The sequence below is a fragment of the Poecilia mexicana genome, unplaced genomic scaffold (genome assembly GCF_051168715.1).
Source record: "Poecilia mexicana isolate PSO_F unplaced genomic scaffold, ASM5116871v1 scaffold_17, whole genome shotgun sequence".
NCBI classification, from domain to species: domain Eukaryota; kingdom Metazoa; phylum Chordata; class Actinopteri; order Cyprinodontiformes; family Poeciliidae; genus Poecilia; species Poecilia mexicana.
The window spans coordinates 7,870,474-8,143,668 of NW_028263386.1; the positions used below are offsets into that span (position 1 = coordinate 7,870,474).

Consider the following 273,195-nt stretch of genomic DNA (forward strand, 5'->3'; position numbering starts at 1 on the left):
AATAAGCTACAAAGGCTTTGAAATATTCTCTGAAAAAATAAAAAAAAGACAGGTAATTTCTCCAGGATGTGGAACACCGAGTTCTGCTCACCTGCTAAGCAAACAGCGCTCCGGTACTCATCGGCAGGTTTATAGCGATCTTCTCTTTGCTTCACGACCAACAAGCACTCAAATGCCTCCCGGGCGAGAGCAAGTGAGGCTGCACTAACACCGACAGGGGCGTGGGCGGACCCCAGTCTCCGCTTGGAGAGAGAAGGGCATCGGAACAACGTGGACCAGAGGTGGGTGTGAACAAGTCGGATTATGTCTCTGTCTGCGGTGCTGAACAGGAAGCTGCTGATGGCTCCTCCGTTTGGTTTGGCTGCCACGGCAAACAGCTCGTCTGGCAGGACGGAGAAGGCAGATAAAAACGCTCAGTCTGTCCAATCTGCGGGGGCGCATATAAGCCCACCCACCCCCACTCTTTCTTACATTTTTTGCGCAATGTTGCATGAGTAACCGTCTGTTGACATTACGACGCATCTGTTTCCCTTCTGTTGGGAGAAAATCCTGCGAAGAAAACATGAGCCGCGGTGGAAGCTGGAGGTGGCCCCTGAAAATGTCCAGAGCCGACACCGGGTTGGCTGGGGGAGGGGGACGGCGGTAGGAGGGGGGCTCGCAAGGTGAAGATAAACGACAAACATCCGTACACCTCTGTCACGGCCTGACGAAGCCCATGCGCTCACAAACCTCAGCGCTGTGTGGTCACAATACGGCTCCTCATGATGAATTTCCCCCCTGCTTTTGTTCTCCAACTTGTTAAAAATAAATTTTATATGTGCGCCTCACATCTGACGCACGGAGAAACAGAAATACACCCATCAACTATGCAAAAAAAAAAAAAAAAAAAAAGCTCCAATTTTAGTTCCTGGAATAAAAGTAAAGGGAAATCAAGCCCATTGGTAATTAAAAGTCTGATTTATCCAGAATATTCTCCAACTAAACCAAGCTCTCATATCAAGCCAATCAAAAGACTCCTGACTCTGGTGTTAAACAGGCGCACTGGGGGATCATCTGGATGCAAACCCGCGTAAGGAAGAAATGGTGGTTTTCAAAAGAAAAACGAGTTAAAATCGGTGAAATAACATTTCTTACCAGAAATAGTGTGGATAATCTCGGGTCTTCATGGCGCGCTCCTGGTTCGGCTGTGTTCGGTCGTAGTGCGCCGCGCTCCGGTGCCAAGGCTGGAGGAAGAGTGGGGCTTTTTACAGCTCAACGCGGATTCACAATAGAGCCGACAGGGGCGGGCCAGGCGCGTTTCTATTGGTGGTGATTATTAGAGGAGGTGAAAAATGAGAAGTGTTATCATACTGTATGCTACCTGCTTCAGGAATAATGAAAGACCTAATTCACCATGTGACCACTAGAGACGGATAGAAGAGTATATAATTTCTGCTCCACAATTCCATCTACTTCAATTAAAATCTTATAAAAACGGAAAGAATTAGTAAAATATTTAAATTTTTCTCTCATTAAATTTTGATGACCAAAGCTTACAGTTGATAACAAACCTATTTAGTCTTTTAGAAAATTAGAATATAACATAAGACCTGTCAAAATATTAAATATTGTGGTATTGATCCAGTAAAGGGCTTGTATCGCTGATACCAATACTGATTTTTGCTGCTGTATCATAAAAATTCTGATCTTTAGATGTTTTTGTGGTTTTTCCTTTCAATTATTTTGCTCAAACTACAGAATTTGGACAAAGGTTTTAAGTGTCTAAGTACTTAAAGAGGGAATCTGAAACTAAAGTATTGATTTCACCATGCCAGTATTAATCCAACACTATCTTGTATCAATATTATTGGTATTTTGGATTTAATGTTATTGCCTACACAGTCAGAAAGACTGCTGACTAGACAGGAATCTTGCAGACATTCATAGATACCTTCCACAAAGACAGTGAGTCAGGAGCAGTCATAACTGAGGAACCTGACTCATTAATCTTATAAGTCACCTAACAAGGTGACCAAACCACTTTTCAGTATAAATCACTTCACAGAAAACTGGTTGTTCACACAATGCTCTGTCTGAGCAATATAATAGAAAGTTTAGTAGAAGAAAAAAGTGTGGTAGGACAAGGATGCACAGTTTATATGTACTGTACAGTATATGCACTGAGTATTGACATGATGAGGCTTGACAGTGATCAACCTGGCTCTGGTGAGGAAGCCACAGTTGCTTCAAAAGTGTCGTTTATCTCATCATGTTGGCTTTGGTGTCTCTGATCTCCATCTTTACCTGATGGTAAATAAAATCAGCATTTCCATGAAGACTGTCAGCCGGAAGTCCTCCAACATATCCTGGCAGATGGTTGCACTCACTTTGGACCTGTTGGGAAAAAATAGACCAACAGAGACTTCTCTAGTTATTAGTGACTTTGGAAATTTCACTCTTGATCATGAGCTGACCACCCTTCATCCAGAATCTCAGGACTTGATTTTTAAAACTGCTTACATTCTGAGGCAATTAAAGAAACATTTCTTCATTTCATTTAGTAAATAAATAGTAGTTTATTGTCTTTAAATATATGTCTTAGTGGGTTGTTTTGCCATGACCAATCTGCTGGGTCATGATAAATTGGGGGCTCGTCCGGGATCTAAATCTGGGTTGTGACGGCATTTAAGTCAAATTCTATTGATCAAGAATTAAAAAATGACAAGTTTCCACATCTTTAGTTCAATCACAGAAAACAGGCTGGCATCTTTTTGAATGAGGTAGATTTATTTGATATCAGTAAATATATTCAGTGTTACAATTTATACATCCAAAGCCTTTTAAATGACTAAAGCTCAGACTAAAATAAATTGCTAAAATGACTTAAGACAAAAAATATATTTTTTCTTTCATGAGAATGCAAAATCTACAACCATTTCTCAAACTTTAACAACAATTAAACATTCAGTTTCAAATTTAGACTATCATCAGCTATAATAAAACTTTGGTTCAGAGGATTGAAAAGGTTTCCAGTATCCAATAGTAAAAGAAAACTGAAGTCTTTGGCAAGAGAAAAGTACTACTTCTACAACAAATAAGGAATAAAGAAAATAGACACATTTTCAAGACAAGCTAAAATAAAGTAACAAGCATTAAACCTCCTATAATGCAAAGATTGCTTAGGAATGGAGAACACAATCTATAAATACATAAAGTGCATCTAAAAATCCTTCAGAGTGCAGATGGTGCAGTCTACTGCTTCTGCAGAACATCTTGGGAATTATTTTGATAAATTGCAAAGCAAGGGCAATATTTGCATATACGTTTCTCCGAAGGATGTATAAAACAGACAATGCAGGTATTAAATTGCCATGCTCTGGGCTCCAAATTGGACCCAGTGAAACCGAGCAAATCTAAACACACCACATCCATCAACTCCTTCTTCTTCTTCTTCTTTGTCTTCTTCTTCTTCTTCTTCCTTTACCTTTCCCACATGGGTTACATGGACGTAATTGTTTGAATGCTCTGTCCTGCCTCACCGAATGAAATATGACAGAGTCCAGATGGGTTTCACTTAGTGAAACTGAAGAAAAAGCAGCCATGCACTGGGCCGGGGAAGCGTGCAAAACAAAGCTCAGAGCTGATGCTCCAGAGACTTCACAGAGAATTTTATGACCCAGAAATGTGTTTTGTTTACGCCATAAATTAGTGGAAGGAGAAGAGAAAAACTCCAGTCTGCACGGCCCATGGTCAGGGATTCAAAGCATACAGCGAGACGGGAAATAATCCAGAGGGGTTTTAAAGAGCCGTCTTTAATCCCTGATGTTAACCAGTACAATAAAGGTCAGCTTTCAGTAAGCTTGTGCAGTTTAGGAAGACACAGAGACACACGCACAAATCTGGGCTTCTGAGGAAGACTTAAAACCCCTGTTTACTTCAAACAAATGCACCGAAACGTGTGTTTCTAGGATATACAAAGCAAGAAAGGCAGTGGATTTTGTTTACATAAAGTATGTGAGAAGATATATAATGAGTCTGAGAAAATACTCAGATACTGGTGGATCATCTAATCTGTTGTTTTTAATGCAGAAATATACATGCAAATTTTGTACATCATTTAAAAATGATCCTACTCTGTTACACATTCCTTTGGATCGGCGAACTCAGATTTTTATTAACTGCACACGGTATTTCTGTTGTAATTACGTACCAAACTCAATAGTTATGCTACTATTCTTCTATGCTAAAAAAATAAAGTTTGGTTATTTATTTGGATTTTGACATAAACTGAAACAGATTTTGAGTTCTGAGACAAAAAGATTTATGCAAAGCTGCATTATTGTTGTTGTGGATAGAAAAAACAGGAGTAAATATCTGCCAAAAACTCTGAGATTTCAGAGGTCCAAAAGTTGAAAATTTACTAGAAAAAACTGAAATGTTGAGATTGGTCTCAGAAATTTTCTTGAAAAAAGTGTAATGTTTTACTTTTGAAACTCAGAAATTTCCACATTTTCCCACAAAGTATAAAATTTCTGACATTCTCTCTGAAATGTTCCACTTTTTGAACTTGAGTTTCTTTTTTTCTAGAAAATTTCTGACAATCTAAAACTTTCTGAGCTTTTGGCTGAAGTTTACTCGTCTTTTTTCTATCTACAATGGCCCTAATATACCATTGTAGAAATCTGAGATTAAAATCACAATACAAGTGACAAAAAGAGAGAGTTGGGAGGAAGTTCTCCATGTTCTGAAATACCAGCTCCCTTATAGGAGATTTATTGATGGTGCTTTGAGCCAAAAACTGGGTAATACTTTGTAATATTAATGCCAAGGCAGGGCATATTAAGGTTATTGGTATTGAACAGGAAGGAATATAATTTGGATGCCCTACATTCCACACTCTTGGAGAAACTAAAAAGGTTTCTTCTAACTTGCCTTACGACTTTACCCTCATGTACTTAATCACATCTTATCAAGACGTCCCCAGATAATTAAACTCATTTTGAGCGCAGAGATAAATTAGAGGAGGTTCACTGCAATGGAAGAATTAAAAAATGTAATATGAGAAAGAGGGGGAAGAGAGAGAAGGAAAAACTGTGCTTTGATTATGCCACAGCCTTCTGGAAGTGTTCATCTTTGCTTTCAGGAGGGACACTCCCATTCGGGCGGCAGCAGCGACTCAATAATTCAATTTAGTCCTCGGTGATCACATCATGTCTGTCACGGTTATTTAAGACGCCGCTCTGCCGTCCGGCCTGCTGTGGATAATGCGCTCGCTCCAGTAACGGCTTTCTCATCGAAATAAAACAGATCATCGCTCCCACATCCGGGAGCTCTCAGCAGAGTCAGGTTCATACTTGCAGCGTCAAAAATAGTCCCTGTGATTCTCCAGCTGGATAGGCAGCCTTTGTTACTGAGGAAGACATTCAATTTGTTCTCTAATTCGGTTTTGTGGGCAAAAAGACGCTTAGAAACAATGTTAGTTCAGCCAAAGCTTTTTCAGAAGCTGCAGGGGCTTCGTGTGAGCTAATTGGGAACTTGAGACAGGGCCTCAGCGAGAGATCAACTTCCTGCAGGAGAAGTTGTCATCATTACTGCTTAAGTTGGTGCAGGAGTCAGAGGGCTCTGCAGATGAAAAGCTCTGGCTCCCTTCCGATTACGTCACAGATGAAGATTCAGTCACTGGCAGAGATGATGGCTCATCAATTAGGCTGAAAGTGGAGTGAGGATCTGTCTTTTGTCTGCTTAGATGCACAATCACTGCCTGATGGATCCAGCTGCCATCATACAGTGTTTCTAAGTACAAAAGAAATCAGGATTTTCTCCAGGGAAGGTGAACACCTGGACACAGAGTTACATGGTAGAGGTAGAAGCCGAGCACTGATGCTTTCCACATTCCCAGCTGTGTAGTAGCCAGTTACAGTAATTTTTGGGGAAAAATACTTCAATCTGGAAAGACTCAGACGAAGAAAAAGGAACAATTAAAAGATTTAATGACAGCAATGAATAACAGTTCTTTGGCGCTCGGGCCCCGGCAGCTGATCTGAGCCGAGATTTGATGTGAACTCGATGAACATCCCGATAACCGATTAGGGATGCTCTCCCCCGGGGCCCGACACTGGTAGTGGAGGTCTGGAAAGAGTGCCATCCTGGAGAGCCAAAGGATGAGGGTGGAGAAGGGGCGGTGGTGGGTTGAACGCAGCTGGGAAGCGGCCGATGACTTGGGTGTGGATCCTTTTATGCTGAACTTGATTGATGATTGGACACGCCAGGTGAGGTCCAGCGCTGAGGTCGGAGATGAGCATGACGCCGATGGACGAACGGAGGGGATGGAGTCTTCCAGGTTGAATTTTCGCTATTAGCTCCATTTTTTGGAGTATTTCTACTTCTTAATTTTTGCTTGAGTAATTTTATTATCAAGTATTATTACTTTAGTAACATTTCTGGATTTTCTACACACTGCAGCATTTAATTCATGAATGAAAAACTTCACAAGACACAGACACACACCTGACATTTTTGTTAACATTGCTTTAGTTTTTTTTATTGAAAGAAAGTGATTTGGAAAAAAAAATTCTTTTGAGTTTTTCTTTTTTGCAATCATGTTATTTATATCAATTATTTGCATTTTGGTCTTTAAAATACCATATTCCCACATAACTTTATATTTTGGTCCATTTGTGTAATTTTAAAAAATTAAATCACTGATGTTTTGATCAGTTACTCAGTACTTGAGAAGGCTTTTTACCAAATACTTTTTTACTCTTGAGTATAATTTTTGGGTACTCTATCCTCCTCATTACTTTTTTCCAGATAATTTTTGGGATAAGTTAATCTAGATAAAATAAGTTTTATTTGGAATAAAATTGTTGGAAATTCTATTCAATTTATCTATTATTATTGATCATTTGTCTATAGCGACTTAAATTGTCCAGCTCTATAAGAGAACTAGCATTTTGTGGATGTTGTGGGACAAAATCAGTGTTTTATTTTAAAAGGTTAAAGTTCGTTTTTACTGAACTTCAAAAAACAAACAAAAAAAAACACAATCAAAAAGTACATCTGTTGAACTTCATCTGAAAACTGTTTCGGTATCACTATTGCATCTCAAAGGCGCAACCAACATAAATCACAGTAAAAACTTTCCAGAGCAACAGTTACTGTCTGGTCGGGTTCTGCTGGGAGACGGCACTCTTGATGAACGAGCCTTTGGGTCCGTCTGCTGGTTCTGGTGGAGGCTAATGAGAAGCGTGACGAAGCTGCGACTGATACAGGCCATGCAGACATATGGGCATTTTTCTGGTCCATCCGCTGCTAAGTTCAGCAGCCATGCGTCTCTGACAACTTGTGGAGCGTCGCAAAGGCTTGCAGCAGACAGAGGAGCGTCTGGAGTTGAGTTATGGAGGAGAAAAGATCAGGGAGGTGGGGGAGGAGAGTGGTGGGTAAATACCTGGTCCCAGCAGGGAGCCAGCCCCCCGTAGTGACCTTGTTCCAGTCCCTCCAGTATAAATGGCTGATAAATGGAGGAGCGAGGAAACAAACACGAATAGAGGCCAGCTTGAGCTCACATATCATGGGCTTGTAGCACAAATGGGGAATCATGAGTAAAGTAGGTGAAAATCCAAAACTTTTCTTTTAGGTAGGTAAAAACTTTGGAGACAGAAAGATTCATAGGGATTCTTAGAGTTTTTATTTATCGGTGTGTGGAGTAGATGCATGGAATGGATTGAATGAGGAGTTAAAAAAAAGTACAAATATGAACCAACTTAAAAAACTGTTTAAAAAGGAGCTTGTTGGGAAATATGTTCTAATAAGATGAGTGTTTCAAAGTCCATAAATGCTATTGATGATATAAAAAGTGTTTGAGAATGTGAGATTTAAATGTCATGTAAGGTGGAAATAATTTATGTCTTTCTGGCGTTTTGACATTTAATTGATTATAAGTTAAGTATGAAAGGGGAAAGACATTATAAGATCTTGTATCTTCTACCTGCTCCTTTTCGACCAGATAATATAAAATTACATGTCACTTGGCCATGATCATTTGTTTTAACTTTTATTTTCTTTTTCTTCTTTCTTGCTTTTACTTTTGTCTGTTATAAATAAATAAATAAATTAATTAATTAATTAATAAATTAATAAATAAAATTACATGTTTATCTGGTGGAAAATGAACTGAGAGGAGGTTAAACTTTCAATAAAAGTCCTGGACAGGTTATCACACTGTAAAACATCTGAAGGTGGTTTAACTTGAAAATGAAAGTCCACCTGCTGCCTTAAAAATGCAATTTAAGTCAACAAGTATTAGTCTTAACTCAGAAATTAAAGCTCATAAAGTTGATTTAATAAGAGACAAGTTGTCTAAACATTGCTTTTTTTAAATTCAATAATCTTGAATCGTGAGTTATTTCACAATATGCAACATTGTAATGTTTTTTCCAGACAAAAGTCTAAAACTGAAATGTTACATAATAAATGTTGCAAATTTAACAGCAGGCAGGAGTTTAATCTTTTAGGGATGTTAAGCCTAACTTAAATTATTAATGTTCAGTTTCGTAATCTATCATAACCAGCATGTCTTTTCCTCTTTCCACTGGGCATTCACCATCACTGACAAAGAAGGTTTATTTACATCTCTGCATATTCCCTACCATTAAGTGTTTATTTAAAATAAAGAGAGATTAACATTTCAGGTGAAAATGCAATGAGCTGGGAATCTGATTTAGTATATTTGCTCACTAATGATTATATAAAAGATGTGAAACAAAAATAATCAGCAAATTCAATAAAGGCAACAAGTTACTTAGCATTTGTGGAAAAAACAACAGCAAACTTCCTTATTGCACTATTGTCTTAACTTCTACTTCAGTAATGCTATTTTGAAGTACATGCAAGTAATTTTTTAATTCAACTTAACCCAGTTGTAATAACTTTGCTGGTTGAAGAGCAAGAAAATGATGACAGACGCAATTTAAAACAATTCTTCTTGTTTGCAAACTATGTTTTTGCGCTGAGGTTGTTTTCTATCTGCTTTTGTTCATCTGGAAGGCAAGTAAATTTACAGAAAAACAGCAAATCTCATCCCTGGAAGTAGTTTGCACTGTACAAGAATAGACTCAGTAAAATAGAGTATAAATAAAATGATCTATGATGATAAAAAAATATTTTATGGGTTCTGTTTGTAGTACATCATTGTAGTACAAAAATGTACTACAATGATTTGGATTATTTAACCTGTCATAGAAGAATAAAACTATTTTTATTTTTACTTAGCTTACAAACTTGGTATTTGAGGCCAAACTAAATATTTAATTAGCAAACTTAATAATTAGCTCCAAACCAAATATTTAGCTGGAAAGTTATTTAGCTTGCTAATTAAATATTCAGTTTGTCAACTAAAAATACTTGCATTTCAAGACATTTACCTGTTTTAACAAATTTAATTCACCTGTTAATCAGCCATCAATTCAAACCAGGTGTTCTGAGGTTTCACCATGTTAGTTTGCTGCCATTTCATCATCATCTGATGCATTCACTTCCATAATAACTTCAGAGTCAGATTTGACACATTTGATTAGTATTTAAATTTATGGTTGTTTATTAATTATTTAACAACTTTTAGCCATTAGTTGCGACAGAGCCACCAATGGCATTTGCTTTAACTAAATCTGTGGTCCTAAAGAAGGTGAAAGTTCATATCAAAGGCTTGTTTGCTTCGCTACAGAGACCAGGTTGGGACAAAACCTTAAGGAAAGATTAACAACAACACTAGACATCAAAAGCCTCAGCACTCCTGAACTGCTGGATCATGAATCTTGTAAGACGAGCAGCTGCAGCGGAAACTGTTTTCGCCCTGTTTCAGCCTCATGGCCACATTTTGCAGAGGAGCGGTTGTGCAATCAGGACTAATTCAGGAGGGGGAGCTTGTAAGATGCAAGCTTCATGGGATCAGTGAGCAAGCCTTCTTTGATCTCCCATCCCAGATAATATAGGTCATCTCTTCTGGGGGGAAACAACAAAAACCAAATGAGGTGGAAAACATCCTTCAGCCCACCTCTTTGGAGCAAGAAAGCAAATATGCCTCCCAACCCAGAATCCCAGCTGCCTAAATGAAACCACAGAAGAAACGCAGCTGACCTGTTTCCATGGTCTCCATCTGCACACAGCAGCCTGTGTGCAGATGAGAGGAAGAGGAATTTCTGAAATGTGAAATATTGCATCTGTCATTTCCCATCCTCCTGCTTGTATGTGGAGCCTGTTCACACTGGGTATCCATGGCAACTGTTTTATAATGCCTCACCAAACACCTTAGAAGAGGTTTCTTTTTATCTGGGCCAGAGGTCTGGGACAGAGGCGGCGGAGAATCAAACGAGAGGGCAAATGTGACAGGTGAAGGGTTGCCAAACGTGGCTTTCTGCAGCGAAAAAGGGGAAACAATAAAAGAAACAATGAGGTTCATCATTTTTTTTGAGGTTCTGCTGCTGGCTGCGGCGGCGGCAGTCACAGAAAGGCAGCCATCGGTTCCTGTGCTGCAGTGAGACGCGCTGGCACCGACAGTCGCTACACAGGAGCGTGTAAGCTGGGCGCTCGAGGACAAGGCCAGCCATGCGGAATACAGCAGGCGCGAGCTTGACTGCAGGGCAGCGCGCGGCCAGCTGGGGCTTCTGCAGCCACGAGCCCCTGGCACGGCCAATCAGGGGCGAGCCCCGGACTTTGTTTATGCATGCTAATGCGCTCGTCCGAAGAGGGATCAGCCGGGTTGGGGTTGAGGGTTGCTACGGATACGGCAGCAGCCACACTTTACCTGAGCAGGTAAGTCAAGTGGAAGAAATGTGACCTTCAGTTATGAAATCATGGCTCAGATCAGCTGAAAGGGTTAATGAAATGAAAATCTGGAGCCATAATTTTAAAGGTTATGCTTCCTTGAAGTTAGGACAGAGCTATGGGCTACACAAAAGACGTTCATTATATTTTTTGGACAAAAAAAATTATTAGATAATGAGATTTTATTCTGCTCCGTTCAGAACGAGCTGTTTCAGGACCTCTTGTCGCTTTAAATGCAAATAAGCTGCTGCTGGCCACGCCCCCTGACTCAATGTTTACACGAAAATAGCTGCAAACAGATGCGCAATTATACAACTGTACATGGTTGAAAAGCAGAAGTAGAGCCTCCTGCACAATCAGTAAGAATCCAGCAAGTGATTTCTGGATGATAAGTCAACAACACTTGTTTCCCTCCCCCCACCTCCCTCCTCAATAGCTATTGTACTGCAAATACACAGGTAAAACCAGCTGACCAAAAGTGCTGGAACTCAGCTTGGTAACAGGCTGAGGTTGCTAGGTTATGGGCTAAGCTTCCAAACATGCATTTGATCATTTAAAAACAGTTCTTTTTAGCTGAAGTTTTAAATTGCAGAAAGTTTTGTAGTTGACTTTTGTGAGCAGTTTGTTGATTTAAGAGCTAATGAGAGTAACGCAGATTAAATCCTAAAAACAAACAGTGATGTTTGTTTTATTAAATGAACAGTTTAAACTTGAGGTTTAGGGCTAGCTTATCCTCCATCCTCCATCTCGTGTTGCGCAGCACATATGGCTTACCCACAGTTATGCCAGTGGTGGTTTTGGAGACTAAATCGTGCGACGGGAGACCAAAAAACTCCCCGAACTGTTTTGTTTGTCCCAGAATAAGCTGTTTAATCATTTTGAAAGGCTTCAGTGAGTCACCAGAGGAACTGACAGCTACAGAAGCACAAGATGGATGCGAGTGCACAGATAAAGGGAATCTGTTCCTTTATTTTGACTTTGCAAAGTCAAATATGCTGTAATTTTTTACATGACAGATAATTCAACAGTTCATCCCACCAAATGGAAATGCCTGGATCAGACACAGAGGAATATTTGGCCAACTTAATCACTTATCTCAGTTATTAACTCGGGTTAAAAAATGTGTTTCCAATCAGTATTTCATCTCTCGGTCGATACCACAGCCACTTTTGACAGCTTTTATCCCGCAGGGTTCTTTGAGGTCATTCGTCTCTTCATATGCTAATGTCTTAATCACCATTTCCCAAATGAACTGAGCTTATGCAGGGCTTGGAGTTATTAGGTGTATTTGGGGAAATTAACCTTTTCTCCTGGAAGGGTATCTGATAATCCCGACTGTCCGCTCAGGTTAGTAAATTTCCCTCTCCTCTGCAGAGCAAAATGAGCAACAATATATTAATGCAGGAGCATTGGATGACATTCAAGTGATCTGCTTCGGCCATAAATTGAGAGACTAATAAAGGAAATGGATCATGAGCAGAAATAACGCCAGAGAGCACGACTGAGGTCTAATCAGTGTTATTTTGATATTGGGAAAACCACTACTAGGGACTTCTTCAGTAATTATCTAGGGTAACTAAAACAAAACGGTGGAAGGAAAAGTAATTTCCAGAGTTATTGAAGAAAAGAAATAAAGTATAAGGTACCGTCAAAGTTTGATTTAAAACAGCACCATCTTGATGTAGAATGTAAACCATAAAGGCTTCACTTTTCAGCCCAAAAACATCCTTAAAAAAAGTGGAGATTTAATAAAAATGCATTCATGGATTGGCCTTGCAGAAATCTTTGCCTCGACAGTGTAGGATGATCATGAGAAAGAAGAGAACAAAAGGCAGCCAGGATCCAAAGAACAGCCTGAAATGCCCTCAAAAATCTCTACATAAACGCTGCTTCAGCAAGAAAGTTATACAAAATATAGATTTGTTCAAGCTTGAGCTGTTGAAAGAGTTTTTTCCCCCTCTTATAGCAAATATGTTCAACCTATAAATAAACGATGAGTCACTCAAAACCGTTGTAAAGTTCTGTCAAACCTTCTGCTTTTGTTTCCTTAAAGGCAGATAAATGTCGTCGCTGGACGGAGCGTTGGACGAGTCGTCCACCCAGAACGGCTCTTGATGTTATGAGAGCCGGCAGCAGATCACGCTGTGACTCACAAGGTTATGTGCAGCTTAGGAACAGGAGAAATAAAAGAGAAAACAGCAACAAGGCAGGAATATTGGCCCAAACACAGTCAATCTGGACCTTTTCCATGTTTTGTCACATTAAAGCCACAAACTTTGATGTATTTAGTGGGATTTTTGTGGGCCAGAGCGACACGGGATAGTGGATAGTTGTCAAATTTTAGAAACATTTGTCATGCTTTTTACATAAAGACTCAAAATAAAACAACCCAAAGTAAAATCTACCTGTGTGTAATTAAATCTTAGCATAAATCCAGCTGGAGAATAAAAGATCAAAGAGCAGGGAAAGGATTTTTGTTGAGCAACACCTGTAGAGAAGTCTGTTTGAATGCGTAGTCAGAACCATGAGTGCATGGACTGTGATGTGTTTTACTTCCAGACTTCCTTCACAAGTTCATAATTACCTTTAATGTCTTGATTTACCATGTGAAATACCAGGCTAGATGTGCAATGCCAGCCCAAAAGACTTGAAGCTGTAATTACAGGAGAGCATTGTTCTACAGACTACTGGCTTGGGGCAAGCTAAAAATAAATGCACGCCACACTTTTCAGTTGTGCATTTGTAAAAAGATCCAATCATTTCTTCGCTTACCTGCTTTGCTAATTTCCTATTAATTTCCTCTGTAAATTTATGCAGAATCTGTCCCCAATTACACCCGAGGTGTGAATGGAAACTGGTCCTGGTCAGTCAATGAAGCGGGACGGTCAATCAGAAAGCGGCTTTATTCAAGCTGGACAGCCAATAGTAACGCATGTCTGACTGTCCTGGCAGCTCATATGAATAACATCAAATTATAAACTCGGCGTTGACATTTTGGGACCTGAACTTCAGACCCTGTTCTTGTGGGATCAGTCTGCAGATGAGACTCAGATTTAGCTGTGAAACTTTCTGGAGCAGAGGCGAATTTCATGAGATGAGCCTCACACATCCGTCTTAAAGGAAATGTTTGCCAACCTTCCAGTAAACCTGAAACACCAAGAATAGATTGCAGAAACAAACCGTCCAATCGATCCTGGGATGTGTCGGTTTTTCAGCTCTGCAGGTCTCAACGCAGACGGAGGCTATGGAAGGACATTTGGAGTCAAACCCTCAGGATAAAATAAATGACCCTTTTATGACACTTTCTTTCCTGAGCTCGATGTTATCAAGTTCTGTCAGCTGTGGGTGGGCATTTGATGATTTAGGTGGCAGCAAGATAATTTCCTTTGGAAAAGATCAACTGCACACGAAACAAAATGAAAGTTCCTCCTAATTTTTGTCATTTCAGTTAGACAGATTCTTAAAATCTGTTACATTTCTATTAATTGTCCTTGCTTGAGGCTTACCACTCTCCAAAAAACATAAAATCTCATCAAGTATTTTTGGTCTAGTTTCAAGTAGAAATATTTTAGCACACTTGAAATAAGGGGGAAAAAAAACTTACAAGTAACTTTTCAGCAAGAAACAGGAGCAGCACTAATTGTAAGTGAAATAATTTGCAAAACATATTTTAAGTTAAAATGTCTTTTTCCACTGGGAGAGTTAGAATAAACGTATATCGTGCCGATATTGAAGCTTTTATCCTACAAGATTTGTTTTCCTAGATAAGGACTCAACTTCAAATCAAGACTAAATCTATTAGCTTAATTAGATTTTCTCCATGTCGTCACACAAGGAAGTCGTGTGTTTGAGTTTCGAAAACAGGTTGGACTCGGCTCAACTCAAACGTTTTAATCACCAGGCCTTTTAGAAATTTCAACCTTAGGTAAACTTTTAAATTTGAAGAAAGCGATGAAAACTTGTCCTCCAGTAAAATGCTCTCGTCTTTATCCTTCCAGTGTTTAATAAACTGAAAGAAGTTTGATACTAAATGACCTCAAACAGGAAACATTTAGTGTGATTTAATGGTGGAACATAATAAATGAACACAGGTCTTTTTACAGTTTATGCCTGAACTCTTGAGGGCGCAAATGAAGCAGGATCAGTCGAACGTTTGTACCAAAATATGACAAAAAGTCCACAGAAAAGCTGCTAAATCTTCAACAGAAATGAGAATTTTTGCATGTACTAGTTGTTTTATCTGTCCAAAATACAAGGATAAATGTCTCACTTATTTGTTTAGACAAACTAAAAGAAATATTTTAAAGGTCAAATCAAATGATGGACGACTGGTGTGTTTTAATCAGTGGTTAGAAAAACGTTTAGGATATTTGATTTAGAGGAGGTTTCACAGGTAGGTGCGTCTGATTTTAAAGGGCAGACATTAAATTAAAGCTCTACCTGTTATTTTTAGGAATATTTAATGAGTCCTTTTGTTCCTAGAGGGTTTCAGCTCACCATGATATCCACTTTATTAAATTCAAATCACCTGTCACTTTGACAGATTTCATCACATCGTCAAGCCGTCATTGTGAAGATTATTAATATATTGGAAGAGACTTAATCATAACATGATTATCTTTTAGCTAAAGGGCAGCGAGAGCCTCAGGCCGTAAAGTCCGGATCTAAAACGGGCCACTGAGGGAGCTGCAAGTTCAGGACAGGAGAAGAAGAAAGTCGGACGGTGATCAAAGCAGTGAGGCTCTGCAGGATGTGCACTTTCAGCGGGACGAGGAGATGAAAACGGAGCGTTTTGAAACACAACACCTCCCCTTCCCAAGGTTAGCCGTTATGTAACGCACCTTGAAGCTGTTCCCTGCCTACAAGAATAAGCCTCAAAGTGCTGTATATACCGCAGAAGATTAAAAAAAAAAAAAGCTTTTTCCTCATTTAAATTATATCTTTGATACAAACCATCAATTAAGTGGACTTATGTAATGTTTTCTCCTGTAAAAGACTTTAATGGACGTCTATTATTGCTTCTCTAATGAGAATAAACAAAGATGTTCACTGCAAAAGCATTCACAACTCTTAATCTGTGACATTTTATCACGTTGGTTAAATTATAACATGAAAGGACAAGGAATAATGATTTTTATTTTTTTAGAATAAAAATCTGATAAGTGTGCTATAAAAACTATTTGCTCTTTTTCTTGCTTTAAGAAAATGAATCATGGTTAATAAATGACATTGAAAATGAAAGTTTTTTGTATTTGTTATTGTCAAAGTGAAAACTTCTATGAAATGACAATTTTTGCTTAAAACATGAAATAAGTGCATAAATATTCACCCCATTTAAAGTGACTGATCTAACTATTTTGGCGTCGGTTTGATTTTTGGATTTTAGCAGTAAAGAGAAAGTTTGAACATTGCACTAGATATTTTTTTTTACAATATTATTTCACCTGGTCAAAAGAGTACAAACATTTCTGGAAAAAAAATAAAGCCTCCCGTTTATTCCACCAAATACTGATGTCTGAACTCTTCCTGAGTTAAAACGTGAGTATTGTTGTTTCTAAATTGTTTTCTTTGCATTATTTGAGGTCTGAAAGCATCGTCTTCGTTATTTTGATAATTTTTTATTTTCTGCAAATAAAAACTAAATTTTTGCTTTGAATACCAGAGACATGTTGTCAGCAGTTCAAAGAATAAAATCATTTTACTCAAACATAAACCTATAAAGGTAAAATCAGAGAAACTGATGATGCTTGGCAGCATTTGAACTGGCCCACCCTGACCGTGACCGTGCGGTCCCACACATGGACTCATTTGAATCCTGAAATGAGTCAGCTGGACAGTCCTCTCCTGAACCTCCCTGACATCCAGCATGTCGCTGCAGCAGCTAATAGCCTCCAGATGAGCCCGTCTCAGATACACAGCCCTGACACGCACCTTCCTCGGCTCTCCGTGCTGCGGCGAGCATCGCGGCTCGGCTCGGCTAGGCTCGATGTGACGTGTTGGAAGATAAAGGAACTGACTCCCTGCCATGCCGGATCTATCTGGACCGCCATCACGCTGCCATGGGAACAGATGAAGACGTGCAGGCCCTCGCAGAGGGGGGGCCAGGCTGCTGCAGGTTCACTCATCTCTTGCTGGACTGACTGGCAGGGAAAAGCGCCAGTGGGTTGCTATGGCAACAGAATTGTATGCAATGCAATGGGGCGTCTATTTCATCATGCAAAGGTCGTCAGTTTCCCCACTTCTGCGAGTTGAAAGAAATGTGACTGACTTTGATGGAGACTTGACTTCTGGGCAGATTTACATCTCAAAGTGATTTTTTTTGTTTGCTTTTTTTTTTTTTTGACTTGAGGAAGACAGATCAGATCCTCAGTTTGTGTAAGTACTTTCTGAGGTGAATGCAGACAAATTAGGACAAACAGATGTTAAAGCTGCAGTATGTAACGTTTATAATTTTTTTTAAAAACATATTTGTTGTCATTGTGTTCTGACAGTATGAGAGATAATATATGTAAAAAAAAAAAAAAAAAAAAGCCTCTGCCTTCTTCCAGTGCTAATTATAGACAACCAATCAGAGCCAGGAGGCGGGTCTTAGCGCTGTCAATCATGCTCACTTTCCCCCCTTTGCTTTCTGCTGTGAGTAAAATCAGAGTAAATGCTAACTAGCTAAGGCTAGTTAGCATTTATGCCACTCATGATGGAAGATAAACAGTTTTCCTTCAAAAGCAGGTCATTTCTCCACCATTTGCACATTTAGCAGCACATTCATGATATTAACATTATGACATTAAGGTCCACCTCCTGGCTCTGATTGGTTTTTTGTGGCCAGGAATGCCTTTCCTCGTAGCAATAGCATGAGGCGAAGGAGCTCGATCTTCACGCAGGTTGTCTCATATTATACTGTTACAACATGGTGATTGTTGGAACATATGTAAAAAAAAAATTATATAAAAAGGTAACTTTAAATACAGAAAATGCAGACTATAAATATTTTTACCAGCATTGCTTTGGCGCCCCCTCTACTGCGGCGCCAGTGTTCTTCCACGTTTGACTATTTAATTTTACCATATGGAGCAAAAAAATAAAGATGCAAAACACCTTCAAACCACAAAACCAGGCTAAATATATACACCAGTGGCACAGCACTAAACTTGCAACTTTTAAAATATGCTGTCTCGTTTTACTAAAATATGCATGTGCTGTTTCTCATTCATTTGCAAATCCCAACTTCCTACCATGAATAGTGCAGCACCAACAGAAACAGAGTGCTAAGTCGGCAGTACATCAAGCTGTCAGGATCGTAAGGAGAAATGTCAGAGGAGCAGAGAGGATTCAGCTCCCCCGCTGTGCATGAGGATTCATGAATCAAAGGCAGTTTTATATTTTCAGCTGATTGGTCCGTTGCTTCCTCTAGGCTCAGATTTAGTGGCAAGAAAATATTCAAGAACAAGAAATGAACAAAAATATATTCTTTTGATCTTTACAACGACAAGCTTTTATGCATTGCAACCATTTAAAAAGGTGAGCTATTATGCTTCCTTGACCAGGTTAGGATAAGTAGGCTACACAAAACATATCACATTTTTTATCCACAAAATTATTTTTAGATGAGATTTTAGTCTGTTCACTTCTTCCTATTTCAATCTCCTTTCAGAATGATCTGCTTAAGGGCGCCGTATCACTTTAAATCCAAATAAGCTGCTTCTGGCCACGCCCCCCCCATCTCAATGTTTTCTCTCACACATGCAAACAGATGCGCAATTATACAACTGTACAGCTTTGAAAAGCAAAAGAAGAGCCTCATGCACAAACAGCAAGAGGTTTCTGAATAGTAAGTCAACAATGAAATATTTGTCTTTTCTAGCAGCCATTGTACAGCTGACCAAATGTGCTGAAACTCCACTTGGGTTGCTAGGTGACAGGTTGGGCTCAGCTGGGGTTGTTACGTAACGGCATTCAGATATGCCAAAATAAAGTTTATACTGCTCTCAGATGTAAGAGTCCAACTCGGTGTAAATTCATCTGTTTTTGAAGGCCTCAGGGTTTGTCAGACAACTTTAGTGAACAAACAGATCGTAAAGGTCAAGAATAAATTCTGTTTTTGGAGCAAAAGTACTTGAATAAAAACTCCTGCCACACTTAAGACATCGAGCTCTCCATACCTCCATGCACTCGTGTGAGTTTGCCTCCTAAAGTTATTATAAAAACTTTAGCAAGGAACTGTAAAAACTAGAACATTGTTTTCAAAGTGTCCAGGATTTGGCTCAAGTCAGATTCTGTCAGAGATAGTTTACATTTCCAGCTGCAGACGGTTCAGTTGCAGCCGCTTAAATCTTGCAGAATGGAAAGTTTAAAAGGAACAAGTGAAATCTTTTAATGTCCAAGCAGCAGCTGCAAAGCGTGGCAGGCAGAGTGAATGGTGAAAATATGAGTGAGGAGAAGGGAATAATCCGGTCCCTGCAGATGGAAACAGGCTGTTGTGGCCCAGTTTCTTCAGTTGACCTTTGACCTGTTTGTAAATCTGCACTCATGTGTTTGTCATAAAGAGACTATAGCACCAAACTCTGCATTATTGGCTTGTTTGCAAGCATTTCAGCAGGTGAAATTAACAAATATGAGTCTTAATTTTTCATTGGTCGTCACAGTGTGATGCATTTTTCATAGAGCCAGTCTTTATGATGCTAAATCCGTCAACAGGCACTGAAAATGATCGACTCCATGACTTCTGTATGCATGCAGGATGATGAATAAGATGAATGCAGGTTTTATACAAAACTATTGTGCTTGTGTAATTTTAGTTCTCATGCAAATGTATTTTTGCTTAATGGAATCTCTTAGGAAAACAAAAAACAAAAAATGGACTTACTCCAGTCTGCCATCTTGTGGAAAAATAATGTAATAAAATAATTTCTTTTGCAAGGAAGCAGTTTGTTCATTCCTTACTCTAACTAGACATAAAAAAGTGAGTTTGGACAACATGTGACACATTAATATTGCCTGATAAACTGTAAATGGCAGACGAATTAACAATAAATGGCGGTAAGCAAGAATTTAATTAGAAACTTTTCTGACCTTCTCATTTTCAGATAAAGTCAGACATTTCCAGTCCTATAATAAAAATTTATCTACCACTTTGAGAATCTCTGAGAAAGATTTTTAATGCATTTACTACCAATACCTTTTAAAACTGCAAAAAGTATCAGCTATCAATATAAATAAAGATAACAGAGTGGACATGTTATGCTTCACCACATCAATGAATCGTTCTACAGCACAGAAAAAAAAGATTAAAATAAAAAAGATTAAAATATAAGGTGATACTTATTGTACTTCTTACTTCTTGTGCAAGTTTTCTCTCCAAAAATGTTTCCTACTTTGGGAGTCATGTGATTAAAAAAGTGGTCGGGACTCTATTTTTATCATTTAAATATTAAAAATACTACATCATAAAAAGTTATTGGATGGCAACTACTTTAAGTAGCACAATAAAAAAAAAATATGTGACCTTGGGTACAGCTTTAGATCTTCTTTTTACCAGATCACTCAGGTAAGTTTGTAAAAATGGACAGAGGCACTGCTGCAGATTACAAACAGTTTATTGAATTCACAAATGTTTCATGTGCAATAATAGTCAACTTATTTTATTATACCAAATGACCACACTAAAGGTGGAAGTCTATGCTGGCCCTGGGATCCTTAAAGCTGAATAATTAAAAACTAGATAAAAATTTGACTGTTTGGGGGAGGAATAATAAGAAAACAAAAGTATAACCAAATACACCTAAGTGTTCCAACAAAAGCACACTCACACAAAAATCCCTAGTGAATACAAAGGAAAAGAAACAAAGAAACTCCCCTTCCACTAGTCTCCTCAATCTAAATAAAACAGCCTAGGACCCAGGGACAGCATAGGTCCCAGTTTAAAACAAGTCAGCGGGCTAAAATAGAAAGTCCCTTTCCCTAAACAAACCCCCAAAAAAAAGAAAAGTTATTTTTAATCAACAACCTCTAAAAATAAGTAAATTGAAATCAAAACAAATCAAAAACTGAAACAGTAGCAGGCCAACCTACACACAAAAGAAATCAAGTTAGACAAGAACATTAACCAGCCAGATAAATCATAAGAAACGGCCCTTACCTTTTCTACAGTGAAACCAGTAAATGTTGCTCTTGACGTCACTCTCTAAAGTGCGTTTCCTACAACAATCAGTGGCAGAATCAGACAAATTCTAAACTCACTCCATGATTGATGTTAAACATACCTGTGCACAAGTTCTCAGCCTGCATCTGATCATCTCAGCGATCTACCTGCTTTTAAATGCAAATGCTGATCACCTGTCTCCCTAACAAGCCAGCTGCGCTCTGTCACAGCATCTTCCATATATGGGCAAGAGGAAGAGGGCGCAGCAGCACACATTCAGTGTGAAACAATATGCCCCGGCTACAATCTACCCCAGCTTTTTATGTTGACGGCCCGTCAATATACAGATTTTCTAACACCATGGTCGAAAAATGTCAGCCACACTGCTACCAGCACTAGTGATCTGAGAGACTGTAGCCCCTTCTGCCCTACCTCTTGGCCTCTCTGGAAGGTGATGGGGGTTTGAATGATAACCAGCCGTTTTCCTTGTTGTCCTTCGGAGGGGACCCAAACTTTCTCTGGTCTCTTCAAGAGCAACTGTAGGGGCAGATGGAGGGAGGACAGGAGGAGTACATTGATTTTCAGCCATCTGAACCGTAGAGGCCGATGCCTCCACACCCGTTGATCGAGTTACAACATAGACAAAATCCAGCTCCTCGTCCACATCTTCTTCCCTAGTGTTGGAAACGTCCTTGCCTCTCTTAGGCTCTTGGGGCCAGAGTCCCGCAGGGACTGGTTTCAACATCAAACGGTGCACTGTCCTCAGCCTCTGACGGTTATCCAAGGGTGCAACAGTGTACACAGAACCTCCAGGAGTTGGAGCTTTAATCACAGTATGGATGATGGGATTCCATACATCCTGGATCTTACTCCTCCCTTTACTACTGTGGTCTTGAACATAGACCAATTCATTTTCAGACAATTCACTAGTCAGACCTCCAGCATCATGACGCTCCTTGCGACGGTCAGCAGCCAGTTTCAGGCGATCTCGAGCACCATCAAAAGCAACCTGGAGTCGGTGCCTATGTTCTCGCACCCAGTCCTCCACTCTCCCCTCCCGGATCTCTGGAACCCTTCCAAGGAGAAAATCGACAGGTAAACATGGCTCTTGGCCAAACATCAAAAGGTAGGGAGACTCACCCGTGGACTGATGGACTGTGGTGTTGTAGGAATACAGAACTTGAGGCAAATAATGAGGCCACTGTCCCTTTTTCTCAATAGGTAGAGTTCGCAGCAAATCATGCAATGTTCGATTAAATCTTTCACATTGGCCGTTACCTTCAGGATGGTACGGGGTGGTACGAGTCTTCTGCACTCCATACAGCTCACACAACTGGTGGATCAATGCGCTTTCAAAATTCCGGCCCTGATCGGAGTGTAGTCTTGCTGGGACACCAAACTTGTAGAACCAGTCCTGTACGAGAACTTTAGCAACAGTAGAGGCTCTCTGGTCTTTGGTTGCTACAGCCTGGGTAAATTTGGAAAACACATCAGTCATGATGAGAACATTTTCCTTACCATCTTGGGATTGTTCCAGCAAGGTGAAATCTATTGCCAAGACTTGGTTTGGTCTTGAGGCCAACAAATGGCCCATGGCCGTCCGTGCCTGGGGGCGTGTCGCTTTGGCCAAGGTGCAACGTTCACATTGTTGGCACCAGTCTCTAATCTCCTTGTGCATCATAGGCCAGTAGCACCGTTCCCTAATGAGCTCAGTGGTGCGCTCCACTCCCTGATGTCCATGACTTTGGTGAAGCTGTCTCATCACCTCCTCCTTCAAGGAATCGGGCAGCAGCAACTGATGAATATCCTCACCCCCATCAGGACGTTGTGTACGGCGATACAACAGGCCATTCAGCTGGACCACCTTGCTCCACTGTCGAAACAGCTCAAGGACCTTTGGGGAGAGACTGGCCCTCTCTGCTTTATCTGGACGTCTCTGTGCCCTCCATGACTTTAGAAAAGCACTTATAGTAGGATCAGCTTCTTGGAGTGCAATGATGTCCTCAGGGGCATGAGCAGGGAACACAGACACTGCAGCTTGGAGCACATGTTGGGTTACATCTAGACAGCTCGGCTGCTTCATCAAAGGAACCAAGGTCCCAGGCAGAGGAATGTCAGCCTCTGTTACAGTTGGTGGCTTCCTTGAAAGGGCATCCGCATTCACATTTGACCGGCCGGATCTATAACGGATAGAAAAGTTAAAATCTGCCAACTGTGCTGCCCAACGCTGGTCAGTTGCCCCCAATTTAGCTGTATTTAAATGGCTGAGGGGATTATTATCAGTCCATACAATACATTGCTGACCCAGCAAATAGTCTCTAAATTTCTCTGTCATAGCCCACTTTAGTGCAAGGAACTCTAACTTCATGGAGCTATAGTTGGACATGTTCCTTTCGGTTGGTCTGAGTCCTCGGCTAGCGAAGGCAATGGGGCGGATCTTTCCTTCTTGCTCCTGAGAGAGCACTGCCCCTAGGCCGCTGCAACTGGCATCTATTTCAAGGATAAATGGCAAAGAAAAATTTGCATATGCCAAAACAGGCGCATCAATCAACCTGATTTTCAACTGACTGAAGCCCTGTTCACAGTCTTCTGACCAGTGGGCGCCCAGCTGCTGTTGTCGCTGATGACCTTTTATCTTCTGCATCTCGGCAACCAGTCGATGAAGTGGTGCTGCCAATTTGGCAAATCCTTCAACAAATCGTCTGTAATAGCTGGCGAACCCCAAGAAGGATCTCAGCTGTGAAACTGTGGTGGGACGAGGCCAGTCCTTTACAGCAGAGATTTTATCTGGGTCTGTGGACACCCCATGGCTGGAAATAACATGACCAAGGTATTTGACCTCCTTTTTAAAGAAAGCACATTTATCGAGCTTCACTTTTAATCCCTCCCGTTTCAAACGGTCTAGCACAGCTTCCAAACGTTGCAGATGTTCATCGACTGAAGAAGAGAAAACCACAACATCATCCAAATATAACAACAAAGACTGACAATGTTGGGACCCAAACATTCGCTCCATTAATCGCTGAAATGTACTAGGGGCATTGCACAGACCAAATGGCATTCTATTAAATTCAAACAAACCAAACGGTGTACAGAAAGCAGTCTTCATCCTATCAGGTTCAGCCACTGGCACTTGATTATATCCACTTGCTAGGTCAAGCGTGGAAAACCATACAGCCCCAGACAGAGCATCCAAGGACTCCTCTATTCTAGGTAGAGGGAAGGCATCACGGCGAGTCTTACTGTTGAGTTGTCTATAATCAATACACAGGCGTATACTCCCATCCTTCTTCTTGACAATTACAACTGGGGAGGCGTAGGGGCTACTGCTCTCACGAATCACCTGGCTATCCAACAGCTGCCGAATGTGGGTCTTTACAGCCTCATATTCTGAGGGAGGAATCCTCCTGAACCTCTGACGTACTGGAGCATCATCTAGCAAAGGTATTTCATGGGTTATCAGATCTGTACAACCCAAATCACCCTCATGAGCAGAGAACACATCCACATATTTCCTTAACAAAGACCTAACTTTCCCTTGTTCTGTGCAAGTCAAAGCTGACAAATCCAATGCTGATAATGGGTCTGACAAAGGTACAACAGAACTGAGCTGGGAAGAAATGGTGGCTTGCACTGGGCCAACCACTTCTGTAACACCTCCTGGGAGACTGACAATGTTAGTAGGGCCTAAAGTCCCTATTGGAGTACGTGGATAAAGAACCACATCCACCTGACCTACATTAACAATAGGGATGTGAGTAACCCCCCTAACCACCGTCACCAGTGCTGGGGACACCAACACCCCTGCTGGGAGGCAACTTTTATTGATAAGTGGTTCAAAAAGCCCAGATTCCATAGAGTCAAACGCCGCTTGAGAACAGGTAGCATCAACAACCCTTATAGTACCAGCGGGCACAGTAACTGGCCTGCGACCCCTTAACCGGACCATACCCATTTTAGGGCAAACAGTTTGTACTGGAACACTTTGACAATGTTGAAAGGCCATGTGCCATGAAGATCCAGCCTGACTGATCGTGGGTAACTCAAACAAAGCAGCACCATGTTGTTTAAAAAGCTCATTATAACATTCTCTAATAACATTCATACCCAATACACCTGGTACTGTAGACTGAGGGGAATGTTCCACAGGGTCCTTCACAACCAGAACACCACGTCTGGGTACCACCCTGCCCAACACCTCTACATCAGTTTCAAAATAGCCAACATAAGGGATGCTAAGCCCATTGGCTGCATGAAGCTCAAGCCAAGAGCAGGCTTGCAAAGGGCCCTGACAATGTTGGTTAAAGAAACTCTGTGTAACTGTTGTTACCATGGAACCAGTATCCAAAAGACACTTAAGTGGAACATCCCCCATTTTCACCAGTACAGTGGGACACTGGCCAACCAAAGGTGACCCTGAGCATTTGTTTTCAAGACCATTTGAGCCATGACTGCTCCCTTCTGAATTGTGGCTCGGCAAAACAGAAGGAGCTAGTTTCCCGCCTGCTGATAAGCAGTTGCAGCCTCTCCTTGCAGTGGAGTTGGATGCTGCGGGGCAGGATTCACCCTCGGTTGGTTACAGTTTCTGGCTATATGACCAGGTTTCTGGCAGCGCCTGCAAATAACAGGGGTGGTTCTGTTCAGAGGTGGAAACCTTGAGGTAGATTGCAGCAACAATACATTTTGAGAGAGCAGATTAATCTGTTCCTGTTGCTTTAACAGCATTTCCTTTATTTCTGACAAATCAGAAGTCCTTGAAACAACCTCTAAATGTGGGCTACTACTTTGGGATCTGTGTAATGCACAATATGATGGTACAGAGTAGCTTCTTTTTCTTACTTCAGCTGGTTGTCCCTCCTGTTCCCACCTAATTGCTTCCTTCCTAATGTCCAAAAGTGTAAACTCTGGGTTTTCTCTAATGAGCTTTTTCAGTTCCCTACGTAAAGTAGGATCAAGAACATGTTCAGCAAACTGGTCTCTCAAAAGCACGGCATCATTAGCAACAGCATTTGGTGCATTGGCAGTAATCTTTTCCATTAAACAAAACAGTGCATGAGAAAACTCCTTTAATGATTCACCCTCCTCCTGTCTTCTAGAAAAAAAATCTTCCTGCAAAGTTACATAAGACTTAGCACAACCATACAATTCTTGCAAAATGGCAAAAATGCGTTCAGGGTCCTCTCTTTCAGCCCGGGGTCTATATCGAATCTCCTCCTTGGCTTCACCTTCCAGGTGATCAAATACAAAATAGGCTTGGTCTAGAGGAGATAGATGTCTGGCCCGTACACTGGATCGAACCTCCTCTATCCAATCCATAACCCCAATCCCAACATTACCTCTGAAAACAGGACATTTACGTTCCCTTGGGATGTAAAAGAGCCGCTCCATTACAGGTACTTCCGCTGCAGAGACAGGTTGGGGACAGTTCCCTCTCACACCACTAGAGGTAGATGGTAAAGAGTCTTGATCAGTCATAAACTTTTCCTTAAGTTCTTGGTTCTCCGCTCGAAGGTGGTGAATCATGTCCTTCAGCTCCTGAAGTTGCTCTTCCATGGCTCCACAACGCAGAGTTCCTCTCGCGTTCCACCACGGATCAACTGGACTCTGTCCCCCGCTGAACCTGCTACTGTTTCAGTTAAAAAAAAAATGGGAAAGTCAACTACTCCTACCTAGCCCTATCCAACTCAATGAAACAAACCCTGCAAGCATGTGCCAGTGCCTTACAAAATCCTGCCAACAACGCCAGATTGTGACCTTGGGTACAGCTTTAGATCTTCTTTTTACCAGATCACTCAGGTAAGTTTGTAAAAATGGACAGAGGCACTGCTGCAGATTACAAACAGTTTATTGAATTCACAAATGTTTCATGTGCAATAATAGTCAACTTATTTTATTATACCAAATGACCACACTAAAGGTGGAAGTCTATGCTGGCCCTGGGATCCTTAAAGCTGAATAATTAAAAACTAGATAAAAATTTGACTGTTTGGGGGAGGAATAATAAGAAAACAAAAGTATAACCAAATACACCTAAGTGTTCCAACAAAAGCACACTCACACAAAAATCCCTAGTGAATACAAAGGAAAAGAAACAAAGAAACTCCCCTTCCACTAGTCTCCTCAATCTAAATAAAACAGCCTAGGACCCAGGGACAGCATAGGTCCCAGTTTAAAACAAGTCAGCGGGCTAAAATAGAAAGTCCCTTTCCCTAAACAAACCCCCAAAAAAAAGAAAAGTTATTTTTAATCAACAACCTCTAAAAATAAGTAAATTGAAATCAAAACAAATCAAAAACTGAAACAGTAGCAGGCCAACCTACACACAAAAGAAATCAAGTTAGACAAGAACATTAACCAGCCAGATAAATCATAAGAAACGGCCCTTACCTTTTCTACAGTGAAACCAGTAAATGTTGCTCTTGACGTCACTCTCTAAAGTGCGTTTCCTACAACAATCAGTGGCAGAATCAGACAAATTCTAAACTCACTCCATGATTGATGTTAAACATACCTGTGCACAAGTTCTCAGCCTGCATCTGATCATCTCAGCGATCTACCTGCTTTTAAATGCAAATGCTGATCACCTGTCTCCCTAACAAGCCAGCTGCGCTCTGTCACAGCATCTTCCATATATGGGCAAGAGGAAGAGGGCGCAGCAGCACACATTCAGTGTGAAACAATATGCCCCGGCTACAAATACATTAATCAAACACTGTTGTAATTGTAACTTAATTTCAGGAAACATAAACGAGGACATGGCAGTAAACCTAAGCTAATTTTAAATCAGATTTAATTATTTTTTGTCTCTTTTATATCGTTATGGAGGAAGTTAAACGTATAAGATGAGATGAATTAAATAAATACATATAATTCAATTCTTACCTTTTAACTTTGCCTCAGCACGGCATAATGAGTGTGACAAACTACACAAGTTGTAGCTTGTAAGTTCAATAAAAAGATTTTAAAAATAAGAGAAAGTAGAAAGAAAGGCATGAAAAACAGAGTGACAGCTTAAAATTAACTGGATGGAAAACAGGTGAGTTGATGAACTGATGAGAAGCAACTGAGAGGGAGCAGGAAGTTGGGAAACAGTAGCAAAACACAGAAACATGTTTTATTGTTCTGATCCAAATATTCCGTAGAGAGAAGGTAACTGGTGCGTAGAAGTTTGATATAAAAGACCTTTGAACTTTCTAATTCTTAATCCTTTTCTTTTTGGTTGTAGTATCTTCAGAAGACAAAATTATTGGAGAATATACATCCTTTGTTTGCTTAGTTTCTAAATCTGTGTAATATATTTCATATTTAGCGCCCCGATTCATACTCCATTCCAGTAGGTGGCGGTAATGCACACCAAAACGTTGCTTGCCAACCGCCATTATAAATGAGAGGAAGACAGAAACGAGGTAAAAATAGAGTAATGAAGATAGCAACATAACGAACGAATAAAAGCTTAAATAAAAAATGTCAAATCTAAGAAAAAGTAATTTAAATTATGATAATTCACGCAATGGTTTGTAAAACTATTGCATCCCATTAACATTTTACTTTTTCAATATCTTACAACCACAAACTGTAGTTGTAATTTAAACGACAGGCCAACAAAAATCTGAAAATCATGATGAATATTCACATTTACTTGGCTGCCTTTTTAAAAAGATGTTGGGCTTTTTGGGTGTAAAGAACCAAACAACGTGTGAGCGACTACAAAAGTCCAGTCATCGTATTTCTCAGGGAATCGACAGTTTAATGTCGCTGCGTGCAATTCTGTATAAAATCTCTGTATAACATCCGCTATGGAGAACCAAACCACACCAGAGACACAGAAATAAATCTCCAGAAATGAAACATGATGAAACCGTCTCTGCTGCCCGTGGCTCTGCCCAGCTGGAACTTTCTGTAAAGGGAAAAGATGAGACCCTGCGCTTCCATGAAGATGAGCCAAAGAAGTATTTCTTCCTTTCCAACGCTCTTCAAGGCGGCACAGCCACGGCATGTGAAGGCACAGCCAACAAAAACCTTTAGAAAGTTGCTTCCTGTCTTTTTAAAATCTGCAGGATGAGACGGAGGGAGAACATAGAAATGATGTTTGTTTTTTAACAACGCTGAGCTGCTCATTAAGCATCCAAGGCTGCTTAAATGAAACTTATAACAGAGGAATTACCAAGAGATGAATGATGTTTGCATAATTTATGCCCAATTAGAGCAACCCAAATCCAGAGAAGCAGAACACGGCTGCAGGAACAAAGCTTGAATATGATCGTTCACTGACCTCTGGTGGAGCTGCAGCTTCTCCTCTGGAGCTTCACTGCGGGAGGGAAGAAGAAGCCTTCAAACATAACCTAGGAATTCATAATGGATGCATTTATGTGTGTGCTGCAAATTATCTGAAAACTCTCCTGACTATTTTTGTCTACGCAGTGAAGTGAGTCAGCGCAGATGACTAAAAGCCTGGCAGTGCTTTTCTGATTGATGGTAATTATTCAGAGGTCTCTATCAAATAAGTGACTTAACAGAAGCTTTAAGTCATACAGCTGATACAGTCCAATGGTTTATAATGATCTTTTATCAATCCTGTTTTGCTTTATTTGAAATAATTCTTCACAAATTCCTATAATAGCAACATAAACTATGTTTGGTGCTAAAGAGTAAAATCCACACCAGACATAAATCCTTTAGTTTTAATGTCAGTTTCTTGCAATGGGATCGTTGTGATGCCATAATAATCTGTTAATATACTGAGTATGGTAGTAACTACTTAACACTGACTCAGTTACATTGGGGGGGGGGGGGGGAATACTTTTAGGAGTATTTTTACTATGCTGTACTTGCTTGAGTAAATTTATTATGAAGTATCTCTACTCTTGAGAAAAAATTTTGGATACCTACTTTCTGTACAATGGCTGCTGGAAAAGGGAAGAAATTATTTATAAATTAGCCTGCCTGTTGTATTAATAAAAAATGACAACTGTCTGTTTTTCAATACTTAATTTAACATTTGCAGCTCTAAGTAAGTTTTATTTAGCTGAACTGAGAGCAAAAATGGCTCTTTGTGTTGAGTTATCACCTAAATTCCAAATAAAATAACTGAGACCTATTATGAAAAATTCACATTTTGCATGTTTTTGTACTTCTATTTGGGCCTCCACTGCATTGACAAACTGCCCAAACACTAAAAAACAGTATCTTGGAAGGATTAGCCTTCCAAATGTAATGCCACAAATCAGCAAGCACTGCCTCTCACTTAGGAAGCTCAGCCCGTTACCAAGCAACCCAAGCAGAGTTCCAGCACTTTTGGTCAGCTGGTTTTAGAGCAAAAAAATCCATCTTGAAATGTGACAATATTTATTACTGGTTATATTTTTTACCTGAAGGAGGAGGCCTGTAAAGGCGACCTATGATGTCTATATAGGTCCCCTATAATACTAACATTTTGGTCTCAACTGCTTCTAAAAACATGGTTGTTGGTGATGAGTTAATGTTTTTTTGGTGTCTGGAAAACTAGCTGTTTTAAAAACCTCCCAATTGTTGAGTCACAATCAATAGAGACTGCCCCGTTACCTAGCAACCCCACGCACTGTACAATGGCTGCTGGAAAAGACAAGTATTTTGTTGTTGACTCGTCATCCAGAAACCACTTTCTGCATCCTTGTTTGTTGTGCAGGAGGCTCTACTTCTGCTTTTCAAAGATGTACGGTTGTATATTTCCACATTCATTTGCAGTCATTTCCACATGCGTGTAAACATTGAGTTGGGGGCGTGGCCAGCAGAAACTTATTTAGATTTAAAGTGACAGGAACCCTTAAAACAGCTCATTCTGAAAGGGGCTCAAAATCGGCAGACTCAAATTTCATTATCTAAGAATGATTTTGTGCAAACAATGTAATGAACATGCTTTGTGTAGCCCATAGATCTATCCTAACCTGTCCAAGGAAACATCATAGGTCACCTTTCAGACATCCTTTTTCTTTTTGCAGCTTTACTTAAACAGTTCTGAGCCTCGGAGCCTTTCCAGTTCCACACAGTCGAGATTTCAGGCCCTCCTGATCCGAGCTGAGGCAGGTCTGTGGGGTGCAAATCACCACCTTTTGCTGCTAATCGCATTAATAAATCCAGGACTGAAAAATGGCAGATGTTTTGCACATATTTTTATAGTTTGATCATCTTGAAAATAGTGAAAAATAATCATCTGCGACCATTTTGTATTTTTTTTGTTACCAGCTAGTGGATTTTTTTCATGTCAACTTGCTGTTTGCTGAGACTGAAATTAGGTCATTTTAAGGTCCCCCCCCCCCCCCAACATGAATTAATGCAAAATTAATTTCTCCTATAGGCACCTAGATACTGTAGGGAACCTGAAGAGAAGAGAGCAGCAGAGCAGACCCAGGAATCTAGATGATAGAGAGATCGAATAAAGAGGAACAGACAAATGCAATTTCCATCTGGTGCAGCAGCTGCCCTGCTCCAGACTGGAAAAACCAACAGAGGGCAGAGAAGTGAGCAGGAAAAACAATCCACCCTTTCCACCATAAAGGACACAAATGTTGCAATTCTTGATCGTCCTCATAAGGGATAGTTTTCCCTGCTGGTGTCTGGGGGGCGAGAGGACAGCTTCCTCCTCACGAGCAAAAAGCTTTTAAATAGTAACAGAAATGGTTCACTGATGTGTTTTCAGTATTTATTAATTTAAATTCTACTTTTATTACTCTTAAATGTTTTAACTCTTTTTTTTTTTTTTTTTTTTAGAAATTTCTCATTTACTATTTGTTGCTTAAATAAACTTGAACGACAACGAGCTGTTCATTCACAGAAAGGTTGATTAATAAATAAACTCAACTTAAAGGTTGGATTTTCCTTAAACTTTCAGGATTATTTTGTGCTACTGCAATAAAAAATGGACAGATTGTGGATTTTTGCAAGTTATTTGCTGTGGGAGCCAGTATTTTGTTGTTTATTTTTCAGCTTTAAATAATCTAAATCAACGCTGCATGGCTTTTGCTTCATCACCAAACTAAACAGATCATGTGAGATTGAAACTCATTTCAAATACTTTTTGTTTTTTACTTTCTTTGCTTTAAAATCCTGCTTAAAACACTTTTGTTTGATGCAAATATGTATTTCAGCTTTCAATTAATGTAATAATTATGATTATTTTCTTTTCAAAAATTCTTATAACAGCCTTGTTGGCTTCACATTGTAATATTTTACCGTCAACTATTTAAAAAAAACATCTGCATGTAAATGCCACGATTTTAAAATAAAAAAATATGTCATAAATCTGAATGAAACAGTTTATGAATTTTTAAAATCAAATTAATAATGCAGAAACTTCTGTTGTGCCCTGGTGCTCCAGCAGATGGCGCCACATCTTAATCTTTCCAAAGACAGTAGATCCAGGTAGATAATCCAATGTTTATATTGTAGGTACATTTATAGATCTTTTCTTTACAGTTTTCTTTCCTCTGTCATACAAGGTGACCAAAAAAAGAAAAAAAAAGAAGAGAAACAAGAGAAAAAGCATACAGTACAATCAAGAAACCAAACCTATAGAACATATGATTGTCACTTACTGCGAGTCACAAAAAAAGTACATACTGTGAATAAATAATCTACAGAAATATTTACAATATGCACACAGCGAGAACTCAATGGAAGTGCAAATAAAACTTTGGATCCCCGAAACAGGAAAACAAGTTAGCAGATGTAGCCATAGTCGTCATAGTTTTACAGGACAATTAGGAACATTTAAGCTTTGACCTCCTGCATTCAATGACTCTCAAAAGTGAGCTGAGCAGAAACGGAAACGATGGACACGTTACAGTATGTACAGCGCAGCGCATTCCTGTGGAAAACCGGACAGTGTCTAATGCTCGCCGTCCAGTGAGGATCAAGGCAACAACCACGCGACTACAGGCAGCTGAGAGAGAGAGAGAGAGGGAAAGAGAGAAAGAGAGAGAGAGAGAGAGGGATCCAGAGAGGAAATGAAACCGCTCATTGTGCTCCCGTTGGCTCTTCCGCTGCGTTACTTCACCCTGTACAACTCTTTCCCGTCTGGACGGTGAAAAGGAGAGCTGGTCAAAGAGGAGCCGCTGCAGGTAAGGTCAGGTGTGTACCTGTTGGCTCCGGTTGGCTCGGTTACACACACTCTTCACATAATGCACACACGTGAGCTGCAGTCCATCTGCACTGTCCCACAGTTTCATGGAGACGGCAGGAGCTCCGCCTTAACCAGAGTTCAAGTACTCCAGCGCCACTTCGTAGCAGAACTTGTACTGATCCTGCAACACATAAAAATAAGAGACCAATGAGATATCTGTGGTCAAATCAGATAAAACTCCATACACATGTAGGATGTCTTTCAGCTGTTCAAGGCGACATATTATTCTTCCTTGAACAGGTTAGGATAGGTCTAGGAGCTTCACAAAACATCCCCATTACATGTTTTGCACAAAATCATTCTTAGGAATTGAGATTTTAATCTCAGTTCTTCCTATTTTGAGCTGTTTGAGGGACTCTTTAAATCCAAATAAGGTGCTGCTCAGCAGCAAATAGGAGCTGGTTTTAAGCCAATAATTACTTAATATTTATTTTAAAGGAGTACTAGTGCCACTGGCTGATTTGTTCACTTATAATGAAACATTTTCCCCACGTTTAAGTGAAATAATCTACTGGAACTGGTACTTTTTCAGATATTAAGGAATTATTGACTTAAAACAAGTTTCTGTATCTTGCTAAAGAGTTATTGCAAGTTAATTTAGTTTATTTCAGGTGTGCTAACATATGTAGGTTAGAATCTATAGACAAAAATACTTGGTAATTTTGTGTTTTTGCGGTGATCCACATGATGCGCCTGAGCTACAAACTGAGCTACCAAGCGCCTCCGTTTTGTGTTTCTTTACACATTTATAAGTTGTATGTCTATAATTGACTCAACATTGGAAAACAAAAGCAAATATAGATGAAACTGCATGTATATAACTTGCACAACGGGGAGTTTAGGGCTCTTGCTATTGGTATTTTGAGATGAAAAGTAATAAAATGTTACACGAATCAGTCAGTTGGAAACTGAGTGGCTTGTTCATTTCTGACTCCTCAGTGCATCCTTGACCAGAAGTCAACTTCATTGTTATCCCTGTGAGAACACTTCAAAACTCAAATAGTTTTATTTTTATTTTTTTATACACATTGCTGAATTATTGAGTCCTGAATTATTGTACAAGAGCGACGTTCTTCTTTCTCAAGGTGAAGATACAAAAACACAAAGCAGACAAAATACCTTCAGCCTGACCTACGGCACAAGATTTCATGCAGGCCTCTTTAAAAAGATTTGAAAAAGCAAACATTGTTTGAGAATAACAGTTTAGACCTTCAGTTTATTCCAGAAGGAAGACATCTAATTCTGAGCTGTTCTAGCTTTAAGTTTTGAATGATACTCCAATGCCGATATGCAAGAAAAGAAGAAGGGATGGAGATCAATACATTGTATTGAACCCGATTATTCATGGTTCAGTATTTGCAGATATTTATGTGGAATGCGACTCTAAATTATGAACAGAAAATGTGCTTAACCCTGGATTTTATGTCTGAAATACTCAAAAGATAGAACAGATAATGGGAAGCGGAAATGTCTGGGATCAATGGTATTGGCTGACATTTGCAAAGCAGCCAACACATGACGCTGGTGCTGATTGTAGGTGTTAGCTTCTGCGCTAATGCTTAGACTCCTTCTAACATCTGAAGGAAGTTGGGAAGAGAAATTTCATTGTAATACATGGACTTAATGTTGTGATTAAAAAGCATTTATGGCTCAACTGAACATCCATTGTTCCATATAAACCAGACTGAGTCACAGCAGGACCTAAATATCTACAAACGTCAGAGTCTAAGGGTGAATTTTCTGAGTGCGCCTCACCAGCAGGTCCACCATGTTGGGTTTGTTGTTCCTCAGTGTTTTGACGGCGTGAAAAACATCCACAGAGTGTTGATGCTGAAGCATCTCACACACGATGCTGATGGCACAGAAGGTCCCACTGCGGCCGCCTCCGTTCCTGCAAAAGTCACCATGAGTCAAGAAAAGTTTTGTTTTATGAAAAAAAAAAAAAGAAAAAGAAAAATCCAGAGCAGAGGATGCAGCTTTTGTTGCAGTGATGGTTTCCAGACAGTAGGTGGAGATGTTTTCTCTCTAATGCCAGCCTCCCTCCTAGTCAGCATCAGGTTGGGGGAACTTACAGGCAGTGGACGACGGTGCGTCCCTCTCCGCCGTCGTACTCCTCCTGCCACTTGTCCACCTGCCGGATGAGCTTGAGGAAGGAGCGCTTGGACATGGGCGTGTCTCTGTACATGGGCCAGCCCAGGAACTGGAACTGCTGCACCATCCTGTAGCCGTCCTGAGGCTGGAGGGCCAAGACAAACCAGTTATCCATCCCTGCTTATATCGCATATGTGGGTTAAGGGTTTGATGCAGTTCTGGTGTAAAAACTCTAGGTGGAGCTAGAGCTGACAGAGACAGGTAAAGAAGAAATGATCCTGCAGACGGGAAGACGGAGGGTGATGGATGAGCTGCTGCTGGAGACAGATGTCTGACCGTATCGATCAATAACTCCTGTCAGTGATTATATGTGATTAGTCTGTCTGGTACTTTACATGTCGCTGCCTCAGCCAGTCGCAGCGCATTAATTAAATGAAGAACCATCGACTGGATCAAGAGCTTACCCAGGTGAGCCCAGGTGAAACCAGCATGGGACTGGGAGGGTTAAACTGTTAGATTAAATAAATCTGATGGAGTCTGGTAACTCCTGATATGTCTAGGTTTTGATATTTTCCTCATTTGTTTCATGAATTTAACCTCCATAAGACAAACAAAAGATGTTCTGAATGACTGAAATGGAACAAAAAACCCACAAAGGAGCAGAATGTGAACGAAAGTCACATGTGAAGAACAAACAATGTCCAGGTTAAAAACGCAAAGAGAGATGGAAGAGGATGGATGGATGGATGGAAGAGGATGTGTGTGTGTGCGTTTGTTTGTAATACCTTGTGGGGATGATTTTCCTGACATATACTACGTTGTGGGGACCAATCGCTCCTCATGGGGACCGGAGCCTGGTCCCCACAAGGGGAAACCCTGTTTTTGGGTCAGGGGTCAGATTTAGGGCTAAGGTATGAATTGAGTTTTGGTTAGGGTTAGGTGTGTGATGGTTAGGGTTAGGAAAAGGGTAAAGGTAAGGTTTAGGCTGTAGAAATGAATAGAAGTCAATGGAAAGTTCCCACAAAGATAGCAACACAAACATGTGTGTTCGTGTGTGTGTGTGTGTGTGTAAGACAGTGTCTTACTTTCTTTTTATCCCCAAAAGCCCCACTATGTCTTACTTTCGAGGTATGTCTTATATGGGAAAAAAAATTGTCGAATTTTGTGTTTTAACCATAAAACGCGGAAGTGGGCAGGAGGCGGCGCTCATTAAGATCAGAGGGAGGTGGCAGACGCGGCGACGCATGGAGAGGGGGACGGTGCGGACGTGGGCAGGAGGCGGCGCGCAGCTAGATGAGAGGTGTTTCCCCGAAAAGTAAGACATATGTCTTACTTTCGGGGTACGGCTTATATTAGCCGACCCCCCTGAAACCCCCGATACGTCTTACAATCGGGGGTGTCTTACTATCGGGGAAACACGGTATGTATGTATGTATATATGTATGTATGTAGGGATGGATGGATGGATGAAGAAATAGAACAACAAATGGATGGTTGATGGATGAATAGAAAAATAGATGGAAAAATGGTTGGATGTTTGGTTGGGTGGATGGATGACCCAATGGATGGATGAACAGATATAGACAGACAGAGGGATACAAAGATTAATGGATAGATGGATGTAGGGATGAATAGAACAGGTGGGTGGATGGACAAACAGAGAAATGTCCAAATAAATAATTTTTAAAGGATAAATAATGCATAAAACTGACATCAAGCTTCACATGAATCTTTTGGGTGAAAACAAATCAGCTGAAGAAGACAACCTACAGGACAGAAGTGAACAGAAATTTGTATCTAAAAATAGTTAAACCACCTTAGTTGTTGCTTTTTTTAAACTTAAAAACATTACTAATTATCAAACATTTCATCTAAAAAATTTATTAGTTTTTAGATCTGATGCAGGAAACCTTTATGTGTCTCTGAGACCTGGTGTGAACCTCTGATTTGGCCTTTACTTAAGAGCAGGTGGAAAGTTATCAAGCTGTCCTAAAGATTTCTGGCAATCACTCCTCGGTCCAATCAGTGGTTAAAAAAAAAACCGAGTCTGCCTCTGCACAGCTTGAACGGACAGGTCCACATGCGTGTGTGTGTGTGAGGTGAGTGGTGACAGGAGAAAATGGCCGTCACATTCTCTGCTGGGAAGACAAACAAACGCCCGCGTACCCGAGCCGCGTTGTAAATCCGAAATATTCTGCTGATGATGTCTTCCTCCAAGTCAGCGGAGACAAACTCCACCTGGATGGGTCCGTGGCGGTGGACTCCGTTTTCAGGCCAGTACTGTGGACACAGCTAAACAGAACGGACACATTCAGACGGGAAGAGATGCAGACAAATCAGCACACAGGCAGAGAAAACAAAGCAAAAAAACCTCACAAAAACATGGATGACTTATTAGTTTCAGGTTCAAAGTCAGTGGAAGGGATTTTTATCTCCCAGCATGTTGCAAAAGAAAACATAAAACATAAGGAGAGGCCATGAATTCAATAAAAGTAAAGTGTTTTTACTGAAGAACAAAGAAAGGACTTTAATACTCGTATACCTCAAGTAGGGCAGCTTTTAACTAATCAACACACTCTCAGTTTGTCATTTCTGAGTAAAACATGAAAAAAAAACCTTGAGTCATTCATTTCTTACTTTAGAAAAAAATATTTATTTTTGAAGCTGGTAAAATTGATAATAAAAGCTACATTTCCGTTTAAACAATCAACTTCAAAGCAGCATCAGTTCAATGTTTAACAAACATTTTACCATAACCGAAATGTTTGTGAGGAAAAAATGCTTTGAAAAATGTTTTCATCCATCCATCCATATATACGTCGCAGATGCAGATTTCCAGCTCTGGAAACAGAGTTTAAGATACTTAAACTCTTGAATTATCGCTTCAGGCAGATGCTGACCACCATTTCCAGTTGAAAACCAGGAACTAAAAATTGGAACAGTGGACACCAAACGTTAAGGACTACAAACGTCAACAGAACCAAATCATCTTTGAAGATTTTCAAAATCAGCAAGCCTCCTCTTTCCAACTATGCCTCCAGATCCGTAAACAGTCTTGGTGACCAACGGCAACCATGCTGGAGTCTCATCTGTAGGATCAAGTTCAACTTTGGGTTGACGATATAAACCAATCCAAATGAGCTGCTGCTGGCCACGCCCCCAACTCAACAATTAAGCCATTGTACAGCGCATGGAGTTGCTAGGTAACGGGGCAGTGCCTATAGATTGTGACTCAACAATTGGGAGGTTTTTGAAACGGCCAGTTTCCCACACACCAAAAAAGCATTAACTCATCGCCAGAAAAGGTGTTTTTAGAAGCAGTTGAGACCCAAATGGAGGTAATAAAACATGCAAAATGTGAATTTTGCATTATAGGTCCCCTTTACGGGCCTCCTCCTCCAGATAGAAAATATAACCAGTAATAAATATTGCCTCATTTCAAGATGGATTTTTTTTTCCAATCAACTCCAATTGCTTTGAATGTGCTGAATAAACATATGTAGATGTATTTGGAGGCTTTTTACTACAGTCTACTACAAATTAGGAGTGTAACAGAAACCATATGAAGTGCATAACTAAGCAATCAGTTCGTATCACTGTCTCTTTTATAGTCCTTTATCTGGTTACATATTTGTGTGTAACACACATACTCATGTTCCTACACAGAGCAGGGCTTCTCACATGAAATCTGTTAACACAGCACCTTCCCACATCAAAGTGTGAACTCGTTTATTTGTCTCTAAAATATAAATGTCGTGAAATTATGGGTCATTTTTATCTAATTTACTGCTTTTTCTTAATTATTGCTGCATTAACAGAGGTTTTCCAAATTTTAGACGATTGGACGTTCCCTGTAGTTCTCGCAAGAGTTGGAAACAGAGTTATGCAAAAACAAACTTGTGAAGTTTGCTAAAAGCTTTAATTGGAAATGTATGTTCTGGTCAGAAAAGAAAATGTTTGGGTATTTTGTTGGGTTTGGTGTGAGACAGAGGATGAATAACAGAAAATATAACTTAGTGGTGACTGTTAAGTAGAGGACATGTGTTTCTCTTTCAAAGGCTATAAAGAAAGAAAGAAAAGAAGAAATGAATACACCAGAGGGGCAAGAAAAGGATTCAATGAAGGTAAAGAACAAGGAGGAATTCAAGGAAGGAAGGCCACAAAGGAATATAGGTACAAAAATGGAAGGACACAAGGAAAGGAATGTTACGCATATTTGTTCTGAATTCACTATACATCTTGCAGAAAAGTTATTTGTACGTTAGTTTTGTCTTATTTCAAACTCGGCTCAAATACTTGGTAGGATTTTGTGTTTTTGCAGTGCAACTCCTCCATGGTCACTCACATCTCTGAAGAATTACACAAGGAATGAAGGGCAGCATGAAGTATTTGGACAATGGAATAAGATATAAAGTTTTAAAATACAAAAATGACTATTATTTTCTCTTTCCATAGTTGTTGAAAATGCTGATATCAAATTCTAGACAAATTCCACTCATTGGAGAATTGTCGAATGGTCAGCCATCAACCTGCAGCCGTTTTATTAATGCAATCAACTTTTTTTTGCTAAGTCAAAAAAAGCATCAATACTTTTATCTAAAATGGCAATAAATGATAAAAGAACAGGCTCACAAAACAAGGTTATTCCAAAGTGCTCCTGACTGACAACGGAGCTGGCAGCCGAACAGAGACGTCGACCCCTGGGGGACGGCTTCAAAAGAACAGCAAAGTCTCGCCAATTTCTGCCCAGCAGGTGAGGACGCGCAGTTGAGAACGTGCACCTGTGGAGCTGCACTGCTAGCCTCACAGCGCTAAACCAGAGCACACACAGATGGACACTCCTTCCTGCAGAGTCACACAGTCACGAGCAAACAGCTACACTGCCTCGAAGAATGCAAATTAACAGGACAGACAACGTGCACGGAGTCAAGCATACAATTAGCCATCAACTCCTCTATTGCAGCAAACATACGCAGTTTGTGCAGCAGCTTAAGCTCCGCTTTCAAGCTTCCTCTGAGAGCCAGTCAAAAATTGACAAATCTAACAGATGCAAAAACAAAGATGTTGATGCGAGGGAAAGGAAAGCTCCAGCTCTCTCCCGTTCATCTGCACATCCTCCTCCCATTCCCACCTGTGCTCCTTTCTTGGCTGCCTGACGGGCCGGCTACAGTGAGAATATTGAATGAAAGGCCTTTTCTACCCAGTCAGTCAGTCACCCAGGGAAAGGGGATTTGGGTGGAGGGGAAGCAGCCCGGCTTCAGGCTTTGATCCCCGGGTGTTATGACAGAGCCTCGGGCTGAGAAATCTGGAGATCCTCTTCCACAGGCCTGTTTCCGCTTTCATGGCATCCTCTCGGCTGCATCTCCCATATTTCAAACACACGCTGCATCCATACTGTGTCTAAAAAAGTACGAGTGTTGTTTTCCCAGGGCTTATACACACTGGTAATAAAAAAAAACCACTTTGTGTGTGAGACTTGCAATGTTTCTGAAAGACGGTTATTTGGATTTGAGCACATGGTCTGGGTTACCTGTGCTGGGTCCACGTCGTTCAGCATCACTATGGATGTGCAGTGGTAGTCCAGCACCAACCTCCAAAAGTCCTTCACTGTGTTTGGCAGCGGGTGCTGGGTCACTATGAACGCAGACGGCTGCTTGTAACTCTGGAGGAGCAGAAACACAGAAGGAAAAGCAAGATTTTAAAGAACCATAGAGCAGTCTGTCTCAAACTGCGGGCGCCCCCTAGTGGTCTGCAAGGTACTGCACGGAGGCGGCCATTTATTTTACCGTGACGTTAGCTCAAAGCACGACGCTACAGCTAGCTTACCAAAGGATTGTTTAAAATAATAACGGATAAGTGGCTTAAAACCAGATCATTCAAAAGAAAAACTGAAGATCAGGTGGAAAGAAAACAACTGATATGTTCGGAGGAAGCTAAGTCATACATACTGAGAGTATTGATGTGTCTTTAGCTAGCCATTCGATTCTTTTGAACGGCTCAGAGTCGTTAGTGAATCGTTAGTGAGAACTGTTTCCCCGACTTTGCTTGCTATTGCTCTGCTCACATGTCGTTAGTTTTATTTAATTGAAAATGATTTAATCACAAGCAATTGTTAGAAATGGGTGGATAGCATATATTCAATAGGTTTTTGTTTCTGCCAAAGCAACTCAAGTTTATTTTTCATTTATTGTTTCTAAATTACAAATAGCCCTGACATGTCAATGCGCACAACACAATTTATTTTTTATTTCATTGTTTTGCATAATTGGAAAGCTTGGAATCCAAATTTTCAGAATCTGCAAATAACTCAAAACAAACCCAATAAGTTAAGTGATCCTCATCCTAAAACACTGTTATAGAGGTTTCTAATGGAAATTTCTTCTCTGTTGACAATATATTTGTAAAAATGTTCTTCTAACATGAGAGCATGTAACTCAGTAATGCCTTGTGCAAAAATAAGGAGATGGAAGGAGAAGGCAAAAATATAGATTTTTAGAAAAAGTACTAGTTCCACTGGTAGATTTTTTTCAGGTATGAGAAAAATGTTTCATGACTTAAAAAAACCTGCCAGTGGAACTGGCACTTTTTCATTAATATTAAGGGACTTATTTACTTTAAACAAGCTCCTATATCTGGCTGAAAAGTTACTAGTAAAGTAGTGAAGTCTAATTTCAAATATCCTAAGATGTTTGCATTATAAACTAAACCAAAAACATTTGTTATTAATTTTGCATTGCAGGCTTTTATGCAATAGGCCCTTTAACAAGAACAAGTGGTACTGGTAAGAACATTGCCTTTGTTCTAATTTGTTCCACTTAACCTCACACTTTGTTCCTTTTGAGTTTTCCCAGTGAATTTCTACATCTCTGAAGTGGGTAACCCGACGGAGCCAAGCCCGTGTTTGACTCTTACGTCCATCAGCGCGGCGTTGATGTAGTTGGAGCTCTCGCCGTCGATGGTGATCAGAAAGGGCAGGCAGCGGTCTGGCGGCAGGACGTCCATGCAGCGGTTCTTCTCGTGGTTCCGGGGCAGCAGGGCGATGCTGCAGTCCTCCACCCGCAGCGTGGGAGTCACCATGTTCAGAGTCTGTCGCATGGAGGCAGATTACATGCTGTCATATCGACGCAGGAAGGTAGGCGCTTGGGTCGTGAGTGTGCTAATTATCTCCCACTATGGTAATTAACAGTGCAATTCTTTAATCAGTTCCATTAGCGACTGCTCTGACTCCCCTGATGTTACTGTGATGAAACTTAGGGGGGATGATGCGTCTCATATATCGCTCATTGGCCCAAGAGGGGGTGATACTATTACAGATTAATGCATTTCTGCTCCTGATTGGCCCAGAGGGGGGTTGTGCCTTTCATCAAGAGAGAACATGTTTACTATTGTTTGTCCTGCATTTGAGATGAAGCTTCATGAGGAATCTGCACACACTCTCCATGCGTTTTGTAAAGCTCTCACCCTGAACTCCTCTTTAATGGGGCTGGAGTTGGTCTGCGGGTCCAGGCGGATCATGTCGTAGTAGACGGACCGGAGCTGGCTGGCGGGGATGGTGGTGTCCCCACAGAGACATGCCTCCAAAATGGCGTCATGGATAAAGACATACTGCTCCTGAAAAAAACAGCACCCTCATTGCGGATCCGTCAGACATCTTAGTCAAGTCAAATTTATTTGCATTTCAGCAGCAAAAACATCTTATAATCACCAAACATGAGGCAAGCAATATACACCACATTTTGTCAAATGCCAGATCATCAAGCAGAGACGCATCTAACATGTTGATGATCAATGTTCAACTTACTAATCAAAGGCAGCAGTAAACAAATGATTTAAAAGAAATCAGTGTTTCAGCTGTTTCGCAGTTTTATGGAAGTTTGTTCCAGATTTGTGGTGCGTAGAAGCTGACTAGCAGTATTTAAAGTCTATTCTCAGAGCTACAGGGAGCGTTGTAATAACTTTAAAACTGGGGCGATGTAAATACAGAGAACAGAGGACGAAATGGGCACTGTTCAAAACAAAAGACAGCGAGAAAAAAAAAATAAAAAAAATAGACAAACTGGATTGGACAAAAGGTCGAGTAGAAAAATAACTCCCTAACAAAAGTTTATTTTATTTTATGTTGAATGTGAATTACTCATATAGGCTTTATATGTAAAGACATGTGGAGAATGGCCAAAAAAAAAAAAAAAAAAAAAAAAATATATATATATATATATATATATATATATATATATATATAGGCAGACCTGTGAAGACACTGTTGCAGTAATTAATGAGATTAAAGACATTCGTCTTCTAATCCTGGAAATGTTTCCGGTGATAGAAGGCCGACTTTGTAACTGTGTTTATGCGTCTTTGAAGGTTCAGGTCAGAGTCCATCACTGCACACAGATTTTAGCCTGATCACAACTGAAGCTGTGGGTCTAAAGATATCAACGTTAGTTATGTTTGTGTTTCTTAGACCTCAATGACACAAAAATATGAGAATTTTGTTTTCACCAGCAGCAAAACCAGCCGCGATGAGGGTCTGCTGCACTTTAGTGAGAGGATTTCAGTGACCTTTAACATGTTTTTGTTTCAGCCCTTTGGCATTTTTTCCCCTGCTAATATTTGACATTGTTTATGCTGAAAGGTTACGTTACATATTTTAACATATATTTTTGCTAGAAAGCTGATTTAAATCCTCTCTGGGACTAAAAAACAGTAAATGTTCTCTGAAATTGACCTTTTCCTAAAATTTAACCCAACTTTTGCACGGGTGGTTATGATTTGGTAATATGCAAACGTTGCAAAATCACACGCATTTGAATTTTATTTTATGTGACGGATAAAGTGGTGCATGATTGTGAAGGAGGAGGAAATTATTGCAAATGTTTTTCCACAAATAAACAATTGAAACCCACCTCTCATCCCTTTTATTCTGAAGCTCAGAAATAAAACTAATGACTCAAAGATGATACATTTAAATGCATGTTTTGCTTTTTTAAATTTGGAAACCACATGCTAGTTTGATTGCACTCCAAATTTATGTGCTACTTTGTCGTAAAGTACGCTAAGGTTTGTGGTTCTGATGTGATGAAATGTGAAATGGCTCCAGAGGTATGGATATTTTTGCATGCCTCTGTGAATAAGCATGAAGTCTGGACAATGAAAGCAGCTCTCATGCAGACCGAAGAAGGAAATTACAGCAGATTTCCTCCTCCTGGAGTCAGTCACTCAAGCGTTGGAGACGGTGACACAGCTTGAAGCTTGATGCAAATCTATTCTGAAGTGACATTTTCAGCTGACACTTCCTTGTCACTTTGTACCAAAATCCGCACTCGAACACAGGGGTCACTGATTTACACGTGCAAACAGAAAAAGCCGTTTGCCATCTGTCCCAACGTGAACCGTCGACTGAGAGCCTGCGCGCCCTGGGCCGGGTCAGCAGGTCAGATGTTTATCAATTTACAGGTTGATGGAACCTATCTGAGCTCATAAAGTATTAAAGAAGTCGCATTACATTTTCATGGGCGAATTAAACCGCGGTGGAGTGTTGTTGTCTGGCTGCAGGCGCAGGAGCCGAGCCAATGAGCCTGAACACCTGCGAGGGAAAACACCCGCGTACGCACGCGCGTTGAAGGTCACTGAACTTCAGGAGAGTGACTCAACGTTTGGTCTCCGGTTGCTCAAATCCCCATTCGGATGTCAACGATGAAACATTTGCCCATTAAGTCCAATGACGCCTGTGATTTAAAGAGAATTACAGGGAAATGATGCATTCAACGACACGATGGACATCTCCAGATGGCCGGCGTTCAGGGAAGTCCGCACCGGAGAAAAGCTGGAAAACGGGCCAGGAATGTTTTCAGTCACTGATATGAACTAAATGCTTTCTGTTCAAAGCCTCTAAATCCTGTTATTACAGAATGTAGTGCCAACCACTCACGCCGAGCACCCTGGGAAATCGTTCTGTGCGCAATTTAATAAATGTCTAAGAGATGATCCATTTTAAAAAAACAAAAACAAAAAAAGGTGTTGGCGACAAATTGATGGTTTGAAAGACAAACACAGCAGAACTCCCGTTAAATCAGATGGTTTTGTAATGTGTTAATGAAACGTTCACATTTGAAATTTGAGCAGGTACTTTGCACTAAATGACAAAAATTATTACGCTGGATTTTCAAAGATAATTGACATAATAACTGAATGGCAAAATTACGAGAGATCTCCACTCAGCTGCAAAATGAATCACAAATAAATCACTCAAAAGAATATATGACGGAGTTTTTTTTCTTTAAATTTGAAGCTTTTGTCTTGACGTAGAGCGGGCTAAGGAGGAGAATTAAATGTTGATAATACTTGATCCACTTTAGGCGGCTACAAGCTGTTGCGTTTCATCCCTAGACTTCCCGGTTTGTTTTGTGGACAAGTCCATTACATTTACTTGAATAACTTTCTGGAAAAAATGAACTTTTAGGAGTAGTTTTACAACACTGTACGATTTACTTTTACTCCAGTAATATCATGTAATATTTCTGGACACTCGAATCATAGTGCGTAACCTCACAGAATGAAAACAAACAGTTTAGTAAAAACGAATGAAACACCTACAGTTTATGTTAAATTGAGACTTGTTTGCATGCAGACTTTGTTGTTCTGATGTTTTGTATCTGCTGAGTTTGTTGTGCCATTTGGAGTAGGTGGATATACGAAAAACACTTTATTATCACTGGGAGGGATTTATGTAACATTACCTACAGTAAGTATCAGGTTCATAAGCTTTAGACAGTTTCTTTGATCTGTTATTTTGTAACATGTTATTTTTTTTATTTTTGTCCCACTGCAAAAACACAAAATGATCCTCAATATTAATTTCTGGTGAAGATACCACAGTTCATTTGAAATAAGACAAAAATAACATACGAGTAACTTTTCAGCAAGAACTGGGAGTTTAAGTAAATGATCACTTAATATTGATTAAAAAAAGTATTAGTTATAAGTGAAACAAATCTGCCAGAGGAAGTAGAACATTTTTGTAAATATTAAGGAATTATTGACTTAAAACCAGCTGCTACTTGTTGCTGAAAAGTTGCTTGTAAATTAGTTTTTTTCTTATCTGAAATGTACTAAGATCTTTGCACAAAAATACTTGGTAAGATTTTCTGTTTTTGCAGTGCTGTTTAATTGAATAGCTGGTAACACTTTATTTGAAGGGGTGCACATAAGACTGACATTATACTGTCATAAACATGATATAACACCTAATATGAACATGAAGGAGTTTTCATCAATGGAGTGTCATTCGGTAAATAATGGCACTTAAAGCAAAGTTGGCAATTTTAATGCAACTTTTAGTGCAACTAAAACAGTCGTAAACATTTATGAGGACTGCTTCATGTTCATAACGGATGTTTGTCATGTTTATGACTGTCAGTCTTATGCACACCCTTTCAAAACCTTTTTCTCTCTCCCTCTGATTTTTACTTTTGATTGATTGAAAATATGTTGAAGTTGTGCTACTCCTCCTTGCGAACAGTTTTTCGGTTCTCTACTCACTTGTGCTGCTGAGGATACTGGGAGAGCAGGCTGACCATACCTCAGTCTGAACCATGTTGACTCTCCGTGAGCGCAGCTCCCTCACACAGTTGTAAATATCCACCACGCCTTCCCTCTCCGCCATGTCCAGCATGATGTCGATGACGATGAAGCAGCCGGTCCGACCGGCACCAGCACTGCACGCAGACAAAGGAATTTTCTATTACTGCTTTAATTTCAGACATGTAAACACAGCCTGTTTTTTTCTCTTAAATGTTCTTCCTTGAACAGGTTAGGATAGATCAGCTCATTCCTTTCAGAATGAGTTGTTTTAGGGTCTCTGCTCACTTTTAATCCAAATAAACCGGTGTTGGACACGCTCCCCGACTCAACATTTACACTCGCAAGTGAAAAAAAAATAAAATAAAAAAAATCAATCACTGACCACAGTTTGTTGCTGCGTCCATAAATGTAGGATAAAAGTTCACCAGGCAGCAGAACGACACACATTTATGCATAAAACTCAATCACCTCTAACCCTACAGGTCAAAATTTAAAACATAATTTTAAATTTTAAATCTGATGTTCCTCTGTTAAAAAAAAGAGACGAAATCTTCTGCTTGATAAAACAGAGAATTTCTAGCATCTGTGCCTTAGTGCATGTAATGAGGGGATGGTGCACATCTGTGAATGCAGCATTGCTGCTGCTGAGTGATATATGTGCAGGAGAAACACTGAGCTGTAAATGCAAAGCGTTTCAACTGGCTCTCTGCACTCCATTTCTGCTGCACACTGGAAACATCTGGCCAATGAAAAACATGAAAAATGCAACAGTGAAAAAATAAATGAACATACAGGTAAAAGTTTTTGCATTGCAGTACATGACCTGTGGGTCAACATGCATTAAATGGGTGTTTATTTTGTAATGTTTTGATTACAAACAGTTTAAAATTAAACATATTAAAGAAACAAGTTACATATCTATGCTTCTCTGTGTTATATTTCCTATTTGGAAAGACGTTTAGGAATGTTTTTAGAGATCTGCTGCACATTAAATGGGATCCTACCAAATATCTTTCGGTTCTTTTTGTCAAACATATGACTGTGTAAAGTTAATTCATAAATTTCATAGCATTAATTACTGACCGAACAAATCCTACAGAGTCCCTACACATTTCTCATGTAAAAATCACAGACTTTTCTCCAGTCATTTGCTACGTTTATTGTAAAATATAAAACATAAAATACATCATGACTTTATAGCAGATAGTTGCACAGTAAAAAGACTTTAAATATGGACTCTGTAAAAACTGGAAGACAGAAAGGACAGAACCTGAAGAGAAAAGGCAAGGCGCAAGGAACGAGGTCAAGCACGAAAAAGAAAAACACAACAAAGAAAGAAAAGGAATAGAGAGGAAAGAAAAGTTTGAGATGTAGACGGAAGGAATGAAAGCAACACTGAAACAAAAGATTTGCAAAGTTTGCCTAAATCTGAGTTTTCCCTTTCCTTCTAAAAAGGGAGTTTGGTACCACAGCAGTTTCCTCACACACCTGCAGTGAACCACCATGGGTCCGGCGTTGGTCAGCGTCTTGGACTTGACCCTGCGGATGAACCCCAGCAGGCCCGTGGAGTGGTAGGGCACGCCGTGGTCCGGCCAGCCGGTGAAGTGAAACTGCCGGATCTCCCGGATCTCGTGAGCGCCTCTCTGAGGAACAGAGTCATCGTGTTAAACACACAGAGCGCCGGGCAGAAAAACACAGCACACATGCTGCGAGAGGTCCTTACAGAGCAAATACAGCAGTGAATTAAATGCAAACACAGACGACATGGAGGCAAGAGTAGGAAGGATGAAAAAAACTTCCCAATATCTATCAGCAAACAGTATCATCCAAAGGGGAATGCAGCCTTGAACCTGAAGCATTTCTGTGCCACGCCTTTCAGATTCCAGGGAGCAACACTGACTACCTGGATGCTGTGGATGTTTGTAAAACGCTCAGTGCAGAAAACCTGACTCTCAGCAGGCTGCAGCTCCTCACAGTGGGACTGTAACCCAAACTGCTGTTTGTGCCTCAGCAGTAACTAACCAACGTCTGAAGGGAGAGCTAATTATTCCGGAGGATTCCCACCGGAAAACCTTTTATTTAATACAGAGAGCGCCAAAGAACCGGCTGCTTCTTTCAATTACATCAGTTTACTTTGATTGTTCCGTTTTAGTTTGGATCTACACACACGTAAAGAGGAACAATATGGATAATGGATAAAACTGTTCAAATGATCCTTTAAACATATGATTATTGTTTATTACTAATTTATTATTTATAGACGCTGTTTTTGTCGTTTGTTGAACTTTAAAGGAATAATGATTGTTCAGCCGTTGTAAATAAAATTAGATGGATACCATTTTGATGGGGTTTAGTTATATTAACGGCTGAAGCTCAGTCAGATTGGATGGTGGAAGTTTTTCCACAGATTTTCAACTGCATTTCTACTTTGACTAGGCCATCTTAACACATGAATAATCTTATCTTTTTACAGAACTTCGGGAAAGCTTGGTGTTTTTAAACGTGCTTTACAAGTAAACTGGATTTGGATACTTTTCAATACCAACTATTCCACTCCAACTCATGTTTGTTTAAAGTGTCCACTGTCCATATCTTAGGCAATAAAATGTTTAGTTTCTAATTTGAAAAAGGAATTGAATTACTTGGTTATTTGGATCTTTTAATGTAGTTCTAATAGTGAGTAAAAAAACCACAAAAATCTGCAGAACGTCCACATTTTTTTAATTAATAGTCAGAAGAATAATTAAAATAATCCTTAGTTGTGGCCTTAGCAGGATAAAATGTTTAAGGTGTATTAATCGTTTCAAGAAGCTGCATGCAGCATTTCACAAAAGTATTATCAGATTAAGTGGCACCGCGTTTCTGAGGCCTTGATAAGCTGCTGATAAAAGTCAAAGCTTAATCACTTTTCTGCGTCCTTCAGAGCACAGAAGAAGTTTTGAAAAATCCCTCTTGACAATTTATTCTGCAGTATCACTTAGAGGCACAAAAACCTAAGTGTGTGTAATTTCCCGCTGTACGAAAGGTTAAACGCCCTCGAGATGAGGTGAAAGCGAAACATAAGCCCACCTTCTCCACAGCGAAGGTTCTGATGACGTACTCCGACAGCAGCTCGGTCTCTATCAGCGTCACCTTGATGTCTCTGTAGATCTCCGTGTCGTCGGGCCAGTACTTGCAGCACTTCACCTGAGGGCCAGAAAACAAACTTTTTTTTTTTTCAATAACAAAAATCATCTCATTTATGCTAACATCGCTTTAAACCAGTGCATTTCCCCCCCTCATCCCGCAATAAAGACTGTCACATAACATTACCTCCAATTTGCCACCTGATATTTCAGTTTCTGAGCCATTTCTTTCAAATCAAAATGAGATTTGCTTCATATTAGTTTCGTCCCCCGGTCAAGGATCCGCTGTTAATGGGTATCTTATGTATCGGCGGAGGGTTCATTCGCACCTTATTGCTTTTTCATTCTCACGTCGATAACGTGAAAATGACTCTAACGGTGGATTGCACGCAAAGCTGCAGGAGAACAAAGAAGACCTCAAGGGAGTCTAACATGTCTCCCTCTTGATTTCCAGTGTGTAAAAAAATAGGACAAAAACGGAGAAAAAAAAAAGTACAGCGAGGAGATATAATGACAATCCAGTAATAACATGAAATAATAAACCCTCAGCTGTTTAAAACAGATTTCCCAACAGAAATCTAAAACACCCCATCGGAAATATTACTTGCATCAGGTATCATAAGAGCGCAAAATTACCCCCCTACCACCGCCGCTCCCCCCCGTTCAATTAAACTGTTGGTACTGGTGGAGTACGGCTGGTAATAGAGATTGAGATCACGGAGGTATATCAGAGACTGATAATTTTTGATGAGGGATAAACGCAACGTCGGCCACAAGCAGATTTAATTTTCGTCTCTGGCATCTCTGCGCTGATTACGAATGAAATGAGATTTTGGTTTGTGGAGTGACACAGTAAGAGAGGTTTGGGGGGAGGAGGAGGATTTCAGGACCCCCTCTCTCTCTCTGTGACACCCCTGATGACTAATCCCCGATGACAATCACAAATCCACCGTCCGCTTCCAGCTAGATTGAATTAGCCAAAAGCCATTACCTTATTAGATCACTCTGAATCAGTCGCCTGGTTTGGAGGGAACCGGCCTTTGGGCTAAAATATGCCAGATGTTCATTCGTGGGCAAACTCACAGGCGTGTGTGACTGCGAGGACACCTCTTCTCAACTCATCTCTCTAATCTCAATAAGGAACAGCGCCTTGACAAAATACGCCTCAAATATATCTTTTTACATTACAACTGTGAGCTTTAATTTATTTTATTGCAATTTTTGGTAACACTTTATTTGAAGGGGTGTGCATAAGACTGACATTACAAAAAGAGTAAAAGAAGTGTCTTTTGGTAAATAATGTCACTTTTAATGCAAAGTGTCAACTTAGCAATATTTGGTAAATAACTGCATTTTTATGCAAGGTTGCATTAAAACTTCTACTGGTGTCCAAACTTTTTGTTGAGCAAGTTGAAAGTACTTAAAAGCTACAATAAAGACATTAAAAGTGTTTCTGATTTTTTTTTTACCTGCTTGGCAATAAACTAAAAATGAAATATTTTGGTGAAATAACAAAGTAGTTTGATTTTATTAGAAGATGCATCTGTAAAAGCGTTGCTGACAGGGGACATAAAAAGGGTCTTGCACGTTTCTCTCAATAAAAAGAGGCAATTAGTTTCCTAATTGTTTTTTTTATTTTTGGTGAGTGTTTTTCTGTTTTGTTGGTTTTTGTGTATTTTCTGCAGTTTCTGTTAAAACTTTGTTTTGTTTTTTACTGAAACAAACTGATTTGGAAACATTTTCTTTCTTTTGCATGATTTTATTTTTTGTCGCTTACACGAATTATTGCCATTTTCGTCCTTAAAGTATTAACATTTTCACTTAACTTTATGTTTTGGTCCGTCTGATTATGTAATTTTTAAATATTAAATGATTGATAATTTGATCAGTTACTCAGTGCTTCAGTAGAGTTTTTACTTTTACTTGAGTAAAATATGTTAAAGTAGTGCTACTCTTGTATAATGTTTGGGTACTCTGTCCATCTTTGTTAGTCGATCAATAAGATAAATCAACTTAATAGATTAATTCAATCACTAGCTATACTTTAACAAATAAAATTCTAAAAAAAAACAAAAAACAATTGAAGTTTGTAGTTTTAATGTGACAAAGCGTGTTAAAATTCAAGAGGTACGAATATTTTCACAAGGCATAAACAGCATCATCTCATCCCAAACGGTAACCTCCAAAATCATACCTCTCATACATCAAAGTGCGCCGTGTGCCGCCCCTGTGCGTTTGGAAGTGCCAGGACAGAAGCTACGTGCGCTCCTCTGAGCGTGTGCCAGGGCTTCCCAGAGTGCATCAGCAACTGTGCCGAGCAGATGGCCCGCTGTGATATGGCAGAGTGATTTTATAGGGCCCCACAGCGGAGCCACCATCTCTGGCTGCTGCCCGCCATTGGACAAGGATCATATAACAGACGGTTCGGGGGGCCAGAGCCCCGCAGAGGGCCCTGCTGCAGCTAAGCAGGTGTGGAGAAGGTGTGGGGCGGGTGGGGCTGGGCTAAGCTACTGTAGAGGAGAAGCTTAATGAGGTACCTAGAGATGGGGGCATGAATCATTATCAGCTCCGATACATTTAAGCCCCCACCAAAAAATGCACATCAGCAAAATGAAGGTGTGCATAACTTTAGGGTGTTTTTAGCTCAGAAGCGTTTAAAATTCTTTGAAGAAAATCCCTGGGCAGTCTAATCGTTAAGACCTTCATTTTCTCTTGATTATAATCAACTTTACAAGAAACAAAGTGTGAGGTTAAGTGGAACAAATTAGAACAAAGGCGTTGTTCTGACTAATACCACTTGTTCTCGTTAAAGGGCCTATGTCGCATTTTATACACTGCAAAAACACAAAAGGTATTTTTGGTTAAGTTTCTAATGCAAATATCTCAAGTACTTAAAATAAGGCACGTCTAACTTGCAAGTAACTTTTGGAGCTTGTTTTAAGTCAATAAACCTTTAATACTGATGAAAATACCTGTAAAAAGTGAAATAATCTACCAGTGAAGCATGACATTTTTCCCTATTTTATAAGTTATTACATGGCATTTTTAATATGACATTTTTACTCATGGGAAAAATGTTATATTAAAAATGTAATATTGTAACAAACATTATGGGGAAATTACACTTATAACATATTCTTCCCATGTTATAAACAAAATATTCATTTTTTTCATAAATATTAAGGGATTATTCACTTAAAACAAACTCTTACATCTTGCTGAAAAGTTACTAATTAGTTAATTATGTCTTATTTCAAGAATACTAGAAACTAGACCAAAAATAGTTTGTAAGAGTTTGTGTCTTTGCAGTATAAAGATGTTCAAACCTAAATTAAACATAAATCAGTCTTTGGTTTTCTTTCAGTGTGGATGAAATATTTCCAAACAGTTTTCTGACATAAAAACAGGATCACGACATCCGAACAAGAAACCACTGCAATATAGGAATCACGTTTCCAAAGTGGCTTTTTCCACTTTGCCTGCTGCTTATGGCTGGAAAATGAGAATGAATTGCTCTCTTGACAAACAGATTTCTCTTATAAGAATATGCTGAATGAATGCACTGAAAAAAATAAAACAAGTGATCCATCTTCAGTATATTGCATTATCTGGTCACAAGTACTCAAATTAAGTTTATTGAACTCATGTAAACAAACTTAATTAGATTATATGAGACATATTAACACATTTTTCTATTGTGGTAATTTGTGTACAGCAGGGTGATTGACAGCGCCAAGACCCTCCTCCTGGCTCTGATTGGTTGTTTCTGTGACCTCAGGAGAAGGCAGAGGAGCTCAATTTTTTCACAGATTCAATGTCTAATATACTGTCACGACAAAGCAACGGTTTTATATTTCTAAATTTTTGGGGAAAAAATCTTATTTAACTATGATGAGATACAAGTCTGAAAAGAAAAAATATGTAAAAATGATTATATACGCCTTAAAAAAAGTCCGTTAAAGTCCTACGGTTAGCTTAGAAGCATAAAACATCTTTTTGAGTTAATAAGAGTCCCCTTCTTCTGCCCAATGAGGACGACATTAGGAGACGTTTCTTTTCCGAAGGGCTCTGTAAGAGCTGGCGGCTTCAGCAGAGTCTAATCTTCTGTTATAGAGCCACTCAGATGAAACAGTAGTCAGTCGCCTGGATGCCTCTCTGGTAATGAAGGCCATCAATCAGTTTCTTTTCACATCTCACTGATCAGATAGATGGAGAAAGAGCTGGCGGCTCACGAGTCCCACGCCTCACTAAGTCAGGATACACACACACACACGTACACACACACAAACATCTGGGCACTGATGTTCAAAGACATTAAAAAACATAAAAGATGGCTCGGCTAGCCTCGGGATACAATCGGGCTGTCAGTCGACCTGAGAGTGAGATAATCTTGTTTGAGATCTGCGGTTTGAGTGATTGTAATTAATACCCACCCTGCCCACTTCCACCAGGTTGGTCACCATAACTATAGCTGCCGTGTTTTCCTGCCACACCATCCGCCAGAAGTCGAAGACGGTCTCTTGCATGGGCCCTTAGAAAGAGAAACACAGGAAAAGAGAAGGAATTCAGTTTTCTTTTCTAAATGTTATCAAACAACATGAGTCCTTTTTCAATCTGACAAATAAAACAGCAGCTATGAAGAGATAAGAGTTATTAAAAATATATCCAACACATGGTAAATTTAAAATATGTTCCTGATTTTTTTGAATGAAATCCTGAAGTTTTTAGAACAAAGCCTTAAATGTCATAAATTCTAAGGCAAAATAAAGGTGAAGTTGCTGTCCGGTTTGGCTATGTGGTCTGGTAGACTCCGTTCGATTGGGGACCAAAGTTGCAACATCTGTTACATTTTCAGCTGCTGCGGTTCGCTTTCACAATGCACTGTGTCAAACGATCAGATCTAATTGAAAAACCTGTTCCCCTCCTCGCCTGTGGTGGCGCTGCACTATGAGCCACTGAAGGAAATGACATGAAAACCTATAAAGAAGACACTAATGTAACTTCCTTGTTTAGAAAAAGTAAACAAAAATAGAATTGCATCAGATTTTAGCGGTTGTAAGATTTCTCTCGAAGCCATTTCTTCGACCAGCGCTAGACTCTTGCGTTTGTTTTGGTTGTATTTACCCAGAATGCCCTGGGTTATAGTTCACTTCCTGCTTTGGGAGCTTCAACCGAACCAACCTGTAGGGTTGCAGACGAACCAGAATTCGCTTTTTTGGTCCACATCAGAGTCTGATTACAGATTCACACATCCTCAAATGAACTAGAGAAAAGAACTAGAGTTCAATTACAGAGCACTTACTAGGGCTGGTGTGAATGCACCCCTTAAATATATTACATTATGATCGTAAAACAGGAGAAATATTAGGGCCAATCAGTGTCAAAAAATGACTATTATTTGTTTTCTATCCTTTAGACCAGAAAAATTAGTAAGTCAAAATAAGTAAGAGAGCAATGATTCAATATTCTTGCGTAGAACTGTATGTATATGTAAAAGGTTTAAACCAATAAGTTTAAATATAAGACTAAAACCTAAGTCTCACTGTGTGTGTATGTGTGTGTGTGGTAAAGCTCAGTGCAATTACCGCCATGTCTCATCTGTTCAGCACCGACCTTTCTCCCCTGAACCAGACCCAAAAGTGTCTGCTGAACATCAAAATAAATGAGCAGACAGCCATTCGATGCCTCTAATATTTAAAACTTCACGGAGCAATAATTGTGGGTTGGATTTAATTATTAATCTGGTTGGTTTTAATCAAGCGCCACGTGAAAAAGAATTACTTCTGACAAATTAATTAGCGAATGCAAATCTCCACAACTGTGCGTTCTCCTGCGCTGGGCCAAATTACCTGGAGACACAGAGAATTATGCAGCCACATGCTGAGCGAAGATGCAGCACAACACACGAACAAAGTGTTTGTGTTGTTCTTATCAGTTAGGAAGTAAGAACATTTAATAACAGGGAGGCACTTGCACCCAGTTAAAAATCAGGTCACCAAACTCCAAAGTAATCCTTTGCTTTTGCTTTGTGTTTATGTGTGGTAAAAATGTTAAGCTACCCCAGAGATAGCTTGGCAAAAAGAATACTAGCAATTAAGCATCCCAAGGTCTATAGGAGAGGCTAAAAGAAGTGACCACAAAAAAGGTGCCCCGTTTAAATTAAAAAGACAGAATATGGTGTTCAGTGAGAAAATAAGAATAAATCCACCAATCTTACTGTGGTTCAAATCATTTTTAGGATGAAAGGTTTTAGCTATTAGATAAAAAGTTAAACTTTTTCATTGAATAATTAGCTGCTGGAGAATTTCTACACTTTTCACTTGATGGAAAAAAAAAATCAAACCCGTAATTTGGCTGTTTGAAGATATTACATCATCAAATATGAATCGTCATAGTGGAGAACATGAAGAAGCCCCACCCACCTTACAGGCAGATTCCCATGATGTCATACAACGTACACTGCAAAAATGCTAAAACTCACCAAGAACTTTGGTCTAGATTATAGTACACTTGAAATAAGACAAAACTAATTTAAAAGTAACTTTTTAGCAAGAAAAAGGAGCTTGTTTTCAGAAATAATCCCGTAATATTGATAAAAAAATACTAGTTTCACTGGCAGATTATTTCACTGAAAAATGTCTTGTATTAAGTTTTATAATCTGCCAGTGGAACGAATATTTTAAGAAAACTAAGTGCAAATTCTGGTATTTTAAAGACTGAAATTTGTATAAAATAAAAATAAATAACTACAGTTACACCTAAAACTTGTCTGTTTTCTTCCAAGAGACAGTGATGCAATAAAGGTTTTAGTGTTTTGTGGGCTTTTTGTTGCCTCTCCTTCCATTTCTCACTACTTGACAGAGGAGATCCACCAGAACCGTTTTTCCCTCCATGTAAAAGTTTCCAGATACACCACTGTGTGTCGTTAGCGTTTCCAAATGCTCAACCAGCTTTGATTTATAAAATTTAGATGAATTTAAAATTCCTTAAACATAGTTTTGTCTGGAGCCAAAGCATGTATAGATTTTAGCAAGAACATTTAAGTGTTGCGGAATTGAAAAAGTCAGATTCTGCCATCCAGACATTCAGCGCCAGTCGACTCACCAGCTTCCATGTGTATTCTCTCAGTCCATCTGTTTTGCATGCGGTGGCATGCCTTAAATTAAACCGTAAGACCTCAGCCTCCTCTCCAGTCACTTCCATTCTATCCGATAGCTACCCAACCCGATTGAACCACCCACTCTGCTGCCTCCCACACTTGTCCCTGAGGGAGGATACACACTGTTGAGAAGTTTGAGAGAGGGAGACTGAGAAGCAGGACAGCTGGTGTGTAGGACTTCAGTAACACAATAACACTTGGCATTATATGGTAAATAGACCGACGGGAGGACCATGCCAAGCTTCCACCCGGCCAATTTATGTTTCTATAAGGATGCAAAGATGGAGAGTTGATATGGGGATGTTGCTGGGTAGAAGTGCACTTGATGGCACTCATGAGGAAATGAGGAGGGCTCTAGATGCTAGGGTAGATCAACATAAACAAAGGGAACGCCGATCCAGTGCTTTGTTCGCTTTCAAGAAGGGGCTGTCAAATTAACTTCAGAAAAAAAAAAAGAATACAAGTACTTTTTTTTGGCAAAATAATGTCTGAAAGACAAATTAATTGTGATAAATCAATAGGAAGAAGCAGTTCTATGAGCCAATCCAAGGAGGAATAAAAGTAAAGATCTCAAATTTTATCCAGCTGTCAGCAGCTTATTAAATGAAAAACACCAACAGTTTAGCCTTGAATCACTGAAATTATTTCAGATATTCAGACAGTAAAATATATGTTGAAATTTGAAATTGATTGAGATCCACAACTCTAGCCAAAAATCATCCAGTTTTACTTGGACGATTGGATGAATAAAGTGATAGAAAAGATGGCTGGACAAATGAATGGACAGAGGGAAGGATGGTTAGATGGATGAACAAATACATGGATGGGTGGATGGAAGGACAACCGGATAGTTGGATGAATGGATGGAGGAACAATGGATGGATGGACGGATGAAAAGACAAGCATTTTCTCATGAACATTGTAATTACATTTAATTATATTTGGAAGCATAAAGTTTGATTTCGTGTTTTCTTATAACCAGAATCAAACACATAGACGCAGCATTCAGCTTCTATGCACCACCAATCTGGAACAAACTTCCAGAAAACTGCAAAACAGCTGAAACACTGAGTTCCTTTAAATCTAAACCAAAACTCCACCTGTTCACAGTTGCTTTTGAAACATTATAAATGAAACATTAATGAACATTTTCATGTGTAACTATGGCACTTGACAAAACTTAATGCTTCAGTTGTTGACTCCGTCTTCCATGATTTTGTATTTTTGTGCTTTTATGATGTAAAGCATTTTAAACTGCCTTGTTGCTAAAACGTGCTACTCAAATGAACTTGACTGATTGATAAGAACTTTAAAAACTGCGTCAACACAACCAGCTCATGTTGCTAGCAACCAGCACGCAGTAAAAACCCACTCTGAGTCTAATCCACAGGTTACTTGAGAGAAGCTGATTTGAGAGCTCACTCCAGGAGGATGAGAGCAGTGTTTGTAGTACAATACGTGCAGATTCTAGCAGGAGAAGTTTGGAGGAGACACTTCACAGGAGAAGAAAAGCAGCAGGAGCTTCTCTTCCAGCTGTCAGAGAGCTAACGCTGCTGCAGCTGAAGCGTTGCTTTGGGACCGCAGGCCCTGCTCCTCCTCAGAAGCTCCGAGTGTGACAGCTGCAGAAATCCCCCAGCCAGGTATGTCGCAAAACTCCTGATCAACACATGCATGTACACGCACACAGACAAACACTCGGGCGATGTTCCTCCTCTCCCCTATTAATATTACATGCAGCAGACTTTAGCATAATGCACTCTCACTTATCATTGATTTACTCTCCCCCTCTTTCCATCGCCGCCCCACACATCCCCGCTGGGCTCTGAGATGTTAACCTGTAAATATTAAAACTTCAGCACTCCCGGTGACATTTGCCGCGGAAACGACCGAAGGGGAAAAACTCGATGAAGTTGAACCCTTTCTGCGGTTATGCATATTTCTCCTCTTCACCAGGAGGATGCTGGAACTTATCAGAACTGTTTGTATCTCTGTGTCGGTGTAATTTACCGTCTCCGCCGGGGAGAAACTTATGTCTGATCGGTACTTAGGCATAAAAATGGACAGAGGCAAAGTGGCGAACCGGGAGCGCTGTTGTGCACGCTTAAGCTGGTAAGTAGGTGAGCTGCAGTCAGAGAGTTACAGGAATTTGTGTTGCTGCAGCAAAAAAAACGAGAGGATGACCTACATAATGAGGAGCAGAGCTTGGGTGATGAGGCTTTTATGGACTGACAGCTGTTCTACCTGCTGTCGTCACCTTGACAGAGCAAAGGGACTCGTCAATAAACCCCAAACTAATGAGTGTCATTGTAGTTTATAGCGTGAGAGAACTGAGACGACGTTATCCCACCTGTCTGCCGTTTTAAGCATATCCGAACCACCTCCACCAGCAATTTATGACAGATTTTTTAGCTTATCCAGCACTACTTGAAGCCTGGTGATTTTCTGAGCCACTGCTGGTCCCAGTGGACTGCAAGTGTCAGTCACTGGAGAAACTTTGCAAAGAGGGGAGAGAGGAAGAGACTGCTTCCTCATTTTCCACGACTCCACCAGTGCCCAGGTGCTTCTTTTCAGGTGCTACAGTATGCAGTTTGTCTGAGTGAGAGAGACAGGTCTGTGTCTGGCTCCGCTATCATCTCTGGCTGCTCTTTGCCTCAGTGTCAGCAGACTGAGCCTTCCTTCCTGTCAGTCTGCCGGAGCTGATGATGAATTATAAAAAAGAGCCTGCTCTCCTGGAGAATACAGATGTTTCCACACGAACAGTTCTTGTGTACTAACAAGCATTCATCTGCCTTTAACTTGGGACTTTTTGCAGCTCATTATTGTGAAGTGGAACAAAAATGATGCATGGTTTTAAAAATAGCTTCAAATAAAAATGTAAAACGTGACATCGCTGTGTTCTTGAAGACATAAAAAGAGTCGGGACTGAGGAGGAGGTTCCCGTTTGAGCAGGATGAAGGCTCTCCCAGACTTCCGATCGTAGGCAGGCCGCCGCCTCTGCTTCTCCACCATCCACGACCAGGATGAACCATTTCCTACAGAGCTCTGTGTGAAGTGTTGTGTGATTGGTCAGAAGTTTGTGGCCATGTTTTATGTAGAAATGTGCTCGGACAGCAATGCTGATATTTCTCTTCAACCAGTCTGCTTCCAGTATCTGGTTTTTGTACCTGCAGCTGACATGAATACGTTTGACGTCACTTATTGGAGAAATTCGTACCATTCTTCAAGACATAACTTCAAAGACTGTCAAGTGGCTAAAAACTCCTGGATGAAAATGGCAAAGTCATGAAGCCGTCTGCAGAAAGATGGGTCCATTTCCCTCTGTGAGCGTTTTGTTGATCCTCCCGTGGCTTCTGCTTTCGTCTGAGTTCAGTATCCAATATCGCTGCAGAGGCAGACTGTGTAGGAAGCCACTGATGTAAAATGCAAACTAAGCTTATTAGGTACGTAAAGTTTGTTTCTTTTTGAACCAGTGAAACACAATGCTGTAAAATATCCCAACAAATATCTCAATAACTATCTTATTGTTTGCCTCTACAGCGCTGTATGTCCGGAGGGAAGTCATTTTCAGATCGGAGCGCCAACTTCTGGGACAACAGCAGGCAGACAGCCACAGCTACAACTGAGAAGTTAAGATCTAAACTATAATGAAATGGAACAGTCCAAGTACAAACCTAACTCGAACTAAGAATCTGCAGTAACATTTGGGAATTGCTTTCCACTGACACTGGCAGACCAATCTAACTAAGCTGGGGTTGTTTTGCAAAGCTTTAAAAACCATGCATCATTTCTCTTCCATTTTACATTGCACTGCCCTATGTTAGTCTATATAGCATAAAATCCCAGTAAATTACGCTAAACCTTATGGTAATCACGTGACAAAATTCAAAAGGGGACGCCATCTACATTGGCGTCCAAAAGTGTACGAATACTTTTGGACGCCACTGTAGATGGCTGAAATTAGTGCAACGCCTTATCACGGTTGTGATGGAAGTTGAGAACTCATTATGCAAGCTCAATGAGAAAAAAAACGGGCTAATTAACTTTAAGGGAAACACGTTAGTCTTCTCGAGCTTTTCTCCCTTCTGTTTGGAAAATATCTTTGACTGTTGATCCCCTGGCGCATATTTAAAAAATGAAGCATGGAGGGCTCCTAATGGATACAGGACACTTATGGAAGTCAATAATCCGACAGAAAATTCTTACAGAGCCGAGCGCGCTTGTTAAACGGGAGGCCTGCAGCGGAGAGCCGGCACTTGACAGAGGGCTTTGTTTTGAGTGTTTGACTCGGCGGTCAATGCGAGGCGTAGCAGGTGCAGCGCACTCAGACACACATGCAGACAGAGTGGCCGAGCAGCCTGATTGGTATGCCGTGTCTTTTTGAAGTAAGAGCAAACCGAGAGTTGTTTTAATTGAGATGCTGAGGAAGGGAGGCAATGCACTAATAAGCAGGTAATTATGCAACTCCCAGCTCTGCTAAAGCAGACTGTGAATCCATTAAGGCCTCTTTGCAAAAAAAAACAAAAAAAAAAAACTGTTATTCCTCTTCATTGATTTTTTTGTTTTGTTTTATATTTTTCCTGAAAATCCCTGTACATGAAGCAGCACTGCTGAGTGGGAGTGAGGCTCTCAATGCAAAATTCATAACAATTAACCATCAATCAGATTTAACCTCTCAGGTCACTGGAAGAGCTCCGTTCTCCGTAAAATCTGCCGGCCAGATTAGCACAGTGACAAAATGTGCCTGTACATGTCAGCTAATCCATTTATTTATTCATCCAGCGTGCTCCCAGACTGGCCGATTAATCGCTCCCTCAGCGCCGATGGAAGCAGAGAGGAAAAGAGACGGAGGGAGGAGGAAGCGTGCCGCTCCGCTCGCTAGCAGGCGTGTCTGCATGTCTGTGTACGGCAAGGAGCAGCGGCAGATTTGCACAAACACACACCTGACTGAGCATCAAAGAGCAGTTTGCAGCAGCGCATGTAAACAACAATTGGGATGTTCAGAGAGATGTTTGTGAACACCTGCACAAACCCGAAGCAACAGACAGCCGGAAATTTCCACCACCCACACATTCCAGTTCAAAGCAAATCATCTTTCTTTTTTTTTTTGAAAGTTTTGCTCTTACCCTGAGTGGCGATGTAGTGATTCGGCCTGTGGTAGCCCTAGAAAAGGAGAGAGGAAGAAGAAAAGTATGCGATGAGAATATGAGTCACTTAACGCCGCTCCTGGTTGTAAAAACACCAGCTGCTGTAAGGATATTTGCACTAGAAAACATTGTCTTTGATATACATCGAGTGGAGCTTTAGTGGAGGGTGAACCTTTTTGGCTCTTTTCACAAAAGCAGCATTAAAAAGCAGAGCAAGAAATCCTCATAGCAGCTGTTTTTATTTTTACTGTGTTCAATTTATGCGAGAATAAGAACTGCGCTCATTCTTTAGATTTGGCCTTCAAGCAGCCGAGCTTTCTCTTAATCTTTTATAACGGTCCTGAGCCAAAGTTCCTCAGGTTCTGGAATATTTTTCTTTGGACTTTGGCTGCTTTTCTTTTCACTTTTGCCATTTTCAGATAACAGATTTGATATTGAAGCCAGTTGAAAAAGGCAAATGTTGTTTAGGAAATTTTCTAACAACAATTTACAGACATTTAAGGAAAGTAAAACTTTAATTCACTTTGGAGTTGTTTTAATATTTAGACAATCCACATTACGAGATGCACTTGAATGCAACGCAACAGTGCAGCTTTTGGGAAATGTCGTCTGGTTAGAGTGAGTATCAGCAGTGCTGGTGTGTTGTCATTTCAAATGCTGTGCAGCATTTTGGATTGGTTGAATGCTCCTGGCAGCTGGATTTGGATGTTAGCTCATTTTCAGCGCCAGTGATATTTACATTCAGGTAAATATTGTTCCAGGTGAACAATTCAGTTACTTGCTGGAAACTGGATGCAACTGGTAGTTGAAAAATGCACATACTGACGTTTTGTGACAGATTAGACACAAAATGGGGGCATTTTAAGATAGTCTAAAAGGAAAGTAGGAAGTATATTTTAGCTTGAGTTTGACGACCTGAACATGTAGATGTGATGTGGAATTTGGCGTCTTGGTTCAGTTAAAAAAAGCCTCCGCCGCTGTGACCATGTGCAACATTTCCTGATGTAAACAGTAACATGCAACGTGTCTGTACAGGTGTGCAGTTCTTTATTTTGGAATTAGACCGTGCAGAACCAAAATGCTTCTTGAAAGACGATCCAAAAAAGGATTCTCTGTCACACTCTACATGCAGCGCACCTCTGGACTAAGCATCAGAAGCGTTGATAATCCCCAAGATACAAACTAACAGCGCTGATCTTCACAATAAGGCCCCCAGTCTAAGGGATTACTTTAATCCCTTCAAGTTTTATTTGTCCAATTCATTGTCTTCTCCTCAGAGATATGAGCCAGGAAACAAAACATTAGGACTTAAAGGCTCTTCCTCCACCCAGCCTCCTTTCGATTGTGCTCCCCAGCACCTCCACCCCCCACCTCTCTCCCAGCCACCCCTGCTGCTTTGCTTATCTCTCTCATATTCAATTTAACGTGGACTGTGATTAACGCTCCTCCAACGACGGGAGAAAGACACAAAGGATATTTTCCTCATTCTGCCTCTCATCCACAGGGCTCCTTCAGCTATTCAGCTCTCCTCCATTTTTAATGACTTCCTTATCTCTGGACTACGGAGGAGATTTGTTTGGGCTTTCATGTGTGTTCGCTTGAGTAAAGCGGAGGCCCAGTACACTGTTGGATTAGACGGGGGAAGACAGAGAGAGAAAGGAGCGGCCCTGACATTCGTTCAGGTGAGAGAAGCTTTCGATGGACACGCCCGAACCTTTCCATAAGCCTATTAGCAAAGCAAAAGTACGTCTTCAGGACATGCAGGTAAACATGCAAAATGTCTCTTTTGTAAATGGCAATAGGATAAGATTTCTTTTCAGGTTTGTGTAAATCATGATGCGAGTGATCTTGGTCTTTCACTGCAAACTTAGGATAATTTAAAGAATCAGGAGTTAAGAGTTCAAAACATGCAACATGAAGTCTTTTTGCCTGACCATAATTTCAATTTTAACATTACTACACATTCCTAACATTTTTACTTCTGAGTGCCAATCCTATCACAAGAAGAGACAGAAAATATGCTTGTATGTTCAGTTATGCTTGTATTTCCGTCTTCTCTGCTGCTGCCAGAGTCCTGACCAACACCACAATCACTTCCTACTTCCCAGTTTGTAAAATACTTAATCTTAAAATCAAAATTTAAATGGTCTTGAGCCTAAGTACATTTCAGGAATGAACTATCAGGTCAGAGACTAGTTCACATTGTGTTCCTACATCTGTTCCTTGGTTTAGGAAGAATCAGGACTGAAAACATTTTTGTGAATCATGCTTATTTCAAACAAATACATTTGGACAATAATTTTTTCCTGTAATTTTTATTTTTTTACTGTTGTTTCCACTAACAATGCTTCTTTTAAACTATTGAATTACCTTGGGTTAAATATATAAGCTTGATTTGCATTTAACTAGTCAAAAAAAGTAACACGCTAAAACAGACATGCTAGTCATTTCCAAACCTCAAAACAAATAGAGGATTTTTTCAGCATTTAAATCAGGAGGAGAGTAATTGTAGATCTGAAAATAATAAGAAGCCAAATCAAATTTTAGTGCTCAAATTTGAGAAAAGACAATTAGTTTTGAAATGACATGGATTTTGTGAACAGACTGCATCTGTGTTCTTGCCTAACAGTCTGGTGAATATGATTTACTCCTGCTCTGCATCGCTTCTACAAACGATACAATCTGTTCACAGGCCTCGATTGTGTGTACAGAACATAACTCTACAGGCAACAGATCATTGCACTGTTTCATTGCCTCCTAAATGTTTATGAAAATACTGCATCAACTGCACAGAAACGAAACTCACCCACTCAGCTTACTCGTACATGACTCCAAATAATCAGAAGAATACCAGAGTACAACAACAAACAGTGAGGCAAATGTTCTGCACATAAGAGTTTATTGGCAGAAGAAGCTTTTAGATGGGTTAAAAAGCTTTCTGAAGAGCAAAAACATCATTACCCATCTGTCCATATTTCTACTAAGTACTTTCGCAATGAAGCTGGCATAGCGGTAGAAATCCCTTTCAATCAGGACCCGCTTTAAAATGCGTATATTCTTATTTTGTAATGGGGCGCTCCACTGCGTAAGTCTTCTCTGCAGCATAATGGGCCATAAAGCGAATAGCAGGAAAGGTAAATAATTTAGGCCTCCTGCATTTTGCCGTGGCACACCTTGCATTATGAATTTATGTTTGAGGGAGTAACAAGAGATTACAAATTACCACATTATAGAGTGAGACGATTCTCTCTCTCTCTCCTGAGCAGATAACCACTTAGAGACTCGGCCCATTACACATGGAGCGGGAAGCTTCAGTGAGCTGCTGTGATTGGTCACACCCTGCAACTAACACTGCTATTAACGGCAAATCAGGTCGGATCAGGAGAGTCCATATTGTGGGAGTTAAGTGAGTTAGACCTGTTTTTAGTGGAAGCTGTGGCTTGCATCACTTCTTAATGACTTTTACTTACTGCCAAGGCATCATGAGTCAGGTTTTTTTTTTACAACTATTGTACACAACATTACTTACATTTAGTTTATTTGGAAGTGCAATTGAGTTGCTAAATGTCTAAGAATAGATAAAGATGAAAAAGTTTGTTTTTTAGTTATAAGTGAAATAATCAATGGAACAAGACATTTTAACTTGCAATATGGAAAAATGTCAACATTGATTCAAATATTATATATCTGTGTTTTTTTCCAGACAACATTTCTGTTTAACAAGTCTATTTTATGCTAATTTCCACAAACTTTATTCAATTTGCCAAAACAAACAAAATGTCGTGTTTTTCCAACCTATATGCAAAAATAAAATCAGTGTAAAACATTAATTATTAAAGACATTTAAACATTTAAACACTAGGGACTGAAAATAAAATTAAAAGTAGAAATCAATGTGTAAAAACATAAAAAAAAATGCTTTTCAACCGGAGAACAAAAATGTATCTATTTAATAAACATTGAGAGCCGAAGAAAAAGAAAAAAATCATGAAAAATTCAGATTCACCCAAAAATACACAACTTGGCCAAATTGTTTCTGCATTTGCATGACCACAGGCCAAGTTTCCATAAAATAAAATAAAATTAAAGTAAAACACGACACAAACGTAGATAAATAACGTATTTATCTATTTTGCTCTTTGAGTCACCAGAAGTGACGGGATTTGACGACGTATCAAGCAAGGTCACAGTTTCGATAAGAACCTCCTAGTCAGTTATGTCTTTCTGATATTCAGTGCAGTGGAACTCAGTTCATTTGTATTCCTGGTAAACATGTAAAGTAATTATCCATGAGGCCTTTTTGGGCTCTACATGTCAGCTTACAGTTCAAAGCAAAGTCGAAAACCAGAACCTCGGTTTCCCCTCTGGGCTGGTTTGCCTTTTCTCTCTCCCAGCACTGCAAGCCTCTGATCTCCACTCCTCTCAATGTATCCGATGTACAGAATGATACAGCTGGGCCTCTAAAGTTAAGGCAACGTGCCCGAGTGTGTTTGGGTGTTCATGTGTGTGATGGACAAGCAGTCAGTGCTGCCCCCATCCCTCAGGCCCCCTTGAGACGGCGGCACCAGCGCCCTCTCTCCCCCCAAGAGGAAGCGCAGTGACCTTTGAGTTGGTGGCGCTGGCTGGTGTGTGTACTTACATCAACGTAATTTGCATTAATGTAATCGGAGCTCTGTTCCCCCTCCGGGGCCTGCAGCCTGACACGGGAGTGATCATCTGGAAGAGAGGCAGAGAGGAAGAAACCAGAGTTGAATTAATCATATTAACGAGGCCAGCGAGAGACGAGTCGGGAGGGGACAGCTGGAAATAAAGAATGCAGAGAAAAATTAAAAGGTGGGTTTTGGAGGTATGAAACCAGGGACAGAGGCGGACGCCAGCTAATGGACGACACCCAACAAACTTAAGGCTGCGTTCACACTGCAGCCTGAAGTGACCCAAATCTGACTTTTATGCCTTTATGCAACTTTTCATACAATCTGAACAACAGAGATCAGACTTTTACAAATGGGACTGGTTGGATATGTGGTCAAAAATCCGACATGTGTCTGATGTTTTCAAATGCGACCTGAGGTTGAAATCATCCAACCGCTACATCACTGATACTCAACAAACGTCACTATTCTGCATCCTGAAATACGGAAACAGGAAGGAAAACAACAACCACGGCGAACGATCAGGTAGATTAAGTTGTTAATGTGCTGAAAGACAACTTTAAAATCGGAAGATGTGTTCCACCGTTACCGTTCATGTTTACTTCCTCAAACACTGAGCAAGCTCACTACCTGCCACGTTACCGCGTCCTCTACTGCGCATGCAGGACACTTTTAGGCTGATTGCAGTTCACACAGCAGATCACATAAAACCCAATATATATATATATATATATATATACCACAAAAAAATAATTAGATTTCACAAAAAATCCGTATTGAACATTAAGGCCTGCTGTGTGAACGTAGCCTTATTATGCGCCATTAGCATCTTTTCGGCTACAGACCAGGTCATCCCTTACTACTTCTATTTCCTAAAAGTAATCATTTTATCATATCATTTAAACAACTGCATAAAAGTTTACTTTCGATTGTAGTCAAGTATTCTAGTGAATTGTAGAGATAAATTTTTATAGACAAGTTGAAATCCCATGAGATCACCGTTTGGCTCAGCTAACTCTTAAACGTTAATGCCTGCTCCACCTATAGGACGCATCGTCACGATACAAGGTGTATTTCTTTCTTTTTTTTTTTTTTTAACATGCTTCTACATCAATAACATCGTGCTAGTAAATATTATTTACTGGAGTTAGATGACCACATTTTGGACAAGAAAGAGCTTTTCAAAGTGAAGAATTTCAGAAGCTTTTCAGCTGTATCTGTAGAAATCCAAGAACAATCAGAGAGTTCAGGAAAACAAATTCTCTTCCAGCAACTGGTGCTTTGTGGGTGGCATAATTGTTGCAGTTTTTTCTAAGCAAAATCTTCGTTTTGACCCAATAAACTTCAGTTGTTTCTTGAAAAGTTTATTTATTTAAATTGTGAACAAGTGTGAAAGTTGTTCTAGGAGAATGCTTATTTGATTACTTCCAAGTCTACTGAAACAGGAGGTCATGTTTAATGGAATCAAACATACCCGTTGAGTAAAAATACATTTAATTTGGAGCCTTTATTAGTTATGTCTGTGTGTTTGGGGATGATAATTTATGTGGGATTTTTACTCTCAGTTATACAAGTTTACTTAAAAACTGCATTTAAGCAAAAATAAATAAATAAATAAATAAAATAGTATGACATCAGTTCTTTTCAATAAAAGATGAATTTATTTTAAAGTTATTTGCACATCATTTTCCCTGGAGAAACAGAAATGATTGAAGCAGATAAAGCAATAAAAATAAGCTCACGGACATCCAGTTGTTTCATTTATCCACGCGTACAGCTTGTGTTAGCATAATGTCAGCCAAATGGGTAAATACTTGTGTATTCAAGCCAATCTGACGGCACATAAATAGTTTTAGTTTTCGTTCTTTGTTTGATTCCAACCTTTTTACAAGAAACAAAATCAGATTTCTCTAAATTAAATGCTAATTCTGCAAACTGCTAGCTTGAACAACCGGGCCCTTGAGAACATTCAGATATTTGATATGACCCAAAATGAAAATGAGTTTGACGCCCCTGATCTAAAGCTTTAAATATAAGTAAATTATCTTCCAAACTGTGTTTGGAAGATAATCAGTCTGGATTCACATATTTCCGCCACAGCGAATAGATATTAGGAAAAATTTGGGAACAGTTCTCCATTCCCTTCACAAAACAAGCCAAAGCTACTTATTATGTGACATCCCATCCTGCTCAGCCTGTTCGTCATAACTCAACACAACGGATGAATATAAAAGCAGAATGAAAAGGTCAGAGCTGCTCTCGTTGGATAGTAATAAAAACTCTGTTTGAGCAGCTTAGACCCATCCAGTCACCAGCTTAGCCAATAAATTAGACAGATGAATGTGGGGGGGGGGGGTTCATGAGGAGTGTAGAGGTGCTTTGTACACACATGCAATGATATTCCCATATCGGTTCTTCATGCGGTTCTCATCCTTCTTGGCGGAGTCCCATGGTGCCGACTGTCCTTCAAAAAAGCTCTGAAAAGAAAAAAAACAGAAGAAAGGGAGATGAAACGTGATGTCATGTGAAAAAGCAAAACAATACATTTTACCAAGTATTTTTGTCTGAATTATAACGCAAAAAGCTTAGCACACTTGAAATAAGACAAAATTAACTTGCAAGTGACTTTTCAGCCCAATATAGGAGCTTGTTTAAAGCCAATAGATCGCTAATATTGATGAACTAATAGTTATAAATGAATGATTTGTTTGTTTATTTAAGGATCCCCATTAGTCTCTAATATAGTAGAGATTATTCTTCCTGAGGTCCAAATCAGACATTACTGCAGGAATCCTTTACAAACATTCCTAAAAAGATAATTGTATTTCTTACGACACAAGCAAGATTAAATTAAACAAAAAAATTAAATCAATGCCTTCAATTTACAAAATTATGAAAAGAAAAAAAAAACCTTACCACACAAACTATTTCAACCATAACAGAACTTAAAATAAGTTATAATATGGCAGTTTTAATATAACTTATAATATGGGGGAAATGTTATATTAAAAATTGTGTATTATTGCATATTATAAGAGAAACTGCCAACGTTCCACTGGCAGTTTCTTTTGTATTTATTTATAATTAAATGTTATGTATCTACTTGTAATATGATAAAAATGTCTTGTTTAAGTGGCAGATTATTTCACTTATAATTAATACTTTTTCATCAAAATTAAGGACTTAACTTGAAAAAGCTCATATATCTTGCTGAAAAGCTACTTAGAAGTTAGTTTTGTTTCATTTCAAATGTATTTGCAGTAGAAACCAGACAAAAAGAAAAAAACAAACAAACTTGTTTTTACAGTGCATGATAACCAGACTACAAAAATGCAGTATTCAACAAATAAAAACAGTATATGGCAACACAGAGAGACATTCACATTAGTATCAGACATTAAACACAGCGAGGGTGGAGGTTCCCAGGGCGGAGTGTCAAAAAGCGATCCCCATTAGAGTCAGAGGCAGCGGGTGTCGCCCTCAAACCCCTCCCAGACGAGGCGACCGCAGAGGCTGCCTGTCTGCCTCCTCCGAGGAACTCAATCAGCTCATGGCGGGGGAAAATAAAGCCCGCTCATCGTCCCCAGATCAAAAAAAACGCTTCGCTCAGATTACCCTCATGAAATATTTACCGTCTCTCGCTGGGGAGATTTCCATTCTGATGGCACACCAGGCGCAATTAAGCCAAATTATGAAAATACATCTCCCAATGCCAGGTCACTGATGCTCAGGATGGAAAACGGGGGCAGGGGGAGGCTGAGGTTGGCTCCAAGCAGACTGAGCTGGACCAAAACCTGTGACTCCTCTGTCCTTTTAGCTAGTAGGCTAATGCACATTTGAAAAGGCAGACAATTCATTACAGGTGCATCTGGAAAATAAAGATTCAAGAACGAATACAGGGAGGTTAAAGAGGCGATTTGAGAGCTCCTTTTAGTGTGGAAGAGGGAAGCGACGCTCTCAATCATCAGTCATCCAGGACATGATGGTTCCATTCATCTAAGTGCTGTGGCAGGCCGCAGGCTGTTTGTCTAGCATAAAAAGGCCCCGCAGACACCACACAAGGACATATTCCTGCACGGAGTCCTAGAGATTAGCGATTTCACCGAGAAGCAGCTTTAATATGCTAAAAATATGCCCCATCCTTCAGGTGCGGATGGACGCACGTCTCAGAGATGGATTGGCCCGCGGCGCTCAGGTCCTGATCAGATTCAGCGTCCCTCTGAAGGATGCGGGTTTCGCTCTTCAAATTTAAAAACAAATCATCCTCAAAGCAAATGGCTGTAAAAAAAAAAAAAAAAAAAGCACATCGCACAAGGATCTGCACCCTGAAAACCTTTTCACATTTCGTCACATTACTGGGAATAAAATTTTCTTACATGGATAGTAAGTAGAAGTTGACTGTAAAGTGCAAAAAAACTTGTAAAATCTGAAAAGTGCGGCATGCATTTTGTACCCACTACCTCAATACTTTGCGGAAAAACATTTAGCTGCAAAATAGAATCAACATCAATCAAATTTCTAACCTAGCCACAGACTATTAATGAGATTTATGCCTGAACTTTGACTAGGCCAGTGTGAGTGATCTATAATGTAAGTTTAGGATTGATATTGTAATGAGAAGGTTAACTTCCAACGTAGGCTCAAGGGTTTTGCAGCTTCTAACAGGTTTTCTGGTATTTATCTTAAGTCAACTGAAAGTGGTTTCCCCGGCAGCATGATGCTGCCACCACCACCAGCATGTTTCACAATGAAGACTGGGTGTGTTCACCTCACATTTCGTTTTGCATGTTGTTCAAAACGGTTCATTTTAGTTTCATCTCACCAGAGAGCCTTTTTCCTCTAGTTAATGGATGCTAGTTGTTCATTAGGCGTCTTCTGAAGTTGAAATACATTCAATACAAATTCACTTTTGTTATTTAATACAATTTTTTCAACCATTAATGTTTTTGCTTCCATAATCATGAGCTACTTTGTTTTATCCCGTCATACACTGTATTTTGTCCTCATATAAGAAAGTATAAAAAATTAAACTTTTTAAGGCCTTGTATGCGATCTGGATTCTTAATTTAATACTCAAAGCGATGAAAGCTTAAACGTGGGACTAACGCTCCTGAAATTCATCCTAGAAGTAAAAAAAGATGCTGTTTTTGCTGTAGTTTGCTTCACTGCACCTGCAGGTAGCTTTTTCCTCCATTATGCTGAATTTATTCCCACTGGCAGAGATCCAACTTAGCATGTTTTTAATTACAGGCTAACTTCTGATCTGCAGTCCCAGAACAGTTTGCCTCCTTTGCTGTTACTTTTTCTGAACCACTTAACCGTAAGTTAAAGGCAGACCACATTCCCTGCAGTCCCTGTAAAGCAGAGTGCTTGACATGCAGCATGGTAAGGGTAAAACTGAAGAAGAGGTGTAGAAATTGCTGAAGCAGGCTAGTTTGGCGACTTGTCTTTGCAATAATAAATCACTCACTGGTTTAGAAAAGGGAACACATTCAGACAGAATTGTTGGGATTCTCTGGGTTAAATGTAAAACTATGAATTTTGTACTTTTACATTTGTTATGTGAAAAGGAAGATTAGTTTATTGTAAAGAAATGTGGTTCAGTGGACCTCCGTCTGTTTGTGCTCCAGGATTTGCAGAGTCAACATTTTTCCGTACAACATGAATCCGCATGCGTTTGGATTTTTTCTTACCACGCATCTAAGATATAGGAGACAAAATGCAGCTTGTGAAGGTAAAAATATCTTGGTTCAATCCCACTTGACACACTACTGGCTGGTGTTTGTAAAGCAGCCAATCCAGAAGTGGCATTTATGTTCCTTGGTGCTGATTGGCTGCAACCTAGAATTGGAGATAAGGAAGACTAGTATAGATGTTAGGTTGTGTACTAGTGCTAAAAGGGTTTCCGCTGTAGTGAGTTTTAATGTATATTTGGTGTTTGAACAATTAAAATAAGCAGTTTTAAGTGTTTTTAGAAGGGGTCTCAAGTATTCGTGGATTTTAGCTGCTGCAGGGTCAGTTATGATCGGTGAATATCAAGAGTCCACTCTATTTTTAATTAAAAGGAACGCGTTCAATTTATAGATATAAAAAATAACTTTTTTTGGTGGAAAATAAAGTGAATTGTGTAAATGCTTAAAAATATGCCCTACTTTTGTGGCATGTCGCCCTACAATAAGGCTTTATGTAGAAATATGGTGCAATACAGAAACAAAATGTTTGGCAAAAACGGCTTCTTTCAGTTTGAGAACATATTTTTCTCCATATTTCATCAATATCATTAATTAAGAAGAGAAATAAGCAGGTGAGCAATAGTTAAGCTCATATTTATACCAAATGGAGGTAGATGAAGGGAAGAAATAGAGGGATGAATTGGCAAGGGGACCAAATTGACCAGAACCCACCATCAGGACTTTCACAGCCATGTAGATGACGCACAAATGTTTGCTCTGATGAAACAAGCTGATAACAAGTGCAAGACAATGACAGCATGGTGGTGTTGATGAATCAGAAGCTTGTTTTCTTCTCTCAAACTGTGCAGCAACGTGCAGGACAATTCACACATGCACATACTTTGTTATAGCTGACTTCCGATCTGCCTTGGGAAAGCTTTTACAAAGTATGAAAGTGTTTTACAGCGTCGCTTTTCTTTGCTTTATAGTCCAGAATAGAAATAGCAGTTTGCAGCTTGCTGACTGCCTTTCGTTCATTTGATTCTGTAATTTAATAAATCATTTCACAGTGATGGCAGCTGCTTCTGGACACTGTTAAACACTTTGTAACTTCACAAAACATCTGTTGGTAAATGCCCTTTTCAGATTAAATCAGCAACGCGTGCCATTTACTCTCACAGGCCCACAACTTTTAAGGTTGTGGGCCTTAAAAGTGGCCCATAACCACTACTGATCTGTAAGCTTTCTTTTTTATCATTTTCTGAAAAAAAAAACAAAAAACTGAAAAAATACAAAACTCACAAGTAACCAAAAGTATTGGCTTACCTCGTTTATCTGATCCAAAGTTAACGAACAGAATAACAAGAAGCATGGGTCAGAGAGAGATATAGTACAATGTAAGTCAACAGGTTTAGAGGTGCACTGTAGGCTCCTATCTCATCATCAGAAAGGAATGATTAAAAAGGGCATTAACCTTAAGAGAGACGGAGATAGAGGAGACAGCAGAGGGACACAACATTCACAATGGATTCGCCTGGCAGAGTGAGAATGAGCTCCATCGCACATTTAAAGCACCCCAACAGGCTTTTTTTTTTGTGTGAAAAAACATCTCAAAATAAACATAATTGTGAAGTGGAAGATAAATTAATCATGGTTTTCATAAAAAAATAAAGTCTGGTATTGGCAGTCACCTTCAGATGTCACCAAATTAGAAAGTAGAGTCCACTTCTGTGTAATTTAGTCTCAGCTTAAATTCAGCTGCACTCTGAAGGCCTCAGAGGTTTGTTGGAGAAAAGCAACGAACAAACAGCATCACGAAGATCAACGAGTGTACCAAGCTCAGGGAGAGAGTTACTGCAAACGTATAGCTGCTGCCTAAAAGCAGACAGAATGAGCCGTTTTAGGGCGTCCTGTCACTTTAAATCCAAGTAGGCTGCTGCTGGCCACGCCCCCCAACTCAACGTCAACACTCGCACATGAAAATGGCTTTGAAAAGCAGTAGTAGAGCCTCCTGCACAACTAGCAAGAACGCAGGAAGTGATCTCTGGATGGTAAGTCAACAACAAAACACTTGTCTTTTCAGCAGCCTTTGTTCAGTGAATACAGTGGTAAAACCTGCTGACCAAATATGCTGGAGATCATCTTGGGTTGCTAGGTAAAGCTGATTGTGACTCAACAATAGGGAGGTTTTTGAAACGGCTCAATTTCCAGACATCAAAAAAATCTACGTGGTTTTGGAAGCATTTGGGTTGTATTTAGAAGCAGTTGTGACCCAAATGGACGTACAAAAATGTGCAAAAAATTTTAATTAATGGTTTATTTTATTTTGTTGTACTATGTGTGCCTGGAAACTAACACTCCTAGTTGCTCATCTAGTTAATGAAACATGGTGGTGGAAGCATCATCCTGAGGTGATGCTTTTCTCCAGGAGGAAAAGAGATGCTGGCTGATTTAGTCGTAAGTTCGATTGAGCAAAGTGCAGCGTGATGATGAAGAAAGGCTGTCAGAGGCTGCAGTTCTGAAAAACTTCATTCCACTTCACAGCTTTGCATTACTTTGAGTTGTTCTGTCACATCAAATCACAATCAAACGAAATGAACTTTACGATTGTAATGTGGCAAAAAGTGAAAGAATTCTAAACAAATTAATACGCTGTTATTTTATTTTAACAGCCACTTCTTTGATGTGGCGTCCTTTCAATATCCGTGCGATGGAGGTGTACCAGGCAAAGCTCTATTATTTTCTTCCCCAGTCATGAGGAGGAAGAGCGAAGTGAATTACTGATGAATCTGGACCACATATAGCTCGCAAGGTGGGAAATGAAAAGAGAGTAAGGAACAGAGGAGGTGTGAATAAGAAAACCGCAGAAAATAATGAACAAGCGAAATGATCTGAAAATGTGAGCAAAGATGTGGGGTGAGTCATTAAAAACGGGAGGATCTGGAAGGAGAAAGGTGACGATGATGATTTCAGTTTGAAGGAAGAGGCCACAGCAGCAGATAAAAACGCCACTGTGATGCGGAGAAGATAGCGAAGACAGATGATTTAAAAAGTTTAGCCTGAAGCCGCTTTGAAAAGGCTGGCTGGTGGGGGTGCGGAGGGACGGCGAGGAGGCTGGAGTGCCGCCAAAGCCCCGCCACCCTCCCACGCTAATGAGAGAAAACACGAATGATGCTCTGCTGGGGCAAAATCCTTTGTTTTGGTGTCAGATTACAGGTGGTGTTGCGAGAGAGTGCGCTTGGCTGCCTTCAGTGGGCCCCAATCAGACCCGCTTCAGGTGGAGGAGGGGTCCTTACAGAGTGTGTGGAGAGGGAGGGAGGCTACAGGTGAGTCTACAGTGTCAAACTCATTTTCATAAAGATCCTGAATGTTCTGGAGGGCTGGTTGAGTCAGAATGCATCGATAAAAAACCCTTTGACAAACCAATTAATAAGTAGCTGTCTCTGCATTCAATTAATATTTCTTCAAATTAAACAATATTGAACATCTTTTGATATTGATCAGACACTCCAGGATTTCACTATTGTCTGTGATTTTTTGCTTTCAAAATCTGATTTTGTGTTGGTGATTTATAAAATATTTGTGAGGAATTCTGCAATATTTGCACTTATGTATGACGGAAATTTAACTATTTCTTTCTCGCCATCAGAGTTGTATAGTTACTCAATTACATTTACTGAAGGGACTGTGATATATTTTTTTCTGCACACAGGTAAAAACTGCTTTGATTTGATTGATTAAATAATATTTAAACAAATAATAAATTGATTACATTTAAATAAGCACTTTAACTGCTTAAATGTTAAGCACTTAAATATTATTAGCTATTTATGTGTCTCTCTGGAGTCTGAAAGGCCACATAAAAATCTGTGGGGGCCAGATTTGGCCCCTGGGCCTTGAGTTTGACACATGTGGCCTACAGCATCAGAACAAACAAACAAACAAACAAACAAACAAACAAACAAACAAACAAACAAACAAGCACTCAGTCAGTCACTCACTACATTGCTCTGAACAGTAAGGAACAGATGAACATCAAAACAAAACAACACAAAAACTGCGACGGGGCACATTAACAATTCATCAAAAAAGTGAATCTGGAGGGGGAAACAAACCAGTTCAGCTGCATGCTACAAACCAGACACAAACAAAGAAGAAGAAAAAACTGCACGCAGTGACACAGATGAAGCCTCGTTTTTGGCTGTTAAACACCAAAGAACCTCTGAGGAGATGTTAGCAGCGTCTTATGGGGGAGGGCGGCGGCGGCGGCGGCGGCAGCAGCCGGGCTGCATCCTACCTCGTACTCCTCCTTGAAGCCGTAGCCCTCGGCGCACTTCATCTGGGTGATGTGCTGCAGGAGGTCGGCGACGCGGATCGCCGGGTGCAGCTGACCCGTCTGGTAAGGCACGTCCACCGGCTCCCGCTTCCTCAGGGAGTGAGTGTGCGACTGGACCAGGCTGCTGGTGTCGCTGCCCATGTTCTGGCTCTCGTCTGCAGGGGAGCGAGGGGCAAGAAAACAGAGACAGGACAAGGAACTTGAGGACAGAGGAAGAGGAGCTGAACACGCATCGGTGGATTACATCTGGGTGACATGAGGCTTGAAGCAGTAAACGACAAAAGATTTTCTCATAATTTAGACATGAAGTTCCTTGCAAACGTACGACAGAGTATTAAGGCCACACTAAGGAAATAAAAAATATAAACTTATGAAAATAAAGTTGAACGAGAGTGAAGTCGAAATAATACAAGAATAAATTCGTAGTATAATATTATGACTTTATTCTAGTGATGTTGACTTTGTAGTACTATTTTGACTTTGTTACTGTGACAGGATGACTTTAATCTTGTAATTTCATCACTTTATTATTGTAATACGACTTTACCTGGAAATATTATGACTTTATTCTCATATTATTACGACTTTATTCTATAATACGATGGGTATATTCTCGTAAAGTTTATGTTTTTTACATATTTAAGTTTTTCTTAGTGTAGTACTAATACTCTGTTGTACAAAAGTCCTCATACAACTTAAAATGTTTTTTTTGAGTCGTCACGTTTTAACGTCACGTTTCAACCACAAACTTTATCAGGATCTTGGAGTGCATAATAGTAAAATGGAAACAAAAAGAGACATGATTTAAAACATTGTTTCTGAAAATTGTGACATGCATCTGAGTTTTACCTTTCATTGCAGTTTAAACCCTCAAGTTTTGCAGTTTTCACACATTATTTTTTGCAAAATAGCTCAAGCTCTGTCAGATTGGACGGAGAGCAACTGTGAATATTCAAATTCAAGCTTTTGCCATAAATTCTCAATTACGCTTTGTCCAAACCGTTCCACGGTATTTCTAGCGACGTTTTTAGTTCCTTCCATCCTGCTTCCCATTCTGTCGGGCCATCATCCCTGTTGCAGATGAAGAATATTTCCTCCACACAGTTTTTGGATTTCACCCACAAAGTGCAATACTGGTCTTGTCTGACCACCACATTCCCACAGCATGATGCTGCCACCACCACCGTGTTTCTTAACTCAAATGCAAAGTGGGACTGAATAATTCAAATGCATGGCACACTTTCAAACTTTTCTTTGTAAACAACCATGTCTCGTTTTCCTTCCATTTCACAATTAAACACTACTTGGTGTTGGTCTTCAAAAAAACAAAAACAATAAAATAAAAATCCTAACAAAATATTGAAGTTTGTGGCTGCAATGTGACAGGCTGTGAAAGTTCAAAGGCTTGGAATATTTTTGCAAGGCGCTGTATAAACCTGAGATACGCAGATTTAGGTTTCGTCACTTTTCAGATTGCTTTGTGTTCCATACACAGATGGTACATTATCTCATTTACTGTTAAGCATTATGTCACCACCCTCCAGATTGACAACTCTCGGCTAGTAATCTGTTTGTTATGGATGGTCACAACAACACAACATCATTGAGTAATAGGATGAGTCATGTGGTGGGAAGGTTCAGGTCCATCTGTCTTATTGTAGCTGGAAAACACTGTCCTCTATAAGGCCCTTTCGGTAAGACGCTAGCACCGCTGCGCTTTTAAACATGGCGTCTGTAAGAATAAGACATGTTTGGGCCACAACTGTGAGAAACAGCAGAGATTTGTGTAAAAAATTGTCATGAAGATGCTGCAAAAACAACAGGTTTACTTCAGTTTACTGACAGAACAGTACGCTGGTTTGGGCTGCGGCTCATACTGAGAACCAGAGTCCGCTCCAGCTCTTTCATACTGTCCTCCAGTCGGTGGCAGAAATGAGGCACAAATGCTTTTGGGGGGAGCCAGCGGATGATGGAGGGTGTCCAAAAACATGGAGGAAGATGTGAGGAGGAGAGGGTGCAGTGGGGGCCACAGTGAGCATGTTGCAGCAGGCACCATCAGAAGCATCACAAAGACACAGTGTGGATTCAACCCCTGCCACCCAAACTCCCCTTGAACCATGGAAAATATTAAAAAGAAATCTAAATATTACATTTAATTAAAAACTAAATCATAGAAAGAACCCAGGAAGGGACACGGAGATGGGAGGAGAATGCATGGGGTGATGCTGCCATGGGGCAAATGTATGTATTTCGTCCATGCTAAGCTAATGGTGGCTTGGTGGTGAGATGCTAACATGTCCACTTGTCATGCAATCAACGTCAGAATGTCAGAAGCAGCCGGTTGTCGGCTTACTGTCTGAGTAAAAGAAGAAACACCGCCTCCTTCCCCCAACCCAGGGGCCACTTGGGAAAACTTACCATTAATGGGCACTTTTTAGATAGCAGATACATTAGAGGTTACGTATGTAAAGAGAAAGAGAGGAGAAGAGACAGGAGAGAGGGGATAAGCAACAATACAGCATGAGAACCTGTTACAGTAGAGTGTTTTAGAGCTACGCTAAAGGGCAAGATCACATGCCAGCTTTGTCCAAACCGCCTGTGTACAGTGCCTTGCAAAAGTATTCAAACACCTTAGACTTTTTCTTTTTAATGTTGTCTCACATTAAAACCACAAACCTCAACATGTATTATTGGGGATTTTGTATGATAGACCAAGGCAAAGTAGTGTATATTTATGAAATGGAAGGAAAATGACATGGTTTTCAACTCTGTCTGACTAAAATCTGAAAAGTGTGTCATGCTTTTCTTCTTTTCAGCTCCTTCCCCCTCCTCTTCTCTGATAACCCTATTAACCGGACTCTTAATAAATAGAGTCCACCTCTGCAAGTGTTTGGGGCAGATGAGACCAAAACTGAACGTTTTTGGCATACATGCAAAAGGTTTGTGCAGGGGAAAGCCGACACATCCTGCTGGTGAAGGATGGTGGTGGCAGCATCATGCTGTGGGGAAGTTTTTGTTCCCCAGAAAGGAAAGGGAATCTGTCCAGAGGTGGGAGGATACAGACTTGAAGCTGGGGCTGAGATTTACCTTCTAGCACAGGGGTCTGCAACCTTTACAGCCCAAAGACCAATTTTTACTTTCAGTCCAGCTAAAAAACCAAACTGGCTTAGAGAAGGAAATCTGTACTGTAACTGTAAAGTGCAACTATTTTATTCCTATTTTTAGGTTTTAATAAAGAAAAACATACAAGATGATAACTATGTGTTTTTTCTACGGGATGTTGATATAGTCACATAATTTCCAGCTGATTTAAACTGATTTAAAAAATGACTGGTACTTTTAATGTCATTCTGTTGTGGAAATTAAATGAAATTATTCCATGAAACAACAACAAAAAACCTGAAACATTCTTTTAAAATGCATTTCTTTTTATGTTTTTTATTTTTGAAAACTTCAGCTGCTTCTTAATTTTTTTGTCAGGTTGTAAGAGCCTTGGTGGAAGGTGCAAAGAGCCACTTGCGGCCCCAGAGCCGCAGGTTGCAAACCCCTGTTCTAGCAGGACAACGGCCCTGGAGGTGGATGGTTTCGGTCAACATATATTCATGCGTTTGAATGGCCTAGTCAAAGACCAGATCCACATCCACCAAAAATTCTGTGGCAAATCTTAAAAATGTGTATTAAGATGCGATCTTCATTTAATCCTGACAAAGCTTGAGGTGTTTTGTAAATCAAGTTGGGCAATAATTTCAGTTTTTACTTAAGTCGCATGCCATAAAAAGGTGGCTCCACAAAGTATTTACTCTGGGTTCTGGATTAAAAAAATTTCTTTGTTTTGAAATTGTCAATAGTAAAAAAAATAAATAATAAATAAACCCAAGTGTCATATTTTATCCAGTTATGAACAATGACTAAGCTTTGTTAGTTTATCAAATAAAAATCCAGTCAAATTCACTGGTGTTTGTGGTTGCAACGTGACGAAGTGGGAAACATTTAAAGGGGTGTGAATACTATTTCAAGCCACAGCAGAAAGCCAAATAAAGACGGGGGATGATGCCGAGTGGATTGATGGCGCCACTTCAAGAGTGCAAGACATAAATAAATAAATAAAAAAGAATAAAATCAACAAAAGAAAATAAGGAAGTCGTAAATTTCAGGGAGAGAATAACCATGACTGAATTTGGAATTTGTTTCAGATGTTATTTTAATGAAGCCAACAGAGCATTCTGACATTTTGCTTTATTTTTCTCCACTAATTGCTATAATTATATTTGCGTGTGCTCTGTGGAAACACCTGCATTTGCAGTTTTTTTCTTTAAAATTAATGTCTAAAATAATGCCTAAGGAAGAAGAAGAAAAAGTCTCGTGATCTAATCAGTTCTGATGGTTCACCTCGTCTGACGAGACGACGCTGCAACCTTTTCGAGGGGCCGCAGCGATGTGATGTTAATCGCTTTGCGCTTCATTAAATGTGGAACTAACATAAAGCAGCTGTCACGCGGCGAAGTGATGAAACTTACTGCTTTAATTTGCACTGAGGTGGAAGTAATGATAAAAATATATATTATAAAAAAAAAAAACACAACTCAACAGTTGGTTTGGTGCTTAAAAATGCACAAATGATTGCGTGTTACTTATTGCGTCTTTGTTCTGTGGCCTTGAGTGTTTAATTATTACGGTTCCAGTGGCCCATTTAGCTCAGAAGCAACGCTCGTAGAAAAGCATCTGCCTGTGCGAGGAGCTGAACGAGGGCAGTAATAATTAACAGAGGAACAAAATGCTTTTTATGATTCCACTTTATCGCTGAACAAGATGTATAAACATGGCAAAAATATAAGAAATAAAAGCCCAAAACAAAAACAAGTAGGTCAACAGCACTTCGCCAAAGGCAGGGGGAGCGACTTAAAAAAGAATAATAGAAAAGGTTGTTGTTGTTTTGGAAGGACGGGAAGGTGGAGGGAGGAAGAGGAGGGCAGCATGGCTGATGTTTAACTTTACAACCACATCTCAATAAATTACAATTTCATAAATTTTATTTTAGTAATTAAGCTGAAATGGGGGAATCTGCTATATTATATAGATCCATCACACATAAAGTCAGTTTTTACAGCTAATAAAAACAGAATTGTACTGCACAGCGTACACACTCCATGAATTGAATGAATTACTGGAGTCTGTGGTTCTGCTGAGGTATTAAGGAAACTCGGGTTGCTCATTTGTATTTTTTGGGTCTGGAGTTTGTAATTTTCTTCTTGACGATTCTCCATAGACTCTCTATGTGGCTGATGGTCAATCAGGCAGTGACATTTGGTGATTAAGCCAGATATTAAATCCTTTTTGTAGTGCTGGGAGGTGAAGGGTCCTGCTGGAAAATGAAATCAGAGTATCTGAATTTGGATTTGATAAAACAAAGTGGACCAGCACCAGTAGAGGATATGGCTCCTTAAATCAACACTAACTTTACATCGGACCTCCAGCAATTTAGATTCTGTTCCTTTACACTCTCAATCCAGAGTCTGGGACCTTCATCTCCAAATGATAAAATAAAACTGTCTTTGACATGAAAAGAGGACTTGAGGCCCCTGAGCATCAGTTCTTTCTTTTTCCTCCTTAGCTCAGGAAAGACGACTGCACGTACACCTTTTTAGCAGTTTTTCCTTCCACTCAACTTTCAAAAATATGCCTGGATACAGCACACTCTGATGCACTACCCTCTTCAGCAATGACCTTTTGTGGCCTAAAATGAGGCTGTCAGAAGTCTTCTCTGTGATTCATAATATCACGTAACTTCTATTGTTTATATTTTAAAATTGTACGTTTTTTTTAGTCTATAACATCTCACTCCAACTCTTTTTTATTGTCTCATGCAATTTTGATTTAATTTGTTTGGTAGGGACAATGCACATTGTAAATGTGCCAGAATTAAACTAAAGGCTATAAAAACAAGGTTACAATGAATTACATACACTATTGAAAAAAAACACTACAAAAAATACAATCAATACAAACAATAAATACAAAACAAGGAAGCTACAACACAATTATCATAAGTTGTGGTTCATGTCAGAAACTCAGAGTAAGCACTAAAACGTTAATGCTCAGAGTGCGGTATTCAAGCATTTTAATGGAAAGTTAAGTGGAAGGATGAAATGCTTTGTAGTACTGCAACATTATAGCAAAAATAAACAAAAAAAAAACACCTTTTTGTTGGTTTCATGTAATATTTACATTTTTTCAGAAACTGTTTTGGTATTCATAATGAAAATTAACAACTAAACTCTTGAAATACATCACTTTGTGTAAAAAAAAAATCCCCAATTTACTTAATTACATTACTAAAATAAATGTTTTGTTCAATGATATTCAGATGTATTTAGGTGCACCTGGAAAGTGTTTGGGCTAAATGTTTGGATTTTGCTTTTCTAGAACAACGGGGGCAATGAGGAAGTGTTTTAGTGCCTCTGTGCAGCCGCTGTGGCAAAATTTGCCGCCCCCACCACCCTCCTGTTGCCCCCTAAAGACACTCCCCCCACATCCAGTCCACATGTCTTGTCCATGCATATGAGAGGTCAAACACGTAAGTGACATCACACGCACGACACGCAATGCGGATGGGATGGAGTGAAGCCAGCCCCAGCGCGAGAGAGGAGCTCCCCCTGTTGGTCAAGGAGGAGCGAGGAAGGTGGGGTGTGGAAAGGGTTAAAAGAGGAGAGGAAGAAGCAGCAGGCAGATATGGAGGTGAGGAAGCCGTCTTTAGCTATCCAAGTTTGAAAATAATTTGAAAATATGTGTTTTTTGTTGGGTTTAGTTGTATGAATGTAACAGACTTTGACTGCAAGAATGATCGGGAAGAAAAAAAAAATTGTCTCACCTAAGATAGCTGTTGGCACAAAGGGATCTGCTCAGACGGGTGCAGAGGTTGGAAAGAAACAGCAGTGAATAAAAAACATCAAATCAATCCAAAATCAAAACTAAACACTGCAAAAACAAAATTATACCAAGAATTTTTTTCATCTAGTTTCAAGTTCAAATATCTGAAATAAGACAAAAGTAACCTACAAGTAACTTTTCAGAAAGATATAGGAGTTTTACTCAAGTAAATCAATAAAAATGTTTTAGGTAAATAATTCCTTAATATTGATTTTAAAAACAGCAATACTAGTTCAATTTTCTTCAATCTGCCAGTGGAACTAGTATTGTTGTTTTTAAAATCAATATTAAAGACAATTATTAAATGTAAGCTTCTATATCTTGCTGAAAAGTAAGTTACTTGTAAGTTATTTAGTTTTTTTGAAGTGTTATAATAAAGTAGGCCAAAAATACTTATATATTTTGTGTTTTTGCAGTGAACAAATATGTATTTTTTCCTGGTTTCTCGCCAAACAACACAATGAGAAATAGATTATCATTTTTGGAAAAGCTAATTATACAGCAAGTTTAGCTGATTATGAATCTAACTGACCTTTCCTCCATCTAATCAATGGGCTATGAAGTAATTACAAAAGACACACAATTATGGGTATTCTTTGTAGAAACTCAATCGAACATTTAATAATCCGTCTCGGGGAGCTGCTATAAAACATGAGCAGGGATGTAGCAGGGTGAAAACCCATCCAAACTTAATCTGTCTGCTTTCTCATGTAAGACTATTTTTTAAAAAAAAGCCTGTAAATGTGTTGGATAGGTTTATGTCACATGTTGCAGCATCAGCTTGTAAATTATATTAAAAATGAGGATTCACAGAGAACGTGAAACTCATTAAAACTTGTGTAAAAATGTTGTCTCTTATTAATCTGTTGTGACACTTAATTTTCCTGATTCTATGAACTTAATTTGTCAGCATTGCTGTGCAGGCTGCAACAGAAGCACCTTTTTTGGTTTAGGATTTAACAGAGGAAAAGGTAACATGGTTACCTGGGTAGTACGAGTTTGTGGGGATGGACGACGTCAGAGTGTTGGCTTTTGGCAGCGTGAAGGAGGAGGGGGATGACCCAGCTGCAGATGAAGCAAAACAGGACAAATTCATAACCGGTGTAAGAAAAAAACCCCAAAACCTACGAGTTTTAATATGTAATTAATTAATTTTTTATGTATTTCTGTGAACGATTATGTGCAAAGATCATAGAAAACAGCAGGCAAATATAAATTGGAAGAAAAAAATCACTTTGTTTTCAAAATTTCTGACAAAAAAATCTGAAAAGTGTGGCAAAATCCTGTCCTCGCTGTATTTATGCTGAGATTAATTTACACACAAGTGGATTCTGTTCAATAATTTTCTGACTTCTGAAGGCAGTGTGTTGCAATGCATTTTATTTAGGGTATTCATGGTAAAGGGGTCTAAATACCATTACATGCCACACAGAAAAGACTTGGAAAAAAATCTATAATTTTCCTTCTTGCTCACAATTTTCCAATACATTCCCAATAAAATAGATCAGAAGAAATGTTCAAATGATGTAAATACGCACTGAACATACTGTTAAAAAAAATCTAATGTCTTACCCTCAGTTAAAAATTAATTTAAGGACATTTTATTTCCTTTCTGCTACATTGTTGTGGTTTCAGATATTTCTGAAATGCAGAAAAAACTGAATTTCAATGCAGTTCGCTCAAGGGGACCAGAAACCAAGAGAGTGAGATGAATAAAATTTAAATATCTGTGCGATTCAAAATATTTTTCATGCCCTTGAATTTGAGTTAATCAGTTTTATTTCTACATACTGCAGAATTACTATTCAATTTCGATTTGAAAGTCCTAACTGCCTCCTCAGGCTGGATTTTGTCCATTTTCCTGTTCAAATTCTCTAATTTTTCCAGTTTACAAAACCGAAAAGCAGACACAAAGCCGCTGTAAGCGCTGGAACAAACCCTCCACCAGGACACCTTGTCCTTGTCTCTCTGGGTTTTGTTTTGCAGGCACTGCAAGGAGGGTGATTAGTGTCAGGAACTGCACCTATAGCCCTGGTGTCCTCTGCCCTGTGGGACCTACAGACTCCGTCTCTCCACCTGGGACACGAGCAGCAAGTCCATTTTGTTATGTTCTCCACATACAATGTCAAACTTCCATGTAAAATGATTTTCAAACTTCAAAAAGTTGGATTTTTCCCACTTTGTGAACAGAGTTAATTAAAATGACGAACAATAAAACACTAACAGATGGAGTTATACTTGCTAATATTGACTGTCACCATGTTTATAGTGGTAAATAAACAGTGACAACAGTAAAAAATAATAAGTGCTAATAATACTAATAATTTTGAACTTTCAGATATGCATTTGAACTGCTTTTTTTATATAGAGGACAGGGTGAAAATACAACTTACAGTTTCAAAAACTTTCAAAACAAGTCTGAATTTATTGTGGACCTTTTCCAAACCCAACAACCAAACCATATAAATATATAATACACTCAGATTTATGTACACACCTCACTTTTGGAGCCATAAACAGGCTTCTGGTGCAATTCTGGCTGGATTTTGTCTCTTTGTCTACTCCTATTAGACACGGTAGTGTTCATTTAAATTGGTCGGCTCCCTGGCACTGAGCCTGGATTTTAGCATATTCAGTCATTTTGGTTCGATTCCAGAAGCTTGATCTTAGCCTGCTTTAGCTTGATTTTGTTTCCAAAAGCAGTTTTGATGGGTGTTTAGGATGTTTGTCCTGTAGCATCTGTCTAGCTGGACAGAGAACATCTGTTTTTCCAAAACATATTTGTGTTAAAGAAGGTTATTATGTAAAATAAACATTTTTTAAGCTTCATATGATGTTATAATGTCATTTCCGCATTAAAACATTCCTGGAATGTTGCCTTGATTCTTTCATGCATGTTTGAAACTTTTTTGAAATCTCTCATGGCAACCATTACAGAGTGCCTAAACATTTACTCATTCATTGCGCCGCTTATTACTTACTCAAAGCTCTTCCTTGCACATGCAGTCCCCAACTGAGCTCCTCCAGACTAGCGACAGCAGCAATTAGTAAACACCTGGTGGAACTGTGAGTCTGCTGAGCTCTCAGTGCAACACTCCTAAAAACTGTTAAAGGCTTAACATAGTTGTGATGACAAACTGAAGGCAGATGTTGGATAGAATAGGAGCTTCTTAAAGAGACAGAGGCCAATTTCAAGGGATCAAATTGCAGTCAAATTTCTTTTAACTTAAAAAATTTAAAAACACCTATTAAAGAGACTAAAAGCCTGTGAAAAAAGTGTAATTGCTGGAATGCCAATAATGTTTTACCTCACTATTGAAAATCATTCCTCACATGTGTTTTTCAGATGATGCTTTCAGTTGCATTGGTTCAATGAAAACAATCAATTAAGCCAATAATTTTCACTCTGAGTGAATAACAGAAGATAATAATTCAAACCTGTGCATCAAATTATTGATTTTAAAAACCATTGAATCTTAATGTTGACTTATATTTTCCCTGAAAAAAAAAAGATGAGTTCAGTGCCTCATTAACAGTCCTAATTTCATGCAACCTGAAATTCAAAATCTATTTCCTCAGATGATAGTTAGAAAATGTCCTTCACAGCAAATTTAAAATAAAGCTCTTAAGTATCTAAGACGACTAATACATGACTTGTGCATGCTGTCTTCATACAGAAAATAACCACAGTGCTTATGTGGGCTTACATGTAATATTTATTTAAGCAATTAGGCTGCTGTCAGTTTCTCTCTGGATAGCCATCGTCGTCTCATCCAACATCAACAACCGCTGAGCGTAGCACGGTTTGGATTTTGAGGACAGTATGTTCAGGAATATAATCTGTCATGTGTAATGTTTTGAGCCTAAATGACACTCCTGACAGTAATGTAAGGTCACAGAGAGTGAGAAGACTTCACAATGACAGGCAGAGTGCAAAATGAAGCAGTTAAATCATTTACGCTGGCAGACAGAAGGGCCAGATTTGAACAAGTACCCTAACAGACAGTTAATCAAGGTCAGAGCATCTTTGGGGCTCATCCCCCAGAGATGAGCAGAAACAGAGGCTGTGGTTGTGGTTTTTAATCTGATGGTTTTGGGGCTGGGATTATAGCAGGTCAAGCTCCGGGTGAACGATTTAGCTCAGCTGTCTATCAACAACATAACCTGAGGAAAACTGATAGGTTTGCAGCAAGAAAGCAAACGTAGTGCGTTTACTTTGGTTGGCAGGTGGATTGGACACAGCGCGGCGCTGAGTTTATGACCTAAAGACAGACTTCTGGCTTGTCTAATGTTTACTGATAAGCTCTGAGGTCTGGTTTGGGATTTGATAATGGCTTAATTATTGATTTAACTACCAGACTCCAAGCAGACTGTGAACAAGGATTTTCTCAAGAGTTTTCACCATTAAACAAGCAATGGTAATTCTAGAAGAAAATTTAAAGCATTGCAGAATTAATTCAACAAATCTGATCTGAGAAAAGAAGGAATTTAAAAAACAATGCGAGAAATGAAGCTGTGATTAAAGTAATAACACAAATCAAACTATTGTTTTAAAATGAAAGTTGTTTTGTCAAATTTAATTTAGATTCTTCTAAATGACTCAGAAATTCATCCATTTCACTTCCACAAGTGGTTTTTGAAAAGTCAGATTATTTGAACAGAATTAGAGAAATTTGTGTTGGATTAAGCAAAATCAGAAATAGCAGCTCTTTGTTTAAAACAAAATTGAGGGATGTACTTTTTACAGCTGCATTGAAGAATGAAAACAAAACTTAAGAAAAAAAGTTAGAATTTTGATATTTATTTTTATTTTCTTGTTGTTGGGGAATTCACAACTGTTCTTTAGTCTTATCTTCACTTTTATACCAGTTGCTGATGATTCAGTTCAGATTTGATATCAAGAACCTACCTTAGTGACTTTAAAAACAGATAATAAACCAGAGCTCCTACACGGAGCCGCCTTACCTCGGCCGTTCAGGGTGAGGGTGCACTCACTCCGGCCGTTGAGCGTGAGCGCGCATTCACTGCGGGTGTTCAGGGTGTGGTTGTGCGTGTCCATGAAGGACAGCGCCTCGTCGCAGTTGGTGCCCTGCTCTGTGTAGTTCTTGTCCATGGAGTTGACCATAACTGTCATCTCTTGGCGGGTGCTGTTCAGTGTCTCCTTTCGCTTCTTCGCCAATTTCCTTTGTGGAAGGGGAAACAAACAAAAAGCACACAATCAGACCTAAGTGGACATAATGACCCCCCCGCCCCCGAAACCCTCAAATTGATCTGATATGAGGCCGGTAGCAACGACTAATCAATGTAATGAGATGGCTGGGATAATCTGCCCTGGGCTGAGCCACATTAGTTTTTATTTGGCTTATCCAAGCTGAGGAAAGTATAAATCCTGAGGAAGGTTTGACACTATAACCCAAATATATCAGTGGCCCTGATGATTTAAAATTAGCTTATATTATTTTGGGGCAGACGTATTAGAGCTGTGAACACTGAACTGAAACAGTCAACCTGCTTATACTGACCCACTTCAAGTTGATGTGTTTTAGCAAGCAAGCAGGTCCCAGTTCAACCAACATTAAAGCTTTGTGTTCAGACTAATCCATACGAAGGTGCACACAAATACGATTAATTCATAATATGTAAAAGCTATTGAAAAATGGGTTTTATTTGCATCACGAAACAAAGCAGAGTCGTGTCCTTTGCGTGATCTATCCTGCACAAGAAATGTTCATTGGTCTTTAAAGACCAATGTTTTTGTTCAGATTACTGAACAGGGGTCACAACCTCCTATGATTTTTTTACTTCAGGCTGTTAGACAATAACTTCTATTAATTTCCTTTGGGCATCATAATATTCTTGTACAGAGATGCCTTTTATTGATTTCTCAGGCTGCAAACCACGAGGCACAAAAATGTTTGCTTTTTTTGTACATAATCTGACCTCACTGTGAGTTCATTCTCTCCTTAAAAACTGAAAAACTGACTCTGGTCCAATTTAAACCATGTGCTTAAGATTATGGGGCCTATACGTCCTAACAGGTATGTGATGTTTTAATGTTTTTGGAGCCCAACTGGTCAATTAAGATGCTACACACCAGCATGCTAGCTAACACGCTCGACTTAAAAGTTGGGGCAATGACAATAACATTATGTAATTACTCAATATTGTGCCAGGATTTGCATATTTTCTGTCTACACTGATGAAGATTCACTCAGCATGCTGATGTCCTGGGATGGCTCCAACAGCAGGGCAGACTGACCAACTTTCTGATTAATTCAACTAATCATTTTTTTCATTGGTTTTAATGGCAAAGGTACATTTCTCTCTCCTAACACAGAAGAAGCAGGCTGTACATTTACACCCTTCGTCCCGATATACATACTTTACAAAATAGAAGCAGACTGATTGGGCTTGATGTTTGACTAAATGTGTTTAATGTTTGACTAGATATGCCAGCAGAAGTGCTTAAAAACATTTTTACGATCAGATTTCATTTAAGATGGCTTTTGGTCAATAAAGATGTTCACTAAACCAGCCAATTCTTCAACTTACACTTCAAATCTTATCAAGTATTTTTTGTTTAGTTTCTAGGGCAAACATTTTTATACACTTGAAGTAAGACAAAACTAACTTAAAAGTAACCTTCCAGCAAGTTATAGGGGCTTTACGTAAGTAAATCCTTAAGATCCTTAAGTTACTTGTAAGTTAGTTTTGCAGACAAAAACTACTTGGTAAGATTTTGCGTTTTTGCAGTGTGAAGACTAAATTTGCTATCCGTTAGCCCTGTTTAAAAGCCTCCGGAAGCTGACCCCAGCCTTTGACATTATTGTTACGGTATTTTGGCAATAAACGCTGCCTTACCGTGCCACCCGATGAGACAATCTTCATGTAGTTTTATGCACGATGCAGTAAAGAAGTGGAGCAAACAGCATGAGAACTGAAGTAATAGCCATATCTGATGTCTGCCGCTACTCTGTAGCTGGAAGGGAGCGAGCAGTGTAAAAATTAACTATGGCAACCCTCACACTGATTCTCGCACTCTGTTACTCTCTGCGTGACCCCCTTTCCCTATCTGAATTGAAGCCTCTCTGGCGGACAACTGCTGTCTAATGATGCTCTCCTGCTGCTTTGTTTTCGCAAATCTCCTCTGTTTATTCAATTTTGTCAGTGTCTCATGCCATATGGCAAAGGACTCCCGCTGCCTTCAAACAGCCATTTGCTCTGAAGGCCACGACGTGAAGCTAATAGCGGATCCATTCTTCAGAAAGCCGGGTGACAAAGTAGTTACATTTTCCCAAGCTGGACTCACTTTTTGTCTTTAATCTGCAATTAGAGCCGGGAACAAAATGGCAATCTTGTTGCTCTTTTTTCCATTATATCTCCATAACGTAGTAAGGAGTGAGGAGGGGAGAGGGTAGCTCCATGTACCCCGGGCGATAGAGACTGATTCAGCACTGTGCGCACTCATGGAGGAGACGATTAAGAACTATTGTGAGGCTGGTTTTAAAACTGTATCACTGTTCTTATTCCCACAAAGACTTGGATTTCCTCTTTTCCTGGCCTGTGTGACAGTTGAAGCGAGAACACTGAAGATAAATGAGGCTGCACAGGCACCAGTGCCAAAAATGAGGAAAGCGCCAGTAATACTAGGATGTTTGCAAGGCACTGTGGGTGTTAGATGAAGATTAATTGGCATGCTATTCTTTCCTCATTTGTGGAAGGGAAGAAAAATTAACGACAGAAGACCATAATACTGAGTCTGATATGAAAAGAGAGAGAGAATGAGAGGAGGTTTACAGTGGATTGTTTGTTTAAGTTGATAAATGTGCCCATTTATAATATCTGCGGTTGGTTATTGCAAAGAGATCTTAACAAGAAATTTAAAGTAGCAACTGCTGAACAATAAAACAAGATATTTTCCAATTGAATGACATGCATTTTCATTTGGAAAATGAGACAGCAGAAATGTTTGCAGAAGCAAAGAGTGAGCCAACAGTTCAGGTAACTATTATTAGGCAATCCTCGTTAGAAGATGTGTGCAGTTCAGCACTTGACATAGATGGCAAATCTAGAATCCAAATGAACTGGACTAGGACCTCGATGAGTTCACCAAAAAAACAAAAAAAAAAAACAAAACGCAAGCAGATTTCCTGTCAGAATGCCAGGATGTCTGTTCATTTGGAGTTTAACGCGGCTGCAACTTCTAACAGAGGAGCTTCAAAACCGTAAGCTCAGCATGGTGGGGCTCATTTCAGCGTCAGAATGGCCTAAACCTTGTGACATTGTAACAAAGAAGGCTTCATTAAACGATCTGGTTAAACATCAGAGGTGCAGGTTGGTTTTATTTGACTGACGTCCAGCAGGGAGGAGCAACAGAAGCATCTTTGATTAACTCAGTGGGGGGATTTCAGTGGCTGTGTGTACTGAGCTTTATTTCAAACCTCCCTCCAACCATGTTTAAGCTATGCCATGTAATCATCCCACCTGTTTGCCTGGATACTCTGAAGCCGTTTTAACAGAGAAATGGTCTTCAAAACAACAACCTGGCTCTGTACCTGAAGAAGACATCCTCACTTCAAGTCATAAATTAATGTTCAATAATCACCTTTTATTGTAAAGCTGAGTTCCCTGAATCAATCCAATATAACCAATCTGACAGCGTGAAGTAGGTTAGCAGATCCCAAAAAAACAACAACCCTGAAGAACAAAATGAGAGAGGTTTTGACATTTATCTACCTGGAAAGTCATTTCAAGGACTTTGGGACTCCAGAGATTTACACTGAGAGTAATTATCCATAAATCAAGAAAAGGTGAAACGGTGGTGAACCTTTCCAGGGTAGGTTGGCTACCAAAATTACTCAGAGTGCATCAACAACTCATTTAGGAGGTAATAAAACCAGTAAAATAAAATCAGAAGATTATTTAAAGCAGGGATTTTAAAGGTATGGATTCCGTCTTCCCTCCTCGGTGCAACATGAGGGAAAAAATAAGCCAGAAAAAATGAACTGCGCATATTTAGCCAACTTGAACAAGCCCATGCCAGAGACCATATATGTATTCATATATATTTTTTATTTTTGTGTACCTAAAGCTACGGTGAGTGATGATTCTGGGACAATCAAATTTAAATAAAAATAACCATGACTATTTAAAGTTTGTCTTCTACTGGGCTGGATCTGAAGATGCTTCTCTTCCACAGTGAGTTCTGCCAAGAGGTGCTAGCTTAAGCCAGTGTTTACTTTTCACTGATGAAAAACTGGGAAAAATAGCATTCATGGTAGAGTTTCAAGATAAAACATGATGCTGGCCTCACATGGAGTAGCTTGTAGAAAACATCAGGGTCCCAAAAAATATTTTGTGGACCGCTGAAGTAAAAGTGGAACTTTTCTAGAAGGTGTCTACCTTTGTGTAAAACCAGCAGAGAATTGGTGTTGATGGTTTGATGGTTCTGGCCTGCTTCTCTGCTTCCGGACCTGGACATCCAGCCATAATTGATGGACCCATGAATTTTGGTTTCTAACAGAAAATCCATAAGGAGAATGTCGGAGCTTCCCTTTGCGATTCAAAGCTCAAGTGCAACTGAGTTATGTAGCAGAAGGATTTGGAGTGGTCCAGTCAAAGTCTGAAATTAAATCTGATTAAGGTGCTTTAGCATGACCCTAAATGGGTTGTTTAAGGCTGAAAATCCCATTATGCGCTGAATAAAAGACAATTCCCCAAAGACTAAAATAATCAAATCCAACAAAAAAAGCAGCTACTGATAAGAAAGACATCAGTAAAAGGGCAAATACATTTTCACTGCACTGTAAAAGCAGCATTCCCTGTAGGTCAGCCTCCCTCAACGATATAGTACTGCTTATGTTTGGTAATGCTGTTTTTTTTTTTTTAACCAGATCAATTCCTGCTCAGCACCCTCTTGGCCTGCTCGAGGTGTTTTCTCTTTTCTTCTTCCTCATCAAGATGCAGAGCTTGTAGTTACAAAACTCTTGGAGGCTTGTACCAATTAATACAATTCTCGCCACATGTTCAACTAGTAAAGTTTAATGAAGGTGTTTGCCTCGAGCACTTTGTCTTAAACATTGTTACATTTAGTGCAACCCTCTTCCTGTCACCCAGTGCAATGGGAGTGATTATTAAAACTGACATATGGAAAGATGGTGATAATGTCGGAATATGTAGGTGAAATTGCAGACTCTTCAATTTCGACAAAGTCTTATTTTAGGTAGAGGAAGGCATCTTTTTTTTTAGCCTTTACACACATGATTTCATTTTCAAAACTTTGTCAGCACCTGGTATCTATAAACTGACAATTTATTTTAAATAACATGTTTTAAGTAAGTTGATACAGTGCACCCTTGATATTCACAGGGCTTATGGTCCAAAACTGCCCCAAAAATAGCTAAAAGCAGTGAAAACTGCCTATTTTAATAGTTATAACACCAAATATATCTTGATATGCATTAATGTAGACAGTATAAATTGTGTTACCACTTCTGCAGAAGTTAGTGTTTGCAGTCTTCCTTATCTCTGCTTTTACAGCCAATCAACAGCAAGGAAAATGAATGGCTCTCTTGGATTGGCTGCTTTGCAAATGTCAGCCAATAGCAGGTGGAGTAGCATTGTGTCTGTACTTCAGCATTGTCTTGAAAATATTTTAGACGTGCAGAATTTGGAGTTACATTCCGCAGTCAGTATGTGAATCTGTAAATACTAAACCGCAAATAGGCAGGAGTCAACTTTATAGCAGATACATGGTCTCTGTTTCCAGTAGAAATGACTTAACTTTCAGTGCAAGAGTCAGAGTTTGTAATACTTTGTGGCTCCATTTAACCAGAGTAACAGTCATTATCCAGAAACATGGAACAGTGGGGAACTTTCCTTGGAGTGGCCAGTCAAGTCAAATTATTTCATGAGAAATTTAAAAATGTTGGTTGTTCATTTACCCTTTTAGTAACACTTTTCTTCAGTTGTAGTTATTACATCTCTACGTAATATTTACATATTCTGTATCTCAAAGGGCAAACAAACATGCATTCGACGCTACATTTAAGGACTCTATAACCACATCACATACACTAAAGTTTAGGAACAACCAGAAAATACAGACAGCCGATTGAGAGAGTGGCACACTAAGTGTGTTTTAACTGAACTTCACTGCTACTTGATGGATGAATCCAGTTCTCATGGGAATAAAGACCCAATCACAACTCCTGCCCTGTGCCAATTGATCTTTCTTGTCCCCCAGCAGCAGCATGCAAAGCAGCCGGTGCAGCCACCTGATTAAAAGGCAGTCATATATTTGATCGAACATGCAACTGCATTCCTAATGAGCACTCTGACTGATGTTGTGATGGGCGCGGGCCCTCACAGTCACCTCTGGCGGTAAACCCAAAGTGCATATTTTTTGGCCGTCCGTAGGATGTTCTCGTGGCTTTAAACGACTTTGATGAATGCGTCGGAACATTAATAGGTTTCATCAATCATACACGTGTTGTCAGTTTATGACTGGCAACACAGTTCCCATCAGAGCTGTGGGTGAGACTCAGGAGAAAGTCCAAAAGATGGTCTGCAATTAATGAAGCAGCACATGTTTGCTAAATTTGATTGGCTGATTGAATGAAGACTTAAATGCAATATTTATTGTATACATTGTGTATCTGGACTTTCCTGATCTACATGAATGCAATAAAACAGCTTTTTATGTTGTAGTTTGGCCATCACGTTAACATATTCAGATCTTGACAGACGTAAATACATTTGCAACGGCCTTTAAATTTCTTGTTGCTGATCAGTTCACCACTGCATTTTTCAAATTGCTTTTTTTTTTTTTGTTCCAATTTTAAATACTTTTGATTGTTGGATTTCACAATATCAGTATAAAATAAAGACAAAGTTGAAGGTGCTGTTTGCAAAAGAAGGATTGTAGCTTTACAAACCTCAAGGATTTCTTATGTCATAACTTGCTTTCCAAAGCAACTTGAATAAACATTTTGAAAACGCTTGATACAAGCACAAGTTGGTAGAGGTAAAACTATTATGTCAAGGTCTGAAAACACACAAAGTAGACCCAAAATATTTAGTTCAGTTAAATGGAAATTGTTCAGCGCTGTTATATCTTACTATAAACATATTTATATATATTGTATAAAGCAAGTTTTCACATCTCTAATTATCTACACTTTCCTAAAATACCAAATAATATTTTTTTGGATATTAACTCAAAGAAAAGTCAGTCAAAATATCAGATAAAGTTCGCACAGTAAAATATTCGATATACTATCTCATGCGGTCAGCTGGCTTTTTTTAGATAGAAACTTTTTAAACTACTTTGAATAATTAACTGAGCTTATTTTACTGTTTGATTCACACCCTGAACCCTTTAATGTTAGAGTGTTTCCACTACACTCCCTGGTTTGTGTAGAACATGCATGAACAAGCAACATGGCTGCGTTAACGTTGTAAGCAGTTTTATAAGATTTGCCACAAGAGGTTAACCTCTGTAAAGCACTTCATGTAACACTTATGGGAATAAAGTGCTCTGCGAAACAACGTTAAGCTGATTGATTGACAAAGAAGCCCCAACCACTACACTTATTAAAGTAATGCTGTTTTAAAATGAGTTAGTGTGCTGTAAGTGTTGGAGAGCAGACTGCAGCTTCTACCTGAGCAACATGAGCCTGTTGTAAATGAAGGTTTATATTCTATCCAATGAACTCTCTTGAAGACCACAGCAACATTCTCTTTGCTTCACAACATAATTAAAATAGAGTAATGTTGCAAACAAATGTTGCTTTTTTGAGCACATTTGACATGCACAGTTCTGGAAAAAATAAGAGCCCACTGCACTGAACCCCACTGAAAACTTCATGGTTCTTCCATCAAATATTGATCTCTGAACTCTTCCTGAGTTAAAACATTAGTATTGTTGTTTCTAAATGAGTATGAACTTGTTTTCTTTGCGTTATTTGAGGTCTGAAAGCGCTGCATCTTTTTCGTTATTTTGACCATTTCTCATTTTCTGCAAATAAATGTTACTTTTTTGCTTGGAATTTCAGACATGTTGTCAGTAGTTCATAAAATAAAAGAACGACGTTCATTTTACACAAACATATACCTATAAAAAGTAAAATCAGAAAAACTGAATTTTTTTCCAGAGCTGTAGGTTTTACATTTTTTGTGTGAATTCTATTTTATCATCCAACTGTCCTGTGCCAAGTAAAACGTTATGCGGACGCCTGCTGAAAAACATCTTGAAGGAACGAGAAAATCCCACACTGTAACCAGAAATGCTTCAATTTCAGAAGATGTTTTCCTAAATTAACAGCACTTAATATAATAATACCAGTAGCCTAAAGAGGCCCGATCCCTCTTATTCCTCTTTTCACACTAAGTGGCATTTGTTGGTCACCTTAAAACCATAAACCTATGCTCTCCTCAATAAATTGCATGAAGTAAGGACATCTGTATCCAATAATAAAACAGCAAACAATGCTATGCTTCCTTTTTTGGCTGTTTGGCAGCCAAACAATCTCTCCCTGCACAGTTATGACCATTATGCTCGCTCGTGGCTTTGAAGACGCCACTCCGCTAAGTCATCGGGGCTTTGTGTTCAAGACAGCTGTGATCTAACATGAGTGACACGCCGAGTATTCAGAGTAGTATTATCTCCAGGTGTATTCTGAGATGTTCTTTGATGTGAGTCAGCCTCCATTCTTTTCTCTGATCACAGCCCATCTCAAGACAGATTAGTCGGCATCCATCACAAAGGCCGTGCAGAGGGGAGCCGACGAGCTACGGCGGGGAAGGCAGAGCCGCAGAATAAGCTTCTTTACCATTAAATGGTGTGATGTCAAATCATCTGTATTTTTCAGAAGAAACAAGATCGGTTGGGGCTATTGTTTTATGATATTAGAGGCATGGAAGTAGAAAAGCAGCTAATCTGTGATTAGCTGACACAACTCCACCATAACCATAGAGAGTCAATGGCACGGATGTGCATCAAATGCCAAAAAAACATGCGTTGAACAGAAGCAAAAAAGGATGTTGGGGGTAAAGAAAAAAAAAATGATTGCATGCAGATTGAGTTTAATCAATATGGTGAAAATATTTGCTCATGCTTAAATTTCTGGGGTAATAAATGCGGTTAGCTCCACACAGATTTATTTATCGCGAATTAGTAGGTTGGGAAAATATTTGGACAAACTCAGTGAAGTCCTGCTCAGAACTGAAGTATAAAAGCGCTGTGATGGGCACCTCAAAAACTGCAGTTTTGACAAGTCAACAGAGATGAAACCACTGGAGGCGAATGAAAAATTCACACTCAGTAAAAATGCATCAGTAGCTGCATTGATTTTTTTTTTTTTACATCCTCGTTTCATAAGATAAGTTTGGCAGTTGGACAATCATTAAGGCAGAAAGTTGAGCTTCATCCCTTCTTAAACAAATTTCTGTAAAGTGCAACAGACATTATGTCAGTAGCAGCATTCCAGCGTCAGGTTTGTAATCGCGGGGGCGTAGCGGCGCCTGCTTTTCGTCAGAAGTCGTGCCAATGTGACATACAGTATGATGTGCTCATAGCGTGGAGATGCATTGGAGTGGCGTATCCCATCCTTCCAGCAGAGATTACAGCTGGGCCTCTGTAATAGCTCTGGGCAGGAGGTGGATGACATGGCTCTTTGCATGCATGAGGGAAACAGCGTGTGGGTGAGAAGCATGGCACTAACATTACACAAAGTGGTTACTTACAGGTAGTAAGTGTAGGAGTGATAGGTTCTTCTGCCGAGAGGGGTGGTGGTAGGATTTAAGCAGTGGTGGAGGAGGTGGGGAGGGGATGGAATGAAAAGGAAAGAAAAAGTAAAAATATATTAATGTTTGAAAAAAGAGTAGAAATGAACAAAATCAGATATGGTGGCACACGTGGAGGTAAACCAGTGATTGTGAGGGCAAAGGTGATTGCTTGGAGTCATGTCTCGTTCAGTTGGGGAGGGTCTAAGTAAAGTTCAGAGAAGTTTAACTGAAGTGAAACTAATCCCTTTTTTTAATCAACATGTCATTTTATACACTTATAAAGAGAATTACCATATCTGACCTCTGAGGTTGGAGCCTAATGAGTGATTCGGATGTCTAAACACAACTCCGATTCCCTGGTTGGTGACGGTAAATTAGACAAAATTCAACCAACGGAGTCTCCTCCATCTCCGGTTTGATTAAGACTAATTGAAAACAATTCCATTACTTGGTGCTGATTTTCACACCCACCCACTGATTGCTGAGCTACACAAACAGGGCCATGCTGTGGGAAATGCAACCTATATTACCAGCAGGAGTAAACATGGAACATGGCGCTGATATTGCAGTAAATGACACAGATCTGCCTTCCCAGCCGTCTACGTTTACCAGATCTACAGTACGACAGGGCGTTTATTAATCCTTAAACATTTTCACATTTTGTTACAGTACAACCAGAAACTTCAATGTATTTTTGTCATGTTTTGGTTTGGCATACTTTTTTTCATTTTAAGCTAACAATTTAATACAATTTTATCTCTGACTTGTCTGTTTCTAGTAGACTTTATTTCAGGGTGTCAAAGTAGTGAGTCACATCTTTCAGATTTCATACACAATCCTTAATTTTCCTTTCACTTCAATACACTGGTCTATCACATAAGCATACAATGATGTTTGAGGATGTAACATGACAAAACAATTCAAGGAAAATGAATATTTTAAGACACTTTGAGCTACAGACATACGATTGAAAAAGCAGCTTACACCCAACCCAGGCTAAACTTCAGAAAGACTCTGCAGAAAAGTAACTCGTATCTATGGAGGAAATATCTACAAAAACTGATAGAGTGTTATTTCAAACCTTTACTTTGGACAAAAGGAGGCTGATATTTGCTGAGCATTAGTTCCCCTGATTAGTGGGATTTGTGCAGTGGGTATCTCTAGAGCATGGGGTCCAAGAGCTAATGTAAACTTTGCCTTCAGCTATGCAGCCAGGCTCTTCTTCCTTTTGAGCCTCTCATCTTATTTTCTTTCTTATCTCCTCTACGCCTCCTCTCCACACCACAACGTTCGAAAAACATTTTTTCCCCTCTATTCCCTTTCCGGTATCACTGAAGTGCTGCACATTTGTTTGAGGGCGCCGTAGAAACGGATTAATTTTTCATGTCACACTTGTATCCCGTGGATGTAAACAGCGCAAATGGGCCGTATCAACATTATCAAATTAATTTTTTATGACGCCACTGATAATGCTACCATTCTGAGGAAGAAACATGGGAAAATAATAATAATAAAAAAATAAAATGCTTACTTTGTTGCATGTTCCGAGTGAGTTTAACCTCATTCACACAGATTTGAAATTGTATTTAAATGAGTAAGGAGGACAAAAAGAAACAGCTTACCTTTTCTTCATGAGGAGCACCACGCCTAAGAAGATGATGACGAAGAGGAGGATGCCAGCGATGACGCCTGCAATCTTTACAGTGTGGTCTGTTTGCTTCTCCGGCTCAACCGCGTCAGGTTTGTGAGTGGCTGCTCCTGAAAAACATCACAATGTGTTAGGAGACGTTGCTGTGTTAGCTACTCATGCTAAGATGTCTGAATCTTTATCGGAGCAGGCAGAAAGTCTGCACTGCATTGCATGAGACTAACAAATGTTATTACTGTCATTTATTTGTTTTTGCTTGGACAATGGAGATGTTTGACATGTCCAAACTTAATCGGATCCCACATTTCTTGGATGGAGATCAAGTTATGTAGGCTAAAGTATCAGTTGCAATGTTGTAGTGTAATCGAATGTAAAGCTGTGCATCTGATCGCCTTATCATATTGGGCTAAACTTGCAATGCTTGGGGACAAGGAATCCCCAAGAGGACAAATAATAACTAGTAATAGTTTAACCAACTGCAATGTTGTAGCCAACCACCAATCAAGAGCTTACAGAAACCTGAGTTACCAATTAAGTATCAGCCAATCAACTGTCTTCCAAAATTAACCAAATCAGGGACGATTTATCGATGCACCCCTGATCATTAACTGAGTTATTTAGGAAGCAGGGCCAACTTCCCAGCCGTTTCCACATTATGCTACATAATAAAGACAATGAAGTCCAAGTATTGGCAAGGCCTTTGCTTAGTCCACATCTATTACAGGACTGGAAATGTAAAATTATTGGTTTACTGTTCCAGGAAGTCTTTAAAACATGACAGAAAGGGTGAAAATAAGAATATCTACACAAAACAAGTTCAATTTCTCCCAGGGAACCTACAGCTTTTTGCCTGTTGGTGCGAATAAAATCTCTTATTGTAACTAATTCTGTTCTACAGCTTGAGTTTTTTTTTTACAGCCTTCTGAGTTTAGTTCAGTTCTCCTTTGACTTTTTTTACTGCTTTGTCCGATTTTATATTTTTTTCCTGCAAGTGGTCTGAATTTTTAAAAGATTTTTATCCACCTAAGGATTACTTTTTCCTCGCATTTCTGACAGCAATGAAGTTTTACCGGTACAAGGCAGCTATGCAGAGCTGAGATCTCCTCTCCATAGAGTCAGATGCAGTGAGTAAAATTTAAGAAATACACACAAAAAAGTAAAACAAAGCAAAAACTAAAAGTAACTTCCAACTGTCCCAAAGACTCCACCTTTGGCTCTGTCCTTTGTGGACAATCAGGAATCTGTGGACAAAGCTGCATCACTAGAGATAAGTGTGTACCTACTTTACCCTTGGTTAATCACATTTGGGGCAAATAGTTCTTAGGCTGTGGAAAAACGCACAATGCAGGGCAGAAAAGATAATACCCAAGAAGATAAAAAAAACCAAAACACTAAATATCAGCCTGGGAGGAGATAGCCCACATAAGACGCACAAGAAGATCGGAGTCCTTTTAAAAAGCAGCTTTTTAACAGCATCTGTTTCTTGGGAAATGATAAGAACTGCTTGAAAAAGAAAAAAAAATAGAAGAATCCCAACCGTCCACCTGAGAAACACCATTATTCCTTGTCACCAGTCGTAAATTTAGAAAAATAAATGGTCATGTCAACCAAATCTTCAGGTGAGATTCCCATTTTCTTCCCCTCTTAAAAAAAAAAAAAGAGTGGATATCCATCCCGGGATAAATTTGACATATTGTTTCAGCTCTGTTGTGCCGTTATCAACAAGATTTATTTGAAAAATAGATATAATTTTAGGCAAAACGGTGAAGGATTGCCAGTCTGTGACAGACATCATGTCGGGAGAGTGATGGAGGTGATTTTGTCCCCAAACATTGTTTCACACTAATCTCGCAGAAATGCTGTCAGCGTCAAATCCCCATCTGAGCTTCGAAAAAGCTGAAGGTTCATCCACTATTCCTGCGATTTAGCTGCAGAGAGACCCTGGATCTCTGCTCAGCAAGGAGGAACTGGGCAGATCCTGAATGGTTACTCTTTAGCATAATTGTGTACGCTTGCAGTTGTCACAACTAACAACCAACACTCACCTAATCTGCCTAAAAATAATGAGAAATATTCATGAAGCAGGATTAACTCCTGTCAGAAATCTTCTACGGTGAGTAATCAAAACAACAATCGCTCCTCACGCAGGCTTTTCATGTCCACTAATACGGAGGAGATGAAGGTAGAAATAAATTCTTTGAATGCCTTTGAGTTAATCATAATGCTCCGATGCAAATTACAAGAGAATAATCAAAAAACTGCACACATGCATTTGTTTTGTTTCTCTCCCGTTGAGGGAGCTGTGAGTGCGATCACATGTGTGAGTGAGTGGCTTTGGGCCTGACCTGTTAGCTGGTTGTCTCCGGCCGCCGGCGCGATGCGGATGTAGGGGGTGGTTAGCTGAGTCACGAGTATCGCAGCTGAGTAAAGTCAGTGGATCCAGGGCGGCATGCAGGACGGAGACAAAAGAGAGAGAGAGAGGCCACACTGAAGCTGGAAGCACCATCATGCAACACAGAGTCAGAGAAACACAAACGAAACAATTCACGTTTGTTTCATCAAATATGGAAAAAAAGAATCGATTGGCAGCTCTAGCTAAGGCACGTAGAAAGAAATTTAGCTTTTGCTGCAGAAGCAGAATATCATACTGAAAAATCAATTTGAGGAATTTGAGGCACTGGTTTGGAGGCTGTAGTTCATTGTAAAAGTACCTTTCTGTAATCCGTCATATCGGTGGTACTTCCAGAGAGAGAAAACTCTATGACCACTTCCTGCTTCTCTTTAGCTCACCTCACAGGTTTTCAACAGGATTTTGGTCTGGGACTGACATGGCTTTGAAAGAAAGTTTGATTTTGTTACAAGGAGAAAAACTTCTTTGTCGTTATAGACAAGCTTTAAATCTTTATCCCATTGAAAGACTCAAACATGACCAATTTTCAGTTTACTGAACACAAGCCATCTGATTTTAATGTTAAAGTAAAATCGGTATTTAAATGAATTCATAGTGATGTTCACTTAAAAACGTTTGCCAAAGCCATTGGAGTATAGTAACAAAACCACAACATCACAGATCCTCAACTATACTTAAAGAGTCTCAGGCACCCTTTTAAATTTTCACCCTTTGTTTACGATAAAATGCCTCAGGAAACCAAAAATTATGAATTTGTAAATAAAAACCTATTTTTCTGACTGAAAAATAAAGTACACATTTTGAAAGATGCTTCAGTCGCATACATTTGAAATGAATTGCGAGATACAAACTATTGTGCCACATTTAAGGCAAACATCTTACATCACCAAATAAAATGTGCTGAAATTAAAGGTTGGCGTATTCAAATTTTCAGTATAAATTTACTGCTGTAGAGGACAAATGTACGCATCCTTAAGGGTTGCAAATAAATGTATCCGCCTCCGTATATCCTAGTGAGAAAGATCTGGAATGCTAAAATGTTTTCCTTCAGGTGATACATGGCTCTCTATGATCCTTACACTTGTATGTGGAACTGAACTCGGCCTATTGACCCATGTAGACGTGGTCATTTGGGCCTTCTGCAATAAATCTATAGTGCAACTGAATGCAGACAACACAATATATGAGACTGTCGGGCCATGTGGCAGAACCTCCCACAACCCAGAACGGATTGTGACGATGACTCCCTCTGGCCTTATCAATTTTGCTCCCGGATCAATGGTGCTTAGACTTCATCACCCTTAATGCGAGGAGCAGGACATTCGCCCAGCATAGCTAAGTACCTACAGACCTCGCCGGGCACATTGGCTGCCTCCAAATCACAGAAAAACACATGTTCTCAATCAATATGGTGTCTCGCAAAAGTATTCTTACCCGTTGGGGCTTTTCAGATTATAGCAAACAGCAAACTTAATGGGTTTCTATATGATAGACCAGTGCAAGACTGTGGATAATTGTGAAGTGGAACAAAAGTGATGGACGGCCTTCAGAATTAAAGAATGAATAAAAATCTGAATGCTGTTGTATTTTGATAACATTTACTTTATACCCTGAAATAAAGACCAGTTTGACCAACTGCCTGTCAAACAGTGTGCAACTTACTAGTGAAATAAATCTGGCTGTTCTGTGAGGGCCTGAGAGGAGTTGGGGAAAATTAGCAGACAAACAGCAACATGAAATCCAAGAAAAACAGCGACATGTCAAGGATTAGCAAGATCCCCAAGCTGTTATGACTGCTTGGGGACTTCTAAACTTGTTTAGTTTTGCTTATTTGTTCCATAACTCTTAACAAGTGAAAGTAAACTTATTTATTTGCAGTCGCTGTAGTTTTAAAGTGTATAAAAATCATTGTCAGGGGAACCATACCATCAATATGACTGGTGTAAAGTGTTTCTGCTGGCCTATCAGATTCTTTACTTACATGATGGCGATGCTGAACCCGCAACCAGAGCTACAACGTAGTGGTTTAGATCACAGTATACTCGTATGTTAGAATGTCCTAGTCAAAGTCCAAACAAAAGTCCAACTGAGAATTTCAGACTAACCCCAAACATTGATGTTCAGAGATGCTCTTCATTCAGTCTGACTGAGCTTAAGATATTTGGCCAAGGGGAATTGACAAAACTTCCAGTCTTCTGATGTGACAAAATGCATAACCCCAAAAGACTTACAGCTGTAAATGCAGTTAAGATTTTTCCTACATAGTATTGATTCAGATATATTCAGATTTTTTTTGTTAAAAAATTGTCTATCCTTTTCCCTTAACTTTACAATTGTGCCCTACTTTGCATTGGTCTGTCACATAAAAAAACCCCAAAATGCACAAAGGTTTGTTGTTTCACGGCAAAAACAAAATCTTACAAAATTTTGTGCTGTTGCAGTGAGAAAATGAGAAAATGCTTTGCTAGAAACTGTGCAGTGATCCAAATCCATGCGACAAAACTGCAGCGTAGTTGTAGAGTGTAAACACAAACATAACAATCTGAAAATGTGTTATTTTGTACAAGCCCAAAAACCAAATGCAAGTTAAATAAAAAAAAAAACAAACTCTGATCAGGTCCTACCTTTGGTTGCCACCCTGACACAGTCAATTTTGGTTTCCTTTCCATATAGATAAAGAAAGAGAGAAAGAAAAAAAGTGGAAGAAGAAAAGGATCACAGGTTATTATAAAAACACAAAGCTACACATATGACAGGAACAACACCTGTCCACAGCACCCATCGTTACAAAGACACAGCGTGACCAGTCTCCCGCTGGCCCCTATCATCTGTTGAGCTCAATGACTGTGACACAAAATGCAGCTAAGCGAGAGGCCCCACAGCACAGATTAGAGGTGCTGAGCTGCTGATTTGTCAACCAACAGTGATCTGTCTGCGGCTCGCGGCTCAAGGTGGTCAGCCGGTGTGGAGAAACCATCGCCCTGTGACAGGCGACGCCGACACTAAGCAGGGCTCCAGCATGAAACATCAGGGAGACTCTCAGAACAGGTTGTGGAGTTTCTGCTCTGACAACAGCCTTCGAAAACATGCATACATGAAAGCCCTCCACTGCTGGTGGAGAAGTCTGCTGTCAGAAAGAGTCTGGTGAACAGGAAAAAAAAGGGACAGACAGAATTGGGGATCCGATGAGTAATGAAACATCGGAGCGCTGTGTCGCCCCGCGCTCGTCCTGCCAAGCTGTCCGGTGAGCAGGTAACATTTAGAGGCAATAGGAGGCTTAATGACGAGAAACCGGGGACAAAAATACATCACCGTTCATGCAATCTCTGGGAACATTACTGCTGCTTTTAAGCTGTCAGATGGTCCTTTTATTATAGGCGATGTCATGAGAAGTCGCACTGGATTTTTACTTGAGCTAAAGGCTAAAGAAATTCTAGTTATAGGTGGCGTATACCTCCTTTAAGTGCTTAGTTTGTCTAAGAGGCAGAACGGAATCATGTCTGTGTTATTAGACACTAATTAAGGCTCCAAGGACCTTCTATTGACAGCGTATGCTTGACAAAGAAAGCGACTGCTGTGAACCAAAACATCGAATATATAAATGTCAGAATGTCTCCTTTATAGGCACAGAGCTGTGAGCAACAGTCCACTTAGAGGTTTCTATCCACTCACCATCAGCATGAATGTCCATTTAATTTAAACCAGAGGTCAACAACCTTTAGAACTCAAAGAACTGCTTGGCCCTAATTTTTAATGTATAGAATTAGTGAAGAGCGGAAGAACCTTACTTTACCCTTAGAAAAAAGCAAGCTTATCAAAGTTTATGAACACCTACTGGATGAATGGCTCATGTTTTCTATAGTTTGATCAAAGAACTAAACATTTACATATAATTTCAGGTTTTAGAACAAAGAAAAAAGTAAAAATGTTACAAAAAGACACATTTTTAATTGAATATAATGAACTAAATCTATGAAAAACGAAATTAATAACGTAGTTTGAAGCCTAATGACCAAAAAAAAAAAAAAAAAAAAAACTTGTATTGCCACCATTATAGAAATTCAGAAATTCTGCACAAAAATAGTATAAAAAATACAAGAGCTATTTCTTTTCTATCTTTATATTTAAACATATTTCTCAGGTCTTTATTATTTTTGGCCAACGTAACGAAGAGTCACCGTGAAGGGTCTAAAAAGCCATTTCTGGTTCGGGAGTTGCAGGTTGCAGATCCCTGGATTGAACCATTCAACCATGCCTGAACTATTTTTCTTTCCAATGTGGAAAGATAAAACAAAATATAATCATACATTCAAAAATTACCCATATAGACTATAACAGATATTTGCAGACCTGCTAATTGTTGGTTAAATGTTGCAGATAAACCACGTTTTCTGTCGAGCAAGCTTCTGGTATTGTTCTGACTGCATCATGACAGATCACTCTTCTCATCAAAATTGGTAAATTTCACTGAAATTCTTTGGTTTCCTGTGTTTTAAATTTTTATGAGCATTTAAAACAAGAAGGTGAATATTAGCTTTTTCAGCTTTTGTAAAACCAGTTTTGATGAGGTATCCATTTTGATTTGAAGTGGAGTTGATATATTTGGAGGAAGTACAACTTTTTTATTTTAAGCGACTTTGTGGTGGCTCAGCATGATGCTACCACCACCATGCTTGATATTTATGGTTTTAACAACGAAAGCATCACTCTGACCTTCCAGTAGGATTATGCTAGATGTTTGTTATGTCTATAAAAGTTGTGTGGTTGATAAGCAACAATAAAAACATTGACAGGAGTTAATGTACATTTCAGAGCCTGTTTGGATTATTTTGACCATGTGTGCCATTTCTTATGCACACACATAATCCTGGAAAAACAACAGGTCAAATAAACGTCTATGAATGTGTGTGAGCTTCAGAATGGACTTGTAAGTCAACACAGACTCTCCTCCTCCCCGTCACAACACAAACTGACTTGTATCTGTCAGTGCTTTAGTCTCAAGAGCAAACTTTGCTAATTTGATTCAGCGCTGCCTCGTGTTATTTGTATTGCCTCTTTAAAGACGTGCCAGTGTTGCTCAAGGAGGCTGTTTATGGTGATTCTCATTCAGGACACAATCGGCAGGGCTCTTGAAGTCGCGACCGAGTGAGCTGCACAGGGGAGGGCCCCTCCAAGTGCCACTTGATGACAGCAGCTATGACCTGGAGGATTAGTCAGCCCCGTTGTTATCCCCCAACTTGCACACTTAACTGCAGATCGCATCTTAAACGCTGTTTGTCAAGAGTTTCTGTGGGGTTTGAAGCAAAGCTCCAAAAGAAAAAGGCAGGAAAATAGCACACCAGTAATGGAGTGAGGGGGTATGCCATGGGGTGCAGGGCTGCATTTCAAGCTTGACCCTGTTGGAAGCTGCTACATGTGCAGTTACTGCAGTTTGTACGTGAGAAGTTCGAATGAAACTGCTGGATGCAACAATCTGCTCCTACTAGCTAAAAATAGTATGTTCAAAGAAAAGGAGTTCAAATCTTAGAGTTTTACTTTTATTTAAATCTACTTTGATATTATTTAGAAGAAAATAAGTGGTTTGACGAGAAAAGGTAGCAGGACGTTGTTGAGAAACTAAACGACAGAATAATTAATTTTGCAGCTTTGACTTTTTTTTTTAAATTGTGCTCATCAGTTTGATTCTCACTAACTGAAGTTGATTAAATTAAGAACAACAAATTAGATTTTCTCTCAATTATGATAATCTGATTATGTTGTTACTCAGTTGAGACAGTTAATTGTATATTTGATTAAATTGCAGAAAACTGAACCGGGAGTGATTATGTTTCTGATTTTTTTATTCATTTATTTTATTTTTTTACTGAAACCAAAAATCATATAAATGGACATTTCCATTTCAGTGTCCACAGTTTGAACTGTTGCTCTGCTATGATTTGGTAGAGCCATGATGGACGTCGGAAATGAGGATCGGGGGGGTTGAACTGAGCGATTAAGTTGTTTTTATATTTATTAAACCAAATAAATATAAAAATCTAAACAAACCCAATTTAACAAAAGCCCCAAAATAAAACAACGGCTACGCATTTATATAAAATCCAAAATCAAAATTAATCATCTACTATATATACAAGAAATCCAATGAAAACAAAAATAAACATAAAAATTTAAATTATGCATTTCTCTGAATTCAACTGTGGTGAGATTAATATAAAATAAAATAATAGTTGGCTGACACCCACCCCATTGGCTGTGCTGACGGCCTGGTAGTAGATACTGTAGCTCTTCTGAGGCAGCAGCGGGGCGTTCCAGTAGCCATTGTAGGTCTTGTTGTCGCCCACGGTGAAGGGCTGGGGCGAGTGGATGCCGGCGGCGGGGAATTGAGCAGTGAAGTAATACTGCGAGTTCAGCAGCGTGGCGTTCTGGAAGTGAATGGGAACTGGGTAGCAGCGTAAGATTTCTGCGGTGCCCCGTGCTCTGCGTGGACGTTCCTCCTCCACTACCACCTGGTACACGCTGCAAACACAGAAACCAAACAGGATTAGCTAACTCCAGTGGGCATTAGTTGAATGCTATTGGCAACTTGCATGCTTTTTTGTTCCAGTTAGCCTTTGCTAAAGTGTGGCAGTTGTCTTTTTTTATAAACAAAAACAGGCATACATGCTGCAACGCTTAATTTGTCAGAAAATCCCATTCCATCCAGAAAACAGGAAAAAAAAAAAAAAAAAAAAAACTTGTTCTCTCAAAAGACAAACTAATTTCACAGAAAAGACTACAGCAAAAATATATGAGCTATAACAAAAGAAAGGGTCTGATTTTCTTTGGTTTTTCATCATTCTGCAACTGAAAAGGTTAACGGCACTTTCCATTTCTCCACCGCTCGAGCCGTGTAGTTAGTCGAACTAAAACTACAGCTTTGTGTGTCTTGACAGGGACGACATTGTCTCTGAGCCGGCCACTTAGTTTGAGGGAGAGCCTGTCTTGTAGCTGTCCATGTTAGTATGCATCACACATCCACCTGTTAAATCTATTGAGTGACAAAGAGTCTGTTTACAGCTGCCATAGGGAATAAGCAGGCCTGAGTGAGAAATAGCGCTACTCTCTAAAAGAGCAGAAAATATAGCTATTGTGACCCAAAAAAGTGCCAGAATAAAAAATAAACAAGACCATTTGTGAAGAAATTTAAAAGGGGCCTGTTGGGAGGTTTGTAGCACTAGCATGTTGACCTACAATTACATATTCCATGTGGTTTGCAAACAGCAGTGTAAGCTTACGTTAGCATTGAGCTAACGTTAGCTTACATTAGCTTACAAGCTACTGTGGGCTATTACTGTCATGTTACTTCATGAAGCATGCTAATAGCAGTGTATAAGCCAAAAAAAAATTTTTAGGCAAGTATTTTGTGCAGCTTTAAAAACACATAATTATTAAAATAACATTTAGATGCATTTTTATGTTCAGGTACTTTAAAGGTAGTGTTTGATAAGTTTAAAAGATAACCTCTTGCCTAAAAAAAACACTTAATGTACAATTTTAAATGGCTTTTTGTGGTAGTATTATGTAACTTGAAAATAAAAAAAATACATTTTCATTAATCTTCATAAAGAATCAAACTCAAATTCAAACTTAAATATAACAGCCTCAGATCTTAAAAGTTTTAAAATTAAGGAAAACACAATTAGGTGTTTTACCTCACACACTGGTTAACTAGTTCAAATGCTTCAGCAATTTGTGAATCTATTTAACAATGAAGCACATTTATGGTAACACACTGAAGTTTAGTTTCTACGTTAAGTTGTTCTATGCTGTATGAAAATGGTAGGTAGGCTAAAGTGAGCTTGGTTGAGTGTAAATATAGATGGGGAAAAAAAATCTTTGCTCAAGTAGCTGTACTCCAAAGCCCTGCAGATGATCAATTGTTCCCCACGGATGGTAGTAGATGACTAAGTATCCCCTTGTGTGTACAAGCAAATGCTCTTTAACCCTACAGTTTATCATGAGGTGCTTGCAGTGTCATTAAAATCTTCTCTCTTTGCTCTCAGTGGGTGTGGCCCAATTCCTTAGAGCTCTCCTATTTAGCAACAGGGTGGGAGGTAATGAAATATTTAATCCTGCTCAGAGTCTGCTGGAGAAATCAGCCTTTAATTACTGTCCCCTATTGAGAGGCGAGGTCAAAGGGCAGGTAGGGATGGTACATCGGGAGCCACTTAAGTAGCCTGGGAGCAACAGAGAAATGACTGATTAGTCTGCAAGGAAGTCTGAGCCAAAACACTTTAGATCTGGTGTGAACTGTCACTGACAGTATATTAGTCAAGATAAACTACGGTTGAGAAACGCTGGGGGAAAAAAAAATTGCCCCTCAGACTTTTATTCTTGCTTTGTTGTCATATTTAGATGTTCAAATCAAAATATAATATACCGTATTTATTTTCCGTACTATAGAGCGCACCTCACCATAAGCCGCACCCACAAAGTTTAAAAAAACAACAACAAAAAAACAAACAAAAAACAACTGGAAACATACATATATAAGCCGCTGGTATCGCCGCCCCTCTCGGTTTTCCATAAATCTGCTGCTAAGGAGTAGCCCTTACCATAAACTAGTTCAGTCTATTTCCTTCCTGTACTACCAGATCGACAGCCTTCAACTTAAAAGCTGCATCATATGAACTTCGTGTGGTTTCCATGATGAGGGGCTCTGAGTCTGAAAACATTTCTCCGTTGTGCCTGCTGCTAGCATGTGCTTGTTCTAAATGAAAATCAGCACTTTCTTCTTTGATTTCCAATTTTGACTTCCAATGATTCTCTTCCTGCTAAAGAGCCCCCTGGTGGTTGAATAAAAATCCACAGGAAAGCCGAACGTTTCATTTATTAACTGAAAAAGCTACTCAAACTAAGCTAGCCCTTTACAAAACAATGAATGTCCTGATGCTAACTTACAAGTTAACCACAATTTACTATATATTTTTATTCTACTTTCACAATTGTTACCCAGGGGTGATTCCTGCTAGACCATTAGAATCAAGAAATTACCAAAATATAGCCTGTTTGATAACATGAAGTAGACTAAAACTCATAACACCCCGATCCACAGACAATCAAGAACAAATGAGAAGTGAAAACTATCAGTCTGGAAATGATTATAAAGATATTTCTCAAGCTTTGGGAAACCAGCAATCCACAGTAAGTGACATTAACAAATGGAGAAAACAGTTACTGGATGAACAAAATTATTCCAGGAGCACATGAACAAATTCATCCAAGAGTCACAAAAAAACCCAAGACATCTTTTAAACACTCCAGGCATTACTTGCCTCAGTTAACGACTGTGTTTATGAAAAGCATCAAGTAAAAGAGAAGGCAAAAATATCATCTATAACAAAGTTCAAAAGTCAAAACCACAGCAGATCAATAAGATTACAAACGCTCATCTCATATTTGCTTAAAAAATATATTTTTTTTCAGTAAATAAATGCAATCTCAGGACAGTTTTCAATTGGTCTACATTGCTCTATATCTGCGTGATCAACAACCCAAACCAGAATAAGGTGGTAAATATTTTTTACAATCAAATCATTCATAAAAAACTGAAATTATTGTTCTGCTGACTTTACAACACATCATGTAAAACATTAAGTTTATTATCACATAAATCAGTTTGTAAAATGCCAGTGAATCACTGGCTCACCCCAGCTGTTTCTTTATAATATGATGATATGGCTGTGCTTATTGACAGACACAGTTTTAATAGAGTTGCTTTCCTTTCCGCAGGCTAAATAGAAAGTGCCACAGGCTATGAGGCTCCAAGGAGAAGAATGCTTGTAAGGTGGAAATCCAAACCAGTCAGAACAAAAAAAAAAAAAAAAATTTAGCTCACAACAAATTCAAAATAAAAAAGGTGTAGTTATCATAATCAGTGTCTCCAACATAAGTTCAGATGCTTTAGACAAGTTGAACTGCCACATGAGGCTGTTTCTTGTACTATGAAATGCATTAACCTTTTTTTTGTTCCCCTAATTGCTGCCAACTTGCTAATAAGCCTTTAAGCAGTTGACACTTTGTCACCTCTTGCTGAGTTCACAGTTTACATCATGAGTCATTTTGACAAACCCGAGACATTTTAGTCAGTTTTTTGATTTAATGTGACACGATAAAACAAACAGCAGATGAACCACAATGGCTCTGATGGCAGGAGCTAAAATCTTCTACAGCTGGAGACACGATAGTTCAACATATTTTTATACAAAGAAAAGTAAAACAACTTTGATACTGAATATATAAAATCTGAGCCATAAAGATTTCAGAACTATAAATCTGATTGATAATGGTGTCATAAGGAATAACTGCCAATATAAACTGGCTGTTAGACTTCAAATCAAGCATTTCGCAATTAGTATTAATTGTTTTTTGTCCTTGACTTATTATTTTGTCCAGATGCCAGAATTGCAACAAACTCTGCTTTTAAGTCTTTGACTTGACTCCTGCTTGCCCTGCATTATGCGTTAATAATACCTGACAGGCTTGACTTAGACTTACTTCCTAGTTCTTGATTTTCTACCACATTAGCTGTCTGCAACAACATCTTACAAATTACTGGAACAAGTGCAGCTTATAAACACTGTTGTATTTGCTAAAACCTACTTATAAGCTTGCTGTCTACTTCTAAGAAAGAAGGTAGCAAATATGTAATCAAAGATGAGCCTAAACAAGATTGCACACAAACGTTTAACAATCAAAGGTTCTTTACCAGACATTATAAGTGACGGCTTTGGTATTTTAGTTAGTACTACAAACATTTGAGTCTTTTTTTTTGTTTTAGCTGTCCACTTGTAACAATCAGCAGTTGTACTATGAGTTTATTTACTATTTATAAGGAGTATTTTGAATATTTAAAGCAGTATAAAAAAACGTAATGTCTCCTTCATAAATGTTATATCTGATTGTTATTCAAGCAAACAGGATTATGTTTACTTCATATCAGAGTATAATTAAGATCACTGTTATTCAAACCAGTGACATATTTATCACTAAAGTCATATTTTAATTCTACCAAAATGTTTCTATAGTTTCTGTAATGTTTTAGAGCCACCCAGCCAGAGTTCAGACAGGAATGGAGCTAAACATTAGGGTGATGGTCAGAAGGCCTTCTGACCTAAGACTTTAAGATTTTTTAACAAGAATAAGTCATCAAATTGGACCAAAAAGACCAAAAACATAAATATTTTTCAATTGATTACTGTAAATAGTTTTTAACAGGCCGAAATGAAAATGTACATACTTCTATTTATAGTCTGCTAACGTAACTTTACATGCAATGCTGAAACATAAGCTCCTAATTCTATAACTCCCTCTATGAACACCTTGTACTGCTCTCTATGGTCAGCAGAAAATTGGGATAACAGGACAACTGCTCAAAAGCTGTTTGATTTTTGTCAAAGCAGGTATTATTTTTATTAGTTTTATTTTCTCAGATGTAATACTATATTCAAATAAATAAGAAAAAGAAACCACTATGACTTCTTTAGATTTCTTAAGCATTATGAAAATCCTTCTTAGAGATATCAAGCAAATGTAAAGTGATTTTCACATCTGTTTATGATTTTTGATGGAGGAAAAATCATGCATCTAATTCCAAACATCCTGTAGTTCCTTCAGAACAGGGATAATGTGACGACAAAACTAGCTGAAGGGAGAACCGGTATCAGGAGAGCCTTGTAAGCTGTTGAATGGTCTTCCACAAGAGGCCAGCAGGGGAGACCTGCATCCCCGCAGCAGCACTGCAACCTGAACTGACACCAATTAGGCCTCCCCCAGCCTCGCCGCCCGATAGATTTCAGCTGCACCGCCATGTGACATCAACCAATTATGGCGGATTGACTTGAAATCGACCGGATTGTGACCTGAAACCCAGATTTATTTTTCATGTGGGCTGATAGAGGAAGGACTGCGGGCCGTTTGAGCAGATCCAGGAATGAGGATGGGAGGCATTTTCAATCACTGTCTTGGGTTAATGTTAATCTGATGCCTCTCTCTGCCTATATGTGTGATTTAAAAGCGGCTGTAAGTTACGCTTTCTCCTGACCCTGCATCCTTCCTCCTCGCCTCCATCTTCTTACTCTTTATTTTTCCCCTGGTGTCTGCAAAAGCAATAAAGCAAACAAATTAGAAGGTACCATAGATTACATACGCTATTAAATCGTGAAAAGCAGCAAGTTAAGTTACACTTAGGCATAGTCATTAGGGTTTGCTGTGCTGTGATCAAAGAAAGTTGGGGCCTATTTTAGGTTGCAAGAAAATCCCTTAACTGATATCAGGCCACGGTTAAGCAAAGATAATCTAACGCTACAGGCTAGAGGAGACGCTCAAGGCAAAGGTTATTGCAGAAAGAGAGAGAAGGGCTGATTTAGTGGTGTGGATGATAAGGAAAGCGTTCCAAATCATTTTTTTCCCCAGCAGAAGCATGTAAACATCTATTTTGATGTTACGGAGTGAGGAGGCGGATGCTGGCGCTGACGAGGGGCCATTGCAAACATTAGTTTAACACGACATGACTGATAGACAGTTGGCTAATCCTCTTAAAGAAACAGTGTCCCCTCTGGTAAAAAATGTTCCCGGCTTCACACGTTGGCCTGGGAGATTAGGAGCAAAATCCAACTTAGAAATGTTACACTCATTAGCAAAAACACAAATAAAAAAATACATGTATAAATAAATAGCAAATGTTTATCTAAAATATCTTTTTTTTTTCTGCTTAAGTGGAATCAGTATTTGAGCCTGTGCTATCAAGAGATCTTCCAGTGCAGCTTCCCTTCCTGTGTGGAACATCTGATGCTTGAAAGTCAAACGTCTGGTGGGTTATTGCCTCCTAAACCCAATCAGCATGCAAGATTGCATTATCAAATCAAGCTTGGTGCTGCTCTGCTCCGCTCTGCAGTGGATAAGTGTCTCTCCGATGTCAAACCTTTTTTTTTCATCAAGCGTTTCAAGTTTTCATGAAGTGAAAATCAGAACATGATACTGACTAGTGTCGAAAAAAGAAGTACGGAAAAGGCAACATTTAATTGGACATGGGGGTTTCAACATTTTCTTCATCTCAGACTTTCAGATTAGTACTCACTACCAATTCTAAAAGTAAAACTTTCTTTACTGGATATATTTCTGTCAAGGACAGAAATATATCCAGTTTTGAATATCTCTACATATTGGTTTTAAATATCTCTACATATTGGTTTTAAATATCTCTACATATTGGTTTTAAATATCTCTACATATTGGTTTTAAATATCTCTACATATTGGTTTTAAATATCTCTACATATTGGTACTTGGAAAACTACAGATTGCATGGAAGGATGGGCAAAGAGGTGGAAACAAGGGATAGAAAGGTGAATTTAGAGACAGGTAACAGACAGAAAGCTTTCAAGATAGAAAAATTATGAATAGAAAAACAGAAAGACGGACCAAGTTAAGGATGGACCAAAAACCTGATAGTAGAATAAATGAATGGATGGAAAAAAATTATTGGCGACAGAAAAATGAATAGACAGTAGGATGGATGGAAAGATGTAGAGATGGATGAAAAAACAGATGGATAGATTGAGAGATAGGAAATGAACGGACAAATAGATATAAAGCTTTGTAAAAAATTAAGAGCCCGTTGAAAAAACCCTGGTTGTTCCACTAAATATTGGTTTCTGAACTCTTCCTGAGTCAAAACATTAGAGTTGTTGTTTCTCAATGTATATGAACTTGTTTGAGGTCTGAAGCTCTGCATCTTTTTCGTTATTTTGACATTTTCTCATTTTCCGCAAATAAAAACTGAATTTTCGCTGGTAATGTCAGAGACATGCTGTCAGTAGTTCATAGAATAAAAGAACAATGTCCATCTACTCAAACATAAACCTATAAAAAGTCAAATCAGATCATTTTAAGTGGCTTCTTAATTATTTCCAAAGCTGTAAGTAGATGGACTGAAAGTTGGACAGATTAAAAATCCATCCATCCGTCTTCATATTCCTTGAACGTGGGGAATCGCTACATCTACATCAATGCTCAGGTAAACAGTGGATCCTCCTCTGAATAAAATCAGTCACCTTCAATTTTTCAAAAGTCCAATTTCTCCCTTACAGGGTTGAGGTGGAAAGCACCTTCAAAAAGCACGCCAGCATCTGTTCTTGGACCTGAATCCCAATCTCTCCTGTTTGCTGCCCTTTACCGCTTCCTCTCCTTTTTGCAATGCATATTTGAAAGCAGCGTGCGCACACAAGAAGACTGCCCGCTGGCCTTTACGTCCTGAGAGATTGAAGAGAAGCGAGAAGGTGGGGAAAAGAGCTGCGGACCTGTGGACCTCTAAAGTTTAGATGAGGGAAGGCTGTGCCGTGATCAAAGGATGCCTCAATTACTTTTGAGCTGCGGTTGAGCCGTGCGGTGAACTTTACGGATTAATTTTTTTAATGGAATATCTTGGGACTCATTAAACATTCATGCTCTGCAAAACTAAACATCTGTATCAAAACACATTGTTTTCTCTGTTCTTCAATTATTCACAAGCACAGAGTGTGACCACATTTTAAATACATCAGATAGCATTTAGGGAAAGCGTCACTGCACACTTTTGCTGAAGATTAGTCAATGCAACACAGGTTTTTACACTAAATTCAGTTTCTTCTTCCCTTCTGGCACGCTCTCCCTCCATTGGTAAACAGTTAAGCAGCCCAGTGTTCTAATGAGTAGAAGCTCCAATTTTCTGAGCCTCTGTTAATTATAATTAGAGCTCTGTAATTACTCTGCAGAAAGAATGGCAGCCTGGGTAAGGCCATCTGAATTGTACCTGGGAGAAAATTAAAAACCCATCACTCTGTCTTACTTGCTCGGGCTTCTACGTCTGTTGCCCGGGCATTTATCTGGACAGCTGCACATATGGTAAACATGAGCCGACAAGCCTGACTAAAGATCTCCAGGCTGTAATCTTTAAAGGACCCACATGAGCTGATGGTGTAAAATTGAGTTTTACAGCAAGCCAAAGTGTTTGCCACTCTCCTTTAAGGCGTTGTAGAGCACTGTGTAGAAGAGCTTTTACTTGATATTCTGGCGTTCTACACTGATTGGCGAAAGTACTTTTCTCCCTTGAATCTTTTTTGCATTTTCTCATATTATAGCCACAAATTTCATTGTAGTTACTGGGGTTTTATGTAGTAGATTATTATACAGTAGCACATAGTTGTTAATAATAAAGTGAAAGGAAAGGGATGCATGGTCTCCGATCAATATACATCTTAAAAGCATCGTGACCAATTGTATCAGAATCTAAATAATTTGTAGAATCATTTGTAGAAACCCCTTGCACATCCAGAAACTGTAATTTTTATTATTTTATTTTATTGTTTAGTTGATACACTGCAAAAACAAACTCTCACAAAGTATTTTTGGTCTAGTTTCTAATGCAAATATGTTGATACGCTTGAAATAAGACAAAATTAAAACAAGCTCCTATATCTTGCTGAAAAGTTACTTGTTTTGTCTCATTTCAAGAGCACTAAAATATTTGCACTAAAACTAGAGCAAAAATACTTAGCAAGATTTTGTGTTTTTGCAGTGTAGGGACAGATACAATCATCACAGTGTTCAGAGCCGCAGCTAACACTTATCCCTTGAAGGACCTATATAAAATAATAATAAACCTAATATAATAATATCAATAGTAAATAAAATAAAATGACAAAAAATATATAAAACAATGTATTTGATGATAAAAATAATAATTTTGAACATATGTGAAGAAGAGATAATCCACTATATATTGGATCTTGTGTACCATATTAGGCTTCCAAAAACATAATGTGTTGTGTATAATTCTGCTATTAAAGAATGGTTTAAAGAAAATTAGGACAGTGCCTTCTGCTCTCCATTGTTCTTTCCTGATTCTTAGTAAAGGAAGGGTAAGCAGATGGCTGCAGTCACATGGTACACATTTAAACTTTAACAATGGTCCCAAAATATACCCTCATAAAATATCTAAAAAATATAACATGTTACAGGGTAACACTAGAACCAAAGAAACAACACTCTGAAAAAAAGAGAGAGCAGAACGTTGGTTTTCTCTATTTCTGTATCACATAAAGGGGAACTGCTATACTCCGATTTGGATCTCTACTGCTTCTAAAAACAGTCTAAGCATTTAAACAAACAAACAAACAAACAAAACACCCAGTCAGTTTTTGGTAAAAACCTATTTTGGTGTCTGGAAAATGATCCATTTCAAAAACTTTCAGAATGTGACATCACAAATCAGCAGGTGCTGCCCCTCACCTATCAACCTCAGTGAAGCCCAGCCTGTTACCTAGCAACCAAAGCTTATTTATGTCATGTTTGGTCAGCTGCTTTTACCACTGTATGCGCTGTACAATGGCTGCTGGAACAGAAAAATCTTTTGCTGTTGACTTACTATCCAGAAACCATTTGCTGCATTCTTGTTGGTTGTGCAGGAGGTTCTACTTTCACTTTAGAAAGAAAGAAAGCTGCAGCTGTATAATTCTGCACGCTTGCAGTCATTTTCACATGCCAGTGTAAACACTGATTTGGAGGGCGTGGCCAGCAGCAATTTATTTGGATTTAAAGTGACAAGAGACCCTAAGACAGCTCATTCTGAAAGGAGATCTAAAAAGGCAGAACTGACCAGACCAGACTGAACAGATGTATTTTTTTTTTTTAGCACAAATCTGTTATCAATCAATCAAAATTTATTTGTATTGCACATTTCAGCAGCAAGGCATTTCAAAGTGCTTTACATCATTAAACACATAAACACAGAGTCATGCAACATTGAATAAACAATCAAAAACATAAATTTTCCTGCTGAGTCGAAGTTCTGCCCTTCGAATCGGCAGGAAAAAAGAAAAAAAATGTTATACATTTTAGAGAATTGCTAGTTATACATGTGATCCTGTATGCAATCAAGTCAAAAATAAATGTATTTTCTTTGACTGTGCTGACTAATTAGAGCGCATACAACTGTTTGTGATTGTAGTGTAACCCTTTTTCAGTTCAGTTTTTAAGCCGATTGATCCTACTGCTTGCTGAAGTAAGACAACATCACACAAAATCTGACCAATAAACCCTGCCAGACACCTGCAGGGATCTTCATGAGCCAAAATAGAGGCTTTTATGCAATAAACTGACTTTTAAAAGGAAACACCTGCTGTCTTTCCTTAATAATGAGTAATATATTCAGCACAAAGCAGGGTAAATTCCCTCACTCCCCCAGAAGCCTGTGGTGGCTCAGGGTGGGCAGCGTGCTACATGAAAGGCACGCATAGGAGAGAGATCCTGAAGCTAGCCTTGGCTGCACCAAGCTTTGTTCTCATCTTCAAAGGCTAGGTTTTTTTTTTTTTTACAGAATCAAAATCCACAAACAAAGCTCAGATGTGTACAGTAAGGCGCTGGATTCCCTGGTAACTCACTTTCACGGAGGGGTATTGATAAAAACAAGCTCTTTGATAATTCTTCGGTTGCTGATGGTGGTTCTGTGAGTTTTATCGTGTTGTCTTTTCTTCACACTGTGACGTATCGTCCGTGTCGTTACTGTGGGAGCCTACCTGACGGGCGCGCCTCTGCTCTGGGCGGGTTTGAGCAGCACAGTGACCGTGTTGTCCGTCTGGTTCAGAGAGGTCTCCTGGTCGTAAGCTGGCATAGAGGGAGCTAAGGTAAGGCGAAAACAAGCCGAAAGGTTTGATCAGAATCAAAGTTATCAAAGTTTGCATGTGAACTGGATGAAAAGAAGTCACATTTATGTCGTGTACTGTAAATTCATTCAACGCAGTGATATAGTTACATTTTTCTGTTCATTTTGATGAATTTTTGCTATCAGAAAAGATTTTGAAAAATTTGCTTTTTGACTTTAGAATAGTACATGGATTATATAAATGTTTGAGGGACGGTCAATTATGTGACCAGTGGCCTCTGAAATTGTATTATATTCGTTTTTTTTATTAAATGGTCATTACATTTTATGAATGCAATGAATGTAAGCACCGTATTTTCAGTCTTGTAGTACTCATGTCTCCTGCTCTGGAGACTACAGCTGAAAAGCTATACTTACAGGAATGTTAACTAATGTGAATATTCTCTAAAATGTTCAAAATCCTTCAAAGCCCCTTTTACTGCTTGGCCATCCTTCCACTTAACTTTCCAATAGCTAGCTTTGAAACAGAATGTACAGACTCTTTAGCAATGAATCCACCGCTTGACAGTGTTGGCCATAACTCACAATTTCTGCAATCAAATACCATTTATTTATTTACACAGAGAAAATGTACATTTCATTAACCTTCCAAGAGATGCATGGTACTAGATTATAGAAAAAAATGCTTATTTCCACCTGCTGTCCATGAACAGACTGAAGTAATCAATCTGCTAAGTATGACTTAGCAGATCATGAAGTGGTGAAAAGCCAGTATATAAATTAATTACACACACGTCTGATAATTCATTATTCAACCCGTGTTTTATATGTTTTTATCAGAGAAACTGACAATTAACAAAAACAATAGACAAAGATGCTTGAAATGTTGCTCATAAAATTTATATTTTATGATTTTCATCTCAAGTAAATGAACTACTGTTTAATTCTAATTTACTGTGCTAAACATGCAATAAAAATAAAACTACTTAAGTCCACAATCAGTTCAGTAGAAGAACTGTTGCTATGTTTAAAGCAAGTTGTAAGGATTTATGTGCTGTCCTATCAAATTTTATCTGCAAATTAAGAAAAAAAAAGTGCATGTTTAGCATCTCCATCAGCAGTGAGTGTTGCACAACACATTCTGCATTACTGACACCAGGACTCCATTGACCCTGCTGACCTGAAATCTTGGTGGTGAACTGGGTTATGACAGGGGGGCCGTAGCCCTTGGCGGTGCTAGCGCGCAGCGTGAAGGAGTACGTGGAGCCCGGGTAGAGGCCCGTGAACACGTGGGTGGTCTCGTTGCCCAGCTTCACAGCCTTCCCGCTCTGGTTGGAGAGGTCCAGCTCGGGGTCAAAGGAGCTCACCGCCTTATAGGAGATCTAGCATTAAATTAAAAAAACAAAGAGAATATTGTTTTAGTTGCCCTAGAAACTCTGGTTTTTGCTTCATGTTTTTATTTTTTATTTTTGGAAGAAATTGGCAACACAAAAAAATATCAAGGACTTCAACATGAAGAATATGAGAGCATTGCTACGGTACATGTTCAGTATCTTGGCTCTTAAATATCAGCCGACTTTAACAGCCTTAAGCTGAGCTTTTTCAGTCACATGACCTCCAAGTTAACGTCCTGTTCAGATTCACCAAAGATCTGCAATCGGAGAGAAACATCAGCAGGAAACTGTGGTTGAAATTAATCTTCTCTACTATGTTATTTGAATGAATTCAATTTGTTTCACACATATTCAACAAGTCAGACTGCACCGCAGGATTGCTTTGTGGAAACTCAGCCTGTGGAAGATTTTCATGCGTGTACGAGTATGTATGAAAAAAAAAAAAAAAAAAAAAAAAAGCAGAAATGGCCTGTGGAGATGGGGACTGTAAAAGCAGTGACATGTTTTCAAGGCAAAGATGAATCCCTGCTGGTGATTTCAAAGAGAGACCAAATACTCTAATGTATTTCTCCTCCATTAATAAACACAGGGCACTCTGGAGGGAAGCATTAAGGTGAGTGTTTTTGTTAATATCCATTTTGAATAATTCTAAAGTCCTACTTTAAGAAAATGTCTCTGCATGTAAAAAGAAAACCTCCATTATAATTCCAATTAAGGGACACAAAGGGAATCTGGAGTGCTGCATAATTTGTGTCCATCAAGTTTTGAAATGCTTCAAGGCTTTCTCATTTAGTCTTTGTCTGTGAAGTGAGTCTGTGATGCCAAAAACCAATATCATAACACTGCAGGCAGAGGAGTTGGAAATGACTTGTCGACACTGGGCAGGTTTTCACAATCCTAATGGATCTGACAGGAAAAAAAGCCGCAGAATTATTTGAGCAAATTAATTTGGGGGCTGATTTGACCCGATGCATCACACCGTTTCATTTAGCTGGGCTTACATTTTTCCAACCTGAGGGAGGTAAATGTCCAATTCGATGGCTTTCATGACACAAATCACAAATGATTTTACCATTCCCGAGATATTTAATGGGGGGAGGGGAGGAGTTTTGAAGAAAACAAAATGACACTGTTAAGAAAATCTATCCAAACCAATGGAAAAAAAGCAAAATGGGAAACTGATTGTGTTTGCAGAGTGTGGAGTAAGACAATCCGACAGAGAGCAGCTGCAATTATGAATACAAAGTAACGGTGCGAGGATAGATCCAGCTCACAAGACGAAGCAAATACAAGAAAGAGATGAGATTCTATGTGGATGAAAATCAAGAACTATTTCTTTCCTATTACAGTAAAACTATCAGGGATAACAAGCTGGATTTTAAATAATCTACAGTTTGTGTTCAATGTCAGTGTCTATATTGCTGTTTTCAATCTCCTCTTTTCAATTGTATCACAGTAGTCCTAATTTAAAAAAAGCAAAGGTTTCCATTTGCACAAACAAAATATTTCATCAACTTACAGTTTTATAGACTGTACTAATATTATACAATACAAATGTACACTAAAGAATAACAAAAAGGTTTTGGGTTCAGAACCGTTAAAGTTTTCAATCATGGCGTTCCTGCCAAAACACAAGCATCTCTGAGAAGATGAAGGAAAAAAAAAAGATGAATGGAGCTAAAAAAGTAAACGGAAAAAGACATTTGGATGCTGCACAAGACTCAAGACAGGAAGAAAGATTTATTAGAACATTAGAAAGCTGCGATGTAAACGTTCAGATCAAACTCCCTGGGCTCAGTGTCCTGCAGCTTTTAACGGTGAATCTGCTAGAAAGCCGCCTGAATCAAAACATTAGGAGGACAAACCTGTGTTTTGTTACATGAATCCAATTTAGGATTTGCAACAAGACTTAAACATTTATGTTCAGAGAGAGTCTCCATGAAATCTGCATGTGTTTATTAAGTTTATTTTACAAAGAAGACTGGGAAAAGAAGATCAGTGTCTGGATTGTGCAAACCTCACAAAGGCGAATCACAAAGAGGTCAGAGGGGCTCTGGACAAATGCAAAACCCCGTTTCCAGATTATTTCCCTTCTGCTTCACAGTTCTAAGGTGAAAAAATTAAAACACTTGAAATGGGACTTTACTTCTTTGAACTTTCTACAAACATTGGTTATGTTTGCAGCAAACAGCAGCTTTTCCCAACTGTTTTAAATTAAATAACGATACTTAAACTACAGTAAGCAGCTCCTGGTTTATATCAGCAGAACTCACAAAGTTTTTTTTCTTACACCAACCAGATCACAGAGCAGTACCTGGAGCAAGCTGCTGGCTTGGTTACAATCTTCATCTATCATCCTCTTTTAAACAAGATGATGTGAATATTAGCAATATATTTCTTCTAAAATAAAAAGAAGAAGGTTGTCAGTGTATTAAAACCTCCAAATGCCATAATGTCAGTGACTTATAGCTCTCTCCATATTTTATTATGCTGTTAAAGCTTTTAAGACAGAGATTTAATTGCTGCAACATATGCATGTTATTATAGCCTGGGGTAGGTGTTTTATAATGTGCAGCACATTTGCCCTGAGATAAACATGAGCAAACCTGACAGATCACCAGTGCAGACCATGTGGCAGGCCCTGAATGCTTTTACCTGCACTCTGAATTTTTCACAAAGACAAACAGCTGAAACATGTTTCTCTAAAAGCAATTATGCGCGCAGCAAACATGGCAATCTTTGTTTTCCTGCACTCTGCTGACGCGCCGTCCCTGCTACAGAACTGCGAGGACGACACAAGGCTGCACTGCACACCTGAATAAACACAGGCTTTCAGGGAATATTTTATATCTGAGTGACCTGATGGCGAACCTGTCTGTCGGGGAAAGTGGCGCACGGAAGAGCGCAGTTTACATTTCCTTCACTATTTAATCCACCAAGCTTGTAGGAGCAGGGCTGTCAGACTGGAGCAAACAGTGACAAGAGGAAAGATCGACCGAGGAGAATCAATCTGTGGGAAAGGCTGGTGGATTACTTCCACCTTAAGTTGGTTAAGGTCAGTGTGCACATATGATACACCGCAAGTTTCTGCTTAGACTCCATTATCCATGAGTAAAGAGGCTCCTGTAATGAACTGTGCCGTGCTTAACGTGCATTTTAGAAACTGCATTTTCTTTTGAAGTCAGATTGGTCTGGCAGGACAAAGATTCAGAACGAGCCTGTTTCAGTGAACTACCGTGCATAGAGAAGTATTAGCCTTCTTAAAGAACAGCAAACTAATTTAAATATCAGCCAAAAATACTACAATACAAAAGGCAGTTTTTGAATTATTTCTTTCATCACAAGAAAGAGAGTAACTCAATTCAATTCGGGCATTAAAGGACATTTTCCCCACTTGTCTTGTATTCTGTGCTTTGGTTGTTTTGCACTTTAGGTCATTCTCACTTTTAATGGACATGTCAAAAACGATGAAAGTACAAAATGGTGTCTGGTCAAAGGCGCAAAATGAAGGCACAAAATAGTTTGTATGGGAAACAAAGAGAATAAAACACGATAATGAACCAAAGTTAATGATAGAAGAATCTGAATCTATTATTCCACTAAGCACCACTAGCAGTCTGGGATAAATCAATTCATAAATATTTATATTTCTAACTAAAACCTCCCTAAAAAGACTCCTGCTCATTTATTTTAGCAATCAACTTATTTAGCTGGTGCCAATTTACAAAGTTAAAATTCAAACGGTGGATTCCAGAATTCTCCAGGAGGCGCTGTAATAAAAACTAAAGCTTTTCTTAGCGGTTTAGCACATGATAAAGTCAGAGTTCGCATTGCGTCATCGGTGCTTTCGTACCTCAAACTGTGTGATGATTCCGTACGTCTGCGCTGGTTCCCTCCACTTCAGGATGATCTTCTCCTCGTAGGGACTCCCCTGGATGGAGTCCAGAGGAACAGCTCCTGGCACTGCGGCGGAAAACACACAGACATGTTTTGTTTTATTTACAAAACTGGAGGTAAAAATGACATTTTCAAGGTAGAAAATACTTAAGTTGGGTTAAATTTAAGATTTGTCTTTAGTTTGTCTACATTGTAAGTAGAATAACTTTATATAGCTTTTCTCCTGCCACTGATGTCAATCTGTCAATACAAATTCTCCTATAAATTCATCAGCCTTCTTTGCTGTTGACGATACTGGAATCAGAAATCCACCAATGAAGTATCCAGAAGTCGGAACTGGCCAGTTTTCCCTTCTCAGTAGCATTTCTCTATAAATTTACTGCATGAAAACGAATACCTCCCAGCCAATTTTAGTCCATAAATGCATCAGTTAAGATAATCTACTTTGATTAATCTTTCTTGAGTTTATTCACATCCGACTAAGTTGTGGGGAAAATTGCTTACTGGACGAAAGCGTCACAGAACGTGCAGAACATTTTTCCTCTGTTAGTTTCTATATTCCAGTCCTCCCAAGAAAAAAACCCCAAAACACAACAACAAAACACCCTATCTGAATCGGTTAAAATCAGAAATGGCAGGTCAGACGTGAGAGAGAAAACGTAGAACAGGTAGCAGTAAGGTAAAGTCTGATGGGCTCATTTGAAGTAAACAGGGGTATACCTGGATGCCAGAGAAAAGAGAGAGAATCTTAAATATTCACCTGGGTTTATTTTTACTGAAACAATGTGTCAGACATCTGCCTCTTTAACCCCTCGTGTGAATAGCTTTCATTCTGGAAGTGGGACAGAATGATGAGGAGACATTTTATTTTATTTCATTTTTCTCCAGGATATATCTTGAAGAACTCAACAACCACTACACCCTGTCTGTTCGCTCTTTCCCACGGGGTCCCAAGCAGACAGGCACCCAGAGCAGTCAGATAGCAAGAAACAGTTGCCACTTTTAAGTTTCCAAGCAGAGATATCTGAGCCAGACATGACTCTCTTCTCGTCATCTGAGCTTGTTTGTTAGCTATCAGGCGGCCAGCGTTCCTTGAGACTTCAGTTCATTTCCTGTGTCTGCTGAGGCAACACAGAACCTCTTTCATCTTTGAAGGAGGCGCAGCAGCAACACAACACGCTAGAGTTCAACTGTGGAAAAAAAATAAGTTTAAATCATCTCAACAACCCAAACTGTGTAGACGGCTGTTTACTGTGCGGCAATTATTTATTCCAGCTCGTTAAAAAAATTTGTAGGCACGCGTTTAATGGGAATGGTGAATAATACGGGGGAATTGTTTGTGTAAGTTTGGTGAAAATTTCTTAACTTTAATGGCGTGAAACTAGCAACACTAAAACTAAAACTTACAATTTTGGGTATCATAATTTGTAGGCTGTAAAGAATAAATGCGGCATATTCATTCACAAGAACATCTGGATATAATATAATTGTCAACAAATAACAATAAAAATCCATAACCATCGTCTTTGTAGCTGCATAATAGATGCCGTTGCATTAATACAGCAACCTGGAATGAAACAAACGACTGTTATTCCTTATGACTTTAAGCAAAGTAATACCTTATTATGTGTCTGTTGTGTATAATAGGAGTGGGATTATAATAAAACAATAATCTTGAGGAAAAGTAGAGCAATTCCAGAATAATGTGTAATATGGTTTAATTGGTCTTGAATTGGATCAATTACTCTTACTGCTGCCATAAGACTATAAGTCATCTGTTATATTTACTTATTAATATGATTTTGAATACTTTAGCGGTGTTATTTTAGCAGACTTGACCTGTCACCCCTCAGGCTACATGTTCGGTTAGCTAGCCTGCAGTTGGCTGCTTTAAAGACATGCTATCCACGGCCACCCAACTGTATTTTTAAATCAGTGCTGGAAAATCAAAGTGGCTTCTCAAACATAAGAAAGTTATGAAGAAACAGCCATTTACAACCTTGGTTTACCTGGATGATGATTTTAATAGAGACATGTTTCATGTTAAAATGGTTGCACCCTCTCATAATTTAGCAAAAGATATATTCATAGCTATCAGTTTATGAAAAAGTATTGAACAGAGATTTATTAAGCATTGTTCATGTGTGCATAATGATGAAAATAAAAAAAAGAGAATGAGAAACACCTTTATTTCTAAAAATAACTGTCTCAACAGAGGGAATACTGTTATACAGACCTTCATATTTTAGCTACCACTAGAGGTGCTGCTACCATATGAGTAGTAGCGTACTGTTGTATGCAGATGATTTGGTTTCACTTACCATCTTCATCGGTCTGAACCTCCAGCTCGGTGCTCTCCTTCACCCCCTCTGGGTTGTGCAGCACCAGCTTGACGCTGAGGTTGGTGAAGGGCGTCAGGTTGTGGATGGTGTGCTGCGGGTCACGGCTCTGGGCTTCGTAGCACACCTCCTCCCTGGTCTCCTCCTTGCCGGCCACTCTGGAGCGGTACTGGACGGTCAGGTTGTAGCTGTGGCAGCGGGTCACGTTGTAGCCCAGCGGTTCCCAGCGGATGGTCACCTGTCTGGACTGGATGTCCACAACCTCCAGGCGCCGCGGGCCGTGCATGGGTTCTGGGGAAAGGTGAGAAAGAAAGGAGTGTGAGGATGTACCATGATGATGAGGATGTATCTGAGGGATAAAGCAGGAATAAGATATTAAACAAGAGAAAAGCTTTTATTCATATTAAACATACTATATTTCATCTGTTTGTGATTCAAATCCTCCTGCAACGTTATTTACTTTCAAAGCCGCTGCATTTCTGAGAAGCCTGAGCGTTGCCAAATCCCATCACCGTTGCTAACTTGGTCTCACAGAAGCGCCACTCACCAAGACGCCACAGATCTGTTGGTGGAAACCCCCAGCAGGAGGTGTATCATCCCTTCAGAGTCTGCTGGCTGCCCGCTCCTTTTGCCTTTTCCATTCTATTTTCCATCTGGCCCAGTGGCGGTCAGCTATTAGCACCACACTGATACAGAGTCAGCCAGCCTGTCAGTCCAGGCAGGAGACAACACCCGCTGCCATCCTATCACCTCTAATCACATACGCTCCGTGTCTCCTTGCCTTTTCTCTATGGCTTTTCCATTTTCTCTTCCTTCCTTCTCCTCCATCTCTCTCCATTCTGTGTTCAGTTATCTTCTCATCCTCCCCCCTTCACCTCTCCCACTCGTCTTTCCTACGGGAGGGAGAGCAGTCCAGGCACGAGGTAATGGGATCAATTTCCATTCCAGGTTAAATTTGCAGTCCATTTCTCTGGAACTTAACACTTTACCACCTATTAGGAAGAGCCAGGGCTCAATTTCCCCGTTCCCCCCTGGAGACACAGTCCAGCGATTCAGAGGCACCCACGGCAGCCATGTTTAACATTCTGGACGTGAGTTTTGAGGATTGGGGAAGGATGCTAGACCGGACTCGAGCTCCAGCCTGCTCCTCGTCTCTACAGGGGCTTTAAATGCGAGCAGTAATCTGCAAACAAGACAGACAGCTTCATCGGTTCCTGCGAAAGGCTTCATTTTCTGAAAGCACCTGTATCAACTGAGAGCCCAGTTGAGGAAAAGTCCCGACGAACGAAGCCTTTCAACTGCGAGTGCAAGTGGGAAAGACGAGAGCTCCTCATTGAATTAAAGATCGAACACTTGTAGATTTCACAAGGATAAGACGTGATATCTCTTGTGCTTTCATAGAGCGGATGAAATTAGAGGAGAAGGAAACGCTGTTAAAGACAGATCGGGAAGAAATGTGAACACGCAGCGTTATAGAGAACGGAGCACACGGCGAGGAGGTAGATGAAAAGCATCCCTCCCAAAGCAACACCACAAGAAATGCTCATATAGATCAGCAAAAAGCGCAACAAAAGGGAATTTCTACTTTAGAGTTTTATCTATGGATAAAATGTTGACATCAAGTTCCAATTAATAATCAAGTTGTAAATCTGAACTTTAGTTGTGGCATTTATAGCAGTTTTTATAAGCATTAAACGTCTGCAAATGTTGTCACATCACCACAAACTTCAATGCATCTCATAGGGATTTTATGTAAAAGACCGACACTAACCAGTGCATAACTGTAAAGCTGAATGAAAACAGAATGGTGTGAGGATGTAACCAGCCCTTTTAAATCTAATGTACAAACCAGAAGAACCAAGTGCCTCCAGAAATAGAAAAGCTGTACATAAATCCAGCTGTTCTGTAAAGTCCTCAGAAGAAATAAAGATGTGAAAAGCAGGGTTAGGTTATGAAACAATACCCCAAACTTTGAACAGTTCACATGTCCAATGCGTTTTCTGGAAATGGAAATAAATCTGTATGTCAAAACCTTCAGCAAGGGCTGCATGACTCCAAGAAAATATTTAATTGCTTAATTTTAACCATTTTATAATGTCCCAACAACTTCTGGCTCTTTAAGCATCTTGTTCACTGCAGAAATACATGTGGTGTGGGAAGTAAGTTAATGCCAAATACCAAATGTATTTCTATGAAAAGCATAAAATATTATATTCTAACAAATACTTTATCAAAGCAGTAATTAGTAATTGCCATACTGTGATTTTGAAACGGCAATTGTGATTCAATTCACTGAACAATTTTACTTTAAAGCTTGTCCGGCTAAATTGAGTAAAAATCGGAGAGGCAATCGAGAGGTGATGCATGGTGGTGGTAGAATCATGGTGTGGGAATGCCTTTCTGCAACAAGTGCAGTTTAAACTGGTCTGAGTCCATGGGAAGAAGGGTGAACCCAATAAATACAGGGCAGTTTTGGAACAAAACTTGTTAGAGTTTGGTCAAGGCTTGAGATTTGGATGGGTTGCCTTTCAGTAAGAAAACAAACAAACATGCAGCGAAAAGGATGTAGGAATGGCATAGAGCACACATTTTGAAGAGCTAGAATGGCCTGGCCAAGTTGCAGACCTGAATCCTATCGTGAACCAGATGTGGTGAGATCTGAAAATTGATGCTCAGAGATGCTCTCAATTCAGTCTTGGCTCCAATCCCTCTTTGGAGCCATTTTCCAAAGAGGGATTGGCAAAAAAGATGTACAAAGCTGGTCAGTCACAAATCGTAAACTGTGCCAATGAATGCAATCATTCCCATTTAATCATACTTCAATATGAAGAGATTTTGCCATAAAACTGGCAATAAGCAAACAGGCCTCTTTGAGTTGATTGCAATGCTGGGCAAAGCCAGGCAGAAAATAGAAGTTTAAACCCTTTTATTTGTGGAACTATCTGTTGGCTGCACCCAGTAGGCAACGGTTACACTAAAAGCACAGAGAATTGCAGGGTGGCCAAGCTCAGAAATCAAATTAAACCAGATGCTCTCAAAGTGACAAACGCGCCAAAGTGTGAACCTCAAGCAGACGTGCACAAGCGGCTGACTGGGAGAGTCCAATCCTGGAGCGTTCAGGAAGAATGTCACACTTCCATCATCGTGGAACATCCACAGATTTCGTCCACTGAACTGCAATTCTGGCCCATGGAGAGATGCCAGAATGGAAAGCACTTCTGCAAAATACAATCATGGAGGGAGCTAGTGCTTGTCAAACAAAGAATAAGAAGAATGACATTATATAAATTTGAATTTTTATTAGTTTCTGGAACATTAGGTATTTCCTCTCATCCTTACATGCACAAGTGAAGCAGGTCCTGAAAGTATAACTGCCCATTCTTCAAGCTACTTTTATGATTATTCTACAGTCTTTATCTGGAGTTTTTGTGGAGAAAAGGCTAATTGTTGGTTGCCCTTGTGGCCCCCTGTAGTGCAAATGCCAGCTGTCTGAGGGAGGCAGTAAAATGCGAGGATCTGCACCGGGTGCCCAAACACAACGTGCAACTCGTGACTCAGAATGACATCATCTGTTTGCATGAACAACAAGGTGCCCCGGCTGCTTCGGAGAACGGTCATGGTTAAATAAAAAAATAAAAAAAGTGGGAAAAATTACTCCCCTCCCCTTCTTTCTGCCCTCCTTAATCTGAAATGAATGTGTCACTCTAAAGTGGCTCGCATCCTTTTAAAATCCCTTTTGTGCAAAAATGCAGCTATTTTCTAATAGGCCCATAACCCCGTGAATGACAACTGATGAGATGAGCCTATTACCCCGGACCACTGTGACTGCTAGTTTAGTTTTATTAACTGAGCAGTAAGAGGCTTTAGTAAGGGAAAATCGAAGACAGAAATCACAACAGAGAATAACAGAACCATCACTGAAAACCCACACCAGATTTTTTATTTTATTTTTCTCAAGATATCACTCACTGAAGGCGACACTGGGGTGAAAGTACTGAAAATATGACTCTAATATCTCCCCAGTATGGCAGATATTTCCAGTGGAATAGACTTATAATAATGACTGTGAAAGCATCCCTCGGAGCAGGAAATTACTGGGGTCTATCTTACGCCGGAGCGCCGGCGAGAGCCAGATTGGTATTCCAAGCGGGGGTCAAATTATCACCTGGCCCACACTTGCAGATGTAATTGAATAATTTGAATATGACATTTACATTGGACTATTAGTGATTTTTTTTCTTCCATTCGTCATTACAGTGTGACATTTAAAAAATGTTTCTAGAAATTATCAGCATGTTATTGTCCGCTGCTAATTCGATTGTTCCCCCGCTTACATGCATGCACCAGCAGCGGAGATGATGTGGTTTCATAAAATATGAAACAAAAACAACAAATAACCGCGTGTTGCAACCGCCTGTCCTAGTAGGGGCTTCAAATGGGGCACTTAGCCCCTGGGTAGAGCAAGACATTAGTCCTGGATGAAAGGAAACAAATTGGGCATGTCTGGAGCACAGCCACTTTACTGCCAGACAAGTGTGTGTGTATAAGGGGAGCAATGTGTGTTTTCCCAGTGTGTTTACAGCCTTATAGGAGTGAAAGAGTTTCCATATGTGTGCTTAGCAGCGCACGTCTGGTTTCCTCAGCATCTTTCCAGCCGTACATTTGGAGGAGAGAATCACTTATCAGATCTTCCTCAGGCGTTGCTGCGTGCGAGTCGTTTGGAAAGCCAGGATCTTTATCAGATCCGCATCGATTGGGAGCAGAAAAGCCTGGCGCTGGCGTGGGCTTCCATTCCCCGGCTCAGGAAACAGACCCGGGAGGAGGGGAAGAAAAGACGACAATGATTAGAAACCCCAAGCAAGTCAATGCGACTCCAGAGCCTAGTTGCCATCTCATCAAGATGAAATGGTGCTCAGGTTGAGGAGGAGGAGGAGGAGGAGGAGGGAGTGCTTGTTATTTGAAGAAAAAAAAAGAAAAAAGAGAAATGCTTTTACTTTCACAGGATGGTACTTAGATGGTCAGATTGCTTACACAGAGATGTCAGCTGAGGGTCTTACTCACACGCTCAGCTGTTGAAGATGGACCAGAAACAATACAGATGATATTAGAGATTAAAATTTAGTTTGAAAACTGTTTTTATGTTAAGTGTCACAGTTTGAGCAGCGCCGTCCCTGATTGCCTTCACCTTTCTCTCTTTGCTTTGCGTTTCTGTTTGAGCTGGGCGGGCTTGGCAGGCCAGCACATTTGTTTGCCTCTTCCTATTACATCTAAAGTGATGTTGCTGCGGACAACTGAGGTAATGACATGGGTTTCACACTTAGGAAATCATTTTCATATCCCAGAAAAGCGGCCAATAATGATAGCTCTTGATAACTGACAATCAAAGCTCCATCAGCCTCCTAGAGTGCTTGTCTATGCAATCCTCTGGAGGCGAAGAACGAAGAGGGACAGGACTGACATAGAAGTGGTTGGGTGTGTGAAATAGAGTCAGTGGTTTCATTTCCCATTGATGAAAATTTTTTGAAGCGATGATTTGAAAAGTGGAAAGTGAAAGAAATGTGAATGCAACACTTTTCCCCGAGGTGATCACTAAAACGAAGCTGTGCGCTGCTGTCAAAGACAGAACTACAGGCTATGCCGCTTTTAGTTTTCATTCCTAAAAAATGTCTTAAACATGATGCATATTGGTAAATTCATGGCTCCGATTTAGAGGTTTCTACATTTTACTGAACATAGCAGTCTGAGTCGGTATTTCCATTAAAATTGCATGCATGTATTTATATAGAAATGCTTTGCAGACTTTTTTCCACCAGGAAATCAGGAGATGCTGTAACTCAATTACATTGATTGTTTTGTAAAGTGCATTGAGATGGCATTTGTGGTGAATTGGCGCTAGAAAAATAAACTGTTGAATAAAAGAGTCAGTGGTAAAGATAAGTTTTATACTTTTATGTACTTTTAATGGACTTTTAATGCAAGCTTTGGTACAACTTTGAATTAAAAGTGTCATTAGTTACTGAATGACACTTAATGAGAAAACTCAAACATTCACAAAGACTCCTTCATGTTCATGTCGGCACTGCCTGCCTTACAGTGTCATGTCAGCCTTATGCACACCTTTTCAAATTCACCTGTTTTTAAAGCTAGTTTGTAATAAGTTATTTAAAACTGAAAAATTCTAACATTTTAGAGATTTTTATCAAACAGTTTTCTACTCTGTTATTGTGCTGCTTCCAACTGGAAATTCTTGGTTGGGCCCTAAATTTGATCCTTAGATGCCTTTTGCCGAATCAGCTTCATTTCCAGTCAATGCTGATCAAGTCCTTGAGACAGAAAAATATCCCTCAAGCCTTTGTAAACATTTTTTAAGTGACTGAGAAAATACACAAAAGAGTGACAAAAGTCAGAAGATTTAAAGCTCAGACAGATAAAGCTAATATTTCAGCTGTCTTCTCATGTATCGAATCAAACGAGGCCTGGGGGTTAAAGCATGAACACGTCATAAAGGACGACCTTAAAAGTCAATGTGCAGGACCTCATGTGCTCCAGCATTTACCTCTGCACCTATAATAAAGTCAGAGACAAATGCCTACACTTGTGACACACATACACCTTGGAGGCGTGGATAATCACAAGGATTTATTGAATGGTGGAGGTTGCTCCTCACTCCATCCAGTCCTTTCTTTATAGGCCTCGTGATGAATGAGGCTGCCGGGATGGGTGAGGATAAGGGGCAGAGGGGCCAGCAGAGCCCTGGATCAAATTGAAACCACAGAATGAGCGCTGGCACTGGACCTGGCTCGGCTGCCACCGCGTCTGATGAACCCCCCGAAGCTGGAGGAGGTGGAGATGAATGGCTGAATGTCTTCCTCCTCACAGTGCTGAATAGAAATGGAGGGTTAAAGTGTGTGAGAGAAAACCAGCTAAGGTGATGCATGAAGATATCCTTGAGTCATTCTACATCAGTGCTTAGAAAAGTCCCAATGCAACTAATTTGACAATTTTTCTACATTATTTTTCGCCATATTTGTCACATCAGAAGGCCATATGAGGCCAGAATATAGGATAGAGAAGCCGCTATGCGTTTTAGCAGCAAGATTACAAAACTACGCCAAAACACACAATTTTACCAAGTATTTTTTGAGCTAGTTTCTACTGCAAATATCTTGAATGAGACAAAACTAATGCACTAATAATTTCAATAGATTTTTGGATGGGGACCTGGCATCACCTACAGCCCTTTCCTACGTTACTCTCGCTCGGACAAATTTGAGTTGGGATGGATGTTATGTTGGCAATGAAATACTAGTTAAAATTATCGAGAGTATCATTCATTCGGTTGTATGCAATATAAGATATTTGCTGCAGTGTGCAGTTGTTAAACACACCATGTAATATTGGTTGAGTTTTCAATAGCAGCCTAGGTTATTTATGCAATAAAAGGCTTGTTGTATTGAATGGTTAAAAATTTCTATTTCAAACCCTCTGTCCAGTTATGAGGACACAAATAAACCTACCAGGTGTCTTTAAAGGGGAATTGAGAGTATGGATTCTCTGAACAAAGGGAAAGAATTGAACAGCCAGTTGAAGGGAAGGGAAGAGTGGAGGAGCTGGTGAAATCAATCGTCCATTTGGCTTCCGCCGACATGCTGTGCGGTAACTGGGGTCAGCGGGACAGGTAGACTGTGCCTCGTTCTGTTTCACAATCTGTCATAAAACATGGCCACACACCCATCTGTACACGCCGTCCTGGCTTCTTTTTGTTTTGTGTTACGCTTCCTGAGGGAAATGGGCTGTCGTTCTGAGCTTTCAACAGGAAGAGCACAACTCCTCATTTACAGATGGCGACACAATCTCAACAGGAGCAGTGGGAGGTTACCAAGGTGATTCTTCAACTTCAGCACGTCGCAGATGGCTCGTGCGCCGTTATCATTTGTCGGCAAAAACCTCTGTGTGTCATACTCAACTTGGGGTGTTACCCACAGTGTAAATCAAAGCAAGGCTCTTGACTTTGTGAAATGGTTGCTGCATTTTCCGAGCCTCCTACTCGGGAGGATATATGAGATCCAAGATCGTGCCATCTAGGTGGGGGGAATAAATCCTACCGTTTCTCCCGACAGTCATGTCCTTTTGTCGAGAAGTAGACAAGGAAATGTTCAAGAGCTGGAGTTATTCAACCAGACTGAATGAGTGCTTGTTGGATGCCTGGGAAAGGGAATTGGACATCTATAATTCAGCAAAAGGATGAAGAAAATCTGTGACAAAAATTACAGCAGATAGGCCATGAATAATTAAACATAGAGAATAGAAATCGCTTAAAGACCTCGAGATGAATTTCAGTTCAAATTTAAAAAACATCTGAAAAAGAGGATGAAGCAAAGCTGCTGTTTATTAGCCAAATGAAGCTCAAGGGTTGACATTACAAACAGCCTCAATGATAATTGCTCATGAGGAGCTGAAAAAGTAGCTGTTGAATAATAAAACAAAAAGTTTATGTGGATGTCACCAGAGCATCACAGGAGTTTATATGTTCTCAAAGTCTCACTTCCTTGTCATTAGGGGAATATATAGATGGAGTGATGGAGGTGAGGAAAATAATTGTAATGAAACCACTATAAATGCAGAGTTTCTCACCGTCGCCTTTTCAATTCTTTTCAAAGGCAGTTGTTTGAAGCCATGTCCTTGAGAAGAACACAATTTGTCTTTTGCCGAGCCAATATCATAGAGCACAATTCACCATTCTTCTTTGGTCTGGCTGCGATAAAAAGACTTTTATTGTGGTCCTCTGTAACCTTCCTGCACTCCACAAACTCAATCTACCTTGTTTTCTCTGACCGACAAAAGAACACAAATTCAATGGGGCTCAAACCAAGGCTTCTCATTCACCTTGCAACAGACAATTTTTAAAACCCCACTGGTCACATGACTAGCAGCTATTGTGAGTGGCAGACCAGTGTTATCTGAGATGGTAAGGTGAAGTGGCTTTTCGCTCATCGCTCAAGGCGAAAACAGTGTTAATGAAGGGAAAACAATTGCCTTTCCCTGTACAGCCGGAGAAATATATGCACTCCGTCATCTCATCTACAAATGAGTAACTATCATAAAATTAGATGTCAAGGAAACCAGCACTTCAGATGTGCAAAAGCCTCAAAAGTCAAGATCAACAGTCAACAGAACATCAGTTTGTCATTCCTTACAGAAAACCAAGGTTTTGTTAAACAATGTAGCTCTCTGCTGGGAGATTCTTCTCTCTTGTTTGGAGGCGAGTTGATCTTTCTGATTTGAGGGAAATTAGGACCTTGAACACAAGCTGAGTCAAAATGAACATGCAGACTGGTGTGTGCTATTGTAGATGTTGTGCAGGCTGGTAAACGTAAAGAGTGAGCTGAACTGAGAACAAAAGCTTTCAGGGAAAGACCATCGCCTTGCATTTCTACCTTTACTTGTGGTTGGAAAATTGATTCCAACTCTTCCTGGTACTCAGGAGATTTAATTAAAGAACATGACACCAAGTTTAAAATGTTGTAAGGAGTTTCTTTTTTGCAGTGGATTCAGCGCTTGTAGATCCAAAGTGAGCCTGGATTACACTGGTCAATAGCCAAACAAAGTTTTTTCAACTGTTTTGATGTGCCGAATCCAAAAATCACCTTGGTTTCGCTCAATCAGGTCGACTTTCTGAACTCTGGATGCAACATGAGCATCAAAAAGCATGACTTGTTCTCGCATATGGATCAGTTTCCTGATAATCTGGGATCAATGAAGTGATGAGCAGGAGGAGAGATGAAGACGTAATGTTCAATTTACATGTACTTACCCTTATCAGTGTTTATTATTCCATTTAAGAAATCCACAGTGTATTTAATTAATACACTCTGTTAGAACACAATTTTTATCTCCTAAAACTTTTTTTGGATGAGAAATGTTAATGGAAATGAACTGATAATGTCACAAAAATGCAATCCATTCAGTCAGAAGATCGGTTTTCTCTAAATGAAATTAGAATAAGATTGAGAAAAATCAGGTCAGGTTGGATTCAGAGGCGCAAAATATTCCAAAAAATATGTTTCTGTAACCCCGTGTAATAGTCGCTGCTCTTTTTGGTCATAAGACCATCATTATGGTGATTTAGGGCAAGAGTTTTTTAATACATCATTTCGTCAAGAGGCAGATTTAGTTGGTTGTAAAGATAAGCCTCGAAACACAATTATTTATCATCAGGACACATAACAGTAGAATAATAACTTAGGTGGACTGGAAGATCAATGGACCATTTGTGGTTTTTTATTACTATTATTATTTTTTTTTACCTTGACTGAAAATTTATAGAAATTATATCTAAGTCCTTGAGCTTTATGGAGCCCATTCTGCGTCAATGATATCATTGTTATCTTATTCATGAAATAGATTCTCTCTATTATACAGAAACGGTCACCTAATGAGAAGGCTCTACAAAACAAGGTTAGTTGCTCAGGATGAAAACTTAAGGTTCAACTCTGGGTTTTCAGAGTTGCCTCTGACTAAGGTGTATGTATCACCATGGTAACTGGCTGGAAACCGCAACCTCATCCAGATCAAGTTAGATATGAGATATCAATGCAGGTGGAATAACTGCCTTTTGACCAATGACTTGGCTTGAAAATAAAATACATAAAAAATAAGAGTTGCTCCATTCAGTTTGACCGGCAGAGCTTCAGGTTAAACTTAACCCCTGAATGTGCCACAAACGACAAATTGTTGAGATGTGAATGAGATGTGAGGTGAACACTTGCAGCTGCTTTATATAACCTGGTGCAGAGCTCTAACTGTTCTCACGTCAAGCCATTAAATCTTCTACGCTTTCAAATGGGTTCTTGACATATTAAGTATATATTGAAAAGAGGTTATTTTTTTCTGTAGACTGCACTTTTAAAAGACCTCTTTGGCAGTCGAACAATGTGAAACAGGAACAGCATCGATGTAAATGAGTCTTCCTGGCAGGCATGAATTTTTAGGGTTTTAAGGTGTTAAATAGAAAGTCTGTTTTATCTTCAGTAGAAAGGTATTTGCTTTTTTACAGTTTTCGTCTGGTTCTGCTTTTTTGGTAGAAATCAAGTTTATGAAGATATCAAATAAGCTTCAATATCAAACAAAGGTTATCTGAGTAAATAAAAACTGCAGTTTTCAGATGAGGATTTCATGTGTTGGGGTAAAAGGCCATCAAAACCAGGTTGGCCTTATGGGAAACGTAGTTGTCCTCGTTTGCTATCAACCATTTGTCCCACTTTTCTGCTCAGAATTATTTGATTTCAGACACAGCAAATCAACTAGATATACATCTACTCCTTGTTTTTATGGCCTTCAGTGGAAGACTCTAGTCTGCTGTGAATCATAGTCCTGCTTCATTTCCCAAGTTCACTTAAGGCTAACATCACAACTGATGGCCAGAAATTCATCTTTAGGATATTTTTTTACGCAACAGAGAAGAGTGGATGATGCAGTTTAATCAATAACAGTGAAATTGGTGTGAAATTATGTGTTAGTTTCACATTTGGTGTAACAAAACCCTTTATTTAGAATATTTTCCTAAAAGTCTTAGGACTTCTTTGACATCTGTGAGACACACATTTGTGTTGTTTTGGGTCAACAGAGGTTTTAAACTTGAAACTCCTTTATGAATGACTTTTCTTTTTGCATATTTTACACAATGCTAAATCTTCAACCTTGTACTTAACTGATTGCAAAAAAGATGCCTGCAGATATTTAGCTGTCCTTCTGGGTTATTTTGTGAAACGTTGACGCAGTCTTGTAGTAATCTTGGGAGGCTGCTGACTTGTGGGAATGTTCCTTTACTCCCACTATGGTTTTGCTGGAGTTCAGAAATTGCTTTATAACATTTTCCAGACTGATGCATGTTGAATACTTTGTCATATTTCTTCAGATTGGGGAATATTTTTCTTTTTGAGATCATTTGCTCTACATTATTTTGCCAAAAATGGACTATTTAAGTGATTTCATGATTCTCCAACAGTGATGAATCTGACAAATTTAACCAAGATTTTCAAAGATGTGGTGAATAATCCAATTTCATTCAGAATTATGAAAGGGATCACTTATTATTTCCGCAAATGGCCAAAGAGGTTTTAAAAATGTTTTCAGTTAATAAATTAAATCATAAATTGAAAACTAGATTTTCCATTTAGTCTAATTTTCTCTACTGCGATGACAAAAAAACAAAAATATCAAACAAAAATCTCCAAGCAGGCAAAGTCACATAAATATAACTAGAAGGCATTTAGCTGCACTGCTCATATAATTCTTATTAAACTCCTAACTCATGTAACAACGAGGTTTCAATGTGATTCACATGCTGCATGGGTCAAGGCAGAGGTGATAAAAGTAGTAAAAGATAAAAACCTCCATGAATAATACCGACATGTAGAGGACAAGCTTTTGTTATTTATTCTCTCCAAAATAATCTCACTTGGAAAACTGAGCTTCTTCTGCAATCTTAACGTTGCCAGAAAGAGATTTCATTCTTCTCTGAATCAAAGCAGCCATCACTAATTAACCAGGAAAACAAAATGTAAATAACGAACCTCGGCGCAGGGAAAGAAATTGTGCAGCTCCTCCCCGTTCTCCACTGTCATGCATAAGTGTTTAACAGAGGGATGATCCCTGATTAATGCTGATTCCCCTGTGTTTAATAGCACTCAGTGCAGCAGAGTGGCAAAGTGAAAACAAACAGATGAGACTACTCCCATGAGTTGCCAGGGGCACAGATGGAGAGAACTTATAGATGGAGATGTGCAGTTGGCCGGGGTTGGAGTCTGAGCAGGTGTTTGGACCCAGTATGGACATCGTGTATTGCCATTTTTTAAGCACACGAGTGCCAACGGGAAGGCAGAGGCCAAAGGGTTGAGGATGAGACATAGGACAGACTGCGACAGGCTGTCCTCCTAGCGGTGCAAATGATCGCTCCTGCATCGAAATAAGTTCTGTGTGGAAAACAACAGAGCATGTGCAAACCAGTCACGTTACAGCAACAAACTTCGACGTGTTTCATCGAGATAAACATTATGGACTGCATAATTACGGTAGTGGAAGGTAAATAATAAAAGGTTTGGCTCATTCCCAGTGAAATTCCTCAGGAAATACTTTGTAGAACCACCTTTTACTGAAGATTTATTTTTAGATATTTTCACACATTCTCAATCGGATTTTGGTCAAAACTTTGACTTGACCTTTGGAGCATATAACTATAATTTCAACTAAAGCACTGCATATTTCTGGATGTACATTTAGGATCACTGTACTCTTCAGAGGTGAACTTCAGTTCTTCTGCCGTCCCTATGAGGTTTTGTCTTTCCTCCTTCTTTCCACTAACTCCACCCAGCTTCCCTGTGCCGTAAAGTAAAGCATTCCCCGCAGCATGATGGTGCCACCACCACATGCTTTACTTTTGGGGTGATGTTATAACAAGATGATGAGCAATGTTTCCTTTCCCATCATTAGCATTTTTGCAACAACAGAACAGAACATGCTGTTAGCACAACATCATGTTATTTAACAATTTATATGACCAATGTGCAATTAATTGATTAGGTGATAATAGCGCAGCAGCTAATGTGAGCACAAGCTTAAAGTTCGAGTAGATCATGTTTAGCTAGCTGCCTCTGCTAGCCAAATTTTCTTTTTGTTGAAAACATATCTTATAAAACCCAGATAAATTACGCTGAAGCCTGTGATTTTAAAGTTACTTTTGCTTCTATCACAGATTGAAAATGGATTTTAAACTGAAGACATGGCACATCTTTCCCCCCACACAGATCTCAACTGCAGCTCAGACTTCAGAACCGCGGCTGTTTAAGGTATGGCTATCTGTCTTCCCTGTGTGGGTTGGAAATGATCTCTTTATGTGAGATGCTCTCGCAATAATGTTGCTGAAATTCAGAGCGCCATGCTGTGATCCTGGGGCACAACCTGATAAAACTGTGTCTTCCTTCAAGCAACACTTACAGAGTTATCAAGGACTCTCAAATGGTAAACAACTTCACAGTTTCACATGAAAGACGGCTGGGGGTGGAGGCACCCAAAAATCTGCTGCTAGCACAAAAAGAAAAAAAAAATCATTGGTCAGTGAAGCAGTACATGGTGAAAATGATATGTGCTAGGCTTATACATTTAAATATGAACAGACAAAAGACATGCAGATAAGCAAAATAAAATGCTGGAATCATTCTGCAAACCCTTGAAAGTCACAAATAACCCCCGAAGCAATCACAGAGCCTTGGATGTAACATTCTTTGTTGCTCACTGCCACAGTAATGGAAGAGCTTCATGGGAAAGAAAACCTTTCAAGGGTACCCCTTTCTTTCCCTCCTGCCTCTGAATAGAGTCGGAGGCGTCCTTGCATTATATATTCCCCATTTTGCAGGAGATTGAATTAAAACATCCTTTGTCATCAGAAACATTGCTCATATTGCGAAGTGACCAAAGCGCCACTGTGAATAATTATGTGGGAGACGGCACTCTAAAGTAGCCACGGATTTTCATTAGACAGCAGCACAGGGAGAGAAAGTGGCAGGGGGGAGCGAGTCGAGTCTCTGGGCCTGTCCGCATCAGCGGTGATGTATCACACAGACCTGGCGAGTCTTAACCGTTCAATTAGGAGCGCCGCTGAGGCCCGGCCTGTCAGAGGCAAAGACCGGTAGAGACCCGGACAAGATCAAGAGCCGCTTCCTCAAACACACTTCAGGAGGCAGCGCCATCAATCTCCCTGACTGTGACCGGCAGGGTGGCAGGGGCAGGACCCCCCGGCGACGCGGCGGCCCAGCTCAGAGGGCGGCGCAGGTAGCTTCATTCTTCGCTATCAACCAAACTAAAAATGTATGAGCTCATGACCTTCACAGTGGGCAGGAGGGTAAGAGGGGAGAACATTCTCCTTCTCATCAGCATTTCTCTGGACACCAAGCAGTATTAGGTGAAGGAAATTGCTGATCCTCCGTTTGTTTTGTCTCACGAGTTGGCATCCGAGTCCGGCAGGGGGATTTAGCTGGTTAATGTTGTGAGAAGGGCAGCTGGTTCAAAACCATCAGACATCTTCGCACATGTTTGAGTTTGACTCCCTGCGGCACAGCAGCAACATAATGATGCAGAATCTGAGTTGCCAATTTGCTTCATACATGATCAGGATATTGTTCTCACTTCATAAGGATTTCAAACAGCTGATGGGGCTTTGAGGGAAGGAGAACACCTGACTCAGCATTTTGGAATGGAGTTTTGTCATTGGATATGCTTTTTTGAAGGTCTTTTATTCATCTATTTATTTGTTTTATTTCCCTTACTTAACCAGGTAAAACCCCAATGAGATCCAGATCTCATTTTCAAGAAGGACCTGCAACACAATGTAGTGACAAATACAGACTTAACGATACAGAAAATTTACTTTAGCAAATAAATAATAAAAAAAGGATTAATAAATGTATTTAAGGATTTACCCAAGTCTTTTGCGATTTTCTTGCAGCATTATTTGAAAGAGAACAAAACAAAATACAAATCTGGCCAGAGGAAAGGACATTAAATAAAGAAGAAACTCTGAGATCCATCTCTGTAGGTTGTAAAACAAAAAGGGCAAGCTAAATGAGAAAACATGCAGCATCATCACCTGCTGCAAAAACAAAAATAAACCGAGTTGAATAAGAAGGTTTCACTTTGCTTTACGTCATGCAGAAAATAATTAATGAAATTAAACATCAGATATGCAGCTTTTGTTAATTTCACACTTCCATAACTCAAATATAGTGCAGATATCCAGTGAACATCTATAATGAGTGTCTTCCTCTCTAATTTGAGAGAGTAAAGCACATTACAACACAGGGGCACGTACTAAACTGCACTGAGCCTTGGCTTGTTATGAGTTGCGCCACCTGCAGAACCTTGTAGCTTCTTTGCGTTCATATTGGCATTTCTGAAAAACACCATCAAACATAGATGTCACTCATCAATACTTTTTATAACTGCTGCCTTGGTGAACTCCGCCTGAGGCCAGAGTGATGCAAAAAGAAATTTCCAAGAGGTTGCAAAATTCATCACAGGAAACGGTTGCAGCTGTTAGTTTCAACTTTTATGTTCCTACAACCAAACAGAGACTGGTAAAGAGAAAAATACTTGTGCACGTTAAAAAGCCCGAAGCAAGGTGGTGAGAATATTATAGTTTGGATCTGCATTGATCAGCTTGGGTCTGAAAAACTCACTTTGATATCTGGGTCCTACTGCTTGTGAAAGTTTGGAGTAATGACTGGCTGTCAATGGACGGTTTCCATCACAACATGGATTCACAATAAATCATTAATCTAGGTGCCAATAAGCAAATCCACCAAGAAATTAGTCCATTGACAATTATATATAAGATAAGATAAGATAAGAGTACTTAATTGAGCCCAGAATTCTGTGGAGGAGGATTAGTGTCTAAAATAAAAGTAAATTTTGAGGTCCTTCTTTTTAAAATATAGAAAAATACCTACTGCGTAAAAAAAAAGCCATTATGAATCCAGTTTGCAGTTTTCCAGTAGTTATATGTGAAGCACAGCAAGCATCTGGTCAGACAAGAACAAGATTAAATATTTTTTGCCTACATGCTAAACACTTCGTGTTTATATTTGGTGCATTTAACTTAAGTATCCCTGATTTCCGTTTTTATCTCATAAAAACTCATAGCTCTTATATTTCCAGCTGAGTACAAAAGACCAACATGCATCCTTACACATGTTTTGTATTTTTCACCTAAATCAGCAGTTGTTTATATGTAACTAAGTGTTGGGTTTTCACCTGCACATTTGGTCCTGGCCCTCAGAGGAGGTCCGGGAGCTCCGGTGCCGCCCTCCAGCGGCCTGGTCAGCAGAACGCTGATCTCGTACTCGGTGTCTGGGTCCAGGTGGCCGATCTTGTGCGTGGTCTTGTCTACGGGCTGCAGGTCGTACATGGTTCCCGACACGGTGCGGTACTCCACCTGCCTGTCGATGATCGGACCGTCCCCGTTGATGGAGTTCGCGTTCAGCTGGATCCAAAGGTAGGTGGCTCCAACGGCGGTCAGCTGGGGTGGGGCGATAGGCACCGGAGGCTCTACGGGCAGAGAAAATTTAACCAACGTTAGACTGTCGCAGCTTAGCGGCAGGAAAATGTGCTAATGTAAAACACTAGTTATGTATTTTCTGCTTTTTGTGAACAGCATAGGCATTTGCAGAAAATGCTGGATAAAAACTCGCAAGGAAACGAGATGAACAAATTCAATGTCTTCTTTTAAACAACCAGATCGAAATTCAGTTAAAGCTGACAAAGAATATTTTCTATTTTTTCCTCAATAATCAAGGCATTTAACAAACCCAAATCAATATTTTCATCTTTATGAATAGAGCATCTCATCAGCCACAGCAGAGAGTCATTTAATCGCAAACATTTTGAAAGAAATGGCAACTTTAAAAACTAGCGTAAAGCTAGTCAGACCTTGGTGGATTCTGTTCCTACTGAACAATTATTGATTCCAATCAGAACCCTCCTATTCAAAGAGCGCAGGCGGTTGACGCTCGTACGTGCTTCTCCTCCTATCAATTCAGGAGCTGCTTTAACCTCTCGTCTCGCGGCTGTGGGGGAATTTTGTAATTCTGTTTAAATGGACTGATGGTAGCGTGGAAAACACAAATTCAAGTGTCTTTTTGACAGAGTGAAAAGTAATTAATTGCTTTTCTGAAGTCTGCATACATGTAGCAAAGGTTAACTTACGATAAGGATTTCTGCTTGCTTTTACCTCTCAAAAGGAAATGCATAACATGTTAATATCTAACAGATTATTATAATACAGTAGAATACAGCTATATGCATTTCTCAGTGCTTACCGAAGTACAGTCGTCCTGAACAAAATAAAATCAGTCTCATCTATTTATCTTTGGAAAAGAAAGTAATTGAATTGCATGCAAGTCACAAAACATAAACCCGATTTTCTTAATAAAAAGATAAAATGTGTTTTCTAGAGGCAGAAAAAGTTAGGACACCTTACCCTCTAATAGCTAGTGTTACCGCATTTTGGGTTAAATCCTCACTCTCAGCTGGCAGATGTTTGAGGGTTTTCCTGTATGCAGCTTTTAGTCACCACATTGCATCTATGCTAAACCTATTTAAAGAAGTCCAAATCAAGTCAGTCACCACAAGCCAACTCTAATGTCTTAGACTTGTTCCCAAAAGACTCCAGGCTTGCCTTTTGGTGACAGGCTGGAGAACCGTCAAAGAGAAATACTAATGTTTCACTTTCAAGTCAAACCAATAGTCTTCTACACTGAGGTAAGTATCCAGTCTTTTGGAAACAGGTGTAACTCATGTCTAAGTCAAATGGTTAATTAATGTTTTTCACCTGAAGTCCAAGCCAGAGACAAACACGTTTACTACAAAATCCAGGTCAAATATCAAATAAATCACCCAAAGTTCAAGTTACACTTCAAGTCTTTCATGAGCTGGTCTAAGTCACGTCTTAAAATGTTCACTCTGAAACCAGATATTTACATTTTTTGACAGTAAACAAAAGTGATATTTGTGCATTTATGATGAAAGAGGAATCCCAGGACTGGTTAACCACTTGTTTATGCCCCGTTTATAATTAATTAAACAGGAAGTGCTCTTATTGTGAAAAACCTTAAGTTTATTTCAAAGACTTTGCTAATTCCCATTAATCTCTGTGTTAAAATTGTCTTTTTCCTACATTATAGTGCTCTACAAACAGTCTGGAAGCTTTTCTTCTCTTTCCTGCCGATAGGATTAAAACCCTAATAGGAAAGAAACCATGTGCTAAATTTGCATTTAAGACTTATTATAGAGTTTGGCTTAGGAGACATATGTGTGTTGTTATGAAGCCACAGCTGAGATGGGCAACTATGTTATGAGCCATTCATAGTCCAGGCTGAGGACTTAATACATAAAACAGATTTCCACTTAATCATCAGTCTGTGGTTTATATTGTTTTCACATCTTATGCATGAGATAAAAATTGCTGATGAGCCTCCAGTCCTTGACCTCGACTCTCTGTCAAGTCTCGAAGCTTAGGGACGCAGCAGTTTAAAATAAAAAAAACTTTATCTGTCGAATGTTTATGGATGGAGAAGGAAACACGTGGATATGTCTTTGCAGCATTTATTCTTTACATGCCAACTATAGGTCAGTGTCAGACTCAAGTGTTGAAACAATCCACAAACTTTGCTGTGCAAGCTCAAAATACGAAAGACCCTCAAACAAAGGTCTAGAAGTATGCAATTAAAAGAGAAGACTTCTCTGTGGTGGAATATGAGAAGCATTTCCACTATGTCTATTTTACTGTTGTCAAATGAAGGTAATGGTGAAAATAATGGCATACAGGAATCTGTTTACTGGCCCTCTTCACCTCCAGTGTGACTGTTTGGATTGTTGAAAGAAAAACATTCTTTTCGGGAACAGATTCATTGCTTTCTGTAAAAGTTGGAGCTTTCTGACAACCTTGAATGTGACCTTTTCTTTTTTATGTCACCAATATTTGTCTAATCTTGGATAAACCTTGTGCCATTTCTAGTTTAATGAGGTTTCTTGAAATGTCAGGCTAATTATTTCTACCTTGGAATAGATATAAAGATTTTAGCATTTCAGTTTTTTCATACACTATAGCCAGGTATGAGGATGTAGCTCGAACATTTACAAGAATGTTAATAAAATCTCCTGAGGGACAATATTAATGCAATAATGGTTCAAGCTTCCTTCATTTCCAATAAAAAGGCATTCGTTGAAGCCCTAGCATTTAGCTCTGTCAAACACTAACAGTTGTGCATCTGGTTGGTAACAACAGAAAGCTCAAAAATAACAGAAACGCTGCATTAGCTGAGGTTTTTGTGTATAGGACGAGAAACCCATAATTTTAGGTCCTTCTTCAGCAGATGGTTGCCTCACATGACCTCTGAGTCGAGACTGGAAACTCCTGCTAATCCGAGCCTTTGGTGTTTCCTGCAATCATCACCTAAAGCGAACCAGCTAATCCCCATGGTCATCTTCTACAGTTACATGCAAGAGCACCGGCCTCCATGTTGGAGCCAGACAGGACAATACAGAGACCTGAGATCACTGGCTAGTTCTGATGGGCTTTCATGGTCTGGTACGTCTTAAAAGGGGTTTAACGAAGTTAGGCAAAAAAAAACATTCAGATCAATTTAAGCGACAGAAAACAACGGGTCACACAGAGATCAAGTATAACTTAGAAATATTAGAGCATAATTCAGGGGAAAAATGAAGATGCATCAGGAAAACAACATATTCCTAGATGAAGAAAGCAAGTGCAATGACTCACTTGGCAGATTTTACTGGAACATTTGCCATCATGCTCCTGAAAGCAAAGCATCTTATGATGCAGGAGACCAAATGGCCAAAGTATTTTGCTGCTGACTCAGTCATGACTGGTTTATGCAGAAACTATTGAACTGATTTCTAAGAACTACTGCATCCAGTTCCTCAGAAATCCGCTTGCAGATAAAATTGTCTGACAGGCAAAAACAAAAAAAAAAAAAATGCATCATCTGGGTGTGGAAATAAAATATGTTTTTAAACTTTTTGCAAAAAAAAAAACAAACACTCACTGTTTTTATTTGAATTCAGCCCTTTTAGCAGGTTTGCAATTTGCCTTCAGCAGCAAAAAATAATAATGGGGCTTTCATGGTCAAAGCAAAGCTAAATAAAGCCCATATATAGGAGGTTTGTGCACATTAGTGAACAAACAACATGATGAAGATCAAGGATCACAGTTGATAAGCGAAATCAGATTCCAAGCTCAAAAATGAAAACAATATAACTCCCTAAAATGTGGACATTTTTATCCTTTTTAATAAGAAAGTCACACAACAGTTTCCATTTTTTGGATCAATACTTTAGAGATCCATTTCTACAAAAGCTAGATTATTTTGTTAATTTTGTTGAAGTCATATGGGCTTAGTATCTTATCGAGTAGATAAAAAACACAGCAAAACACTTCAGACTAGGACAAAAGTTCACATTTAAATAGGACAGTTACCCTAAAGACCCAGACAGAGCTACACTGAACAGATATAAACCAAAGCACATTCATGGGTTAGAGTGGCCTGGTCCAGTAGCAACCACAAGAAGATATTGATTCACAAAAGCCGCAGCTTCTCACTTGTGATGAAATAATTCCTGTAGGCGCACTAATCCTCTGTTCAGTCATAGCAGAAGCGCCTCAAATAACAGATTACAAGAGTGGAAAGCACTCGAGTTCTGGAAGACTTCATTAGCAACTCGCTTCCTAATGTTCAAGCTTCATGCAGCAGGGCCCCTGAAAGGTCTTCAGAGCCAGCCAGGCGCTCGCTGGAAGTGGTTGACGGTGCACAGGCGACAGCGGCGAACGTGCCCAACGGTCTGAGAGCAGCTGCTGTCATGATTCTGACCAGACGGGCGAACGGCCTGGCGACAGCTGCGTCTTGGCCTTCCACAGCATCTGCCGGCCAGAGCAGATTCTCACGCCCCGACATCAACATGGACCCACAGCTACACCAGGAAAAAGCCCAGCGTCAACTTAAACTAACAATAACTGCCATTGTTTTATTACTACCTATATTTTTAATATTCACCAATTCAGTGTTTTACAAGAGTAACTAGAAAAAATATTACTTAATTACATTAACTTGAGTAACTTGTACTTTTCTGAATATTTTTGCTAAGCTGTGCTTTTTACTTTTACGTGAATGATTTTGTTGTGAGGTATTTCTACTCTTTCTTGAGTAAAACTTATGGATTCTCTACCCACAGTGAGTAACTTCTCTAAGTAAAAAACAAACATGTTTTAACCAAAAATTCACCAGACATAAACACACAGATCAGATCAGAGGCTGATCTGGTAAAAATATATATTTTGCCTGTTTTATTTATTTATTTATTGTTACTTATATGAATTATTGCTATTTTCATCTTGGAAATACCAAAATTTACACTTAATTTTATATTTTGGTCCATCTGATCTGAATTTTTAAATATGAACTGATTGATAATTTGATCAGTTGCTCAGTACTTGAGTAGACTTTTTACTAAATACTTTTTACTCTTGAGTAATTTCTTGGACAGTTACTTTTACTTGAGTATAATTTTTGGGTATTCTGCCCACCTCTGACCATAACACCCCGAGAGTTTATAGCTTAGTATACAGTATTGTGATGCATTATCCTAGCAAAATGTGCATTCACACCGGCCCTGTTTGGTCCACTTTAATCAAGCTCCAGTTCATTTGCCTTGAAAGTCCGGTTTATGTGGAAAGGTGCATCAAACTGATGCAAATAAAAAAAAAAACAAAAAAAAACGAACTCTGGTTCAGATGAAAATCTAGGTCTCAGTATGATTGGTAGGAAATCTGGTGGTGGTAGAGATAATCCTACGAAACAGGATTTACAATATAGGTTCGCTGACAACAATCACTCCGGCTGGATCTTGTGTAAAACCAATGATGATTAGGTGAAAAAGCATCCTCATGCCTACTGTAAAGTACGGAAGAGGATCTGTAATGCTGTGGGTTGCTTCTCCTCCAAAGGGCCTGAAAACCTACATCCCTCTTTGAAATACAACATTTACAGTTACACACAGTTACAGATTAATAAAATATTAGTTATCAATGGAGATTTTGACTGGCAAATGATCTAAAACATACGCTCGGCTACGCACAGGAAAGCATCACAAAACAAAATCTCATTCACTAAACGTAAATAAATTAAATTTGATCCTGGCCAAAGGTCAAACATCCCCATCTCTGCTCCAATCTTGCGAAATGTTCCAGGAGAAGACAGAATACTGTCTGCTTGATAAAAGGGAGTACTACAAAGTAATAACAGCAGTGGTGCCAACAGCTTTGATACACACAGAGAAAAAAAACAATTCGTTTTTCATGTGGGATTTATGGATTGTCTGTTATAAGCTGATTAATCAACTAATCATCTGAGAACTGCACATACTTCAAACACTTGAACGTGCAAACCCCCAACCTAAATTTGCTTTCTACTAACTGGAGAGGAATAACAAGAGTTGCCACTCGGCTCTGTTGTTAAATGAGTTAGGATGCACTGTTTATGAATCCGCCTATGTTTTGCCCGTTGCATGCACTGAGCCTCTCTTGTTAAGATGCAAGAGGTCCTCATTATGTTGCACACTTTCCTAATTGGGACGGTAAAGAATTGATCTGCCACCTGATATAAGAAGAGCTGGTCACAGGAAAATGAAGGGCTAGCCTAACTGAGCTGAGATTTTTTTATTTTTTTATTTTTTTGGTGGCTATTCTCATTAGTGCCGACACATCTGCAACCTTCACATCCTTGAGCCGCAAAGCGTGGCCCAGAATACAACGCCTGAGCTCAGTAAGGGCTCCAGGTGATTCTAACCAGGGCCGAGAAAAAGAGCCAGCTCCAAGCCGGGCCAGTAATTATCCTCCTTTCAAAACCATGGGCCGCTCTGCAGGAGATCTCATCAAAAACGGAGGCGAACGGGCAAAAAGACGGGCCTGCACCGGGACCGGTCTGCACAGCGCTCTGGAAATGCATGCAGCACGCACGGGCGCATAAATCTGACAGAACGCTGGCATGAAACGCAGACGTGATTATCTGGGATAATCAAGCGTTCAACGTCGTTCTGTTGAAGGAAAAGGTGGCGTTTGGCGCCGAGGGGCGGGGATGTGCGACTGCAGCGGGGGGTCATAATCCACAGAGACGCTTCCACGGTCACCCCTCCAAAAACGAGTGTCGGACGCAGGGAAACACACATTTAAGAAGGATTTACAACTCACTCCTGCTTGTTTTATGACTTGTACAATAAGAGGAGATATCAGATTTTATGTCTGACACTTATGAGTGGGAAAATGTCTTTTATCCTCCTGGAATGAGTCAAAGTCACTGAGATGTGAAATTGGCACAGAATTTAAATTTAAATGGGGATGGATTACAGGAATTAACAAGGAGAGGGAGTTTTACATATTTCTGACTCGACAATTTTATACCTAACAGGTTTGCCTTGTATGTAGCAAGTAATGGATTGAAAGCAGAGATCAGCAAAACCACTGCTGTCTGGTTGGGGGTGTGTAAGTGATTTAGCTGCTGTGTTTATGCACAAGTGTGATTCCGGGAGCCTCCGGTGTGTCAGTAAATTTTCTTTGAGTACGCCACTGAAACCCACTGATACACTCAGGCAAGGAGACTTTATCTTCTTTTTACGCTTTCCTGTGTCTGTGCTGGGCCATTCCCGCATGATTGACAGACCTCGATCCTGGACGGGCAGGATTAAACCTATCAATCACTTAAAGCTCAGAGACAAAAAAAAATTGAGGAATAAAAAAAAAAATCCGGGCAGTAAATTCAATTGAGAGCACCAGGGAGAAAATTGAGGTGAAGAAATATAGAGGGCCATTACCGGGCTATAGGGCTGCAGGAAAGAGGGGCCTTGCAAGATTTAGCTTCGGACGACTCCATAAATTCATATCAAATGACTGCAGGAGTGAAATATCCGAGAGGTTACTGTAAACCCTGCTGCCTCCTGCCTTTCTGGTCTTTTTAGGTGGGATTGCGTTCAGTCAAGGACAGCCTTTACAGGAGCAGTATTAAAGTCATGCAGCAACAAATCAGCCTAAACAGCTTGTGTTTTCAGAGTGGCATTAGAGGACGTTTTTACTAAAAGACATGCCGCATTTTCTATTTGTCTTTTGTTATCATCCATGAAGGTCATGGGGATGGGAAGCACTCCAGCCTGTGGACTTGGGACTTTTCATATCCAGAAACCTTTTGTACTCCTGCCCACTTCAGCCCAGCAGCATTTTATGAGTTATATGAAATGAACTCTTAGTTACCCAAAACGGAAGCAACTTTCTCAAAACAAGCTGGCCTCTCAGAGTCAGAAATGTACCGTCCTGTTCACATGATGGTCATCTGCAGCTACATTAGGCTTGGATATGAGAGAAAAGATCATGAAGGTTAAACATTTTGTTTCCTTTAATTTAAACTAACCATATTATGAGCATCAATGGGAAGCTTTAGTTCATGCCTCAGGCTTATAACATTTTATCAAGAACATCTGAAAGTTAGATTTTGCTATCCAATGACGCCGTTTCGTATACGTCATTTTATAGAGACAGCTGCAACGATACTAAACAACAATAGCCAGTGTTTTGGACAAATACTCACGTTTTATGGTTAGTTCACCATAATTGGACACTCCAACACCTTTGTCTGAGTGGACAATGCAGCGGTAGCGGCCCGAGTCGCCCTTGGTCGTGTTCTCCACATCAAAAGTGCCAATGAAGCGACGGTTGTTCCAAGGTTTAGTGGCTTTCATTGGGGCCTCCCGTCCACCGATGCCCTGTTTGGAACACAGACAAACACACATTTGAGACTTGGGAATGGAAAGGGTTCAATAAGCAAATTGGCCTGACCTTGTGTGTGTGTGTGTGTGTGTGTGAGTGTGTTTTAGAAACTCCGGTTCGGCGTACTTGTTGTCGACTCTCGTCTGTTTGCATCCTGTCGTTCCCATCGCTGGCTGATTAGAGGAGCACATTTATCACACAGAAGTGCACACGCACACACACACACATGCACAAACAGTGGGTTCCTCCCCAGCTGTCACCCCTCACAGCAGGCAGATGGGGGACATTTGTTCATTAGAAATATTTCTTCATTACTGTCATCGGGGGACTTCACTTAATGTTTGTTTTCCAGCTCCTGTGCTAATGAGGATGTGTTTGTTAAAATGATGGAGTACCTGGCAGAGGACCTTTACTCGGCGTCACGCTCGCACCGATCACACGTGTGACAGTGTGTTTAGCAGCCCAGCCAGCTCGGGTTATGTTTGCCAGATGCACTACCTTCGCTGCTCAGAACAAGGTCAACGCAAGAGTGCTGCACAGCTCCGTGCCAGATATAGCATGCCGTATCCACATGGAGTCGACATCTATGTAGGTTAAGACTGTACTGCGGTGATCTGAAACAACTGTAATCCCCTGCCTTGCAGCTGCAGCACCTCAACACACACAGGGGCAAAAGGAAGCGGCAAAAGCTTTAGCTTGGAATGATTCTGCAGTAAGTAAGAAAAGCAACTTGTGTTATCTGAAAGTTCATCCTAGAAGCAGCTGTGAGGCTTGGAAATCAACGTCTGGACCCAGATCAGGCCAAAACCAAAACAAAATTTTGCACTTCCCACCAACAAATAAACAGAGGCCCCGGCTGCATCACTCAGGACAAATTTTCTTCCAGACACACTGAGAAATCTGCTGTTGACCAGAATCAGGCAATTTCAGCTTCACTGGCCAGTCAGTGACTCAAAGATCCAACCCTTTTCTGATCAGTTAACACACCATACATCAGTGCTCAGATGTTACACTAACAGTAACACTTTTCACTCTGGAAGTGGTTACCTTGGACAGACGACTGAAAGTGGTTTTCAGTGTTAATGAAGTGAACTCAGGGAAAGCAAATAAATGTAAAAAGCTAAATATACATATATATTTATTCTACAATTTGTTGGGACATGTTTGTGGTTTATTCTAGCCGCGATAAAAGCAGGAAACAATAAGGGTGGAAAAAAGAATGCAGGTAATTTATCACGTAATTTAGCTTTCACCCTCCTTGATCTGGAAATGTTGGGTTACTGGAGATCTCAGAGCTAAACTAAAGTTCTGTAGGAAATACAAAGATACCAAGCAGCTTGCTCTAATTATTTTGATGAGAATATGGAGACAGATCATCACATCAACTCAATAATTCCTATTTTAAAAGTAATTGCACAACCGCATATGACTGCAGTGGTTTTCTCAGGACACCACCTCTGATTATTAGATAAATATTTAATGGCCGTTCAAAGCAGGAAGGAAAATAATATTTTGAATGCTGTTCACATATCGTCTTATAAAGACAATAGAAGTGGTCAAGACAGGCTTAGACATAACAAAGCTTTACAAAAGCAACTCAAAAGTATAACTCGTCCTGGATTACAAGACTGCAGATTTAAATGTGTAGGTTAAACAGCTTGAAATCTAAGTAGTTTAGTTGTAGCGGTGAGTGTAAGGTGTCATCTTCAGCTGGAGAGAAAGGTGATCTCTTACCTGAAGCCATAAGCGAAAGTTGTCTCTCTTGCGTCCATTCACGGTGCAGTGGAAAGATGCAGTCTGTCCAGCGTTGACTTCCACTCCCTTTATAGTCAGAAAGTGTGGAGTGTTCACTAAAACAAAAAAAGAGAAACACTTCCGTATCATAAGACTTCACAATGAGGGAAGTTTATCTTGTAAAGAAAAGATGTGACATCTTATGAGACTTGAGTGCCATAAGTGCATGTTAAGAGGCCATTTATTGCTAATTAATCATCTTGGTCTCATTCATGCAGCAGAAATCTGCAGGTAGGATTCATATGAAAAACTGGAGATCTGAGTAAATAACTCTGAAGGGCCTTGAAATGTTGAAGGCCGGCGGCGCTTTGTGAGACATACTCCACCAAAATTCTTTAAAAATGAATAACCAGAGCCTCATCTTGAATCAATGAAAAACTCAAGTTCCTGATGTCTCTCCTTTGCATTCTTCCTGCGATCTAGGGCATTTCTCAATAAGCACCATTCTCTCCAATTTGAGCTCATTATCAGTGTGTTCGCAGACCGAGAAGGACCACAGAAAGTAACTTATTTAGAACATTTTTTAATAAGTACTGCTGTTCGCATAGAAAAATAGGGCAATTCAGTGGAACGACCTTGATTCGAAACATAACCAAATCTCTAAAGACTTGGCAAAAGCTAATTCTATCACTTTCATCATCAACACTCACTTCTTGTTAATATTTTATGACCTTTCTGTTAAACCACCCTTACTTTAAAACTATGTTCTGCCAATTCGTCTGGTTCCAGATCTATTTTTCCATCCCTTCTTTAATGATGGGAGGTTGGGGAGACCACCCAGCGGCACAATAACACCTCTGAGCTGGCGGGTCGTATAAATAGAAAACGAATTGACCAGGCTTTACCGAGAAGTCGCTCTCATCACTTTGCTTATCACTCAAAGGAGCCCCACTGCCACTGAGTAGATTATTGATCCTCTCGCACTTACACATTTAAACACCGACCACGTTGCAAGGACTCATTGATTTGCTCAAATACATTCATATGCTGCACGTTTGGCCGTATAAATCCATCTTATTGACATAACATTTGTAGGAATTCAGCTGCTTTCAGACGGTGAGCAGGTCATTAGTGACCGACAACCGGAGCCTGATGCTTCGGCTACGATGGGCGGAGCGGAGCATGAATCAGTTGATGAGAAGCAATGTGGTATTGATTCAGACGTTGTGTTTTAACTTGAGCGGTTTGGAGTGGCGGGGACAAAACAGGAGTTTCTGCACACAGAAGATCAAACATGAAGAAACTCCCAAAAGGCTGAAGAGGGAAAACTATTAAATGTGCTACTGAGTGCATGTTTTATAAAACAGAACTTTCAACAAATCTGTATTTAATTGTTCACCAAAAACAGAAGTGAAAGTAAATTTTGAGTCTTTTTCTCAGTAAACATTTTTCCCCTCAAAAATAGAAAGGTATCTATTCATTAGTTGTTTTTTTTTGTATAAAGTGGAATGACACAATAAATTGTAGAGTAAAATACTTGTTGAAGCCTTTGTTGATAATAACGACTTTGTGTCATGAGACAGAAAGTCGTTATAAATGTCTCAACTAGTTGCACGATTTGTTTGGGTGGGATTTCTAATTTTTTCACACCGTCTTCAAATCACACGCAGCATTTCGTTCTGGTTGTTTAATGATTCTGATGTTTTTCTCTGGGTCCTCCGTCAGAAATATTGCAAAATTCACAGGCGTATATGTGGAGCGATACCTACTTCAAGATTAGGAGTTTGCCGTTTGTGACTGCACTTCGATTATGACGCGAGACTGAAGTCAAATTCCTTTTTTGTGCCCACAAAGTTGAAGAATAAAGTTAATTGTTTTGTAGCAATAAGTCTGTGAAGGTTTTGAGAGAGGTTAATGCTTGAAACCATCGTGATGTGGTTCTTGTAAAATATCTTTGTTATAAGAAACCTTTCAAAATGCCTTAAGTCAGGACTATTAACTGGTTTTGATAAGGAGAATGATTTATTTCAGGAAAATTGGAGATTATAGCTGCTTTCTTTCCCTTTCTGCATCCCTCTCTTCATGCATTCAATACATACTTATTGTGTTCTTCCACCTACTACAGATAGATATTTTGAATGCGAGGATTACTTGGGTTGTTACCAACATCTGCTGCACATTTAAAATCAATAGAAACTTATTTAGTGAATAAAACATTGACGTGTTCAACATTTGTTTTCCCTGCTGTATGTTGAAGGCAGGAAGAGACATAAAAAGACATAAAAAGCTGCAAGATGGTTTCTGGGGTTTGTCTTTCAGGTCTTTTTTGTGCTGTTGTGCCATTTCTCAAGGGATAGATTTCAGACAGCCTCTCCAACATTATATCCCATATGTGCTTCAGCATGTCAACTATATCCTCGTAAATCTTCATTGAGCAAAGAGCAATGGGGTTCATAGCGGGCTTGGCTGTAACATATCCTTTGAGGCCCTTCTGTCTAAGTGGGAAGGCCTTGAGCAGAACCGCGACACAGGTATTCGGAAGGGTGTCACGAAAAGGACAATGACAGTTTTGATGATATTCTTTTATGGTGAAGGGAAAATAGACTTACTGCACTGGTGGCCCTGGACCACAACGTCTTTGATGGCCAGCAAGCCGCGCTGCCCCGAGGTTATGGCTTCAAACACAATCTGAGGAGGAGAAAGGAGACTCATAACACCACTGATGAATTACACCCTCCTTCAAGAGACACCCGAGTGCGGGCTGGGCGCGGGCAAAAGGAAAAGTCCAGCTCTCGCTTAACTCACTCTGTCCTCTTTCTCCGGGGGGTGCAGCTGGTGCCACAGCTGCAGGCCATCAACAATATTTCCTCAATATGTCACAGCTGACAAGTGTTATGACATGCAAGTGTTAAATTAAGTTTAAGCCCTGAGACGATTAGCACGCAGTCAGTGACAAACACAAAGCGTGGAAGTTGAAAGGCAAAGATAAAAGGTCAGGTTAGGACGTTCTCAGCTAATGACTTGATTTCTCTTCCCTCTAGGTTTCCTTTAAACAATTAAACACAGATGCATTTAAAATTTTGAAACACAATCACAGTTTAAAAATTTTAGTTATCACTGTTGGTACACTGAGAGCTCTTATTGCTGTAAATCCTAATTAGAAAAACACATTATATTTTATAGAAGCTGCTCAGTTTTGGATAAAGCCTGGAGCCAACAGAGTACAACGACGACCATCCATACTTTATATAACCGCAAATGAAAAAAAAAATGTCTTAGAATGAATTTACAGCACAAAAGGAAGTGAATGTGGAGCAGAATTAAAAAAAGACAATATTTAAATAAAAATTTGCATTTAGCTCCCACAAGTCAACATACGCCAGAGGCCCCTTTTACTGTAATTCAAATCTCAAATATTTTGCAGCATCAATCAGGGTTTCTTTTGTCATCTTTTCCCTGCATTTAGTTCACCAAGCATCCAATCAACTGAGACCAGGTTTGTTGTCTCTGCTGAAGAAAAACTTCTCAAAACTCTTTTGCTGCAATTGTTTCACCATGAGGTTTTATTAAGGATTTTATGCGGTGTTGGTTTTCACCTTTGATGCGAGTAAAAAAAAAAAAGAATTTAGATTTTGGGTTGGTATGAACCAGAGCACCTTCTTCTATGTCAGTGGTGTCCAAAGACGATCCTTAATGGTCGGTGTCATGCGTGTTTAAAATGTTCCCAACATCCAACATAGCTGTATTAATTGAATAGTTCATCTGTAGAGCTAGGTTAGAAAAGGACGAGGTTCGTTTAGCCATTTGAATCAGCTGTGTTGGAGCAAAGACACACACAGGACCTGCAGCCCCTGCTTTTCCATTTTACATCATGGGTGTCAATCTCAAGTCCCAGAGGGCCGATCTCATGCCAGTTTGGGTGTTTTTCCTCCAACACAACTAATTCAAAAAGTTCAACTACCGTCTCAGCATGTCAAACTTCTGAAGAAGCCTTCCTATGAACCGTTGGTTTGGTTTTAGTGTGTCGCATGAAGGCCAATTGGCCCCTTGAGGACAGACTTTGGACACCTCTAAGAAACTCAAATCAGGTCTATCTGTGGCCTCATTTAATTTGTGAAAAACTAAAGTCACGCTCTCACAGCTCACCTGTGTCTCCAGAGCTACCATGAGTGGACTTGACTGGTTCTTTGATTAAACAGTTTAGGTGGATGTTCATGTTTTGGTTGGAATGCAGTGGAGCCATTCTCCCTCCAGTTTTAGACGGTGGACTGAACAAATGTTCTTGGAAATGCTTAAAGAAATTCTGCTCTAAGTTTCTCTCCTTTCTTTCTGACTTGTCTTATTGTGTTCTTTGGTCCTCCGGATGCTGTTTGTTCACTCAGGTCTTCTGACAAACCTCTGAAGCAACTGGATGCTGTGTATTTTATTTAGAGGTATTAAAGTAAATGGAGGTAAGCGCCAACAAAGCCCAAGCTTCAGAGAATTCCTTATAAGCAGTTTTTAAAACTACATATAAACCGAGTTTGTTTCAACTTTAATCATTAAAGCATCAGTGTCCAGCAGAAAAAGAATTTAAATCAACAAAATAGGAATAAAATTTGAATTGAAAATGGGAAGATTTATGATACCGCAACTTTGTTAAAAAGAACAAACTCTTTAAAGTCCCTCACCTTGTGTGACAAAATCTCCTGCTGCATTTAACAGTTGCTCTAATGTGGTTTCTTAAAAGCAGGGTCTTCTGATAGAACTTCAAAAATAAAGTGCAACTGTGCAGCACATGACGAAACATTGGCCCTATTTTAAGGGCCGAGCTCCCCTCCAAAACAAATGGCCCTAAGCCCTGAGAGGAGGGTGTGTCGCAGCAGAATTTCAAAGCTATGTGCTTGTTGGTCTGGAGTGTGATAAAAAGGGAAACAGCATGCCAGCCCCTTCCCAAACCCAGGGCGTGGTGCACACAGCAATTACACCACACGCGCTCCAGCCACACATGTTTTGGCTGCTGTGACTCCTGAAATATCAACCTGGAAAGTCTGTTGGCTTGTTATATTATTAGACGTGTCCTACGTAAGGCGTCGCACACAAACACGTCCTGCCGGCTGCACAGTGACACATTTCCGAGATTCCTTTTGTAGTTCAGGAATATGGAGGCTGAGATACTTAACCCTGTCATCTGGGAGGCAGGATGCCTTCAGATAAGACCGTCTAATTATAAATTTCTTTTCTCGTCTCTTGAAATATGAAAGCAAAGTCTTGGGTGCCAATTATGGCCTCATTAAGGGCTAATTTAAAGGAAATTAAAAGGCCAACCACTCTATATATTGCCACCAGACAAATGAACTGGCCCCCACGCTCTAATTGAAATCCTTTGTTTGTGCAACAGACATCAGTCAGCCTCCCTAATAGCCGTGATATAATTGATTCCAACATCAATGATGGCTCGGCACATAATTGGGCCTGACCCGCACTGAAAATATTCACATGGGACAAAGCTGTTGATGTCACAGGAAAGTTCACCGTTCTCATTTGTCAGGGAGACGGACAGCGGGACCAGCGTTTAGTGTCTACATCACTGCACTGGAGATCCCTCTGGGACTTAGTTAAATACTTTACAGCAGGTTTGATTAGCCCTGCTGCATATTCTGCTGCATGGAAATTAGTACAGATGAGTGCATTTAGATTGAATGCCTTTTTGGGCTACGCGTGAACAAAATGCAAAGTTCCACTTCGCATTCAGAGAAATTTTGAACTTTTTATTTTTATTTTTTAAAGTTAATCAGTTCTGGAACAATCAGATGCATGACAATCTCAGGTTGAAGTTCGATGGATAGCTAGGCCGATGAGTAATTGTCAAAAGCCACAAAAGGCTGCAACGATGCCTGAATGCGTTAGCAGTAATTAAAAAATAATTTCCATGTATCAGGTGGCTTTCCTCTGACAATTTCCTAGGTTGCTATGCAATTAAAGATACCTATAATTAGTGGCATGTTGTTAATTAGTGACAATTTCAGGCATTGGTGTCCTTCTTCACAGATTGTTGCTAAGATCATTAGCATCCTCGCATTTACCCACAATGTCAATTAAGCTCTGGAACAATTACAAATGAAAGCAGGTCCTTTAGGCTTGAGGTTTGAAAGGCTGCAGAGGCTGTAAATGTTTCCAATACCCAGCAATGCACCGTTGGTATGTTGGGTATAATGTATGTAGACCATTTGTTTTGGGATGTGTTCATTCTTATGCTGCCTTGAAAAAATAATCACTCCCTTTTCACATGTCATCTTACGATCCTTTAATGTAATTACTGATACATGTAATAGGCAAGGATGAAACTGAAGTGGAATGATGATGATAGAAGGTCTTATTTTTTACAAATACCAATCGGTCAAGAATGACATGCATTTTAATTAAATCCATTTCCTCTAATAGGCCTGAAATAAAATCCAGTGCAACCAACTGCATTCAGAATTTCACTTAGTTAGGAACCAGAGTTCATCTGTGAGCAATTTAATCTCAATGTTCTTTGAAGTGGTTTGTTAGAGAACATTATTGAACAAACAGCATTGAGAAGACCAAGAAATACGCCAATAAGGTCAGGGGAAAATGGTCCACAGAAGTTTAAAACAGCAATAGATTTTCAAAAAGAACATATTCTGAATAGTGAGGCGTTCTTATGAACCTACATGACCTTCTATTGAAACCAGCAGGATGGGCCAGGAGAGCATTACACTAAAAAGTAGATCTTTGCTGCTCCACTGAATAGAGGAGCAGCAAAGATCTGCAGCTCAAGTGAAACATGCAGAAACTATTCACCGATCCCACGTCTTCTAGAAATATGTGGAAAAAGAAACTGTGGTCATTTGACACCAAATATTAACTTTTTAGCTTACAAGCAAATGCTTAATTTCACTGGAAACTTACACTACATGTAATCTTGAAGCACAGTAATGACCCTCATCCTTGCTCTCTGCTGCCCTACAGCTAGATCACTGCCATGCATGCTTAAGCTAGTTAGCAAGGGAGCTGATGACAGCAGACAAACAGCTTTCCTGTGCTGGGTTTCTACTCCATTAGCACATTTAGCAACGCCTACACGAGGGTGACTCACAGCACAAAGACCATCCCCCTGGCTCTGATTGGTTGTTTTTGACCAGGAGCGGTGTATTTCTGCAGATGGCAGCAGGACGACTGGGAGGAGGTGGACGAGCTCCATCTTTCCACAGATCTGTCTCCATATGGTGACAGTTTTAACCAAGAAACATGTTGGTAAAGTTGATATATTTTATAAGCTTTATCTCTATTTGTATTATTAATATTTAACACCAACAAATAGGCAAGTTACCCATCAATAAAGTATATTCTACTCTAAACTTGTCAAGCTAATCAGAGGTGTTTGTTCAGATGAAATTTAAGGATAAACACCCTTTATATTTAGCCACTGATGTCTATGTGAATGTAAGACAAGCAAAGCTTGTATACATCACTTGTCTTGAGCCAGCCTGACAATATCTGACCAGAATGGCTTTACATATTAACACACAAGGTAGCATCCTGTTAGCAATTTGCACTGACTGCTGCTGCTACCTACCACTTTTTTTTTTTTCTTATTTTGCCTGTGTGGCTCTTATTAAACCTTCCACACTGCATCCAGCAGCGAGAATCTCAGCGGTATCCCTTGTTAACTAAGTTATCAGAGCGGCTATGATGAGCAGGCAGCAGGACTCGCATCGCCTCCAATGTGGTCCAGGGCCTGCCAGGCCTTAATGAAATAATACACTGAAGGACCTGCTCCCTTTGGGAGGTTAAGGGGTCTCTCTGCATCAATTAACATTTGGTGGACTCGTGGAACAAGCCCGACGAAGACTAATAGCCAGGCAAGTGTGAAATCACCTTGCCCCTGCCAGCAGTCATGTGCATTGGTAAGTGAAAATGAGTTTTCAAAATTGGAAAAAAAAGGGAACTGACTTGGATTGAAGGGAAAGAGAACAGATTGCCATGGATACAGAGGCAGCTGCAGAAATCAATAACCCAAGGTGCTTTGAATGGGCTTTTGTGCAATTGTTTAGACCTTCTCAAATAATAATTCTGTCTTGTTCCACATTGTGAAAGGCTTTAAATGACTTCAGATAAACTATATAGGATTTTACTGCTTCTATAGAGATGTTACACATGTGAGTAAAATTGTTGGTGCCTCTCTGTTAATGACTGAAAAGCCCTCAATGGTGGCTGAAAAAACTTTAAACTGCATCAAATTAAACATGACAATCAAACGTTGCTTTTGAATTAGGAGTCAACCGAATAATTTTTTTAAAATAAATTCATGAAACTGGCATGTTTCAGCTAGCTTGAAGACATCTGTAATGCTAATTAATTACGCTAACATGTTCCTACAGTAAACATACTTTCAATCTTTTCTCGAGGTACCATCATTTTCTTACAGGCCTGTTCCAGTTGTTTTTGCTTTTTAAATCGATTCTGTTGAACCACAGTTCAAAAGCAACGTCTGATTTCCATTAGTCAATTTTCAGTCATTTTTCTTATTAGGGTTAGAAAAATGGTTAACCCTAACCCTTATTACTTTTGTGGATTCTTTTTGGTCATTAACAGAGGGGCACAAACAGTTATACCAAAGAAAGCTTAATGTGCGCCCACCTGGTAGAAGTTGGGCCAGTAGGTGCTGATGGCCAGCTCCACCTGCCCCCAGGAGCGAGACGCTGGTCCTGACACGTTCCAAACAGGCATCCCCATCGGACTGTTGTTTTCTTTGATATAGACATTTAGGTGGCCTGGGTGGCTGTTGTCTCTTCCTCCTATGTAGTAATGGAAAATAACGCAGTGTGTGTCGTTCTCCTTCAGTTGGGGTGTCAGCAGCAATGCCTTCTGTCCTGCGAAGCGTCCTGACGTGTTCACCATCATAAAAGTGGACCCTGTTGCAGAAAAAAAGGAATGTTGGCTCATTTTGTTTCAACAGATTTCAGTAAACTGGTAAAAAAAATAGTCATGTGTATTTAAAATAAAAGAGACTTTCAATGCAATCATAAACACAACAGTCAACCTGGATCAGCATTTGCACATTGAGAATTACAAAGGACCACTTTAAAATAAATGTTTGATAGGTTGATATATTTGAAGGGTAATGCATTTGAACTTGAGAATGTTACATTTGGTAAGTTGGATGTTTTTGTCATAGTATATGTTTTACCAACCAAGACACTATTCTGTTAACGGAGAGCAATAGGAAGATCATGGTGCTGAAGTGAAAACAGAAAGAAACGGGCCATAAATATGTTAAAGTTGGAGAACCTACAATCTCAAAAGTGTCAAACAGAAATAAATCACATTTGGCCTTTTCTGCTGGTTTTCAGCGGTAAGGTGATACCATAAAGGGTTCATTACATAGTTCCTAAGACCACACCATCTGGAAATCTCTCTTAATTATCATGAGTTTGTTTTCTTAATAAAATAGCTCTTTCTAATTGGAATACGTGCTGCCCCTTTTGGCCTACTCCCGAAACCACACCATCTGGAAATCTCTCTTGACAATGATTTTATTTTCTAAACAAAAAGGATCTTTCTCATGGGAAGATGTTGATTCCACTCCAGGCCACATTTTCCGACTGAAAAAGGGTGGAGTGAGAACTGTTGCTACTAAGATCTACACAGGAAGCAAGGTCATGGTCTGTGGGTGCAAACACAAAGAAGGAGGTTGGATTTCTCCTCACCCACTAAATAAAACCAAAAAACAAGGTTCATAATACAATGTTTACAAAACGGGCTGCAGATGGTAGCACTGTTGCCCTGCAGCAAGAAGGTCCTGGGTTTGAAACATGACTCGGGTCTTTCTGCATGGAGTTTGCATGTTCTCCCTGTGCGTGCATGGATTCTCTCAGGGTACTCTGGCTTCTTCCCAAAGTACAAAAACATGACTGTCAGGTTGACTGATGTCTCTAAATTCTCATGATTGTTTGTCCTGTCTGTCTCTGTGTTGCCCTGTGATGGACCGGCGACATGTCCAGGGTTTACCCTGCCTCTTGCCCAACATCCCTGGATTGCCTTTAAGGCAATCCAGGAGATTGCCTTAAAGACCGTTCTCATTGCCTGGAAGGATAAGAGTGTAAAGATAATGGACGGATGTTTATGAAACACCTGGATTGGTATTTTACTTAGTAAGTACCTGTAATTTGCTTTCTTTTATCAGTCATTAGCTCCAGCGTTGCTTTTCTTTCTCTGTCTGAGCCCATTCAAATAGTAGAGCATTTGAATGGGCTTTTGTGCATTTGTTTAGACCTTCTCAAATAATAATTCTGTCTTGTTCCACATTGTGAAGAATTTTAATGACTTCAGATAAGCCACAGCTCTGGAAAAGAAAATCACAAAACCACTGCAATGAAGCTTATTGGAAACCTCATGGTTCTTCCATCAAATATTGATCTCTGAACTCTTCCTGAGTTAAAACATTATTATTGCCGTTTCTACATGGATACAAACTTGTTTCCTTTGCAATATTTGAGATCTGAAAGCACTGCATCTTTTTCATTATTTTGACCATTTCTCATTCTCCACTAAACTTTTGCTTTGCATTTCGGAGACATGTTGTCAGTAGTTCATAGAATAAAAGAACAATGTTCATTTTACTCAGACATGTACCTGTATAAAGTAAAATCAGAGAAACTAATAATATTAAGTGGTCTCTTAATTTTTTCTAGAGCTGTATATGGGACTTCTGCTGCTCCTATAGAGAAGCTACATGTGAACAAAATTGTTAGACTGATCATGTGGAAAAAAGTGAGACTTACACAGTCACTGCCTGTCTCTCAATTAAAGACCGTTCTCATTGCTGGGAGAAATGCAAAGGTTGTCTACCCTAAATGCTGTCAGAATTCACTGTGGTGAATTACACACAAAATAGGTTGGCCATAATAGTAGAGCTTTTAAATCCCTCCGTAGGATGCCGGTTTGTTAAGTTCATGCTACTGCAGTCAGAGAACAGTTGTATTGCCTTCTTCCTCCACCTCATAGGATAAATCACCATAGAAACAGTCAATTTTACTTTAACATTGTATTGTGCAGTGGTCCAGGAGATTGCCTTTCCAGAAAAAACACCACCACTCCTTTGGCAACACTTGATTTCTGTGGGCTCAACTTTTTTTTGTGCATGCATTTTTAAAATTTACTTAATGGCTTTTAAATTTGGGCATGGAAAAGATGATTACAAAGAGCTACTCGCCCAAACACAACGGAAAGGGGAGAGCAGTAAAAACAAACATAAATGCCCCTTAGTTGCAACTGATGGTTATTGCAATATTCAACAATGATATATTATGAAAACGTGTTTTCTCACCATAATGCAGCTCTGAAATTAACCAAATAAAAGGTGAAAAAAATCCCATACGGAATGCTGAGAGTAACAAATGGCTGCTTGAGGAGCTTTCCTCGGCATTCACAAATCCAGCTTGTGACCTTTGATGAGAAAATGCTATTACCTCGGCTGATCGTCATTACCATTCATCAAAATACAAAGACATACACTACAGCTAAGAGGCTAATCCCAGAAAATAGTGGATTTTGAAAAGTGCATTTTCCTTCAATGACAGAGCAGAGGGGAAATGATGAAAAATCAATAAGCTAAAATCTATTTGCCAAGAAAAGCCCCATTTAGATTTTATCACTTAGGTCCAATATTAAAGGTTAATCTAATTCTTTACCCTCTCCCCAATAAAACACAAGTGAGAATTATTACATTGGCCAACTTTCAAGGAGATGCAGAACACATTCTATTTGTCATCATCTTATTTAGCTTGGCTTCATATTAAGATGGCAATAATCATAGAAGTATTTGAAACGCAGCCATAGGAGACTCATTAGAGGCTGAGATACATTTTGGCAGAATGCTACAAACTGAAGGGCAAAGAGAGATAATACAAACAACCTGTAAACAGGAAGCTTATGCTGCTGCATTCAAGGAAGAGCCAAATCTCTCTTGTTACAGTAAACATGTGGCATTTCACTGAGATTCCTGTATTAAAACGGGTGAATAGCGTCAAGTTAAGCAGCAGGCTTGGTCGCCTGAGCGTGTCAACCAGGCAGCGTCTCACAGAACCCTATTTGTTCCATCAATGACTCGAGCTTGCCCACTTGTCTTGTGCTTCTCTTGTAACGCTCACCAATTTCATCTGTCTGCAGCTTCAGATAATGAGTAGGGGGATTCTGTCATGTTTACACAATGAAACGAGAGAAGAGGCATCAGAGGAGGAGTGGTTGGGATGTCACAGTTAGCCTAATCGCCTTTGTTTGGAAGGTAGAGGCAGTTGTTATTTTAAATGATCCTTTAAGGTTTTGGGGTAATTGGTGAGGGACGTGGATATGTTATGAAGGGCAGTAATGAGAACATCCATTTTATGGATCATTGACATGTCAGATATTTGGCACAGGATGTGTGCAAACGGGCTAAACAGTTGCCTTGCAGCAAAAAGGTTGCTGGTTTGATTCCTGGCCAGCAACCAGGAATCAAACCGGGCTGCAGCTTGAACGTTTTGTCCGTAGGTCTTATCCAGGTAATTTGGCTTTCTCCAAAAGCCTAAAAGCATGACTGTTAGGTTAACTGGTTATTCTAAGCTCTCATGAAGTGTTGGTGAGTGTTGTTTGCCCGGTGTCTCTCTGTGTTGCCCTCTTTGTGTTGTCTCTCACCCAACGACTACTGGAAATAAGCACCAGACCCCCAAAGAGCCTGGAAGGATAAGTGGATATAGATGAACAGATCCATGTGTGCTTCACATCTAGTAGCTGAATCATATAAACTTAGACTTTAAGTTTCTTACATTAAATCAACATATTAAAATTTAATTCAAGAAACTTTACAATGACTTCCAGTGGAATAAAAATGATATTGGTTTCAACTATCATTGCAGTCATTGGTAGAAAGGCACCAAGATGCTTCATTATTTAAATGTGTAAAATAAAAGAAAGAATTCATTGCGAGAATGTTTGAGATCCACAAGCTCAATGAAGGTCAGGTGTTTAAAAGGTGTGATAGGATGAGTGAAGAAGATGCTAATGTGTGGTTCTGAAGTTCTTTGCCCTGTTGGGTCTGCCAGAAGGAGGCACGAAATCTTAAATGTGTGAGAGTATAGTAATGATTTTTCCTGGTGACTTCCAGGACACCAGGTACAAGATATGGAACAAGAATATGATCCCTTGTTGTTCTATTTGCGATCTGTTGTGGTCTGATATGTCTAATTTTGTGGTTACTCCAAACTGGACAGTGATGGACGGGCATATTAAGACAAAGCTCAAGAACTTCGGAGTTTTATATGGGTAGCCTCTGTAGCAACTTCATCCGTCTAAAGCTTCTCTTGTTACTATACAAAAACAGATGTTTTCCTAGTTTTTCGTTTTTATTTAGGATGATGTTAGGTTCCTATTTCCGAGACATAGTTCAAGAAAGGTGAATGCACAAAAAGTTGGGTACATCCTGGACAGACCACCAGTCCGTCCCAGGGCAACAGTGAAACACACTCACTCTTGAGAGATACCAGTTAACCTAGCAGTAATGTTTTTGGACTGCAGCAGGAAGAAGTGCACCCAGAAATAACCCACGCATGCACAGGGAGAAGATACAAAGTCCATGCAGAAAGATCCCAGGCTGGGATTCAAATTCAGGATCTTATTGCTGAAAGAGCAAACGGTGCTACCAACTGTGCCACTGAGTAACCTCTGATAAAAAAGAAGAAGAAAAAAGAAACAACTCTTTTAAGATTAGAAGAAGTTGAAAATAAATAACCTCTTTGTGCAGGATTGTTATTTAACCAAGACAGAGTTTTATGTCTTATGAGCTACTTAGGATTCCGGTATCTCTATGTTGTGCAAAGAGTTCTTCACAGTATGATCACTTTGTTATGATTAATTACTATGGACAACTGTTCTCCCACAGTGTTTGTAATCTATTATTTAATTTCAGTTTTACGCATTCATATGCTGAGCTTAATTATTTCTGAGGAAAGCATGAAGCTGTAGAGAAAACATGAAGAAAGGGAGCAAACGTGTCAACTCTGAAACACATTTGATTAAACTTTAATCAGGTAGTGCTCTACGAAGACTCCATGTGTCTTCATTGACATCCAGTCTTCTGCAAAAGCAGCCAGATCCTTCTTGTTTTTCCCTTTGAGGCATGAGCAACCCCTGGTATGACGCAAACCAGCACTAGAAATCACTTGATAAATTGTTCAGTTGCAGCTCATGTTGCATAGACAAAAATTATGGCTCCACTGCTTTCCTCAAAGATTAAAACAGGCTATTTAGAAGTAATTCAACAATCATATGTTTGGGAGATATGTCCTGTTTCTCTATAATTAAAATTGCAAACTGCAGATACCTTAAGCCACATTTGTATTTTTTCCCACTATAGTCTAGAAATCTATTCATTCATCCGTTGTCTTCTGCTTGCCATAGATCGGGTGGCTTACACAGCATTCCTTGGCCAAATGGAAAATCCAGATTCTCCGACGTGTTTTGGGCCTTCCTAAAGTTTCTTTCTAATGGGACATGTTTGGAAAAACTTTTAAAGGGAGGGACCTCAAAGGCATCCTGATCAGACGTCCAAATAACCTTAACGGAATCGTTTTACTGTGGAGCTTTACGTCAAGCTCCTCGCAGACGATGACGTATCTCATCCCATCTCTGAACATGAGCCCAGTCATCCTACAGAAGGGGGCGACTCATTTCAGCCACCTGTGACTGGGATTTTGTTCTTTGGGTCGCAATCCATATCTCGTGACCATAGGTGAGGGTTGGAATGTGAAAGAATTGGTAAATCCAAAGGTTTGTCTTTTGGTTCACAACAGTTCAGAGGACCATCTGCATTATGACAGACAAGGACCCATTTGGTCCCTCTCTCTCTCTCTCTCTCTCTCTCTCTCTCTGCATCCCACCATCACTCTTGAGCAAGACACCTGACGACTGAACTCTGTTTGCCTTAATCAGAGACTAATCCCAAAGCTGAGAGGAACAATCTACCTTTACCTGATGCAGAACTTTAAGAAACCGGTTCTCATTCCAGTTGCTGCATGGTCAGCTCCAAGCTGCACCAGTACATGCCATAAGATCCTGTCCATAAACACTATAAAATAAGACTGGGTCACCAGGAGTGGATGAGATTTGCTACGTGTCCCAGATATTGTGGGCTTGTCGGAGTTGATGTATCCCTTGAATGAGAACTAGGACAATGCAGACCAAGAATGTGTGTGTCCCAAGTTATAGGACATCTTACTCCAGGGTGTTGAGTAGGAACAACCAGTGTGTTTTCTCTTGGCAATAAAACAGTAGATAAAATATTTATAATTTGAAAGTGGCCAATGTTCATTTAATAATTGCTAATAATTGCATAATCCATCAATCTGTAATCATACGCAAGACATTATACCAAAATTCTTCTTTGCCACAGTCAGTGTAATAGTGTGGTTGTACACCCCTGAATTTGTTCAGGTAAAACTAAACTACAAAAGGGAAAATTTATCCATTATCTTTCTTTTGTCTTCAGTAAAAGAAAACAGTACTTCAAGCGTCAGTCAAGTCCCGTATCATACTTCCTCTACCACTGTGTAACACCGCTGAAGGAGACCATAGAGTTACATAGATTGTCATTCAGCTTCTGTTCCCTCCAAGCCTAATGACCACATACTCTGCAGGACCTGCTGCACCGTGACAAGCTAATTAACCAGTGAGACTAAGAGCAAATTATAATGACACTGTTAGTGGAGTGCTAATGTGCTAGTGATGCACAGGGGTGTTTTTTCTCCCCTCCCACCCCCACTCCATCCCTTCTTCCGCCTTTAACAATGACGGAGTTCGAGACCAATTAAAAATAGAGAGCTCTCGGCACACTGTGAGCCTGTTTTCACTGTTCCTTAAAGGCCATGGCTCGGCTATTGTCTAAGGTATTCAGAGGAACAGATTTATTATTATTCCAATGTAGGCCACCTTCACCTTCCACTACAATGATGGCTGAATGTGGGGAGCATGGAAACCGGTGTGAAAAATAAATGAGCGGAAGATGAAGCGTCGCCACTCCTGATGCTGCATGCATTCGCTGTAGCTGTTCTTTGGGAAGCGAAGGCCACGCTGCTAAAATAGAAACGTGTGACTTCAGACATTATTAACAAGACCACAGTAAAGTAGAGTAAAGATCATTGTTGAACAGCTACTACACTCCAACATCTATTCTGCGAAAATGTTACGATTAGATTAAATAAATGTAGATGCTAAATGGAAATGTAGCAACATTTTTGGAGCTCTAACTTTATGAATAGTTCCTAGTGAGTTAGTTTTCTTTTTTTAATTAGCATCGACCTTAAAGTACAGCTGCTTCATTGAATTTGTAAAAAAAATAAATAAATAAATAAATATCTGAAAGGCTCAAAACATGGATGCAAGTTTGGAAAATGAATGTGCAGTGTAACCTAACAAGCAAGGTCTGCTAAAATAACATTCAAACTTCCAAACGTTCAGGTTCTGCCGGGCGACAGGGAAACCAAAATAACAGACTCGGTGGTTTAACGATATCGTGAGCCGTAGAGACAGAATGTGGACTCTGAGGAAAGCCTTCCATCAGGTTAATCCTGCGCCCTGACGGCTTATTCAACTGGCAGAGCAGCTATGAGTTGGCCACAGCTTGTGTCTGTCCATATGGGAGGAAAAGTTCCTGCTGGCGAGAAAATAAGCTGAGGATGGGTGAGTCTTAAAAAAAAAAATTACTTAAACTGTGTAATTCTACAGCACAATGTTAGGATCACAATATATTAATAAATGGTTAATGTGTAACAGTTCTTCAGACTAGTTTAAATCTTAAATGAAGCTTAATCTGGTGCAGGCATGTTTAACCGCAGATGAAAGCATGTGGTGGCTTAAATAAATAAATAACTATGAAGAAAAACAAAATGTCAAAATAAACTACAGTATTAATTCATAATGAATTTTGTTGCGTTACAACATTTTATTTGTATGTTTTGCTTTTTGTGCCTTTTTTGGCCACTTGTTTATTCCTACTTTTAAACTTTGATATCTGTTTTACTGAAATAAATACATAAATAAAAAAGAAACCAGCTTATTTTTTTTTCTTGACACAAGAAACTCATAATGTACAATATAAGTATACTTCTTTATTTGTCCTGTAACTGTATTATCTCCAAAAACTATATTTATGATATGAAAAAATCAGACAACTCATCTAACCATCTATCTAAAAACTGTATGTTTCAATACTTTAGCAATTTGTGTGAGATTAGCACACCGTAAGATAAAACCACAGCTGCATTTGTAATGATTTCCTCTGAGATAAATAACCTTATTGGATGCAAAGAAGTTTCTTGTTACAAACAGCAGATGTGAATGTCACAAGAAAGTCTTTATTAATGATTTTATGTGTTTTTCCTTGATAGAAAGTTGGTTTAAAAAGACAGATAATGAAGCCTGAAATAGTCCTGGTCTCACAAATAACCTCCTGTCTAATCCCAATCATCAAAGTCTACAGTTTGAAGGTATCTGGATTAATTATGAGTTGAGTGATGGTCTGAGCCGAGGATATAATTTGCAATAATGACTAGCGCTCATTATTTCTCCTCCATTCAGGTCCTGAACTCTGTGAAAATCATTATGTTGGGGGGGGGAGAGAGGAATCAGAATGAAGGGGCGCTCTTTAAACCCAAACCCTCCAGGTCTCATTTGCTAATAAAATTCACAGAGGTCACCGCTGCCGAAAAGCACGGCTGCCGCTTTGGAAATGTCAATGAAGACGGGGGCCATTCTCACTGTCTGCCACCAATCAAAAATGCTCTCGCTGTGAGGGTTAGGCTGTTAATGCGAGCAGCCGTGGCCTTCTCTCAAATTTCCCCGAATATTCTCCGTGTCCTCTGCAACATGAAAAGGCCCCGATAAAAATAAAAGCGGATAAGTTTGGGTCTCTCCGTGCGAAGAGCCTGGCAGGTTCTCTTTAGCGCGGAGTCAAACAGTTTCACCCAGAACCATCCATCATGCAGGACACGTTTAAGCCCTGTCACTTTAGTCAGGTGGAACAACTAACCCTTATTATGTTCCCTGGCAGCATCCTTTGTTGTCGCATGCCAATCACCTGCAATCCCAAATGGATTAATATGTCATCTTAATATGCAGTGCGCTCTATTGGCCTGCTGCAGAAGTAAATGGGTCAGATAATAACCCATTCACGTGGTACAAAGTCATTAAAAGAACTGAATCTTCAGGTGAGTCACCCAATTGTTCATACCGTGAACACTTAGGATAAAGAAAAGATAAAATATGCTAATTTGTCCTCCATTCTAGAAGCGCAAGTGCAATCTTAATCCTGTTTATCATAATGGGTAACCTGTTTGCTCGGGCCAAAGGACACATTTTAACCCCGCAAACACGGAGCGCAGGAAATGGCGGTCTTTCTTTCACCGGGAATGATTGCACAAATTGATTAGATTTCATAATTTGCTGTTCTGTTGTGTCCCTTAATCATTTAATGGGGCTCCGTCCTTAACCTAAAAACAGTGCACACAAGTCTAGGAGTCATTCCCACATGTAGCCGGGAATGGCTAAAAACAATGTGAGCGTGTGTGTTTCATTTATTTATTTTTTAAATAAAATTGTGACAACACTCCATGTTTAACCGGCGTGATTTACATTCTGATTAAATTTCTGCTGTCTTTCAGTCCAACATTGTGTCCTCTTATATTTTAATAGTTTGACCCTCTTGTTGTTCATTTGAAAAACCCATTAAGCACCATACACAGCACTAGAAGCCCAGGTAAAGCAATGAGGTATTTTTCCATTACCCAACATCTACCTGCATTCGTCACATGGTTTAGTCCATCTGCCGACATCTGGGGCCCCTGGTGAAGATGCTGCACTACAGTATTATATGAAAATGGGTTCTTTTAGCTTCGCACCTTATTGTATCCGTGTTTGAGACTCTTATTTTGAAAAAGGAAAGGACGCCATTTTTAATTTGCCCTGTTGGCTGATAAACAAGCCTCGTTTAATTTTAAATTGATGGTCTGGTCCTGTTGCACTTTGGGCGCTTGGTATGAAAAATAAACATTGACAAAGTCACAGGTAAGATGCTGAATTCTGTATTCTCAGACTCTGAGAATACAGCAACTGGCTAAGTCACCTTCTGAAAACTTTTCTGAACTGAGGATTGTATTTCATCATCTTTAGTTCAAAAAGATCAAATAATGATTAAATGTGAAATGCTTAGTTATTCAATTAAGTTCTTAAAGTACAAAATCTGTGCTTTTGTATTTTAGAAAGGGAGCGTTTTCAATGTTTTTTCGGCATTAGAATAAACAGAGTTAATCAAAGAAGAAGACAGTAATATAGTCAAACTTCAGGTAACTTAAAACTAGTTATAGGTTGTGATTTTTGTAGCCTCAATGATCTAAAACAATAAATCTGGTGTGTCTATTTTTCCAAAAAAATCTTGCTACAATAGCACCTCCTCTTGGACAGGTGATTCATCATTTTGCATGGTATCATCTCATTAGCTGAATGTGTTGCTATTGTCCTTTATGACAATTTTTCAATTTAAATTTTTATTTAAAAATTACTTGTATGCCAAAGTGTATGTGATGCTGTAAGTGCAAGACTTTTGAAAGAATCACACCCACATCCACCATCATATTTAACAGTATGAAAGAAGTGATTTTTCACATTTTCATCCCAATTTAATTAATTTATCAAATTAAAAATTACATTTGTACATTTTTGAGTGTGTGGGTATGGTACTTTGGTGCTTCCTGCGTAACTTTACCAGGGGTAAAAATAAAATGTGGTCTTCACTGTATTGTGCTTAAGAGTGAACTGTGTTTATATCATGAGGGTATAATTAAGAAAAAAACTGAAAAGATCACCGTTACCCAATGAAGAACCTCATTCTGCCAATCCTTTATTATTGTCAAGGTGTCACTATCGACCAAGGACACTCTACCCAAACAAAGAGCCCGTACAAACTGTGCGACAAAAACATTCAATTTCTCTCCGGCAACATATTTATAGCAGACATTAAGAATAACACAATAAGTCATTTAGCTGGGACCGCATCGGCTATTGTGCCTTGCAGAATACAAAAAACACTAATTAATCTCAGTTAGAGGACCTTCTTTCTCCTTCTCTTGCTATTATTCCCCAGAATGGGTCTCAGGGGAGTTGCAGGGAGCAGCAGCCTATGCTGGCAGCATACCATGCTGACATCAGAGAGGAAACATCCTCTGCACCAGCTGTGGCTCTCTCTAGAAAAAAAATGATTATTTTCTCATCATATCTGCAAAACTTTAGCAAAAGCATTTTGCAGAAAACCACTTAGTGTACCTCACAACGCACAACTTGTGAAGGAAGAAAAACAAAACAAAAAAAAAAGATGGAAATACAAAAAAAAAAAAATCCCAATGACATTTTTAAAAAAGTTGGATCAGTCTCCACCGACGGAAACTTTGCGATTATTGGCAGTCATTGAGGGCGGAACAGACAGTGGCAGTCTTGCTGGGGGGTTTCACCAGTTGGCCTGACAGAGCAACACTCTGGGGAGCGCCCAGGCAGACGCGCGGAGCCTCAGAACTGGGCTGAACCGTCCTAAACAGGAGCCAAAGCATGCAATCAGCTCTGCGTAGCGGGATAAACAAGGCAACCCTGCGTCCAGACGTAGCAATTAGACAGCGAGCGCATCGTCATAAACAACCAGGAGTTCCAGGCGTTGTTTGTGTCCTGCTCATGTGACCAGAAGGCTGTTTGCTCCATTCTGGAGTTTATTTTTTCTTTTTTTTTTAAACACAATTTGAGATATTTGGGCCAGTTCAGAGTTTTGTAGATAGTGGATCAGACCACAAAAAGCCACATTTTGCGACAAATATCTGCATATTGGCATCTTTGACGGCATTACAAATAAAATTCACTGAAATTTATACAGATTTCTGGTATGTAGCAATTGTCTTTTGCGTGAAGTGAGGACTAAATATGGTTTAAAACAATCGACAGAATCAGCAAAGTCTGTTGTCTTTGGACATACAGAATACAGGAAATACAACCAAAATGTTTTCTTCAGTCTAGATTGAAGAACAAACACAAAAACCTGACTGGAAGATTGATGGGGTCAAGAGGAAGTTTTGTTGTTTCTGATTGGAAAGGAGTCGAGTTTGACTTTTCCATCAGAATACGTACGGGCTACTCCAAACAAGAAAAAAATAGAACAGATGCAACTATTCTGTAGAAGTAACAGGACTTGATTTTTGACAAAAGTGGCTTAATTTCCTCACATTCAGTGCGTTAAAATTTGATACATCAATTTAAATTCTACACTTTGCTTCCTGACTTTAGACATACAACCTACTTTTTTACAAAGACGTAGAAACGACAAAACAAACCCTACATCTGAACAAAGTCCACAGTGATTCAAGAATGAGGAGGGAACCAGAGAGCTGAGAGCTGGGAATTACAGCTCTTATAGGATTTTATTTGCTTGGAGAGCAGAACAGGAAAGACCTAAATCATCACTTAAATCACCCATTCGCAGTGACATTGAGAATACCCCTATTTAGACAGATACAGTCTACGACCAATTTTAAAGGTACTTGAGGTAGTAATGTCTTCTGTTCTTTGTTCTGAGGATTGCCACATCAATTCCATTTCCATCCTGCCACACCAGGTAGGATAACAATCTCTTTGTGCGAGTATGATAAGGTCATTTTGTGAAGATTCATAAGTGTGAGTCGAGAGTAAGGCGGCAATCAGAGGTGAGATAGCTTTTCCACCAGCGTGGCTTTCACCTAAATGCATTTTTACCCATCAACCCCTGCTCTAGCATCAGTAAAACAATTTTACCTGTCAAGTACACTACATTTCACATCCCTTTCAGTCTGGTCAAAGAGGGGAGATTACAGTTTCACACAGCGGGTTGAGTGCTCACACTTTGAAATGGAGAAAGAGCTGCAACCTGCTAATTACGCACAATTCAAGATGCACACGTGGAAAACGTGTCAGTCTAAAGTGTGGTCCAATTGGGAAGCACAATCAGGGACACTTCTTAACCAACCAGACATGGGATTTTAATTAGATCTGTTCAATTTAGACCGCATGCATAGTGTTAATTTGCAGGTCGAGGCTTTCCCAGATTTCATAGTCACCTTTGCTTGGCTTCCATGTGTCCCGCCATTAATCAATTGCGATGGAAAAAGAAAGACACTTCCCCTACCGGGGGAAAGTAATTTCTCCAGGGCAGGTTAACACGCATCACCCTGATGTGCACGCACAAACAGGTCTGGGCACTGCTGTTTAAAATTAGTGAGGGCTTGCTAATTAATTCCCCCTTTGTCACCAGGGGGGCCAATGCAATCTATCTGGGATGCAGCCTTTGTTAGATTAGGCGTCAGATAGGAGAGGAAAAACAATATCCATTAGTTTGCAATGCTACCTTTGTTATAACACGAAAAGAAGAAACGCCATTCCATTAGTCTAATTCCGAGGGAGCGCAGTGTTCAGAGGTGGTGATATCTTTGCATTTCAAGTCAAATGAAGAACGATCAATGCAACATTAAGGAGACAAATCGCGTGCGACGGATACAAAAAGCAGGGAAAGGCATTCTAATGAATATCAGCGCGTGGCTGCCAGATAGACGTCTTCAATTAAAATGGATCTGAGGGCTTTGATATCAATTGTTGTTAGTTAATATGACTGTCTCAATGATTCACTGTATTAGAAACAGCACATACATCAACAATGAAAACAAACAGAAAAAAAAAGACTAGACTAGTGTTGGAAGTGAATTAGAAGTATTGTCTTTTTATGCAAGATGAAGTGGCTCCGTGTTGCGTGCAAATCTGAATAAAGCTGTAATAAATATTCATTAGTCTCCAACACTAAAAGCTATTGAAAGTAGCTGCACACTATATTCCAATTATAGTCAGAGTCATGGGCCGATCAGGAGAAAGTCTGGTATGAACACCTAAAACAGCAGACTGAAGCAGCCAGTGGATGATAAATGTAATAAAACGGGAGAATCTGTCACATAAATGTGCTGTCAAATTAGTTGTGTCTTTGGGAGATTAAGTGTTGTACATGGAGTATATCTGCTGAAGACATATACTATGTTTTTTTTATTTTTACATCATATTCCTTATTTTAATCGCCATCACTAACACTCGATCTTTTACGTGATTGTGTTCTCCATATTTTGCTTTTTTTTAATGGAAAACCTTCCTCTTATTCCTAGCTGGTCTCTGTACTGACGTCAAATCTGCAATGAAGCTTCATCTAACATTTAAAACATGTAAAATTATCAATTACTTCCTCAAAAACTAATGAAAACTTTGACTACTTTTTATTGTTTTTTTCTTCTTCTTAAATATAAAGATTGACATAGGAAATTTGTGTGTTCGCTTTCCAGACTGTCTTAACTGAACTGCGTTGAAGTTAAGTTGAACTTGAATACATTTAAATAAGAATATATGAGTGAGTTTCCTTTTTTTAAATAAAAAAATGGCTTTGTTCATGTTAAAAGAATGAGTCAGAGTTCAAAAATGGGATTCTTCACTAACTCAAAAACCAATTTTTTTTGTCCACAGCAGCTTCTAACTGCATCAAACATAAAGCAGACTGTGTTAAATGTGCAGCTTTTTGAGTTACTTATTCTCAGCATGATTTCTTTTCATCATGTGCCCAGCATCACCGGCCTTACCTGAGGGCATCCATGGATCTGATGAAGTCTTCTCCCTGGAATTGACCTGCTCCCAGTCAAGGTCATCATCTCTGCCTTGGCTGTATCCACACGCTGCCAGCGGCTTCTCAAAGTTACAATCGCCTGTGAACAAAAAAAAAGAAAAAAAAAGAATGAATTTATATGGTTATCCAGTTTTTCTCATTACCTCGGAGCTCAAACGAATGAATATATAAATTAAATTCTTGTCTTTTTCTTTTTTTTTTCTCCTGCCGGTATTCATAATGCAGTATGCCAGACAATGAGATGCATTTAAGTGAGACAGAGTGAAGGATTACTGTAGTAGGCGAGGCACAACATACATTACCATCATTAGCAGCACGGCAGTCCAATTTCACAATGACAAGTATGAAGTGTCCAAACTCCATCATCGTTAGACATTATGTTCCCCAGCCGCACCGCCATCAAGCATAAATTGATTTATTTTCCTTGCCGGCCACAGAACTTTGCTGTTCACGCACTCCCACTCCACAGAGCCACTCTAATCCTTTTTATAAGCTGCTTGCAAAATGACAGCAAGCAACCATTAAGGCCAGGCTTCAACCATGCTTGGCGTGTGATCGATTAATACAAATACCCCCTTTATTCCTCGCACCTCAAAGGCCACACAGAGAACGTGAGAGACGATCTTTTTTTTTTTCTTTTTTGCCCCAAAGTGCTTTTCAATCCACTCATAAATCTACAAAAATGTAATGTCAGAACAGTAGGTGGCTGGAAGGAGTTCATTCTGAGTAAAAACATGAAATATAAAGATGGCTTTTAGATCAGAGTTGGTAGTTTTCCGACTTGGCAGACGACTTTGGACAAAATTATATGGTATTGCTTCCGATTACATTAGCGTTTTTGTTGTAAACAGATGTACCCGTTATTACTCTGAAACTTGCCAGAGATTAATCTAAACGGCGAACATGAAAATGTGTTCTGGCATGCTGTTTGTAAGGATATAAACAGAGGCGGCATGCTAATTTTATTGCTTGTGGAAATGTCCTTTGACCTATAATCCACAACAAGCCAAAACCAATATCTCATCTGTTGCGAGCTCCCTCTGACATTCTGCTGCACGCAGACAGCAAGCTGCAGTTTTTGTCTCCCTATTTATCTCTCTGGTGACATTTACAGTACATGTGCAAATGAGTGGAGAACACAGGATAATTAATACCCAGCACCACAGGGCAACTCATGATGATGTATTTGTTGCTTTGACTGTCTTTTTGAGGGGGTGGTTATAAAACGGCGCGACTGCAAAGTATCACAGGTAAAAAAATGTGTCGTTGTCGAGAGCTTGTCTGGAAAAATCCTCGCCTTGTTAGGATGGAAATGAGTGGGCTGTAGCCAGGCTACAGTGTTCCCACAAGAACAATAATCATATTTGTGTAAAAGAATTTCGGTTGTGGTCTAATAAATGATCTGGGGTACCAGCTGTCTCCAATTATTGCAAAATTTGGTCATTTTGAGACGATGTTGTCAGTAGACACCAATTTCTGGTTTTATTTGTGGGTTTTAGATGATTTTAAAGGCTCTAAATTTGTGTCAGTAAGGACACAAATTTCACCCCTACTTTATCCTCTTTACATTGATTTTCAGCCCATTGTAGAATTGATTTTATACTTTAAAACTCTTTAAAGTTAATATGAGTTGGGATCTTGTTCTGTCTGACTTATTGATATTAAGTCTTCCTGTAAATGGCAGATTAGTTTCTAAAGGGACATTGTGTTGAAAAATAAAAAATATACCTTTGTGTGCGCACCACGTATTATGTACCAGATAGTATCTCTTATGTGTGAGATACCATCTGGTATCTGGTGGAAGATGCTATCTGGTGCATAAGGCAAAGTTTAGTTTTTATTTTTTCCTTCAGTGTCCATTTAGGGACTCTTTGTCAGCAGCCATCTTTGACATAAATGAAAAATAACTATGAGGTGTGCACAGAAAAGTACATATATTTTTTTTACTTAAATGTCCCTTTTCCGTATGATCAAATTTCTAGTGTTGTATTTTCTGGATTCCTTTCATCTTCTTGTGATTTATACTGTAATGGGCTCTGGTCACCTTAGTTTGTTTGCTTGTAAAAGAGGAAAAATGTGCTACAGTCCATGCACCACACTGATATTTCAGCACAGAAAAAGAGTGATAGACAATGTACTAACACTTGAGAAATTCTATTATAAATGTATTGTTATTAAAAAGCTATTATTTTCCAATGTATAACTGAGTGGCATGACATTAGAATGAAAAAGATGTTTGATGAATTCACCCACCTTGCAGAAAATGAGCTGCTTATAGAGTCTAACATTGGGCAAATTGCCAAACTGACACCAATGAACCTGAAGACAATTCACCAAGACCATCAGACGATCTATAAGAAAACTCTGGACCTATGAAGATGGGGGCTGAAAAAGATCGTTCACAGCTTGCTCAGTCAGCTGGCCTTCCAAATGAATATCAATGTCTGTCTTGCCAAAACGTAACTTGAAAAACATTAACACGATTCTTTGGCTGCAGAGTTGTAGGAACAGGATCCTAAATATTTTGACTCAACGGTTTCAAGATTCTTTGGGCCGTGCCACCCGCCAGCTTCCCTCAGCATGTCGGAGCTTGAAGAGACCCATAGAGGTGACTTTTATTGGTGTCTGATATTCAAATCAATGGCACTGGTAAGAAAAGAGGCATATTCAGAACCAGTGGGAAGGAGGAGAGAATTGTGAACGCTGTTGAAGAGGAAAAAGAAGTCCTTTAAAAAAGTATGCAGAGCACAGAGGCAGATTCTTGCTTAATTTTTGAAAGGTTTAACTCTTTATTTTAAATGTCACTCTGTTCAATAATAAATCAGGAAAATGTAGAGGGATAAAAACGCAGTTCGAAGCTTCTTCGCCTTCAAAGACATCATTAACAGTTCTGGTCCATTAACAATTCTCTTGTTACTTTCCTCATTTGGCAACAATACATTAAAAACCATCTTCTGCTAACTGAAGATGTTCAATTTGAGAAAATATGCACTTAACAAAAATTGTAGGTCCCTTTTTAATTTCCTTTTCTTTCTTTTTTTTTACTCTGTCACTTACTGACCGGAAATATTAAGTTTTAACAGGATATTTTTGCAATAGACCATCACAAAGTGCACATAGGTACTCATACATCTATACAGTACTGTGATTGTAGCTGCATGTTTTCTACAGCCTGAAATTTCATTTCTCTCTCAGTCAGACTAGATGTAGAGCATCTGTTAACGTACTGAATCTTACCAGACTCACAGTTGGATTTAGTTCCAGGCCAGTGTCCATCTGGACCAGTAAAATGCAACTTTTAGCTATGTTCCTGGTCCATCACGTCTGAGGCAAACGGCTAAACTTCCTCCTCAGCATGTAGTCAGGTTCTGCAGAGTCTCACTGTTGGTCACCAGATTACTTTCCTCCACATGTTTCCTCTGTCCCCTACATGGCTACAAGGGACCTTATGATTTTCTTTCAATAACAAAAAATTCTTACCGCTCTTCTATAAATGCCGGATGTGCAAAGTAGTGAATAATTAATTAATCCTGTCACCAGATTTTCCCACCTGAGCAGTGGATCTCTCCTGTTCCTAGGATTCTTGTGTTGATGGGTTTGTAGGATGTTGAAATATTTCTTTATAACTTAAACTTGCTTTAAATGTCCCCAAAGCTTTATGTGAACAGTCAGGGCTATATGGTTTTAATAGTGCTGCACTCTCCGTATTTTCATTTGTAAATCATCTTTAAAGCCACATATTTTCAATCCACTTCAAACTTTTTCACTTCTTTGTGTCGGTCAATCACAAAACAAAAGCAATAAACTACTTTGAAGATTGTGGGAAAATGTTAAAGAGTTGAAGGGGCATGAAGGCACTTCAAACAGCATCCGTAGTTAGATGTGATGCCAGAGGTCGACACAATGAAAACACAAGAAACCTGCAATTTTATACCTAAATGAGAGCGGAAAGTGATAATGAACTAAATTACACAGTGTCTTCTCTTGGTAATTGTATTTTCTACCTTTTCCATAGAGGGATCTGATTTCTGTGTTGAACTAACCCATTCCTGCTTTTCGTGTTGACAACAGTCAATGCAAGGTATCATTAAGAGAGGGTAACAGGGTGTGAACAGGCAATAAATCAATTTGCACCGCTTTGATCGACGCTCGAGGCTCTTGGTGTCAGTATAGGGAAACTCTCCAATAATGCCTGCTACCTTTTATTGACCCACCATGCAGCGGTTCTGCACGGAGGTAAACACTGAGAGGCATTTCGTTCCAACAGAGATTATCACAAGTTCCTTCAAATGAGCGCGACTCCGCCGTTCCCGGTGTCGTAAATCAAAAAACAAAATGTGTCACAGATAACATGTGGCGTGTCACCAAAACAAACAAGCGCTTCTGATTGTACAAATTCATGCAGATGAACACATCAGTCACTACCATCATAATAGTTCTTCCCTCGGCAGGAGGTGCATATCGCTGCCAGTGTGTGGCTCAACCCCCATATAATCAGCCTCAGCAGCTGCTGAAATAGATATTCCAACGAGCGGCTGCCAGCTCTCTGAAGGAGCTTTAACTTTCAATAAATGCTTCTATGAGGTGTGGGTAGTCTGGGAGCACAGATGAATGTGCTCCACCCTGTCAACATTCGCCTTTCAAGAGAAGCAAGCGGCTTGAAGCTTAAAAGGTGGCCCTAGATATGTCATGAAACAATTTATTCCTGAGTGAGAACACACAATAGTCTTTATATTCTCACGCAGAGTGCATTTCAAAAGAAATCTATCCATCTTTTCCTAGACCGAGCCAGAGGCCAGAATCAATATCTCAACCCCTCAATGCTGGAGCCAATTTCTCCTAAAGATTTTCAAGTCAGACTTAAAAGGCCTTTTGTTATTGCACCTGTAACAAAAGTAAACTTTGGACATTAAAAGCTGTGTGCAGGAGAGTGTGTGTGAAAGTTTTGCACCGTGGCGGCGTGCCAAGAAGAATAAAAATGAGAGGGTGACAATGCAACGCCAAAGAGCTGATGGAAAACACATCATGTGCTTCTACACGTCCACGGTATTCTGCTGTCGCGCTTCTCAACAGCTGTGGAAAGGGACTGGCTTTCAAGAAGCAACAGGCGAAGTGATTTCAAACTTGATGTCAGTCAATCAAATTAATCAAATTTTATTTGCATAGCACATTTCAGCAGCAAGGCATTTAAAGGCATTTCAAAGTGCATTAAAAACCACCAGGTAGTCCAGCGAGTTCGGAGTCTTGGTGTTCACATCCCAAATGTTTGTCCTCAGCAACATTTCTGCTGTTATTTGCACATCTCCGTTTTGTAAAGAAAAACATTATGTACGGTTTCTAAAAATGATTCTACTCAGCTGCACATTTCTTGGATTGGAGTACGGTATTTATGATAACTGCCCGTTATGTTTCAGTTACAATCTTGTCTTTAATGTACAGGATGTTATTCTTAATTTTATTTGCCTTTATACATTTTTACTGTTATCTTTTTCTGGACCTAGACGTCTCGTTGAACCAGAATTTCCAGACTGTGGGACAATAAAGAATATTTCTATTCTGCTGAAGTATTGCAGTGTTTCTTCATTATTTCTGAGAAGTGACTGTTTATTTAAATTTCAAAGTGGTTTGGTTGTGCCATCTTTTAAATCTTATATGCAGTTTTTCATTAATTCTCTTATGTTCCATTATTCGTTAATAAGGTCGGCAGACTTAGAAGTATTTTATATTATTTCAACATTTTTTTCTGACTAGTAGTAATATTAATGTTCTGCAGTGGTGATGTCCTGGAGTCCCAACGTAGAAGCTAAAGATTAGGGTGACGGTAAAGAGGTCTTCCAAAATCAAGAGGCTTGGAGCTTAAACCAAAGACAGGTAGCCAAAATACAAGTTTAAAAATTCAAAAAGTTGATCAGAAATCAGAAAAGTTTGATCACAGTCATGATTTTTTTTTTTTTGATTATTGATAAGGGCACACAAATATTTCAACATCCCATGTTTCTGTTAAAATGTAAATACAAACAGGGGGCATTTACTTCAAGGCTGCCCAAGTTGAATTGGATTGAATTGGTGAATTGGAAAAGTGTAATAGCCTTCAACAACAAGTGTGGGAGGGGCAACAATGGGTTCAGCTGAGGAAATGTTTGTCATCTTACACTATCACTTGTTTCTCAGACTAACTTTAAATCATAAAATGTTAACATGGAAAGTTTTAGTGGTTTTGAAACAGTGTTTAAAATCAGAGTTTTAACTGGACACCAGTGATGTGCCCATGTCTATATAAGATGTTTGTATTGTATTTGCCTGTCCTAAAGCAGATACCAATTCACCTTCGTAGCAACCCGGTCCCAGCGGCAGATATCATTGCTGCAAAACCTCCTTAGCCTGTCTGCCAATTCTGCAATTACCAGCTTTCCAACCTGTTCTGTTGGGCCAGGAAATCACAGGTCCACCCTTCGCCCCAATCTGCCTTAGTGTCTGCACTTGTTTTAACAAACATCTTGTCTGCTGGCAGCCCCGCAGACTGAAACCACAAGGCAATCTGGGGTAATTTAAAACCAATGTCGACTATCTCCCTCCACCGCGGCCAGTTTAGAGCTTCACAATCCGGCAGCTAAGCCCCTCAGGGACTGATAGGCCTTTTCAGTCTGGCCCTATTTCACTTATCTATTGGCAGCTCCTGCCAAGTTCTATCTCTGCACCGAATTGCATGTGTATGTTCTCTGTTTGGGGACTTTGAACTGTGGGAAGGGATTTAGACGATCAATCTCAATATCATTATCAATCACGTCTTGCTGTTCACCACATTGATTTGGGGGGAAATAAAGAAGTTAGAGTGAAGATTTCCACTGATAATCTCTTTGGCTGAGCTGTGAGCTTGTCAGCAATGTTTTTTTGTTTTTTTTTGAGGCGAAACCAACAAACCGCATCAAATGTAACGGAGCTAAATCAGGATAAAAAGTGAACACTGCAGTATAAGCTTAAAACAGTTTAGTTTGATATCACAATGCACAAGTAAATAATTTAAAAAACTGACTTAGCACAATGTTCACCTCATTTTAAACCCCCACTGTCTCCATTATTTATTTTTTTCATATTTTGTCTTGTCAACCAAATATCAACTTGATGAATGTGCTTTACATCGAGGGTACAACACAGCTCCAGATCAAATGCGCCCATGTGCATGGTTAGATGTACATTGGAGATGACAGGCAGCCTTCTCCTCAGATATGCTAAATTTTGACAGATGATTTTGAAGCTATGTGTGCCGGCACGGGGGCCCCGCGTTCTCTTCCACTGCGCCTGTCAAGAACTTCCAGCAAATGACTTCAAATCCATCTCCATTCCGCGCAACCTGCCAGGCACCAATTAAGATGAATATGGATTCCAACTCTGAGACATGGAAGGTCCTTATTGTCATTTTCCCCGTAAGTAATAAAAATGAGGCTGTTGGAGGGGGGCGGATGTGTGGAAACACGTTGTGGTAATGATCGCAAACATTTTTTTTATATATATATTTATCACAGCTTCGAAAATGGGTGAGGGGCATTCAGTCCGACTTAGACAGACGCCCCCTTCCCCTCCCCACCTGCAGCGCAGAGTGTTTGTTTAAACACACTGTTTGGCTTTTGCTGCTGCCCGACTCTTGCTTGACAGTAACAAGGCTGGTTGACAATGGCTTCTGTGTCGTTCCCCCAGCATCCTCATTCCCAGCTCTGTAAACAGACAGAGCTACAATACGTCTGTCTCAGTGCCTCTGCCCTGCAGAAGCAGAAAATGATGCTGCTTCCTATTCAGCTTAATGCCTGACAGAGAGAAATAGGCTTGTTTGGCTCCCATTTCCTGGTGTTCAGCATGCCTCCAGGAATGATACGGTGGCTGAGCACAAGAGGCGCTTTATTAAAATGACTGTTTGTCTGTTGCACAAGTTAAAGCAGCAGATGAGAAGATGCGTTTTGATCTGTGGGGTTAGGATGCTTTATTTGTCACATGTCAAAAAGAAAAAGAAAAAAAAAAAAAACGAAGCAAAGACAACTTTCTGTTTAGTCTCATACTTTTCTGGTGAAGCCGACGCCGCAAAAATAATTTCATATGAAATTATAGCTCAAAACTGCAAGACTTTGAAATACAAATCTACACATAGTTGTTTCAACATGGGAATTAGATTAGATATGCTGACATCTCTGTCAAAAAAGAAATACAATGGGAGAAAAATAACATAGATGTCACCATTCCTAGTTTACATGGTATATATGGCAGGTAAGTGGCTTGCTAAACTCTTCATGCACTTTTTTCAACTTCCAACTGTAAACTTCAAGATATTTTATTATGATTTTATCTAACAGACCAACTTGAAGTGGAAAGAGAAGGATTCATGGTTTATAACTTTTATAAGATTTCAAAACAGTTCATTCAGTCCTTTCTATTTCGATACCTCTAAATAAAATTTGAATCCACCTTTGTTTAATTTAAATGTATAACTTCATAAAAAAGCATTATGAGGCCTAGTAAATGCCCAAAAGGCTAATTTGTGGGGAGTTTGAAAGCAGGACTTGCTTACAGAACAATATACAGCGGATAGTCAGTTTGCAGCTTTACAACATTAAACATAAAGTCAGAGTTATAATGAAACAGCTCAAAATATAAAGCACATTCAGGTGTTAATAAAAGTGAAAGTAAACGTTTGAGATTTTACAAAGAGGAAAATGTATGTCTCTAGATGTAAATAATGCTAAAACTGAGAAAAGTTATACAAAGCAATGACTCTGAAGAGGACGAAAACAAACGAACCATATTTTTATTTTCATTTCCTCGTTAAGCTTTTATGTGTTGGTCTATCACATAAAATCTCAAGAAAATCCACTGAGGCTTGTGGCTGTATTGTCACAAATTGTAAAATGCCTTAAATATACTTACAAAATATAGTTACAAAACTAAACTACAGGACTCTCTACCATTTGAGAAATATGATCAATAAATGAAATGTATTCATTCTTTTGGACTATACCTTGTTTTATGTTAGTGAGCAAAGTTTTAAAAACTCGTCAAGCCATCTAAAACTCAAGTATTTTTACTTATACTTTCTGTGATTAAATCATATTCAATGATTTACTAATTGAACTGATTAATCTGTGTTTTATTATGTGTTTTCTCTTTAAAACCATATCAACAGCACTTCTTTGGAAGGTACCATTAAAATAAAAACTTACATACTTATTATAAAACGTAAGTCTTGTCTGTGCTCAGCACTAAAAAGCTATTTTCTGACTCCACCCGTTTACAGTTCTGGGCATGGCCCATTGACCTAAACCCCTCCAGTCGTCCTAATGCCTAACAAAATTTTGAATTCTGTTAATCTAAAAAGGAATAAAATGCTAATGACAATGCTAATGTCAACTTCAGCACTTCCACCTCCTCGCCAGCTCTAATTTGTCAGACATGCAAGTAACGGCACCAGAAATTAGCCCAAAGGGAGATCTCCTCTAGAGAAGAGAATGATTATGTTTGATCATGGAATGAACAAGAACATTAACATGCTTTGTTAGTTTTCTTTTCAGATCCGGAACAAATGCTTGCTTTATGAGCGGAGGAGGAAATAATTCAAGGTTGAATGTCAAAGTGTCGCGGAATCGCTAATTAGAAATTAGGAAAACGAAAAGAAAGGTTGAATCAATCCATCTCCGGAAAGAGAGAAATCTAGGTCACATGGGATGCCGTTTAATCTCTCGGCGCGCCACGGCGCTGAGTTGGGAACACCTGATGTGGAGAGACAGCGCACAGGTGGAGCGGCGGCTGCCTGCGCAGGTGAAAGGGTGCCGCGAGGATCTGAGCTCTGCCTTGACAGGTGTGGCTCAAGAGATTTCGGTCCCAGTGGGAGCTTTTTTTGAAAGTGCCATCTCAGGGTCTTCACCTGCGCACTTCAAACAAATTCAGGCCCTTTGTTTCTCTGCAGAAGCCACATAAATCAGCTAACCTGAAAGAAAAGTGCTACGGCCCAGCTTAATCCTCCTGGGTCACGGGGGAGCTGCTGTGGAAAGCAGAAGGCGCACGAGGCCAGCTTTCAAACGTACTGCCTGTTCCGACCGACTTCTCGTTGCGCTCCATGGCAGGGGAGTCTGGAGGAAAGGGGTTCCTTTTCAAAACAGGTGGGAGGAATCACATTCTAGAGTGACGAACTCTAACAGACGGGACATTTTTGGACAAAACAGATCATTAGAGCAATGAAGGCCACCGACAGCATTTGCCACAACATTTCCTCTCAACGTGACAGGATACCGTCTCCACGACTTTGCCGTGGTTCCCTCAAGCTACTTCTGCAAATTACATCTCAATCAATTTCCTCCGTCGACTAATGTTGCCCATTATCACAGCTAGATTGACATTAAGGATGTTACTAATTAGGAATTCACCAAGTTCACCATCATCACAATCGCATTAGCCACGAGTTATAGGTAATTCAGGGGCCATCTTGCAAGAATTGTGGAGAATTTCTCTCCTGCAAGGTGACATTGTTTAATCACAGTGGTAATACACATGGTAATAAGCCATGCCCTCTCAACTTTACAAGCAGTTCCAACTATCAATTTTATTCAATTCTGGTTTTGGGGAATTGTTCTGTTGAAATAATTTAAGCCACACCAGTAACTGGCTTACAGCTAATTTAACACAACGTGCGTCCAAAGCTACACAGGGTTCCTACACATTTGTCAAAATCCCTTTATTTCAAATGCAAATTTTTAGAGTACTCTGTCCTCCTTAAGTAGTTTTTAAAGTATAAATATGACACAAAAGGAAGCTGAGAAAAACGAGAGACAGGAAGCACATGAGGAACGTGGACAAAGAGATGAACCGTATGGAGAAAAAAATTAGTTTTAATAAAAAATGAGAATTATAGTCATAGAAAAAATGTCAGCTTAAATTCACAGCCATATTGTTTTATATCTGCGTTTTACCTCAATCCAACTCGTAAAGCAGAAAAAGCCACCTCTCCATCGTTGCCTGAACAATTGTTATTATTAAAATTTACTGAATGCTCCTTTTTTTAAATTTGCGACAGTCAGAGTCAAGTCTTCCTAATTTTCTAGCCACAAAGCATCATAGCTGGTGCAACGCCCAATCATCACTCTCTTCACACTGGCTTGAACAGGAGGTCTGAATCCATGCACCACTTTTTTTTTAACCTTAATGCACCTTTTACTTTATAGAATAAGAATAATCAGAACTCTTTGGGTAAAATGTTACTTTTCCATTACCCAAGAGTCCTGTTTTGTTAATTTTTACTTCACAAAGTAGAAAAGCACTCCACAGGTTTGGCTTGTCCCAGTATAATGTGTTCTCTTCACATTGAAAAAATAAATTACTCTTGTTTTAACAACTGTTAAAACAAGAGTTTTAACAGTTGTTAAAAGCATTTAGAAATTGTTTTTCTAAATTAATTATTAAGTTAACTACAAATGTCCTCTCTCACTGTGAGAGGACTTCTTAAGCCAAACTCAAGCATCTGCTTTCACCGTTTCTACTTGATCCAGCTCAATTACTTAACTTTTATGAAACAGATTATTATCTATTTCACTTTTTGCTTTTTTTTTGGTTTTCATCAAGTCGGGTACGGCGTTTAAAAGATGAATACCAAAAATCATTTAACTAATCGGATTAATCTCATAGTTAATTACAGTATTAAAACATGTATTGTAAGTACGTTTCATTTCAAAATGCTAAAGTAGTGACTGTGCTTTATTGTAGTCCTGTAGGTTGTTCCCAGCACCCCGTTTCTTTAAAAAGGAATAGTTAATCATTTTAGCTGAGATCCTCCTTTGTGTTCCTGCTGAAACAGGTTTCCAACTGTGATTTCCTGGAGTCTGTGGTGGTTGCTTGGCAACGGCACAATGGTTTTGTAAGAATTAACAAATGGATTAAATGCATTAATAAGTGAACTTTGAGGGGGGCAAACTGAATGTAATCTTTGGACAGAGCAGTTTTATACAGCAGTAGCTGATTGTAGTTTAGTTTTTTTTTTTTTTTGGTGGGGGGGGAGCAGAGCGGTGTTGATGTTCTCAACTTTTGGCATGAACAAAGAATGAGGAGGTCTCCCTAAACATCAATGTGCAGGCAGTGAGGCCATGTGCAGAGCTAGTGTTGCAGAAATAATATCCAACATCTGCATCTTTACAGTGACAAATCTATAAATATACCATAAAGATTTTTCTTTTTATAAATTCACAAGTGGCACACATTCCCGCTAATAAGACAGAATTGTGTCTCATGCTATCTCACAAGATTGGAGCTTAAAGAGAAGGGGATGTGTGGCCATTTGTCTTTGCGCATTTTATAATTTCTATCATCCAGAGGCTGTCTTTTTTTAGCTCACCCGACAGGTTTTCTACAAGACGGATATCTGGAAAACAATGCAAAAGACAGAAACAGAAGGAAAGAGAGAACAATAGAGGATTACAAAATGTACTTTCATTCTGAGAAAAAAAAAAAAAGCTTTCACCTAAATGCAATTTGCAAATATGCAACTCACATTTACGCACAGCGACAGCATAACGCATACCAAATGAAACTTTCCAACTGATTTGTTATCAGTTCAGACAGATAAGTTTCATGAATAAGTCAAGGTTACAAAGGGATTCCCTGACTCATTAATAGTATCAATTTTTAAATCTAATTATTGTGGGACTGCTCATGACCTATTTTCTGATTTAAGTGTTCCATCCGAACCTTACACATCACAGAGGAACCTTTAATGTTTTAAAAGGAGCTCCATCTCCTGCCGCGTGCTCCTCTGGGAGACCTCCAGGTCCCCCCACTGCTCGTGTCCCCTGCAGGAGGAGAATATTACGATCTTCCATCCCGGTGAATGATTGCAGATATTAATGTGGAGGGGAAAAAAAAGACTTCTCAAACCCAGTACCCCTCTGATCTCTTGTTACACTGCCGTTTTTTTCATTATCGGGGTGACAGGTCCGTATAAAGTCATAGTGCAAGCACATTCTCACCTGACAGTGGAGGGAATTTACAGTGGAGGATGGCCCGGGTGAAAATGGGGGCAAGTGAGGGCAGTGAATGTGAAGAATGTAGTAAAAGTTATCCAAAGAGTTCACTGAAAGCATTTTTTTTAAATCTGAACAACTGAATGTGCATATGGCACGACGTCTGAGTGACTAAACAGCATTCTTATGTTATTTTTAATCCCAAATTTTAAGCAAAATAAACAAAGTAGCACTCAGCCTCAGTTTGAATATATTTTCATGTAATTTAAGCAGATTTTCCTCATCTTTTTCTCCTACTATGAAAAGCCCTCACTAAATGGTGACATCTAAAGTTGAGTCCTGGCCATCGCCCTAATCTTTAGCTCCTGCCCCACATTCTCCATTGGTTTCAAGTCCTAACTTTTACTGGGCCACTCCAAAATAAAAACAATTATTTCCTGTAACAAAATTTCCTGTAGGATTAGTTTAAATCAGCCAGGTCTGTGAAGTTGTATCTAGTCCTATATAATGCTATTTGGTTGATTGCAATTTTCTTCTAATCTGAATTCATTAAAACAACTAAAAGGCAAATATTGAGACTAAAAGGAATAAAGCAAACATGACAATTTAAAGTATTATTTTGACTAAGGTTTATTCTACAAACCTTTAATGACATAAATTGCTTCACTGATCTGAGCTCTCTATGACATCCTTGGTGTAACAGATGTTTGTATTATAAACACATACTGTAAAAAGCTTCTAAAATAGAGCAAAGTTCTTCAGATCAACTTTTACTCATTGCTACTAGAGGCTGGTCAAGACGAAAGGCAGTGCTAGTGTCAATCTGTCAATCTGATCCCTCAAGCCTTCCTTCAGAAATGTCCCCCATCCGAAAGACCACGAAGGTCATCATCTTCTCAGCACTCGCACTACACTCGAGAAAAACGTCTCATCCAGTCAAACATCACTTTTCTTGACCACCCCAAAGGCCTTTGGACCTATATCGGGTTGACTCGAGGATCCAAATCAATCACGGGATGGGAAGAGCAGCCAAAGGCTTTTTCACACCCCAACACTGCGGCACTCAGCCGCCATGTTCAGGCTGTTCTGACATGGTCTCAGAAATGTCAAGGAAACCAAGAGGGGCAAAATGCAAGAGCTGCAAGGCTGGTAACTGCCACGAATTCATGGCATGGAAGGGTGAAATATAGCAGATACATTTATTATCGCCAATATCAAAGCAAACTTATTTATGGCAAAAGCAAAGCTTCCAGAAGCTTTTCCTTTGTAGAAATTAGATACATAATCTCTTCTTTAAGGTCAGTGTTTGAAGCTGCAATCAAACTTTCCCCTATCTTGCAACTTATGTTGCCATCACTACGATTAATTTTTATGTAGTGAAGAAAAGAGAAAAAAAAACTTAAAGTGCTGTCATGTATTTGAAGTCTTTGTGATTATGATACATCTTTGTTACATAAAGTACACCATGTGTACAATCTACTCGGTTCTTTACTTCCTTCACATTTTCCATGATACATTTCCATCTTTGTACATACTAACATTTTCTAGAGTTACATTTTCTAAAGGTCTGACTCTTTTTAGTCCACCTTAAAGGATAAATACCAAATTTTATTAGGAATTTATGGCAAATATTTCTACCAAAATCAGTCAATTCTTATATCATATTAAATACATTAAGACAACATTAAAGTAACATGGCTTTAGTTACACTGTGTCACTCAGAGTATAACTTTATTGTGGTATTAAAATCGGCTTTCTAGACATCAGATTGTCATTTGGTAAAAACAACTTTCTCTGCATGGAAACATGAACTCTGTTAAAACAGTAACATAACCAGTGGTGCAGCTCAATCAAGATTTGTAAGGAGCTTCCCAAGCATTTACATTTAAAATAAAAAGTTTGCATAAAGTACATTTTGCATCTCACACCTGACTGTGTTTGGGCCATTTCTTCTCTTTCCTGTTCCGGTAGGGCCCCACCATGTTTATTTCTGTATCAACTGGCTCCACTTAAGGATGACCAGCTGCGCTGTCTTCTGGATGGTGGCCAAACTAAATCACTAAAAGAAGGTCTAAGTAGATATTAGTTAATCAATTGAAACAAATTCTAATCAAATAAATAATTAATGGACAACTAATCATCAATTAATGTTGCTTGAAGCAAAAGTTAACCTCAAGTGGGCCAAGAGAAGTGGCTTTGTTATCCAATGATGTTGCAGATGTCACTTGTGTCTCAGAGTGATTTTTCATGCAACAGATTCAAAATTTCTTTTGAGACAAGAAATAGTGACAGCCAAATCTATGTTGCTTGTAAGTGAAGGAAGAATGAATCAGCCTTCTTTCAGCCAGCTGACCAGTAGTGTGCAGCAATAGATGGTGATTCAGACACTTTCCCCGGCTCTTTCTTTTTTAACAAAAAGATTAAAACAAAATCTAACATTAACGATAAAAGCTGAGAACAATGTTTAGGTCAAAGCCTTTGGTGGGGAGGGGGGAATGCTTTTAGCTGTTTGTTTTTTCTTATTTCTTACTCACTCCATGTCCTTTCCTTGAGTTGATTGTTGTCAACATCAATTTGTCTTTTTTTATAAGCTGATAGAGCCAGACAGTCAAGGGAAGACGAAAAACGAAGAGTAAAAGCTTACAAAGTCAAAGAAGTCACAGTAGGTAATATGAACTTTTCATAGGTGCAAAAACATTTGGCTTTGGCTTCTTTAAGTGATTAATTAGAAAAAAAGATGCTGAAGATGGCTTCACATTATTCAATTTTTTGTGTGAACTGCTGAGTAAACGTCTCGGTGATTTCTGTGGCAGTAGGCGGGGAGACCAGGAAGTCGTTACCTACTTGTGACTATTAAAACTTATTGGGAAGCTTTTAATCTGACCTTGTGTAGCCTTCTTCCATATGGCACGATGGATGTGAGAAGGTGCATGGAGGGGTGGGGAAGGGGAGGACACAATATGCTCTGCTGCATGAGCCGCAGTGCTTATTACTCCAACACCAGATGTTTAAGCAGAAAACCGAAGAGAAATTTTGCACTGTAGCCATCTGTGGTGCTGCCCTGACTATGTAGCAAAAAAAAAAAGAAAATACTTCTGGCTTGAGAGCCTCTGAATTTGCCTCTCCAGCAATTAAAACAGCTCCAAACTTGAGCTCTGGGTTTTTTTTGAAGTAGAGAGATGGGAAAGTTTGAAAAAAACAACAAAAAAAAACAAACAAAAAAAAAAAAAACAACTCATCCAACAGATTGGAAGTTGGAAAACTTTCCAAACTCCTAAATGAGAAATCTGAATATGATGATAACAAGCAGCTGGAAAGCATTTGTTCATCAGATGGAAAATGCGAACGTTCAGCTGCATTTCCAGGAAGCTGCCTGCGTAAATATATCATTTATCTTGTGCATAAAATTAACAATCTGTGCCTGAGTTTGATATTCATAAGCCTAAATTTATAAGGACTAAGGTAAGAAACGGTAAAGTAAGCAGGATAACGTTTCACTGCCGTAAGCCTGGAGCTTGTGCTCTTAATGAATTAGATGTGTGAAACTTTTCAGGAGGCATCTTCTGTTTCACACACACATTTCATTAACCTGCAGTTCATTCATTATTGCTGTGGGTGTGAGGGAAAGCAGCAGCCACATATGTAATTGCGTTATCGAGGTTGTAGGGCTGTGGCTAATTACTGGCTGAGAACACAACACAAGCCACTTAGACATCGGTCTGATGGAACGGCCCACAATGGCTTGTGACAAGAGCTGTCTTGCCTGAAATTTCAAGAGGAGACGTGATAGCGCAGTAATTTATGACTCATAACAGAATCACATCATCCCCATAGGATGAAAGACGACAACGAGATGCTGAAATAAGTCAACAAGTTTTCTGCTCCTAAGCTGTGAGACAAGATGTGACAGGAAACTGCTTGAACAACGGGACGTTTTACCCAAAGTTAAGATTTAGCACTGTTCTAAATCACCAAATCTAATGCAGTTAGTCATGGTGAAACTGCAGCAAGTCACCCATTTGGAAGCAGTAGCCTGGCTTTGGACCAGAGAGCTGTTAGGGTGTTATTTCAGCTAAGCTCTTTACTTCGCTACTTGCTAATCTTGTTGAACTTCAGTATTCTACAGCAACAGAAGGACAGCAAAGATTGCAATCTACAAATTAATAAAGTCTAATGCAAGAAGTAATTCAAAATATATTTAATAATGTCTTTAATATCTTTATTTTAGGCATTCCAGGCAACATTTAACACCTCAAATCTTTGGTTCCCTCTTTGAGAATATGGGTTGGTGCCTCCTGCCCAAAAGAGCCGTAAAAGTCAAAGGGGGAATAGTGGCGTCAGCAGCCACTACAGGTTTAATTATGCAGCAAGCGATTCAAACAAATGTAGAAAACTTAATTTTCCTTGTTGCAGTTTCTGGAAAACATTTTTACAATCAAATACATTTTATTTTACAATGTTTGGCATATGGAGTTCATTTAGAAGCTACGGTTCACATAGTTTTCTGTCTCTATAAAAGTTCAGAAAAATTTAAGGTTTAGCAGTTACATCACCACAGTAAAGAGACCACAGCCTCCATGTTTAGTTGGATGTGGGGAAAGCCTAATGTTCATTTTATGTTATAATGTCATTTTCAGTCTGCTGAGCTTGCTGTAACACAATACACAATAGATATTGCCTCTGCAAGTACTTTTCTTTGTTACAACATGTATACATTACATCACTTTTACATATCTCAACAGATATTAACATCACTTACTGAGTCTTTGAGTAGCCATTTTAACGAATACCTTTTCCCTCTTGTGCAATTTCTTGGATGACTACTTTTTACATTTACTTGAGTAAAAATACGTTGAAGTTGAATTACTTTTACTTGAGTACAGTTTTTGACTTCTACACCCATCTCTGCTTAGGAATAGTAAATTACATTTTGATCAGTGTCATCTTTGCAAATACAAAAGCAAAGCCATCTGGTTGAGTTGCAGGAGGGGAAAGTTTGTTTCTACATTGTGTCCCTTCTCTTGCTCTGTGACTGCAATGATAGTAGCTTAACTTGCCTTGTGGCTACTACAACTCGGCAGATATTGTCACTGTGAAATCTGCATACATCAACAGTTATGTTGCATCCAGATTCATCAGATGCTTGCCACAGTGTTGCTTGGAGGGAAATGTTAAGAGCAGTGTACAGCACAGATCAACCTTTAGAGGACAATGAATGAAGGGAAAAAACTCCATCATATTAAATTGACAATGAACTTAAAAATCGGATGCACAATACATTGTTGTGAATGCAAAATATCTTCTGCCAACCAACCTTTACATCTTCACTTTTTGAACATTGTCATGCATGGCATGATTTCCTAAAACACTGAGATCTCCTGAGCACAAGAAAGGATACAATTCTAAATTTCTGTGTGAATGTTAGTCAGCTATCCAGTTATTTTATTAATACATTGAACAGTGTTAAAATCTCGCTTTAAATACAGAATTTTCTGATGGTACTTCTGAATTACAGCAAGTGCTGATTTTGAGTAAGTAGTCATGGTTACCATCTGCTCCAGTTTTCCTGTAACGATAAGTTACTTCCCCACTATCAACACAGCTGCAGCAAACGGGCAATCTTGAGCATAATTGACAGCACTAAGACCTTCCTCCTGGCTCTGATTGGTTGCTTGTGACCAGGAATGTATTTCTGCAGATCACTGGAGAAGCTCAGTTTTTCTCAGGTTATTCATTTCCTACTGTTGTGTCATAGTGACGGTAATATGTAAAATAAATATATGTAAAAAAAAAACAAACATATTTTTTAAATATTACCAACTGCAGCTTTAATAGGTGAGGTTAGATCTGATATACGACAACATTACAGTTACAAACAGGAGGGCTACATGACAGAAAACCTGTAGTAGCACTAATGTTGCACACCGCGCAGATCTTCTCCATCATCAACAATTTTTGTGCAATTCTCTGAAAGTTGTGATACATGCAGAAAATGACTGTCCATCAAACTGGCAGAGCATGACTACATTATTTTTGAAGTGTAAGAGCATGCTAAGAATTGCATTCAAGCAGTCATTTGCAACTACACACATTGCACATCGCCATATGATATGTTGTGAAGCTACATTAAAGAAGAGAAACATAACTAGGCAAGTCCTTTCTCTGACTCACACCTCTAAACTGGGCATAGGTGTCTTTCAATTAGTCTTGCTCATTTTCAACCTGTTCTTATAAAAAGTTCCACAAAAGATTCAAGCAGACTTCATCCCACAAGTGAGAGGAAGCTGAAACATCGTCTGTCACCCAGCCTCCCTTATCTTCTCTCCAACACAATGTCTGACTCACAGCAGCTCTGAAACTTCCCATTTGCAGCTCATGAAAAGCGCTTTAGACGAGACGTCCGCAGCAGCATATTTCCTCTCAATCAAAGCCTTACAAAGGAAGAAAAGCAGAACGCAGATGCCGTAGAGTTATCCTCATGAATCTCTGGCAGATTTTTTTTTCTTCCTTCTTTATCCTCCTGTCGACAGCTTGTCTGATTCGTATAAAACCCACCCTACATTCAAGCTCGTCTTTCATTGAATTGGCTGGAGATATCTTCCACACCGACTGACCTTGAGAAACAGCTTTTAACTCTTCACAAATTTCAACAGTTAGGCATTCTACATTATAATTGTCTGACAAGGGAAATAAAGGAAAAATCCGTAACAAGAGGAGGAGATGTAGAAACTGTCAATATGCTTATCTCTAAAAAACATTTTATAAACCCCTAAAGCCCCAAAGGTTCAGCCTTTGCAGGGAGTTTATTTTCTCTCTGCCATTTTTATCTCTCTGTTCACATGCCGTTCAGTGTCCATTTTTCCGTGGCGAGGGCTTCTCCTTGGCAGGAGCGATCACTTTCAACAACGTTCCCCGCGAATCAGAGAGACATGTCACATCGTTCCAGTGACAACTAACGACTACCAATGCATCTGGGCAGGCCGCCAATGCGCCGGGCAAGGCAAGGAAGAGCCTGGGGGGGCCAGCGGCGGTGGTGGAGGAGATGGGGGCTGCACAGTCCAAGGAGACAGCAATTTAGCTCGCTGGTGGCAGCATCAAAACCTCACATCACATGCCTTCAGTCAACAAAGTCCCTTACACATCATGTGTCGGGAGATGAAATCAATCTGCTTTGAGAGGCTGACTCTGAAACTGGATGTCTTGAGGCTGGCTGAGTTAGGAGTCACAGGGTCCAATAATGTATGTGAGGACGAAGAATTGGGCAGCAGAGACGCGGGGGTCGTCTGATTCAGCCACCAGTCGAGCTCTCGTTTGCTCGACTCCTTTCTGTTCATTTGCAATACCAAGGTCTCAGAGGTCACCCTAACTTTACTTACGTACTATATATAAATGCTTGGCATCGAGATTAAGAGTAAAGCACTCCATTGCCATAAATAAACACTAATTGGAATCTAATTTTCTTAGTTCTTGCCTGGTTGATTTATTGCCTCGGGGTTCATATGAATTATTCATTGAAGTGGCAAAACAGCTTTATGTGGAAACCTACAAGGCACAGCATTCATTATGCTATCACGCAGAGCAATTCCAGGCACTGACGGGTTGTATTAGAATAATATGCATATTGGATATTCTTTTTTCTTTCCTCCTAAGGCATTGGCAGGCAGTAATGGCGCTTCCGTTGGCAGGGACTGAGAGGGATGCAACCACCCCTCGTGGCTGACAAAAACCGCTTGTTTTGACAGAGGATTGAGCGAGGAGGGGAATAAGGGCTTCAGCCATGCCCTCGTGGAGAGAGGATTAAGTTGTGTGGTCGAGCTGCCTGGTAGCGCAGGGAGCTGGTAGGCTATGTTATTGTGTCAATCCTTGCTCCCGCGGCACCCCAGATCTTGCCTTGCCCCCTTTGACTGGAAAATAAGTACCTGGCCTGGCCGTGGGGAGCTCATCAACCTCGTTGGTCTCCCTCAGGAGGTCATCTGTATCGCACTTCCTGCAGAATCCCAACTGCTGACTGCAGACGAGAGACAATTCAAAGACATACCTGTAGTGTGTGGTTGTTTATGCTTCGGAATGAGCTTTCCCTCCTCGTTATCATTTCTTGTCTCCCCCACTATTTTTTTTCCCCCCCTGTATACAAGCTCACTGTGACAGCAGCAGAGCGGGGGATATGACTTTCACGAAGGTTGGTAAAACAGAAATGTCAGTTCAAAGCAGGGTGAGACTGTTAAATGGCAGCCGGCACCTGGCTGAGGTATCCATCTTCCCAAGCGCTCCTTGTCTCCGACGATATGTCTCTGCACCGGAGATACCTCGTCTCCAGAGGCCTGCACTATGTCCTCAGGCTTCAGCAACATCAGTGTGAGGAAAACACCCCGGGAACACGGGAAGAGCGACAGCTGGTTTCCTCTGCCATGTTGATATCAAAGGTTGGACTAGAAGTTTTCCACTAAGTATTTGTTTGCTGGTTTGCAGGCAATGTATGCCTCTGCAAGTGCATAGTAGGACTCGTTGACAGTTGTGTTTGTTTTTTTTTTTTTGTTTGTTTTTTTTATATTCTCAGGTTTATCGGTGTCATGCAAAAGCATTTATAGCCTTTTAACTTCTTGGAATTTTATCTTGTTGCAACCGTATTATGTCACAAATGATGAAAATGAAGAAAAAGGATTCCCAAGTTGAATTTTTCCCCCTATAAATTAAAATCTGGAAAGTGGAGCACACATTTGTATTCAGACCCCATCAATCAAACTTTTTTTGAATCAATTTTTTCTGCAGTTACAACCGTAAGTCTTTTTTGGGTATGTTTCCATCTAGAAAAATCTCAGCAATTTTTTTTGTAAAATGTCTCGAGCTCTGTCATGTTGCAAAGAAAGTTTCTGAACTGCAGTTTTCAAGCATTGCCAGAGTCTGTTTAAATCAATCTTTGCCTCGGTTTATGCAGACAGAGCGCTGCTAAAAGCAACCCTGACCCTGCTTTAAACTTTTTCACGACTTTATCCCTGACCTGTCTGGTGTGTGTCACATTTTGGACCCTTTTTCATAACAGAGGTTTGTTAGGTTGATCTAAAAAACATCTAAGACCTTCAGAAACCTGAGACTAAATTTTCTAATTTGGTGACACTGAAGTCAAACATTTGTGCTGGATTTGATCAAAGTTAAAGGGATTCAGTATTATGACACACCACTTGTTTTTAGGTTTGCAAAAAAAAACTAAACATTCATGATATCCTTTTTAAGTTAAAGTTAAGTGTTAATTTATGTTCACCTCTCCCAAAAAAATTCAAATGGAATACACCGACATCGTTGGTTTTAACATGACAACATGAAAAAGCTGTAGGGGTATGAATATCTTTGCATGGCAATGTTTTTTTATAGGAAATTTTTAAAAAGTCTTAAAATAATTCTGGCTTTAAATGCTTCATATTGACTTTTGAGATTATTCTATCCATGAGCCAACTAGTTTTGGCATCATTACATGAAACAGCAGCTTCCCATTTGATCTCCCCCCGCCCTCAGTGGAACTGATGCCACGGTCAAGCTGTTATCAAGTGTCGTCAAGCTGTGTGTACATTTGATACGGACAGTCTCGGGTGATGGCTGAAGCAAAATTGAATCCTTTCCGCAATGGAAATTGGCTGAAGTGGAGGCACACAGAAGACGCAAACCAATAAAAGAAGCTGACAGTTCTGTCTGATAGCAACAAGGACGTCAAGAAGAAAACCTTGTGGCTTTTGGGGTAAAGACAGCAATGCCATTCAAATTATAAAAGCAGCAATTACGTATGCCAAGTGGTATGTTTAATCTAAAACTGAAAGTGCAAATGAAAAACTATTGTTTGTTTCATTTAATTGACCTATCCGTTTAATACTTACAGCAACAAATAAATATTGAATTAACATGCCTTCCTTGTTCAAGGTCTTCTTAAAAACTATTCAAATAATAAAAAGGCAAGAAACTAAAATCAGAGATCTCATCTTGAGCTTGTTTTCTTGGAACAAAAACAAGAAAAGAAAGAACATTTATTTACCTGACCCAGACAGCAGATCTGTGTGATGCATGTTTGGAGAAACTATGTCTTAGAAGTGTTTCTCTCACTACCACTGATCCTGAGTATCAGCATGTTTGTTTCCAGACATTAGGGAGCATCAGCATCATGCTCAGCCACTGAGGCGTAATTCAACCCACATCGGCACCCAAACTGTGAGGAATTTTACATGACATTAACTTCCAGAAAGTAGACAGCCTGAGGGCAGTTCAGGTGATTGGCTGTGTCTTACAGACAGACAGACAAACGGATACCCAACTGTGTAAGCACAGCCTTCTGTTGTAAAGCAATTCTAAAAGTTTCTTTAAAAAAAAACCAAAGCAGTTGCTTTGAACACTGAAAACATTAAGAACTAAGACAGGTCACAGAGTCAAATGATGAATACAGCAGACAAACAGTCTTCATTTGAACATAATTAGCACTTTAAATGCTTATGGACTAAAAGCTTATTGAGAAAAATTGATTTGTTAATGAAGTAACCAGTTGCAGTCACTACTAAGTCAGACAGTTTTACTTTCTACATACTGACTTTGATTAAATAAGTTGGTTGGAAAACTTAACTCATAACACTCAAAGGCTTAGTTTCTTCTCACATGAACTACTCAAAAAAAACGAAGCTAAATCAAGCGGAACAAAAAAAGAATCAATTAATTTAAATGTATACAAAATATAAGTTTGCTTGACATTCATTTTCTTGCAATAGTGAAATGCCTCAATGTAGATCCAATGTCAAATTCAAATGCTATTATTATATGGTATCTCATACATGTCATGAAAAAGTTCTATACTGGTGAAGTAGAACATTTATTTAAAATACCCAATAAAATCTAGATTAGAGAGACGTTTTACAGTAAATCCAGAGGCAGAAAGTAAAGGTGAGTTTTAAGAGTAAATGTCAACTCCTCCCACAACAAGATAAGCCCAACCACACTACCTTCTCCAAGGTGTGTGTGCTAATGCATTAAAATAGTATAAGCTGCATATATCTAAGGGCGACCTGCTTAATTGATGAAAATAGCACCACTGTTCAAGTGTGTAAGATAAGTTTCCACCTCACCAAAGAACCTTAAAACAATTTAAAAACACTTTTTTTAATGTTCTTACTCTACAGTTATAGATAATAGCTCAATGAGTGCACAACACAATGTGACCTTCTCAGCTGACCCTCTTTGAAGCAGGGAAATTGCCTCTAATGACATACTACGGCTCTGACATTAAAAAAAAATCTCTTTCAGCTTTGCCAATTGACACATCCACAGACAAATCCACAACGTGTAATAAATATGATAACACGCTGCAAAAGAATGAAGAATAAAAATGTTGGTTTGCCTAAAATGAAAAGTCTTTTGTAGCACATTCAGAATCAAAACGAGTACCCTGATAGAAAATGACAGCTACACGAGTGCCTGATTAAAATCCAGATGGTGAAATAAGCTCTTTCTGCAGGACGGAGCTGAAGGAAGTGCGATTAAAAGATATGCGGTGCTGGGGCTGCAGCGGTACACTTGGGCATTTGAAATTATGAGGCCAGCTATGAAAGTAAAACACGTTAATTATCTAGAAGAAAATGAATCTGCATGAATGCATTAACAGAAAATTAATAAGACTAATCCTAATCTTTCCTCTCCAAGTCAGGTGCTCTTGGAAATGCTGGACAATCTTTGGGGATTTCCTCAATTAAAATTTTGACACTAAAGCTAAGACCTGGTTATTATAAATCCCTCCCCTACCTTCATTCCATCTTCCAGCCAAAATAACATTTTCCTCTGTTGTCACTGCCGAGGCAAGGCACTAATTGCAGCTCATACATAATCTTTTATGTAAATGTTTTTCGCCGTCTTTGATCTCCCTGTGCAGTCGAGGACAGCCAGATCACAGACTTGGGCTAGATCTGTCACTTCAGTCAGAAATCGAGAAGTGAAGTGGAAGCAAATCTGATTTGTTGTGATGCTTGTCAGCCCATAAGCACAGAGGATGTTTGATCAGGTCATTTCATGTAGGGTCTAAAACAACATGGTCCACCAGCCCAAAGCTTTCATCACAATCTGTCTTAGGCTCAGATGTGGACCAGTGAAGACAGAAGCCAGACAAGGATAAAAACACCTTTTATTTTCAGGATTAATCCCTCCAAAGATGAGTTGGAATTACCTTCATGCACGGTTCTTACCTTCAGTATTTAATCATACTTTGGAGTCATATAATCTTGGATATATATATATATATATATATATATATATATATATATATATATATATATATATATATATATATATATATATTATTATAGTTAGTCTTGTTTTTGAAAGTAGGCAGCAATAGAAAATAGAAGTCATTTTCAAAAACACACTTTTCTAAAATAAAGAGTCAGTTAAGTCATGGCCACTAAAACAGAGAGGCTCTACTACATGGATAATGAAAATGAAATACCATCTCTAGCACTCTCTCAAATTTATCACAGAACTTTTCTTCACAAAACAAAATAAAATTTTAAAAGGAAATATGTCAAATAAATGTGTCTATTAAACTTAAAATCAAGAAAGTCGATCTTATCCACCGATCTCATATACCTCGGCAAAGGTCAAAAAATCAACCACTGTCTTCTGCTTTGCCGTGAGAGAGCTTTGACTGACGGACCGGCCCGCCAGGTTTTGTCTGCATATTTACAGTTGACGATAGTTACCCCACTGTTGCCAATTCAGCAACTTTCCTGTGATATTTTGCAACATTTCAGAAAAAAAAAAAGTCTGGATAGGCAGGTTAGGCTTTTTAAAAGATCGGTAATCAGCGACCAGCCAGAAAACTGCAATTGGTGCACCCCTTCTAGCAACTGTTATATAAAGATGTTTTTTATTGTTTATATGTCCTCTGTCAGTACAAGACATCTGCAGATTACATTAAGTTAATAGCTGTTCTCTGTAAATTTGGAAATAGTAACTCGCATGATTGCATGTTACTGAAAAAAGTGGTCATATGGTGGTAACACGTTACCGGCGTCACTCGTGGTAACCAACAGTGTGTACAGAATGACATTTCAACAGCTACATTACTGCTGATTAAATAAATACTGGATCTGAATACGTCCAGAAATGTACGATTTCAAATGGTTATTTTGCTCAAAATAAGGTGATTTGACGAAGCACTTTTAAGCCCCTCTTTAGGTTGCCAGTTTGATAGATCTCCATGCTACTCGTCTCTGAGAATGTTTTTCCTTACCTCCTCTTTCCCACTGGTTGAATGTTCTCATAATCTTGAGTTTATGACCTCAAATATTTTTGCTTTGCCATCAAAACTTTTGTCTTGGACTTTGTGTAATGAATTGATGTCTGTGTTCAGATGTAATGGCCCCAACATCCAACAGGTTCCAGTTGCCTTCTCAGTCGGCTTTTTTTCCATGCTTTCATACATTTTTCTTGACTTTAGTTATGGAAATGCATATAACTCTCTTTAGCTACGAACATAATATATAAAAAAATATGATATATGAACTCTAATGAACACTTGGCTCTGTGTTAGAGTGATTTACTATCCATAATGAACTTCTAAATGACATAAAATAATTAATGCAAGCAGCAACTATTAGTTACAGTCTAATGTGAGGAGTAAAAGAAAGCATACTGCGCCTGGTTCTTTTCCACCAACAGAAGGGAGAGTGAACCCTGCGGTGCATTTTGAGGCATAAAATAAGCCAGGGCCACGGCTGTTGGAGGCCTGCGGTACGATATTCGTCATACCATCACAGAAAGGTCAGCTCTGACACCTCGGAAGGCGCCCTTGAGCTCTTATGGACATTCAGGAGCCAAACTGGCTTCCTGCAAAGCAGATAGAGTCTATGGGCAGAAGGGTCAGACAGGCAGCCAAGGGGAAGGAAGGAAGGAAGGAAGGATTACTGACAACTGACATTCAGTCCAAGTCTGAAAGGTTGGCTAAGACAAATTACAAGAGAAGCATGTTTACTTGCCAGTTTAAGGCAAATTAAATGAGTTCCAGTTTCTGGGTTTTTAAGCTATTTGGAGTAAAATTTCTGCACTGCTCATTTTACTTCTTGAAATACAATTTAGATAACAATGCTTTTCACTGACTAAAGTGTTTTTATTAAGGCTTAATTAAAAAATACGGTATAGACCTATTATTAAACAAAGGCTGATAAGATAATGTATTTGTGCTGAATCTACAAATACAGCACAGCCTAGTTACAGTGCTGTATTTGTAGATTCACATATTCAAGGATTTATTTTTTTGTGATTATTCACGGAAAATCTACCAACTTTTTTTGGAAGAGCATACCTAAAATATTTTAAAAACGGATGCAGATTGGGAAGCTGAAATAGCCAGGCACAATGCTACTTGACGCCCTATTGGATGCCGATGCAAAGCAGCCAATCCAGGAGTGGCGCCGATTGGCTGTGAGCCAGACAGCGAATATAAGGAATACTGGGGATTTTAGCTTCTGCGGCAGCGTTATGACAGTCTCCACTGTGCATGCTAATGCTTATTGAGGTATATCTGGTGTTTGATCAATTAAAACAGGCATCAATGACTAGAGAGGCTTTCAAGTATTTGCGGACAGTTGTGGACACCAACATCTATGAATACCAGGGGTCCATTATCAAATGTTTTGGCATATATCGTTAAAAGGTTCATTAACTGATATAATTCTTCCAGCTCCACATGGATCCATACAAAATGAATGCAATGTTGCTGTACACATTTTCATTTGGCAGAGACTTTACTTGCGAAACCTGTGTGTGGATGTTTGTGTTTGGTTTCCTTTTGCAGGTCAAAAGTCTAAAAAGAGGAGGAGGCTTAGAGTTTGGTCATAGAAATCGAGAATCAACTAAAGAAAGTTTATCATACATCAAAATGCATTAATTGTGTTTTCTTAACTTATTTTTTGTTTCCCAACTGATGTTATTCCTCTCCTATACAGTGTCCATTGTAATCGCATAAGGCGATTACACACAAATCACGTTGGGAAAAACTACAGGTACTTTGATTACCGAGGATTTGGCAACAGAGTATCTTAGAGATCAGTTCTATGAAATATCTTCAGCAAAATTAAATAAAGCTTCATTCATTTACCGACTTCTTCTCTTTGGGTTGCTAAAATGTCGATGCTGGAGTTTATGTTGGTCAACTTAAAAAAAGGATGACATAACTAACATTCTTTAGTAAAGACTGTGGCATATTTCTTCTAATCAAAAATATTAATAAAATGAAGGCAACCACACTGGAAATAATAAGACGAAGATTTCAGAAATTTCATGCGTATTCAGCGACATTAACTCTCGTTGGCTTCACGTGACTAACCACAGATCAGAAATGGTTCAAGTGGTTAAAAACGGTAATTACCACTTTTAAAAGTAACTCCCTGCTATGAGGAAAAGTGACTCTCTCTGGTTTTTTTACTTGCCAGAACAAAACCCAGCAGCCTGATGAAGAGAGACTACAGGTTCATCCCAGACAAACCTGGCTCTGTGAAAGCGAGGTTAAAAGAGACGGACTTGACAAGGGATAATGAAAGGGAGAAGATTGAAAAGGAAAACTCTGCTGCATAGAAAATGTGGTTACCAGGTTACCAGGGCTATCTTTGCTCAGGAAGTGAGGGTTCCATTTGCAGGATTTTGATAAGGAGGATGTCGGTGTTCCCTCCCTGTGTATGTTCTACAAATGAACATGACAAGCTTAATTCGGGCAGTGCGACGCCGGACCTGCTGTCCTGGGCTGTTCGTCCTGACAGTCTGGTTCCTGCCTCTCCCGTTCCTTCACTCCACGGTGTCACCAATTAGCCAAGGCCCTGGTTTCATTAAGGCGTCGGCGCTGCAGCCGGCTGCCTTCTGTCACGTCCCCGATAATAAGCCAGAGATGGATCTTACACTAACACACTGAGACGGCTTGGAAAACACAACTCAACCAAACTGGCAAAGGCATGTTGCACACTAACACACCCCTTGAGTTTGCGAATGCACGTTTGGATGCAGACAATATATCAGACGATTAAAAGAATCTAAATATTAAAATGTAGAAATGCTAACAAGCAAATGAAAATTGTTTTAAAGCCTAGCCTACATAAAACATTAAAGTTGCATCAAATGTAACTTTCATTTACTGGACATGACTTTATGAGACACTGCTCATTTTGTTTTAGTATTCTTTGTATTTAAAGAATACAAGACAAGGTGACACTTGTCTTTCAACAACTCTCATTCAAACCACTATCTGCCCAGTCAGAAGGTCAGTACCAGGACTTTTTATAAAGTTGTTCTGTACCTTCAAACAATGCATTTTAGCCAGATGTAACTTAAGTAGCTTTACCATTCATTTGCACAAATACCACTGTTTGTACTTGGGCTTGTTTTTCTTGTAGTCAGAAGACATTTTTGTATTATTTTCAATGAAAATACAAACAAATTACCTGCAATCTAGAACCAATATTTACATCCAAAGTTGGATCTGAGAAAGACATAGAAACTAACCATGTTCCAGATGCAAGCCCAAATCCTACGGGATGATTCAGTTTTTCTAATCAGGTGTCAAACTAATTCTTGCAAAAGTAGCTTATAGCAGTTTGTCTATGAATTACGTGTTCAGCAGTAAAGGAACATGTTCACAAAAAGAGGGTGTAAATCTGTTTAAGTGCATGAAAGGTTTAATGACTGCCAGAAGTGCACACAATATGTTTATTACTGCATCTGTTACTGAATAAAAAACATGGCAGCCATGTTCTATTTTAGAGTTTGGTAAAAAAAAAAAAAACCTCCATTTCTCTTTTGAGATTTAAACTTCATTGGGTCTTCCTGTTTATTTTTCAAAATTAGAAAATTACTTGAGGCAAGTTGTGAGACCTGAAAATATGGAAAATAGTAAAAAATTTTCTTAAGACTTCATGTAGTGGCAATTTAGGAGTCCATGAGTGTTTGTACAAGTCAAGGCACAACACACCTCTGGGACTATCGACGTCTATGTAAAAGATACATATCGGGAGTTGGAAAAAGTTGGACTAATTAAAACAGGCAGTTGTACACGCTTTTGGACAGAGTCTGAAGTATTCACACATTTTATTTATTTCCGGGTGTTTGTGGTCCCTAACCGTCACAAATTATGGGGGTTCACTGTATTTGGTGACTTACTACTTTAACTGTTGCACATCTGAACAAGAAAACTATCTCAAACTGATTAGATCAATATTAGCGCTTGGAAACAACAACAATGAGGAAAACTAACATTGCAGCATTTTGAATTAGATTCAGAACAGCTACTGAAGGAACCTTGGGGTGGTTTGGCTTTCTGAAAATGTTAATTAAATCAGGAGCTACATAATTAAAGCGTATCTTTCTAGACAACTACTGGCTGCTTTCAACACTCAATCGTTCACAAAAGTTGGAGAAACATTTCTTCCAGGGCCAAATAATGATTGAGGTTTGACACCCTGCCCTCATTATATTTTCAGCGTTTCCAAGTCCAGTCACACAACAGTTTACTGTAAGCTGATCTGTATTCCCCCTGTACATTTCCAGCCACAGCAGCATTACTCTGACAGTTTGCAAAAAGCAGAGCTGAACTGATGTTGGGGTAAGGTTTTCCCCAAAGGAAACTGGTGACTTGAATGGGGGGAAGATTTTCAGATACACAGGTGCTGCTGAATATTAGTCTCACACCAAGAAGTCTGGGCTCATGGGAGTGAATTATTCATTTTCCGAACCCAGACTGTGCACCTCTGCCTTACCAAGACACTGTTTGATGCTGCTGCAAAACTGAAGCTGGGCCAAAGATGAGCCACGCTGCCCATTGGAGGAAAAGCAAGCATAGCATGGAAAACGGACTGAAATCAACATTTAAATCGGCTCATGTTCACGTAATCACAAAACGTAGTAATTCCTATTCTCAAATTACTCAACTCAGCTTGCTGTGGAAACCAGCGTGCGAGTCCGCAAAGTTCAGTCTAAAGTTGGATGGGTGTATTTCCAAGATAATTTAGTTAGTAATTTAAAAAGTTTTGTGGAAGGTGTTTATTTAGTCAGTAAGAAGACAATGGCTTCAGTGGGATAAACGTAGCATCTGGTGCTTTTCGTCTTTAACAGATTGTAAAAATAAATGCTGATATGAAAAATACAGGACTGGTGTGGAAGAATTTAAGTAAAATATTTTCTAATATCATTTTAAAAAAAATGCTAATATCTTTAAAAAAATGGCTCTGAAATTCTTTGACTTCTACATAAAACAAACAAAAAAAACTAAGATATTAACATTACCTATGAAAATACTCTCGTCTTCAGTCACATAAAATTTTCCCTGGCTCTGTTACTGATTTGAAAACATTAAACATTATCTATGCTGCTTATTCTTACTGCAGGTTTAAAGCCTAACAGCAGGCTGACTGCAACGCCCCATCCAGATTCAGTCTCCTACATCGGTGACTCTGAAATGTCCCATTTTCTGACAGAGACTTAAGACTAGAGCTGCACAATATATCAAACTGAAGTAGTCATCACAGTAGAATAGGACTGGAATTAAGCCCTTTGATGGCAAAATTTGGTTATACAGGAAGCCCCTGGATTCAGTATTCAATTATTTATTTTAGGATTATTTAAGGGAAATTCACAAATGTCTTCATAGAGCACATCTAGGTTGGGAATGCTACTTGACATGGTATTGGCTGCAACCCAACCAATCCAGAAACAGTATATTCATCTTCTTTCACTCTCACTGTATCTCCCAGAAGTGGCGGTAAGGAAGGACATGAATGTTAGCTTCTGCAGTTGTGCAAAGATGGTTTCCATTGTTCTTATTTATGCATATATTGGCTGTTAATATGAGCAATCGGTTGAAGGCAGTGTGCCACTAATAGAAAGATTTAACTTTGCATCACTTCATGGTCCTATACGGTCATACATATTTTAACAGCTAACTGGTTTCCACATTTAAACAGAACCTGAGTTTAATAACTCAGATATCTTTTTAAGGGACAAAATTATAAAATTTGATGTTAATACTGATGAAGAAAACTTTGTGGAAAATATTTATTTTTCCCATATTTGCAAGTGTTGAAGTCTATCTTGAGAGAATATGAGGAGAGGACAACAGATTTCCACTCTGAATTGAAGTAGTGGCATTATACATTTCGCCGGCAAGAACAATTAACAGAATTCGGCACTTTCAAATATCTTGCTTTTTGATCTTTAGCTCAAAGCAAGTGCAGGCACCAAAGTATTGGCTTTCACGCACTGCAAAAAAAAAAAAAAAGACTCTATTCATAATGTGTCCCATTTAAACCTGTACTGACTTCCCTCAGCTGGGACTCTATGTTGGATGGTGTCCCATTTAGAAATGAGGGAATGGCAGAATGGAAGATTTGCTTGAAGACTTAATATAAAAGAAAAAATGCATGTTGAAATCAAGGCTTCATTTAAAATGGAGAAGGATTGTTTTACTTTGATATTATTCCTTTTGATCTAATTTCTAAACACAATGTGTTGTGAACTTGGGCCACTCACTACGAAGCCTGACACTAAGGCAGCTGAATTGATGATAATGCTGCTGAAGAGCCAACAGAAGCTTGAAGCTTTCTCCTTTAATTACTCCCCATTTTGATGTTCTAATACCAGCAAGTCTCCGAAATCCCATTCAACTGAATCTATCCCCCTGGCCGACGGCATGCTATCATTACAATCAACTTGTCAGATTTTGAACCAGTTTGTTTATTCAGATGTGTATTATTCCAAAAACATGTGTTTTCAGCTTCGTTTCCTTTTGCAATTCAGAGCTTCACACAGATTTGTCTAATGACTCCTGCGCCCTGTAATTTCTTTAGCGTGGCAATCTCTGATTACAGGGTGGGAGTGGAGCTTCAAGCCAGGCATCATCTTTTCCAGTTATTGTTTTGCGTTTGCTCCTTCTTTAAGATGAGCCTCGCAGCTGTGTGTCTCGGTGACAGATTTGCGGAAAAAGTGTTTAAAAGTGAAACGGGTGAGCGCGTTGACTTGCTGCTGCACATCCCCGTGGATGCCGGTTTAAAAGGCATTATTTACTCAAGCACTTTGGAAATTGTTAGAAGAGATGAAAAGTGATCCGACACCAGTTGTGCTGGATGTCTCAGAGAGGGCACGAGCCTGCAGTTAGCAGAGCCGTCCCCAGATGGGCTATTAATGCACTTGACTCGTGTCAGATAAGTGAGTTAACTGACTGTCGCAAAGAAAAGAAAAAAAAAGAAAAATGATTTTTGTTTAAAGGTTTAGTTCCTCGGGAAATCACATTCGTAGAAGAATATCTCTAAACAGGTAAAATAGTAGCAGTTTGAAAACGTATCCGGACTCCTTTCAACTTTGAACTCATTTTATTACATTAAACTTTTAAGTGTATTATTGGGAATTTCAATAATAGACCAACAGAAAGTGGAGCATTACTGTGAAGTGGAAAGTTTTATATGATACATGGTTTTCTACAGTTTTATATAAATGCCTGTTCTATGCTAAATTGTGCAGGTTCAGCCAGATTGGATGCAGAACTGTGAAAAGCAACTTGAAAGTCTTACAAAAGATTCTTAGCTATATTTAGGTCCAGGTTTTGATTAGGACTTCAGCAACAGCAACACACATTGATCTAAACTCCCCACAGCACCATGCTACCACCTCCATGGTTCACCCTGTGATGAGAAGAGTGAAGTTTGAGGCGACTTACGATATAATGTATTTTGTTCTCATCTGACGAGAGCATCTTCTCTTTCACATGCCTACATGGCTTTAGGAAAACCTAAGGAAGCCCAAATATGTGGTGTTTGTTTGGATCCATGTTAGCCATTGGTGTGACAGTGGCTACTTTTCATTTCTCATTTTAAGCCATTTTTCGGTAGGTTTTCTGTTAGGATATATCCTTTCCATTTTCAGATGATGTACTGAATCGTGCTCTTAGATATTTTAAGGTTGGGATATTGTTTTAAGACCTAACCGAGCTTAAGGCTCTTCAAACTATTTTGAGAAAAATTAAGTGAAAATAAAAGTAAGTAAAAATGACTTTGCGCCAACCAATCAGAAAAAGTCCCAAGAAAACTCGCTAAACTTTGTGGGTGTAACATAACATGTGGAAAGGTTCAAGGGGTTTGAATCCTCTTGGTGTTTGGTTAGAGCGGGTCAACAGGGCAGTTCTCATCACTTTGTGAATGTTTTTTTCTTTTCTGCCGTTCAAACAGCTGCAGAGTGACCACCATGCATGGTGTGCAGTGTACAATAATGCCATTAAAACCTCTCCTCCTGGGGGGGATCGGTCACACGCTAGTTTGAGCTCAGGGGCCAACACAAAAGACACCCATTTGAAAAGAAGCCAGACCCAGCCGGAGGAGGTCAGAGGGCTGTTTACAGAACAACAGTCTCTTATCGGCTGTATGCCTCCCCGAGGAGTCTCCACCGCGAACAGATAACAGCCTCCAAACAGGCACCGGAGTGTGACCGATAGGAGCATAATCAGGTACATTGTGCTTTGGGAGGAAGAAGTAGAGGATAACGGTGGATAATAGTGTGCACTGCTGTTAGTGGTGCGATCATACGCCAGACGGCTGCTTCTGCATTCAAAAACATAAGGACCAGCAGGGAAATGAGAGACGGATTTGTTCTGGGTTCCCTTCGAAACAGCATCCACGAGGCCTAATGTTTTCCTTCTCTTACTAATAACCCGTGTTAAGCAGGACCACCGGGGCCCAAATTATCCTCAGGGATCGCTTCATTATCGAACAGTTAAATGGTCAATAGGTTCGGCCGAGGCTGCTTTTAGCACAAGGGCAAACAGGCAGCGTAAAAGCCAATGCAAATAACTGGCACTCAAACAAGGCCTAATGCATTAATGACTGCATGACGTGCACTAATGTGACGGCAACAGATTCATACTGACAGTAATGGAGAATTTTGCCTCTGGTAATACTCATAAGGCCCGGATGGGGAGAGGAAGAGGAGGGGGAGGAGGGATGTACACCTGCCTGAGCCTTGACAGAAACCTAATAAATAACAGGAGACAAGGTGAAACAGCAGTAGCAGCTTCTCCTCCCCACTTCGTACAGTCCTCTTCTTCCTCTTCCCACTGCCACCACCTACGCTACCAGCAGCATCAGCCTACGCTGACAGCTTTTTTCTGGAATGAAACGCAGTCACTTCTCCAAGTTGGCTAAAGCTCTTGTCCCACAAAGGAGAGAGCTTGGGTTTGAGTAACACACTGCTATAAACAAAGTTATTTTCCTATTTTTGTTTCTTTTTTTTTTGTTGTCATATTCAGATATTTTATATACTCAGATAATGTGAAATATCAAACAAAGATAACTTGAGTAAATACAAAAAAAGAGACCGTTTTAATGAATCAAGGTAAACGCCTTTGTGAAAAATGAATTTCCCCTTCAATCTCACAACTGTCTGTGTCACCATCGGATTGTTTTATGTCGCTGTGGTGAAATTTTGACCTGCTTTTCTTTGCAGAATCGTTTCAATTTAGCCATACTGGAGGGATTTCATTCACACCACCACATATCAAACTCACTAAAGACCTGGATTTGATTAAACCACTAACACACCTTTTTTTTAAACCAACAGAGATTCTCCTACAGGAAAGCAGAGTTCATAATGTCCTCAACTTCTCTCTTCAGTCTACAGAATAATCAGCCAAAAGTCTTGCAGTTCACCTCAAACATGAGACACAGTTTGGATTTTGCTGTGTAAGTCTCCCATGTTTTTTTTTTTTTTGTTTTACCCAGTTTCTTAACTTAACTGAGACAAGTGCTTTTGATGTTGTTCTGGGTTGTTTTGTGACTTCCTGAATGAGTCTAATGCTAATTTTCGTAGGCCAACCACTCCTAAGACAGGTCGCCATTGTTCCATGTGTTCTCCATTTGTGGATAATGGCTCCCACTTTGGTTTACTGGAGTCAAAAAGCCTCAGAAATTTGCTTGTAGCTCTTTCCACACAGGCAGATGTCAGCGACTTTGTTTCTCGTCTGTTTTGGAATCTCTCAAATTCTGACAACTGGAGCACTAATGCCTGTAAATTGAACTGTAGTAAAAAAACAAACAAACAAAAAAAAAAAAAACTGCTGCTTCTCATTTCGCACATGTTGTTATAAACAGTTGCAGGACATGACATTAAGCTTCAACAATTCAGGTCAACTCTATACATTTACCTGAATCAAATAGCAAAGTGTGCTCTTCTAAAATCAGCCCCCCTCCCCAGGGTTATGGCCAAACAGTCCTGCATAGATGCAGCTGATTGAAGTGCAGGGTCTGAAGATGGGGAGGGGGAGGGAATCTGGCAGGGTTGAGGTCAATTCAATCTGAGTGTTAACTCTCTGGAGCGCCCGCCAGTTATTTCTCTCCAAGACAGATACGATTCTTGCAACTTTATTATTTTCTTTAAAAGACAAGTGAACTGGAGCATAATGCGGTCTGCAGAGCAGAGGTTCAATGATCAATTAAAGCAGAAGACGGTGATGTTCTGATTTGAACAGCTTCGCCTACTCCTCCCCGACTCCCCTCCTCCAACTCGTCACCGTTAATAACAATCGAGTCCCTCGGAGCATTAATTAGTGAAAACTTCCACTGTGCCTTGGATTCTCCAAGCCACCTCCCGACGTCTGCAGGCCTCTGTAAACATGATCCGCTGCATATTACAGTTGTTGTTTTTCTCAGACACGGTGATGCGATCACAGGATTGTTCGAGCATGCCTAACACACACACACACACAAACACTTCACGCTCTGTCTCTCACTCTCTCTTCATTAGCCATCCCCTGTGTTGGCCTGCATGCCATTCATTAGCTTTTATCCTTCTCATCTGAAGAAAAGAGGGCTGTGTGTAATTAGTTCATCCTCTGTTTGTCCGGCATGCCTCACACATTATCATTCCACCACAGATAACGCTGCCACATCAGCCTCCTCCAGAGTGAACTTCAAACTATTAACGCCTCTCAAGAATGTAAATAAAATCCGCTTGCAAATCAACAACTAATGATTGAATGTAGAGAGGCCCTCAGGGGATATGAAGATGGTGAACCGCACTGGTAGACTTCCCAACACTTTACCTCATTTGAAAGCACTCATGAAAGGCAGATTTTATACTTGCAGCGCAAACAGTCGCATGTTTGTGTCTGACTATTTTCACATGTTTTGCTGCTGTTGAAAGGAAAGCCAAAAAGTTTTACCTCAACACAATGTAGCCGACACAGCAAGTATGTGGCAGCAGGAGCTCTGATCATGTGAGACCAAAAGTGAACTTCTTGGCACATGGCGATAGCGTCGTGCTTTTGGGGGATGCTTTTCATCAGGAGAGAAGTAAACAGGTCAGAGTTGATGGTCAGATGGATGGAGCTCAGTCAGGGTGTCTTTTTAATGCCACCATGAATGAAAATGAAGATCGAAAAAAACTATAAATATAGTGGGTGACTGGGGGATCCTGCTGTGTTACCGCCAAGCATAGCAAAAACTGAAATTTCCACGGTTTCTTTGTGGCTCTGGACAATTAGCTTTGTGCTTCTCAATCCGCATGAGGATCTCTGCATCCTTAGCCCCATAGTGCCAAGTTTACAAGTGTTCTTGTACAGATTGCACCTGTTGGCAGCAGAAGTGAATCCTACTGGCAATAAATGTGCAATTAACCCCAAAAAAGCTAGCAGCTTTCTGGTAGCCTCACCACATCGAGTCACAGAATGCAGTGAAGATGTCTGCATAGAAATCAAAGCTTTGCCAAACAAAAGATAAAAGCCAGGGAAAAAACCCTACAAAATACAACATGAGATATTCCATTTTTTTTCAATCCAAAAATCTAAAATTTTGAACTTTGAAAATCTTTTTTTATTTCTTCCACTTTACAATTATGTGAAACTTTATGTTGGTCTGTCAAATAAAATTCCAATAAAATACAGTAAAGTTTGTGGTTGTCCTGGGCCAGAAGGCGAAAAGGGTCAAGGTGAATGAACGCCTTGTCTGTTTTAGGTGAACAGTAAGGAAATCACAGCCTTTGAGAGGTTCAGTTTTGGGACATTGCAGAAGGACAATGACCTTAAATACACAGAAGCTCCTCCTGAGGTTTTTGTGGGAAATGTGGAACATTTCAGTCCAGACAGGTCAGTCATCATGTGCTTAACTTACTGAATCTAAAAGGCAAACCTCCCCGAACAGAAAAATGCTACAAGTGGCTGCAGGTCAAGTGTCTGCTGATTATTAGTCTAAAACATTTCAGACAAAAGTCTTTATAAGGCAGATACTAATTTCTCGTTTTCCGACGTTAGACGTTCTGATTCAGACTTTTAAATATTAAACAAATATTTTTAAATACTACATAAGATAATATAAATTTATGGAACAACAAGATTAACCCACCTTAGGATAAAAAGCATATGACTGACTTTCATCAGATTTCTGTAAAATTGAACTCAGTAAAGTGCATTAAAGTACATTTTGTTGACTAATACATTTACAAACTCAAAATGAGATAAATATGATGCATTTAAGGAACAAATGCAAAAACGGTAGATTCTAGTCTCTGACTATTTGATTGGTGTATCTCTTATTTTAATCATTAAACCTTCTAACTTCAAATTAAAGGCCAAGCGGGACGCTCAACATCAATGTGTAAAACCTGGGAATGAAGGCTGGATGCCACACCATTTGGGTCTGAGGAAAAAAAAATCTAAATCTGCCTTTATTAACTCCTTCACTGCTGGGTTTCATCGGCCTGCAATGTTGCATTCAGCTCCAGCTCTACAGCATGATGAAGTGTTGTTTACTCTTTTCGACGACCTCTCTGCCTTCTGTAACTGATTTCCTGCATTTCCTAGAACCCCTTGTGGCAACTTCTGGAGAACAGAGGTCGGCTTTTTCCATTTTAACCAGGCAGGATAATGTGTCAAACTGGGAGCCCTTTCTTCAGGATAACACGCTTTGTTTTGATGATTAAAACAGTGAAATCTAATATAACAATCTCATGTGTGATTTATGTCGCAGACTCCTGGTTTGGTTCTCAAATGAGAAAACTCAAAGTAAAGCTACCTTTGCAGCTGCTGCATCAGTAGCTGCTCTTCTGTAATACAGCTCTATGTAAAATGTGTAATGTAAACACATATCCAATGGTTACGAAATTACTATAGCATACAGTTATGTATAAAAAATTAGAACAAACAATATGCATAAACTTAGCTCTCTCACAGAAAATTCTGAAAGATAATATCTGAGCCACAGATTTTAACCCAAAACTCAAGTGCAGGAGAATGATCCAGAGCACACCAGCAAATCCATTAAAAATGGCTAAAAATAAATAAATATGTTTGAGTAGCCTTGTCAAAGTTTGGACTAAAATTCAATAGAGATGCTGTTGCATGACTTTAACAGGACGAAATGGTTGAAAACTCTCCAATGTGGCTAAATTAACACACTTCTTCAAAGAGGAGCAGGCTAAAATTTATCCACAGCAATATCAAAGACTAGCTGCCAGCTTGATGGCAATTGTTGCTGGGTGGAACAACCAGTTGTTAGGTTTAGGGGGCAATTACTTTTTACATAAGGCCTGGCTAATTTGGATAGCGTTTGTCCGCCTTCATGAATAAAACCACAATTTAAAAACGGCTTCTTTTATTTTATTTTTTTTGAAGAATAATAAAAGACCGTGTTTTTAGTTGTCATTAAAGAAATCCAGTTTTCCTTTTGACACAAACCCATAAGTGAAACACATAAGACCGTCTCCATATACTCCAGGCTTCCAAAACAAAAATGTAACAGTAAGTTTTCAAAGTTTAGCCTGATAATTGACAACTCTCCCATGCTCCCCCTCCTCACGTCTACCAGCCACAATCAGTCTTAAGACAGCTCAGCTGACAAACTCAGCAGACCTTTCTCTGGAAATACACACACGAGCGTACAGTGTTTGAACGGCTTCAGTAAATCCACGTGTTTCCACGGCATTCATTATCATCATAATAAAAGTGTCTGAAAAGCAAAGTAACAGAAGAACGCAGACACCTCACTTTCTGCTTTGTGCTATCATCAATCACCACGCAGCGTTTCTCCTCAAACACCAGTTGAAGCCATCATATAAGGAAAATAAAAAAAATTCACATGCATATTTAATTTCATTCTCCAGTGGCTCACACAAAGGAAGCTGCCACCTTTTAGGACACCTTTCGGAAGAAAGTCTCTATTAAATCTGAGTCAGCCGGGAGAGAGAAAGAAGAAAGATGTATAAAAAAAATAAAAAAAATCACAAATGAAAAACTATCTAAATTATTGCCAGACTTCAAATGAAGTGCTGTTTATCTTCTCAAGCAGCCAAAGTGCTGTTTTACTCCCTTAGTCACAGCGTGGATGACAATCAGGATCGGTCAACCAGGACGCTATCAGCGGCAGTCACTCTACGGTGACAAACTGCAGCTCTTCTACTCTTCCAGCTTGGGCATTACTCTCAACGCACGGCTCGCCCCCATCAGAAAACAAGGCAGGTTTTATGGCTAGCTGGAGAAGGTGGTAAACATAACAAAGTGTGCAGCTCCCTGGAATTTAATGTGCTCGGTCAAAAGACGAAGTATAGATATCAAAGGCCAGGGCTGCTGGAAAAAAAAAAAAAAAAGGCTGTGTTTATAATAAAGAAAACAAGCGCCTTACACAATAAGATTTTTTTAATGATGTTTTTTTTATACTTTGTTTCTGAACAAAGTATAAAAGAACAGAAAAGCAGATGATCCATGGGCTGGTTACTGATGTCAAGGTTTAGAAACCGCAAAATATTTTTTTAACACACCAATACTAGTTTAAAGTGATTTTAATAGGAACTCTAACCACTGCATCATCATTTAGGCAGTGGTTATTTATACAAAACATGTTAAAGACAACTGCTTTATGTGAAAAACTGACATTATTGTTCCTGCTGGTAATGCTTTGTGCAGATTTTTCCACTTTTTTGGGTTATTTTGACTGACAGACTTGTATAATTTTGGCCACATTGGCACTTACTGAGCAGAATATTATACTTGTATTGCCGTTCGTCGCTTTATAGAGTAACACAAGCGTAACAAAATTCAAAATAGCTTATTTATACATCATAAATACACAACTGTCTTCTCAAGGCACTCAACAAGGACCAACTGATTTAATTTATATACAAAAAAGTACAGAATTAAATTCAGTTACTGTAAATAAACACCATTTTCATTCTACTAATAATATAATGCAGTCAAGTTCAGTTTACTACGCCATATGATAAGTGTTTCAACTCATCAACTGATGACTTCATTTCGTTGACTTTGCAGACGTTCCTTATACTACAAATGCATGTGGCAACAGTAGAAGGGACAGATTTCCTTTTAACAAAAAGAATCATGAGCTGCCATCCCATAAGGCAAGGTGAGGATTTGAAAAGACGGATCAAACACACAGGATGACTGATCCATGACTACTTTCGAAGTTGTACAAAATATATCTAGTGTATTTGCTGCATCTCTGACAATGCAATCAAATAGCAGATATACTTACAGTAGATCTTTCAATGGCTTTGTGTTATTTATCATCAACAATATCTCCTTACTGGAAGGCGAAATGATTAAAAAGGTTGAAAACAATATTAGCTGGCTTTTTTAGTCTGACCATCTGCTTTGATAGAGTCTGAAGTTGGTTACCAACGATAGGTAGCTATTTTAGTATTAGCGCCATGATTATCTGTGTTTTCCAAAAAGAAAATATTGTTTGATGAAAAAGCCTTCTTTGTGCCAGCTAATCAGCAGTGGACAGTGTTGTTTTACTTTATGAACAATACAAGGATTGATAACTAATTACCAATGTCTTTAGCAGCAGAATAAACAATACTTGCATTTCTCTATTTGTGTAAATACAAAAAAAACCTGTTTATTTTCCACTTTGGTCTCTTGTACTGACCCAAACCGAATGCAGACAGATCAGCAAGGTGACACGACAGGAGATTAAACTGATGGAGTGTCATGGCTTCACTCCTCACCAGTAAATTAAAAGACTTTTCCAAAAGGACTGTTGTCTGTGATCGACTCGAGGCGTCCACCGCCACAAGCTCCTGATACTGTGCGCAGGAGCTCTGGTTACCTCCGTGATCTAATTATCACTTGAGCCGTTATCGCATGCTCTCCATAACAAACGCCCCGGCTGCTGCACGCTTAGCCTCCACCTCTCCATCCGTGTGTGGCTAATCCGTCACCTACCCGGAGAGAGCGAAATGCGTCCGAATTGATTTCATCCTGGTTTACATATTTACACACACACACGTACACACATACTGTGCAATTAGGAGCACATTTATCGATGGTTTTGGCACCACTGGGAGCCACTGCCGAGCAGCCAGCTCCCAATAAATCTCCAGTTCCCGAGGCTGCCAGCGGGCAAGACTGATAAACCCCACGCAAAAAATGGACTGGGAATACTCTGAGCTTCAGGGCAAGAGAGTTCTCAGTCACTAAAAATTGACCTGAGGTGTTGGGAACAGTTGATGTAAGCCGTGTGTTTATCCTAAACATTTTCCAGAGAATATTTATCAGTATTTTAGTTTGCACCACACTGCCACAATCTGTTTCCAAAGTCTATCTGAACTCTGCCTCTCTTGAGTGCTTTGCCTTCATCATCTGGGTATAATATTATGAGTGTAGCATGCTGCCCCCAACAGGCTCCTGACGAAATGCATCGGCTTTCTGCTGAATCTACACAGCATCCTGCTAACGAGCCAAACCACACATCACAAGTTCAAACCAGAAAAAAAAAAAAAACAATGAAACACATTCAGAAATAAGAACAGCCAGCTTCATCTGTTAGAGTGAATTTGAAGCTATGTCTCCTGGCTGCAGGGATCAGCCTCAGTCTGGACATCATTTATCCATTTATTGATTGGATAATATGGGTTAATGTTCCTTTTTTTTTTTCTCCCACCACATAGATTATGTGACATAGGTGGCAGAGCTGAAATGACCCCATTTAGGGACTTGTAAACATGCATTCAGAGAAATACAGTCACTAAATTTAATAGTATTGTTACAAGAATGCCAGTAAGCCACAATCTGGTGAAAAATCTTCACTCTTTTTACAAATGAACCTTCGGCTCTAACTTATTTGCGCTATGTTTATAATAAAACCGGCCAAATCCAAAGTTAGGAGAAAGTGGCAATGCAAACACCATCGAGAGTCCTGATAAACTTCTGATCAAGTTGATCAGACAAATTAACTACAGCTAAAAACAGCTTGGGCACCAAACTACAGCGATTTACATGTTTTTCATTTAAAAAGTACATGTTTCCGTTTCTTACTACCCTCTTTTTATGCTTCTGTTGTAGATTAATGTATGAAGAGAAATAAATAAAACACTTTTTTTCCCCCTCTGCTTTTTGTTTTGTTGCGCCAATCCCCCCACCTCCCAATCTGGTCGTTCATTTTATTCTGGAAGTCCCACTGGTTAAAGATGACAGAAAAGGGAGAATTAAGAGATTAAATGAAACTTGGTGATATGTCTTTTTAAAATACACCATATGTTCTGTTGAATTTGGAGAAGCTGAATTGTTTTCTGCATTGAAACCTAAAAAAAAAAAAAAAAAAAGAAGCAAACTTGGAATGATTTTCTCACAGATTTCAAAACGTATCAACCGCGCTTTAAATTCAGTGTAATGCATTACTACAGGGGCACTTTATGTCTGAAATGCACTAATGAAAAATGACAGAAGGTTCTGCTTTAAGCTGAACCAGAAGCGCACCGGCGGCTCGTTTGCTGCGTGAATCCCTTGAGGTTAATCACATTAGACAGATCAAGATAAAGTTAGGCTCAAACAGTCCCCTCAGTCTACTGTAAACTTGTCGCGCAAACAGCGGCGGTAAAACGGCAGCAGAGTCGCCCACGCGGAGCGCACCTGTCCGCTGCGCGCGCCGTGGGACCGCAAAGGTGAGAACAAACTCCGCGCAGCTGAAAGCAGGAGTTCAAATGTGACATTCCCCGAAATGCGAGAGGGAAAAACAACACACCCGGCTCCACGCTTGAATACAAAATGACACGTTAGTGCGTTACTTCAAGGATTTCTACACCGCAACAATGACTAATGCATCAGGGAGAAGTGATTAAACTCGACTGAAGTGCATCTCTAACCCGTGCCACCGTGGCGTTAAAGGAGATCGCTGCCTGCAAACATCTTAGGGTGATCATCCTTACCTTTAAAAACTTCCCCTTGGACGGACAACAGGAGGCTCATCGCTGCAAACAACCAATTGATAACTTTATCCATGTCGGCAGCGCCGTGGTAGCGTTAACCCCCCCAGTCGCGGGGTTAACTGGAAACTCTTCTTTTTCTAACTAAAACTGTACTTTAGCTGTGTAAAAAATCTAAAGTGGCTCCTCGGTCCTTTGTCCCCTGTCCTGCGGTGAGGGAGGAGGGGGTAGGGGGGGAGGACTGTGGCGGACACGGCTGCGTCTTTGCACTCTTTGGAGGAGGAATGTGTGAGTGAGTCCTGATTCCTGAATTACGCCTGGTTTGAGTGGTCCGGTGTTCAGCTCCGAGAGAGGAGCAGCGGCTGTCTGCGCGTCGTCTGGCCGGTAGAGGGAGCGTCTGAGTCCCGACTGGGAGGGAGAGGGACACGCCGAGGCGTCCACTCCTCCTGCTTCACTGGGGCTCCCAATTGATGCTGATCAGGAAAACACCTGCAACAATTTAAGTTTATGGAAGCACATCATTATCTTTTCTTCAGTATTTTAGGTGCATGAACTTTACACGATCCCAGTCCGTTCTGGTTTAAAATAAATATGTCATTCCATCCATCATCTTGGCATTTGCTTCTAGAATATTGTCAGTGGTGTTGCATTGAGAGCAAAGAGGTGGCGAGTTTAACGGTAAATTATATTTAGTTACCTTCAAACTTATGGTTAGAAATTTTAAGATGAAGAATGTCAAGATTTGTGGGATTATCTTTTTAATGCCTGGATGAGGTCAGAGCAGTCGCAAAGGAGAGCCCATTGAATTTCTACTATAGGTGGTTGAGTTTATGTTTTCAACAACTGCACAATAACAATAAATTATTTTTAATAAAGGCTCTCGCAAAAGTACGTTTTTTTTTTGTTTTGTTTTTTTTACAAACAACACACACATTTTTAACTGACTTCAGTTCTTTTGCTAACTGAATTTATGTGTAGCTAACACTTGGGTTATTATATTTCTACACCTAATTCTCACCTTAGCATTAGCCTTATTGTTAAGCTCCGCTGCATTAGAACTGGGCTCTGGTCCTCATAAGGGAGGGGTGACCACCTCTACCCTCTGAGCGCCATCATTCTGCAACCATGCGTCCTAGCTTCAATGCGCCTAAATGTTCTTCTTCGTTTGTATTTTTTTTGTACCACCGCCCCCTAGCGGACTGGAATGTGGATGACAATGATAGTCAAACACAGCTAAATTAAAACAATTTAGCTGAAACAAAATCTTGAGAATCTCCACGAATGACCAACCTCTGGAAAACACCCACAAACGTACCTATATAAGGAATTTAAAAAAAAAAAACTGTTTCCCAACACACTACTTTATGATGGCAGAACTTTTGCTCTCTTAGTGATAAGCTGCAACATATATCAGCTGTGGCAGTGGAGACAGACAGAACTGAAGCAAATGAGACAGAGCTCTCTTTCATTAAGCCCCTAGAGGTCAGTGTTTGTAATAGCAGGCTCCTGCCAACTCTAAACAGTATAGAAAAAAAAAAACTATTTGTGTTGGAGCAGAGATTCATCCTCAGACCCATTTAGGACTGAAATCGTACACCTCTCCTCAAGGCCCAGAGGAGGAGGGTTGATTATTTGTACTTGAGCAGACACTGGATCATGCAGCAATTCAGTTACCACAGACACACCACAAATCTCTAACAGAATAGATGCAAAAGATGCAAAAAAAAAAAAAAAAACACCCATAACTTGATGTTGCAATCATTGTTGTGAAGAGAGGAGACTTACACTACTAAATTGTTAATTTTAATTTTAATTTTTTATCTCTGCTTCTGGAATTTATCTTAATATAACCCTATTTCAAGATGTTATAACAACCAGGCGGTTTCCTGTAATGTACACACAACATTAGCCTAATAAAACATTTATTTTGCATTTCTCATTGAGACCTTTTTGTTGTTTATTGCACAATAGCTAAACTAAGTCAGAAATCATAATTTAAAACACAGTTCATAAATAATACCCACTGATTATTGTTGTTGTTACATTAAAATAATTTTTTTTTCATATGCTATTTTTTGCTAGCAATAAAATACAATTTTCTTTCCTAACTAGACATGTTCCTGTCCCAGTTTTATACAAGTAGCTTTATAATGTTTGGCAGATGGATTTTTAATCCCAGTTCACCTTGTGTGTCCTTTTTGATCAAATTCATGCATTGATCCCATTAAAGGGAAATGCCGGCTGACATTCAAAAGAACTTCATTAATTGGCCTGGAAAAAAAACAAAACAACAACAACAACAACAAAAAAAAAACAAGGTTGCCTCATTACAGAAGAGATTTTCAAAGCTCTTATGGACATTATGTAACTCAAAATTAGTCTTATTTAAAACAGCAAGTGCAAATAACATTAGGTTGTTTGTCTGTGCAGCGGGAAGGAGATGCAACTAATGACAAAGTCAAACAATGTCACATTCCCTTATTGTTTTTGCATGCATAAACATACCCGGCAATTTCTCGTCTACCAGCAGATTTTATGGCTAATTAAAATTCAAGAAGATTGACATAGGTCATCATTTAGTCCCAAAATGACCTCCTCTTGTCAAGGATATATGGCTCCTGTTGCTGTTTTCCACCATGAGGATGCAAACAATGGCTGAGGCGTTTCAAAGAAACGCCTCACTGTGGTGTGTAGGTTTTGTCTTGGCAGCAGCGGTTCTGTTTCAAGGAATTCATGAAATCCAGACCGAGCAGAGCTGTCATGGGAGTTGGTGAGAGCATGAACTTCAGGGATTGGTTGGAATGAGCGGACAGCGTCGTTGTTTGTGTGTGTTGTCGGCTTATGGAGGGAGAGAATCGTCGGTGTGTTTGTGAGCGTGAGATTGAAGGCTGTGTTTCAGCGGTTGACCATGAACACAATTTGAAGTCATGTTGAACAAATATATCCTGCCTCACTCCAGTGGCTGTCTGATACAACTCCACAGCAGTGACAGACCATCCCATGTCAACACCAGGTCTCAAATCTGTTATTTATTACTAACAAACAAACAAAAAAAAAAACGGTGGGTCTCGGAGCTGTTTCTGCTCACTAATATCTTCTTGTCATTGCTTAGATCATTTGGTCAAGTTTGTTTTATACAAAAATACACATTTTAGCTTGCTTTACCTTTATGATGCCCTGCAATAGTGTCTATACGTCGTAAGCTATTTTGTCAGCCATAAAAATTTACGTATTTTATTGTGGTTCAAAGTCATGCATCAACAAAGCAAAATAGAAATACATGGTTTAAAAAAAATCTGAAAAGTGCGTCATGTACATCCATTTCTCCTCTACTCTGATACCCCTAAATAAGATCCAGTGCAACTAATAACTGTCCCTTTGCTAATCAGGTTCTCTTCAGGTAGCTTGATTAGCAAATATAGTCCAAGTGTAGTACCTCAGTTCTGTAAAGGCCTCTGAAGTTTGTAAGAGAACATGAGTAAACAGCAGGCATCATCATGCCCAGCGTTTAACTTCTCATTGAGTTTTCTTCAGTGCTTGAACATCTGAAAGTGGATAGAATACAGAACAAAGGCAAACCTACCAGTTCATCGCCTTCCCTATTAACTGACAGGCCAGACAAGGTGAGCATTAGTCAGAGAAACAGCCGAGAGCCCCAGGGTAGATCTGGAGGAGCTGCGCAGATCTACAACTCAGAAGGAAGAATCTGTCGGCAGGATAACTATTTGTCATGAGCTCCAAAAATCCGGCCTTTATTAAAGAGTGACTAACGTTTTAAGCGTTGATTAAACAGAGCCATAAGAAGTCTTGTCTGCAGTGGAACAAGATACTCCGATTGAAATGACCAACATTTGCTTCGTAGACTACATGCGACTCACCATATGTAGCAGGAAACAACCACTTTACTATGACACACCATCAGTTTTGAAGATGCTCTTTTCATGACAGACAAAGAAGTAGGCCGTAGTTTCTGAGAAGATGGATCTAAAGATCAGAAAACCTTTTCAGGACTGCAAAATAATTTGCCTGCTAACAAGACTAAAACTACAAACGTACAGCTCTGCATGGATTAGGTCTGGATATATTCACATTCAGAAATACCCAGTCAAAGTTCAAACTTAAAATCTGGGAGAAGACTTGACAGGTGATGATCCTGTCACTCCAATTTGACTGAGCTTAAGCTCTTTGCAAATAACTCTATGCAAAGATTTTATGATCTAGATATGGAATGCTGGAATAGAAATATCACCAAAGTACCTGCAGCTCTGCATATGAGTAAAAGATGGTCCTCTCAGTAGGGGAGAATACAAATCCATAGGTAAAAAATATCCACTCTAAGAAAATGAAGTTTGTAGTGGTGAGGTGACATAATGTGAAAAATAATTTTCTAATTCACCATATGCATCTCCCTTTCAGCTTTTTCTATGATCTATGGTGCTATGGAAAATCTTAAGTCACATTTCATTCCTTTATGTACTATAAATACTTTAATGGGACCAGGTGTTGTTGTTATAACAGTCTTGAGAAATATTCCTATAGACTTTTCAATGGTCTTTCAAGGCCTTTGGATTTCAGTGCTAATGTGGCTAATGTGTGGTTTGAAAAGATCCTAAAACAAATGGGATTTCAATGCAGCTTGTGATTTCTTTGACTTAATCTAGAGTATAAGAAACACAAGTAATAACAGAGACATAATAAAGTATTTCGTCATAAAACCGGAGCTCACAACGAGCAATGACTTTACTCTGAGCTCCACCAGGTGGAAGAAAATATCAGATCCTCTTCAAGACTGAACCCAGCCAAATTTCATTTCATGTACACATGATTGCATTGTTTTGCTCATGGTTCAGGTGTCAAAGTGGTAAAGAAAGAGCACTGATTTTTGGCTAAACCCCTTCGTCACCACAACTGGACTGAACCTCTACCATATCACTGCAGCCAGTCCATCTATCCACCATCTGGGATAACCTGGAAACAAGACACAAAAAGAACTGAAGTTCTTTGCTTGAGGCAAAGCCTGACCCCACGACCCAAAGCAAACCCTGACCTACATCCACGCTAGCAAATTTATGTTGAGTACATATAGCAAAACAGCATTGCTTTCCAGGTGCAACTGTCCTGCAACTTTCAGATTCGACACCTGAAACAAATAAATGGGTCATTTTAAGGTCTCAAAAGAGCCGAATGACTTCTGATTAGGGGAATCAGTCTTATGATTCATATGTGTCTTTTGCAGGATATTCACTTTTGAAGAATGAAGTATTATTTCCTCAGTACTAATGCACATGATTATCAAAGTAGACATCAAAATAGGAATGTTTACAGCTCATACAAATACTTTGATGATGTTGGCTTTATATAGATTTATGTTCACACAGCACACCTTACTAAAAACGTATTGAAAAGAAAAACTACTAATGGCTTAAAAACGTGTAAGTAACATGAAAAACAGAACTGGAATCCTGAAAAGCTTCTTTCAAAAATAAAAAAAAAACTTAGCATGAACATATTTGCCAAATTACGTTTGTCATAACTGCAGTCTGCAAACACAAATGTCTGAACTTTGTTTCATGCCGCAACAGTAACCACCAACAGCGGAGGAGCCTGTTAGTCTGCGGCAAATTACTTTTTACTCCTTCATGTTTCTTCCTGTGGCGACTGTTTCCATTAGTTTGTTATGAAAATGATTAACTAAATAACAAATTGTAATTGATATAACTGGGAGTCTGATTCTTTGTCAATAAGAAACCCTCTCACCCTGTGTAAGGAGCGTCAGTGTGACTGAATAAGTCACAGAAATTTAACTGCACTCCAAAGAAAAAACTTATTAAGCCTCTCCTCATGTGGCTGCCTTACAGCAGGGGGTTTGGCGTTTAATTCCATTGTGATTATCCCCTGCCTTGATTGTCGGAGGCTCAAAATGAGATTGATTAGCTGTCCCTCATTTTAAGAAATCACTGGCTGCCACCGAGGCTAAACTGTTTTCTAAGCTTTGGATTAAGAATGCAAAATAGCTTTGAATGAACTGCACAGGAGCCAGTCGGCGCTCGCTACTCGCTTAGAAATTAAACAGTGTCCTACTATAAATGGAATTGGTGAAGCGCGTAACTATTAAATAGGATCAGTAAATCCGATAAAGCCCATTGTTGATCCCAGCTGACCATCAGGTTCACGTGCTTTAATGCCCACAGGCAGACGGGTAAACTGTAAAGGAGCGCATTGCTTTCCTGACATAGTGTGTTGTGTACTTTATTAGAAAATGCACAAGAGAGACTTTCCATAAGTGGATCCAGGAAGTGGATTAAGAAGGGAGTTAATCTCAAAAGGGAAAATTGTTATGGCTATAGTAGTAGCCAGGATTTGGAAAGTGAAGAGGAGCAAGGCTGTATAGTGCACTAAATTAGCTAATGTGTTTGTAAAAATAAGCAACATTTCTGTATTTTCTATCATTTACAGCGATAATTTCTCAGAAAAGTCCCTTTCTGTTTCCCGTTCCATCACAATTAAGGTTTATTTATTCACTTATAAATAAACCTAAACCTAAAATTGAGACTTTTCACAATTTTTATATTTGCTTTAATGTATTTTATTGAGAAGGTATGCAACGATGGCCAAGTAGAAGGAAACTGATAAAAACCTTTTAAAACCTGCTCAAATAGAAATCTGAATAGTTTGACATGCAGTTTTTATCCATCCCTCCTGACTTTGAAACCTTTAAATGAAATTCAGTAAACTGAGTGTAAACTTTAGTTGTAGTCCAGCTTTGCTGTGAAGGCCTCAGAGGTTTGTGTGAACAAATTTCTGAACAATGAGCATCATGAAGCCCAAGAACACACCAGAGACAGATCAGGAGGAAAACTTTGTTAGGTTACAAAACAATATCTAAAGCTTTGATCATCTCACAGAGTTCACAGAGTTCAGTTCATTTCACAATCTGAAAGTGACAGTGTATGCCATAGCTGCAAACCTACAGCAAAACATGGTAGTGGCAGCATCATGATATGGGGACACTTTTCGTTAGCAGGGAAAGCAAAACTAAAGCTAATGGAAACATGTAAGGAAGCAAATGCAGCACAACTCTGGAAAAAAAACTGTTAGAGATGGCAAAGGACCTGACAGTGGTTTTGGAGGTTTACCTTCCAGGAACAAACGTAAAGATACAAACAGACCCGCAATGGAATGTTTTTGTAAATTATATTAATGTGTATATCTAACTGAAAATTCATGTTCACAGACACTCTCCATGTAATATTCAAAGATGATATATATTCAAAACCAGTGTACATCCCGAAAAACGTGAAGCTGTTATTATAGCAAATTGAGTCAAATTGCTTAAATATAAATGCATGCCACACTTTTCAGATTTTATTATTATATCAGTCCTACAATAATATTATTTATGATTATTTGTACAAAACATAGAAAAAGTATTTTGTATCTTCAATCTCGCAAGTATGCATAACTGTGTATTCATTTATTACAACAAATCATAATACAACACCTTGTAGTTTGTATTCAAAATGTAATTTAACACAAAAATGTTCAAGTGTTAGAAACTTTGAAACATACAATATTACATCTCTGTTTAATTTTTAATATTTTTCTGCACAAATGCTTTATGTCTGCTTTTATTTAGTTTTTTTTTTTACAACATTCCCATAGTTTTTCCTGACATTATTTATTGTTTATTTTCAAAATAATAACTGGGTGACTTATTCATGGCTAACAATGGGCTTTAACACAAAATATGCACATAAATATCTAGAGATTAAGATTTTACAGCCATAGTCATGTTTATATATATCTTATTTCTCGGAATATATGTTTATCAGACTTTTCTCTCCAGGTTCCCTTAGAGCCCCACACAGAACCTGAAATCGGGTCATTCGGCTCACGCCGATGCAACACTTCTATATGTGCTTTCTTTGACAGCATATCCCATGATCACTATCTGGGACAAAGACTTATTCAAGAGGGCGTCATCTATCATGAATGCATGGACTGTGTGTGTGCGTCCATGCGGCCCTGTGATGCAGTAACAATAATTTACCAAGAGAGGTCGCTTTTCTGCCGTTCCTCGGTCTCACTTCAAATGAAATTAGAAATGTAGTTTTAGGACTAGTTGTAGAAACATAGGCTTATAAATCTCGATCACAGATAAAATGGCTGAGCTGCAACAGATACTGCTGATTAGTACTAATGAGGACACTTTTTCTTACTCATTACATCAAAATGGCTGCTTTACCGGATGAACCTGAAATCACACTCACATGATTCGCATTCCCATAATCATTAATGAAATTAAATTAAAAACATTTTTAATAGCACAACAGGTCGACATTTTTAGATTAAAATATTTTCAAACCAGAAGCATTTGTGCAATTTTTAATGCTGAAAACACACAGTTCAACCAGATTACTACAATATGCAATCCATGTTCTGAAAATGCGTAGAAAAGTACAGCAGCAGGTTGCTGATTATCAGGATTTTGTTGATTTCCGCTAAATTCAAAAATCTTTAATCACTTCACTGACTGACTTTACTGTATTTCATTTTAGAATAATAAGGCAGAATTTAGTATTTAAAGTCTTTTAGGTTAACATGTGTCAACAAATATGGCAACCTGTGAGCGATGTTGGCTTATCTAACATTTCTGGATGTTTCAGACGAACACTGAGAAATTCAAGTAATACATATAAACAATATCAAACAAAGAACATACTTTTTGTAATATTTTTGGAAAATTTAATTTAAAAATCCATTTATTTCCACTTAAAATGACTAATTTAATATCACACATAGACGTATCATAACAGAGGCACGTGAACATAACTCTGTTACTCAAGATTTTGAAGTTGAATTGATAAGTTTGAACCCCAGACATTAAGTTTGAAGTGAGAAAGTAGTCCTCTCTAAACTTTCAAACTAATGCTAAGCCAGAGAGGAACCACTTCCAAAGTGGATTTCTGTCATCGTGGGGCTTAACCACTATAATTTGACACTAAATTGAAATTCTTCAATAGATAATTTTATAATCTAAAACCTTTCCAACTTTTTGCAAACACACATTTAAATGAGAAAAAGGGATTTTGGGGGGTGAAATGCATATATTTTCATATCACCACTGAGCAGTTACAACTAATTTTGTCTTTAGACTGAGATAACTCAAAGCAAAAAAACAACTAAAAACTATTCCTTCAACTCGTAATAAGCTTTACATTATGTCAAAGCATGTTTTTCCTCAACAAATTTAGAAATGTTTAATTTTCTAAACATTTTTTAAGAACAGATTGCTTTCACAGGAGTAAAATCCTTCATGTTTTCAGAGATTAGACGTACAACGCAGCATAAAACAAGTCACGCATTTTGGAACGTGAACACTGCACCTGCTGGTTTTGGTTGGGCTTTTTCAGAATGGGCAATTTGATTTGACCTGTAGCAAAGCCTGAATATGTAAAAATGTATTTTAGTTGCATAGAAATTGAGTCGTTTTAGAAGGAAAAAAAAGTAGCTTTTCCTAAACCTTAGAAGAAACAATGCAGTGGACATTCAGTTTTAGAGAATTTTGCATTAGATGTCCTCTTTAACAAACACATAACCTACTTATAACATAATTAATGTAGCTTAATGCTTAACAGAAATGACCATGAAGTTTACATTCAGAGCTGAACGTATTTTTCAAATGTTTAACTCAACTCCTGTGTTGATATTTCCTCTCCAAACTGGCAATTTAATTCAAACAAACATCAAAAGCATATTAATTTAGCTTAATTAAACTTTTGTGAACCTTAATCTACCTTTACTGCGTTTGGAAAACATTTTTATTCCTATCTTTATTGTCAGCTGCTTGGTGGTGCAACACGGATCATCCTTTGATGGTTTGATCTGATGAATGGAACAATATTTAATCGTCTCCATGTTGTGTGTGTGTGTGTGTGTGTGTGTGTGTGTGTGTGTGTGTGTGTGTGTGTGTTTCTTTTTAATCTGTTGAGGAATCTTCAACACCCCTGCCCTGCTCTGCTGTTCTTTCCACTGACTTTACACACCTGATCCCTCTGACCTGAATACAATGAGGAGAGTTGCTCTGTAGTTAAACTTACCCCTGTCAGACTCACACTGCCACACCAGGATCAGCCAATGAGCAAGCAGCGCTCAAATGCAGACTTGTGAATTTTTAACGCCAGCTGAACAGCTTCTCTCGACCCCATTGAATAACAAAACTGGATATGCAAATTTGAAGAACTATACTGCTATTCAGGCAAAATTCAGTATATTTTTACAGAGTCATAGAGATAAAGTGGACAATTTTAAACAATATTAGGCTTATAGCATAATAATCATGCTTTGAATACACAAATTTGCAAGCACTTGGCAATAGTTCCTCATTTGGGGCTAAGGTAACTGTAGAGAGCACTTTTTTAACCTTGCATTGCCTTATCTTACAGTTATATTACAGTGGTAAACTCCTTCATGAACACAGTCCATGTTTTTGTACCGCCACACCAAATCCTTTCCTCACATGCAATTTATCAAAAATATGATGTGTTCAATATTAGTCTTGTGCTTCACAAAAACTATTTTATATTCAGAAGGATGTGGAATTATTAAATCCAGCCCTAATTTAAAAAAAAAACAAAACTGTGACACAGTTAGGATCAACCTTGAAGCTCCAGCTCAGACACCAACTGTAGCATCATATATCCATTAGAAAGCAAGCCAACTCATTGAGTCTGCTCAGTTGCTGCATTACGGAGCCCTGAAAACTCCAAGAAACACAGAATCTTTATGTGTGCATGTAATATTCCTCTCTATGATCAGAATGTTCAGATTAACCAGGCCCTGAATCTGGTTAGCAATGGCTTGCAATCATTTGCAAGCCATTGCTCCCAAGTGAAAGAAGACCAGGCCTAGCATGCTGTAGACCAGTGACCTCAAACGGCAATCCTTGAGGGCCAGAGTCCTGCATAGATGTCCTACACACTGAAATAACATGACTAAACTGCTTCACTAGCCTCCACAGAGCTCTGCTAATGAGCTAACATTGGAGCCAGGAGTGCTGAAGCAGAGACACATCTAAAAGTTGTAGGACACATGGAGTTTGAGACCATTGCTGTAGAAACATCAGACTGAGTTTGGTCAAATGGTGCATGGCCATCAGGGTGCCAAGGAATCATCAAACAGCACACACACATACACACACACACAAACAGTGGTGCTTGTTTAAGTGGGCTTGAGGTAGTTATACAGGGCACTGAGTCCACCTTGCAGCACCTCATGGATAGGCTTGAGGAGCGGGTTGTGAATTATATGAAGTCCTTTATCGAGTGGGTGGCAGGCCAGCCGCCTGAGTCTGCTCAGCTGGTACATCTCATCAGGCACATTTTGCAGCTCGTTAAAGTCCACATTCAGAAGCTCTAATGAATCCAAGAAACACAAAGTCTTTGGAAGAGTGTGTATGCTGTTTCCCTCCACGATCAGGATCTTCAGGTTAACCAGGTCCTGGATCTGATCCGCTATGGTCTCCAAGCGGTTGCAGGCCAAGTGCAGGAAAACCAGTCCTTTCATGCTGTAGACGCAGGTGGGGATGTGAACAATGCGGTTGTGACTGAGGTTGAGTTTGGTCAGATGATGCATGGCAGCCAAGCTGCTGGGGAGGCTGGAGATCTGGTTGTTGGCCAAGCTCAGCACCTCCAGGCGTGTGCAGGAGCCCAGCTCCTCAGGGACCTCGCTCAGGCGGTTGCGACAGGCAAACAGCACGCGGAGCTTCTTCAGCAGGCCGATCTCAGGGGGCAGGCTGGACAGGTTGTTTCCCAACAAGTTGAGAATCACCAGATTGTCCAGAGAACCCAGAGCGGGAGGCAAGGAGCACAGACAGTTCATGGACAAGTTGAGCTTCTGAAGGTCCTGGAGCTCCCACAGCTCGGCGGGGGCTTCATCCAACCCCCGCATGGCTAAACTCAGAGTACTGAAACCAAAGTGTATGCTGGTTTGTTTTCGGATCCTCTCCGTTGCCCAGGACAGGCTGGGTTGCTCGTCTCTAACTGTACCCTTCCTCCTTTGGCCCACACTCACCTCGTTCAACTCTGAGCTGGACAGGCTGCGGGACTGCTTCCCACCCATCACCTTCGTAGCGATAATGTTTCCGTCACTTATAACAGCATGCAATTAACTCAATCACCAACTCCTGAAGCAATGAGAGGTCTGCTAAGGACAATTGCAGCTGACTGATCTCCAGGGCTCTTGAACGTTGTCAGCAGCAGTTTCACTGTACCGCCTGGTTGCTCGTAACGCTCACATTGATTCCTGGCTGAGTTTTTCTTCACCAAGCTGATGCGGCAGAGCGCTGTACTACAGACCCTGTGATCTGCATGTCCCAGATCCTTTCTTACTGGGTTTCATTCCCCAGCTGCCCCTGTCACTTTTCAAGCACACACATGCCATTTAGATCCCCACCCACCGAAAGGCAGGCATGACATGTTGTGTGAGCACAGTCACTTGAGGCCACTGCTACAGCTAATAATGTTATTACAGATCATAGAATTAACCACACGTAGAAGTCTCCACCTTTACTTGCACCCTCTTTTTAAAGACGTGTAAAAATGATCTTTACATAATCTTATACTAATTGCATTTATTCAGTGACGAAGCAATCCCCCCCTGCTGCTAACACAGATTAAAAGCCAGTGTTTTTCAACATAGCACTGCGTAATACAGAGAGAGGATCTTGGGTATTTCTACGGTATCACAGAACTTTATGTAGCACCAAGTACAGATACTTATCCAAGATCTGTTTTAAATCCAGAACCACCCAGAGATGTTCTGGAAAGCTCTACCTTATGTTTAACCAAAGTTCCTGGCTTAGTTAAAGTTCCAGCAGTGTTTTTCTAACTGAAATGTTTACATTGGTGTGTGACAAAAGTAAACAACCCACTAGCCTATAACTTGCACAATAGTACAATATAATGGTACTATTTTTGGCATTTTTTGTTAATTTTTCTTATATATATATCTAGATTTTTTTTTTCCTGAGACCCCTGGTAAGTCCTTGCCACAAGGTTCTGCAGCAGTGAGCTGTGGGGTTTGTTTATTGCCTTCCTCCCTCACCATTCTTCTTTGCGGTGTCAAGATAAACTCAATCCTGGCTGGTTTGTCACAGTTCCAGTCGTATAAAACTTGCCACAGTTATTAGCCCTGTTGCCTTGCAGCAGGAAGGTCATAGGTTTAATTCCCAGCCAGAGACATTCTGAATGGGGTTTGCATGTTTTTTGTGCATGAGTGGATCCTCTCAGTACTCCGACTTCCTCCCGCAGACCGAAAATATGCCTTTTATATCCATTGGCTCTGGGCTAGCCTTAGGTCTGAGGTTGTGTGTGTGCTTATGTTTATGATTGTCTGTCTCTGTGTTGCCCCGCAGTAGACTGGCAGTGGCAATCTATTGATGGTCTACAATGTTTTTAATCCAATGACGGCTCCAGATAGGCATCACCCCACGGCATCAATATAGACAATAGATGGATTGATTTGAAGCAGACATGGGCAACTTTAGCCAAACAGATCTCCAGTGATATGTTCTCTTTCCGTTTCTATTTTAAAGAGTGAATAAAATAAATGTGCCTCTGTTCCATATCATTCAGGATCATAGAAATTGGAAGTCAAGGGTTAGTTTCTTCACATTTTGATCAAACTAAACTAATAAACAAGTGTAAGCTTAAAATACGAGGCAAATTTATTTAAAGGAAAACAGCATTTATGTTACTTTGTCGGTATAAATTGAGTTACAGCTGCTTTAAAGATTCTGCTATGCACAACATATTACACATTCATCATAACATCATTGCCTCGTTCTTCTCACCGTTATTCACACGTCAAACCAGCAGCAGCTCTAAGCATCATCATGATACATCAGTATGAGCTGCTTCAGTCTCAAGTGCAAAAGGACACAGGGTATTCCAGTATGTTCCTATAACTCTGCTGCTACTTAATTCTGCTATTTAATCTCACTTATATCGCCCCCCATAGGGAAGTATCTCTCTTTACATGAAATAGTACACTGAAGCACATTTACATTTTTGAATTTGCCTTTCCCTCCAGCAACCGCGGCGGTAAAAACTTCTTAATGCGCCGTCCCTGAAGACATTTTTCTTAAGTACTTCCCAGCAGTTGTTGCTCAAGGGTATTTGTTCACGTTCTTTTCAAAATTTAAAACACAATTTAAATAATTATATGTTTTCACTATTTGCTTGAGCTGAAGATATATATACATATTTATAATTTCTTTAACTGACAATTCACATGGATACATTCCACGTTATTGGGACGATGAAAGTAAAACACTCTGACTTCTTAAAGCTTGCTCTGTTAAAAACAGCCACCTTGCACACTCAGATTCAAAATAATTCATGCCTCGAAGGCAGAGAGGGGTTATATATAGGTGAAAAAGTGTTATTAGGTAATCATTCAGAAATGTCTCTGAACATCAGCCGTCAGGTTTGGTGGAGGGGGGAGCAGTTCAAGGGCAAACTGAGGTTTGTGAGATGAGGAAAAGTTTTTAGGCAAAACCCTTCAAGGCTTTTTAATGGTTGTTAATGAATGCAAAGTATTATGGAAGATTCAACAACCTCAACCCTATATGAACTTTTTCATTTTTCAATGTGTGTTAAGAGAAACGAATTGGGTGCAGGATGTTTATGAGGATATAATGTTTAGCATTTTCTTTAAAAAGAACTGTGACTGTAATTCTGCGGCGTCATGTCTCCGTTTACTTCCAGTGCTGGATTTCTTGGCAGAGATTTACATTGTCTGTTTTGAGATTTCTTCTTAGCTGGCTCCGAAAGGATTCTCCTTTTATTTGTCATTTTTGTTGCCTTTTGCTTTTTGTTCTCCCTCAGTTTCTTTTTCTTTTTGGTCTTTTATTCCAAAAAAAGGTATGCCTGATCCAGGGAGTTTGTGTTTAGCTGTCACCCTCCACTAGAAAGATGTATTGCTGCCAGTTACTTTGTATTTCTTCCATAGAAAGTTCAGTTGATCCTGTGATTAACCGCTGAGCTGTAGATCGTTTCTTGGACAGGCTCACATCAAAAGTCCTTTGGGATCTCTCACCAAAACCTTGCTCAGGATGAGGGATTGCTACAAACTCAGTGACTCAAGCAGTTGGGTATCCTTATAGAAAACTTTTTACTAATCGAAATGATAAACCAAACCGAAAGACTGTGATCTCATGAGGCTTCCTGAGTCTGAGCAGGACTGGAAGAAGCCACGGTCATCACTCTCCTCCCAGCGCAGTAATCAAAGTACAAGGATGACAGTTAGCAGTGATACTTACCTCTGGGGACTCTGTGGCTTTGCTGTGAGGAAGGCAACATCAGCACTTATGAGTGATAGGCTCGACTGTGTCTGTGCAGAATTGGACATCGGAGCTGCTAAGGTGCATTGACCACTCAAGCAGATGCCCTGCTTGTGCAGCAAATCTCATCTGGGATTTTCTTTCGAAATGTCAATATCTCAACATCAAAATACTGCGTGTAGTAAAAAAGACGCTGAGTACTGGATTTCTGGTGTCGGTGCTTGGAAATGTGCTTTCACCCCAGACCCTGTAGTTTGGGTGAGTTCTGCTATGTGGATGTTACACAGATCTGTGTGCCTCTGCAAATTTCTCATCCAGCTGGGGAGAGTCATATCCTGCTATCATCTTTTTTACAAGAAAAGCAACACCTCAGCTGTATCTGTCAGAGCACACCTTCCTTCAACGTGCAAATGCATCACCAGCGAGACAAACACAAAGTCCAGGAAAAATACTGTCAAACGTGCTATGAACCTTCATAAATATGCCAATTACGTCTAAACGGCATTGCATTACCAAGAAACAGCAAACATTTATGAACTGAGGAAACTGGTGGGTTACAGAAAGTTTGTTGTATGGTGGCACATTCCAAACAATAATGTCAAAGCTTTGCAAAAGGTCTACGCTAACTTTGCTGTAATTTTGGCCAATTCATCTTTTCAATTCAGCTTCAAGCTCAGTCGTTTTGGATGGAGAACCTCTGTAAATGTGTGTTTTCAAGTCTTGTCACTGAATCTAAAATTGGGTGTAGGTCTGCACTTGAACTAGGCCATTCAAACTCATAAATATGCTTTTATCTAAACCAGTCCATTGGTGAACCAGTGGTGAACAGTGGGTCTGTTTCAGTCCTTCACATGTGAACTGTGGACCCCTACAGCTCCTCTAGAGTTGCCAATGGAGACTTTCATTGGTTTTCTGATTAATAATTCCCTTGCCAAACATGTTGGCTCACATGGAGCTGCAGTGCCCAACGAGATATTCAGAGCTTGAGATATTGTTTTATCGCTTAGCCCTGCTTTAAATTTCTCCATAGTTTTATCTTTTGATCTGTCTGTTTTCCTTGATCTTCAGGATGTTGTTTGTTCACTAATGTTTCATAGCAAACTCCTGAGGCCTTCACAGAACAGCAGAATTTGTAGCGCAGTGGGCCGAATTCAAATGTGCTCCATACTTTTCGGGTTTTATGTTTGTAAAATATCTGCATCATTTTCCTTTTATTTCATGACTACACATAAGATTCCAGAAATGCTTGCTGTAAAAAAGAAGTTTCTACAATGCGTGACTTTTTTGAATCAAATTTCTACTTTGAGCATAAGAACAAATGAGCAAGAAAAAGCTTTCAGTTTAAATGAAACGAAAATGGGATTCACGGCTCCTCTTGCAAGCAACACCGTAATACGGAGCCCCATTAGCGCCAAATGAGGATGACTTATTCAACCTGAAAAGAGTAACACCCCGCTGTCCTCGGGGTGACAAAAATGATCTCATTTGAGGAAACTCATCTGCTTATGTGGCACAATAATGACTCTGGATGAGCTACCTTTTGAGACTTCACTTTAACATATAAACCATTATTACTCGTTCATTACTTTGGGGGATTCTGGCAGTGACGGATGATGTATGGCCTCATTGTTGGAGAACCTGCTGTAGGTGTCTGGATCCTGTTGAAATGTTAGGAACAGATGCCAAGACCTCAGGCTCCTGGGTCTATATGGGAGACATATTATTCCCTGCAGCCAGCGCTTTCACAGAAGAACGTGCTACCTCTTTAGACAGAATACAAGATCAGGTCTGAGAAACAAGAATTATGCATTTAGCATGCCCTTTCAGATAAAATTAGCACCGTGCAAAGGGAAAAAGCCTGCAAACAGGGCTGCACCTGAGCTAGTAATCGTCTATTATTCAGCATGTGCAGATGTGAATATTCACACCGGTGGACACTTTCCATTTGTGCAAATGCGTGCATCCCCCCCAACCCACCCTAGCTCCCTCTTGCTAATGGAGTCAGTGGGAAGAGGCAGCACATTTTTTTTGTCAGAATTTGAGGACATGTCAAACATGTGAATTGCCATCTGGAAATTGACTGCAACGCTGCTCTTTCCAAACCTCCAGGTGACACAAAGGATCTGCTCAGCAATGCAAATGAGCGGGGAGGAGTGTCCATCGAGGCTGCTCAGAGGGATGGATACGAGGCCAAGAACATTTCATTTTAATGTCTCCAATATTCTTTTCTTCACAAGATTGGACACACCGAAGTTGCCCCTGGCTGCTTGTGCAAAGGCTCAGCATAGAATTAAAGCTATTTTTAACATATGCAAACACTGTCTGAAGGCACGTTAGTGTTAAAAGAGCACAAACATAAACGGCATCTTCTCAGAATATGTTTTCACCTCCTTATCAACTCAGAGAGAACCACCTCCACCGAGTATTTTATAATCCCTCTAATCCCCCGCCCCAGGCCGCATGCCAGGTACGTGTAGTTAGATGTGCACTGAGACAGCCAGATTCACCCTCAGATACAGTAAACTGGGACAACATGATGAATAGATAATAAAGGCACCCAGGAGACGGAGCTATCCGGGTTAACTCCGCCGTGTAAAGACACCATTTGTAACGATGGCTGGAATGGAAGTGAGCAAAGCTAACCGGGCTCCAAAGTGACCAAATCAGTCGTGACTTTGCTGATGCAGCAGATGGGAAGTACAAACCAATTGTGGCTGTGACAACAACAAAGCAGGGTGATGAAGTACCGCGAAGCAACCAATCTGGGTCTCACCTGCTTACTGCCACAGAACACCGAGCCTCGCACAGAAACGATTGAACAATCAGTACAGCTTTACTCCTAGCTGTGAGATAAACTGTCACTTTAAGATGGCGGTTTAATTTGAGCCTTAAAGTTTTTAAACCCTCAAGAAAAGATGTAACAAATATCTATGGTTCCATCCTTATGAAACAGAAACACTGCAGCTCAGTAAAAAACTCGACATTTTTTGCAATATGCTGATAAGCGACTTAACAGTTGGACAATCGTACGGTGTCCCACTCTTTCCTACCTCGGCATATGTCATGATGTCTTGGAAAAAGTGGGTTAAGTGGATCTAAACTTGAGGAAGCAAAGTAAATTTTGATGTCCTATTTGAGCCTAAAGATATTTTATGCAGGGGTCTGTTTTGGATTTTGTGATACGTCACAGCAGGGGGCACAGATGAGATCATCAGATACTGGAAAGCTTCACCGGTTGGTACTTGGCCAGAATATAATCAGTAATCTGAAACTGACTGATTTCAGTCACTGTTTTAAAGCGAGATTTTTTTTTCAATTGATGACAGTATTTTTCATTCATTTGATTGTAAGTAAATTGTAGCAGAAAACAAATCAATGGAGAAATTCCAGTCATGAATAATTTAATGTGAATCTACATGAAATGTTGCTTGGTTGAGTGTTACAGGTGCTGCAGAGAAATTCATATAACCAGGCTGAGGCTTAGACTAGAAGTGACCGAGCTTTCAGAGATTTCAGGGACTTTTTTTTTCTGCTCATGCCACCAGAACTTTAAACAATGCAACTTGACAAGCCCTGTTGGAAAAATTAGGATGCCTGCCAGAGCATCACTGCCAGCAAGCCATAAATGTTTCATGTGGTGCTGATATGGTAATCACAGGATGCCGACAATGACACCTTGTGAGAGTTGGATAACGATGGCTGTCTTTCAGGCCTGGGTGACTCTGGACACACTCCAGTGTTTGAGGCGCAGCCTGAAGAGTGAATCTGTCTCTTAAAAGTTTTCTAAAAGCCTAATACAGTGATGAAAGTCTGCATACGATGAATGAAACACAGGTGCACGAGCCCTGCAGGCACCATGCAGCCACAGACCCGATGTTGTGAGCCGCATGCCGTGATCTTAAATATATATTCTGTTTCATGAGGTTTGTGAGAGGGTCCAGGTGCCCAGTGGTGGCACAGGCCCAGCTGGAGGATGTGGCTGACTGGTGCTCAGGCTGGCATACTAACAGAGCCAGGGGTGCTTTCACAGCTAGCTTGAAAGGGGCTGGCGCCGGTGCCATTCACCCCCCAGTTCAGAGGCACAAGCTCCAGCTGCATGTTCATCGCAGACTGAAAATAAAAAAGGGAAACTTTTATTCTGTTTTTTTTTTTTTCTTCTTTTTTGCGCCACACCCTCTGGAGGGGGTTTCGTGACAGGAATGCTGATCTGATCGGGTGACATTACACACAACGCTGCCACCTTGACAACATCTGCCTCTCGCTGCACATGACATTCTCCCAGATTTAAAGCTAGAGTGGAAAGAGGACATTTTCATACCTCATGGGATGAAGTAGGGAAATGCCAGCTCGTCTGAAGCAGCTTAATATGATATTTGTCTGAAGCTTGTGTAAGCCTTTTATTAAAGTGAAACAATCTTGTCAGACACCTGTTGTTCTTGCAGGCAGGGATATTTATTGTTGGCCTATCTAGTAACACGGTAATCCCCAGCTGGAACACAGCAGTGTTACCAGTGTAACCTATTCTTGGCCATCATAATTTTCTGCGAGAGCGTTTGTTTAAGCATGACAGTCCGTGTGCAGGAGGGTTTTTTTTTTTTTTGGAGTGCTTTTTTTTTGTGATAGACCAAAAGAAAGTTGCACACAATTGTAAAATTACGGAGATTTACATCTGAAAATCTCTTAGGTTTGATCTCTACTAATCCTCACTGCCAGTGACTTGAATCCATCCGTCCACTGTCTACCTCCAGGGGTCAGAGCTGGAAATGACTTCCCATTATTTATTTTATTTTTTGTTCAGAATAGCTAAAACTCTGTCAAAAATGAAAGAGAACCTCCTTGACATTCTTGTGATTTTGTGCTGCCTTTAGTTGGTTTTCTCCCAGGATTGATTAGTACTTGGCTCTACCTGTAACATCTCCAGGAAAAGCATCCCCACAGCATGACAGTGCCACCACCGTGTTTCATGGTGAGGATGCCTTGTTCAGAATGTAAGCCTTCTGGTATGTAAAGTTTTGCATAAAGCAGTGAAAAGGTCAACCGTGGTCTCATTTGAGCATAAGAAAATTTCTTCCACATGTTTGCCGTGTCCTCCACATGGCTTCTGGCAAACTTTAAACAAGACTTGGTTTGTTTTCAATAATTCAAGTCTTGTCACTCCTCCACAAAGACTAAACTTGTAGTCTTTGTGTAAGTCTTTGTCAAACCAATTGTTGTGAAGAAATCACAAAGCCAGATTTTTCAGAGCTACCATTGGGCTGTTTATTGCTAGAGGTATCAGAGTAAATGGGGAGCTGAATACACATCCGTGCCACTTTTTAAAATTATTTTTAATGAGAAAACCCATTTGAAATCATGCCTGTTGGTCTATTACATAAAATCCCAACAAAACACTGACTCTTGTGGGTGAAACGCATTCAGGGGTGTGAATACTTTTCCAAGGCATTGTGTGTGTACAGTACTCAGTGATGGCAAGCATCATTTCTCTTCCTTCTGGCACGCAATGTCATGCAGAACAAGTCGCTTATTGCTGACTGCAGTGATTTCCCGTGTCTGCTTCTGGGAAGTGTGTGTGGAGGCAAAACAGTTGGGTCTTACTGGACATGTCTGTGATTAAGAAGTAATGGACCAGGATGTGACAGGAAAGCAGGGAGTGGGGGGGGGGCAGACTGATCGCTCACAGGGAAGGAAAGCTGCATATCTTTCAGGCTTTTGTGAGAGAATACAAATTTTGCACGAGTTTTGCCCGCCAAATCCCACCAGGGGGACATTAAAGAGCCACGTCGTCAACTGAACCGCCGAGGAATGATGGACACATTAATTGTGGAGTCAAAAGACCCTCTCATCATCTCACCCTGCCTGCCATGAATTCCATTGTCTGCATTTGGATTTAACCCACTAATTGGAGCCCGAGTACCTATTGTCTTGTTGCATGCCTGCGGTTTTTGGCTTAAGGTCTCAGTTATATTAGGATGTGGGCATTTTAACAATCATAATCAAGTGTTGGATCAGATAATCAGTGATGTGTGTGAGCTGGTTGAGGTGTTTGGCCAAGCAAAGTTCAAACATCAAGGCATCACAAGAGTGGAAATAAACTGTGATTAGACAGTTTTATTTCTGAGGGGACAGCAGACAGCTGCTTCAACGCTCAAGCAGAAGGTCTGCAAGCGTTCCTGGGGGCCACAGATGGGTGTATGGGGACACCTACTGGCCAAACTTCAGGCAAGCAAGAGAAAAGTTTAGCAACAGTTCAGTTTAATTTTTTTTTTAGTAAAATAAAAGTCATTTCTGGATTCATTATGTCTGTGTTCTTAAAACCTTTCTCAGAAAATCAGGATTTGGCTCTGACGCATTGTATGTTCGACTTTCTAGTTTCTGTAAGCAATCTATTTATATTGCATCTAATAAAATCCTAGGTATACATGAAGTGAGCTGCAGTAAAACACAGCAGTCAGAAAGGGAATATGCCAACAGGAGAAATTAAAAACTAAATGAATCATGAGCTTGAAAATGACAGATCACATTTAACAGACTTAAAAACTGAAAAGCTCTGACATGGAGCTTTTCCTGTCTGCGTCTCCACCTGTTGGTCGATGACATGCACAATCCTGGAGACTTTTGCTCTCGATCTTTAGTCCTCTTCTCTGTGTTCATGAACACCTAAAATTTTAAGATAGCATGTGTATAGATTCTTGCTGCAGTATTCACAGCTAGTTTTGTGTATTGTCACATTAAAACTATAATCCTTCATGTTTTTTATTATTATCAAGAGCTTTAATGTGCTAGACCAACACGACCAACTGTCTGGGCTCTTTCTATATTCATATGTGGATTTTCTCAGAATTCAAAACAGAAAAAAAAACATGACTGGTAGGCTAATTGGTCTCTCTAAGTTATGTGTAATTATGTGCATATTTCTCTGTTCTGTGTGTCTCTGTGTTGCCCTGTGATGGCTAAATGTTCAGGGTGGACCTTTCCTCGGGACCCTACAGAATAAACAGGATCCAATAAATAAATAAAATGCCTTGCCTCACAGTTATCAGTTAAATAAGTTGGTCCTGGAGCTGGTCACAAGGCTGGGATTTTTAAAATTGTCTTTACTGGAAAGGTGCTAATGTGTTATTTCTGAACAACAACAACAACAACAAAAAAAAAAAAAACAAAGCAATGAAAAAAGAAAAACTTTCCTCTTTGGTGACACATTTCCAGCCTGCAATCCTCTCTATCTGATCCTCAAAGGCCACAAGTAGCAGTCAGGTCGGCAGAGAAGCTAATAGTTAACACTCAGTGACTCACTCAGTTCAGGACTTCTTCAAGCTGTAAAGTCAGGAATCCTCACACAATCGTCCTTCCTGAACGTCACTGTTCCCAATTCTGCCCACCGGAGGGCGCTGTCGAGCCCAGCAGGTTTGCCGTCTGATGCAGCTTGTCCAACAAAAGGATGTGTTTTTATATGAAAATGTATTTTATTTGTAACATGTGCATTCACTGATGAATCAAACTAACGGAGAACAGACAAGTTACTGCTGAGAAACTAACTGTTGACACCGAAACACTACTGTAACACCAAGAACCCATCATCATCATCATCATCATCATAGACTGAAGCTGCCAGGATATCACGTGACAGAAGCTGATAATATTAGGCATTTCTGGTCTCTTTACTGTTGTGTCTCAATTACCAGAAGTCATCTACAAGGTTTGTTCCCACAGGTGAAGAGGTTAAACATTGTGCCTCTATTTTGCTTTAAGAAACCTTACACATTGCCTGTCATATGCTGCAACTTAGTTGTATTACATCATAATACTTAATAGCTTAATAAAATATTTGTTTGAATTTGAAGACTCATCTAGTTTCATGTAATATTAATGTTCTTGGATATATAATTGTTTTGTTGCGTCTTCTGTTTTGAAAATATTGATTAGAGGTTAATCAACTGGCTTTGAGACAGTAGAAGAAGAAGAAGAAAAAAATGTAACTATTCTATTTAACCACCATTTTAAAAAAAATGTGGGGAAGAAATGTACAGAGAGCATTTTTTCCTTTTGCTTCCTTACCAACTTGCCATAAAAATCGGATGTTTTTCTACATAAATAATGCTGAATGACAAAAACATGTATCACACATGAAAGAACAAAACGGTTGTGTGAATGTTTCTCTGTTTATTTGATTCTTAATAACTGGAACATTAAGCATTAAATCTGATGTGCTTGATGATTTTAATGATGGCATATGTGTCATATTCCTTACTTTATTATGTATTCAAGGTGTAAAACACTTTGAATGTACTTGTTGCTGAAATGTGCTTTTCCTATAAACTTGATTACAGCCCTCACATTTAGCATAAAACTATTTTTTAGAAGAAAAACTATAAATTATGCTTTTATGCCTCAGAATGCTGAAGGATATTCATGAAGGGATGAACACAAAGTGTACCACCATTTTTGGATTCTTCTTTGTAAAATATCAAAATATCCTGTATCGTTTTCATTCCCCTTTCTAATTACGCACCACTAGATTATATTTATTTATCACACGATGTACAGTCCCAACAAAATGCATTAAAGTTTGTGACTGCATCATAAATAGGGGTTCATTTGTGGTCTGTGGGACGCCTAATCTTATTTTACATTTTTAAGATATGAATCTTGCTTTACTATCACAGATTAAAGAATTAATCCTTGTTAGAGCCTGAATTTTTGCTCCCTGACCCTAAAGATATGAATGACATTGCTGTTGACCACCTAGGACGTCACGGAGAGAGTCACAACCAATCACAATGCAGAACTATTTGACGAAAAGCTGTGGCATCCAATCAAAAAGCCAGTAGGCGCAGTTAGGCCTGCCTCTGCTCTTCTTTCGGCCAATCAGACCCAAGCAGTAATTATTTATTCATTAAATTGCAAAGGGGAGTGACGCAGTTATTGTAGATCAGAAGATACTCCATGCTTTTTTATACATGACGTGAAATCGCATTTTTAAAAAAATCAAATCAAATACAGAATACGTCGAAAAAAAGAGGGAGACCCGCCGCCATCTGGACGCTGCATGTCGGATCTGAGCTCCCCTTGAATCTATTTGGATGCCATTCCCGCTGGAGGTTGCGGTACAGCCCGAGGACTGGATGTTATAACCGGGAACGGAAAACATGCCGCAGCCAAAGTCACGAAAAATCGCCATCCTCGGGTACAGATCCGTAGGTGAGTTCCCGGCCGGCGCAGCTAACTGGGGGGGATGACTCAGAGAAAGTAACATAGGATGGGACGCTGACAGCAGATCCGTGCGGCCTCTCGACTCGGTATAAGTCCATTATGAGGGCGGTTTACGCCTCCTATAATAGACTTAAATTACAGGCGGAGAAAGATCCGTCACGCAACATCTCTGAACGGGCGAATGAGCGCCACCAGGTGAAACGTGGGCTTGTGTTTATTTTCAGTGTAGGCCACGAATGTGCGGTTCAAGGCGGATATTTTTTTTTTTTTTTTTTTTACACAAACCGATCATCTGGTTAGGTATCCATCAGTGACCCTCACCCCGGAGCCATGTTAGTCAGTGCCACGCTCCGTAGAGGCCTGGCGGTCCTGTGGATGTGACGCATCACTGCGTGGATTAATGTATCGCATCCGAAACAGAAGAAGTGCAATTTGTATGCGCTGGGAGGATGCTGAGGATGGCAAGATGGCACACGGAGATAACGCGATTAGAGAGCGGCATGTCTGCAGAAACGACAGAGAGCCCGGGTTTCGAATGGTTGCATAAGGTTGCAGCTTAATTCAACACGTTTACAGCGATTCACAGCAGACCTCAATTGGCACTTTACCAGACAAATAGGTCCAATTCCTATCCAGGTATGCGGAAATGTGTGTAATCAAATGAATCCAGAACAATTCTGTCAGATTTAGAGACTAATTTAATTGCACACAATCTGATTTCGTCCTAATTGTAACACAATGCAGTGAAATTCTTCTATTTTTAATGAGAGTTGGTGCAAAGTTATGCATCGAATGAAGCCCAGCTGATTCCACTGACTCTGCAGTGATGTCTTATCCTGAGCAGCCATGTGGTAACGGTGGGAAGGAACAGTTTAGTTAACTCGAATAAGTTAATCTCATGCAGAATAACTGCTTTGGTTAATCAAAAGCAAACATTTGGTTTCTTAGATAATTCAAATGTTTTGTAAGAGCAATAAAGAAGAACTTTAAACACAAATCTGTTATTTTGTATCATATAGTGTCATGGGGGAAGATATTCAGAAGAGGGGTAACCCGTAAAAGCTTATTGCTAAAGAAGCTGTTTCAGTGCTGTATTCAAGAATAATAATGGAAAATTTAGTGGGAAAAAAAAAATGTGATTATACCTCATGATAATTTGTATTTTTCAGGAAAGTCTTCCTTGACAATTCAGTTTGTGGAAGGCCAGTTTGTGGACTCCTATGACCCAACAATAGAAAACAGTGAGTATGAATCTTATGATATTTATTCTGATTCTCAGATTCTCATGTAGTTAGCAACGTAGGTGTCATGTTTGTCAACTATAAAAGCCTGTTTGGTTTCAGTGTTTATTTTTATTCGAAGTGGAGCTGAATGATAAGAGGTGAATAAGATTATAGGTTTCGAACATCCCACATTTTTATTTCCCATCTGTTTCATCTTCATCATTCTATCGCTCTCTATGGTCTTGTCCATAATTGTCTACACTGGGTCTGGGGATGAAGAGCAACAAAGAACACACTTTTTTTCATAAAGACATAAAAAGAGAAGAAAACGCAGGTATTTTCCACTGGGACCACACGTTTGGTTTAAGGATGGTATATAATATTGCATTCTATTTTAATTCAGTTTTGTTTTCAACTTCTAAGGTAGAAAATAAACAGGAAGGTCCCAGAAATTGGGAAATTTAGGAATTCTTCTAAACCAATATGGTTGCCCTATAAAAAACGTATTTTTTTAAATGTTTTTGTAATGCTTTAGGTCTTAGTAAAAAATTCATACACAAAGTTTTGTCCAACTTCTCTTAATGAGAATGTTTGAAATGACTAAGAAATGCAATTTTCCTTAAATCCATTTAAGAAATAGTTAAAACGGTTAATTTTAATGTAATACTTTCTGTTTATGGCAATGAGTCTGCTTTCTTTAGTTTCAGTTTTATTGATGCATGAGGAAGGACAGCGATGCATAAAAGTACTTATACCAATTGAAATATTTTCTTGGAACTTTACGTGATAGACAAACATAAAGTAGGAAGGAAAAGGATGCGTTGTTTTCAAATGTAATTTTAAACAAATACTTTAATAACTTTATAAATCATAAAAACAATTACAATGAAAAGGATTTTTAACACATTTGCATCCTTCTAAATGGCTATATTACAATATTTAATACTGCAAATCACCCAGATTTAGGATCCGCTGTGTGGAGTGGAATAGTCTAAAATTTGGGTTTTGTATTTTCCTGGTCTGGATAAATGTTGACAAATTAAATAAATGTTAGAGAATTAGCTTTTCTAGGTTGTATTTCTGGTGATGTTTGGAATCTTAACATGAAACGTGAAAGAAACCGGCACATAATTATGTTTGCAAATGTGTATTTTATTATTGTTTTGTCCATTTATTATTCTGATATGTAAATTTTTTATTCTTAAGTCTTTAAAATGCTTTTTACACATAATGTAGAGACTGTAAACCAAATCAAACAGTTCAGAGGCATTGTTGCTAATATTTAGGTTTGTTTTCTATCCTGAGATCAAACTATGAGATGGTAACTGACAGTTAATTGAAAATAGTAAAGTAAATAGAAGTTTTGAAATGTGAGTGTTAGTGTTTGCAATATGATTGATGTCACTCAATGCATTTTATGACAGAAGTTAATTTATCCTGTGCATGTTTCCAGTTCCACCAAACCCAGCGATGTCAGCCGAAGAATAATGCATTTCTGTTTCTAGTAGCATTAACTTCTGCGTCTGCTCATGAAGACGCTTCCTGGTGAAAGTCAAGTGGAATAATTTAATTCTCAGTGAGACGGAGTGGAAAAGAGACTCTCACTGTTCATACATCAAAGTTTTGTCTCGTCTTTTTTTTATTCCTAGTGAATTGATTAGTCAAGAGGTGGTGCATTCATATGTAATATTGCTGTTATGTTGAGACACGTCAGGGAACCATTCAAAAACCCAGAGAGAAACTTGAAGTTATCCTGCCCAAGAACTTTACATACACTGCGTAAAAAAAGACACATAATCTCTTTTATTGTTGTGTGATAACACATTAAATTAAAACTTTTCTATTTAGGGCGAGTTAAGATTACCTAAACTACTCAAATGAGATATTTTTTGTAGCTTTCTTCAAAGTTAGAAGCTTATATAAAGTGTGATTTGGGTCACACTTTATATAAGTTTCCTTCCATAAGTTAAAGCTTCTCACTATAGTTTGCTGACACATTCCTGCTGACAGATTGTAAATTTAAGAGCAAAAGTTATATTTAAAGTCAACACTGTGAGCTATTTATATAAAAAAGACAAAGACCATTGTTGTGTTTGGGTCTTAAACCAAGTAGTGCAGCTTTACCGTTTGGTGCACATTATTATGGTATTGGTTTTAGCTGTAAAGCTTAACCAGTCTGCTTTTTCTATTTTTTTAACTTTTGGACAAGTTTGTTTTGCACAGGTTTTGCTGCACGGCATGAACTAGATTGGACGATTCGGGGAATCACTAAGAGATCTCTTTGTGATTTTAACTGTGTGATGAAGAGCTGACTGCTCACAATGTCACTTTGGTGCAGTAACTAATAACAAGGGACGTTCTGAAGCATGCAGAACCATTTTTGATCATTCAGATTATGCCTTATCAGTGTTGTGATGTTGCATTTAGTCTGCATGTCTGGTCTCTATGTTTTTTTGGCATGCGACAAAACCCCACATAGGAGTAAAGCGCTCTTTCTCCAGATTTTTTTTAAATTAAAGGCAGCTGTAAAATAACTTTTGCTATAAAACAATACAATATAATAAACAGCATAATTTAAAAAAAACTCTAAAAGAAAATCAGTGTTCAGCAACCAAAAATGCGTCTAATATAGTCTGCAAGAATCTCTCACTCTACTTTTATTTCTCATTGCTTAGCTAAAACACTGCAAAAGTTAGTTGTTTTAAAGTGTTTTTAAAAAGTATATGCATACACTTTTTTTTTACAAAATTTTTCACATTTTGTCACCGAGTACCTTTAAGATATTTTATGGAACTGTTAGTGATAAACCAACATGATTTCTTGAGATTGTTTTTCACTCTAACATGGTTTAATCTCAAAGGCCGTCACAGAGACTGAATTACTCACAGTAATTTACACCTACGCCACTCTGCCACACTTTTTCCTTCCACTTAACTTTCCATGAATGTGATTTGGTACAACTCTGTGCTATCATCCAGTATGTAAAGCAAATCCCCAGTTTGTGGCTTATCGTCCCTGTGGTGAGCGACAGTGAATGTCTCCTGGATAATTGTTAAGTTGGCAGCCTTCCCAATGCCTTCGCCTGACATTTCTCTATTAAAAACAATTTCTATATGTCTTGCACAATAATTTTCTGAGACAGATATTTTTCGAGTTTTCATTAGCTTTGAGTCATAATCATAAAAAAATAAATGAATAATAAATGCTTCATATTTCACCCTGGGTGTCTATGGCAAATAATGAGTTTCAGTTTTTGAATTCACTTGCTAATATAAATAATTATTTACCTGATGTAATAATCTTTGAGACGCAAATGTATTCATTAATTAGGAGATTCTCAATTTTGCGTTTTATTTCGGGGTGTCAGAGCAAACAGGAGGAGTAAACACAAATGAAGAGCACAATGGACATTTATTTGTATCCTGGTAGAGCAACATATTCATACGATGGATTCTGAGGTTTCCGTGGTTTGATTTTAGCTCTGGTATGATGTCTGGTAATTCCTTTATGATTTTAGCGAGTTGTTATTGGATGACAATGAATCACAAGATTCACCCACCAGGGTGCAATGTTCCCTCTACAATAATGTGTTGAAACACGACACCAACTGATCTGAGACAGAGACAGAGAGAGAGAGAGATGGAGCGCGATAGAGCAGATTAGTCTGTTATTTCTGACTGGTTTGTGTCTGGACTTCTTCTCACGGTTGCAAAAGTGAACATTGCTCTAAGGCAGTAATTCTTTTTTTTGTTTTGTTTGTGGGACAAACACACCAGTTCATCAACACAAATAATCCCAGACTCCTGAGAGGTCCGGGTCGAAACTTTACCTGCAGGCTGCTTTCCTGTTTTTCCCTCACACTTTTGCTCGCGTACAGCGCCCTGCGTTGGCTGTGCGCTCGGTTCCGTGTCTATAAATAATCCCCTGGATGCTTAACATGAAGCGGTGTCAGCATTATTAGTGAGATGCTGCAGGATGTGCACCGCCTCTCCGCCGTGATGGATAACCAAACTCGTCTCCAGACAGATATTGGCAGTGCACCGCGGAACTAATTCCACGGTATCAAACTGGATTTACAACTCTGTCTTTAAGTGTGCAGAACAGAGATAAACATTATATTAGGAAGATGTTTTTATCATCCTGGCACAAAATGCATTTAAATGCGCAGTTTCTAAATGTGTTCGTCTTGTCGTTGCAGCATTTACTAAAATGATCACAATAAATGGACAGGAGTACCACCTTCAGCTCGTTGACACAGCAGGGCAGGTAGGACTCCATTACAAGCCTGGTGTCATGTTTCTGTTATAAACCCACTAACTCATTTCTCTGCTGGATGAATCTTTTCCAGGATGAATACTCCATCTTTCCCCAGACATACTCCATAGATATCAACGGTTACATCCTGGTCTATTCTGTTACGTCTAATAAAAGGTGAACGTTCATTCCCGGCATCCCAGATGGACTCTGTGACCTTTCTAACTGTTCTCTTCATTGTTTTTCTTCCAGCTTTGAAGTTGTTCAAGTTATCCATGAAAAGCTGTTGGACATGGTGGGGAAGGTTCAGTGAGTACCTCCTTTTTTTTTTTTTTTGTGGCTTTGCTCTTCTGAGACATTTTAAATCTCTCATACACAAATGATGTTGTGGTTTTGTGATATTTTCTTTTTAATGCAGAGTTCCAATTATGCTTGTCGGAAACAAGAACGACCTACATATGGAACGGTATGTCCCATCATTACAATGTTAGGTTTACTGGAGATTGCTCATCCTCTTCTGTGACAGCATATCAAAGGAAATCCGAAAATCAGACAAAGATAAAGTGAACACAAAAAAGAATTTTATTTATTAAGAAACATAAAAAGAACAAGCTGGATCACTCTGCATGAAAGGATTGTTTAATGTGAAGCGAAATTGTCTCAACTATTCCAAAACTTTCATTTTGGTTTGATTTGTTCTTAAACCAATCAGAGGTGGACTTGATGGTGTGTTTTGGATCGTTTACCAAGCGAACTTGGGCTTCAGGTCAGAAACTGGCAGCTATTTCTCTTCAGAATGTTCTGCTAGAAAACTGAATTCCTGATTCCATCAGTTTGAAATGGACAAGGTTCTGAAAGAATAAAACTACCGCCACCATGTTTGACTGTTGGTATGATGACAATTACACCAGTCCACAGAATATTTCCCCAAAGGTTCTGGGGATAACCAAGACTTTTTTAATTTTTTTTTTTTTTTTTCGGCAAATGTGCGACAGGCTTTGTGTTCACTTTGGTCAGCAGTGGTTTTTGGCTGTTGCTGCCCAGTCTCTGTTACTGGTGAATCACTAACACTGGTCGGTCTCAACTGAGGCGAGTGGCAGGGCTTTAGATGTTGTTCTGGCTCCTGTTGTGGCCTCCTGGATGAGGTGTTGATGTGTTTTTGGAAATATTCCACAATGAAATGCTTTGTGATTGACTGGTTCACCACCGTGCTCCATGTTTTCTCCCTTTGTGGGTAACGGCTCTCACTTTAGTTTGTTGGTGTCCCAAAAGCTCCAGACCAATAAATGTCAGTGACTTTCTTTCATCTGCTCTTGAATTTTTTTTTAGACCACGGCATAATGAGATGCTCTCTGAGATAGTTGAGCCTACTTCATGATGTCAGACAGGTTCTATTTTAAACTTTTTCCTGATTCCACAGGTCAGTCAGTAATTATGTCAGGGTGTTCCTACAAACACCCTGATGGTTACACCTGACCAGGGCGTTTCTGGTTTTAATTTGACCTCAAACACAAATGAGAATGACATTTTTTACATTTCCAATTTTGCTGTTCGTGTACACATCACCCATTTACATCTGCTGACTTCTGAGCTGCTGCAGATGGAGTTTTTTTAATCTTTCCATTTTCACGTTTGCATGTGTTTTATTTCTCCACATCAGAGTGATCAGCTGTGAAGAGGGGAAAGCATTAGCTGAGTCCTGGAACGCAGCCTTCATGGAGTCCTCAGCCAAGGAGAACCAGGTAGAAAATGTTCATGTTTGCTGATAAAAGTTTCTGATTTTTTTTTTTTCCCCACAAGTGTTCGTTCAACTTCCTCACTTAATCACAATTAGTTTAATGAAACTCATAATTGAGTTGAAATCGCAAAACATCATGTCACTTTTTTTTTGTTAAAATTTAGTAAAATTATTTTTATGTAAAAACAAAACCCTTAAAGAATAATATATGACAAATTATTGCTAATTTTTATTCATACAATTATGTCAATTTGTGTCAGGTATAACTGACATTTGATTTTAACACAGCAGAAAAAATGAGAATGAGAGGCTAAACGACAAAACATGACATAAAGGTTATAGTTACAGATTTACAGGAAAATGTCTTAAATACAAAGAGAAGTATACAGACACATTCAACAAATTGGAATATAATTGAAAAGTCCATTTGTTCTAGGAACTTTATCCCTACATTACACACAGATGGATGTTTGAATGCCTTTATTTCTGTTAATTATGATGATTTCCACTTACAGCTAATGAAATCATGACATTTAAAATTACAACATTATGTCAGACTGTCATGCAGTGCGGTTGTAGAATGGTGAGGATGGAAGTGGAGGGTTCACTGCAGTAATCATGATGGTTTTAATGATGACCTACAAAAATTCAAAAACCCAGGCAGCACAGGTGAGCAGAAGGCGAGGAGCTCAGAACTGGTAGCAACTGTAATAACTAAAAAAAAAAAAACAGGCACTGGGGCGTCACATGCTGATAAACCAAAACCTTACACAGACCAATAGAAAAAATATTTTTAAACACAGGTCAGTGAAAAGTATGTTTAGTACATGCTTAAAAGTTATTCTCAAAAGATATGTTTAATCTGACAAATGAATCGATATTCTAAATCACTGAACATAATTGTAATCGTCAACCTTAACTCACTGTTGTGCTAAATCTCTTATCTACTGTGTTTGTATTTGTTACTTCTCATGTAAACAACGTCAGACCGCTCCAGCTCAAAACGCATCATCCTCGTCGTTCTGATTTGGTGGACGTTGGACCAAAGTGTCTCATCGAACCTCGTCCATCTGTCTCTGCTGTGCGACTGAAGGATGCTTTTGTTGAGCAGCGTTTCTGCTCCACGCCTGATTTCTCGATGAGAAGCCTCCCTTCTATTAGCCGTGCCGCTCGCAGTCGTTCGTCAGCTGTTTCAGAACGATGACCCTGCTGCAACACGACTGGCTTACGGTGAATTAAGCGAGCGCCACCGTCTGATTTAAATTCCACTTCATCCAGCTCAGAGGCACTTTACGCCGCTCCGCCTACATGAACTAAAACAGCAGGTGTGCTTGAAGACGCCCACGCAGTCTGTGTTCGGAGGCCCTGCGGCTTCGCACTTGTCATGTCTGCATTGTGTTTCCTGCCTTCGAGTGGACGAAAAGTCACTCAGGCACAACTGCATAATGCCTCATACTATTCACAGCTTCCCCGTGTTTAGAAGAGAAATAACAGCCTCTTTCAAGTCCAAAGCACAACAAAGCAACAAACGGAAGGCTGTGCTTTTGACAAAGTTGCATTACGATATAAAATTGGAGACATGCACCTCCATAAAGACAAATGTTTCAAAATAAAACTAAAATATCGATGATGTGAAAGTCGAGTAATGAAAATAAGTAACAGAGACAAAAAAAAAAGCTTTTGAGATTGCAGCAGAAAAATGAAACATGCAGCAACATAAAACCACAAAAGGAAAGAAAATTTGAAAAGTAACAACTGAAAAAGAGAAGTCGAATATTTCAGGAGAGCAATGTTTTTTTGTTTTTTTTTAAGTTTATGGAACAAATGGAACACCAAAACAAATAATGTTTTATAAAACATATTTAGATTATTACATATCCACTATTTACTCACACTGTATACCTACAGTAAACTTAGCATATAGAAATAAATCTGATATGGCAAAATGTCTGCTTTGCATACCCCAAAAGATCAGAAAGACTAAAAACGTTTGTGACCCGCTGCGTGCTGAACTACTTAGATTTTCTCACCACACAAATATCTTCAGGTAGTCAATGAATCTGCTTTTCAAATGCAGTCAGACGCAGTGGGTCACCGTTTCAAAACTAACCGCCGAGTGTTGTAAATGAAAGTCACGGACTCCATGGAGGGTTGAAAGTTCAGCATGTGCCAAGTGCAGCATTTGACGTTGTTCCGCATGTGCTTGTCGCGCTCTCTGTCGCTCCCTCAGACGGCCGTGGAGGTTTTCCGCAGGATGATCTTGGAGGCGGAGAAGATGGATGGAGTGCAGCCTGTAAAAAACCCCTGCTCCATGATGTAGAGCCGCCCAATCAACACACAGGACACTGCACTGGGAAATCCCGTTACTTGAAGGCTAGCCGCCAGTTCCCCTCCACCTCAGCTGAGTCTACGCCCCTTCCTCAACCAGGGTCCTAAATACCCAAAAGTGTCTATTTATGGCTCTGATTCCACTGTCATTATCAGTATTCCCCATCCCCCCTTTCTGTCATCCTCGTTTTTCTTTGTGTGTGTGATTAAAAAACATGGATGGGTGGTTATTCTCTTGTCTTAAATCTCGCTCAGGCCACCTTTCCATATCTGTGCTCAGCACTGATGCAAAACCTGAAACAGTTGGTATGGATGTATCAGAACAAATATTTGTAGCTAGGAACAGAAATAGTAAGCTTGATGCATCTTAGCTTTTCCCCTGCACAGCTTCCATATAAGACCCCGTTTAAATGACAAGATAAAAGAATTGTGGTGTTTGCTGTGTATATGAAAAGAGTCAGATTAACAAATCTTTATTCTGATATATTGCCAGCTGTGTGGGCCTCTCTGATGTACACCTTTTCTACTTCATCACCTCGCAGTTCCCACGTCCCTCAGTTAGTTTCCCATTGGTTACTGTCAGCCAAAATTAAAATAATAATAATAAGAAAATCTGCATTCATTTTCTAATGTTGAAAATGTTGTACAAATGTTTTTGATTGTAATCATTAAAGCAAAAAGTGGTTATGTAAGCAGCATGGTCCGTGGTTTATTCAGATGCATCTTTGTTAGAAAATTTGATGCTGCTGAACATTCAGGGGTTTTTTTATGTGCTTATCTGCAAATATGAAAGAGAGAAGGGATGATAAAATCATGTGTGAATCAGTAAAACTAAGTTTGTTTCTTGTCCAGGTAAATCCTGCTATAGTTTTTTTTTTTTAGAGAAGTGTTATTCTAAATCTAAAATTACATTTTTTATCCAACATATTTACAGTTGACTTCAGAAGTTTACATTTACCCGTTATTCAATGATTCCTTACAACTGTTCCGTTTTGGCAGTGGGATAATTATGCAACCTTCAATTATTTAAAAAAAACAAACAAGAGCTACATTTTTTAAAATCTACTGTTAAATCCACACAGTTTGAATAATCTGTAGTTTAAAATGTAAATACAGCCTCACTAATGTTTAGATATGCCTCTTTGCAGGTTGCAGAGAATAGAAACGATTTTGAAGTCGTCAATATGCTTCTGGTATAAGTCTGACCAAATGTTGGACCATTCTTCTTAACGTAATTGGTGGAAATAATTCAAACCTGCCTTCTAGAAATCAACTTGATTAAATAAGCTCTACAAAAAAAAAAAAAGAGTAGACGTGGTGGCTTGGATACTCCAAATAATCAATTAGAAGGAGTGGCATTAATATTCATTATCAGACAACCCCCCCCCCCAAAATTCAAACTTAAAAAACTTATTTATGTTTAAAAATTACTGCATTTTTCTCCTGTAAGCAGATGGATCCTGCAAACAACAACAACCATAACAACAAAAAACAAATTTGTTTAAATCATTTAAAGCTCAAAATTGCTTTAGACATTAAAATCGATGATGAATGTGTGGAATTTTCTGGTGGGAAGTGTAAAAAACAAGCATGTCCTTTTGATACAAAAATAAAGCCTCGTCAGCTTGTTCAAATAAAAATGAAATAACAATAAAGAGAGGCACACATTTTTCTCCTTTTTCACTCTTTTATTCATCAGTGTCTTTACCAAATGCCCACAGAAGCTGCAGTCTGCCTTGGGACCCATTCACGGTTACAGCCTTGATGCCCAGCTGGACACTTTCCTTTAATTTGGAATTTTAAAAGGTGTTGCACATGTCTTTGGTGCAGCACTTTACATCTATGTAGGCGTTCGCCGCAAGCATTTTGCAGTCCGAGTAGGCAATGCACCTCCGAAAATGGCCAACTATGGACAGAAACACAAAGAAAGATTTGGTTTAAGTCTAATAAGAACATGCTGCAGTCCAACAGGCTACATTTGACATTTCCAGGTATTAAACCTAAAATTCCTGCTTCTTTGCACTTCTGTGCACATACTGAAAGTTCAAATATTTTATTTCGTCCCTGTTGAAGCTATACGAGTTTTTGGTGGTTTTGACTTTGAGAAACTCACATGGTTGTCGGAGGAATCTGGCAGCAATACAGGCGTCCTTATTTGGTTCACAAGTCTCAACGGAGGTGCGGCAGGTTCCTCCGGCCCGACTTGGGACGCAGCGATGGCAGTCCAGAGCTCCGCCTGGAAACAGAAGCAAAGATTTCACTTTTGTTTTTTTTTAGGGATTTTTAAAATGTGTCTAATTACATATGAATGATGATGTTTTATGCCAGCAACGTTTATTGATTAAAAATAGAAACATATTTATCGTCTCTTGCAAAAGGGTTCAAACCCAGTGAAACTTCTCACATTTGTCACCTTTACCACAGACTTTGCTGTATATTTTCTTGTGATGGACCATTGTTCCCAGTAAAATCTGAAAAGTGTGGTGTTATACAACGCTATGTAGAATCTTTTAGTATCTCTCTCCTCCATTTTCACGTCCAGACTAACATTCTTACCTGCTCGGTGAAATAGCTCAAGCTCAGTCAGATTGGTGTGAATAGCAATTTTACAGTCTTGAAACTGATTCTGAAATAGATTTTTTCACTGGACTTTGACTGGGCCATTCTAACATGAGCTAAACCACTCCACTTCTGCCCCAGTCTCCAATCTTTTGCTTCATTGTAACAAGTTTTCCTTCACGTTGGGTTTGTTTTTCATTTTCTCATCAATTCTGACCAGCTTCCCTGTCCCATGTAGAAAGGCAGCCCCACAGCATGACACTGCCACCACCATGTGTAACAATGAGTATTGTGTTGAGTGTCACTATTCTGTTGCAGGATATAAGAGCTTCATGTTTATCTCATCTGAACAGAGCACCTGGTCAGATGCATGCCACACTTTTCAGCTAAAAAAAGAGAAAACCTTCTATCATTTTCTTTTGTTTTATGATTATGTACTACAAGGCAAAATAAAATGTGGCAAAGTTCAAGCAGTGTGAATACTTGTGCAAGGTGGTGTACGTTGATGTCGTAATTTATTGCAGAAAGGTACTTCTCCATACTGTTGCATAGCAGCAGAGGTTGTATTTGTCCAGTGGACAATCAGTGACAGACTCACCAGCTGTAAACAGCAGGACGAGGGCTAATGCCAGGATCAACAACTTCATTTTCCTGCTCTGCTCTGCAGTCTGATCCAGAGAAACAACACACAACATGAACAGTGTTTCAAAATCTACAGATTTCATAGCAAAACAAACAAAAAAACAACTAAATGAATTCAAACAGTCTGTTCTAGTCAGACGTGAGCTGATTTCTGTTTTACAAAGTTCAAATTAATCGGATTGTTAAACTGACATCTTCTTCCTTTAAACATTTAGATTAAAATTGTTGCGTTTATTCAAATCCATGTACATACCTCACTGGTTTGTCTGCTTCAGTTTCTGTCAACGACTGAGGTGCGCACAGTGACCTTTCCTCTTTTTATACTTCTCCATACTCCAGTCCTGTCATGGTTACGCCCCATTAGGTATAATATCTCTGTTAAGTCTGTGTGCTCAGCTCCTCACTCACCCTCGGTACACTGTGTCCAGGGTTTTCCCAATGCATTATGCAAGAGCAGTCGACTCCTACCTCAGGATGAAGTTGACACAGATAACAATGTCTGCATTCGTCTTTAGGCTGGATGTGACTAAAGCCAAAGACAATGTGTGTTTGCTTTGGGAAGATTATGGAAGACAAAGTAGAGCTGGCTCACGTTCACCTTTAAAACAAACATCATATAAGAGTCAAAAGTTGGACTTCAAAATCCCTGGATTTTTTTTTTGTAATAAATCAAAATGTATAATTAGGGAAGTGATGTTGTTCAGTTATACTTAGTTTATCCGTGAAACCTGTGACTGACAATAATCTATCACTGCATTCTAAAGTAGTTTGCATTTCTATTGTGAGGTTCCTGAAAATCCCTGGGACGTTGCTTCCTTCTGTGATTCATGTTACAGCTCATTTTTCATTCTTTTCTAACATTGACCCATTTTAGCTGAGGCGTCTTTATAACATTTGGGTGGATGAAATATCTCTGAATTGGGTCCATCTGAGGGAAAATGTCACACCCTGGCTTAAAACTACTCCTTTAGTAAATGCCAAGTCCAATTAGAGTATTTAAAAAGTTTTTATTTATTTATTTATTTATTTATTTATTTATTTATTTGCTGCTGATAAAATTGAAGTAAAACAAAGGAAAGTGAAAGCAAATATTGCATAATCAAGATACCAGCAAAATAAGCAGCTGGTCAAAAAGGCAGGGGTCCCCCCAAAAAGTAAAATTCACACATCAGGTTTATAAATGTAAATGTAGACATTAATGATAATAATAATAAAAAAAATCATGTGGGTTTTATTTAATTATCACTGGAGCCAACTCCAAAGAGTTTAAACATTTTCAGCACAATCAACAAAACCTCAGATATGAAGATAAATTGCTTAGAACTACTTTGACAACAGCAATAAAAACATTGGTCCATAACCAAAAGTGTATGGACCGGTTTTATAGAATAAGATGTAAATCAATATTCTGTTAATTACTGCCCTTCTTTTCTCAGTCAGTACAGATTAATGAGTTCTAGAAGCCACAATCTAATACAAGCATTTTTTAAAGATGATTATCAATATAAATATGTACCCTTTAACTAAAGTACTATGAGAAAGCACAGGTCACGTCCAGGCTATTCATGCCTGAGTCATCGATGTTTTTCCTCTTTGCCCTGCTGTTCCTGCTGCTTCTCGCTCTCCTAAAGTGGGCGTGGCCAAGCTAATGGGAAGCCTTTACACCTGAGCTCTATCTCCTCATCAGACTGGCATTAAGAGAGGATTCGACAGGTGTGTGTGACATTTGTGTATTTGTGGTAACCTTCCAATGGCTTGCTCCTTGTGTCTCTGTTCTGTGGTCTAGATTTGTGCTCCTTATTCTCACTCTGAGTTTCCTCTACGGATGCTCAGTTCTCTTTTGGGAAACTCCAAGGCAAACTTTCAGTGCCTACTTGAATTCCCGGTTTTCTCCACAGACTTCTGCTTCAAAGCCTCGCCTCAGGTCATCCTGTAATTATCACCTCTCCCTGTCTGCCCTCCAACGCAACCTCTGGACTTGAATGTAAAATCCTGGAAAGAGACATTCCTATGATCTTATTCAGCTCAATCATTTAACTCAGTCCTCCTTTGTACCTCCACCAACGCTAGTCGCCCTGTGCCCCTCCTCCCAGAAAATTTCCCAGACTGATAAGTTATCTGCTTGTGTTTAATAAATTTAGTAGTTTTTACCAGCTTGCACAACCCATAAAGTTATAATTTAATATAGTATATGATTTGCAAATCTTTAAAATCGTAAACGATAAAATCAGCTGTCTGTGTGACACAAGAATAGATTTCCACTGAAGGATTTTCAGAAAGTAGATTTTAAAAAGCTGCTCTGTGTGCTTTAGGGTCAATGTTGCAACAAGAACCGTTGGTCAACTGACAATAACACAAACCATGCCACATCTGTGGCAGCATGTTGGAGTAGCTCTGTAATTTCATTGAGATTTTACTTTTGGCAACCATAGCAACACAATGTTTAAACAGGGAGGAGCAGAATAATATTGGAAAAGCTGAAATAAAACCACAACTAGAGCCAATATTTAGTTTTCCTTTGGGATTAATAAAGTATTTTTGAATTTGAATCTGAATATGAGCAGATTTGCTCTACAGCAGTCTGTATATGAGTGAAGTCAAATATTTTTGGAGTTCACGCTCTACAGGTACTAAACGCTACATCTGCTTCGATGCTGCATCCGTCTGAATGTACCTTTCAGAATGAGCTGTTGTAAAACTTCTGGTCACTTTAAATCTAAATAAGCTGCTGCTGGCCACCCCCACCCCCAACTCAACGTTTGCACTTGCACTTCAAATTGCTTCAAATATGTCTGTGCAATAATGCAACCATACATCTTTGAAAAACAGAAGTATAGCCTTCTGCACAATCAACAAGAATGCAGACAGTGGTTTAAAGATGGTAAGTCAACAACAAAACACTTATCTTGTCCAGCAGCCATTGTACAGAGCATACAGCGGTAAAACCAGCTGACCAAACACCCTGGAGAAAATCTTAGGTTGCTAGGTAATGGGCGGCATTCTGCTGGGGTTACTAGGTAACGGGACTGGGTTTAACTGGGATTGCTAGGTGAGGGACAGTGCATGCTGATGTGACGTTACATTCAGAAGGTTTTTGAAATAAAACATTACATTATTGCTAAAAAATGGCTGGGTGTTTTTTGGAAGTACTTCAGTACAAAGAAAATGCTAAATGGGAATTTTGCATAATAGGTCCCATTACAACCAACAGACTAATGACTGCCTAGAGACCCAAATACCTATGAAGTAGTTCCACCCAAAACCTGGACAATTTATTCTCCGCAGAAGAAGAAGTCTAATAAGCAACCCATCCGAGCGCCCACCAACACTTTGCCTACAATTGCCTGCACCCTCTCTGGTCACCACCCCGGCCACAGCAGCCACTTGGACCCAAGCCAGACCATAAGACAAAGGCAAGAGAACCCCCTGAACTAACACAGACAGAAAACACACATATGGCCCCCGACCACCCACAGAAAACACAGAAAACCACAAACCACAACAGACCCAGCCCCCAGAGAGAATACAGGTGATCACAGCAATACAGAGCCGATGAACCTGCCCTGCCCCTAACTCAGATCATCACCCCTATGCCCAGTATCCCTTACCTTAACCCTGGTATAGTGTTTGATGTTGTGACTATGAGGCTGCATCCTAGGTTTTCACAGGTCAAGGTCTAAATTTATCCAGAAATCTCTGTGGATCAGTGGACGAGAAACATCAACACAGAGGGATCCCGAGAAAATAGCAGCTGGGCTATCTGGTTTCGACAGAGACATTCAGGTTGCTGAATAAATAGTTTGAAACTGCCTTGGGAGCCTCATTGGCGCTGCTTGTCAGAGGATGGTTTATTGTTAGAGTTGTTCCTGCCCTCTGACCTCTGCTCCTCCGGGTTGTTTTCCATTCCATGCCCCCTCATTTGGACGTGTCCCAAATGTTACACTGCAACCCCCGGCAAAGTCCAGCATCACCCCCAAAGCCCAATCAAAGCAGAATCTCACCCAGTCCATTGTTTTGCCCTCCTCTCGGGGCAAACTCCAATATCAGCAGTGACACATGTAAGGGAAAGTGTCCATTTGGCAAAATGTCTAAACCCCTCCATTGTTGTGCTTTTGTTGTGTCTGCCTCGCGATGCCGGCAGTCTCTCTGTCCGCCGTATATATCTCAGAGTCCAAAATTTCCCCCTCTTGAATTGTGTGAATAGTTTGGAGGACTTTAACAGTGGAAAATGTCTCAGTACTCAGGAAAGGTGAGTACCAGTTGAAGGAGCCCTTTTCCCCCAAAACTTTTACTAATCCTGTTGATTTGCACAGTCAAACATACATATATTAAGACATTCCAAACATGTGAGATGGAAAAATAACATTTTTGCAAAAAAAAAAAAAAGAATTGACTGTCCTTATTAAATGGTGAAAACAGATTGTGCTCTACGAGGGCAAATGCTTCACCGGCAGGAAGCTGGAACTCTGCAGCGACTGCGACAACTTTCAGGACCGAGGCTTTATGAACAGGGTCAACTCTGTCCGTGTGGAAAGCGGTGCCTTTGTCTGTTTCGACCATCCTGACTTCAAGGGCCAGCAGTACATTCTGGAGCATGGAGAGTACCCCGAATTCCAGCGCTGGAATGCTCATAATGATCACATGGGCTCATGCCGACCAATCAAGATGGTGAGTTTATGTGTGTGTGTTTGAAGGAGACCCCTGGGGCAGAGAAATATTCAGCCGGTAAAATAGATTCAGCATCATTTGTTTGACAAAAAGAACAAAAAAAAGTCTTAGCCTAATTAAATAGCAGAACCTTACACATTACAGGTGCTAAAGAAATGGTATTTAATGGACTCCAGCTCTTCAGAAACAGACTTTCTCATGCCTTCCTCCACACATCTATAGGTGCACACATAATGCAGCTTCTGTCACGAAACGGGCTCGGTCATTTACAGAAAGAAAAAGTCTAACCTTGCTGTAAAATGACTCAGCCAGGATGCACTTCTGCTTCTGTTTACCTCCCCAGCACGGCGAGCACTACAGGTTGGAGATGTTCGAGGGAGACAACTTCGCCGGCCAGTGTGTGGAGCTGTGTGACGACTGTCCGTTTCTGCAAGCGCGAGGTCTGACCAAGAACTGTGTCAACTCCATGAAGGTTTATGGAGATGGAGCGTATGTATCTTTAACCCTTTCTTCCATGGCTTTTGTATTGTGCTTTGTTCTGATGTGTTTTCATTCATCTTCAGGCATTAATTAATAATTACTCAAGAGAATATATTCAGACTGAAGAACATTTATGGAAACAAATTAATAGGACTTTATCATGAAAACTTTAAAATATTACGCATATTTAATGTGAATGCATATTTTACTACTTTACAATACTGTGCAATATCATGAAACTCTGTCTGCTCCTGTTCCTTTTGATTCTTTGTTCTTGACCGTTTAAACCCTTCGTTCTTCTTCATGTACTTACAAACAAAAAGCATTTTTAAATCAGAGGAGCATTAATTTGTTGGCCAATGCTTAAAAGCTTCAACTACCATAACATCTAAAGAGATTCATTAGTTGTCTCACTAATTGGAAGGGAAAAATTACATTAAAAAATTATTAAAAGCCCTAAGAACTCCTCCGATTTTAATTCAACATTGTACGTTGCATAAAATCTCAGCCTTTTTTTTTTTTTATCATTCCCTGTCTTGTATTTTATGCACTCTATAGATAATGGAGTGATGTTTTTTTACTGCTACATTAATTTCTCAGAGAATAGGATTGGGCCTGGAGCATTGCTGTGTCTATAACTGTGTAGCATTTTACTTTGTTATTAGCCTAAATGTGGCATTAATGCTGTCTTACATTCTTTTAGCTTTTCCTAAACATTTATGGAGCTACTCGCTTCTGTCATCATACACTTCATCTTGTGCTAGCATCCAGTGAAAACAAATAACTGCACTTCCTCAGAACCCTTTGTGGTCTGATTGCTTGTTTATAATCCTCTTAAAGTCTAATTCACTATTCTGACTCTAAGAGAACTAATTTTAAAGAATCTATTGCTAATTTTCTTACAGGCCAGTATCTTCATTTCTATCTCTTCTCAAATTGGTTGTTTTGGTAATAGTTTTCCAACTTATCGCGTTACTCACTAGTAAACGTGCTCACTTTAAGATATAAAGAAACTGGTTTCTTTCTGTAATTCAGTGGCTTTACAAAATTGGAGGGGAAAATAATCACACTCTGTACATTTAGTGAATTCCTCCTTCAGCTTGTGCATTTTTTCAAACAGCTGGGTGTTGTATGAGGAGCCGAACTATCGTGGCCGCATGTACATCGTGGAAAGAGGAAACTTCTGCAGCCATAAGGAGTGGCAGGCAGAGAATCCCACCATCCAGTCTGTTCGCAGGGTGGCCAACTACTTCTAAACCTGCCTCCACATCGGAGGCAGAACGATCGACTGCTCACGGAGTAAATGTGCCACGCTTTCAGGATATATCTCACAGACTCTGTGGAGGTGTAGAATAATAAAACAAGTGGAAAATGTTCAATGCTGTTGTTGTGTTTTTGTTATCAGAGGCTGAAATAAAATAGTAATCTTGTGTTATTTTCACTTTTGGCCATTTTTTTTCTCTCTCCTCTTTTGCGCTCACTCTGTGTGAAGCTCATAGTTAGCCGTAACATTTCATTGTAGAAAATGGCATCAGGCCTATTATTCAGGTAATTGCTTCCCATTATAAACCACACGTAGAAAACCTTCAAGTGCCGGGCTTTTCCTCATCCTAATGGATCCATTACCAGGCTACATGAGATATTCTAAACAGTGCTGAGCACAGATTGTTTGACATACTTGGATTTCAGTTGTTCAGAAAGACAGCTAAAAGAAACAGCGTGCCCAATAATCATAAGGCAAAATGTCTCAATTAAAACATAAAGCCTTGTGACACCCACACAGAAAATAATTTGGTAGTCACCAGGCAACAGCGGGGAAATAAGCATCACCTTCACATGCGAGGTATAAATCAGAAGTGAAAGTGGGATATTGCACAGGTCAACAGTGTCGGTGCACCTGCCCAGGGGAGCTCTGCTACCACCTAGTGTCATTTATCTATTTTACTGCGTCCCTCACCTCGGGGCTTTCGAAGGGAACTGATTCAAACACATAAAGAGCCCTTTGCATTAAATTCCAAGCTGGAAAACAAATCCTATCATTTTTCACACATTTGTATTTTCTTTTTTTTTTTCACTTTTGTTATGAACAAAACTTCCTGTGAATCTGTCCGTTACTCCATGTTTTGTTAGTTTGGTTAAGCAAGCTGTGATTAAAATTTGCAGATGTGTAGCTTCAGTTTTTCATGGTGGTTTTCACTCGTGCACTTATGCAGCTGACCAACAATAGGTACAGTAAAATAAAAAATATGCTTTCTGATGAGGCTCTATTGTCAGATTGAAAGTAAAAACCTTTAAGCAGGCATTACAGACATATTTCACTGAGCCCACATTTATGTATTAAAAATGTCTTATTTACATTTATCTGATGTAACATTGTAATCTTAAATGTTGAGTTTTCATTAGCTGAAAATCATCATAATTAACATAAACGCTTGAAAACAGCAGCCTCTTTTCAATTATTCTATATAATGTTTCACTTAATGAATTGAGTTTCTGAAATGAATACACTTTATCAATAATGTTGTAACTTATTCAACATGAATGTAATTGCAAGAGACTGACAAACTATACATTTATGTTGCCAAGCGTTGTCGTTTGGAAATCATTCCACTGAGTTTCCCAGGACTCCTAATTCTTTTAGCAGGAACATTTCATCAAATATTGACTGGGATGTGTGTGTATGTGTGTGTGTGTGTATGCGTGTGCGTGTGTAGGTGTGTGCATGTGTGTGTGTGTGTGTGTGTGTGTGTGCGTGCGTGTGTGGGGGTGTGTGTGTGCAGGTGTGTGTGTGTGTGTGTGTGTGTGTTTGTGTGCGTGTGCGTGTGTAGGTGTGTGTGTGTGTGTGTGTGTGTGTAGGTGTGTGCATGTGTGTGTAGGTGTGTGTGTGTGTGTGTGTGTGTGCGTTTGTTTGTAATACCTTGTGGGGACGATTTTCCTGACATATACTACGTTGTGGGGACCAATTGCTCCTCGTGGGGGACCGGAGCCTGGTCCCCGCGAGGGGAAACCCAGTTTTTGGGTCAGGGGTCAGAGTTAGGGCTAAGGTATGAATTGAGTTTGGGATAGGGTTAGGGTTAGGTATGTGATGGTTAGGGTTAGGAAAAGGGTAAAGGTAAGGTTTAGGCTGTAGAAATGAATGGAAGTCAATGGAAAGTCCCCACAAGGATAGCAACACAAACATGTGTGCGTATGTGTGTGTGTATGTGTGTGTGTATGTGTGTGTGTGCGTGTACAAAATGCACTGGGGCACATATCTATAACTGGGTGTGAAAATAACCAATAGAAACTTTTGTGTGTGATGCCCCCCCACATCATACTGCCCTGGGAAGTGAGTCATATTACCCATATCATTCAACAGTGACTAAGGGTAATACCAAAAGATGTAAATCCTCAGGATTATTTCAGATCAAAGAAGTGTAAGACTTTAATGCATTGTTTTTACACGGATAATTTCAGATGCAATGCATACAGTTTCGAAGTAGCATTTAAATATTCATTGTTTTTTCTAAAGCTCAAAATGTTGTGTTTTTATTATTTATTAAAGAACAGTGGGCAAGTGATACTGAGGCAGAAAGGATGCCCTTGTTAAGTACCAGCTGTGCCTATTTATCACAGTGACCTAACATGGACGGCTCAGTGCCATATTGGCATGGGCTAACACACAGCGGGCCGACATCTCAGAATCTGCTGAGTGACAAGTCCTGTACGAGGAAAAAACCTTCCAGCTCTCTGCTGCCAGCTCAGAGGAACATCAACCTCCGACTCCCATTACACCTCGATATTCATTGGTGTGGAACGGAGGCACTTTGATACCATCTTCATGGCCAAAGTGTCAAGATAGTCAGATGACTCGTGGTTATTTGTGGTTATCTTGGCCAAATGTTGTAAATATATAAATGTTGATGGGGCTGAATGAATCCAGGGTTTAAAGAATCAAAACATAAAAGTGGAGTAGCTACGGTGTGTTTACTGCCTCAGATTTTCCTAGACCTTAAAATGGCCATTGCAGTCCACAATATAACTGTGCTATATTATTATTAGCTGCAAAAGAGAAATACGGCGAAATGTAAAGACCCGGATTTACTGCTGTATCTAAACGCTACTGAGAAATTACGACGTGTTCCTGCCGAGTTGCCTCTGGCAACTGGGTGTTATGTCTCTGCCTATGGAGCCACAGAAGAAAAGGATTTAAAAGTATTCAATACCATGAGTAGTTATCCAACTTCCAAATCCCAGTGCGGACCCAGAGAACTTTTTCACCCTGCAGACACAGAAGCAGACTTATTTTTATTTATTTTTTTTTTTTTACTTCTGAGGGCAGGAGGGTCTCTTTGCTCTTATGGTTTTAATTAACAATACAACTGATTTTACTACATGTCGACCTCATTTATACACTTATCAGCTGCTACAGTTTGGATTTATACCTGAATATTTGATCTAATTTTAAACTTTAATCTCCCACACAAGCAAAATGTGAAAATAAACTGTAAATGGCACAGAAATGCCAGAGAACACAAACTGACACTCGGCAGCATTTGCTTTCATATTTTTTATTCATTTGAGCAGTAAAAATTCACAGAATACTGGTGTATATGAAGAGATAGTTGCATCTTTCGGCAATCCAAAGCGAATGACTTCTTTGTTTTTTGTTTTGTTTTGGGGGGTTTTCAAAATCACTTTTGGCAAAAAATGTCTTATAATAATATCTTAGGAAGGTGATAATAACATACATTTTCTGTTTATGCTGTTAAACATGCAAACTGTATTTGGCAGGGCAGTAATATTAAGACTAGATTGCACCAAAGACAAAGCTTAGTTCATTATCATAATAAAAAAATAGCAGTTGTTGAATCTCTCTGCATGACAGTTTATTTATTACACTCTCATGCAGCCGCATCGTCTCTGTGCTATATGGATTGTGATATTAAACCATAACAGTGCATCCTTATGTTGAACAAAGATGTTATATATTGTAAGCACATCCATCTCTTCCTCCTCCTCACTCCTACTCCGACTGGCATTATCCTGTCCCTCTTTTACAATTCCTTGACCACAGCTGGCACTGCTTTTGTTTGCTGTCTAGCAGCAATAATGAAAACTTTTCAACTTAAGAAACATGCTAAACACTCAGGAAGAGAATTACTGAGTTTTTGTATTTTTCTTGACCTGCTAAGAAAAGCTATGTGACCTATGAATAATAAAAAAAACAGAGCATGGCAACTAGATTAGACTATATACTCAGATATTATCTTTTAATTTTGCAATAAAGAAATACGAGCATTTTTCTGTTCAGCCGGTACGAATTGATTTTAAGTGATTAAGCAGATTAATTATGCTGCAGCATAACTGACAGGCTGCCTTTTTTGTTCTGCGTGCCCTGAACACATCCAAAAACACAAACACACTTTATGCCAAGTCTGGGATGGAAGTGCTTGCTAACCTGCTGCAGTGGTAGCTTATTGTTGCTGACCTTGGTTCCTCCTCCACAGAAAATATCTGTTAAGTTGGCACATTTGGCTGCATCCTGCACTAACTTTTCTGTTTGTTTTGTCCTTAAGTTTGTCTCTTTCTCCTTTGTTTTTGGAATACTGGCAAATTTAACCCACTCCTCCACCGATGTGCTTAACTTTTGGGGTAAAAAAAGCAACACTTTCCAAGCACTGGCCAGTTCAACCTGGAACAACTCGGCCATTTTGGAAACCTTTCAAACCTCCTGATGGCCAATCTGCCCCTGGTCATGGTCAGCAATGTCAAATGCTGCACTGAGGTCCAACAGTACCAACTTAGATGGATGGCTTTGTCTTGGTAGACAAACAGTTGTGCTGTGCACTCTTGAATAGATTGAATAGATGTTCAAAACGTAGAGAAGAATAATTTTATTTAAGTGTATCATCATTAGAAAGGTTGATCACTAATGTACTCTAATCTTTTCCTATTTTTTCACCCTACTTTTAAAAACTCAAAACCATTTATTATATTCCTTTTAATTCATAGATATGCAATATTCCCACAAATAAGTAGAAGTTTATGGTTGCAATGTGACAAAACGGAACATGAAGAAACTAAGGCACTCTAATTCCATTTGCACAATGTCTGCATAATGCGACATCATCTTACAAACATTCTTGGACTCTTGCTAAGTTTGCATCACTAGTAAATATGAAATTATGGTCACTGCAATGTAAATGTCGTCAACATAAGTCAATCTGACAACAGAACCATTAAAGTAAAATAATAATTCATTGTCAGACAGATCACTTTGGACAGATTTTGGAGAAACTTCATTTTGTGTTGCAGTTCTTATTACTTTCTGTTTTACTGGAGTGAATGGTTTGTATTAGTTTTATTAAGAGTCTAATATCTTTACTTCCGTTATTCTTAACCCAGTTTGTTTAGACCTATGACTGTCTTGTTAATAAACAACTGTCTTGTTAATACTTTAAAAATAAAGTGCCACCAAACTGATGCAAGTTGCATTTGACATGATTTCCTTCCAGTATTTTAATGGCACTGCACAGTTTCCTGCATGCCTGATTTTTCTTGTTGTCATTAAAGCCATCGGACTTTTAATAAGCACTCTTGTGTTTTCTCTTCCAACCATTATGAAAAAAGAACATATATCTTTTCAAGGTTTCGCTCAAAGCCTCGATCGAGATACAGGATCAATATGTGACAGCAGAATAAGGAAATGCTTTGTCTTGAGTTATACCCAACAGAACTAGTTTAAGGCAGTTTACCTATGACTAACTCTATCCCAAGGCCATTTGCTGCATGAACCGAGTGGCACTGTAGCGCCTTTAGTCTAGACGTCACAGAGAAGAATGTGAGCAACACCGTAATGGCATTTTAACAATGTCCTCTTTGATTTCTACAATCATGGGTTTTAGTTTTTTAGAGCAAAGTAACTTCATTTAAAAAAAGAAATAACTATGTGACATGAAAGTCTGAAAGAGAATTACGTTCTGCGACCCTTTATCATTACAGAGGATAATTTTGACACAAATACAGCTTGATTATTTGCTCTAATAGAGTTGAAGATGTCTTTGTAAATGGTGTACAATCAGTATTCAATTAGTCAAATGGGAAAAACATTCAACCATTACTCTTTTCAGAGAAATATTTTTAAAAGTGGTTTTCTTTTTGCAGGAAGAACTTAGGAGAGAGTAACCACGCCAATCCACCCTTAAACACTTTATTACATCACATCAAGTCAATCCTAGCTTACAGAGGTATATATATATATATATATATATATATATATATATATATATATATATATATATATATATATATATATATATATATATATATATATATATATATATATATATATATATATATATATATATATTAGATTCAGGCACAAGAGATACACGTTTCCAAGTCTATGTTTCTCGGAAAGTACAGCTAAAACCAGTTCATAAAGGAGGTTATGTTCATATGTTAGAACAATTCAAAGCAATGCCTGACGTTATTTACTGTATGTTCACATGATCTACAAATAAACCAGCAGGCTCAGCAGATACAGCAATCTATTTCTTTTCATATAAAGGCGACAGTGTGGGCTGGATGACTGAAGTGCTTCGCTGTTTGGAGCTTTAGAGACGAACACAGATGAAACCTGCTATAGGAATGGATATGGTAGGCTGACGTTAAACATTTAACCTTTCAAAAGCTCTAACTTCAACCCATCTGGAAATGTGTGGACTATTATTCAAAAGCCACATTCCTTGAAATAAACGAACCAATTTGAATG

At 39.4% G+C, this 273,195-nt stretch overlaps 6 protein-coding genes across 6 annotated transcripts in view; 2 read left to right on the top strand and 4 right to left on the bottom strand.

Annotated features, from left to right (window-relative positions):
* The window catches only part of LOC106903839 (transmembrane protein 200A-like), a 10,612-nt gene extending 9,192 nt beyond the window's left edge, over window positions 1–1,420 (bottom strand). The window contains exon 1 of the mRNA XM_014967844.2: window positions 1,135–1,420. The gene's annotated coding sequence lies outside the window, so the exon portion shown is untranslated. The remainder of the gene's footprint in view (window positions 1–1,134) is intronic.
* Window positions 1,421–32,336: 30,916 nt separating this feature from the next.
* LOC106929367 (receptor-type tyrosine-protein phosphatase mu-like) lies at window positions 32,337–224,990 on the bottom strand. Its single transcript, XM_088014377.1, has 33 exons — window positions 222,998–224,990; window positions 178,765–178,887; window positions 163,697–163,971; window positions 157,660–157,738; window positions 155,051–155,166; window positions 153,138–153,312; window positions 144,742–145,035; window positions 127,918–128,226; window positions 125,553–125,662; window positions 121,486–121,687; window positions 120,220–120,322; window positions 108,869–109,142; window positions 105,251–105,287; window positions 102,562–102,636; window positions 100,191–100,326; window positions 88,747–88,964; window positions 84,766–84,846; window positions 83,723–83,749; window positions 76,816–77,009; window positions 69,236–69,323; window positions 66,834–66,910; window positions 62,174–62,210; window positions 54,325–54,422; window positions 49,836–49,952; window positions 48,255–48,409; window positions 46,765–46,900; window positions 42,648–42,797; window positions 42,099–42,272; window positions 40,717–40,848; window positions 37,353–37,478; window positions 35,168–35,331; window positions 34,851–34,986; window positions 32,337–33,216 (listed from the first exon to the last, which is right to left on the bottom strand). The coding sequence occupies exons 1-33, from the start codon at window positions 223,068–223,070 to the stop codon at window positions 33,163–33,165; spliced, it is 4,545 nt and encodes a 1,514-aa protein (XP_087870503.1). The 5' UTR covers window positions 223,071–224,990; the 3' UTR covers window positions 32,337–33,162.
* Window positions 224,991–231,295: 6,305 nt separating this feature from the next.
* LOC106929364 (uncharacterized) lies at window positions 231,296–235,287 on the bottom strand. Its single transcript, XM_015006244.2, has one exon. The coding sequence runs from the start codon at window positions 235,112–235,114 to the stop codon at window positions 234,215–234,217; it is 900 nt and encodes a 299-aa protein (XP_014861730.2). The 5' UTR covers window positions 235,115–235,287; the 3' UTR covers window positions 231,296–234,214.
* Window positions 235,288–247,251: 11,964 nt separating this feature from the next.
* On the top strand, window positions 247,252–258,396 carry LOC106929365 (Ras homolog, mTORC1 binding). Its single transcript, XM_015006245.2, has 8 exons — window positions 247,252–247,535; window positions 248,717–248,788; window positions 252,969–253,036; window positions 253,119–253,201; window positions 253,277–253,333; window positions 253,443–253,490; window positions 254,685–254,766; window positions 256,993–258,396. The coding sequence occupies exons 1-8, from the start codon at window positions 247,484–247,486 to the stop codon at window positions 257,080–257,082; spliced, it is 552 nt and encodes a 183-aa protein (XP_014861731.1). The 5' UTR covers window positions 247,252–247,483; the 3' UTR covers window positions 257,083–258,396.
* Window positions 258,397–258,757: 361 nt separating this feature from the next.
* ly97.3 (lymphocyte antigen 97, tandem duplicate 3) lies at window positions 258,758–260,620 on the bottom strand. Its single transcript, XM_015006246.2, has 4 exons — window positions 260,545–260,620; window positions 260,248–260,317; window positions 259,204–259,326; window positions 258,758–258,996 (listed from the first exon to the last, which is right to left on the bottom strand). The coding sequence occupies exons 2-4, from the start codon at window positions 260,294–260,296 to the stop codon at window positions 258,890–258,892; spliced, it is 279 nt and encodes a 92-aa protein (XP_014861732.2). The 5' UTR covers window positions 260,297–260,317; window positions 260,545–260,620; the 3' UTR covers window positions 258,758–258,889.
* A 3,796-nt stretch (window positions 260,621–264,416) lies between these two features.
* LOC106933666 (gamma-crystallin N-A-like) lies at window positions 264,417–266,818 on the top strand. Its single transcript, XM_015013060.2, has 4 exons — window positions 264,417–264,540; window positions 264,711–264,959; window positions 265,303–265,448; window positions 266,560–266,818. The coding sequence occupies exons 1-4, from the start codon at window positions 264,520–264,522 to the stop codon at window positions 266,693–266,695; spliced, it is 552 nt and encodes a 183-aa protein (XP_014868546.2). The 5' UTR covers window positions 264,417–264,519; the 3' UTR covers window positions 266,696–266,818.
* The last annotated feature ends 6,377 nt before the right edge of the window (window positions 266,819–273,195 follow it).

Excerpts from the sequence above, each read along its gene's own strand:
- LOC106929367 (XM_088014377.1), bottom strand. The coding sequence starts at position 223,070 with ATGGATAAAGTTATCAATTGGTTGTTTGCAGCGATGAGCCTCCTGTTG. Across the intron at positions 145,036-153,137 it reads TGGTGAACTAACCATAAAAC|AGCCTCCGGTGCCTATCGCC; the intron begins GTGAGTATTTGT and ends CTCTGCCCGTAG. Across the intron at positions 40,849-42,098 it reads TCAACGCCGCGCTGATGGAC|AGTTACAAGCAGCCGTCTGC; the intron begins GTAAGAGTCAAA and ends CTGCTCCTCCAG.
- LOC106929364 (XM_015006244.2), bottom strand. The coding sequence starts at position 235,114 with ATGGGTGGGAAGCAGTCCCGCAGCCTGTCCAGCTCAGAGTTGAACGAG.
- LOC106929365 (XM_015006245.2), top strand. The coding sequence starts at position 247,484 with ATGCCGCAGCCAAAGTCACGAAAAATCGCCATCCTCGGGTACAGATCC. Across the intron at positions 247,536-248,716 it reads CCTCGGGTACAGATCCGTAG|GAAAGTCTTCCTTGACAATT; the intron begins GTGAGTTCCCGG and ends TGTATTTTTCAG. Across the intron at positions 253,491-254,684 it reads AACGACCTACATATGGAACG|AGTGATCAGCTGTGAAGAGG; the intron begins GTATGTCCCATC and ends TCTCCACATCAG.
- ly97.3 (XM_015006246.2), bottom strand. The coding sequence starts at position 260,296 with ATGAAGTTGTTGATCCTGGCATTAGCCCTCGTCCTGCTGTTTACAGCT. Across the intron at positions 259,327-260,247 it reads CGTCCTGCTGTTTACAGCTG|GCGGAGCTCTGGACTGCCAT; the intron begins GTGAGTCTGTCA and ends TTCTGTTTCCAG. Across the intron at positions 258,997-259,203 it reads CAGATTCCTCCGACAACCAT|TTGGCCATTTTCGGAGGTGC; the intron begins GTGAGTTTCTCA and ends TTCTGTCCATAG.
- LOC106933666 (XM_015013060.2), top strand. The coding sequence starts at position 264,520 with ATGTCTCAGTACTCAGGAAAG. Across the intron at positions 264,541-264,710 it reads TGTCTCAGTACTCAGGAAAG|ATTGTGCTCTACGAGGGCAA; the intron begins GTGAGTACCAGT and ends TGGTGAAAACAG. Across the intron at positions 264,960-265,302 it reads CATGCCGACCAATCAAGATG|CACGGCGAGCACTACAGGTT; the intron begins GTGAGTTTATGT and ends TTACCTCCCCAG.